This window comes from Coregonus lavaretus, assembly GCF_964263955.1.
Source record: "Coregonus lavaretus genome assembly, chromosome: 29".
Lineage (NCBI taxonomy): Eukaryota > Metazoa > Chordata > Actinopteri > Salmoniformes > Salmonidae > Coregonus > Coregonus lavaretus.
Window position 1 is genome coordinate 20,389,809 of NC_140016.1, and position 269,458 is coordinate 20,659,266.

General features: G+C 42.8%; 12 protein-coding genes across 19 annotated transcripts; 5 read left to right on the top strand and 7 right to left on the bottom strand.

The window, feature by feature from the left end:
• Nucleotides 1-2,981: 2,981 nt before the first annotated feature.
• On the bottom strand, nt 2,982-8,824 carry LOC311105293 (pre-mRNA-processing factor 19-like). 6 transcript variants are annotated; one of them, XR_014610233.1, is made up of 17 exons: nt 8,636-8,824; nt 7,709-7,858; nt 7,458-7,534; nt 7,207-7,348; nt 7,008-7,081; nt 6,812-6,877; nt 6,620-6,661; nt 6,403-6,477; nt 6,199-6,274; nt 5,975-6,084; nt 5,547-5,702; nt 5,287-5,356; nt 5,025-5,198; nt 4,624-4,706; nt 4,368-4,473; nt 3,956-4,137; nt 2,982-3,228 (listed from the first exon to the last, which is right to left on the bottom strand). XR_014610233.1 is itself a non-coding variant. In XM_084147385.1 (16 exons), exons 1-16 carry the CDS (start codon nt 8,652-8,654, stop codon nt 4,040-4,042), a joined length of 1,518 nt encoding a protein of 505 aa, XP_084003511.1. In that variant the 5' UTR covers nt 8,655-8,824; the 3' UTR covers nt 2,982-4,039. The 6 variants fall into 6 exon arrangements, 1 of the variants encoding a protein (XP_084003511.1); XR_014610234.1 differs by having other exon boundaries at nt 2,982-3,209; nt 3,868-4,137; XR_014610235.1 differs by having other exon boundaries at nt 2,982-3,209; nt 3,609-4,137.
• A 1,990-nt stretch (nt 8,825-10,814) lies between these two features.
• LOC311104707 (uncharacterized protein) lies at nt 10,815-18,858 on the bottom strand. The gene is made up of 10 exons (XM_084146589.1): nt 18,767-18,858; nt 17,926-17,999; nt 17,492-17,625; nt 17,270-17,405; nt 16,811-17,095; nt 16,236-16,571; nt 15,797-15,978; nt 11,498-11,593; nt 11,263-11,406; nt 10,815-11,177 (listed from the first exon to the last, which is right to left on the bottom strand). Exons 2-10 carry the CDS (start codon nt 17,975-17,977, stop codon nt 10,965-10,967), a joined length of 1,578 nt encoding a protein of 525 aa, XP_084002715.1. The 5' UTR covers nt 17,978-17,999; nt 18,767-18,858; the 3' UTR covers nt 10,815-10,964.
• A 23,187-nt stretch (nt 18,859-42,045) lies between these two features.
• LOC311104656 (ubiquitin-conjugating enzyme E2 D2-like) lies at nt 42,046-47,959 on the top strand. Its single transcript, XM_084146524.1, has 7 exons — nt 42,046-42,380; nt 45,453-45,516; nt 45,674-45,705; nt 45,809-45,886; nt 46,013-46,118; nt 46,236-46,329; nt 46,878-47,959. The coding sequence occupies exons 1-7, from the start codon at nt 42,357-42,359 to the stop codon at nt 46,921-46,923; spliced, it is 444 nt and encodes a 147-aa protein (XP_084002650.1). The 5' UTR covers nt 42,046-42,356; the 3' UTR covers nt 46,924-47,959.
• A 1,163-nt stretch (nt 47,960-49,122) lies between these two features.
• On the bottom strand, nt 49,123-74,034 carry LOC311105257 (nuclear factor NF-kappa-B p105 subunit-like). Its single transcript, XM_084147347.1, has 24 exons — nt 73,698-74,034; nt 73,072-73,112; nt 72,696-72,771; nt 71,581-71,627; nt 71,361-71,459; nt 63,245-63,393; nt 61,828-61,991; nt 59,958-60,116; nt 58,919-59,023; nt 57,841-57,932; nt 57,611-57,749; nt 57,286-57,429; nt 56,983-57,081; nt 56,718-56,885; nt 56,444-56,585; nt 56,103-56,217; nt 55,798-55,999; nt 55,547-55,716; nt 55,243-55,345; nt 54,959-55,095; nt 54,657-54,726; nt 54,360-54,526; nt 51,049-51,178; nt 49,123-50,923 (listed from the first exon to the last, which is right to left on the bottom strand). The coding sequence occupies exons 2-24, from the start codon at nt 73,105-73,107 to the stop codon at nt 50,832-50,834; spliced, it is 2,805 nt and encodes a 934-aa protein (XP_084003473.1). The 5' UTR covers nt 73,108-73,112; nt 73,698-74,034; the 3' UTR covers nt 49,123-50,831.
• A 5,859-nt stretch (nt 74,035-79,893) lies between these two features.
• LOC311104850 (diacylglycerol kinase theta-like) lies at nt 79,894-104,930 on the bottom strand. Its single transcript, XM_084146792.1, has 23 exons — nt 104,216-104,930; nt 100,616-100,695; nt 100,368-100,467; nt 99,079-99,164; nt 94,975-95,100; nt 94,741-94,894; nt 93,351-93,425; nt 92,929-93,029; nt 92,132-92,346; nt 91,862-91,952; nt 88,982-89,036; nt 88,766-88,827; nt 87,620-87,770; nt 87,362-87,400; nt 86,633-86,748; nt 86,350-86,501; nt 85,863-86,011; nt 85,538-85,716; nt 83,666-83,766; nt 83,245-83,391; nt 82,927-83,038; nt 82,537-82,689; nt 79,894-82,398 (listed from the first exon to the last, which is right to left on the bottom strand). Exons 1-23 carry the CDS (start codon nt 104,436-104,438, stop codon nt 82,297-82,299), a joined length of 2,769 nt encoding a protein of 922 aa, XP_084002918.1. The 5' UTR covers nt 104,439-104,930; the 3' UTR covers nt 79,894-82,296.
• A 3,236-nt stretch (nt 104,931-108,166) lies between these two features.
• Nucleotides 108,167-110,935, bottom strand: LOC311104922 (tubulin beta-4B chain-like). Its single transcript, XM_084146900.1, has 4 exons — nt 110,775-110,935; nt 109,906-110,014; nt 109,630-109,740; nt 108,167-109,354 (listed from the first exon to the last, which is right to left on the bottom strand). Exons 1-4 carry the CDS (start codon nt 110,829-110,831, stop codon nt 108,291-108,293), a joined length of 1,341 nt encoding a protein of 446 aa, XP_084003026.1. The 5' UTR covers nt 110,832-110,935; the 3' UTR covers nt 108,167-108,290.
• Nucleotides 110,936-114,343: 3,408 nt separating this feature from the next.
• LOC311105217 (lipid droplet-regulating VLDL assembly factor AUP1-like) lies at nt 114,344-128,199 on the bottom strand. Its single transcript, XM_084147286.1, has 12 exons — nt 127,933-128,199; nt 127,343-127,480; nt 126,861-127,011; nt 126,487-126,674; nt 123,186-123,258; nt 122,852-122,925; nt 117,124-117,190; nt 116,755-116,860; nt 116,486-116,623; nt 115,697-115,845; nt 114,926-115,014; nt 114,344-114,781 (listed from the first exon to the last, which is right to left on the bottom strand). The coding sequence occupies exons 1-12, from the start codon at nt 127,971-127,973 to the stop codon at nt 114,736-114,738; spliced, it is 1,260 nt and encodes a 419-aa protein (XP_084003412.1). The 5' UTR covers nt 127,974-128,199; the 3' UTR covers nt 114,344-114,735.
• A 7,210-nt stretch (nt 128,200-135,409) lies between these two features.
• Nucleotides 135,410-136,951, top strand: trmt12 (tRNA methyltransferase 12 homolog; the record flags this gene model as incomplete). Its single annotated transcript, XM_084146474.1, is given in 9 exon segments — nt 135,410-135,492; nt 135,605-135,706; nt 135,708-135,743; nt 135,904-136,013; nt 136,210-136,252; nt 136,254-136,335; nt 136,420-136,482; nt 136,486-136,545; nt 136,727-136,951. Coding segments are annotated over 9 exon segments (735 nt in total). The 5' UTR covers nt 135,410-135,478.
• A 666-nt stretch (nt 136,952-137,617) lies between these two features.
• Nucleotides 137,618-153,691, top strand: sytl4 (synaptotagmin-like 4). 3 transcript variants are annotated; one of them, XM_084146525.1, is made up of 17 exons: nt 137,618-137,840; nt 142,036-142,211; nt 142,501-142,716; nt 143,086-143,195; nt 143,505-143,622; nt 143,740-143,892; nt 143,996-144,095; nt 144,282-144,387; nt 144,525-144,613; nt 144,735-144,827; nt 145,255-145,433; nt 148,178-148,280; nt 151,056-151,217; nt 151,393-151,495; nt 151,594-151,720; nt 151,921-152,129; nt 152,738-153,691. In XM_084146525.1, the coding sequence occupies exons 2-17, from the start codon at nt 142,093-142,095 to the stop codon at nt 152,878-152,880; spliced, it is 2,130 nt and encodes a 709-aa protein (XP_084002651.1). In that variant the 5' UTR covers nt 137,618-137,840; nt 142,036-142,092; the 3' UTR covers nt 152,881-153,691. The 3 variants fall into 3 exon arrangements, with proteins under 3 accessions (XP_084002651.1, XP_084002653.1, XP_084002652.1); XM_084146527.1 differs by having other exon boundaries at nt 137,750-137,840; nt 142,033-142,211; XM_084146526.1 differs by having other exon boundaries at nt 137,766-137,840; nt 142,011-142,211.
• srpx2 (sushi-repeat containing protein X-linked 2) lies at nt 153,362-163,227 on the bottom strand. Its single transcript, XM_084146528.1, has 10 exons — nt 162,886-163,227; nt 160,378-160,458; nt 159,966-160,157; nt 159,658-159,834; nt 155,891-156,014; nt 155,671-155,792; nt 155,048-155,227; nt 154,789-154,922; nt 154,284-154,405; nt 153,362-154,175 (listed from the first exon to the last, which is right to left on the bottom strand). Exons 1-10 carry the CDS (start codon nt 162,953-162,955, stop codon nt 153,995-153,997), a joined length of 1,383 nt encoding a protein of 460 aa, XP_084002654.1. The 5' UTR covers nt 162,956-163,227; the 3' UTR covers nt 153,362-153,994.
• A 1,193-nt stretch (nt 163,228-164,420) lies between these two features.
• On the top strand, nt 164,421-176,546 carry LOC311104779 (tetraspanin-7-like). The gene is made up of 8 exons (XM_084146691.1): nt 164,421-164,624; nt 166,440-166,628; nt 166,733-166,807; nt 167,094-167,189; nt 174,337-174,492; nt 174,684-174,767; nt 174,976-175,060; nt 175,496-176,546. The coding sequence occupies exons 1-7, from the start codon at nt 164,538-164,540 to the stop codon at nt 175,042-175,044; spliced, it is 756 nt and encodes a 251-aa protein (XP_084002817.1). The 5' UTR covers nt 164,421-164,537; the 3' UTR covers nt 175,045-175,060; nt 175,496-176,546.
• Nucleotides 176,547-251,407: 74,861 nt separating this feature from the next.
• LOC311104659 (mid1-interacting protein 1-like) lies at nt 251,408-254,049 on the top strand. The gene is made up of 2 exons (XM_084146529.1): nt 251,408-251,578; nt 252,633-254,049. The coding sequence occupies exon 2, from the start codon at nt 252,726-252,728 to the stop codon at nt 253,215-253,217; it is 492 nt and encodes a 163-aa protein (XP_084002655.1). The 5' UTR covers nt 251,408-251,578; nt 252,633-252,725; the 3' UTR covers nt 253,218-254,049.
• Nucleotides 254,050-269,458: the final 15,409 nt, after the last annotated feature.

Genomic DNA, 269,458 nt, shown 5'->3' on the forward strand with positions numbered 1-269,458 from the left:
GTTGCAATGATCATGAGAACAGTGAGGAATCAGCCCAGAACTACACGGGAGGATATTGTCAATGATCTCAAGGCAGCTTGGACCATAGTCACCAAGAAAACAATTGGTAACACACTACGCCGTGAAGGACTGAAATCCTGCAGCGCCCGCAAGGCCCCCTTGCTCAAGAAAGTACATATACAGGCCCGTCTGAAGTTTGCCAATGAACATCTGAATGATTCAGAGGAGAACTGGGTGAAAGTGTTGTGGTCAGATGAGACCAAAATGGAGCTCTTTGGCATCAACTCAACTCGCCGTGTTTGGAGGAGGAGGAATGCTGCCTATGACCCCATGTACACCATCCCCACCGTCAAACATGGAGGTGGAAACATTATGCTTTGGGGGTGTTTTTCTGCTAAGGGGACAGGACAACTTCACAGCATCAAAGGGACGATGGACGGCGCCATGTACCGTCAAATCTTGGGTGAGAACCTCCTTTCCTCAGCCAGGGCATTGAAAATGGGTCGTGGATGGGTATTCCAGCATGACAATGACCCAAAACACACGGTCAAGGCAACAAAGGAGTGGCTCAAGAAGAAGCACATTAAGGTCCTGGAGTGGCCTAGCCAGTCTCCAGACCTTAATCCCATAGAAAATCTGTGGAGGGAGCTGAAGGTTCGAGTTGCCAAACGTCAGGCTCGAAACATTAATGACTTGGAGAAGATCTGCAAAGAGGAGTGGGACAAAATCCCTCCTGAGATGTGTGCAAACCTGGTGGCCAACTACAAGAAACGTCTGACCTCTGTGATTGCCAACAAGGGTTTTGCCACCAAGTACTAAGTCATGTTTTGCAGAGGGGTCAAATACTTATTTCCCTCATTAAAATGCAAATCAATTTATAACATTTTTTACATGCGTTTCTCTGGATTTTTGTTGTTGTTATTCTGTCTCTCACTGTTGAAATAAACCTACCATTAAAATTATAGACTGATCATGTCTTTGTCAGTGGGCAAACTTACAAAATCAGCAGGGGATCAAATACTTTCTTCCCTCACTGTAACAGCGCCTCTTTAACCTCAGGAAGCTGAAGAAATGTGGCTTGGCCCCAAAGACCTTCACAAACTTTTAGAGATGCACCATTGAGAGCATCCTGTCGGTCTGTATCACCGCCTGGTACGGCAACTACACCATCCGCAACCGCTGGGCTGTCCAGAGGGTGGTGGGGTCTGCCCAATTCATCACCGGGTGCACACTACTTGCCCTCCAGGACACCTAATGCACCCGATGTTACAGGAAGACCAAAAACATCATCAAGGACATCAACCATCCGAGCCATGGCCTGTTCACCCCGCTATCATCCAGAAGGCGAGGTCAGTACAAGTGCATCAAAGCTGGGACCGAGAGACTGAAAAACAGCTTATATTTACATTTGAGTCATTTAGCAGATGCTCTTATCCAGAGCGACTTACAGTTAGTGAGTGCATACATTATTTTTTATTTATTTTTCATACTGGCCCCCCGTGGGAATCGAACCCACAACCCTGGCGTTGCAAACGCCATGCTCTACCAACTGAGCTACATCCCTGCCGGCCATTCCCTCCCCTACCCTGGACGACGCTGGGCCAATTGTGTGCCGCCCCATGGGTCTCCCGGTCGCGGCCAGCTACGACAGAGCCTGGATACGAACCAGGATGCAGTGCCTTAGACCACTGCGCCACTCGGGAGATATATCTCAAGGCCATCAGACTGTTAAATAGCCATCAGTAGCTGGCCTCCACCCAGTACCCTGCCCTGAACTTAGTCACTGTCACTAGCTGGCTATCATCCAGTTACTCAACCCTGCACCTTAGAGGCTGCTGCCCTATGTACAGTGCTTTCGGAAAGTATTCAGACCCCTTCTCCACATTTTGTTACATTACAACCTTATTCTAAAATTCATTTCCCCCTCATCAATCTACACACAATACCCTATAATGACAAAGCAAAAAATGGTTTTTAGATTTTTTTGCAAATGTATTACAAATTAGAAAACATAAATACCTTATTTACATAAGTATTCAGATATGAGACTCGAAATTGAGCTCAGGTGCATCTTGTTTCCATTGATCATCCTTGAGATGTTTCTACAACTTGATTGGAGTCCACTTGTGGTCAATTTAACTGATTGCACATGATTTGGAAAGGCACATTCCTGTCTATTTAAGGTCCCACAGTAGACAATGCATGTCAGGGCAAGAACCAAGCCATGAGGTCGAAGGAATTGTCCGTAGATCTCAGAGACAGGATTGTGTCGAGGCACAGATCTGGGGAAGGGTACCAAAACATTTCTGCAGCATTGGAGGTCCCCAAGAACACAGTGGCCTCCATCATTCTTAAATGGATGAAGTTTGGAACCACCAAGACTCTTCCTAGAGCTGGCCGCCCGGCCAAACTGAGCAATCGGGGGAGAAGGGCCTTGGTCAGGGAGGTGACCAAGAACCCGATGGGTCACTCTGACAGAAGCCACCTAAAGGACTAGATTCTCTGGTCTGATGAAACCAAGATTGAACTCTTTGGCCTGAATGCAAAGAGATATTCAAGGTCTGCTTCTTACATTTTTACCCATCTACCAATAGGTGCCATTCTTTGCGAGGCATTGGAAAACCTCCCTGGTCTTTGTGGTTGAATCTGTTTGAAATTCACTGCTTGACTGAGGGACCTTGTAGATAATTGTATGTGTGGGGTACAGAGACGATGTAGTCATTCAAAAATCATGTTAAATACTATTATTGCACACAGAGCGAGTCCATGCAACTTGTGTCTTGGAAAGCACATTTTTACTCCTGAACTTATTTAGGCTTGCCATAACAAAGTCGTTGAATACTTATGGACTCAAGACATTTCAGCGTGTAATTTATTAGTAAATAAAAAACTAAACTAAATTCCAGTGTAGGGCAGTGACAAAAAAACAACAATTTTAAATTCAGGCTGTAACAACAAAATGTGGAAAAACTCAAGGGGTGTGAATACTTTCTGAAGGCACTGTACAAACAGAGCACACCGAGTCTTTATTGGGATCAAAGTCATACTGGTGCCTCAGACAGGCTGAAATGACAACTTGAGACAGATACAGTACATTCCATTGATCAAGCAAATAGCTGGGTGTTTTTACATAAATCACTATTTATTGAGGTGGAAAAAGGGTTGAAGGGAATATAAGTGATTAAGTAGCCAGCTTGTTTACAGCTGCACTAGGGTCGGACAGCATTCCTGTGTAGATTTAGACACTGCGGAGCCTTCGCCAGATATGGCTTGGAAAACGTACCTCAATCCAGGGATGAGAAATGCATTGTACTCTGAATTGTCCCATTATCCCAACTGTTACACCGAGAAGATTGAACAACTGCTACTTCTTCCGGAAAACTGTCCTTTTCATCCTCATGCTAGGTAGCATAAGCCACAGCAGCCGTTATGGAATGGCAGTGTCAGCCAATCCATTCCAAAATGGCTGCTGTGGCTTCTGATACTAAAACTAGCAGTGTTCAATCTCTGCGGTGTCTTAATCTACACAGGAATGCTGTCCGACCCTAGTGCAGCTGTAAGGAAGCGGTTCGGATCTCCTGGCTAAGAATCAAGAAACACATCAATACAGGGAATTGGCTTATACAATAATGTGACAAAACTTAGTTCAAACAAAAATAATATTTCAACAGAAGAGTACTGTTGGTCTAACCAGCAAAGTAGAACAGAGGTTTGGGGAGGTATTTAAGGAGAATAAATGAAGGGAAAACCTAAATACTGTTCCTCCAACCACCCTGGGATCCTAAATAACTACAGATCAACACAAATTTAATTTTAAAAAATGCTAAGACCATCAACTGCTGGTAAATGTGACTGAAAAGCTCCTGCCTAGGCCAGTCAACCCACTACACTCTGATCACCGGTCCATATTTCTCAAACCCCAAACCAGACTGCAGCCGAGTCAAATTGGTCGCACAGGTCTAGATTAGACCTAACCACCGCCCCCAATACTATCCTCTCTCTCTCCTCTCACTTCCTCAATCTGTCTGTCTGTACTAATTTACAGGCTGTAGAACTTGAGGCTTCTGTCCATTCCGGCGGAGGAAAGGAACTGAGCATTGTCTCCAAACGCCACACCGGTCACCAGGCCAGAGTGGTCTGGAAAAAGAGGAAGAGGGAAGAAAGAAAGACATGTTTAAAGATGAAAAAAAAAAAAAGACAGACATGAAGGTGACTACTGTAAGATGAGGCATGCCATAGGACACAGTTTTTCCTCCCCATGTGTACGCATGTATGAATTGTTTTTATCACTGGTTTACAGTGAGCAAACAAGGTCAGATGAAGGTTGAATGTGGATATAAATGTAAGAGGCTATGAATGTTTCTCACCGCTGAAGTTTAGGACCTCCGACCACTGCTTGCAGATGTACACCCTTATGTCAGATCCACCCACAGCCAAGTATGTACCACTCTGATCAAACACCAGAGACTTAACCTGAGACAGAACGAGAGAGAGAGCGAGAATAAGGTTCCGCTGAAAAACTCCACAAGAAATAACCATGTTATTTGCAGTAAATTAATTACTCTTGTCCGAGAGATGGGGAATATTGTAGCTAGCAGACTCCGCATGGTCTCTCATTCTCACCTCGTAGTTGTTGTCCAGGGCGATGGTCTTGAAGTTCTTCAGTTTCCTCAGATCCCACAGCTTCACAGAGCTGTCCTGGGCACCTGGAGCAGAGCGGGAGAGAGACTAGGTCAGGGAATCCATGAGAAATACAACATAATTTACACTGTTTTGTGATTACATTTTACAGATTGTATATCAATTCAAAAGGGCTTTATTGGCATGGAAAACATGTTTACATTGCCAAAGCAAGTGAAATAGATCAAACGAAAGTGAAATAAACAAATTAGAAATTAACAGTAAACATTACACATCAGTTTCAAAAGAATAGAGACATGATTATGGCTATGTACAGTGTTGTAACAATGTGCAAATAGTTAGAGTACAATCTCTATTGGCTCGGTGGTTGGAGAGAGACTGACCTGTGGCCAGGTAGTATCCGTTCTCAGAGAAGGCAATGGAGGTGACGGGGCCGGAGTGGCCAGGGAAGTTGGCCACGTTGGTGCGCTCCTTCAGATCCCAGATCTTGATCTGGGAGTCGGCAGTTCCCGTCCCAAAGATCAGACCGTCAGGGTGGAACTGAGCACAAGTAAGAGCTGGGGAGAGGAGGGAATAAATATGTGACACAGGGAAAACCGGAACCCAGTTTCCGTATTCATATGTGCAGACCACAAACACACTTACCAACACCAGCAGCCTCATCAGTGACTTTGGTAAGGACTCGGCCAGTTTGGATGTCGGAGAAGGCCCAGTACTGAAAGAGAGAGTAACAGAGTGTTAACACACATCCACCAACACAGACGCCATCATTTACTATTGACAACAGTACAGCAGGTGCATTCTATTCCACAGAACAGGTGACCCGGGTGTTGTGACAATATGGTGGGCCCGGGTGTTGTGACAATATGGTGGGCCCGGGTGTTGTAACAGTACAGGAGACTGACCTGGTCCTCAGAGGAGCTAAGCAGGTAGTCTCCGGTGGCGTGAAGTGACAGCCCAGTCACGCTCGCCTCGTGAGCTCGCACCACCTGGACACAGTTGCCCCCAGTAACGGACCACACCCGGATGGTGCTGTCTGGAGAGGCAGAGAACACCACCGACTGGAGAGGAAAGAAAGACAGAAAATATAAATAAAAGAAAGTGTGTGGAAGGAAATCAGGCAAGTTAGTTAGTGCAGGTTACAAACTAGGACACAGCACATGTTCAACAAGGTACAAAGATCAAGCCCTCATCTTTTAACTCCTCCTTTACTTGGAATTTCACTGTATGTACAATGCTCAGATAACCTCTATGAAAAGTGGCATAGTTCATTCTTTTAGATCCTATGTTGTAGAAGTTCCACCCAGGACAGGTGTCTGGACAGGTCTGTTACCTGGGAGGGGTGGTAGATGACAGAGGTGACCTTCTTGGTGTGACCCTTAAGGGTGGTGATGATCTGTTCCTCCTTCTTATCAAACACCACCACGTTCTTATCAGCCCCACCTGGCAACACAGAATACAGTCATCATTTACATTGTTTAGATATGCAAGAAAAAGAGATGGAGAGAAAATAATAAGTGGGGGAGAGCGATAAAAAAAAAAGAAGAGTGTGCTTACCAGTGAGTACTTTGTTGGTGTCTGAAGGACAGAGGTCCATACACAGGATTCCTGGGACACTGGCGCTATGAAGACCCTAAGAGATTCAAAAGAACATGGTCACTATATGGACAGACAGTTCAGGGCAACCTCAGATAGTACTAAGCAGCTCAGTCAGTCCAACTACAGGTTATTACAGTCCTACAGACAGACAGTGGTACTCACAGCGTGGGAAGCCACTTGGCGGTACTTGCTGAGATCCTCAGCCCTGACCAGCTCCTCTGGCACGGTCTTACCTCTCTGGTTAGGGAGGGAGAAGGGAGGAGTGAGCAAACATAAGGGACTAAATGAGAGGGTGTATTAAAAGATTGAGTGGTTTGATCATCCATCTCTGCAATCCTACAACGCATGAGACAGACATTTTCTTGAATTAAAATCGTACCTTCTTTCTCTCTGTAGTAAGGACGGTGGCCTTATCTTGGAGCTGAAAACAGAGCAGCAGAGGAGCGAAAAATAGACTTTAAACAGAATTCAATGAATCACAAATCCATTCCCATATTGGGAGGGTCTCAAGAGTAATGAGAACACTAATCACAGGGGATAAAAAGAGGGAAAGGGGGGGAAAAGCTCTTACCTTCTGGATGATCTCTGGAGTCATTCCCACCTGCTCACTAACCTCCATGGGCTCCCCACCTGCACCCTGCGAGAGGGAGGGGTAAACCAACACAGAGAAGATGAGTTAGAAAAGAGAAAGAGAGACAGCATGTATCCTCAGTCTCTGATAGACAGGAATTATGTTTGATGGATGAGAATCTAGGCCAATCACTCACCCCAGCGGCTGGCTGAGAGGCGGGCATAGCCTGAGGGGCGACCAATCCGGCTTGGGGCTTGAGTGTGGCCAGTGCTGTAGAATGGGAGAATGGGCACAGAGTAAGCATTGGCCTTCACAGGTCAGTGAAGGAGAGGAGATGAGGAAAAACACTTCAGACTATAGAGATCCCCACTAAAGCCACCTTGGCTCTCTCTTACCCTCTCTGGCTGCAGTGACCTCCTTGGTGAGACGGGCGATGACTCTGCAGGCTGCGTCATGCTGGTAGAGGGCGTGAGAGAGCTCCTGGCGAGTCGTCTGCAGCTGCTGCCTCAGAGTGAAACTGTGGAGCATCACCGCATCCTTGAAAGGGAAGACATTGAGGGAGAGATTTAATACGACTGAGGAACAGTATTCTGCTCTAACACGGTCCACAGCCAGACCACAAACTCCAGACAGTCTAGACACTCACCCACTCATCTTGCAGAGACTTGAGTATGGCAGGGATACTGGTAGCGGAGGCAGCCTTTGGTCGGATAGCATGAGACACTGGGCAACAGAAGAAAGAGCAGCAAAAACAATGATTCAAATCCATTCCAAAATCTTTGAATACATTGAACCAACTCAGTTCTCCTTCTTAAGCTAAAACTAATATCAGTACATGTTTGATGTGATTGACCCTACACTGATTACGTTGACTGTCTATTCCCACCCTCTGTTTACCTTTAATATCGATAAGTTGCTCCTCGGACAGTGGTTGGCCATTCATTGGGTCTACTCCATTCTCCGCGATGAACTTCTCGATCAGTCGGCGCTCGAACACCTGGTTGGACACCGGGGACACGCATGGGTGCTCCGGGACCTCATTGGAAACTGAGTAGGGGGGTTGAGTAAGTCAACGTGGTCTCAGAGCATTTCGTATTATTCTGTATGTGAATCCGAGACCCTCAATTTAGTATATGTTACGTTTCGTATGGTATGTGCTAATTTGTGGATGTCCATCATCCATTTCATATATGTTACGAATTACAATTCGTATGATATGCTACGAATTGCAATTCGTACAATGTTACGAATCTGCAAAATGTTCAATGTTACAAAGGGTATATGTTATGAATTCCAATTTGTTGTAGCTAAAGTTAGTTAGGTGGCTAATGCTAACGTTAGCTAGCTCTAGGGGTTAAGGATAGGAGTTAGGTTAAATGGTTAAGGTTAGCTAACATACTAAGTAGTTACAAAGTAACTAAAAAGTAGTAAGTTGTTGCTAACTAGCTAAAATGCTGAAGTTGTCCGTAATGAGATTCGAACACGCAACATTTGGGTTGTTATAAGTTCGCGTATTCGAATTTCAAAACTAACATACTATACTAATTTGAAGTTCCCGGATTTACGTTTACTATGTTACGTCTAGTCAATGAGACCAGTCTGAGTAAGCGGATACGTACAATTATCATTTCATGAATAGATTAGAGCTGTTACGGTTAACAAATATAACCAACTGGTAAGCCACCATGAATACCATGTTGCTAAAAAGTGACAGACTACAAACAATCAGCTACAAGCTAACGTTAGCTAGCGTTGCACACTGCTAGGTAGCCAATGATGGCTAACGTTAGCTAGCTCATTTAACGAGAGGCATGTTCAACTTACTTGCGCAAACCAAAGACATCTTTCAAGTGCACGTCCCTCTGCCGCTAAGCATGAACCGTTGGTGTTACTTTTGATGTCAAACTACCTTGAAATGTTTTGCCTGAAAGGCAACTAACGTTATTGTGCCTACTTTATTTTTGTTCCAAGTTCGCACGCTGGCGTTTGATTGCCGCTTCAAAAACATTGCATGCTGGGATAGTATCAGTTCTCCAACGCGGCCTCTTCTTCGTTCTGTTTTCAGCTCATTCAAACAGTAATACAAATCACCGCCCCCTACGGTCATTAAACTAGTTTTATTTTCTTCAACATGCCTCATTATTTGACTCACAAACCAATGATACGTTAATAATACACAAGAAAACCTTGGGAAAGTATGATATGAAAATCATATTGACACAGTTTCAGATTGATGCCAATAAAGAGTTCATAATCCATTCTATAAAACCCTCAATGACAATGTAAATACCTGGTGAAAATAATAAGTCATATACTCATATGTACACCATTTTATAGAAAATCACTCAAAGTTTACTTAATATGTAAAAAATAAAATAAAATAAAGTGATTATTGTGTTAATTCACTGGATTAATAGTAGGTAACACATGCAGTTAGATATGCTTTTAGATTGATAGGCCATTCCCTTATCAATCTACTACGAAATCTTCAAATTCCTAATTTCTTCTTTAACATTGCCTACCATAACAATATATTTACACACATATTACTGCAAATATACAATCTATGGTTAAAATGTGTCGTCCTGAGGGTTCAAGATAGGTAGCAGCAAAGTAATTGTTGGGTTGAGTTCTGGGAACATTTGACAAATGAATGATATTCCAAATCCAGGATATTGCTCATTTGATGCTTAAAAAGAATGATCATAAAATGATCATACATACATTATATGAAGTAATACTCAATACTCAATCAGGAAGGCACTTTTTGAGTATTGAGTATTAGGCACTATAGCGACAAGCAGCCATGAACAGATATGATCATATACAGTGGGGGAAAAAAGTATTTAGTCAGCCACCAATTGTGCAAGTTCTCCCACTTAAAAAGATGAGAGAGGTCTGTAATTTTCATCATAGGTACACGCCAACTATGACAGACAAAATGAGAAAAAAAATCCAGAAAATCACATTGTAGGATTTTTAATGAATTTATTTGCAAATTATGGTGGAAAATAAGTATTTGGTCAATAACAAACGTTTCTCAATACTTTGTTATATACCCTTTGTTGGCAATGACACAGGTCAAACGTTTTCTGTAAGTCTTCACAAGGTTTTCACACACTGTTGCTGGTATTTTGGCCCATTCCTCCATGCAGATCTCCTCTAGAGCAGTGATGTTTTGGGGCTGTCGCTGGGCAACACGGACTTTCAACTCCCTCCAAAGATTTTCTATGGGGTTGAGATCTGGAGACTGGCTAGGCCACTCCAGGACCTTGAAATGCTTCTTATGAAGCCACTCCTTCGTTGCCCGGGCGGTGTGTTTGGGATCATTGTCATGCTGAAAGACCCAGCCACGTTTCATCTTCAATGCCCTTGCTGATGGAAGGAGGTTTTCACTCAATCTCACGATACATGGCCCCATTCATTCTTTCCTTTACACGGATCAGTCGTCCTGGTCCCTTTGCAGAAAAACAGCCCCAAAGCATGATGTTTCCACCCCCATGCTTCACAGTACGTATGGTGTTCTTTGGATGCAACTCAGCATTCTTTGTCCTCCAAACACGACGAGTTGAGTTTTTACCAAAAAGTTATATTTTGGTTTCATCTGACCATATGACATTCACCCAATCCTCTTCTGGATCATCCAAATGCACTCTAGCAAACTTCAGACGGGCCTGGACATGTACTGGCTTAAGCAGGGGGACACGTCTGGCACTGCATGATTTGAGTCCCTGGCGGCGTAGTGTGTTACTGATGGTAGGCTTTGTTACTGATAACAAGTTCAAACAGGTGCCATTAATACAGGTAACAAGTGGAGGACAGAGGAGCCTCTTAAAGAAGAAGTTACAGGTCTGTGAGAGCCAGAAATCTTGCTTGTTTGTAGGTGACCAAATACTTATTTTCCACCATAATTGGCAAATAAATTCATTAAAAATCCTACAATGTGATTTTCTGGATTTTTCCCCCTCAATTTGTCTGTCATAGTTGACGTGTACCTATGATGAAAATTACAGGCCTATCTCATCTTTTTAAGTGGGAGAACTTGCACAATTGGTGGCTGACTAAATACTTTTTTCCCCCCACTGTATATATCTCCCTCCACTATTTTATCTCCTCCCTCTCTTTACCTCCATTCACTCCTCTTCTCTGTGCTCTATAGGAAGTTGAGTTTGTCAGAAATGTAGACGCTGCAAGTTTCCGAGGTATCCGTGTCCAGTGGAAGTGTGGAGAAGTAGTCTTCTGCATTGCTCCATCTCTCGACTCCCTCTTTCTTGATCTGGAACTGAAAGCAGTCTTCAGATGAGTGGAGGCAGTCGGAGGCGCCAGCGACAGAAAAGGAGATCTCCCTCTCGCTGCCAGCAGTCTCCTGAGAAGAGAGAGTCAAAGATAAAGAATAGAATATAACTGTCTATTGTGAGACAGAATATAGAAATAACAGTGTGTGTATTTACCTCTCTACTCGGAGTGTGAGTAGTGGCAGTCTCAACTCTAAGTCTGTCTGTCTCCTGTTTACTCCCAGTCCTCACTGGCTCAGGGGAGGGCTGTGGTGCACTGTTCACTACACGTGGTGCACTGTCCACAACAGGAGTGTAACCCTGAAACAGACACACGTAATATAGAAATTAAGAATGGTAAAAAGAAAAACATAAGAAAGAGCCTACATTTACAACTTTACCATCTACCTACCGAATGTGTAGGTCTGGGGCTCCATATTTTTGGCGTTGCAATCTGCCGTGAATGACCGTAAAAACCACAGGGCTGGGGGCTGGGCGGACTGTAGTCCTGCAGGCGACAAACAAAACAACTATGTAAATATCACAACCACTACACTGAGTATACCAAACATTAGGAAGACCTTCCTAATATTGAGTTGCACCCCCCCCTTTTCCCTCAGAACAGCCTCATTCAACAGGGCATTGACTCTACAAGGTGTCAAAAGCATTCCACAGGGATGCTGATCCAAACGGTTGAGCTTGAAAAACCCAGCATTGCAGTTCTTGACACAAACCGGTGCGCCTGGCACCTACTACCATAACCCATTCAAAGGCACTATATTATTTTGTCTTGCCCATTCACCCTCTGATTGGCACACAAACACAATGCATGTCTCAATGCTTACAAATCCTTCTTTAACCTGTCTCCTCCCCTTCATCTACACTTATTGAAGTGGATTTAACAGGTGACATCAATAAGGGATCATAGCTTTCACATGGATTCACCTGGTCAGTCTACACTACCGGTCAAACGTTTTTCTTTATTTTTGCTATTTTCTACATTGTAGAAAATTAGTGATTACATCAAAACTATGAAATAACACATATGGAATGATGTTGTAACCAAAAAAAGTGTTAAACAAATCAAAATATATTTTATATTTGAGATTCTTCAAATAGCCACCCTTTGCTTTGATGACAGCTTTGCACACTCTTGGCACTCTCTCAACCAGCTTCATGAGGTAGTCACCTGGAATGCATTTCAATTAACAGCTGTGCCCGATATAGCGTTTTCCTTGATGGCCAAAAAGGACCAGAATACCTTCTTCCATATGTTTGGGGATTTTCCCACATGCCTTTTGGCGAACACCAAACATGTTTGCTTATTTTTTTCTTTAAGCAATGGCTTTTTTCTGGCCACTCTTCCGTAAAGCCCAGCTCTGTGGAGTGTACGGCTTAAAGTGGTCCTATTGACAGATACTCCAATCTCCGCTGTGGAGCTTTGCAACTCCTTCAGGGTTATCTTTGGTCTCTTTGTTGCCTCTCTGATGAATGCCCTCCTTTTAATAATGGATTTAATGGTGCTCCGTGGGATGTTCAAAGTTTGATATTTTTTTATAACCCAACCCTGATCTGTACTTCTCCACAACTTTGTCCCTGACCTGTTTGGAGAGCTCCTTGGTCTTCATGGTGCCGCTTGCTTAGTGGTGATGCAGACTCTGGGGCCTTTCAGAACAGGTGTATATATACTGAGATCATGTGACAGACCATGTGACACAGATTGCACACAGGTGGACTTTAACTAATTATGTGACTTCTGAAGGTAATTGGTTGCACCAGATCTTATTTAGGGGCTTCATAGCAAAGGGGGTGAATACATATGCAAGCACCACTTTTGCGTTATTTATTTTCTATACTTTTTTGAAACAAGTTACAGTGGGGAAAAAAAGTATTTAGTCAGCCACCAATTGTGCAAGTTCTCCCACTTAAAAAGAGGAGAGAGGCCTGTACTTTTCATCATAGGTACACGTCAACTATGACAGACAAATTGAGAAAAATAAATCCAGAAAATCACATTGTAGGATTTTTAATGAATTTATTTGAAAATTATGGTGGAAAATAAGTATTTGGTCACCTACAAACAAGCAAGATTTCTGGCTCTCACAGACCTGTAACTTCTTCTTTAAGAGGCTCCTCTGTCCTCCACTCGTTACCTGTATTAATGGCCTGTTTGAACTTGTTATCAGTATAAAAGACACCTGTCCACAACCTCAAACAGTCACACTCCAAACTCCACTATGGCCAAGACCAAAGAGCTGTCAAAGGACACCAGAAATAAAATTGTAGACCTTCACCAGGCTGGGAAGACTGAATCTGCAATAGGTAAGCAGCTTGGTTTGAAGAAATCAACTGTGGGAGCAATTATTAGGAAATGGAAGACATACAAGACCACTGATAATCTCCCTCGATCTGGGGCTCCACGCAAGATCTCACCCCGTGGGGTCAAAATGATCACAAGAACGGTGAGCAAAAATCCCAGAACCACACGGGGTGACCTAGTGAATGACCTGCAGAGAGCTGGGACCAAAGTAACAAAGCCTACCATCAGTAACACACTACGCCGCCAGGGACTCAAATCCTGCAGTGCCAGACGTGTCCCCCTGCTTAAGCCAGTACATGTCCAGGCCCGTCTGAAGTTTGCTAGAGTGCATTTGGATGATCCAGAAGATGATTGGGAGAATGTCATATGGTCAGATGAAACCAAAATAGAACTTTTTGGTAAAAACTCAACTCGTCGTGTTTGGAGGACAAAGAATGCTGAGTTGCATCCAAAGAACACCATACCTACTGTGAAGCATGGGGGTGGAAACATCATGCTTTGGGGCTGTTTTTCTGCAAAGGGACCAGGACGACTGATCTGTGTAAAGGAAAGAATGAATGGGGCCATGTATCGTGAGATTTTGAGTGAAAACCTCCTTCCATCAGCAAGGGCATTGAAGATGAAACGTGGCTGGGTCTTTCAGCATGACAATGATCCCAAACACATCGCCCGGGCAACGAAGGAGTGGCTTCATAAGAAGCATTTCAAGGTCCTGGAGTGGCCTAGCCAGTCTCCAGATCTCAACCCCATAGAAAATCTTTGGAGGGAGTTGAAAGTCCGTGTTGCCCAGCGACAGCCCCAAAACATCACTGCTCTAGAGGAGATCTGCATGGAGGAATGGGCCAAAATACCAGCAACAGTGTGTGAAAACCTCGTGAAGACTTACAGAAAACGTTTGACCTGTATCATTGCCAACAAAGGGTATATAACAAAGTATTGAGAAACTTTTGTTATTGACCAAATACTTATTTTCCACCATAATTTGCAAATAAATTCATAAAAAATCCTACAATGTGATTCTCTGAATTTTTTTTTCTCATTTTGTCTGTCATAGTTGACGTGTACCTATGATGAAAATTACAGGCCTCTCATCTTTTTAAGTGGGAGAACTTGCACAATTGGTGGCTGACTAAATACTTTTCCCCCCCCGACTGTATTTTTTTTCATTTCACTTCACCAATTTGGACTATTTTGTGTATGTCCATTACATGAAATCCAAACAAAAATCCATTTAAATTACAGGTTGTAATGCAACAAAATAGGAAACACGAGCAATGGAGATTAGACCGGTGGAAATTTGTCCTTTGGTCTGTAGTCCAAATTGGAGATTTTTGGTTCCAACTGCCATGTCTTTGTGAGACGCGGTGTGGGTGAACGGATGATCTCCGCATGTGTATTTCCCACCGTAACGCATGGAGGTGTTATGGTGTGGGGGTGCTTTGCTGGTGACACTGTCTGATTTATTTAGAATTCAAGGCACACTTAACCAGCATGGCTACCACAGCATTCTGCAGCGATACGCCATCCCATCTAGTTTGGGCTTAGTGGGACTACCATTTGTTTTTCAACAGGACAATGACCCAACACACCTCCAGGCTGTGTAAGGGCTATTTTACAAAGGAGTGTGATGGAGTGCTGCATCAGATGACCTGGCCTCCACAATCCCCCGACTTCAACCAAATTGAGATGGTTTGGGATGAGTGGGACCGCAGAGTGAAGGAAAAGCAGCCAACAAGTGCTCAGCATATGTGGGAACTCCTTCAGGACTGTTGGAAAAGCATTCCAGGTGAAGCTGGTTGAGAGAATGCCAAGAGTGTGCAAAGCTGTCATCAAGGCAAAGGGTGGCTATTTGAAGAATCTCAAATATAAAATATATTTTGATTTGTTTAACACTTTTTTGGTTACTACATGATTCCATGTGTGTTATTTCATAGTTTTGATGTCTTCACTATTATTCTACAATGTAGAAAATAGTAAAAATGAAGAAAAACCCTTGAATGAGTAGGTGTCCTAAAACTTTTGACCGGTAGTGTATGTCATGGAAAGAGCAGGTGTTCTTAAATGTTTTGTATACTCAGTCAGCATAGAGACACAGGGGAACACACAGGAAGACAAACATAAACCATCCACAGAGAAGCTGTATGTGACCCTTGACCCAATTTAAATGTGGAAGGAACTGATGCCTGAGGAAATTCAGACTGGCGCAAAGGACTGGTTCTATTCTTACTCTGACAGTCACTTCAGAATGCGATAACATACAGTTGAAATGGATGGATAACATAGTACCATGACAACAGGCTCAAAGCATTGCACACACACAAACCCTGGAATAACCCTGCCATATTGCTTCTACCTTCCAAGCTCACACATCTCTCACTCTACAGCCGTCACCTGGACATTGACTCTTGGCGGGTTAGCTGCGGGTGTGTGGTGACCTCTTAGGCCGTTGATGATCATAGTGAGGCTGCAGTTAGGGTAGCGCTTCATAAATAGGATGAAACCAGCCAAAGTCACAAACATGCCAGAAGGGACGCTGATAGACTTGAGGACCGCTCTCCATCTAGCAGTCTTATCTGGAGAGAGAAACAAAGAATCAGTAGAGCCATAGATACAGAGTGTGAAAGAAAATAAATGAAGGGAAAGGGGATACCTAGTCAGTTGCACATCTGAATGCATTCAATCTAAATGGGTCTTCCGCATTTAACCCAACCCCTCTGAATCAGAGAGAAAGAGCAAGTGAGAGGGGAGATCTAGAAAGATATGACCTCTGCATCGTGTAAAGGGATAAGCTGTTGCTCACACAGACACACACACAATCACTGTCCCTCACCGACCACATGGAGAACGGTAGACGACACCAGGTTTCCGTCCTGATCTCGAATCTCATACATCCCATCATGCTTTGCACTCAGCCTGGTGATGACCACCTCGTTGACAGTCCTGTTTCTCCACAGAGAGATGAGGCCCCGATACCGGGGGTCCTGGTCCACGATCTGCCCGTCCCTGATCAGCTGCACGGGGCGGGAGTACCGGGAGTCAAGGGGAACATTGGAGGGGTTGGACGGGTGCAGGGAGGGGGTAAAAATGAGGTGGACATGAGGGACAGGGAGAAACAGGGGAAGGTTTAGAGACTCCTTGAAGAAGCGGGTGACATTGAAGGTGTGCCCTGCACACACACAGGGGATAATGAGGAGTGAGAAAGAGAATATGGGAAAGAGTGGAGAGGAATGATGATGGTGAGGGACATCAGGATGAAAGAAAGAATCAGATAGATACAAGCATTAAGTGTCAGTTTGGACAATTTATCAGACTGCTCCAAGAACTAATACCGCTTTCTCTCCTCTCCTAGCCTCCCATCTCCCCATCGCTCTCTTAACCCTCAATCTAGATATTTTCAGCGCTCACCATTGACAGTGAGTTTGCTGCGGGAGATTACTTTCCCATTCTCGTCTCTGATGGTGTAGTTTCCCTGGTCTGCCTGGGTCACCCTTTCTGCCACCCAGACCCTCCCGTCCGACCCCAGCCTCCCCCGGCCCGCCTCACTGGTCTCAAGGTCCGTCCGGTTCCACAGTACCACTGGCTGGGAATCAGGGGGGGAGCGCCGGGGAGAGAACTCCAGCAGGGAGCCATCTTTAGGGATGTTGTGCTGAAAGGTCTCCCCATAGCCCCGTCTGAAGGTTTTTATACATTCTGAGAAAGGGCGAAAGAGAGATTATATTGAGAGTCATAAAATGTTTCAAATGTCATACAATCAATTTCAACAGATATAATTAATAATTATACAATATTATAGAGAAAGAGACATACAGTAGAAAATAATAGAGAGAAAGATCGAGAGAGGTAGTCCCTGCGGCTGAGTTGTACCTGAGACAGTGAGGCGAACGGTCTCATCAGTGAATCCAGATGACAGCTTGATAGAGTAGAGCCCCTGGTCACTGTGTGTGACGTCCTTCAACAGCAATGTCCTATCTTTGGTCCACTCAAACCGCGGGTCCTTCAACTACAAGACACAATAGCAATGCTTAGCATACAGGAACACGCTGTACACATGCTGTACACACGCTGTACACACGCTACTGTACCTACATTGTTGTTCTCCAGTAGCACTCTTCTAGGTCCTGGAGGGTAGCTGGGGGTAAAGGTCACGATCCTTGACCCTGAGTAGACCGGCAGGCGGAACTCTCGTCCAGAACACACTATCTGGAAGTCTTCATTCCATCCTGAAAAAGAGAGGGACAAATAGAGGGAGGAAGAATTACACATTGATGGGAGGGGCAAAAGTACATGGTCAGAAATGATCAACAGAAATGTTCTGCATTTTTACAAATCCATGCGTGACTTTACGTGAATTGAAAAACAACCACAACGATACTGGACAAAGAGAAAGCTAGAGGGAGAGAGAGAGATGGGAATCAAATTCTTCCAACATAATACTACTGTACAGTAATCACAGGTTGAACCACCATCTTGAACTTGACGCAAAAGCTATAATAGTAAAATGGCAAAAAAGCCCAACTTACCCAAAGAGACATGGATGCTGAGAAGGGCACTCAGTAGGATACTGAGGTGCATGTTCTGAGGACAGACAAGACAACTGTAGAGACACACCCACTGGGTCAGAGTTTTACTGTATAGCTAGTTCTAATTAAATTTCACGTGTATCCTTCAAAATAATGCCTACTTTATTATCTATGAAAGATTTGTTAGACATATTTTAACATAGTTGAATATGTGTTAGACATAATAGATGTTAGAAAGTGGACAGAAAATTCGTTGTACAATACAACATAGGCTAACAGTACGGTATTCCAACAATTAATCTAGTGCCTGATGACCATTGCATAATTTTACAACTAGCCTACAGAAAACCATTGCATAATTTTACAACTAGGCAACAGAAAACAAAAATAGGATTGCCCATGATTCATGGCCCATGACACATTGTTTAATCGCTGCTCTCCGTTTCGACAGTGGAGTTTATTGAAAAACATCACTACACAACAAAGGTGACTTAGTCCACAGAGCTAGTGGACTAGCATACAATCAGTGGAAGATTACACTCGTCATTCACCCCCACTCCCCACAATTACCGAGCCAGCAAACACTGTTCACCATCAATAAACTACACAAGGGGGTGCTAAAAGTCTATCTTTAGAATGTTGCCCTGCTAATTTCACCCGACCTGTGACGCTGATACTTTTCACTGAATATTGGCTTAGAGTATTAGGCTATTGTCGACGGCATTAAACTAATGCACTCCGACAAAAAATATATTTTACAGTAAGTTATTTAGCTGAACAATTTCTTTGAATCAACATTGAATAAAATGCAGATGTATTACATGCCTATATTTGCACTCACCTATACACGACGGCAAAATATACAGTGCTAATATTTTATATTATTGTATTGCAAGCCCATGTAGTGAATGAACAAAGCAGCGTAACCCCTAATTAACTGCGTATTCTTTGGCGATGTTCTTCTTCTTCTCTGGTATAATGGCATTTGCAACAATTGGATGTGTATGTCGCCACCTGCTGTCTGGCTGGATAATACAGATCCCTAAAAAGGGAAAATGCGGTGTAAAAATATTCATCCAAACTATCAAAAAGAAAATTAAACTAATAAAAACCAACCTTATTTTTTCCCTACACAGCCTCAGAAGGAGCCTGGGAGGTTGTGAACGAGGTTGTTTCGTATGCTGTTACTTGTTCTAAGGGTAGCGTTCCAGGTCGTCTTTTTAAAGTCAGATTTCACACAAGGACTGGAATGTTGCTGGGGCCACTCATTAATGCAATCGTCTAAAATGCGCAGCGCAACTAGAATATTATGACCTGGAACGCTCCCAAGGTGCTGCGCAGATTATCATAAATCACCCCAATTTGCAGATAGTGGGTTTATGAAATTATATACAACACAGGCAGGACTGGAGCCAATTGGCAAATCTCTACTAGGCTACAGACTAGGGCAGTTTCAAGGCTCGGTCGACTTTCTGGGCCTTTTCTCATTTGAAAAAAAGTCAGTCCTCCACTGTCAATCCTCTCTCCTCCGTGACACGGAAACCGATGAGTGGTCGAGGAGAGTGTCCATTTATAGGCATGTGAAAGGAAGAGTGTCCTCCCCTCCTCGATAGCCACCTTTCATCGAGGATAGTCATGTGGATCCTACCGGAGTCTTTTGCGGAAGAGTTTTGAAATATGCCACACCCCGTTTGAAGCAGCTTCTGTTTTATCGGAAGAGAAGCGCATGCACACTTTTAAAAACAATATGCTACTTATATTTTTGTCTATAAAATGTCTTGCACTACTAACTTATTTATTATTATTAAAGATACACTATGCAGAAATCACTGTGCCATTTCCTGGTTGCTAAAATTCTAGTAGTTATTGTCGCTCAGTAGTCCCGTGTTGCTCAGTTGGTAGAGCATGGCGTTTGCAATGCCAGCGTTATGGGTTCGTTTCCAACGGGGGACCAGTATGAAAATGTATGCACTCACTAATTGTAAGTGGCTCTGGATAAGAGCGTCTGCTAAATGATGTAAATGTTAACCTAATTTCAGTTTATGTGAGTATAGTATACAGCAGGGGCGTCAAACTCATTCCATTGAGGGTCTTGTCTGCGTGTTTTCTGGTTTTTCCTTTCAATTAAGACCTAGACAACCAGGTGAGGGGAGTTCTTTACTAATTAGTGACCTTAATTCATCAATCAAGTACAAGAGAGGAGCAATTGGCGTTTCGGACGTCTCCAGTGGCTGTATTACAGGTGGAGATGGGGGATATACCGTTGCAGATTAGGAGACAGCAGCTGGCAATTAATTATTGGGTCAACCTACAAGGACATGGGGTGTCTCATCCTGCGAAAGGGATTTTACAGGCATGCTGGGAACATGAGCGAAGACCGTACACGAGCTTTGGGTGGTTGGGTAATACCCAGGCGAAGGAGATGGGACTGTATGGAAGGGAGTTTAGTCCAACGGTAGTTATTCCTGTAAATCCACCATGGCTACTCCCGCCTCCAGTAGTTGATCTAGAAGTGTTGGAGAGACTACAGAAATATAGGGAGGGGGTTGATCCAGCTGATTGCTTTAAGAGACGTCTGGAAACTGTATCAGGATTTTGTGGCCATTTACACTGATGGTTCAAAAGATCCAAGGCCAGGACGTACTGGATCAGCATTTGTACTGCAGGAGTGTGGGGTGGAAGTCAGGAAAATTATTACAGATAATTTGGCTGTATATACGGCGGAGCTGATGGCCATACTGTTGGCCTTGCAGTGGGTGGAGGAAGTTAAGCCAGATAGGATAGTTATTTGCTCTGACTCAAATGCAGTGTTAATGAGCCTCCAGTCTTTTAGCTCATGTAGCAGACAAGACCTGCTTTATGAGGTGTTACAAACCCATGGCAGGATTAAACAGATGGGTATTCAGATAAGATTTACTTGGGTTCCAGCCCATGTCGGCGTGGAGGGGAACGAGGCTGTCGATGAACAGGCTAAACAAGCACTTAGTAGTGGGGATGTTGATGTTGAAGTGTCAATGAGCAAGGCAGAGGCAAAAAGACTGATATGTACAGTGATGGTGCAGAGATGTTTGCCGACGACACAACAGTGGTAGGCCTGATCACCGACAACGATGAGACAGCCTATAGGGAGGAGGTCAGAGATCTGGCCGGGTGGTGCCAGGACAACAACCTCTCCCTCAACGTGACCAAGACAAAGGAGATGATTGTGGACTACAGGAAAAAAAAGAGGACTGAGCACGCCCCCATTCTCATCGACGGGGCTGTAGTGGAACAGGTTGAGAGCTTGAAGTTCCTTGGTGTCCACATCACCAACGAACGATCATGGTCCAAACACACCAAGACAGTCGTGAAGAGGGCACGACAAAGCCTATTCCCCCTCAGGAGACTAAAAAGATTTGGCATGGGTCCTCAGATCCTCAAAAAATTATACAGCTGCACCATCGAGAGCATCCTGACTGGTTGCATCACCGCCTGGTATGGCAACTGCTTGGCCTCCGACCGCAAGGCACTACAGAGGGTAGTGCGTACGGCCCAGTACATCACTGGGGCAAAGCTTCCTGCCATCCAGGACCTCTATACCAGGCGGTGTCAGAGGAAGGCCCTAAAAATTGTCAAAGACTCCAGCCACCCTAGTCATAGACTGTTCTCTCTGCTACCGCACGGCAAGCGGTACCGGGGTGCCAAGTCTAGGTCCAAAAGACTTCTCAACAGCTTCTACCCCCAAGCCATAAGACTCCTGAACAGCTAATCATGGCTACCCGGACTATTTGCACTGCCCCCCCACCCCATCCTTTTTACGCTGCTGCTACTCTGTTAAGTATTTATGCATAGTCACTTTAACTCTACCCACATGTACATATTACCTCAACTACCTCAACTAGCCGGTGCCCCCGCACATTGACTCTGCAACGGTACCCCCCTGTATATATAGCCTCCCTACTGTCACTTTATTTTACTTCTGCTCTTTTTTTTCTCAACACTTTTTTTGTTGTTGTTTTATTTGTAATTTTTTTGTTTAAAATAAATGCACTGTTGGTTAAGGGCTGTAAGTAAGCATTTCACTGTAATGTCTGCACCTGTTGTATTCGGCGCATGTGACCAATAAAATTTGATTTGATTTGATTTATTTCGAGTACAGAGGAATGTCGGGGAGGGGAGGACGGCAGGAAGGGACAGAAGAGAGGAGGCTATTTTTTAAGATTAAGGGTGGGACACAGCCAGTTGAATAAGACATTAAACGTGATAGGAAAGCATCCATCAGGAAAGTGTGATTCTTGTCAGGGAATAGAGACCATGGAGCATGTATTGCTACAGTGTGGGCAGTATCAGAGGGAAAGAGAGAGGATGATATTTAGTATGAGGGAGAAGGGAATACAGGAAATTAGTTTGAAGAGTATATTGAGCAGAACGTCATTAGATATAGTTTCAAATATTTTGCTATCTTTTTTTAAGAGAAACGGGGTTGGCATGTACGATTTACTTTCTCACTGTCTCTGGCCCACATTCCAGTACGGTAGGTGGCGGTAATGCACCATAATGTTGGATGCCAACCGCCGATAAACCCCACTGAAGAAGAAGAAGAAGAGAGGAGAGGAGCAAATACCCGCAGACACTCAGCCCTTCATGGAATACGTTTGACACTTGGTGTAGAGTGTAATAACCAAAAATATGGTATTTTCAGCTGTTTGAAGCTGGTGTACAAAACCGAAAGTAAAAGAAGCAAAAATGTAACGTAAAAACGGGAAGCATAGAAATAGCTCACATAGAACAGATGTACTGCTTCTTAGACTTGCTTTTAGTGACAATGATAGATCTATAACTATTAATCTCTATGGGAATTTTGTTGGGTCGCCCAAAAAGTTGCATATTGTAGCTTTAATTTGTTTTTATTACTTTGCACATTTATTTTTGGTTCCACCCCTGTAAACTTAATTTACAAGTAGAGAAGTAGCCTCATTTCATTAAGTTAATTTTCCTCTACCTTCTCTCTCTTTGCCAGCCTGACTTCACAACTTTCCCTGCTCTATGAGTCACGTGGGTGCGTGAGGAGGGCTTCAGTTAGGTGTTAGCCAGCCTATCTCCTCGCTGCCTCTCCTCGATTACCTTTGAACTTTTTCGAAATGAGGAGGAGAGAGGATACAGGATTTAAGCTATAGATTGAGAAAAGGCCCTGGGCTTTAAAAGTGATCTCAAATAGAGCGCCACTGTATGAGTCATATACCAATAAAACCTAGCAGTCAAACAGGGAAATGGGTCCAATCGTTTTTTCCACCATGATTTTTCCGATAGGGGATTTTAGAAACACTTCAAATAAGGGCTGTGTTTCGTGTAGGCGTACCCTAGTGTGATGTTTTGATAACCGTGTAAATCTCTCTAGGACAAGGTGACTTTTATCAATATATTCGCCTGTATTTACCCCCTAAAAATGTAATGCTAATTAGCTGGTAATGTGGCTATCATAAAGAACGACAAATGCCATGATGATCTGGCAAAGGTAAGAATCGAGGCTAAAGTAAGAATCTCTGGATTAACTATCTAATGTTAGCAAAGGTGTCAGCTAGAGATGACATGCAGGAGCTTTCAGGGATTTGTAGTTTTGCATGATGTCTACTTTGATATTAATTAGCATTTTCGAATCTCAGAGTAAATGGAGCCAATATAGTGATAAAAGTAAACTTGTCCAAGTGATATTTACATGGTCGAGTTCCCACCCTCCTCACGCAGCGGGACATGATAGGGAAGCCCATTGGTTGGATATCCTTGTCAATCATCAAACATTATTTATGGAGAAGAGTTGCACCCCTTCTCAAAAAACCAACACTCGATCCCACTGATGTCAACAACTACAGACCAGTATCCCTTCTTTCTTTTCTTTCCAAAACTATTGAGCGTGCCGTCTTTAGCCAACTCTCTTGCTATCTCTCTCAGAATGACCTTCTTGATCCAAACCAGTCAGGTTTCAGGACTGGTCATTCAACTGAGACTGCTCTTCTCTGTGTCACGGAGGCTCTCCGCACTGCTAAAGCTAACTCTCTCTCCTCTGCTCTTGTCCTTCTAGACCTGTCTGCTGCCTTTGATACTGTGAACCATCAGATCCTCCTCTCCACCCTCTCCGAGCTGGGCATCTCCGGCGCGGCTCACTCCTGGATTGCGTCCTACCTGACCGGTCGCTCCTACCAAGTGGCGTGGCGAGAAGCTGTCTCCGCACCACGTGCTCTCACCACTGGTGTCCCCCAGGGCTCAGTTCTAGGCCCTCTCCTTTTCTCCCTATACACCAAGTCACTTGGCTCTGTCATATCCTCACATGGCCTCTCCTATCATTGCTACGCTGACGATACACAACTAATCTTCTCCTTTCCCCCTTCTGATAACCAGGTGGCGAATCGCATCTCTGCATGTCTGGCAGACATATCAGTATGGATGACGGATCACCACCTCAAGCTGAACCCTGGCAAGACGGAGCTGCTCTTCCTCCCGGGGAAGGACTGCCCGTTCCATGATCTCGCCATCACGGTTGACAACTCCGTTGTGTCCTCCTCCCAGAGTGCGAAGAGCCTTGGCGTGACCCTGGACAACACCCTGTCGTTCTCCGCTAACATCAAGGCGGTGACCCGATCCTGCAGGTTCATGCTCTACAACATTCGGAGAGTACGACCCTGTCTTACACAGGAAGCGGCACAGGTCCTAATCCAGGCACTTGTCATCTCCCGTCTGGATTACTGCAACTCGCTGTTGGCTGGGCTCCCTGCCTGTGCCATTAAACCCCTACAACTCATCCAGAATGCCGCAGCCCGTCTGGTGTTCAACCTTCCCAAGTTCTCTCACGTCACCCCCCTCCTCCGCACACTCCACTGGCTTCCAGTTGAAGCTCACATCCGTTACAAGACCATGGTGCTTGCCTATGGAGCAGTGAGGGGAACGGCACCTCCGTACCTTCAGGCTCTGATCAGTCCCTACACCCAAACGAGGGCATTGCGTTCATCCACCTCTGGCCTGCTGGCTCCCCTTCCTCTGCGGAAGCATAGTTCCCGCTCAGCCCAGTCAAAACTGTTCGCTGCTCTGGCACCCCAATGGTGGAACAAGCTCCCTCACGACGCCAGGACAGCGGAGTCACTCACCACCTTCCGGAGACATTTGAAACCCCACCACTTTAAGGAATACCTGGGATAGGATAAAGTAATCCTTCTACCCCCCCCCCCCCGTCCCCCCCCCCAAAAAAAATAAAAAATAAATAAATATTGGAAAGTGGTTATCCCACTGGCTATAGGGTGAATGCACCAATTTGTAAGTCGCTCTGGATAAGAGCGTCTGCTAAATGACATAAATGTGCCCTTGAGCAAGGCACTTCACCCTAATTGCTCCTGTAAGTCACTCTGGATAAGAGCGTCTGCTAAATGACTAAAATGTAAAATGTAAATGTAATTATGGCCAAATAGTGCAAGCTAAAACTACTATGCAGAGTTTTTCTAAGGTGGAAAAGGGTAATGCTGTGCTGTTTGAACGTTTTGACAATTAAAAGACTGACCTTATATACTTGGCAAAGGAGAGTTATCATAAAATGGTGTTGAACAAGGACTGCAACTTTTATTTTTATTTTAATTCCGACAAATAGCCTAGAAACAAAACGGAAACAAACGGAGGGACCTACCTCAATTTCTTGAAACTATTTTTCATTGCAAAATGTATCCGTTGCAACATTTTCGCTATGGTGTGCTACGGTGCGCACTAGTCTAATGAATACACCCTAGGTCTTGACATCCGAAAGTAATAGCCTTGAAGTCCGGGGCTCTACCTCTCAGCCGGTGTTCCAGTGGAACCGCACCAACCCAGGGACCTTCAATGGGGAGGGTAGAATGTGGGTGTTATGGGATCTCACCCAGGGACCTTCAATGGGGACAGGGGGAGTGTGGAGGGTAGAATTTGGATGTTACGGGATCTCACCCAGGCACACTCGGGCCACTATGCCCTACGAGGCAGTGACAGGAGGTTGATTTCGAGAACGATGCTTAACGTCACAGGTGAGGGAAGATTCTGCCTACAACTTATTACTGACTCCTTACTCTGGCCAAACGCTACGCCACTCCTACAGATGTTAGTTTCTTCTCTACAATAAATCAGGATCTGAGTACTTCCCCGACCCTTCACCGGATGTGAACACATTCGTGTCCGTCTGATTGGTCCAGAAACCGATGGGTTGGACCAGAGCCTGAACACACGTAGGTAAAGTGGTGGTTTGAAAATTCGTCATTGGCTTTGATACTCTGATTGGTTAGAGACGATCCAATCGCTGATTACTTTATTTTGTACAACGCCCCTTGTGCCCTCGTCACCACAAACGACTTCAATGATGGCAGTCTCAGACAGTATGTAGCAAACGATAGAGCTGCAGAAGAATTTTGCTTGAGTCAGGCTATATAACCAAATATTTTTATAACTAACCCAAGATAGACCAGAACCTGTCGTTCCCAATGGGAGCAAATTAATCATAGTGGGCAGAACAAGCACAAGCTTGTGAGATCCTATTTGCGCGTTATAGAATTGTGCATATTTCCATTAGGGAACGCCTACTCTGCGAAGAGTGCGTGTGCAATAACTCTCTTTGCCCTTGCACTCCTAAACAACGCAATTTTTTAAAACTTTGGCAAAGTGTAAAGTCTACAAAACGCAGTCCACTCTGTGTGTTACTGATTCTCGTTTTGGAAACAAAACTGTATAGAGATCAAATGTTTCATTGATGAGAAAATTTGCAAATTTGTCGGCCAAAATCCATCTCGCTCCATCTTCTCCCACTGCCGGCCACTGGGCTTCCTCTCATCACCATAGTTGGTAGTGAGTGGAAACGCCAACTGGATGCTTCACATTTATACATCTGGTGAAATATCTGGCTCATTGTTCTATCCGTGATTATTACTGTATAGTTGTCAATGTATTGATTCACACTGAAATGTTTCAGAGCACCAGCTTGTGCTATTATTTTGAATATGAATACTGATTTCTCAACTGATGAAGTTTGAATATAATAAACTACAATATAAAAAAAACATTGATCAACATTTACATTTACATCTGACAGTTTAGTCATTTAGCAGACGCTCTTATCCAGAGCGACTTACAGTTAGTGAGTGCATACATTTTTCATACTCATTGACTATCACTGAATGATTGTAGTTCCTTCAGATCCTGTTTTGAAATGTTCCAGGTGTTATGATACTGTTATGTTTCACTATATTGGAACACTCCAATATATTGGTATCACTCCGCGGCGGAGGGATACATCCGAGGTGAGGATTTACAGATTTACTCCCGTGTACACCAGTGTCACGGCTGGGGTCCGCCCCTATATATAGACCCCATGGCTGCGACAGGTTCTCTTTCATTTTCTCGGCGAACGTCAGCCCTTCCCCTTGAGTGCTCCACTCACTGCGCGCGGTTGATCTGTATCTTCCGCCCGTGGTTTGTCGTACTTGTGTTTCGTTGGCGTTACATTACGACTCCGTGTGCATCCATTAGTATGGTGGCTGTTGCTGCACAAACTGTAATTTACCTTACACAACTTGCCAACTAGCTTGTTCTATTTGTGTGTTGTGAATTGTTTTAACATGCTGCTATGGCGCGGGTTCTCTGCTAATTACCCTGCAGGGTTTTTTCTTGTTCTTTCCCCTGCAGTGTAAGAGTATTGTGGTGGGCTTTCCACTACGTTGAGACATTAACTTTGGAGTTCCTTAATGGAGTTACTCCATCATATGGTGCTGTTTTTACTGCTTGGATATTAAACCGGCTAGGTAATATGGCAGTTGGCGTAAAACACAAATAAATCAAATCCATTACCTGGTAGCTGTTTTTTTGTCTGCCTGTTTTTCCCACACGGGTCTTCCCCAGTTTTTGCAGAGGTACTGGGTAATTTATCCTTCACCGGGTTCCTATTCCTCCAAGCGGGTCACGACATAAGCTCTCGTCGGACCCCTGCTCCGTAGCCTTGTTGGCTTGGCTGAGCTTATGGCTTCCCTTTGTGACAGGTGTGATGGTGGCATCCCCCCTGGGCATCCGCATACTTCGTTTATGCACTACCTGGGTTTGAGCCACGCGGAGAGAGCAGTAGAGCGCCCTACTGGATGCCTGTTTTGTGTGGTGTTCTCAGAACGCCTGGCGCGATTGGAGGCCATGCGCGAGTGGGTCGTCCAGGCTCGGGCTCAGGCTGAGGACGAGCTCCCTCCCTCAGGAGTGGTGCTCCAGCGAGCTGTTAGTCCCTCTACTGGGCCCAGTACCCCTCCCAGGAAGTGTAGCAAGCCGCCGCGGGCAGAGCCCATCTGCTGCCAGTCCTGGACAGGGGCAGGAGTCGGACCGCTGGGTCCACCTTGAACGGAGGGAGCATGCCCTGTATCAGGAGGTTGATAGCTTCGGTGGCGACGACAGCTGTTCCCTGTTGGCCAGTGATAGGCTGTTCCTGGGTGACGATGCTGGCACTGTTCACTGCCGTGAGCGGGGCTGACAGGCCATCAGAAGCCGGCAGCGGGGCTTCATCACCCCCAGCGGCTCGAGAGGCTATGAGGAGCCTACTCACTCGGGTAGCCACTGCACTGGACATCAAACTGGTGGACAGTGATGACTCTCCATCTGACCCCATCTCTGCTGAGTTCTGCAAGGTCTTGCAGGAGAGCTGGGCCTCTGCCAGGGGGCGCCTCCGACTCACAGCAGAGACTGGACCATGGAGTTATGTTGCGGGTGTGGAGTCACTCGGCCTTCGGGAGTACCCGACCATGTACACCATGATAGCTGCCATGGTCCTCCCGGACCGGGAGATTATAGGGCGGAACCCGCGACTGAAGCCGGGACCCCCCATAGTCTTTGATGCAGACTTGAAAGCCACATTTGGGTCCCTCTGCTCTCTAGGCCTACCTGCAGACTCTTGCCCCGGCTGCAGGAGGGCTCAGAGGAGCTCCTCCGGGAAGCGATGGTGGTATCTCGCCTGCTTTCCCTGCTCCAGAGGGATGTGGCCTGCGCCAAGGGACGGGCCACCTCCCGGCGCCATCTCTGGCTGGCCCAATCCCGTCTGCCAGCTGCTCTCCAGAGCACATTTGCCACTCTCCCCATCACCCCAGGGATGACGTTTGGCCAAGGCGTTGATGACATTCTGGAGCAGACCGATAAGGTTCGTAGGGACCGGGAGACCCTGAGATGGTTCATGCCGCCTCCTCAGGAGCGTGTCCAAGGCAGACGGACCGTCGCCACCCACCTGCACCCGAACGACGGGGGGGTCCCTCTCCTGCCCCATCGCCTCGTGCTGAGGGACGACAGCGGGGAGGGGCACTGCGTGCGTGAAGCAACCTGTCAACTGTCACCGCCATAGGGACGTGCCTGGGGGACCCAGGCGCCAGAGGAGAGGCGGGCCCATCAGGACCCCTGACACACCCTTCCTCGGCCTCGGCCACTTCTCCCGGTCTCAAAGGGCAAAGTGGGAGGAGGGTGTGGAGTCCCCCTGGGTGTGACATCAGAACGGCTAGGTGGGTTCTACTCCACTTATTTTGTGGTCCCAAAAAGAGACAGAGGGTTTTGACCGATTCTGGACCTCTGCAACCTCAATGGGTACTTGAAGGTACTGAGGTTCCACATGCTGTCCCCAGCCCACGTGTTGCAGGCCGTGTCCAGGGACCAGTGGTTTGGACCTGAGGGATGCGTACTTCCATGTTCCTGTTCACCCAGCTCATTGGCAGTACCTCCGACTCGCTTTCGAAGGGACGGCTTACGAATTCATGGTTCTTCCCTTCGGCCTCTCCTTGGCACCCCACACTTTCACAAAGTGCATGGACACTGTCCTGGCACCTCTCACGTCCCGAGGATTGTTGATTCTCAATTACCTGGACGATTGGCTGATTTGTGCCGCGACCAGGACCCAGGTCCTGTCAGTCAGAGACACGCTCCTAACCCACATCAGCGGGCTGGGCAATACTGTAAACGACAAGAAGAGTCGTCTGACGCCCACCCAGAGGGTGGCCTTCATTGCCATGGAACTGGACTCAGTCCTCATGAGAGCATGCCTACCCACCAGAAGGGTTCAGGCGATCTTATTTTGCATCAACCACTTTCGGCAGGGGCGGGTAGTATCCGCCTGTTGGGCTTGCTAATGGCTTGCTGATTCCCCTGGGCCTGCTCCATCTCCGGCCTCTTCAACGGTGGTTCAACTCCCACGGGCTTCACCCGAAGCGCCACCGTCACCGCCAGCTGCGGGTGACCGCACAGTGCCTCAGGGCATTGTTGAGGTGGCGCTGTCGCTCCTTTCTCTCAGGTGGGGTGGAGATGCTGAGGATGTGCCGCCAGGAGCTGGTCAGCACAGACGCCTCCCAGATCGTCTGGGGGGGGTGTGACCAAGGGCCGGTAGGCCAGCGGCTGTTGGCTACCCCCTTGGAGCGGCAGGCACATCAATACACTAGAGCTCCGAGCTGTACTGCTGGCCCTGCGGTCTTTCCTTCCACATCTGAAGGGAAGACATGTCCTGGTGAGAACGGACAACACCACAGTGGTGGCTTATATCAACCATCAGGGTGGACTGAAGTCCCACTGTCTCCATCTTATGGCACGGGAGCTCCTTCTCTGGGCTCAGGGACGTCTAGCCTCTCTACGTGCAGCGCATGTACCTGGCATCCTGAATGTGGCAGCGGATATGCTCTCGAGGTAGGGCCCGTCACCTTGGGACTGGAGCCTACATTCCCAGGTGGTGCAGCACCTGTGGGACAAGTTCGGGAGGGTGCAGGTGGACCTGTTTGCCTCCCTGGGCAATGCACACTTCCCCCTGTGGTACTCTATGTCGGAGCCACCAGGGCTTCTGGGCTTGGATGCGCTGGCTCACGATTGGCCAGGGCTGGAGCTTTACGCATTCCCCCCTTTTCCCCTGATCCAGGCTGTGCTGGACAGGGCCAGGATGGCAGAGCGTCGTCTGCTGCTGGTGGCCCCATACTGGCCCAGACGACCCTGGTTCAGCCTTCTCCTGTCCCTGTTGTCTGGGACACCTTGGCAAATGCCTCTGAGACCTCTGTGGCATCCGAGACCGCACCGCCTCAGTCTGTGGGCTTGGCCTCTGAACAGCACCAATGGTCCATGTTAGGACTCCAGGAGGGTGTAATGAACACTGCGGCATACCAGTTGCGCTGGTGGTTGTTCTGCTCTTGGTGCACTGGTATTGAGGTTGTGCCCGAGTCATGCGCGGTGCAGTATGTCCTCCGATACCTGCAGTCTCGCTTGGATGAGGGCTTGGCAGCCTCTACACTGAGAGGGTATTTGGCCGCTATATCTGCCTGCCATGTGGGGTGGATTGACAGGCCAGTGGGGCGCCATCCCTTGGTCTCCAGGTTTATGAAAGGGATTCGTCGCCTGCGTCCAGCTAGGAACCGCTCAATGGCGAGCTGGGATCTGGATGTGGTCTTGGCAGCTTTGGCAAATCCGCCTTTCGAACCGTTGGAGTCTGCCTCCCTGAAACACCTCTCTATGAAGGTGGTTTTCTTGGTAGCGATTACTTCCATGAAGAGGGTGGGTGAGCTCCATGCTTTTTTGGTAAGTTCTGAGTGCTACCGGATGGACCCCGGTGGTAGGAGTATATCTCTCCGCCCCAACCCTTCATTCCTCCCGAAGGTTCTGTCAGACAGGCATGTGAACATCCCTTTTATCCTGTCTGCTTACGACCCCCCGGCAGTGGCGGGGGAAGTCTGGGCCTCCCTCTGGCATGCTGTGCCCTGTGCGGACACTGGCTGCCTATGTGGAGCGGACACGGTCAGTGAGAACAACAGAGAACGTGTGTCGCGACCATGGGGTCTATATATAGGGGCGGACCCCAGCCGTGACACAGGTGTACACGGGAGTAAATCTGTAAATCCTCACCTCGGATGTATCCCTCCGCCGCGGAGTGATACCAATATATCGTGGTTACATACGTAACCTTCGATTTGTCAGGACAGATTGTTTGTTTGTTTACATAGCTGATGGTTTCTACCATTGTGGCTAGATGAAGTATGTCTACAGCACCATCTAGTGGTTGTGTCGGGGACAACAGTTGACAATTGTAGCATTTTAGCTCAACCTAACTATTTTCCTAACCTTAACCTCATTCCCCTAACATGCTATGTTAATTTGCCTAACCCACTACGTTAGTTCTGCTAACCCGCTACGTTAGTTCTGCTAACCCGCTACATTAGGGAAATATATTTTTTTAAAGGATATGTATGTGTATATATGTGTGTGTGTGTGTGTGTGTGTGTGTGTGTGTGTGTGTGTGTGTGTGTGTGTATGTATATATGTACAGTTGAAGTCGGAAGTTTACATACACCTTAGCCAAATACATTTAAACTCAGTTTTTCACAATTCCTGACATTTAATCCTAGTAAAAATTCCCTGTCTTAGGTCTGTTAGGATCACCACTTTATTTTAAGAATGTGAAATGTCAGAATAATAGTAGAGAGAATTATTTATTTAAGCTTTTATTTCTTTCATCACATTCCCAGTGGGTTAGAAGTTTACATACACTCAATTAGTATTTGGTAGCATTGCCTTTAAAGTGTTTAACTTGGGTCAAACGTTTCGGGTAGCCTTCCACAAGCTTCCCACAATAAGTTGGGTGAATTCTGGCCCATTCCTCCTGACAGAGCTGGTGTAACTGAGTCAGGTTCGTAGGCCTCCTTGCTCGCACACGCTTTTTCAGTTCTGCCCACACATTTTCTATAGGATTGAGGTCAGGGCTTTGTGATGGCCACTCCAATACCTTGACTTTGTTGTCCTTAAGCCATTTTGCCACAACTTTGGAAGTATGCTTGGGGTCATTGTCCATTTGGAAGACCCATTTGCGATCAAGCTTTAACTTCCTGACTGATGTCTTGAAGTGATGCCATCTATTTTGTGAAGTGCACCAGTCCCTCCTGCAACAAAGCACCCCCACAGCATGATGCTACCACCCCTGTGCTTCACAGTTGGGATGGTGTTTTTCGGCTTGCAAGCGACCCCCCTTTTCCTCCAAACCTAACGATGGTCATTATGGCCAAACAGTTCAATTTTTGTTTCATCAGACCAGAGGACATTTCTCCAAAAAGTACGATCTTTGTCCCCATAGTCTGGCTTTTTTATGGTGGTTTTGGAGCAGTGGCTTCTTCCTTGCTGAGCGGCCTTTTAGGTTATGTTGATATAGGACTCGTTTTACTGTGGATACAGATACTTTTGTACCTGTTTCCTCCAGCATCTTCACAAGGTCCTTTGCTGTTGTTCTGGGATTTATTTGCATTTTTCGCACCAAAGTACGTTCATCTCTAGGAGACAGAACACGTCTCCTTCCGGAGCGGTATGACGGCTGCGTGGTCCCATGGTGTTTATACTTGCGTACTATTATTTGTACAGATGAACGTGGTACCTTCAGGCGTTTGGAAATTGCTCCCAAGGATGAACCAGACTTGTGGAGGTCTACCATTTTTTTTCTGAGGTCTTGGCTGATTTCTTTTGATTTTCCCATGATGTCAAGCAAATAGGCACTGAGTTTAAAGGTAGGCCTTGAAATACATCCACAGGTACACCTCCAATTGACTCAAATGATGTCAATTAGCCTATCAGAAGCGTCTAAAGCCATGACATCATTTTCTGGAATTTTCCAAGCTGTTTAAAGGCACAGTCAGCTTAGTGTATGTAAACTTCTGACCCACTTATTAATTAAATCATCTGTCTGTAAACAATTGTTGGAAAAATTACTTGTGTCATGCACAAAGTAGATGTCCTAACCGACTTACCAAAACTATAGTTTGTTAACAAGAAATTTGTGGAGTGGTTGAAAAAAGAAGTTTTAATGACTCCAACCTAAGTGTATGTAAACTTCCGACTTCAACTGTGTATATATATATATATATATTTGCGAGAAAAAATAAACATATGGGGGATTGGAAGTGATGCAGACAATTACATTGATGGAAGTTACAATCTATCTGAAATATTTAAGCTGATCTACCCCCTAAAAAAAACCCTAACAAATAAAAAACCTGCTACGTTAGTTCTCCGAACATGTTACGTTAGTTCTTCTAACCCGCTACGTTAGTTCTCCTAACATGTTACGTTAGTTATTCTAACCTGCTACGTTAGTTCTTCTAACCTGCTACGTAAACAAACCATCAGTGCCGACAAATCATCAGTATAATAATAATAATAATAATAATATTATTATTATTATCAGTATGACCACACATAGCCTAGGGGTGTATTCACTAGAAACCAAACGGAACGAAACTGGGAGGGCCCTACCTGATTTTATTCAATAGAAACTCTCTCGTTTTGGTTCGGGGTGCTATGGTGTGCACTAGTCTAATGAACACACCCTAGGTCTTGACATCCTAAATTAAATAGCCTTGGAGTCTAGGCTAAAACGCTTTTGATCGTGAATAGGCCTATATGTGAATTTTGAAGATGACTTATTTGTCATGTTTGCATGCCATTGTGAAAGATAAATGTCACTTGTAGCGTAGGCATAACTACAAATGAAATATATTTCACAATGGGAAGTTTAATTATCATGTGACCTACCTCTGTGAATACTTGTGTCCCCTGTAGATTGTTTCTCCTGATAATGCTGACAGCTTCATTTATCTCCATACAGATGCATATGGGTTAGTATAGATACAGGTGAGTATGGTGCCATACTTTGTAGTCCTCTCTCTTTCTCAGTCTGACTCACTCAATCACACACACACACACACACACACACACACACACACACACCTCCTGTCTCTGTCTCTCATCGTCAGTCTTTTGAAACAGGGTCAGTTGCTGATATCGTCAAAGAGGATGAGGTGGGTTATGGCAGAGAGTTCATGATGCCATGAAGACATTTAGATTTTGTTTTCCAAACCAAACTCTTCGTCCAACCAACTTTCCCCTGGGGAAGCCGTTTGGGATTTAGGTCAGAAAGGGAAATAATAATTAATAGTAAGCTTTCTGGGAACGCTATAAAGTTTGGAAGTTGTGGGCGGAGCTAGAAAGTTGGCTGCCAGAAGTATTACAATGTAAATTTACTTTTAATCAGTCTGTCTGCATATTTCAAGACATATGGGGGCATAGTGAGATACCTGTTGGGTTGGACGCTTCTCTTCTCATCACTCATCTTGAAAAAAACGTATACTAAAAGCTTCGAAATCATTCAATCCGCCATCATTAACACAATGGAAAAATCAAATGATTCATTATTTAAATACTGAAAGTGTGTGGGCGACGGAGAGAGACAAAATGGGGCAGTTTCAGGCCATGTGGCGGAGAGTGATGTGGGTGCTGGACAGGTGTGATGTAGTGGATGTTTGTATGATGTTGTTGTTTGTATGTGTATGTTTTGTATTGTTTATAACATTTAAAAGAATGTTGTGTTTTTGTCCTTCTCATCTCCAGCTGAAGGTCCCACATTAAGTAGGCCCTACATCTCCTTGACTGTACCAGATGTGACAGAGGGGAACAAGGGGATTTTTTGTATAATGTTAAATGATGGCATTGAAGATCCTCAAACTTTATCTTCAAAGTTATTTCAGCAGTACACTCTAAAAAATGATGGGTTGTTTGGATGACCCAATTGCTAAGTCGCAGGCATTGGATTACTTAGTTGGGTTGTTTTCTACAACGCGCAGGGTTGGGTTATTGACGCTGGGTTATATAGGTCGTTCCAGTCCATCTAGGTCAGGTTCCTGCACAGTTACCTCTACTTTAAATGGAGCACAGTTTGTTATCATGTATTAAATCATATAAAATAATGTCATTCAAATCAGTTGACTCACCCACATACTGTAAGTATACCTAGAGGTACGTGTATCGACTTCAAAACATAATTCTCTTTGTTTTGGCTAATGGCTTCAAACATAGCACATGGTATGTGGTAATTGCATTAAATAAGGTATCTTCAACCTAGCCGTGAGAGTAAATGTCATTCATGTGTTCTGTTGTATTATTATTATCATACATTCAATTTGTGAACTGACAGTTTTGAAGCCTTAATGAGGCTTACATACGTGTATGTGTTCGTTATATACTGCTTCTAAGTCTATGAGAACTCCATAGTTCAGATAGTCACTGTTTTGTTACAATATGAAATTAATAATATTCATATTATGTTCAAATATGCAATATGCAAAAACATTCAATAATTATTTAAATTAGTATGACACTGAAAACATGGAAAGGATTACATTAAAAAAGACACAGCTGCTGGGTGAATCTCCCCAAAACAATGCAAGGATTACACTAAAAAGACCCACCTGCTGGGTGAATCCCCGCCAAAACAATGCAAGGATTACATTAAAAAATACCCAGCTGCTGGTATGTCCCCCAAAACAAAGCAAGCATTACATTAAGACCCAACTGCTGGGTGAATTGCTGGGTGAAACCCCCCAAAACAATGCAAGGACTACATTAAAAAGACCCAGCTGCTGGATAAATCCCCCTCTCTCCTCCTCTGTTTTCCGGAAGCAGGAAGCATATTATGCAGTAAACTTTCCTACCAGTTCTTGACTATGGTGACACCATTTACCAGAATGCAGCAGCCACTACTCTTAAACCTTTGTATGCCGTCTACCATAACGCCCTTTTCTTTATCACAGGTGAGAGTTTTAATACTCATCAGTGCGTCCTGTATCAAAAGGTTGGCTGGTCCTCATTATTGTCCTGTAGATCACTTCATTACTGCCTTTTTGTTTAGAAAGGTACTTACTATACAAGCTTCCGATTTACCTAACTTCGTTGTTAAAGATGTACTATGCATAAATCGCTCTGCCATTTCCTGGTTGCTAAAATTCTAATAGTTTGCCTATTTTCAGTTTGTGACAAATAGTGTAGAGACTCATGTAAACCGCTGTGAAATATATTTTCCATAACCAAAAATATTGTAGTTTCAGCAGTTTGAAGCTGGCGTACATAAATGAAAGTAAAAGACGCAACAATTAAACGTAAGCACGGAAAGCATAGAAATAGTGCACATAGAACAGATCTACCACTTCTTAGACTTGCTTCAATGAGAATGACAGATCTATAATGCACATTTCTATGTGCATTTGGTCAGGTCGCCCAAAAAGTTACATATTGCAGTGTAAAAACATGAGATACCAACTATTGATATTCCTCAGGTCTCCACCGAACTAGGTAAATCCGCTTTTAGTTTTAACGCTCCACACATTTGGAATCACTTTCAAAATTCATTCGATTTGGATTCCCTGGTGCCACTAGGTCAATTTAAAACCCTGATGATGAGTTCACTGAGGTGTGCAATTGTTTTGACTGATTGTTTATGATGCCTGTGATGTTCTAATGTAATGTACCTGTTATTCTATCTTGTATCTTGTAGTTATATTTTTTATTTTATGTCCCCAGGGCACCATTGAAAATGAGACCCTGGTCCCTGATTAAACAAAAGTGAATAATAATCTGGTGCCCGACTGCACAGTCCATGACATACCCGACCATTTGGATGATGCATGCAACACCTGAGCAGGGGAATGTGTCCTATATCTTGTCCAGTTGATATCCTACATTAAACAGGAAGACGGAAATACAGCGACCCAGAAAGGGCTCTCTGTATGTTTATCCATTTACAAAACGCTTCCCCCACACTAAAGGCAATTTTAGACAACTTTCTGGGTCCCTGTATTTCCGTATCAAACTGAATTCTGAAGATGACTTGTGTGACTAACTAATCTGATGCTCACTGTGAAAGTTTCTTTGTGCACTGAACCGGTGCTACTAGTGGTGCAGTAGCGTCTAGATTCTATACTGAGCAAAAATATAAATGCACCATGCAACAATTTCAAAAATGTTACTGAGTTGCAGTTCATATAAGGGAATCAGTCAATTGAAATAAATAAATTAGGCCCTAATCTATGGATTTCACATGACTGGGCAGGGGTGCAGCCATGGGTGGGCCTGGGAGGGCATAGGCCCACCCACTTGGCAGCCAGGCCCACCCACTGGGGAGCCAGACCTAGCCAATCAGAATGAGTTTTTCCCCACAAAAGAGCTTTATTACAGACAGAAATACTCCTCAGCACCCCCCCCACCCCCCTCAGACGATCCCACAGGTGAAGAAGCCGGATGTTGAGGTCCTGGCCTGGCGTGGTTACACGTGGTCTGCGATTGTGAAGCCGGTTCGTTCGTACTGCCAAATTCTCTAAAATGGCGTTGGAGGCAGCTTATGGTAGAGAAATTAACATTAAATTATCTGGCAACAGCTCTGGTGGACATTCCTGCAGTCAGCGTGCCAATTGCAAGCTCCCTCAAAACTCGAGACATCTGTGGCAATATGTTGTGTGACAAAACTGCACATTTTAAAGTGGCCTTTTATTGTTCCCACCACAAGGTGCACCTGTGTAATTATCATGCTGTTTAATCAGCTTCTTGATATGCCACACTTGACAAAGGAGAAATGCTCACTAACAGGGATGTAATTAAATTTGTGCACAACATTTTAGAGAAATAAGCTTTTTGTACGTATGGAACATTTCTGGGATCTTTTATTTCAGCTCATGAAACATGGGACCAACACTTTACATGTTGATATCCATACCCCTGAAGTAGTTTTGGGGGGGGGGGGGGGGGGGGGGGTGCTGCAGTGCTGAATTATTTATTTTTGCCCTTGCTACAGACGGCTATATCGGTCCACTAATATAGGACTAGTAAAGGCCCCATGCCTTTTTTTCAACAAAATAATAAAAAAATGAATTAATACATTTCTTTATAATAATAAAAATCAGGGGGTGCTGCAGCACCCTCAACACTCCTACTTCCTGCAGATATGTCTATATCTGCTTCAAAATGAATGGTGTGACATCATTAAGAGGAAAAGTTATGGTCATGTGACTTACTTCTTTGTTGTTTTACTTGTGTCCCCTGTTGCTGTTGGTTCTTTTGCTGGGTATTTCATATGTCTGAATGGTTGAGTAGCCTATAGCAGCTTTATTATACCAGTATAATAGTGCAGTGTTTCCCCTAGGATTTCTTTCATCAGCGGTGGCAACGTTTGTCTCCAACTGATCATTTTAGAGGCTCTCCTCTTGGCCGCAGAGACAACATTTGACTGCATACCGCTGATGAAAAGAGGCAACGCCAGGGTTGTGGGTTCGAATCCCACGGGGGGCCAGTATGAAAATGTATGCACTCACTAACTGTAAGTCGCTCTGGATAAGAGCGTCTGCTAAATGACTAAAATTTAAACGTATCTGTCTCTCACTCATTTCCTCTCAGCACCTATGGGTTTATATTAGTGTATTCTGCTTATTCGCTGCTGTTGTGTGAAGAAGTGTTGCTGTAAGAGAAGTAGCCAAACCTGACAGCTCTGCTGCCACACCAGGACAGGCCGGGGATCAACCACCACATATTTACATTTTAGTCATTTAGCAGACGCTCTTATCCAGAGCGACTTACAGTTAGTGCATACATTATTTTTTTATTTTTCATACTGGCCCCCCGTGGGAATCGAACCCACAACCCTGGCGTTGCAAACGCCATGCTCTACCAACTGAGCTACATCCCTGTGGTTTACTATCATGGCGTACATGCAAATACAAAGCAACATCTCTATGGTTGTCTGTGACAAGTTCTGAAAGGATTGTAAATGTATCTGAAGGATTGTTTTAATATTATGCATGTCTGTATGTGATTTACTGAAAGTCCAGTCAACCTGCTGCTTCAAGTTACCTCAACCAATCCAGTCAACCTGCTGCTTCAAGTTACCTCAGCCAACCCAGTCAACCTGCTGCTTCAAGTTACCTCAGCCTACCCAGTTAACCTGCTGCTTCAAGTTACCTCAGCCAACCCAGTCAACCTGCTGCTTCAAGTTACCTCAGCCTACCCAGTCAACCTGCTGCTTCAAGTTACCTCAGCCTATCCAGTCAACCTCAAATCAAATCAAATCAAATTGTATTGGTCACATGCGCCGAATACAACAGGTGCAGACATTACAGTGAAATGCTTACTTACAGCCCTTAACCAACAGTGCATTTATTTTTAACAAAAAAAGTAAAAATAAAACAACAACAAAAAAAGTGTTGAGAAAAAAAAGTGCAGAAGTAAAATAAAATAACAGTAGGGAGGCTATATATACAGGGGGGTACCGTTGCAGAGTCAATGTGCGGGGGCACCGGCTAGTTGAGGTAGTTGAGGTAATATGTACATGTGGGTAGAGTTAAAGTGACTATGCATAAATAATTAACAGAGTAGCAGCAGCGTAAAAAGGATGGGGTGGGGGGGGCAGTGCAAATAGTCCGGGTAGCCGTGATTAGCTGTTCAGGAGTCTTATGGCTTGGGGGTAGAAGCTGTTGAGAAGTCTTTTGGACCTAGACTTGGCACTCCGGTACTGCTTGCCGTGCGGTAGCAGAGAGAACAGTCTATGACTAGGGTGGCTGGAGTCTTTGACAATTTTGAGGGCCTTCCTCTGACACCGCCTGGTATAGAGGTCCTGGATGGCAGGAAGCTTGGCCCCAGTGATGTACTGGGCCGTACGCACTACCCTCTGTAGTGCCTTGCGGTCGGAGGCCAAGCAGTTGCCATACCAGGCGGTGATGCAACCAGTCAGGATGCTCTCGATGGTGCAGCTGTAGAATTTTTTGAGGATCTGAGGACCCATGCCAAATCTTTTCAGTCTCCTGAGGGGGAATAGGCTTTGTCGTGCCCTCTTCACGACTGTCTTGGTGTGTTTGGACCATGATAGTTTGTTGGTGATGTGGACACCAAGGAACTTGAAGCTCTCAACCTGTTCCACTACAGCCCCGTCGATGAGAATGGGGGCGTGCTCAGTCCTCTTTTTTTTCCTGTAGTCCACAATCATCTCCTTTGTCTTGGTCACGTTGAGGGAGAGGTTGTTGTCCTGGCACCACACGGCCAGGTCTCTGACCTCCTCCCTATAGGCTGTCTCATCGTTGTCGGTGATCAGGCCTACCACTGTTGTGTCGTCGGCAAACTTAATGATGGTGTTGGAGTCGTGCCTGGCCATGCAGTCATGGGTGAACAGAGAGTACAGGAGGGGACTGAGCACGCACCCCTGAGGGGCCCCCGTGTTGAGGATCAGTGTGGCAGATGTGTTGTTACCTACCCTTACCACCTGGGGGCGGCCCGTCAGGATGTCCAGGATCCAGTTGCAGAGGGAGGTGTTTAGTCCCAGGATCCTTAGCTTAGTGATGAGCTTAGAGGGCACTATGGTGTTGAATGCTGAGCTGTAGTCAATGAATAGCATTCTCACGGTCTGATATACCACGGCTGTCAGCCAATCAGCATTCAGGGCTCGAACCACCCAGTTTATAAAGCCCTTTTTACATCAGCAGAATATAATTGAACACTACCCCTCTGACTGTTGCTCTGTGTGCCCAATTCTATGGCATCTTTTGTCCTGTTGCCTTTCTGTGTAAATGCTCTGCTCCATTCTTCGAACTCTGAACTACCAATTGTCATTGAGCGAGGATGTGGGAAAACTGTGGTGTATTTTGAGGAATTTATTTGCATTTAACTGTAGTGCAGCATCGCCTGTACAGTATAACATTTCTTATCATGAATACTGCTTTCATTTAATATTTTCTGTGATGACAACTGAAAGTAGGCATTGTGGCAACTATTCCAGCATGTGCCTTTTTTGAAGGTATGATTTATGTTTAAAGTATATAATATTACATTTACATTTTAGTCATTTAGCAGACGCTCTTATCCAGAGCGACTTACAGTTAGTGAGTGCATACATTATTTTTTTATTTTTCATACTGGCCCCCTGTGGGAATTGAACCCACAACCCTGGCGTTGCAAACGCCATGCTCTATCAACTGAGCTACATCCCTGCCGGCCATTCCCTCCCCTACCCTGGACGACGCTGGGCCAATTCTGCGCCGCCCCATGGGTCTCCCGGTCGCGGCCGGCTACGACAGAGCCTGGATAATGTTTTAGCAATGTATTATATTTGTATGCACACAAATAACACCACTGCATAGTTTATTATTTGACTTCTGTATAATATACACTACTTTCTGTGATGTTTTGTTTGGGTTAAGTCCAATTGTGGCATGATTCGACTATTTGTATCCGTTTGCATCAGTTTCAGTGCGGGACTTTTATTATGAAGGCAAACCACTGATTCAACTCATCGCTAATATTGCTGACTTCACAGTCGTGACCAGAAGAACGAGCCGAGCTAACGTATCGGCTGGTGAAGTTTGTAACGGCAACGTTATAATATCAGTGCAGTCAAAGCGGCCAAAGGCTGTCGACCAACGAAAAGACCAGTATATCTATATTGATACCCGTTTATCAACTATAAAAGTAATATTGTCAGTTTATGTAACTAGGTAGTTAGCCGTACACGACAGCTAATTGCTATATGCTAGTTAGCAACGTAGCTAAGCCAAAGATACGCCAGCAAGCCTGCGCTCTCCCTCTTCTTCGACAACCGGTCCCTACGCACTAGCAGAATGGCCTTAAAACGAATTCACAAGGTAAATGGATTGTTGTTTGAGACTTTGCCGTATACACTGCTTAATAAGTTAGATATATTACAGGTAATGTAGTAACATTTATATTTGTCGTTTTAGTCAGCTAGCTAACGTCGTACATTGAGCAGTTGCCAAATAGCTATAACAAGCGTGCTTATTTGGTTGTTAGCCAGCTTGGCTAGCAGTAGCATGGCCTAGTAGCTTAGCTATTTAAGTAGCTAAGCTAACGTTAGCTAGTTTTAGCCAATTTAAAGTGAATGTGACCTAAATATTAGTTCAGAATCTAGTTAGCAGTAACCTTAGCTCAGAATCCAAGTTATATGAGTCGTATAACGTTAGCTTAGTCGGTGTCAATGTTGTTAACTAGTAACGTTAAGTTATCCCCTAAACGGTCTGGTGCTAGTTAACTAATTAACTAACAAGTCATGGTGAAACCTGATGAGATGGAGGATAAGCTCGTGGCAAGTTTCGGTTTGGGGTTCCTTGCTGGAAATATAAAACTTGTCATACAAGCTGGCCAAGTCGAGTGCCATCCTCGTTTGGGTATATTCTCTATCCTCTATTCTGAAACTCTGGCATAAAAATATACATTGCTGCTGTGGTAATTATTACTAAACTATAATAGTCTGGAATTCTTGCGTCCCCAAACCAAGTTCTACATTCAACACCTCTCCTAATCTTGGTTTAGAGCAGTGTCATGCATGCACTGACACTTGACTATGACGCAGAAGTCAAGATAAAAATGCAAGAGAATGTAGTTACTCGTTAAAAGCACGCCCTATTAGCTACTCGGCTTTTAATGTTACAGGGCCATGGCATTAATCTAAAAGTATGCCTATTCGATTGTAATTGGCAAACATTCAAACTAAAACACTATGGATGAAGTCACCAACATTACATTGCTGTAGTAGAGGTTAAACCAGAGCCTGTACCCTTGAAACATGAAAACATTGGGCGTCAGTGTTGTTTTTACGTTATGCCTGGCTTACAAACATTCAGTTTGATTAGGTGTAAACGAATGTAGGCCTATGCTGCCAGCTAGCTTATTGCTCACATTGAGTGGGACCGGCCCAGTGCCTAAAAATAAATTGTTGTTAACCATGGATGTTGCTTCAAAGCCCTTTGAGGCCTGCCTGAAAAATAAAGGGGAAACATTGGATGTTACTGTACAAATAATGTATAGCCTAATAACCAACCTATTCGAATTGGATGTTGCCGTTGTAAACTTACTGACACAATTGAACTGAATTGAACATACGTTTATTAAACCAGCAACAGAATGTAGGCCTAAACATGCAGGACGATGCATGTAAACTCTGGTTTATCATGATGCATAATTTGCTTCTTATCCAAAAAAAAATCTAATTTCATGAGAGCAGAGAAGTTATTGAGTGCAGAAAGACACACTAACAATGTTTCCATCCACTGTTTTTATTATAGTCAAGTTATTCCGTAAATAAATAAAAATATCACGAACCAGGAAGTGTTGGTACATTTTTATAAATGTCGCCAATTTTGTTAGTTCGACATGGTGGGATCTTTATGTCTGTAAAAATAATTATGCCACTAATTGCGTCGGAAACAACTTCTTGCACAATTGTTGATAGAATAACCATCATGTTGATATAAATTTACAGTCACACGATGCTATGTTGTGTGGTCCTCCCACTGCAACTTGAAAATCATGCACTTTTTAACCTACAGGGTGGTGAAAGTGGACAGTGATGAGCTTGATGCTCCTTTCCAATAAATATTGAGGGTCTTAATTTTATCCCAAGCCGTGTCCTTGGAGCATGTGCAAACCAGCTGGCTGGAGTGTTTATGGACATTTTCAATCTCTCCATATGGAGTCCGACATATAACAAAGAAGACATTACAGACAAAATACTTTACAATTTACATACATTTAAAAACATTAACACATGTAGTGTGTGTGTGCATCTATCAGTTACACATACAGTTGAAGTTGGAACAAACTAGTGTGTTGTTATTATTATAATAATTTTTTGTACACAACTTAAGCACAAAAGTGTTTTATGTGCGCTATGTCATCACGCGCTGCATTTTATCCGCAACAAAGTCAGTCTGATGGAAACACCTCTGGTTGGGAAATGCACTTTTTTTTTTACATGCATATTTTATAATTTTTGCATGAAATACTATAGCAAATATTATGGAAACCTAGCTACCGTCAACAGTGCTGCTGTCGTCTTTCCCTCCCCTTTGGGCTCCTACAGTAGAGCACTGGTCAGGCCAATCCACACTCTGATTTGGGTGTTTGAGACATTGCCACCATTTGTCAGGGATATCGCTACACTCTAGGCTAATTATTTTCCTCGACTCACGTACGCATCACTCAGTCTATGCCGGCCTATGTTTATTGCTGAGGTATAGCAGGTCTGTTTTTATATAATGGTAAAATGTTGACCTTTCTAACCTGTTAGTTGTCCATGGGAGAGGAAGCCTAAGCCAATGTCAACGAAGGCTGTTACAGGTTGAGTGACGGCTGTGTATGTCTGTACTCTACCTCAGCTTTGCACATCCACCACCTTCGCCTGACGGCAACACAGCCAACAGCTTCCTGCCTGCTCAAGGCTTGCACCTATTTTACTGATAAATTCGATGACTTAACATTGTCTCATCCTCATGTCACTCCCACTCGAACCCACATGCAATATAGACAGTATTACTATTGGCCCAAGAAGTTCTTACCTGATCTGTTGTCCTGAAGTGCTTGCTCTGACAGGGCTCTGCAAGATACCAAATGCTCAATCACTGCAATACAATAAACTGTTAAGTCACTGCCCACTTTCATTATGGCCAAGACTAGGCTAATCATTGAGCTACAGTCATTATAAAATTGATTCCTCTTTTCATCGGTCTTTAATTCAACTTTAAAAGTACTTCCTGTGCAGTGCACCTTGCTCTTTGCAATGCCAGCAATGTAAATACAAAGTAAATGCTCTTCCAAGTACGACTGTGAGGTGATGAGTAGCAATGATGAGTTAACAATGTTGGTACTTGGTAGGGGAACAGTGGGAGTGATGATGTCCTGGTTTGGTCCCTCTGTTTCAGGAGCTGAACGACCTGGGCAGGGACCCTCCTGCACAGTGTTCTGCCGGCCCGGTTGGAGACGACAGTAAGGCCAAACTGAGCACTTGTATTAGGCCTAACATAATTTATAAAATGTGTAAAGCGCTTTTCATTATACAGAATAATCTCAAGTGCAAAAAATAAATTATCAACAGCATGGCATCTGAAACATTCCTCAACTGTCTCCCTTTCTGTTTTGGCAGTGTTTCATTGGCAAGCTACAATTATGGGGCCTGTGAGTATCATTTATAAAGTGTTTCCTCGTTGATGAATTTGAAGTTGCATTCGCTTTGGCTGCTCAGTGTGACCATTGAGATTTAATTTTGTTTCCTTTTCAGAATGACAGCCCATACCAAGGAGGTGTTTTTTTCCTGACTATTCATTTCCCTACAGACTACCCCTTCAAACCACCTAAGGTAATTATTTCCGCTCTTGTTCCTATGTTTTATAATTAATCGTTTTCTTGATGTATGTAGAAGATTGAGGAATGAGGTTTCTGTGGATCAATGTGTTTGATTGCTCCTCCAACCTTTTCATTGCAGCTTGCATTCACCACAAGAATTTATCACCCAAATATTAACAGTAACGGCAGCATCTGTCTGGATATTTTGAGATCACAGTGGTCTCCAGCATTAACTATCTCTAAAGGTAGGGTGTTGTTTTTCATTCTTTGTGCCCTTTGTGTTACGCATTTTTACCATGACTTCATTTCGATTCACATGCCTAAGATCCACTCCTAATCCTTCTTTTTAATCTCCCTTTCAGTACTTTTGTCCATTTGTTCACTCTTATGTGACCCCAACCCTGACGACCCGTTAGTGCCAGAGATCGCCCGTATCTACAAAACAGATACGGAAAAGTTAGTATACTGTATTCTAATCATTTGTGAAAAATATAACTTTTTGATCCGAAGGCGTGAACAAGATCGGTGCCGAGTGAGTTATACCCTATAATGTTAGATCTAGATACTTATAATATAGGACTTTTCCTTCTGCATCAGGTATAATAGACTAGCGAGAGAATGGACAGAAAAGTACGCTATGCTTTAGGGTAAGACTGCCCTGCATCGTCGAGAGAGAGGACATTGTTGTGGGTTCTGACATTTATGCTATTGACAGCACTTCAACTAACTCAATGAGGCTGACATATTTTGCCACTAAATACATTTGCCTTGGTGGATGGTGGCTTGGCTCTGACCTGTATTCCCACTGTCTAATTGTCTGTCTTGGACTGTTTATTGACAGTATTTGTATGCCATTTTGGTGGGACTATGTGAGAGTCCTCTGTGTGTGAACATCATGCATCTCAGGTTTATCTTGGGTGGTTGCTGTGTTGTAAGGCATGGTGTTGTTCTTGAAGCTCCACCCTTTGTCTATTGTGGATTGATTTATTTTCTGTTTTCCACAGGTACAACAGAATAGCCCGGGAATGGACTCAGAAGTACGCCATGTGATAGTCGGTCATGGTCGTATCAACTTTCATTATAGCTGGAATAAACTTTAAATTACTGTTCTTTTTTTTTGCCCATTTGGCCACAACCCCTTACCATCAGCAAATAACAGTAATGTATTATTTGTTTTGCCCCCTAAATGTATTCACATGCTCTTAACAAGGACAAATGTCTCCAAGGCCCCCCTTTTTGTTTTCTTTACAAAAGATGCCAATTGCTCTGAACTCTCAGTGAAGCATGTATGTCTGTATAAAGCCAACCACAGCCACTTTGTGAAGAGCTCTTCGTTGCTCTGAATTCACGCAGGAGGTGCCAACTAAAAAGAATAAAGATTCTCCAAATGCCACCATTTCTGTATTGAGAGAATCAACATGGTTCAATCACACTTTTGTACGCTTTTCCAATAGCATTAGAGAACTGATGTCTGTGAATGTAATACACTATACACTTTCTCTTAAAGGAAAGGTTCACCCATTTTGAATGTTGTATCGTATTTGTGCATCTCTGAGCGATGTTCTATCGATTCCCGGGTCATTTAATGTTTTTCTGAGCTATTACAGTTCAAGCAGGCAGAAATACAGCCGGTGCAAAACTTGTCATACCGGCTGTATTTCTGTCTGCTTGAACGGCAATCGCTCAGATACACATGGAATAACCACGGGAATCGATAGAACATCGCTCAGAGATGCACAAAAACGTTATAACATTCAAAATGAGTGAATCTTAACTTTAATTGTTTGAATGGAGAATTGCTGAAGATATCTGCAGTAAATAAGAAACATATTTTATGCATGTTAATAAGATAAATAATTGGTTTATGTGATGCTGAGAATGGATTGAGAGCAAACGTGTTCACTTTGATCTTTTTTGTTACTTTTTCTTGTTTTTATAACGGGGAGCCATTAGTTAATCCATCATCCAAAACACTTCTCTTTTGCACTGAATATGTTATTCAAAGTTCTCAATGGCTGATCGATCAACTAATAGCTCTGCTATTTAATGGTTACTTTTTTTTTCTCAATAAAGTTGAACAAAACTCTCTGGTATTCAGTTTTTTGTAGCAGGACTTTAAAATATGAACATGGAGATGCATTGGGGCTGTTGGTCGCATTACAAGTAGCAAACGATATGCCCCTGAGAACCCCTCAACTGTGGGGTTATTTATAGACCCCCCCCTCCGTGTCCTTAGCTACATTACATTGACCTCACCCAACAATGACGAGACCGCCTACAGGGAGGAGGTGAGGGCTCTGGGAGTGTGGTGCCAGGAAAATAACCTCTCACTCAACATCAACAAAACAAAGGAGATGATCGTGGACTTCAGGAAACAGTAGAGGGTGCACCCCCCCTATCCTCATCGACGGGACCGCAGTGGAGAAAAAGCTTCAAGTTCCTTGGCGTCCACCCACTCAGACAGTGTGGTGAAGAAGGCGCAACAGAGCCTCTTCAACCTGAGGAGGCTGAAGAAATGTGGCTTATCACCTAAAACCCTCACAAACTTTTACAGATGCACAATTGAGAGCATCCTGTCGGGCTGTATCGCCGCCTGGTACGGCAACTGCACCGCCCGTAACCGCAGGGCTCTCCAGAGGGTGGTGCGGTCTGCCGAACGCATTACCGGGGGAAAACTACCCGCCCTCCAAGACACATACAGCACCCGATGTCACAGGAAGGCCAAAAAGATCATCAAGGACATCAACCACCCGAGCCACTGCCTGTTCACCCCGCTATCATCCAGAAGGCGAGGTCAGTACAGGTGCTTCAAAGCTGGGACCGAGAATGAAAAACAGCTTTTATCTCAAGGCCATCAGACTGTTAAATAGCCATCACTAGCACAGAGGCTGCTGCTGCCTATTGAAATCACAGGCCACTTTAAAAAATGGAACACTAGTCACTTTAATGTTTACATATCTTGCACTACTCATCTCATATATATATATATACTGCATTCTATTCTATAATATACTTCTGTATTTTAGTCCATGCCGCTCTGTCATTGCTTGTCCATATGTATATATTCTTAAATCCCATTCCTGACTTTTTTATGTGTATTGGGTAGATGTTGTGAAATTGTTAGATATTACTGCACTGTCGGAGCTAGAAGCACAAGCATTTCGCTACACCCGCTATAACATCTGCTAAACACGTGTGACACATACAATTTGATATGTAGCTACTAAAATATGTGGAAAATAAATCGCACACAATTAACAATTTTATTAAAAAGCAAACATTTTTGACTGTACAAAGCTGTTTCACATGGTACAGGTATAAATATTGAAGCCCCACACAAGGTGATGCAGTGCCTATCAAACGTTTGGCTTGGGACAGATACAAATTCTAATCTCTAAAAATGCCAGTGTTGTCAGGAAGATGTTGGAACAGTTTGAATGAAACAAATGTCTTTCAATTCATCTGCTGTTGATAACATGAAATATCAATGGGGACGCTGAATACTTCATTACAAAATGGGGAAGAAACTAAAGAACACAAGAAAATAATGCACCATTTATCTCCAACATCTTCACCACTGTCTTGAAGCAGAACTCGATAACCTGATTATGAATGTGATCATAACATTATTACACCTAAAAATTACACAAAACTAGAAACAAATGGCTTCCAAAAATCAGTTTACCCCCCAACTCAACACAGCCATCAATGGAGAAAACATCAGTTTGTCTGGTAAGATGAAAGCTTGTTTTGTTTTAGTCATTTAGCAGATGCTCTTATCCAGAGCGACTTACAGGAGCAATTAGGGTTAAGTGCCTTGCTCAAGGGCACATTGACAGATTTTTCACCCAGTCGGCTCTGGGATTAGAACCAGCGACCTTTCGGTTACTGGCACAACGCTCTGAACCACTAAGCTACCTGCCGCCCCACTTGTCTACACAGGAATGAACTAAAGGCTATCCAAAAGTGGTTTCTGTACTGTAGTCCAGGATGAGGATTGTGCTCTTAACAGATGTGCATAGTGGAGGAGACAGTATGCTTCATGATTATTGCAATAATCCATCATACCTAAAAATGACTGGTAGCACCACTTCCATAGTAAATGTAATTTGATGTACACAATACAAAAACATTGCAGGAGGGGGGTGTTAGTGGTTGCTTGGTTCCAAAACAAACCATTGTACAGTCACCAATCTATCCATGTTTAGCATATCCATGTGATATTTACATAGCTACGTAATCACTTTTTATGAGTGGGTGATTCATAACAATGAGCTATCCTTTTGGCAGCATACTACTGCTGTATATGGGGGACAATTTAATATAATTTATCCAAAGCGGCTTACAGTTAAAATCCATTCCGTATGGGGTCCTTGCCCTATAAAATCGGGTGTTGGAAATAAATTTGCCCCGGGGCCACACGGTCTTTGACAAGGTCCGGAGGGCCATACTACAAATGTGTTATTAGAATTGGCTGCATGTTTGACTATGACTAAATTAACTGTAGTGTGGGGAGAAAATGTCAGATCATATCATTTTGAATCTAATAATTATTTTGGTCAATTTATTTTTCATAAATTAAAAATTATTGAAATGCCTTATTTGATTGCCCTTATTTTTAAGGATTTATACTACATGCTGTTACCTTGGAAACACCTTTTCCCCTGAATAAAACCCATTCATGATGTTTATACAAACAACAAGATTCAAATAGATTATTATGCAAACATTATTCAAACATAACCTGCACATTATATTCACGTATACAAAAATCACTTTCAAAACATTACTGGGCCAAATAGAAAAGTGAGGATATTTAGCATGATGTGTGAGGAGGTGTGCTTGTAGGATTTGTCCCTTTCAGAGAGAAATTGTCTGTCGCCTGCTTATAGGAGGCAGAAGCTTCATGAAATCCTGACATAGGCAGGGCCAGGATATGTAATGGACCAATCTGTCTGTCACGCTGTGGAGAGCTCCACCCCACTGTCACAAACTCCACTGTCCTCCCATCCTTCCAGCTTCAGATCCCACACACGTTCTGAGAGACACCCTGCAACACAAAGAGAGAGAGAGCGAGAGATAAAGGGGGAGGGGTTAAGAGCAGGGGACTTCTTATCCCAGATTATTCTATTGAAATCACATAAGGTATACTGGCTGAGTTGTTTTTGAGCTTACCTAAGAGCTCTGTGGTGCTTTGGGGAGCCTGTTCTGTTTCACACAGTGCCCCCTGCAGTACTGTCAAAGCGGCACAGTTTCCCACAGTCCTGAGTCCCTCCAAAAGGCCCTTGACCATTCCTCCAGACACCTACAGACGGTGGCATAGAAGTGTTACTTATCAAGTTGTCACGTGCACAAGTACAGTGAAATGCCTTTCTTGCAAGTGCTTATCCCAACAATACAGTAATCAATATCAGTAGTACTATAAAATCAAGTAGAACAAACGAGAAATAGATAAGAAATAAGACCAAGAGAAAGTAAAGTAAGCTACAGTGGGGGAAAAAGTATTTAGTCAGCCACCAATTGTGCAAGTTCTCCCACTTAAAAAGATGAGAGAGGCCTGTAATTTTCATCATAGGTACACGTCAACTATGACAGACAAAATGAGAAAAGAAATCCAGAAAATCACATAGTGGGATTTTTAATGAATTTATTTGCAAATTATGGTGGAAAATAAGTATTTGGTCAATAACAAAAGTTTCTCAATACTTTGTTATATACCCTTTGTTGGCAATGACACAGGTCAAACGTTTTCTGTAAGTCTTCACAAGGTTTTCACACACTGTTGCTGGTATTTTGGCCCATTCCTTCATGCAGATCTCCTCTAGAGCAGTGATGTTTTGGGTCTGTCGCTGGGCAACACAGACTTTCAACTCCCTCCAACGATTTTCTATGGGGTTGAGATCTGGAGACTGGCTAGGCCACTCCAGGACCTTGAAATGCTTCTTACGAAGCCACTCCTTTGTTGCCCGGGCGGTGTGTTTGGGATCATTGTCATGCTGAAAGACCCAGCCACGTTTCATCTTCAATGCCCTTGCTGATGGTAGGAGGTTTTCACTCAAAATCTCACGATACATGGCCCCATTCATTGTATGTCTTCCATTTCCTAATAATTGCTCCCACAGTTGATTTCTTCAAACCAAGCTGCTTACCTATTGCAGATTCAGTCTTCCCAGCCTGGTGCAGGTATACAATTGTGTTTCTGGTGTCCTTTGACAGCTCTTTGGTCTTGGCCATAGTGGAGTTTGGAGTGTGACTGTTTGAGATTGTGGACAGGTGTCTTTTATACTGATAACAAGTTCAAACAGGTGCCATTAATACAGGTAGCGAGTGGAGGACAGAGGAGCCTCTTAAAGAAGAAGTTACAGGTCTGTGAGAGCCAGAAATCTTGCTTGTTTGTTGGTGACCAAATACTTATTTTCCACCATAATTTGCAAATAAATTCATTAAAAATCCTACAATGTGATTTTCTGGATTTTTTCCCCTCAATTTGTCTGTCATAGTTGACGTGTACCTATGATGAAAATTACAGGCCTCTCTCATCTTTTTAAGTGGGAGAACTTGCACAATTGGTGGCTGACTAAATACTTTTTTCCCCCACTGTATATACAGGGTCAGTTCCAATACCAAGAAAATACATATATATAGATAGAGATAGATATGTATAGGGGTAAGGTGACTAGGCATCAGGATATATGATAAATAGAGTAACAGCAGCGTAAATGATGACTTCGAGTGTGTGTAGAGTCAGTAAAAATGTGTGTACGTGTTGTGTGTGTGAGCAAATTAAGTGAGTGAGTGAGTGAGTGTGTTGAAGTGTCAGTGTGCCTGAGTGTGTAGAGTCCTGTGAGTGTGCATAAAGACAGTGCAAAAATGTAAATTAAATACAAGGGTCAACTCAGATAGTCCATGTTGCCACTTTGTTAGCTATTTAGCAGTCTTATGGCTTGGGGATAGAAACTGTTCAGGAACCTGTTGGTGTCAGACTTGATGCACCGTTACCTCTTGCTGTGCAGAAGCACAGAGAACAGTATGGCTTGGGTGGCTGGATTCTAAAGATTTTCTGGGCCTTCCTTTCACACTGCCTGATAGAGGTCCTGTACGGCAGGGAGCTCGGCCCCAGTGATGTACTGGGCTGTCAGCACCACCCTCTGTAGTGCCACGCGATTAAGGGCGGTGTAGTTGCCATACCAAGCAGTGATGCAGCCAGTCAAGGATTTGAGGGCCCATGCCAAATCTTTTCAACCTCCTGAGGGGGAAGAGGCGCCTTCTTCATGACTGTGCGCGTGTGAGTGGACCATTTTAAGTCCTTAGTGATTCGGACACCGAGGAACTTGAAGCTCTCGACCCGCTCCACTGCAGCCTCGTCGATGTGGATGGGGGCATGCTCGCCCGCCATTTCCTGTAGTCCACGATCAGCTCCTTGGTCTTACTGACGTTGAGGAAGAGGTTGTTGTCCCGGCACCACAGATCACTGACCTCCTCCCTGTAGGCTATCTCATCGCCGCCGGTGATCAGACCTACCACCATCGTGTCATCAGCAAACTTGATGATGGAGTTGGAGTCGTGGGTGAACAGGGAGTACAGGAGGGGACTAAGCACACCCCCCGTGTTGAGGGTCAGCGTGGTGGAGGTGATGTTGCCTACCCTCACCACCCGTCAGGAAGTCCAGAATCCAGTTGCAGAGGAAGGTGCTCAGTCCCAGGGTTCTGAGCTTGGAGGGGACTATGGTGTTGAATGCTGAACTGTAGTGTTTGAAAAGCATTCCCACATAGGTATTCCTCTTACTTAGGTGGGTGAGGGCAGTGTGGAGTGTAATTGAGATTGCGTTGTCTATGGATCAGTTGGGGCGGTATGCAAATTGGAGTGGGTCCAGGGTGTCTGGGATGATGGGGTTGATGTGAGCCATGACCAGCCTTTCAAAGCACTTCATGATTACAGATGTGAGTGCTACTGGGTGGTAGTCATTGTGGCATGTAGCCTTTTAGAGTTCTGGAATGATGGTGGTTTCCTGAGACTTGTGGGGATTACAGGCTGGGTCAAGGAGAGGTTGAAAATGACCGTGAATATGCCTGCCAGCTGTTATGCGCATGCTCTGAGAACGCGCCCTGGAATACCGTCCGGCCTCGCGGTCATAAGAGTGTTTAAGACCTTACTCACGTCAGCCTCGGAGAGCGAGATCACCCAGTCCTCTGGGTCAGTGGGGGCCCTGACGCACAGCATCATTCAACAATTGAGTCAAAATTCAATGGAAGTGTTGAAAAAAAGTCCCCAAGATTCTATGAGAACATATTCATTCACTTTCTGTTCTGATTTTAATTTAAGGTGGGAGAAATCTGACCAAGAAAGACGAGAGACTATGAAAGTGAAATTTCAATCTTACAATGTCTGTGTGACTCACGAGCCCTATATTTCCCCCTCATGTCTTTGCCTTAGGTTGGGATAGTGTGTGTGTGTGTGTGTGTGTGTGTGTGTGTGTGTGCGTGTACCTCGTAGCTGTCCAGCAGTGTGCTGGCAGGGGAGGGGCTGAGTCTGAAGGCGCTGTTGAGGATGCCCAGCCCCAGCGTGTGTGCCAGGCTCTCCCAGCCCCTCTCCGGGCACTCCAGGGCCTGGCATAGTGCCCGCTTTGTGTCTGAGCCCAGGCTCTGCATGTCACCTACAGAAATATGACACCATTGTACTCCACAGTGGACAAGAACCAAGATGAGACAGCAGGGGAACCCTATGGCTTAAGCTGTAGAGATTACAATGAAGGGGTTCGTTAACACTGAAGTGCATGAGCCAACCTTGAGGGGGGACGAAGATTGAGGCGTTGGTCTCTGGCTTGTACTCTTTTCCATTCAGAATTTCCAACACCTAGAAGTACAAGGAAGAGGGAGAATATTTAGCGAACATTCCAGTTGATCAAAAGTCAATTCTCAAAAATGCTTTCAACTCTTGAATTCACACCAGTAGTTTCGTACAGTCATAAAATGACTTTCATAGTAAAAATTAAAAGGTGTGAGAAAGGATTGTAGCAATATTAGTCAGAGAGTAGAACATGGAGCTTAATGACAAAAACATCAAAGTGTGTGCACGCGGGACCCACCTCAGGAGTGGCAGCCATGTTGAGAGGAGTTGTCCCTGGGATGTAGCCTTCGTCCTGCTCCTCCTCTTCCTCATCCACACAGCAGTCATCCTCTCTGAAGAACAGGGGCTCAAAGTTTTCTTTGTGAGGATCGGCACCTAGACATGAAAAGATTTATAAAGTCATTTCTGTCTTTGAGCTTGGACAATATTATAAAAGGGGCAGTTACAGAGCAAACATCAAGACAAAGTCATCAAATTGAGACATTTGCACAAAGGCGACAGTTTGAAGAAACGTAGTCACACCTGCAGCCATGAGGAGAGCGGTCAGCTTGACAGAGCCCCGCCCTGTGGCTATATGGAGAGGGCTGGAACCGTTGTAGGTGCAGCAGTCCACATCAGCATTCCCCTAGGGAGGAAGAGAACACTGTCAACACACACGTCTTACGCACACGACCATCGACCCTCACAAGGAAAGGGCTACTTGGGTTGTGCTAGTCTCCCATCCAGGTATTGACCAGGCCCAACTCTGCTTAGTCTCAAGATGCCAGCCAGTAGAAAGATGCAGGGTGGTAGGTATGGAGGTAGGCAAGGCTTCTACGGTACGTACCTCCAGTAGCAGGCAGCCTGCCAGGGAGACGTTGTCCAGCTCAGTGGCCAGATGGAGCGCTGTGCGGCCGCAGCTCCTCTCCTGGACCTCCACACTGCCACCGCTCACCAGGAGGTCCCTGAGGGAACACAGGCTGTTGGCCAGCACTGCCAGGTGGAGGGAGCACAGTCCTGGAGGATAAAAGCACTGTCATACTCTAGTGGACGCTTCACGTTGTACTGTGTGTGTGTGTGTGTTTCTGTGTGTTGTACCTGCTGCGTTGGGGAGGTCCACCAGTTCCACTACCTCTCTGTGTCGCAGTAGAAATCCCACCATCCCTCCCTCCTTCTGCTGGGCGGCCAGGTGAAGAGCTGTGTTTCCGTGGCGATCAGACAGAGTGACATCAGCCCCAGCCAATAGGAGGGCCTCAGCCACCGCCTTCTGCTGGGTTATCACCGCTAGGTGTAAAGGAGTCTGGGATAGAGGGACAAATATGGGGTTCTGATTTTACTGCCTCAGGTTACCACAGAAATACCAGGCTCGTCAGTGTGTGTGTGTGTGTGTGTGTGTGTGTTACCTGGTAGAGGTTGTTCCTCATGTTGAGGACCTCCTCTCCAGGCAGGACAGAGAGGACCTGAGCTAGACTCCTGACTGCGTCTGTCTGGCTGTGGATCACTCCCAGATGGAGACCACTGGAGAAACAGAGGACATGCACAGATTGGCATGTGCTACTGGAGAAACTATGCCACATATCATGGTTATATATCCCATTGGCATCAATGCAAAACTCAATGCAGATGGACACAAAACGGAGGCAAATCAATGCAGTTAGAAAAGTTAGAAAAATGTAGTGACAGTTATGTTTACGTTAGAATTAGGTCTGAAGTGATAGGTTGGGTGGTAGGAGAGGGGACGTACGTGTCACCGTTCTCGTCCTGAGCCGTCATGAGCTGGCGCTGTGGAGCCAGCAGGTAGCGGACATCTCCAGTGACGGCGTACTGGAAGAGGGCTTCAGCCTGCCTCTCAGCAACATCCACCAGCCTGGCCTCCAGCACACACTCTTTACACAAATATAAAAACATTGTCATTAACTGGATACACAACACCCTGGCCTCCAGCACACACACTGACATCCTACAGTAGTCTGACTCACTCTGGGTAATCACTTTACAAATGTCTCTGTTGACCTCACCTCCAGTCCTGTCCCCTGGTCCTAGTTCCACACCGCCCCCTCTCTCCTCACTCGTCTCCCCAGCAGAGGCATCCTCTGACTTGGCTCGGACGCCCACCACTGCCCCTGAGGCCAGGTCATCATCCATGTCGCTGTCATCACCACTGTCCTCCGCTCTGCCCTGTGGAGCTGTGTCGAGAGGGAACATGGGTTGAGCGTCATTCCTATCCTGAACTCAAACAGAATTGATCTCTAAACCCTGGAAAACATACAGAAACACACTCACCATGTTTAATGACCGCCCCGCCACCACTCATGCCAGGGGAAAAGCCAGCGCTATAGCCGGTGCCGTAGTTATTGTAGCTGGAATAGCCCTGGAAGAAACCTAAAATATAATCAAAAGTTGTTATTTTAGCCTAAATAGACAATAAAGCTTTTGAAATGGTACTTTATCTTGTGTTTTGGACTTTTGTTAGACACTACCCATTTGAAGTTTACATGGCTTGTCTCGTTCACCTTAAATCACATTTCATTACATTTATTCTGTTATGTAAAAATGTATGACTAATAAGAAACATGTTTGGTGTACCTCCTCCCCCGGAGCCGGGTCCTCCCCCAGCAGAGGAGCCTCCTCCCCCTGTTCCCCGGTACAGGCCCCCTGCTCCACCTTGGCCGCTGTAGTCCTGGAAGTTAGGCAGGGTCTTCTGTCTCTTCCTCTGCACCTCTTCCTTATCTGAGGATGAAGACCAGGGGCAAGATGAGCGGATTGACTTGACAGATGACAGAATTATGGGTTATTTTCAATTTGAACTCTGTGCCCTAAGAATGGCACAAACTACAGTGGGTTGGGATGGAGGCCAGCATGCACAAGGGGTCTCCAGGACCAGGTCTGGGGATGTTTCAGAACAGCTCACCTATGATCTGCGGGTGGTAGGTGAAGGGCTTGGGCTCGCTCGTCTCGTTGTCCGATTTACGCTTCAGCTGCACAAACACTGAGGTGGGCTTCTGGAGGTTCAGGTCTCTGTATTTGGGGGTCTTGAAAACAATGGCAAACTGTGGAGGGGGAAGGGGGTGGAGATGTTACTCAAGGTTAGGTTATAGTACTGTTACAGGGGAGGAAATGTAACATTTGTGTGTCACTGACCTGTCGGTGGACATCAGTGGGGGAAAAGTCCCCAAAGGCCTCCCATGTCAGCCCTGTCTCGTCATCCTCATAGAAGCGCACCTGAATGTCATCTGTCACGACAGGGGAAAAGGTACACTGTCACAACCCCACTTCTAAACTATGAGTAAAGTAAGAAACTGGTGTTGTGAAAGATATTGGAGGATAATACAAGTACACTAGAAAAAATACTTATTTATCATCCAAACCAACAAGTTTGTGAATAAAGCCTTCAAGTGTTACTGAATATCTTTCATGTGTCATCTGTCATGGAACCACAAGTAAATGTCAACATCTTTCCAAGGTAACAAGGAAATGGTGCCCCACAACTCCAGACAGAAGTATTTGAATATCCAAGAGAAATGTTTTGACTGCACTGTATATTTCCTCGACAAGGAAACTCCGGTCTTAGGAAAGCTACTGTGTATGCAGGCATATGTTCCAACCCAACACTAACACACCTATTTCAAAGAATCATTGAACATTGTCTTCTTCAGTATGGATTGTTTGAATTAAGTGTTTTAGTGCTGGGCTGAAAGAAAAGCCTGTAGGACAGGAATAGGATATCACTGATTGAGTCTCCTAAGAATGATACACAGTGAGGTAGAAATACTGTAGACTGGAGATGAGGCCCTTTGTTTGGAAGTCAAACAGCAGAGCCCAACAGAGACTTGAACTTCTGTCCCAAGAGAGGATCTTTCATTCCAGGGTTGTTGACGTACTGCCAACAGGCCAATGCAGCAACAAACAAAAAAAGGTTGCGAGAACACAATACGCCACTATAACTCTTCCTCCTCCTACACTTGCATAACAGATGGGGAATTCCCTGAGGTTGGAAAAGCAGGCTGGAGGACTTCCTTCATGAGTAGTAGTGTGATGAATGATGATGTCACAGAGAGACATGTACCGTGTTGATTTTAAGAGCCAAACTGTACCGGCTCTGATATTTTCCTTTCCAGCACAGTTCCAGCAACTATGGTGGATGCGTAACCAGGCCGGCGGAGTACAGCTCGGCTCAAGTTTGACTCAGCTCTGGAGTGTGAAAAAGGAACTACTGTACCTTTCTGAACCTTGTCACAGAGCAGGTAGATCTCCTCTCCACCCGTCACACAGCCAGCTGTTCGGTCCATCCGCACTATCTTCAGGTTAGACGCATTAGGAGCTTCTGCAGACAGGACAAGGGAATAGAGAGATGGTCAATAGGTCAGCTCAGATCTTCTGTTTAGTGCAGGCAGAATTACATTTATTGACAGCTAATAGGTAACTAAAAAAACGTTATTCTTTGCGGTGCATCATCCCTATTGGATGCCTTACAAATCCTTGAAATTGCCCTTTGTTATCAAACTTCAAACCACCATTTTATTTGTTTCTCTTCTAAATCTTTTCTAATTTCAAGAAACCACAGACACCCCAAATGTGAAGAAGAAAAGACTTGACATACACAAACTGTGTGGATACTTTCACGCAGTAAAGGGCTGGCATCAACATTTAAAGTGGAGGCCTAGTTTCAGCCTGGGAGAGGAAGCCGAGTGACAAATGTGATGTAGAGGAAAATACACTCACAGAGCTAGGCAAATGAAACCAGGGCACACATATATGGTTTAATTTCAATACATCTTAAACTCTGTGAATAAAAACGTGAATTCAATGATGCACTGCATAAAGGCACGAGAGCGGTTCTATTCATTTGTTTAAACAATAGTACCTTCCTGAGTTTCATTAAGCTGAGGCACTTGGTCTTGTTGCTACTGGGTAGCATGTAGCCTAATATGGTGTGTTTCTATGGTGAGGTGAGGGACCTTTGTCATAGATAGACCACCCTTCACTGATAATGTAAAGAAGAAACAAAATGGTGGACCATTTGGGTCATGGCTAAAGACTGTTTTAGCTAGCTAGCTAGTCATTGTTTTGTTGGGGTCAGAGTGCACTGGAAAGCACAGCACAAATGGCCTAATCCTAACTTGAGATCAAACCACTTTAGCCAGACTTTTGCATTAATCATGCATTGATGTCAATGGGAGAATTGAGTTGCATATGCAGATGTTATAAACATTTGGTGGAATTGGCGCTAAGTGACTATGTGGCTGTTAGTGACTTACTGCTGTCGAAGATGGGGTCTGAAATGACGGGGTCCAGTCTACGGGAGAAGCCACCGTCACTGTCTGGGAGGAAGGCTGTGAACATGAGGCGCACCACGCTCAGGTCCATCTCTTTAGCCTGGTAGGACGCTGCATTGTGGATCAGGTTTTTCTGGTGATCTGAACACACACCCCATATGTGAAGGTTGAATGTGAAGCAGGCAATGCATAAATTCACATACAGTTCCTTCAGTAAGTATTCACACCCCTTGACTTTTTACACATTTTGTTGTGTTACAAAGTGGGGTTAAAATGGATGCCAACAATGTACCAAAATACCCTGTAATGTCAAAGTAGAAGGATATTATTTTTTTTTTTAACAAATGAAAAATAAAACACTAATATATCTTGATTAGATAAGTATTCACACCGCCGGGTCAATACATGTTAGAAACACCTCTGGCAGTGATTACAGCTGTGAGTATTTTTGGGTAAGTCTCTAAAAGCTTTCCACACCTGGATTGTGCAACATTTGCCCATTATTTGTTTTAAAATCCTTCAAGCTCTGTCAAGTTGGTTGTTGATCATTGCTAGACAGTCTTTTTCAAGTATTGCCATAGATTCTCAAGCAGATTTAAGTCAAAACTGTAAGTAGGCCACTCAGGAACATTCAATGTCGTCTTGGTAAGTAACTGTAGTGTAGATTTGGCCTTGTGTTTTAGGGTTATTGTCCTGTTGAAAGGTGAATTCGTCTCTCAGTGTCTGTTGGAAAGCAGACTGAACCAGGTTTTCCTCCAGGATTTAGCCGGTGCTTAGCTACAATCCGTTTCTTTTTATCCTGAAAAACTCCAGTCCTTGCCAAAGACAAGCATACCCATAACATGATGCAGCCACCACCATGTTTGGAAATATGGAGAGTGGTATTCAGTGATTTGTTGTAGTGTTGGATTTGCCCCAAATATAACACTTTGTATTCAGGACAAAAGTTAATTCCTTTGCCACATTTGTACAGTATTACTTTATTGCCTTGTTGCAAACAGGATGCATGTTTTGGAATATTTGTTTTATTCTGTACAGGCTTCCTTCTTTTCACTCTGTCATTTAGGTTTGCATTTTGGAGTAACTACAATGTTGTTGATCCATCCTCAGTTTTCTCCTATCACAGCCATTAAACTCTGTAACTGTTTTAAAATCATTGGCCTCAGTGAAATCCCTAAGCGGTTTTATTTCTCTCTGGCAAATGAGTTAGGAAGGACGCCTGTATCTTTGTAGTGACTAGGTGTATTGATACACTATCCAAAGCCTAATTAACAGCTTCACCATGCGCAAAGGGATATTCAGTGTCTGCTTTTTTTTTTTTTTTTTTTTTTTTTTACAATCACTGCCCTTCTTTGTGAGGCAACTTCCCTGGTCTTTGTGGTTGAATCTGTGTTTGAAATTCACTGCTCGACTGAGGGACCTTACAGATAATTGTATGTGTGGGGTATAGAGATGGGGTAGTCATTTAAAAAAATCATGTTAACCACTATTATTGCACACAGAGTGAGTCCATGCAACTTATTATGTGATTTTTTTATGCAAATGTTTTAGGCTTGCCATAACAAAGGGGTTGAATACTTTTTAACTCAAGACTTTTCAGCTTTTCATTTTTTATTAATTTGCAAAAATTTCTAATAACAAAATTCCACTTTGACATTAAGGGGTATTATGTGTAGATCAGTGACACAATTATCAATGTAATACTTTTTATATTCAGGCTGTCACACAACTAAATGTGGAAAAAGTCAAGGGGTGTGAATACTTTCTGAAGGCACTGTATGCAAAACAAAAAATATTCTTAGTGCTCTGGAGAAATATATTCATTCAGTCCATTGTCTTAAAGGTGACTGACCAGTGAGCTCTCGGGGGATGCGGACCTCTCCCTGGAAGGCATCCATCTCGGGTTGGATGACAATACCACAGTTGTAGCCCATCCTGTAGGCCTCAGTCATACGGTCCTCCAGGGTCTTACTCACGTTCTTCTTGGTCACGTGGAGGATGCCCAAGTTGGGGAAACTGTCACATGGAGTTATTGATTTATATGTGGTATGTTTTTAACCCCTTACACTTGTGGAAATTGGCCTATATGGATACGGCCAAATTGAAATGTTTCTAACAGAAGAACTATGAAAAGCATATGCATGACCATGGCAGCAATTGAAAGAGAACACCTTGGAGATGATGGGGAAATGATCAGACCAAGGATGAGGATACAACAGTTCACCTGACACAAGACTGAATCCAAACATTACACTGTTGATTTTATGTGCAATTTACATATACTGTACTTTTCACAGCATTTGTCAATGATTACAAGGGTTTGAGTGAGAGGTCTAACTAGTGTCTCCAAGTGCCCACACACCTCTCCAAACTGTGCACAGTTCCGAAATTATGTCAATGCACTTTTATGACTCAAGGACAGAGCCTTCAACTATAAAGAGCTTATTTTTTTTAGCTTTCCTAGCTTTGCCATTGAGGAACTGAAGCGACCACACACAGTTGTTTATTTGGAACACAGCCCAGCGTCCCCACCATCACACAATTACTGTTGTTGTTTACGCAATCCAAAAACATTCTATTATAAATCACAATTTGGGTCAGGTGGGCATCATTTGAAAGCTTATTATATTGCCAACATGGCTAGCTAAATGATAAAATACGATCTTACAGTGTTAGGCTTTCAAAAGGCACTTCAGACAAACAGATTGCAATTTTGGTGCGCATAGAAAGGAGTCATAAGTGCATTCAAGTGCTTGTTCCGCGGCTAGTTTTCTTCACAATACGACAAACATAGGCTCATTCTGTTCAGGACAACCCAGGGTATAACACATGTGCTCAAGTTTATAATGGCTGTCAGTCAAAACCGATACAGCGCTGTGAAGCAGAGAACCTGAGCTCTGACATCATGTATAGCATGTTACTGTACAGCCACTGCGTTCTAATTTAGGCGCTTAGCAATGACAAAATCTGCCATTTCAACCCATATACGGGATGTTAATGGGGAGGGCTTCGTAAACATGCAAGATAACACCACAACAAAGTACGTTCAGGTTAGATGGGGAAACCCTAAGTGAGAAATGACATCAATACATAGGATATCAAAGGAAGGACCTGTAATCATCTTATAGGAAGTCCTGACATTTCTGCAATGTTGTCAATAAGTAAGCATATTAAAAGCTGTTAAATGTACCGGTAAGCTAACTGGTGTGTGTGTGTGTGTGTGTGTGTGTGTGTGTTAGCTAGAGAGAGAGAAAAGTGGAGACAAACACCTGATGCTGGAGTCTTTGGGCTGTAGGTCTGCGATGCAGATGCCCTTGTCACACTGCTTGCCCACCAGACTGTGGGCATGGAGGTGGGCATCTTTAGAGTTGGTTACCAGCTGTACCACCACACGCGCCATCCCCTGGTAGTTACAGATCTGCAAAGAGGGAGGGAGACACTTTTTAGACCAGATATTAAAACTACAGCCCCGGGAGCCAGACTGCTAGGCGCACACACGCAACAAGCATTCAAAATGGTTGAAAATGCCAGTCCAAATGGTAAACAATACCTGAGTGATGAATCGACCAAATAAAAACACGAAGGAAAGGATGGATGAAAACAGTGTTCCACATGGCTCAGATTTTGACACTCAGGGTTAGGGTAGGTTGGGAAACTCAGTCTTCTTAATAAGTGTCCAGAAATATTTTCAAACAACGGTAAAAGGTTGAGTTCAGCCAAAGATCCCATCCAATCCGAAACTCCTCGGCATACCGTCACGGGAAACTCCTCAGTAAAATGGTTAATAAACATTATTTGGCATGACATGCCACATAAAAATATATTTAGTATTTTCCCAAATTCTGTTTTCTGTTGTTATCTTTCCTGGTTTGGGATTTTTCTCTCCAGTTTTTTACTCTCAATATTACAAGTATTCATAGAGAAACATGAATTCCCCTTTAATTGCGCATCTAGCAAGAGAGGAATGTGTTGGTCTAGCCATATTTATGCTGTTAGGCCTACTACTGAAGCACATGTCATGACAGAGTTAGCAAAACAATCGCCACCCAAATGGTACAAATAATCATGATATAATTATGTCAGGTAAGCCTACTTTGCGATGAACATTTAATTGAGAATGTTTTTGGGGAAAGTCTTTCTGTCTACCCACATACAGAGTAGTAGACAAACGCGCAACCAAAACAGACAGACGGGGGCAATATTGATGGAAATTAATTGGCAGATATTGTGTTAAGTTTGGCTTTTTAAACCAATCGTGGCTAACCAGGGGTGGGATAATGTCAATGTGACTTTGATTGGATAGTAGCCAATGATAGCCAGGAGCTTTATGTTTGACATTTTGCGATGGAACACATGACAAAAATGCATGTACTTTCAGAATTGATTGGCGAGTTACTCATAGGTGGGCTGCGAGCTACTGGCAGCTGTTGGAGACACCTACTGTAGACGAATGCCACTGAACTAGGCCTTCACTTCGCGTCTTTCTGGTTCCCCGAGACAAGATTGGCCTACATACAAAACCAACCCTGTTCCTAGAAAACAGCACGTGCTGTTAGATGCAATAGCCAGAGGGTGAGACTGAAAAACACATTTTGAATTTGCCTACCTAGAAAAGTCTCTAGCCTGCTCTTGAGCTCAAACGTCTCTTTCCTCAACCCTGTCCTTAGCCACAGCATATACTTATATGGTTTTCTAGAATATAAGGACTAGAATACAACTCCTCCCTTGGTTACCTATTTGGGTTATAGCCAGACTGCTAGGCGCTCTCATGCTTACATAGTATGGTAGTGTGGTGTTTTGTGTAATGAAATACAATTTTGTCAAATCTAACATGTGCTCTCCGGGTTATTGGCTCTTAGCCTGTGCAGCTAGTTCAGGCATAACGACTTAATGACTAAATTACTGAAATGTAAATGTAAGGACTTGACTGGCTGGCTGACTGGCTGAGTGACAGGCTCAGTTAGGAGCTGGGGTGTGACTGTCAATGACAGGCTCAGTTAGGAGAAGGAGTGACTGTCACTGACAGGCTCAGTTAGGCGCTGGAGTGTGACTGTCACTGACAGGCTCAGTTAGGCGCTGGAGTGTGACTGTCACTGTGTTTTGTGTGTCATGTGGTTATTCAGACACTTTCTCTAGGGGGGAAATGAGTAACTCTTGCATCAACAAAACACACACATACAATCACACATACACACGCAACAAGCATTCAAAATGGTTGAAAATGCCAGTCCAAACGGTAAACAATACCTGAGTGATGAATCGACCAAATGAAAACATGAAGGAAAGCATGGATGAAAACAGTGTTCCACATGGCTCAGATTTTGACACACAGGTTTAGGGTAGGTTGGGAACCTCAGCCTTTGCACACTGTTTCATACGTGACCAGAGCTATTTTCAAACAACGGTGAAAGGTTCAGTTCAGCTAAAGTTTCCCGGCCAATCCAAAACTCCTTGGCTTACCCATCACGGGAAACCCCTCAGTTTACCCGTCACCAATTCTTCACAGAAAAGACAATGTGCATTTCTCTTCAGTGATCACATACGCATTTCATGCAGGTGAATCACTTTCTATGACACACAGACCAGTGTCTCACAGAGTTCTGTTCTGACTAAAAGGAAGCCAACATAGTCTAGATCTAACAATAGAAGGTAAACAACATACTTGATCTGTCAAAGGCTGACACAGGGGGAGGTAATCGTACGCCATCTAACCACTTTGAAATCTTACACATGCTTCCTTGTCAAAATTAATACTACACTACCGGTCAAATGTTTTAGAACACCTACTCATTCAAGGGTTTTTCTTACTTTTTACTATTTTCTACATTGTAGAATAATAGTGAAGACATCAAAACTATGAAATAATACATAAGGAATCATGTAGTAACCAAGAAAGTGTTAAACAAATCAAAATATATTTTATATTTGAGATTCTTCAAATAGCCACCCTTAGCCTTGATGACAGCTTTGCACACTCTTGGCATTATCTCAACCAGCTTCATGAGGTAGTCACCTGGAATGCATTTCAATTAACAGCTGTGCCTTCTTAAAAGTTAATTTGTGGAATTTCTTTCCTTCTTAATGCGTTTGAGCCAATCAGTTGTGTTGTGACAAGGTAGGGGAGGTATACAGAAGATAGCCCTATTTGGTAAAAGGCCAAGTCCTTTTATAGCAAGAACAGCTCAAATAAGCAAAGAGAAACGACAGCCAATCTTACTTTAAGAAATGAAGGTCAGTCAATCTGGAAAATGTCAAGAACTTTTAAAGTTTCTTCAAGTGCAGTCGCAAAAACCATCAAGCGCTATAATGAAACTGGCTCTCATGAGGACCGCCACAGGAATGGAAGACCCAGAGTTACCTCTGCTGCAGAGGATAAGTTCATTAGAGTTAACTGCACCTCAGATTGCAGCCCAAATAAATGCTTCACAGAGTTCAAGTAACAGACACATCTCAACATCAACTGTTCAGAGGAGACTGTGTGAATGAGGCCTTCATGGTCGAATTGCTGCAAAGAAACCACTACTGAAGGACACCAATAAGAAGAAGAGACTTGCTTGGGCCAAGAAAGACGAGCAATGGACATTAGACCAGTGGAAATGTGTCCTTTGGTCTGGAGTCCAAATTTGAGATTTTTTGTTCCAACCGCCGTGTCTTTGTGAGACGCGGTGTGGGTTAACGGATTATCTATGCATGTGTATTTCCCACCGTAAAGCATGGAGGAGGAGGTATTATGGCGTGGGGGTGCTTTGCTGGTGACACTGTCAGTGATTTATTTAGAATTCACACTTAACCAGCATAGCTACCACAGCATTTTGCAAGAATACGCCATACCATCTGGTTTGGGCTTTGTGGGACTATCATTTGTTTTTCAACAGGACAATGACCCAACACACCTCCAGGCGGTGTAAGGGCTATTTTACCAAGAAGGATAGTGATGGAGCGCTGCATCAGATGACCTGGCCTCCACAATCCCCCGACCTCAACCAAATTGAGATGGTTTGGGATGAGTCGGACCGCAGAGTGAAGGACAAGCAGCCAACAAGTGCTCAACATATGTGGGAACTCCTTCAAGACTGTTGGAAAAGCATTCCAGGTGAAGCTGGTTGAGAGAATGCCAAGAGTGTGCAAAGCTGTCCTTAGTACTACAGAGCTGATTCAAATAATTAAAGCTTGATGACGATTTGGTTATTTGAATCAGCTGTGTAGTGCTAGGGGAAAAAACAAAACGTGTACCCGGGGGGGCTCCAGGAAAAAGTTTGGGAAACCCTGCTGTAGACGAATGCCACTGAACTAGGCCTTCACTTCGCCCCTTTCTGGTTCCCCTGAGACAAAATTGGCCTACATACAAAACCAACCCTGTTCCTAAAAACAGCACGTGCTGTTAGATGCAATAGCCAGAGGGTGAGACTGAAAAACACATTTTGAAGTTGCCTACCTAGAAAAGTCTCTAGCCTGCTTTTGCGCTCAAATTTATTTTTCCTCAACCCCATCTTTAGCCACAGCATATACATATACAGTTAACTAAAATATAAGGACTAGAATATAACTCCTACCTTGGTTACCTATTTGGGTTATTTTACAAGGTGAAAAGTGAGGCTGCAGTGAGAATTCAGGTCTTGTTGGAGAGTTCATGGTGGAGTCACTGACTTGCACAGAGCACACACACGTTGCTATTGTGTTGTCCTTGTCTTGCAGATCAGATTAAATTAAAATTGCCCCCCCAGGGATGGATGCAAGCACTGAGCTGAGGAGAACTCAGCCTTTTAATCTGTCTGTGCATCCTCCAGGCTCTCTCACTGAGAACAGGCCTCCTCTACATGGGGGTTGAAAGGCCAGAGATACTGATGCTTAACACTTACCTAACAATTACTGTAAACTGATTCCTAGTAGAAAACAAAGACATTTGTGCTATAGATATACCCTCCTCTACATATTTATTTGGACAGTGAAGCTAAAACTTTTAATTTGGCGCCATACTCTAGCCTTTTGGATTGAGATAAAATGTTTCATATGAGGAGACAGAATGTCACCTTTTATTTGAGGGTATTTACATACATATCTGTTTTACCATTTAGAAATGAAAGCATATTATGTATCTAGTCCCCCCATTTGAAGGTATCATAAGTATTTGGACAAATTCACTTTTATGTGTATTAAAGTTCAGTATTTGGTCCCATATCCCTAGCCTGCAATGACTTTCTAACCCCTCACCATTATCAATAACAGGGGAGGTTATACAGTGAGGGAAAAACGTTTTTGATCCCCTGCTGATTTTGTACGTTTGCCCACTGACAAAGACAATAATTTTAATGGTAGGTTTATTTGAACAGTGAGAGACAGAATAACAACAAAAAAATCCAGAAAAACGCATGTCAAAAATGTTATAAATTGATTTTCATTTTAATGAGGGAAATAAGTATTTGACCCCTCTGCAAAACATGACCTAGTACTTGGTGGCAAAACCCTTGTTGGCAATCACAGAGGTCAGAGGTTTCTTGTAGTTGGCCACCAGGTTTGCACACATCTCAGGAGGGATTTTGTTCCACTCCTCTTTGCAGATCTTCTCCAAGTCATTAAGGTTTCGAGGCTGACGTTTGGCAACTCGAACCTTCAGCTCCCTCCACAGATTTTCTATGGGATTAAGGTCTGGAGACTGGCTAGGCCACTCCAGGACCTTAATGTGCTTCTTCTTGAGCCACTCCTTTGTTGCCTTGGCCGTGTGTTTTGGGTCATTGTCATGCTGGAATACCCATCCACAACCCATTTTCAATGCCCTGGCTGAGGGAAGGAGGTTCTCACCCAAGATTTGACGGTACATGGCCCTGTCCATCGTCCCTTTGATGCGGTGAAGTTGTCCTGTCCCCTTAGCAGAAAAACACCCCCAAAGCATAATGTTTCCACCTCCATGTTTGACGGTGGGGATGGTGTTCTTGGGGTCATAGGCAGCATTCCTCCTCCTCCAAACACGGCGAGTTGAGTTGATGCCAGAGCTCGATTTTGGTCTCATCTGACCACAACACTTTCACCCAGTTCTCCTCTGAATCATTCAGATGTTCATTGGCAAACTTCAGACGGCCCTGTATATGTGCTTTCTTGAGCAGGGGGACCTTGCGGGCGCTGCAGGATTTCAGTCCTTCACGGCGTAGTGTGTTACCAATTGTTTTCTTGGTGACTATGGTCCCAGCTGCCTTGAGATCATTGACAAGATCCTCCCGTGTAGTTCTGGGCTGATTCCTCACCGTTCTCATGATCATTGCAACCACGAGGTGAGATCTTGCATGGAGCCCCAGGCCGAGGGAGATTGACAGTTATTTTGTGTTTCTTCCATTTGCGAATAATCACACCAACTGTTGTCACCTTCTCACCAAGCTGGTTGGCAATGGTCTTGTAGCCCATTCCAGCCTTGTGTAGGTCTACAATCTTGTTCCTGACATCCTTGGAGAGCTCTTTGGTCTTGGCCATGGTGGAGAGTTTGGAATCTGATTGATTGATTGCTTCTGTGGACAGGTGTATTTTTATACAGGTAACAAGCTGAGAATAGGAGCACTCCCTTTAAGAGTGTGCTCCTATTCTCAGCTCGTTACCTGTATAAAAGACACATGGGAGCCAGAAATCTTTCTGATTGAGAGGGGGTCAAATACTTATTTCCCTCATTAAAATGCAAATCAATTTATAACATTTTTGATATGCGTTTTTCTGGATTTTTGAGTTGTTATTCTGTCTCTCACTGTTCAAATAAACCTACCATTAAAATTATAGACTGATCATTTCTTTGTCAGTGGGCAAATGTACAAAATCAGCAGGGGATCAAATACTTTTTTCCCCTCACTGTACCTCTGTAACTTATCCGTAATCATGGTAGCATCCACATTAAATGTAGAAGTGTTCAGAAACCTATTATATTCTTATTTACAATAAAAGTGACTCCAAAATGACACAATACATTATTTATCATTCATTTCTATTGGGTACAAAATAATCTGAAACACAACCAAAATAAACTTCAAATGCATCCAACAAGTTTATAGAGTGAGAAGCTTGATGTAGTCATTGCGTGCTAGGAATATGGAACCAAACACTAAACCTTTGACTACTTTAATACACAAGTGAATTTGTCCAAATATCTATGACTCCTTCAAATGGGGGGACAAGATACATAATATGCTTTCATTTCTAAACGGTAAAACAGATATGTATGAAAATACCTTAAAATAAAAGGTGACATTCTGTACTGTCGCCTTATATGAAACATTTGATCTCAAATTCAAAATGCTGGAGTATAGAGCCATATTAAAAGCTTTAGCTTCACTGTCCAAATAAATACGTAGGGGAGCATATATGTTGCACAGAAACAGAACTCTCATATCAATGTACTGTGTAACTTCTTTGTACAGAAGCACAACACAGATAGTGGGCTACATGTGCCTCCACAACCTCTAGAACAGGTTTGAGAGACACCATGTTCTTCGCTCTGAGGCAGTCGTTTCATGTGTGAGTCTGTCTGAGACCGTGGGGGCGAGCTGAAAACACTGTTTCCTGTCGGTGACGCCACTCAGCAGTTCCTAGTAATTACCCATATGACACAGGAGGAAATTTCAAACAGGCTTGAAACAAAGTAAATGGCAGGTCAGATTTATATACCCGTTTTCAAACACCTAATTTTCTAACATGTGCTCTCAGGGTTATTGGCTCTTAGCCTGTGCAGCTAGTTCAGTCATAACGAATGAATGACTAAATTACTGAAATGTAAATGTAAGGACTTGACTGGCTGGCTGACTGGCTGAGTGACAGGCTCAGTTAGGAGTTGAGTGTTACTGTCACAAAGGTTCAAATGTATTTAAAGAAAACCACGCTAGGCAAATGAGAGGTTGGAGAAAGTGACAATACCTAATCCTACTACTTGAGCAAAATATGTAGAGGCACGAGAAGAGGTGATTTCCCAGAGTTTAGTCTGAACATAGTTCAAATTGCCTAAGATAAATTAATATTTGTGGTGTGTGAGTGAGTGAGAGAGAGAGAATGGATTTATTTAAATGCCATGAAAGGATTTCTGTCAGGATGGGCCTGTAAATGTTAGTTTGAAATACAAGCGGAACTGATCATAACTTTATTAATTTATACACAAAAAAAACTTACATCTCAAACATGATAGACAGAAAATTCCTAGGAATCTCAAGCAGAATTTCTACTTCTGCTTGTTCAGTTGAAGGATCAAAGGAAGGAAGGAGTGAAGGACAGACAGCAGGCAATTAGGGAACGGAACGAAGAAAGTAAAGTAAAGGAGGGAAATAACTCATTAAGGAACGGAATACGGAAGGACGGAAGGCGTGAAGGAAGAAAGGAAGGAAATGATGACATAAGGAAGGACATGTTGGTGGGACTTACCTTGACATGGGGATAGGACTTTCTGTTCTTCTCACTAGAGGCCCCTGGTAGCCCGCCGTGAGAAGGCCCCTCACAGCCATAACGAAACCTGAAGCCCCGCTAGAACAGACATAGAAAGCTTTAATGACACTCAACTGTACACTTTGAAATGTGGTTAAATTAGCTTGTTTATGTAGCCTATGCTGTGACTGAGAGAAGGAGCACTGAAGAAAAGGGTTACCTGTTTAGGCTGTTCAATGATTTGGAGGTAGGGTCCATCTGCTGTAACTAAGAACAAATAAACAATGGTTTATGTTCGTTTTACAGCAGGACTGGCCAACTCTCCTCCTGGAGAGCTTCTGTACTGGGTGTGCAAGCAGGCTTTTGTTCCAGCCCTGCTCTAACACACCTGATTCTGCTAACTAATCAGCTGCCAGTGAGGACATTGATTAGCGGAATCAGGTGTTGAGCGGCGCTGGAACAAAATCCTGCACAGCTAATAGCCTAGCTCTCCAGGATCATCCCTCTACTAAACAAACATATGACTTTCCTCAGGTGCTGTGGTAGAGGATGTATTTTAAATCAGATAAGAAACAAAACTGACAAGGTATGGCCCTTTTAGGAATGGGGGCCTGGGCTATCTACTAATTCCGTGTCAACAAAACACCTTCTGCTCTCTGTCTCAGAACATCTTGGTCCTCAAACAACTGTTAGCTGAGCCAGCTTCTTCCCTTTCATGCCTAATGCAGGGCCCGCTGCCTAAGCCACATCCTCCCACTGATGTAGCCTCAATCAAGAACCTCATCTTCCAAATGATGTTCGGCTTTAGATCTCTATAGAACAGACAACCTTCATCAGGGATCTGGCTGTTCACGGTTGATGGTCTTTTACAGCTTCAGATGTCTGGGCAGTTCAAAAAGGCAGTCAGTAGCAGTACCTTGAACCTTATATGCCCATTCCCACAACCACTAGCCTCGCATAAACAACTACTACTAGTGTCACTTAAACCTTGGTATTAAACAGCCTTCTTGAGACCAAAGGAGAAGTGAAAGCACAGAGAAGGAGAAGTAGGCTTTATGTTTACATTACAACTCTGCAATATCATGAAACTGAGTTTAGAAAAACAACCTTTTCATAAAAGAACAGAGGTGGCAAGAAGAGCTTGCTCGACAGTGAAAGCACTCTCCAATTTTAGGCTACCACTGGCATTCATTAAATTACATCTTTAGTTAGGCCTATTTCATCTCTATTTGGGTATAAAGGCCTAGACATGGGGCATATCTGAAGGGGACAGATGGGTGCAGGTAATCAATATGGCTCATAATGGGGTTTATAAAGGGGCACATGACTTCTTACCTGTCCGGAGTGAGTTGGAGTGTGACACGGGAGGGAAATTCAGAGGATCCCATAGTGGATCTACGTCAAAGTTGTACTACATGAAAAGAAAACAAGAGAGAACAAAGATATTGAAATCTAATTTCACTGACAAATGTAGAAGGTATGACTAACATCTATGAAAGAGACACTGGCAAACCTGTCAGATGAAGAGACATCTTTAGCCACCGTGTTAACCTCTCCTTTAATATGGGCTGTTGTTCTGAAGTGTTATAGGTTAATAGGTAAATCGATTTCTGCTTCAAACTCTGTGACAAAGGATATAGCCTATAATGTATAAAAGACAAATACAGAGATTCCGTGTCGACATAGCATGGACATTAAACACCTAGCTTACTTGTGAGTGAGGTATGTAAGGCTCCTCTTCTGCCATGGTGTCTGAGAGAGAAGACAAAGACCTTGAGAAAAGTAATGGCTTATAAAGCAGTAGTGCACATATGCATATTACATACAGGTATATCAAATTGACTTAACGGAATTAACGATTTCAGTGATTTCCTGCATCTGACCCAATCTCAAATGTGGCCTGATTAAACAGTTTTCGTTACATTTGGATTTGCTACTGGTAATGCTCTGTGCACAAACCACTTAAGTTAGCTAACTAGCCAGTTAACGTTTAATAGCTAACTAAAACAAGTGTCAAGATAAATTAGCTAAAGCAGCACCCTCTCTTAAGTACATTTTCCAATAGCCCCATAATGACTAAATAAAGACAAGAGCAACCTGACTTTATTGGCTTTATCTAGCTAACTAGCTAGCTACTTCGTTGTTTGATTGTGGCTAGCATGCATGATAGTCGAATAAACTATTTTAGTTGGCTAGCATGCATGCTAGCTAATAAAGAGGAAGTGGACAAGGCTAGTTAGCTAACTGGTTACACCAGCTAACGGTAGCTAAGCTAACTATCAATAAACTTTCTAAATGAGTTACTCATTAAATTGAAACATTGTAGCCAATGCTTACCTTAGGTCACAAATGCGATTCCTACATCAACATGAAAGTCCAAGGCAATGGCAGTCCCAATCCAATCAGTTGAGTCGAGTTTTGCACATTATTGCGCCATACTTGCGACGTGAACTAATTTGACCTAATAAAACATTGACAGTATCTATGGTAAATTGTTCATATTACACATAACTTGTTACACGTTTGCATCAGTAAACGAAGATTAAATATGTCAGTGCCAGCTAACACCAAAGGACAGCAACATCGATTTATACAGTTGTTCAGACACTTGACTTCCCCACTAGAAATTTCACTGCGGTCAAGTGAGCCGACACTCGCATAACGCGGTTAAGCCATCTGCGCTTCACTTTCCTCCAGAATTTAATGCGCGAATACACAACACTTTAGGGTATCGCATGTTTTCTGAAACTGAGTAGGATGCACTTTCATGCACAGATGGAGACGATAGCTACAAATCATTCCAAGTAAAACAGTTTGAAGCACACTTATTCAATCTTTCATAATCAAAATTATACAATTTTCGCGCCTTATCAAAAATTACTTTGATATCACGGGAAGAGTGAGGCTGCAGAGGTTGCAGTAGCCTAACGGGGTGCTGTTTAGCAAATATTCAATTGTGAAAGCAAGATGTGTTTACAGTCATGACAAACATACACAGTTCACAGCCACACGCACACACGCACACACACACAGTTTCACAACAAGATCTAAGTGAGCTTGATATGTTTTTCTTGAATTATAATCCCTAAATTCACTATAATAGGACAAAACAAGTATTTTTCCCATCTTGGAGCTGGCATAATATGAGGATGTTATGCTTTGCATTATTGATGACAATGGATTATTGATCTACTAGTGGCTCACGTGACAAAACATATTTAAGATGGCATAATATGGGCATCTGATGGAATGCAACAGTCATCACACTGGATTAATGATCTACAGGCGGCAGGTAGTTTAGTGTGTAAGAGCGTTGTGCCAGTAACCGAAAGGTCGCTGGTTCTAATCTTCGAGCCGACTAGGTGAAAAATCTGTCGGTGTGCCCTTAAGCAAGGCACTTAACCCTAATTGCGCCTGTAAATCGCTCTGGATAAGTGTGTCTGCTAAATGACTAAAATGTAAAAAAATAATAGTGGCTCACATCTCAAAATATGTTTACCAGAAATGTTGTCTGTTGAAAACTTGAGGTATATACCCTCAAAGTTCACTGTAATATACTGAGTATATGACATAGACTATCCAGGTGAAAGCTATGATCCCTTATTGATGTCACTTGTTAAATCCACTTCAAATCAGTGTAGATGAAGGGGAGGAGGCAGGTTAAATAAGGATTTTTAAGCCTTGAGACAATTAGACATGGATTGTGTATGTGTGCCATTCAGAGGATGAATGGGCAAGACAACAGATAAGTGCATTTGAACCGGGTATGGTAGTAGGTGCCAGGAGCAACGGTTTGAGTGTGTCAACAACTGCAGCGCTGCTTTCGACACCTTGTAGAGTCCATGCCCCAACAAATTGTTCTGCAGGCAAATGGGGGTGCAACTCAATATTAGTTCCTAATGTTTTCTACACTCAGTGTAGAATAACCAATTATTTTACCCTGTATTTTAAACTGGCATAATATGGGAATCATTTGGTATGCAATGGTCATCACACTGGATTAATGATCTACTAGTGGCGCTCACTAGTAGCCATTTTTACAGTTTTATTTTATTTTATTACATAGGGGTCATCAAAGTTCACTGTAATATAACTATACTGAACAAAAATATAAATGCAACATGTAAAGTGTTGGTCCCATGTTTCATGAGCTGAAAAAAAAGTTCACAGAAATGTTCCATACACACAAAAATATTATTTATCTCAGATTTTGAGCACAAATTTGTTTACATTTTTACATTTTACATTTTACGTCATTTAGCAGACGCTCTTATCCAGAGCGACTTACAGTTAGTGAATACATATATATATATATATATTTTTTTTCATACTGGCCCCCCGTGAGAATCAAACCCACAACCCTGGCGTTGCAAACGCCATGCTCTATCAACTGAGCTACATCCCTGCCGGCCATTCCCTCCCCTACCCTGGACGACGCTGGGCCAATTGTGCGCCGCCCATGAGTCTCCCGGTCGCGGCCGGCTGCGACAGAGCCTGGATTCAAACCAGGATCTCTAGTGGCACAGCTAGCACTGCGATGCAGTGCCTTAGACCACTGCGCCACTCAGGAGACTAAACTCAGGAGACTCTAAAATCTGGAGACTCTAAATCAGGAGACTCTAAAATCTGCAGTTTATCCCTGTTAGTGAGTATTTCTCCTTTGCCAAGATGATCCATCCACCTGACAGGTGTAGCATATCAAGAAGCTGATTAAACAGCATGATCATTACACAGGTGCACCTTGTGCTGGGGACAATAAAAGGCCACTCTAAAATCTGCAGTTTTGTCACACAACACAATGCCACAGCTGTCTCATGTTTTGAGGGAGCATGCAATTGGCATGCTGACTGCAGGAATGTCCACCAGAGCTGTTGCCAGAGAATTGAATGTTCATTTTTCTACTATAAGCTGCCTCCAACGTCGTTTTAGAGAATTTGGCAATACTTCCAACCGGCCTCACAACCACAGACCATGTGTAACCACGCCAGCCCAGGACCTCAACATCCAGCTTCTTTACCTATGGGATCGTCTGAGACCAGCCACCCGGACAGCTGATGAAACTGAGGAGTATTTCTGTCTGTAATAAAGCCCTTTTGTGGGGAAAAACTCATTCTGATTGGTTGGGCCTGGCTCCCAAGTGGGTGGGCCTGTACCCTCCCAGGCCCACCCATGGCTGCACTCCTGCCCAGTCATATGAAATCCATAGAATAGGGCCTAATGAATTTATTTCAATTGACTGATTTCCTTATATGAACTGTAACTCAGTAAAATCGTTGGAATTGTTGCATGTTGCGTTTATATTTTTGTTCAGTACTTAAAAATTATAAAATATAAAAGAATATGGGATAGATCAACTAAATGTAGTTATTTAACACTTAAAAAAAGTATAATCTCTCTTTAATGAAATACAAAGAAAAACATATTAAGCTCACTTAGATCATGCTGTGAAGCTGTGTGTGTGTGTATATTGACTGTGTGTGTGTGTATATTGACTGTGTGTGTGTGTATATTGACTGTGTGTGTGTGTGTGTATATTGACTGTGTGTGTGTGTATATTGACTGTGTGTGTGTGTATATTGACTGTGTGTGTGTGTGTGTATATTGACTGTGTGTGTGTATATATTGACTGTGTGTGTGTATATTGACTGTGTGTGTATATATTGACTGTGTGTGTGTATATATTGACTGTGTGTGTGTATATTGACTGTGTGTGTATATATTGACTGTGTGTGTGTATATATTGACTGTAAACACATCTGAACTGAACATTTACTAAAAAGGCTACTGCAGCCTCTGCAGCCTCACTCTACCCGTGATATCAAATACATTTTCATAAGGAGCAAAAATGAAATTAAAGATTTGGGTATCAGTCTGTTATATCTGGTGTTATTCTCCTGTCTTATCTGGTGTCCTGTGTGAATTTAAGTATGCTCCCTCTAATTTTCTCTCTCTCCCTTCCCTCCCAGAGGACCTGAGGCCTCAGGACTACCTGGCCTGATGACTCCTTGCTGTCCCCAGTCCACCTGGTCGTGCTGCTGCTCCAGTTTCAACTCTTCTGCCTGCGGCTATGGAACCCTAACCTGTTCACCGGACGTGCTACCTTGTCCCAGACCTGCTGTTTTCAACTCTCTCTACCGCACCTGCTATTTCAACCTCTAAATGCCTGGCAATGAAAAGGCAAGTGACATTTACTCCTGATGTACCGACCTTTTGCAATCTCTACAACCACTGTAATTATTATTTGACCCAGCTGGTCATCTATGAACGTTTGAACATCTCGGAGAAAAATCTGGCCTTAATGGCCATGTACTGTTAAAATCTGGTAGTGGTTGAGTCAGAAGGGGACTGGCCACCCCTCAGAGCCTGGTTCCTCTATAGGTTTCTGCCTTTCTAGGGAGTTTTTCCTAGCCACCATGGTTCTACATCTGCATTGCTTGCTGTTTGGGGTTTTAGGCTGGGCTTCTGTATGGCACTTTGCGACATCTGCTGATGTAAAAAGGGCTTTATAAATACATTTACATCATTTAGCAGACGCTCTTATCCAGAGCGACTTACAGTTAGTGAGTGCATACATTTTTCGAACCCACAACCCTGGCGTTGCAAGCGCCCTGCTCTACCAACTGAGCTACAGGGGACCTGATTGATCATTTTGATTATGGAAAATTGAATCCCTGTGTTTCAAACTGTTTGCTTGGAATGATTTGTAGCTATTGTCTCTGTTCATTAGTGTTTCCTTATCAGAAAACACGCGATACCGTAAAGTGGTGTGTATTCACCCACCCAAATTCAGGAGGAAACTGAAGCGCGGATAGCTTGACTACTGCCGCGTTCAAAACAACTGGGAGCTCGGAATTCAAAACTTGGAAATAACCGACTTCCGTACGTTCAAGACAACTGGGAACTCGAAAAACATCCATCTCGGAATTCCAAATCGGGGACTCAGGCGTCTTTCTAGAGTTCCGACTATCCGCCCTTAAGATCACTGACGTCATGATTTGACCTCGGGTTTTTTCCCGAGTTCCCAGTTGCGCACCATGCGTTTTGCGCGTGTGGGCTCACTTAACCGCAGCGAAATATCCAGTGACCTAGGCTTGTGAAGGTGCAGTATATTCAACTTCTTCTTTGCAGCAACCATAGTTTCCCTCCCGTTTCGTTCCGTTTAAGAAACGTTTTGCAAAAGAATCGGCGTAATGAATACGTCCCTGTTCTATATCTATGGTAGCACCTGCCCCTGGTGGCCATTACGTAGTATGGTAAAACTGGAACGTTTACTAACAACATTTTACATTACATTTTTGTAATTTAGCAGACGCTCTTATCCAGAGCGACTTACAGTTAGTAGTGAGTGCATACATTAGTGACAGCAGAGGGGGAAAAAATGACGTTGTAGAGTTAATTTCCTGCAATTCTACACATTTTGTCACAGGGCTTAGATCTTTTTTGTTGTTGCTGTTTTAAAGTAAGTTTGCTGCAATTCAACACATTTTGCCATAGGAGTGGAGGGAAGACGTTGCAATTTTATAACTCATTTCATGCAATTCAACTTATTTTGCAATGGGGTGGAAAGAAAAATGTGCAGTTTTAAAAGCTAATTTCCTGCAATTCTACACATTGCCATAGGGTGGAGATAAATGTTTGCAGTTTTTAAGATATCTGAGCGAGAGTGACTAACAAAATCAATTTGCTACTATCTGGTACCAAATGATTTTCTACTTGATGCAATGTAAAATACCTTGTGATTTCAGTACCGTAAAGAAGTGCTACCCGTTTGTCCCTTGTAATATCCGACCCAGACATGACATCCCAACTACAATAAAAACTCAGGTACATTAATACATAAGATGTCCCGTTTCTTGATTTTATTTTAACTGGACACAATTGTTACACAGTATCTTTTCATATATCTTTAGTTATTTTCACATATATCTTTAGATTTAGTTATTTAAACATCAGAGTAACCAAACGTAACACCTAAAAGCATCTGTAAAACAATACATTTAGTGCAATTTACAGTTCAAACTAAAAACAGCTTTTGTCTGCAAAAATATACATATTTATTCATTTAGCCTTTTAACTCCGATTGAGACTTGGTAAAAACGTAAAATAACTTCTATTACGGAAAATAAAATAAAAACAGAATTGACAACATAAGTCATCTATAGGCACATTAGCTCAAAATGGTCTAGAAATGCCTAGATTAAGATATTCAACCACTGCACCAGCAGGAGTGGACCACACATCATGTTAAACATTTTGACACACAGGTAACACCACCAAGGTTCTAGAAGCATTTCAATGAGGCACTACGTGGAGTTTAGATCTAATGACACCACAGAACGACAATTTGGCCTGAAGGTACATCGCACAGCAACAGGCTCAAATGACGCAGAAGCTGTAAACTTACTACGGTATGCACATAAGTGACATTCAACACAAAACAGTACCTTGGACATTGACGCAATGCTGTTATGCATTTTTCTGTACGGCAACATTGAGGAGAAATGAAAAATTAATACAAATAATGGCACTTTTCAGGGTAAACACAAAAACTTTATAGTTGATAGCCATCAAACAGTGCGCTGATGCATTTGCCAGCAATCAGTCATCACTTTCATGTCTTTTCAAATCATCCCTTGCTGTGGACATTCGGGTTAAGGGGGCATTCCTATTGTAGTATTATCTTTAGAGTGGATTGCTTTTGGTGATGGAATTATGGTGTGATTAAAGCATCACAGCAATGGTTCTAAAAGACTGTCTATTCGAATGAGCACTGCAGAACAGAGCTGACCATTGACACCAAAGATATACCAAAGATACATACTGATCTAAAACCAATCCTTATCTTTACATACTGTATTCACAGAAACACTTTATGCCTCTAAATGGAATAAACATGGACATTCTCATATTACAGCTAAAAACATCACTATGTTTACTCACGGTTTTCTTTTAAACAGGATGTTGACTGTACATGCATTTCACAACACAATAGCTGTGTCCCCTCAGTCTAAAATGGGTTCATGTCCTTGTCATAAGTCTCTTGACTTGACAGGTGAAACTATGGTATATGGTGAATATCTATCCAATCCTTTCATTTACTAGTGGTCAGTAAGGAGAGGGGACAAGGAAAGGAAGCTCTTACGAGGATTGGAACACGGCCAATGAGGAACCACAGGTGAAATCACCACAGTGAGTTTCTAATGGGCCATGATGACCCAACAGTCTAGGACCCTATTCATTCAAGCCCAGTTAGCTGTCAACGCACGTTGGAATTTCTGTATTCAAAATCAAGAACATCAACTGCATGTCAATTCAAATGCTTTCACACTGCATAAAAGGCCTGCAGATTCTGACTCAACCACCACACCAGCTTACCAGCTTTAATTGAATAGGGCCCAAAGCTGCTAGTGGAGTGAAAGATTCAAATGTTTTGCTACACACTAGCACCAAGTCACAAAAGTGAGTCAACTTACATACAAAGACTTTGATAAAAAAAAAAACAGAATCAATAAAATACTGTTCCGGCTACATCACGTGCTGGAGTGTAAAAAATGAGATCCTCCTTCATATGAAGGAGTCATTTCATGATTGCATTTCTTGTCAATTCTATATCACCAGGAATGCGGACGAAGTGCTGACAACTAGAGAACGGGTACTCAGGTGTACCATCTCTACTATGGATGAAACATGATCTCTAAGCCAAGCAAATGACTGGAGAAATCCAATACAAGTCTCTCTAAGTTTATAATGCATATTTAGTATTGGCTGGTGGTCTCCTCCCTGCATTCATTCCATCAGCTACAAAAAATGAGCAGCAACAGAGATATGTAATACAACGAATGGAGTGCAACATTCAAGTCATGATTCCATTCAAACCCAATGATGCTTATGTTTGGAATACATTTGTGAGGCATTAAGTGTTGGTGAGTACATATTCTGCAGCGAGGGTGACTGCTACAGACAGGTTATAAACAATTAGAGGAAATTGGCTACAGACTTGAGTATGGACTAACTGAATATTAAGATGTGTTTGTGTGTGCGGATGTGCATATTTCTGAGGCTACTGTCGTAAGTCTACACTTGGAATATTGATCTTCCTCAAAGTATTACAATTTAATGAAAAATGTACGTATTACATAACATGCAATGTCTCACATCCACTTCCTAGAATTGTTATTGAATGGCCAGTGTGGTTTTGGCGAATAGTGAGTTTTTTTCACTCTAATATACTACTCGTAAGCATTTTGACTTTGGCAAGTTGTTGTTTTACATTAGTAGTAGTACTTTGTAAACAAAGTACTAGATTATTTGTCAAGTACTAGACTGTTTGTCAAGTACTAGACTGTTTACCAAGTACTAGACTATTTGATGTTAATCCAGCAAGTGACTGTCAAGCAGTTTGATGTCTGAACTTTGAAAAAGCAACAATTACACTTTATTTTACCGTCTGGTATTTACTTTGATATTACATGGTAACAGAGTAATTATATGTTATTCATAAACACCTCTCAGTTTCTTGGGGACTCATTTTAACCATCTGGTACCAAATGCTATAGTACCAGATAATACCATGGCCAATTGTTACCATGTATTTGTCTATGATATATACCAGGCCATACCAACTCTGAAGGACTGCAAAATAAAACAAACTAACAAATCAGACAGGAAGCTAATGTGAATGATCCTAACTGGGGCAACCGAACCCAACAGCGGTGAAACTGATAAGCAGTAAGACGAGAATGAGAGGACTGCTAAATGCTTGTGACATCTTCTCCTTTATCAATGTACCATTCCAGGAGCTGACAGTGCTAGCTACGCAAACCATCTGAGAGCCTATGGGGCACACGGGCCCCTGCCACAGCTGTTTAGAGCAGCCAACAGGCCACCATGCTCACATGGTGACACCAAGGAGCAGGTGTTGGGGGGGGGGGGTGCATCAGTGTCCCCCATCGCTGGACGAAGGGCTTTCGGATCGCCCCTCTTTCAGGCTGGCAGGCTGCTTCTTCTGCTTGTGTTTGGACTTCCTCAGCATCCGCACCTGAACACAGCATCAAGGACACGATCGCTTAACAGCGCTTGACTTTATAGAAAGGTATGGGAGGTTTTCAACCATGGTGAAGGATACCACAGTAAAGTTGTAACTATTTGTCCCATTATAGTAGCAAAAAGCTGTTACCTTTGGGCCTGCTGCAGATATGATGATATTTCCAGGGGCCTGTATCCAGGGCTCTCCGTCCACCTGCACAGGGATGGGCTTGGTCACTGTGATACGCACGTAGTTACCCTGGGCGAGACGGATCCCAGAGCGCATGCCGCTCTGCACCTGGCCCTGGACCACACAACACAGATATATCTGTATACATGTATACAAACTGCATTTGTGGTATCCTGATTTTAACGCTGTACATCAATACATATACACTACATATCAATGACGGTTATTTACATTTCTATCTGGAGAAAACGTTCTGAAACACTGGGACCATAGCGCTGATCTCTCTCCTCTCTGTGGTATCAGGACATACATGGTACTCAACTGAGTAAGAGTAGTGAGCGATGAACTCACCATGTGCACTACCCCGGTCACCCCCACCACCTCCAGCATGCCATCGTCAATGCGGGGTTTCCCGTAGCGCGAGTCACCCTCTGATCCCCACAGGTCTGCCCCAGAGCCCCAGCTAAACACAGACACACACGCAGTTGTAAGTACTGACTGTGTTTCAGATCATTATGTACATTTAGGTTTGAGTGGGTAAGGGGCCAGTGTGAGAGGCCATTCTTCTTCATGAGCATGCATCTTGAAGTGAATGTCATGCGTCATGAGTGTCTGACTGTCAGCCGTGTGTAGAGTTTAGTCGTGTGTGTTTGTGTGTGTATTTCCTACCTGGGGATGTTTAGGAAGATGAGGCCTTCTATGCTGGGCAGTTCTATGTCTTGTTTGTCCACCTGCAGTTTGAGGTCCTTGTGAAGGTTCCGTGTGTGGCTCAGCTTCTGCAGACCCGCCTTCAGGTACACACCTTTGTTATGGAACCTACATACCACAGGAGGTTGGTGGCACCTTAATTGGGGAGGATGGGCTAGTGATAATGGCTGGGACGGAATTAGTGGAATGGTATCAAATACATCAAACACATGGTTTCCATGTGTTTGATGCCATTCCACTTACTCCGTTCCAGCCATTATTATGAGCCATATCCCCCTCAGCAGCCTCCACTGATAGAGACACACCAAGGATAAGCCGTTTTAGGGATGTTCTCTTTTTGGAGATATTTTAAAGTAACTTCTTACTGGAGGTGGTCTCCTACCTGCTGTTGAACTTTCCTGGTTCTTCTTCACGGGCATGGTGGAAGTCCAAACTGAGCTCAGCATCGATGCCCAGCCCAAAATAGTTGTTCATCTGCACTATCTGCAACAAGGGAGACCAGCAGTAATTTAATGACCACGCCGACCAGTGCACCCATGCATCAACTAAATATACAGTTGAAGTCGGAAGTTTACATACACCTTAACCAAATACATTTAAACTCAGTTTATCACAATTCCTGACATTTAATCCTAGTAAAAATACCATGTCTTAGGTCAGTTAGGATCACCACTTTATTTTAAGAATGTGAAATGTCAGAATAATAGTAGAGAGAATGATTTATTTCAGCTTTTATTTCTTTCATTACATTCCCAGTGGGTCAGAAGTTTACATACACTCAATTAGTATTTGGTAGCATTGCCTTTAAATTGTTTAACTTGGGTCAAACGTGTCGGGTAGCCTTCCACAAGCTTCCCACAATAAATTGGGGGAATTTTGGCCCATTCCTCCTGACAGAGCTGGTGTAACTGAGTCAGGTTTGTAGGCCTCCTTGCTCGCACACGCTTTTTCAGTTCTGCCCACACATTTTCTATAGGATTGAGGTCAGGGCTTTATGATGGCCACTCCAATACCTTGACTTTGTTGTTCTTAAGCCATTTTGCAAGTATGCTTGGGGTCATTGTTCATTTGGAAGACCCATTTGCGACCAAGCTTTAACTTCCTGACTGATGTCTTGAGATGTTGCCTCAAAATATCCACATAATTTTCCTTCCTCATGATGCCATCTATTTTGTGAAGTGCACCAGTCCCTCCTGCAGCAAAGCACCCCCACAGCATGATGCTGCCACCCCCGCGCTTCACGGTTGGGATGGTGTTCTTCGGCTTGCAAGCAACCCCCTTTTTCCTCCAAACATAACGATGGTCATTATGGCCAAACAGTTCTATTTTTGTTTCATCAGACCAGAGGACATTTCTCCAAAAAGTACGATCTTTGTCCCCATGTGCAGTTGCAAACCGTAGTCAGGCATTTTTATGGTGGTTTTGGAGCAGTGGCTTCTTCCTTGCTGAGCGGCCTTTCAGGTTATGTCGATATAGGACTCGTTTTACTGTGGATATAGATACTTTTGTACCTGTTTCCTCCAGCATCTTCACAAGGTCCTTTGCTGTTGTTCTGGGATTGATTTGCACTTTTCGCACCAAAGTACGTTCATCTCTAGGAGACAGAATGCGTCTCCTTCCTGAGCGGTATGACGGCTGCGTGGTCCCATGGTGTTTATACTTGCGTACTATTGTTTGTACAGATGAACGTGGTACCTTCAGGCGTTTGGAAATTGCTCCCAAGGATGAACCAGACTTGAGGAGGTCTACAATTTTTATTCTGAGGTCTTGGCTGATTTCTTTTGATTTTCCCATGATGTCAAGCAAAGAGGCACTGAGGTTGAAGGTAGGCCTTGAAATACATCCACAGGTACACCTCCAATTGACTCAAATGATGTCAATTAGCCTATCAGAAGCTTCTAAAGCCATGCCATCATTTTCTGGAATTTTCCAAGCTGTTTAAAGGCACAGTCAACTTAGCGTATGTAAACTTCTGACCCACTGGAATTGTGATACAGTGAATTATAAGTGAAATAATCTGTCTGTAAATAATTGTTGGAAAAATTACTTGTGTCATGCACAAAGTAGATGTCCTAACCGACTTGCCAAAACTATAGTTTGTTAACAAGAAATTTGTGGTGGTTGAAAAACGAGTTTTAATGACTCCAACCTAAGTGTATGTAAACTTCCGACTTCAACTGTATCTCTTGGCATTATAGTTATAACAATGGCAATAGTTATAATATGAATCATATCTACATGAATCTGATTGTACCTTTGGTGGTTCCAGGAAGCCGTTCTCCTTGCCGTCCTCAGTGACTTCCTGTGCATCCAGCAGGATGGTCCAGCGGTCCATCTGCACCTCCTCCGCCTCGTCTACAGACACCAGGATGTGGTGGGGGTCCTCTCCGCTGTAGCCCGTCCCCCAGCGCAGGATCCGCGCCAGGTCGTTACCTGATGGAAGGCATTGGGGGGGGGGGGTTATTGGGAAAAATATCCAATATCCAATAGTTCAACTACTGATGTAAGATGATTAAAGCTAACATATGCACACTACAGTGATTAGAAGAGAAGGGTGTGTCCTCAGGGGTCCCTCTCACCTGTGCCCAGTGGAACAATGCCAATGGGGGGCTCGGGACAGACCAGTTTGTGTCTGATGGCTTCCAGGACACTCAGGACCCAGCCCACCGTCCCATCTCCCCCACACACCAGAACCCGGAAGCGGGGTACCTCCCTAAACGTGTGCAGTCTGTGGAGGATAGAAAAAAGAACATACAAAAATAAAAGAGATAAGGTGTTTATTTAATTGGTTAGAATTGTAGCCTAGTTAGCTAGTTAGATATATCTCTTACACAAATAATAATGTTTCTATTATTTTCTACAACATATATATTTAAAGTCAATCATGTATTCGTTGGTTGGCTAATTTCTTTGTGTCCGTGTCATGGCTAACTAACATACATAGTAGACAAAACTCTTTCGAAAGACCTAGTGGAAAAAAACATTGCACAACATAGACCCCCCTTCTACAAACACAACAGCTCTGACATTACCCTGCTGAATGTGGCTAACCACCATTTGTCTCACCCAGGCAATGGTCCCCCGTTGGTCATGTCAAACACTTGGTGGGGGTTCAGAAGCTTCCGGAAGCCATAGAGAAGCTCTCGGCCCTTCAGCCCGCCGCTCTTGGGGTTGACAAACACCAGTAGGGGCGAGCCACCTTTGGGCAACTTGTTGTGCTGCAGGAGAGTTACAACAGCAGCATTGTCAATGGAGTAAAGCAAGCCATCTTCTTTAAAAGTTTAGTTCACATAAATTACACATTCAACTGGGATCTGGGATTGTTTACTTCACATTGATGCAGTATTACCATAATCTCTGGTATGACTAGGGAGGTCAGCTGCTGGTTGCTGACAGACGTGTCTTTGGCTAACATGTAGATCCTCTCAGCCTCAGAGAAACATGATATCTGCACCACTACTGCACCTGCAACTCAGGCAGACAAGCAAACCTCATGATCGATGAACTCACAATGTGACGTTGCATAACAAGCCCTGTAAATAGGATATCTCATATAGCCCAGACTGGCACACATTCAATGTTATGACGACATTTAGTACTTTGGATATAATGCATCAAACGTTCTCCACAAATAAATTGTTTATTATAATAAAGACATCACAAGATCAATGGATGTGGGTCATACAGCAGGCTTGATATAAATGGACCATTTAGCTCTTGGGAAGTGGCAGCTGCAGTGGGACACTCACAGTCTGTAAGAAAGAGGCTTATGTAACACTGAATGGGGCAGGATCCTGCTGCAGTGGCCTGCAGCAACAGAGCAGTGACTTGAGCAGTGTCAAGCAGGGACATACAACCCAGAACAGGCTGTCTGTTTCAGAGCCAACTAAAGCCTGTGTGTACTGAATGGGGATGATGTGGAATGAGGGCACAGGGAGGGGGTCAGGGAGGGGATTGTGGGGAGAAAAGAGTAGGATGAGAGGGAAGGGACAGCAGGATTAGAGAGTGGGATGAGATGGAGGGGGGTGGAGAAGGGAAGGTGGTGCTCCACTGGCTGTTTCCATGGCGACGTACCCACCTTGGCTCCCGTAAACATGTGTGATGGTGACCAAGTGACCTATGGAGCAGGGGTGAAGAGGAGAGCAGATTCACATCTAGTCAGTTAACAACAGTACTAATCACATTTAAATCAACTATAGTCCATTTCAAGGGAAATGTTCAGGAGGATCTCTGGGGTAATCGGAATGAAAGGGGGATAACACTGAATACCGTGGGATTCTGTCCGTTTTAATTCTAGCAAAGGAGCAGCATGGTGATCTGATGTGTGTCGACTCACTCTTGATAGCTAAGTGCTCCTGTAGCAGGTCTGCATATTCCTCCTTGCTCAGCTGTACAGGCAGTCCCTCTAGCAGCAGGTGGACCTGGACAACCTGCTTCCTGCTCTCCACTATGTAGAAACGGGTCTGGTTCATCTGCCTTAGGGAGATCTGTCAGGAACAAAAATACACAGATAAACACACATACCTGTTCGTAAACACCTACACACACATACAGTGCATTCGGAAAGTCTTCAGACCCCTTGACTTTTTCCACATTTTGTTACGTCACAGCCTTATTCTAAAATTGATTAAATAGTTATTTTTCTTCATCAATCTACACACAATACCTCATAATGACAAACCAAAAACAGGTTTTTAGAAGTTTATCACATTTAGATAAGTATTCAGACCCTTTAGTCAGTACTTTTTTTGAAGCACCTTTGGCACTGATTACAGCCTCGAATATGACACAACACTTGGCACACCTGTATTTAGGGAGTTTCTCCCATTATTCTCTGCAGATCCTCTCAAGCTCTGTCAGCTTGGATGGGGAGCGTCGCTGCACAGCTATTTTCAGATCTCCCCAGAGATGTTCGATCGGGTTCAAGTCCGGGCTCTGGCTGGGCCACTCAAGGACATTCAGAGACTTGTCCTGAAGCCACTCCTGCGTTGTCTTGGCTGTGTGCTTAGGGTCGTTGTCCTGTTGGAAGGTGAACCTTCACCCCAGTCTGAGGACCTGAGCGCTCTGGAGCAGGGTTTCATGAAGGATCTCTCTGTACTTTGCTCCGTTCATCTTTCCCTCGATCCTGACTAGTCTCCCAGTCCCTGCCCGCTGAAAAACATCCCTACAGCATGATGCTGCCACCACCATGCTTCACTGTAGGGATGGTGCCAGGTTTCCTGCAGACGTGACGCTTGGCATTCAGCCCAAATAGTTGAATCTTGGTTTCATCAGACCTGAGAATCTTGTTTCTCATGGTCTGAGAGTCCTTTAGGTGCCTTTTGGCAAACTCCAAGCAGGCTGTCATGTGCCTTTTATTGAATCCATTTTAGAATAAGGCTGTAACGTAATAAAATGTGGAAAAAGGGAAGGGGTCTGAATACTTTCCGAATGCACACCCAATCACCCATAAACTTGAATGTTAGGTTGAAGTTCCTCATACCTTCCTTATCTCCTGCAGTTTGTACAGCAGCAGCTCCTGGCCTGTCAGCCCTTGTCTCTGAACTGAATGTAGAGACAGAAAGAACACACACTGTCAGTGAACTTTGATAAGACACAGTAATGAAGGCATATAAACAGAGTATGACATTTCTTATGCTATGTAAAAACCCAGCCTTGATGTATAGGTATGACACCTTCCCATTTCCTGTTTCCTTACCTTGCTTACTGCCCATGTAAACCTCCACAAGGTTGAAGCTTGATGGGTCTTCATCCTGGAGAAAAGAGCATCACCAAACAAGAGTATTGAACTAGGGTTGTCATTAACAGATACGTTTATACAGTCAGAGCAAAGGAGTCTCTAGTACAGGGGTGTCAAACGTCCGGCCCGCGGGCCGGATCAGGCCCGCAAACGGGTTTAATCCGGCCCGCGGGCCGATTAAAAAAATAAAATAATAATAATAATTGTATAATATTTTTGTAAAGTATAAAAATGCGCTGCAATTTTTCAATAAAATAAACTGCTGTTCCAATTGCGTCCACTGGATGGCGCAATAGCAATTGTGTTAAGCAAGCAAACTGTTTATACCGGGGCAGAGCAAGTAGGTCAAGCACGTGCAGCCAATGAGCTACTTTGTTTTACATTTACATTTTATATTTTAGTCATTTAGCAGATGCTCTTATCCAGAGCGACTTACAGTTAGTGAATACATTATTTTATTTTTTATACTGGCCCCCCGTGGGAATCGAACCCACAACCCTGGCGTTGCAAACACCATGCTCTATCAACTGAGCTACATCCCTGCCGGCCATTCCCTCCCCTACCCTGGACGACGCTGGGCCAATTGTGCGCCGCCCATGAGTCTCCCGGTCGCGGCCAGCTGCGACAGAGCCTGGATTCGAACCAGGATCTCTAGTGGCACAGTTAGCACTGCGATGCAGTGCCTTAGACCACTGCGCCACTCAGGAGTTTTGCCCGCGATATTTATTACGGCTTCTACTTTTAACATTATGTGCTTTGGCACCCTCATTGCCCCAATATGTCTCTGTCAAAAAAGAGAAAAGTGGACGCAGAGTGTTCCAAGAAAAATGGTCATCCTATTTATTCACGGAATTTAATGGGAAAGCTGTATGTTTGGTGTGTTCAGAGCATGTTGCAGTGCTGAAAGAATATAACCTTCGTCGCCACTTTGTGAGTCTTCATGCCGACAAATATGACAACTTTCAAGGACAGCGGAGATGAGAGAAGGTGAATGAACTGTTGGCGGGTCTGAAGAAACAGCAGTCTGTGTTTACTCACAGCCGAGACATCAGTGACGCTGCAGTGAAAGCTAGCTACCTCATTGCTAATGAAATCGCAGTGGCTTCAAAACCATTTAGTGAGGGTGAATTTGTAAAAACATGCATGATGAAGGCAGCGGAGATTGTGTGCCCTGAAAAGCGGCAGGCTTTTGCAAATATCAGCCTGACAAGAAACACAGTTGCAGACAGGATTTCCGATCTTTCAGTGGATTTGGACAGCCAGTTGAAGCAAAAAGTAAAGTCATTTATTGCGTTTTCGGTTGCAATTGATGAAAGCACGGACATTACAGATGTTGCACAACTGGCCATTTTCATCCGCGGAGTTGATGACACATTGACCGTCACCGAGGAGTTCATGGAGTTCGTGCCGATGACAGATACAACGACAGCAGCTGATATTTTTACCGCACTCGTCTGCGCGCTGGACAGGGTCGGAGTGGACTGGTTAATTTCATCCGATCCAGAAGCCTGAATCACCGTCAGTTTGACAGCCTTCTCAGAGAGAAAGACCACATCTATGGCCTGCCATACCACACTGGGGTAAGATGGTTAAGCCGAGGTGCTGTGCTGAGGCGTTTCTTTGATTTACGAGAAGAAATTGAACAGTTCATTCCGCAGAATGGATGCAGGACCTTGCATTTATGGTGGATGTTACAGAGCACCTGAATAACTTCAACAAACAGCTGCAAGGGCGCAACAAAGTTGTCACGCAGTATTATGACAGCATACGTTCTTTCAAGTTGAAGCTGTCATTGTGGGAGACGCAACTCGCCGGTGGTGATGCAGCTCACTTCCCCTGTCTGAAAAATGTGTGCGCGACCCAACATGTGGCAGACATGAAGCGGTTCAAAGATAAAATAACGGGACTGTTACTGGAGTTTGAGCAACGCTTTCAGATTTATGTTTATATGTTTTTATGTTGATGTGCTATTGTTTTTAATTGATTTTATTTTATTTGTATATTTAACCTATTCTTGACTCTGTGGTTCTTGCACTTGTTTGGGGAACAGGATGTCATTATTTTTATCTACATTTCTGCCTGAGAAATGACACCCTGATATAGTTCTGTGATCTGTGATATACTTCTGTGAATCACTGAGGCATTGTGTGTTTGTGTGTTCTTTGTCCTCAGAACTTTCAAATAACTTGAGGTGTTTTATGATTAATAGTGATGTTGTGCTTTTGGACACTGTCCTCAGGCTCCAGCTTTATGTTTATATGTTTTTATGTTGATGTGCTATTGTTTTTAATTGTTTTTATTTTATTTGTATATTTAACCTATTCTTGACTCTGTGGTTCTTGCACTTGTTTGGGGAACAGGATTTCATTATTTTTTATCTACATTTCTGCCTGAGAAATGACACCCTGATATAGTTCTGTGATCTGTGAAACAGTTATGTTAATCACTGAGGCATTGTGTGTTTGTGTGTTCTTTTTCTTTAGAATTTTCAAATAAACTTGACGTGTTTTATGATTAATAGTGATGTTGTGCTTGTACTATTTTGGACACACTGTCCTCAGGCTCCAGCTTTATGTTGTATGTTGATCGTATTAAAACAAAGACAACAATCTGAAGTTGTTGTTTTTAAGTTATATATACCATGATTTTTCCGGTCCGGCCCACTTGGGAATAGATTTTCCTCCATGTGGCCCCTGAGCTAAAATGAGTTTGACACCCCTGCTCTAGTACAACCATTAATTGCAACTTCTGTGAACAATACTAGTGCCAAGGTTTGTGCCAAGCTGCAGTTAAGGTGGACTGGGTGTGTTATGTTGGAGACCTGCTGGTAAGCTGTACCTGTCTTCCCAGTTGAGTGAGGACCTCCTTAATGACAGAATCCACCGTGCTGTTCTTGGAGATGGAGATCGATATGTACGCCACGCCAACCCTGTAAACAGAGCCAGGCAGTAGAGATGGGAGATAGAGGTATGGTATGAGGGAAACTTTTACCATGGGAACAACTAATTTGTATCAGCAAAGGATTTGGTCAAAAAGTAATGCACTATTTAGGGAATAGTCATTTGAGATTTGCCCAATGACTAAGTATTGTCCCCCAGCAGTACTCACTTGAGCCAGCCGGCGTAAATCTTGAGGACCTCTGTCTCCTGGGGTTTGGCCCTTAGGAGCCACGCCTCGGGCACATTCTCCTTAAAGATGGCCCTTTCGTCGGGGGTGCCGTTACGGTTGAGGATGTCGTTGTGGTGTAGAGCCTGCTGGCCGTTGTCTTGGAGCTCGTAGTCCAGCGAGTCATCTGGGATGTAGAAGGTCCTCAACGCTGACTCCTGCAGACAGGGATTAGATCAGTGATCCTCCTCCTGGAGAGACCTATTGGGTGTGCAGGCTTCAACACACCTGACCTGATTCTACTGACCAGTAGTACTTATACACTTCACATAGTCAGTGGTGGAAAAAGTACCCAATTGTCAGTAAAGTAAAGATACCTTAATAGAAAATGACTCAAGTAAAAGTGAAAGTCACCCAGTAAAGTATTTGGTTTTAAATATACTTAAGTATCGAAAGTAAATGTAATTGCTAAAATATAAATCATTTCAAATTTCTTAATTTAAACAAACCAGACGGCATCATTTTCTTGTTTTTTAAATGTATGGATAGCCAGCGGCACACTCCAACACTCAGACCTAATTTACAAACGAAGCATGCGTGTTTAGAGAGTCCGCCAGATCAGAGGCAGTAGGGATGACGAGGGATATTCTCTTGATATGGGCGTGAATTGGACAATTTTCCTGTCCTGCTAAGCATTCAAAAAAAAAAAAGCACTCTAAAAACAATTAAGCACTTAATGCCAGAAAAAAAATGGAATTAATCCAGTGTTAATCCATTTTAGGGAATGGGGAGAATCTCACCACCACTTCCTCATTCTTGGTTATCCGAGGAATGGAGACCAAACGGAAGTGGCTGCGCTTGACTGCATCGTCCCCATCAAACACCTTGAGAACCTGCTTCCCTGGAGTTTGCAAAAAAAACACACTATTTAGACAAACGTGGTCAGTTCTATGGACCTGTATAATTAGGATTAGGATAGATTACTAAGCATTAGCAAATGCTGCTGAACATTGGGAGCGGTAGGACCCCTGTCAGCTCAGTGTCATGCTCCAAATAGCCCACACAGTTAAAGCACCACAAAATAACTTCCAACAGAAACATTAGGGACTCTCTTTTATAGTTGAAACATGGGAATAATCGTATAGGTTTAGATGTGATTTCAATGATCACAGGGAAACATTAGTGGCCAAATACACAATGTGACAACTCATCCTGTACGTACCTGAATCCACTGCGGTTGCCGGCTGGCTCTCCTTTGTAGGTGCTGGAATCTGGGTGTCAACTTCGTCCAAGTTATCTGATGAAGCAAAGGTCAAGTATAGGTACGTGAAGGCAAACAATGAGGAAATATAATTAACGTTGCATTTGTTTTCCCACAGTTTTCCCATTGTTTACACACATTGTTTACACACAGTTGGTGTCCTGTGTGGCTCAGTTGGTAGAATATGGCGCTTGCAACGCCAGGGTTGTGGGTTCGATTCCCAAGGGGGACCAGTACAAAAAAATCCTGAAAATGTATGCACTCACTACTGTAACTTGCTATGGATAAGCACGTCTGCTAAATGACTAAAAATGTAAAAATGAAACTGTCTGAAACATGGATGCCATTTAGCGTCTGCTAAATGACTAAAAACTGTCTGAAACATGGATGCCATTTAGCGTCTGCTAAATGACTAAAAATGTAAAAATGAAACTGTCTGAAACATGGGTGCCTTTTTAATTTCAAAGCCAAGCACAGTTTACCGTTGCTCATCTTGCTTGACAACTGACTAGTGATTCATCTAGTCTAACATAGAATAAGAAACCCAACGACAAGTTGACACTTGCTCAAAGGCAGATGTCATTCCTGACAGCCTAGGTGCCCAAGTAAGACTTTTTACAAAGGGAATGAAAAGTTGACTGTGTGGTATTGTCGGAGAATGAATTAGGCCTACGTCTCACATTTTCAGAATGGAAACTCAGCCATTCAGTTATATTTTATTGCTTTCTTAATTTACTTTCCAATGTGTATATTTTTTGTGTGCACACTGTCTATATATGTTTGTTCAGGTAATGTCTGAGTGTGAAACAGTTGCTGAGAGGATGTGGCTTTGGGTAGGGGGGTGGGGAGGGGTAATGGGTGGTGGAGGCCAATGTTCCCTAAAATTCAGTACTGAGCAAATGTCAGGTCTGTGCAACTTCCAGCGCACGTTTACTATGAACACTGAGGCTGTACCCACTTTAAGTTAGTGTTAACAGTGGCCATGTAGCCTACTGTGGCTATTTGATCATAATGTAGGCCTACCAGAGTGGCCTACCATCAAAAACAATGGAGAAAATGCATCCCACAACATTTTTACATGGAAATATCTGACTATCATTCAGCCTACAGTAGCAGCCAATGTGTGGTGTTCAATGTAGGCCTACATTCCATGAGACTTTTGAAAGAAAACATGCAGGGCTTGACATTTATCCACTTGTCCTTCAGATAAGGAGGTGACATCTCGTGCTTTTCTCTGTGGGCTGATATTTCCTCTGCGCGGCAGTCCCGGGGGGAGCTGCGTGGCAATATCGGGGCTACTGCGCGCACACGCGTAGCTTAGAGGGAACATTGGTGGAGACCACAAGCTTACCCAGCTCATTCTGGCAGCTCTCAGAGATGCGGTAGCAGTGCATCTTGCTGAAGTTCCGCGAGCATATTCGCACGCAAGCAGGGTGAAGGAGCATGCTACGTAGCCGTCCTAGGTCACACTCTGGTGGCACGATGACATAACAGGCAGCGTGTGTCTGCAAAGGATGAAACAAACGCATTATTTACTATAGTTGTTCTTTAGTGGCGGTACTTTTGTTGTCGTTTTGAGTCTTACCGTAATACCACACCACTCACACCGCATTCCCGCCAGGACGTCCGAGGAGCCACAGGTGCGTCGGCAGACCTTACAGCGGGCACCTGAGGGGATGTTTCCCTCCCGCCAGTGGTGGTGAAGCGTATCCTAGGACAAGAGGATAGAAAAGGAGACAGAGAGAGAGGTGGGTCAAAAAGCAATAAATGAATTAGTCACCACATCGGAAGACACTCATTATCCTTCTGGATTTGCTTTTATGTAGATCTGACTGGACCAAACTTCCAAACATATTTGATATTGCTCAGCACAGCAGTAATATCTCTCACGTCGTTTCAGTGTGCTTGCTCATGGAACTCTTTGGCTCAAGACGATTCCTCCCCTGACAGAGGCAGGTGATAAGTGTTAAAGCTACAATCTGTAACTTAAATTTTGCCTCAAAAGTGCTACCCTTGCACTAGTCTTCTGTTTTGCCTCTTGGCCTAATGAGTATATAATTCCCAGCAAACCGGGAACATTCCCAGAACATTACCTAAGATTCCCACTAAGTTCTAGTTAAGGTTTTTCTAACATTAGAATTAAAACATTCCCAAATAATGTTTCTAAGAAAATGCTTGAAATGAAATATCCTTGGAATCTTCTTCTAACATTCACTAAAATGTGGTTCACAAAATCTGTAAAAACTACCACAGAACATTCCCCTAAGGTTCTCATTAGGTTGCCAGGGAACATATTAACACATTCCAGTAATGTTCTTAGAACATACTGCTGCAACCAAATGTTGGAGCAATAGAAGTGGTTCTGAGGAAACATTACAGGAACGTTCTGCTAATGTTGATGATGTTATTTAAAACACCTATAACAACAAGCAGGGAATATTCCTACAATGGTCTCAAAAAGTTATAGTGTGACGTTATCACATGATGGTTCTAATAACGTTCCCTGAACATACTTCAGTCATAAAATGTTGGAGCAATAGAATTTGTTCAACAAAAAAAAACAGTCTTGGAATATTCAGCGAATGTTGATGGAGACATTACTACTAACACCTATAACAACAAAAAGGAAACAGTCCTGTGAGACTCTTATAAAGTTATTATGTAAGGTTAAGACATGATGATCCAAAGAAATTCTAAAAACATACTTCAATGATAACGGAAGTAGTTCTGAAAACATTGCTGCAATGTTCTGCCAATATGTATGTGTAATGTAACATTATTATATGATGTTGACAAACTTTTAAACAAATGTCATTTCAATATTTGTCACACCCTGGCTCTGGGACTCTATATGTTGAGCCAGGGTGTGTTCATTCTATGTGTTCATTTTCTATGTTGGGTATTCTAGTTTGTTTTATTCTATGTTTGACGATGTGACTCCCAATCAGAGGCAACGAGTGTCAGCTGTTTGCTGGTTGTCTCTGATTGGGAGCCATATTTAAACTGTATCTTTTCCCTTGGGTGTTGTGGGTTTTTGTTCCGTGTCGGTATTGTTAACCGTGGACTTCACGAGTCGTGTTTTGTTTGATACTTTAATTAAATAAAGTCATGTTTGTTTCACACGCTGCGCCTTGGTCCGCTTCCTGTAACGATCGTGACAATATTCTTACGTCATTATATTTTATTAAGGTATTGTCCAAACATACAGTGCCTTCAAAAAGTATTCATACCCTTTGACTTATTCCACATTTTGTTGTGTCACAGCCGGAATTCAAAATGGATTAAATAGATTTGTTTTCTCACCCATCTACACAAAATACCCCATAATGACAAAGTGAAAATGTGTTTTTAGACATTTTTGCAAATGTATTGAAACTGAAATACAGAAATATCTAATTTACATTAGTATTCACACCCGAGTCAATACTTTGTAGAAGAGTGATTACAGCTGTGAGTCTTTCTGGGTAAGTCTCTAAGAGCTTGCCACACCTGGATTGTGCAACATTTGTCAAGCTCTGTCAAATTGGTTGTGATCTTTGCTAGACAGCCATTTTACATTTACATTTACGTCATTTAGCAGACGCTCTTATCCAGAGCGACTTACATTTTCAGGTCTTGCCATAGATTTTCAAGTAGATTTAAGACAAAACTATAACTCGGCCACTCAGGAACATTTACTGTCCTCTTGGTAAGCTACTCAAGTGTAGATTTGGCCTTGTGTTTTAGGTTATTGTCCTGCTGAAAGGTGAATTCATCTCCCAGTGTCAGGAGGAAAGCAGACTGAACCATGTGTTCCTATAGGATTTTGCAGTATTACTTTAGTGCCTTGTTGCAAACACGATGCACATTTTGGAATATATCATAGCCATTAAACTCTGTTACTGTTTTAAAGTCACCATTGGCCTCATTGTGAAATCCCTGAGCGGTTTCCTTCCTCTCCGGCAACTGAGTTAGGAAGGACACCTGTATCTTTGCAGTGACTGGGTGTATTGATACACCATCCAAAGTGTAATTAATAACTTCAGCATGCTCAAAAGGGATATTCAAAGCTTTTTTATTTTTATTTAACCATCTAATGTCTCTAGTGGATTTCCTTATGTTTTGTACACTCAGTACATTCAGAAAGTATTCAGACCCCTTGACTTTTTCCACATTTTGTTACATTACAGCCTTATTCTAAAGTGGATTTAAAAAAAAATTCCCCTCATCAATCTACACACAATACCCCATAATGACAAAGCAAAAACAGGTTTTTAGAAATGTGTGCAAATTTATAAAAAATCAAAAACTGAAATAACACATTTACATAGGTATTCAGACCCTTTACCCAGTACTTTGCGTCGCTGCACAGCTATTTTCAGGTCTCTCCAGAGATGTTTGATTGGGTTCAAGTCCGGGCTCTGGCTGGGCCACTCAAGGACATTCAGAGACTTGTCCCGAAGCCACTCCTGCGTTGTCTTGGCTGTGTGCTTAGGGTCGTTGTCTTGTTGGAAGGTGAACCTTCACCCCAGTCTGAGGACCTGAGCGCTCTGGAGCAGGTTTTCATCAAGGATCTCTCTGTACTTTGCTCCATTTATCTTTCCCTCGATCCTGACTAGTCTCCCAATCCCTGCCGCTGAAAAACATCCCCACAGAATGATGCTGCCACCACCATGCTTCACCGTAGGGATGGTGCCAGGTTTCCTCCAGACATGAAGCTTGGCATTCAGCCCAAAGAGTTGAATCTTGGTTTCATCAGACCAGAGAATCTTGTTTCTCATGGTCTGAGACTCTTTAGGTGTCTTTTGGCAAACTCCAAGCGGGCTGTCATGTGCCTTTTACTGAGGAGTGGCTTCCGTCTGGCCATTCTACCATAAAGGCCTGATTGGTGGAGTGCTGCAGAGATGGTTGTCCTTCTGGAAGTTTCTCCCATCTCCACAGAGGAACTCTGGAGCTCTGTCAGAGTGACCATCGGGTTCTTGGTCACCTCCCTGACCAAGGCCTTTCTCCCCCGATTGCTCAGTTTGGCTGGGCGGCCAGCTCTAGGAAGAGTCTTGGTGGTTCAAAACTTCTTCCATTTAAGAATAATGGAGGCCACTGTGTTCTCTGGGAACCGTTAAAGAACTCAGAACAGCTGTTCTGTTAACATTCTTGCAACATCAAAGGAATGTTTTGTGCACCCTGATACAAACATTATCTGAATGTCAGCACAACTGATCCGTTTTAGTGTTTTGGGAACCTCTCTCTTGTCATATCCCCACAATGTCCCACAACCTAAATACTTTTTTAGGAACTTTTTAAGAACATAAAAAAATATTTCAGGCAAATGTTTTTTTTTTAACCTATTAGAAACATTGTAATCATTAGCACAACTGGATAGTTGTTTGTGTTTTGGGAACATATATTTTGTGATGTCCCCACAATTTTCCCACCACACTGTTCCAACAACCTAATGAAACATTCTGGGGACATTTAAAGAACAGACAAAATGTGTTCTGGGAATGTTCTTGCAACATCAGTCGAATGTTTCATACAAACTTTGTATAATCATCAGCACAACTGGACAGTTTTTGTGTTATGAGAACATTTGCCGCAACCTAATAAATGTTCAGGGAACTTTCAAATAACCAATTTTGGTTTGCTGAATTAACATTAAATTAAAAGTTGTGAACACAATACACCTTTAAGACAGAAGGCTTGAGATACTTACAATGTCCTGACTCCCATCCTGGTGGCAGAGACGACAGTCACCACAACTGAACGCAGCACAGTCTGAGTGGGCATGCAGCTCACAAACTGAAACCGAAAACAGAGGTTATATTACTTCGGTCACTACTATGACTGATGGACCAGCTCCCAGTTAGATTTCCCCCAAGGAAGTTTAAAATACAGTTTGAATGTCATGTACGAAAATGTATGCACTCACTACGGTAAGTCGCTCTGGATAAGAGCGTCTGCTAAATGACTAAAATGTAAAAGTACACTCCCCTACTACTGCAGTTTGGATTTGAGATAAATTGTTTCATATTAGGTGACAGTACAGAATGTTACCTTTTATTTGAGGGTCTTTTCATACATATCTGATTTACTGTTTAGAAGTGAAAGCACTTTATAGATCTAGTCCCCCCATTTGAAGATGTCGTAAGTATTTGGACAAATTTCACTTAGTGTATTAAAGTAGTCAAAAGTTGAGTATTTGGTCCCATATTCCTAGCATTCAATGACTACATCAAGCTTGTGACTTTACAAATTGTAGGTCTACAATCTTGTCCCTGACATCCTTGGAGAGCTCTTTGGTCTTGGCCATGGTGGAGAGTTTGGAATCGGATTGATTGATTGCTTCTGTGGACAGGTGTATTTTTATACAGGTAACAAACTGAGATTAGGAGCACTCCCTTTAAGAGTGTGCTCCTAATTTCAGCTCGTTACCTGTATAAAAGACACCTGGGAGCCAGAAATCGTTCTGATTGAGAGGGGGTCAAATACTTATTTCCCTCATTAAAATGCAAATCAATTTATAACATTTTTGACATGCGTTTTTCTGGATTTTTTTGTTGTTATTCTGTCTCTCACTGTTCAAATAAACCTACCATTAAAATGATAAACTGATCATTTCTTTGTCAGTGGGCAAACGTACAAAATCAGCAGGGGATCAAATACTTTTTTCCCTCACTGTATGATAAAAGGTGATACTGTCGCCTCATATGAAACATTTGATTTCAAATCCAAAATGCTGGAGTATAGTAATGTAATATTTTAGTATCACTGTCTAAATACATATGGAGGGGAGTGTATTTAAAATCTACTTTGGGTGTGTACACTTGTGTGTTTACTGTCCAATGTAGCCTATGTACACATACGTTGAGGTTTAGCTTCCATATGCAACATGATGACCTGCACACTTCTACTAAGTAAACCTGCAACACTTTGGCCATACGTTGCAAGTACATTGTGATACTGGTGTGATACTGTATGTTGTGAAAGCTCTTGAAAACCAACCTTCACAGCGAATGGCTGTGTTTCCCTCCAGATGTTTTCGACACACACAGCAGAATCTCTTTTTCTGCCCTGCTGGACCAAAGCAATGGGCGACAGGGACCTGGAGTTCACAAATGGACAAAAAAGGAATATGACCAAAAAGACCATGCCGAAGGATTGTCGGGCTAGCATGCACTAACCAGGAGCATGCAGTCATCCATCTGATCACAAGCAGTGATAGTGCAGTTTAACTTTGTGCTGTCACTCACCCGCACCAGCGTCGGGGCCATGCATGAACAGACAGTCCTCACAGTCTTCAGGCACTTCTCATGACACATAAAGTTACACACTAGGGGTGGGAGGAGACACCAGAGTCAGTCAATTAGTCAATTCATCTTTGGAGTGTCAGTAACTAGGCTTTCCAAAGTACCATTCATTTCTTGTAATGAGGTTTTGGTGTTACACTGTCTATAAACTACCTTTGTATAGGTTAATGTACTGTAAATGCATTAGTAATGCCTTCATCCAATAATGCATTATAATACTTGCTAAGTATTCGTAATAGTCTTTATAGATGGGCAATTCTACGGTAACCGAGTGACTATGAGAATCAGATTTTTTTACTTTAACATTTATGCCAAACCCCAAAAAATTATTGCAACAAAAAAATTGTTTAAACATACAACTTTAAGTAAATGTTTTTTGTAACATTTTCTATGGAAATTGTTAAAAGTGGTCCTTGTACATAGAGTTGTATGCTTTGTTTAACTTTGCAATCATTGTTGTTGTTGTTGTTGTTTTTTTACATACATTTTTAAGTGAAAATCTGATTCTCAGTGTCACCCAGATGGACACAGTTGTGGCAGTCATGGTGCATTACAATAGACCTACAGTTGAAGTCGGAAGTTTACATAAACCTCAGCCAAATCCATTTAAACTCAGTTTTTCACAATTCCTGACATTTAATCCTAGTACAAATTCCCTGTTTTATGTCAGTTAGGATCACCACTTTAGAATGTGAAATGTCATAATAATAGTAGAGAGAATTATTTATTTCAGCTTTTATTTCATTCATCACATTCAAAGTGGGTCAGAAGTTTACATACACTCAATTAGTATTTGGTAGCATTGCCTTCAAATTGTTAAACTTGGGTCAAATGTTTTGGGTAGCCTTCCACAAGCTTCCCACAATAAGTTGGGTGAATTTTGGCCCATTCCTCCTGACAGAGCTGGTGTTACTGAGTCAGGTTTGTAGGCCTCCTTGCTTGCGCACACTTTTTCAGTTCTGTCCACAAATGTTCTATAGGATTGAGGTCAGGGCTTTGTGATGGCCACTCCAATACCTTGACTTTGTTGTTCTTAAGCCATTTTGCACAATTTTGGAAGTATGCTTGGGGTCATTGTTCATTTGGAAGACCCATTTGCGACCAAGCTTTAACTTCCTGACTGATGTCTTGAGATGTTGCCTCAATATATCCACATAATTTTCCTTCCTCATGATACCATCTATTTTGTGAAGTGCAGCAGTCCCTCCTGCAGCAAAGCACCCCCACAGCATGATGCTGCCACCCCCGCGCTTAACGGTTGGGATGGTGTTCTTCGGCTTGCAAGCAACCCCCTTTTTCCTCCAAACATAACGATGGTCATTATGGCCAAACAGTTCTATTTTTGTTTCATCAGACCAGAGGACATTTCTCCAAAAAGTACAATCTTTGTCCCCATGTGCAGTTGTAAACCGTAGTCTGGCTTTTTTATGGTGGTTTTGGAGCAGTGGCTTCTTCCTTGCTGAGCCGCCTTTCAGGTTATGTCGATATAGGACTCATTTTACTGTGGAGATAGATACTTTTGTACCTGTTTCCTCCAGCATCTTCACAAGGTCCTTTGCTGTTGTTCTGGGATTGATTTACACTTTTCGCACCAAAGTACGTTCATCTCTAGGAGACAGAACGCGTCTCCTTCCTGAGCGGTATGACGGCTGCGTGGTCCCATGGTGTTTATACTTGCGCACTATTGTTTGCACAGATGAACGTGGTAGCTTCAGGCGTTTGGAAATTGCTCCCAAGGATGAACCATACTTGTGGAGGTCTACAATTTTTATTCTGAGGTCTTGGCTGATTTCTTTTGATTTTCCCATGATGTCAAGCAAAGAGGCACTGCGTTTGAACGTAGGCCTTGAAATACATCCACAGGTACACCTCCAATTGACACAAATGATGTCAATTAGCCTATCAGAAGCTTCTAAAGCCATGACATCATTTGCTGGAATTTTCCAAGATGTTTAAAGGCACAGTCAACTTAGTGTATGTAAACTTCTGACCCACTGGAATTGTGATACAGTGAATTATAAGTGAAATAATCTGTCTGTAAACAATTATTGGAAAAATTACTTGTGTCATGCACAAAGTAGATGTCCTAACCAACTTGCCAAAACTATAGTTTGTTAACAAGACATTTGTGGAGTGGTTGAAAAACAAGTTTTAATACGAGTTTTAATGACAACCTAAGTGTAGGTAAACTTCCGACTTCAACTGTACTTGTGGTTTATAGAAAGTGCTACTGAATGTGGTTCCTGACAAGGTTATGGCTCGGGTCTATATTCAAACTTTGTTGAAAGGAGCATTAGTTTGTCACAACTCACTGGGCACACACTGCTTGAATCAACGTTGTTTCCACGTCATTTCAATTAAATTACTTTGAACCAACGTGGAATAGACGTTGAATTGACATCTGTGCCCAGTGGGAAAGGAGCAGTGGACCTCAGCTGGTAAGGCTCAAGTCCTTGTCCATCCATTGCAATCTCTGAAGAACATCAAAGAGACTGCATATCTGTCAGGTCCTTCTGTTTGTACCAGGCCATAAGCAGCACAACATATCTACTGAGATATTATGGGCTTGGGCTAGATGGCACAGGAACAAATGTTCTAATAAGACAAGCTGTCTAACAACAAGAGTGCATGATCGCATCCACCTTCATGGAGGCGACATGCAGTCTATGCTTCACATTTGACACATTAACAAATAGGCTGTTACAGCATTTAAGAATGCACATAAGTCAAAAATATAGCACCATTGTAGCATTATATATATTTCTTATGCCATGTCTAGGGTGTTTAGCTTTTTTTTGTTGCTCTCGAGCATCCAGTCCCCTGTTGCCATGCCGACCAGTTAAAGTATATCACGACTTGTCTGTAGCTGATTGCGCAACAGAGACTTTGCGTTTCCCTTCCTTCGCTCTGCCTGGTAACACTGGGTGCTGTCCATCGTCTTATGCTGTTGTGCAATGCTGCTGTGCTGTCCCTATGCTTCAGTGTAAGGCTAGGGATTGCTTCGTTTCCTACATGTTATATTCACATGTTCATGGGAGATACCTTTTCAGATGTCAACCATGATGGACACATCATGGAGTAAAGGAGAGGGACTTTACTGAATTTACATTCATTGATAGCATCATAATGCCAGTCTATGCATGATAACGGCATAGGCCTACAGGCTGCAGTGAAACATTTTTACACACACAAACTCATTGGACACACAGCGACAAGGCATCTTTCACACACACACACACACACACACACAAACAGACACGCACACAACGTTACTACACACATACAGCTCTTCCTCTAGCCTATGACACACTGAGTACTGCTCTATGAACATGCCATACTGTACACGGCGACAATATCTAGACAAGTTTAGAACCTATACGCATTACGTCAACCTCAAAATGCTTCAGTTGTGCATTCAACAATTCTGGGTAAATTCCCCAATGTCAAGCACATTTTACATTTCAGTTGAGCCGTTTCAACTCAAATGGTCTGATCAAGTGAATAAACAAAAACAACTGTCACGTCTCATGTAAACCAACCTACCTTCACAAATGAATCCGATAAGACCCCATATGAAATCACTGCAGTTGTGGCAGAACGTTGGTTTGGTGAGAGTCACTTTCCTAAAACAATGTCCGGGTGCACTGACATGGTACCTTGAGCGAGACCCAGGGGACTGTTGTGCCTTTTTCCTACCGGACAGGGGGCTTGCGCTTGGGCTTTCCATGATAGAATTCTCATTCTTCGTTCGAGTGCTGTTTGCCATCGTATCTGTGCACCACAAGGGTCGTGTATAATGAAAACGTAGCTAGGGTGTTTGAGTGAAAATATGTTTCCGCTGCCAAGCGGCAAAACCAGCGAGCTCCAGCTACGTTATGCCCAACCGCCGTGTCATTACACTTTGGAGCCAGTGGTGCCAGCTGCTGCTGGAGCCATAGCGGTCATGAAGTTAGCTAACAAAAATAGACATGGCAGTTAGCTCCCAGCATTTCAAAACAATTATAAACATAAGTATTGAATGATCCAGAAAGATGGTTAATTGACAAAACACTCAGTCTTGTCGCTCGTCACCAGGAAACATGAAAAGGACGCTTACTAGCTAACGTTAGCAAACGCTCCATTTGCTCGCAAAAAAATGTAAGGCAAGCAAGAAAGCAAGTTCAAAGAAAATCCATAAAAGCAACAAGTATCAACCTAACTAATTAGCGACTTAAATTGCTAACTAAAATGGTTGTTTTTATCCTGCTCACTGTTTTTCTTTGGCAGCTTTTACACATAATCTGCTAGCTACTTCCGCCCGCAGTTTTCATAGCTGTGCAGCGGTTTTCATCCGCCCTCACAAGGTTGGCCCTCATAGCGCCCAGGCATGATGAGTGAGTGACCAGCATCAGAGAATATTCAACACAAATTAAGCACAGCACAAGCAGGGAAGGTCTGCGGGGCTCCTGCAGCCATCTCGACCATAACGCGCCAGCGACCCTATTGCCCAACCACTCATTGTGCAGTTCTCTAGATTATATAAAAACGAAACGTTTTTACAAATGCAATAGAAACTCTTGGCTGTTGTTCACTAGCCTACTTGTATTGCCCATAATCTTTTGGCATGCAGCATTTCACCTACCAGCGCCATCAGTATTTTATTTATCTGTGGTCAAACGAATTGGTGGAAACCTGACATATCTTATAACCTATCAACTCAAAAGTAAAGTGCATGGGTGTGCTTCATCATAAACCCCAAAGGACCTCTCTCTGCCTTTCATATCGTCCCTGGCATTCAATTCATTAGTCAACCAACTCTTGGGCATAGGCCGGTTAGGTGAAAATACATATGACTACTGACATGACATGAACACTGTTAAATTAATAAACCTAAGCCTAAAGTTTATGTCACTGGGGATAGCTAAGAGCATGCAGATCAAGAGGTGGAAATCCAGGGCCCAGATTTTCAAAAAATGTAATCCAGATCAAAATGATCATGTGGTGTTAGATTCTTCTCCTTTAGATTTTTGGATGCAGTTTTTAGAGAACTGAACCAAATCTCAACATATTACATATGCTACAACAAAGATACTTCCATATGATCCCATTACATTTGGGCTTAATATTGTATTTCTAAAGTGAAGGGGAAGACAATTGAATGGGGGTTTAGGATTAAGACAACACAGGATAATTTTAATCTGGATTAAATGTTTTGAAAAACAAGGCCATTGTGACCTGTTTTGAGAGGAATATGAAAACATTTGTATTCTATTGTAAGCCTACCTATACTGAACAATAACATGTAAAGTGTTGGTCCTATGTTTCATGAGCTGAAATAAAAGATCACAGAAATGTTCCATACACACAAAAATAATATCTCTCAAATGTTGTGCACAAATGTATTTACATCCCTTTTAGTGAGCATTTCTCCTTTGCAAAGATAATCCATCCACCTGACAGGTATGGCATATCAAGAAGCTGATTAAACAGCATGAACATTACACAGGTGCACCTTGTGCTGTGGACAATAAAAGGCCACTCTAAAATGTAGTTTTGTCACACAACAGTGCCACAGCAGTCTAATGTTTTGAGGGAGCGTGCAATTGGCATGCTGACTGCAGGAATGTCCACCAGAGCTGTTGCCAGATAATTTAATGTTAATTTCTCTACCATAAGCGGCCTCCGTCGTTGTAGAGAATTTAACGGTACGCCCAACTGGCCTCACAACCGCAGACCACGTGTAACCACAGCAGCCCAGGACCTCCACATCCGGCTTCTTCACCTGCGGAATGGTCTGACACCAGCCACCTGACAAAACTGAGGTGTATTTCTATCTGTAATAAAGCCCTTCAGTGGGGAAAAACTCATTCTGATTGACTGGGCCTGGCTCCGGCTCCCAATTGGGTGGCCGTGTCATCTGAAATCCATAGATTAGGGCCTCATTTATTTATTTCAATTGACTTACATGAACTGTGATTCAGTAAAATCGTTGCATGTTTTTGTTTAGTATACATACGTTTATACCAAATTGAGAAAATAGGTGAGGAATGGACCAAACAGGTCTCGACCAATGATTTATACTGTATATACACACACACAGTGCAGTCGGGAAGTATTCAGACCCCTTTTCCCACATTGTTTCAGCCTTATTCTAAAATGGATTAAAATTAAAATGTTCAATCTACACACAATACCCCATAATGACAAAGCGAAAACAGGTTTAGACATTTTTGCAAATGTATTAAAAATAAAACAGAAATACCTTACTTAAAGTATTCAGACCCTTTGCAATGAGATTTGAAATTGAGCTCAGGTGCATCCTGTTTCCATTGATCATCCTTGAGATGTTTCTACAACTTGGAGTCCACATGTGGTAAATTCAATTGATTGGACATGATTTGGAAAGGCACACACCTGTCTATACAAGGTCCCACAGTTGACAGTGCATGTCAGAGCAAAAACCAAGCCATGAGGTCGAAGGAATTGTCCGTAGAGCGCCGAGACAGGATTGTGTCGAGGCACAGATCTGGGGAAGGGTTCCAAAAAATGTCTGCATTATTTAAGGTCCCCAAGAACACAGTGGCCTCCATAATTCTTAAATGGAAGAAGTTTGGAACCACCAAGACTCTTCCTAGAGCTGGCCGCCCAGCCAAATTGAGCAATCGGGGGACCTAAAGGACTGACCATGAGAAAGAAGATTCTCTGGTCTGACGAAACCAAGATCGAACTATTTGACCTGAATGCCAAGAGTCACGTCTGGAGGAAACCTGGCACCATCCCTACGGTGAAGCATGGTGGCAGCATCATTCTGTGGGTGTTTTTCAACAGCAGGGACTAGGAGACTAGTCAAGATCGAGGGAAAGATGAACAGAGCAAAGTAAATTGAGATCCTTGATAAAAATCTGCTTCAGAGCGCTCAGGACCTCAGACTGGGGCAAAGGTTCACCTTCCAACAGGACAACGACATTAAGCACACAGCCAAGACAACGCAGGAGTGGCTTTGGGACAAGTCTCTGAATGTCCTTGAGTGGCCCAAACAGAGCCCGGACTTGAACATCTCTGGAGAGACCTGAAAATAGATGTGCAGCGATGCTCCCCATCCAACCTGACAGAGCATGGGAGAAACCCTTCAAATACAGGTGCGCCAATCTTGTAGCGTCATACCCAAGAAGACTTGAGGGTGTAACGCTGCCAAAGGCACTTCAACAAAGTACTGAGTAAATGGTCTGAATACTTATGTAAATGTTTAAGAAATTCACTGAAATACCTAAAAACCAGTTTTTGCTATGTCATTTTAGAATAAGGCTGTAACGTAACATGTGGAAAAGGTCAAGGGGTCTGAATACTTTCCAAATGCACTGTAGACACCATTGTCTCGACCGCTAATGTGATAATCACAAACACCATTGAATTTTCCAACAAGTTATCAATTTCCAAGAAATTACTATTTGCTTCACTTAGTGTACTTGCTTTACATTACCCATGTCTTACGGAAAGACAAACAAAATGGAGAAATTGGTTTAACTACATTTATTTTATTGCAAGTGAACAAAACAAAAATAAGGTACAGCTGAAAGTTGCCAGAGACAGGAAGTATGAAAAAGAAACTGAGGTCTTAAAAGGAAAGAACAAAAACAACTTAAGCCAACTCCTCTTCACCCTCCTCCTCTTCAAACTCTCCTTCCTCCTCTGCAGTGGCATCTTGGTACTGCTGGTACTCAGACACCAGATCATTCATGTTGCTCTCTGCCTCAGTGAACTCCATCTCATCCATGCCCTCTCCGGTGTACCAATGGAGGAAAGCCTTACGGCGGAACATAGCTGTGAACTGCTCAGAGATGCGCTTGAACAGCTCCTGGATGGCAGTGCTGTTGCCGATGAAGGTGGCAGCCATCTTGAGGCCACGGGGAGGAATGTCACAGACTGCAGTCTTGACGTTGTTGGGGATCCATTCAACGAAGTAGCTGCTGTTCTTGTTCTGTACGTTCAGCATCTGCTCGTCCACCTCTTTCATGGACATGCGCCCGCGGAAGACTGCGGCCACGGTGAGATAGCGGCCGTGGCGGGGATCGCAGGCCGCCATCATGTTCTTAGAGTCAAACATCTGCTGAGTGAGCTCTGGAACTGTCAGGGCTCTGTACTGCTGGCTGCCCCTGCTGGTGAGGGGGGCAAAGCCGGGCATGAAGAAGTGGAGACGGGGGAAAGGCACCATGTTGACTGCCAGTTTGCGCAGGTCTGCGTTGAGCTGGCCGGGGAAGCGGAGACAGGTGGTGACCCCGCTCATGGTGGCAGACACCAGGTGGTTGAGGTCTCCGTAGGTGGGCGTGGTGAGTTTGAGGGTACGGAAGCAGATGTCGTAGAGTGCCTCGTTGTCGATGCAGTAGGTCTCGTCTGTGTTCTCTACCAGCTGGTGGACTGAGAGGGTAGCATTGTAGGGCTCCACCACAGTGTCTGACACTTTAGGGGAGGGCACCACACTGAAAGTGTTCATGATGCGGTCGGGATACTCTTCACGGATCTTGCTGATAAGCAGGGTGCCCATGCCAGAGCCAGTTCCACCTCCCAGGGAGTGGGTGAGCTGGAAGCCCTGCAGGCAGTCACAGCTCTCAGCCTCCTTCCTTACTACATCCAAGACAGAGTCAACCAGCTCTGCGCCCTCAGTGTAGTGGCCCTTGGCCCAGTTGTTACCAGCTCCACTCTGACCTGGAACGGACAAAAGTATGACGTCAATGTAAAGATAATGAGATGTTATGGAAAAACTGGGCCCTAGTGATGGATTGTGCAAACACTAAAGTCAGGGATGACAAAGCAAATTAAGTGACATGGAAACCCTTTGTTTCAAATAACCAATGCCAACAGTTTGTCTCTGGTGACTGTAGTCAGGTAATTAAGGTGTACTGTAGTAACCTGCAACTAATCCAGGCACATAGACCACTTCCAAGTTGATTTATGGTCAAACTGCCAACACAGTTTCTTACCGAAGACAAAGTTGTCAGGCCTGAAGATCTGACCAAATGGTCCAGATCTCACAGAGTCCATGGTCCCAGGCTCCAAGTCCACAAGTACTGCACGTGGCACATACTTTCCACCTGAAATGTCAACACAGAGTACTTAAAATAAATTACAATCCTTTCAAAACCCATTGTACCAGGCTTATTATGGTAACTAGGACATCAATGTTGTGTAGCTGGAGTAGGACTATTGCCAGATTTACCAGACCAACGTGGATCATGACGTCACACAACCTAACTCACCTGAAGCTTCATTGTAGTACACATTAATCCTTTCCAGCTGAAGATCACTGTCCCCATGGTAACTTCCAGTGGGGTCAATGCCATGCTCGTCACTTATCACCTCCCAGAACTAAAGACAAAGAAAGTATTGGAAGAAGTCTGAAAATTCACTAATGTAGTCAATTCAGTTACGGCTGCAATCAAATTAAATACAAATGAAAGCAAACAAGCCATTTTTGAATTTATAAAAAAAAAAAAAAAAAAAGTTTTTGCTTCCTTGCGCCAAGTGCTGAAAACAAAATGGAGTTTCCAAAGTTGGCACCATTTTAAAATCCTCGAATTTTTGCCTTGTCCTTTATTGTTAAATGCTAAAATAAAACATGAAATAGTGCTCAATGTATTACAACATTGACAATAAATAAGCATATGTACACTAAAACTAATAGTTGCAGTGAGCGCGAGCCGGTTTTGGCGCACCCGGCTGAACAAGACAACCCGCCATATTACAACTGCGCGCGCTGATCCAACGCGGGGTGGCCAACACCCTTCAATTACACTCGTTGCATCGATCAGCTGAAGGTTTCCCCCGTTAAAAATAAGTTGACGCATCTTAAAAATCACTTAACTTGTTCGAACAAACGGGAAGGAAAATAATAGATCAAGAAGATGTGATATTTTCCGCCAAACAATAATTGATCGAACCGAGAACAAAGGGTCCGCATATTGTGTTCAATCCAAGAGATTAAATTGTAAATAGATATTTTCTCGGCCACAATTTGAAAGACCATGAAATACAATATATCGAGGCATCGTGGTCGTAGATGTTTATTTTTATCATACTTCTAAACCTAATCAAAAGACATGGCTTTAAAAGCCTAAAGTGTACAAACCTTTGCGCCAATTTGATTACCGCACTGCCCAGCTTGTAAGTGAACAATCTCCCTCATTTTATTAGTAGAATAAAATCAGTCTACTTTCAAAGAGTTCCTTCTCTGAGCGACTACAATCGTCAATCTGTTGCGCACTGAGTAAATTTGTTAGGTCACGCTCCAAAATCGCGTCAATTTATAGCAATCCTATTGGTCCGTTTGGTCCCAGTACCCGCGTTGTTATCGACATGATTGGTGGATTTCTGATCAGAAATGCTACGATATCACGTGTCGTAATAAAATGAATATTATAGGACCATAAAGAATGAAGTGGGAATAAAAGTACAGTAGCCTACACTAAAGCCGCCAGATTGTAAATGGCATTGGGTTTATGACATTTATCGAAAGTCTAGCATGTCATCTCGACAGATTTCATTCGTTCAAGTTTTCAGCATTCAATGCCTTCAATCTGAATTTTTCCATCACGAAACATATCTCCATTAATAAGGGAAAAATTATCAATAACCTTTGATTCGGTCAATCTTCGTGGAGGCGTAAGGCAGGGACCTAGCCTAGGTTATTTTATATTTTTGCCCTCTTGCTGAAGTCATTATATGCAATCTTCAAGACAGTCTTCTGATTTATAAGAGTTAAAGGCTAAATCATTTTTCATTGTTCACTTTAAAAGGTTCCACATCAAATGTTATTTTTTTTACAGTCTGTAACATTAAACTAACCACTGTCAGGCTGAAATCTCAGACTACTTGAATAACACTATTCTTTGTATCATGAATTCCTCCCTTCCCTCTCCCTTGATTATGAGATACATACAGTATCTCACAAAAGTGAGTACACCCCTCACATTTTTGTAAATATTTGAGTATATATTTTCATGTGACAACACTGAAGAAATTACACTTTGCTACAATGTAAAGAAGTAAGTGTACAGCTTGTATAACAGTGTAAATTTGCTGTCCCCTCAAAATAACACAACACAGCCATTAATGTCTAAACCGCTGGCAACAAAAGTGAGTACACCCCTATGTGAAAATATCAAAATTGGGAACAATTAGCCATTTTCCCTCCCCGGTGTCATGTGACTCATTAGTGTTACAAGGTCTCAGGTGTGAATGGGGAGCAGGTGTGTTAAATTTGGTGTCATCGCTCTCACACTCCCTCATACCGGTCACTGGAAGTTCAACATGGCAAAGAACTCTCTGAGGATCTGAAAAAAATAATTGTTGCTCTACATAAAGATGGCCTGGGCTATAAGAAGATTGCCAAGACCCTGAAACTGAGCTGCAGCACGGTGGCCAAGACCATACAGCGGTTTAACAAGACAGGTTCCACTCAGAACAGGCCTCGCCATGGTCGACCAAAGAAGTTGAGTGCACGTGCTCAGCGTCATATCCAGAGGTTGTCTTTGGGAAATAGACGTATGAGTGCTGTCAGCATTGCTGCAGAGGTTGAAGGGGTGGTGGGGTCAGCCTTTTGTCCCAGAAGGAAGCCTCTTCTAAAGATGATGCTGTTGGGTTCTATTTTTCTCATAATTGGATCTGTATGTGATGAATAGCTTGGAAGGAATGCATTAATGAGGAGCATAGGTTTGAACTGTACTGATATGGATTGTTTCACATAGCAGGCTGTGATTCATGTGTGGAACGTTAGGGGAAGGACAGATAAGACTTGTATTTCTTACAGATACGAACACTGCCTCTTTGTTGTCTGTGAACCGTTGTCTGTGAACCGTCCTTGGATGTAGGAACGTACAGTCTTTTGGGTGCTGACTCCACAGGTTATTATGATAGCAACTTATGCCTGGGAACAGTGGAGCGCAGAGGGGTTGGGACCAACCCATGCGCCAAGGGATTGGCTGAGTAAAGTCTAAACCACACTCAGTCCTTTACTCTGATTGGCCAACAGAAGAGGTGGGAACTATCTGTCAGAGTATTTGAGAAAGAACCTGTAAACAATGTTTTAGTTCTCTGAGTGCCCTGCGAGGTATTTTAGTGGACCCGTATATACGAACCTTCATACTTATCATTACATACATTTTGCATATAATAAATTAAGCTTGGATTGAAGATCTCTTGATTCTTATTCCAATACCAGATTTGAATTACGCAATTTCTAACAATGCACAAGAAAGCCCGCAAACAGTTTGCTGAAGACAAGCAGACTAAGGACATGGATTACTGGAACCATGTCCTGATGAGACCAAGATAAACTTATTTGGTTTAGATGGTGTCAAGCGTGTGTGGCGGCAACCAGGTGAGGAGTACAAAGACAAGTGTGTCTTGCCTACAGTCAAGCATGGTGGTGGGAGTGTCATGGTCTGGGGCTGCATGAGTGCTGCTGGCACTGGGGAGCTACAGTTCATCGAGGGAACCATGAATGCCAACATGTACTGTGACATACTGAAGCAGAGCATGATCTGCTCCCTTCGGAGACTGGGCCGCAGGGCAGTATTCCAACATGATAACGACCCCAAACACACCTCCAAGACAACCACTGCCTTGCTAAAGAAGCTGAGGGTAAAGGTGATGGACTGGCCAAGCATGTCTCCAGACCTAAACCCTATTGAGCATCTGTGGGGCATCCTCAAACGGAAGGTGGAGGAGTGCAAGGTCTCTAACATCCACCAGCTCTGTGACGTCGTCATGGAGGTGTGGAAGAGGACTCCAGTGGCAACCTGTGAAGCTCTGGTGAACTCCATGCCCAAGAGGGTTAAGGCAGTGCTGGAAAATGATGGTGGCCACACAAAATATTGACACTTTGGGCCCAATTTGGACATTTTCACTTAGGGGTGTACTCACTTTTGTTGCCAGCGGTTTAGACATTAATGGCTGTGTTGTGTTATTTTGAGGGGACAGCACATTTACAATGTTATACAAGCTGTACACACTACCTTACATTGTAGCAAAGTGTCATTTCTTCAGTGTTGTCACATGAAAAGATATAGTAATATTTACAAAAATGTGAGCGGTGTACTCACTTTTGTGAGATACTGTACATACGACATGATACTGCCGCGGTGCCAGGCCCATAGCGGAGCAGATGACTATCGGTGATGTATTGTGTTAGTGGCCTACTTCACAAACAAGTGTAGGAGAGCGAGGGAGAACAGCTGAAGCGGGTCTCGACCCTATGATCCTGCTGTGCAGACGCTAATGATATACTCACTGCGCAACAAACCCTGGGCCACAGGGCAGAGGCAGTAGGACATTCATAGGCCACGCCTACACAAGCATAACTCATTTTCACAGTTGTGTTATTTCATCTGACTATTAAACATTTGTTGCCAACACTTTATTTGTAGATGTTCTACAGACTATCAGTAACATTTCAACTATTTACTAACTCTAACCTTAACCTAACCCTTATTCTAAACCTAACCCTAGCATGCAGTTGCTTATCAGAGTTTGTTATAGTTGGGTTTCTGACTTGACAATCCCCAACAGTTATACACATGTATTTACTCTGAAGTAGAATTTGATTTTATGACTTAATGCTGCTTAGCACTAATTGATTCATGCCAGGGTACATCCAAAGATGAATACTGGAATTGTGATTCTAGTCAAGACAATCTCTTGCATTTATAAATTATGAACTTTATTCACTTTAAAAAGTTCATACTGCAGAAACACATACTGTCGAATCCTAATTAACCTAAGAGCTGATGTGCCTTCTCTGAAAGCAGAGAAAGATGGCCTTTGTTTCATCATCCCCTCTGCCATCATGGTCACTGGGTCTTAATACAAATTCTTATCAAAATAATATTTTTGCAGGGAGAAACCAAAAAAGACATGCATGATTGCCATGCAAGCAAATAAAAAAATCCATTGAAGTCTTCAGAAGGTTTTCCTCCAGTACGTGCGGCTCAACAAAACTATCCTCTGTTCTCCTCTCCATACACTCCTGTACAATTATTTGATTTTAACGCCTGTCATTCCTAACACGTTTCCCAGCGATCAGATCTTGTTCAGTGGTTGTCATCCTGCTCCAGTCCATGCTTCTCGATGTAGCGTCTAGAGGAAAGGAAGGCGTGAACAACTAACAGATGACAGGTGGACAACAACGACTGAGTGTAAAATGTAGGGTCAAATGTGTCAATTCTATGGGTGGTTGAAATTAAAATCAATCCAAGACTGAATTGCAGCGTTTGATCTCACCTTCTTGCGAACTCATACAAGGCCTCCTTCCTCTCTTGTAGGGACATGCGTCGGTCTACTGGTGATTTCCCAAAAGATTTGGCAGCAGGCTATGGGTCAAAATGAACAAAATCTGACTATACAGCAAGCTCCTGATAAATATAATAGCGTAGCAAGATGGTACCTCAATTACTTCGCGAGCAAGGTAATATACACTGAGTGTACAAAAACATTAGGAACACCTTCCTAATATTGAGTTGCACCCCCTTTTGCCCTCCGAACAGCCTCAATTCATCATGGCATGGACTCTACAAGGTGTTGAAAGCATTCCACAGGGATGCTGGCCCATGTTGACTCCAATGCTTCCCACAGTTGTGTCAAGTTGGCTGGATGTCCTTTGGGTGGTGGACCATTCTTGATACACACGGGAAACTGTTGAGCGTGAAAAACCCAGCAGCGTTGCAGTTCTTGACACACTCAAACCGGTGCGCCTGGGACCTTCTACCATACCCCATTCAAATGCACTTAAATCTTTTGTCTTGCCCATTCACCCTCTGAATGGCACACATACACAATCCATGTCTCAATTGTCGAGGCTTAAAAATCCTTCTTTAACCCGTCTCCTCCCCTTCATCTACACAGATTGAAGTGGATTTAACAGTTAACATCAATAAGGGATCATAGCTTGCACCTGGATTCACCTGGTCAGTCTATGTCATGGAAAGAGCAGGTGTTCCTAATGTTTTGTACACTCAGTGTAGACTACAGACATCATTTAGATGATTGGCAAACCTTAATGGTGGGAGCGGGTGCAGCAGAAAAGGAGAGGGACCTCCAGGATGGGCCTGGTGCAGACGTGGCTTCGCCTGTGGCCACCAATGGGAACTCCTCAGTGCTCTCCAGCAGGTTAGTGATAGTGGTGTCCACGCAGTTGGTTTGCACTGCAAAAAGGGTAAGGGAAAAGGTTTGGGAAACGCTGCATGCTACTGTGCCTTTTTCTCTGCCTATGCAAACTCCATTGGTAACACTTGACTTGACACCCACGGTCATAACCATGTCATAATATGGTTATAACACTTTCATGACCCATATATTTACACCTGTTGTGACATATATTGCACTATTTTATGGCTGGTTATGACACCTACATAAGAGTGTTTAAACCCACATTTTGTCAAATTAGTTTTTTCCCTGCCAAGAAGTTTCCTTTCGTTTGAAAGTTTGTTCCTTAAATCCTTTGTTGTAATTAGCTCTTTACAGTCATGTTTTTTCATCAGATTTTAAATAACTTGTAGAAAATACACTTTATGACACTGTCAATAAGCATTATGACCATCATAATCATATAAGCCAGATAGTCCTATCACGTACATGCCCTTATATCAGTCATCAGTCAAAAAGAGGGTGTCTCGCTCCTGAAATCTGCTCCTGTATTCATCCCAGTGTCAAGTCAAGTGTTACCACTCTATTTCAATGAAATGCACATGCGAATATAGGACTTGAATTGGTGCACTGCTCGTCACCATTCCAAATTCTGTCACTGCACTGGAAACGCAAAGCGAAAATTAAGGGTTGGCGTACCAAGGTCTCTGGTGATGATGCTGAGGGGGATGTCAGGCAGAACCTCCTTCACCTGCTGGGCCATCCTGCTGATCCTTAGCTCCTCCACCCCAGAGCTGCGGACCACGAAGCCCAGAGAACGTGGTCTGGCACCCAGATCTGGATACAGACAGTAGTAAATACAAACCATTACTGATGGTCCCAACCACCCTCCAAGTGAGCATAACTTGCACCAAGACCATGCTGTAGGAGTGGCTTTGTCAGGGAAGGTTTCTTCAGGGCTCTCTTACTTGAGGTTGTGGTGCGCGGTGCAATGTGCCGTTTCCTTTTCACATGCTCGGCTTTGTCTGCTTTGGTAATCTGTGTCGAGACCACGCCGAGCTCAGTGGCTAGGAGCTGAAAATGGACAGCACAAAGACCAATCAGAGGACAATAGAATAACCACTTGCTTTAGTGTTCCATATCACTGTGAATTTTCTAATATCACAAGCTCAGATCCTGGAATTGGGTGCTTTAGGGCAGTCAATGTGATAACTTGCAATATGCACTATAAGATGCATACCGGTACTGGTTTTGTTTGATACAATGTGTGCAGTAGGGAACAGAAGGCGTTGCAGAACAAGTGTGTAAAAATTAGAATGAGACCAAAGGTTTTATACCTCTTGGATTTTGTTAGCAAAATCTTGAAGGGACTCTTCATCTTGTCTTGACACAGGGGGGAGCCATCTGTGAAAGTCAAACGAAACAGGGTCTCTACAAGCTTTGTGAGCAGTAATAGTAAACTTAAACTTGCCCCTTTATGTAAACTTCTGCCTCTAATCAAGCTGGTTGAAAAGTTATGACTATAACACACAGTCGCTAGTGAAAGTCTACACACCGCTTGCATAGTCTTCACATTTTGCTGCCTTAAAATGAAATAAAAAAGGGATTCAATTGGATTTCTTTCAGGCCTCCTGTAGCTCAGTTGGTAGAGCATGGCGCTTGAAACACCAGGGTTGTGGGTTCAATTCCCACAGGGGGCCAGTATGAAAAATGTATGCACTCACTAACTGTAAGTCGCTCTGGATAAGAGCGTCTGCTAAATGACTAAAATGTAAAAATGTTTCCTATCGATCTACACAACCCACATTTTCAAAGTGAAAGAAAAATTATAGAAAATGTTCCTAATTGATAAAAAAATTAAATGTATTGATTGCGTTCATCTTCACCCGCCCCAGAGTTAATACTTGGTGAAAGCACCTTTGGCAGCCATTACAGCTGTGAATAATTTTAACTTTCAAGCAGATTTAAGTCAGGACTGAGACTGGACCATCCAGGAACACTGAACACATATTGGTCTATCCCAGGGTTTAGTTTTCAGAAGACTATGGCAGGGTTTCCTTTAACTTTTTATTTGGACTTTGCTCCTTTCATATTTATTTTGATCCTGACAAACTCCCCAGTCCCTGCCAGTGACAAGCATACCCATAACATGATGCTGCCAATACTTTAAAATACAGAAGATTGCATTCACGCCACATTACTGGCCTGTTAAAAAAATCCACTCCAAATCATCCATTCTGTTTGCAACACGGCCGTTAAGTAATACTGCAAGATAACACGGGAAATACATTTAGGGACTGGGGAGTTTGTCAGGATCAAAATAAATATTAAAGGAGCATACCCAGGAGCAAAGCAGAGTTTTATTTTTCAGTGGGACAATTACACAAATGTTAACACCAAAGACACACCAGAATGGGTTCCCAAGAGGTGTTGAGTGTTCCTGAGTGGTCTAGTCTCAGTCCGGACTTAAATGTGCTTGCAAATCAGAGGTTTGAAAATTGCTGTCTATCAATGATTCCCAACCAAACTGAGCTTGAGGCATTTTGACTAAAGTATTCATACCCCTTGACTTATTCCACATTTTGTTGTGTTACAGCCTGAATTCAAAATGGATACATTTAATTTTTCAACCATCTACACACAATACCCCATAATGACAGTGAAAACATATATTTTTAGAAATGTTTGCAAATTTATTGAAAATTAAATACAGAAATATCTCTACATAGGTATTCACACCTCTGAGTCAATACATGTTAGAATCACCTTTGGCAGCGATAACAGCTGAGAGTCTTTCTGGGTAAGTCTACGAGGTTTGCACACCTGGATTGTATAATATTTGCACGTTATTAATTTTTAAATTCTTCACGCTCTGTCAAATTGGTTATTGATCATCGCTAGACAACCATTGTCAGGTCATGCCATAGCTTCTCAAGTAGATTTAAGTCAAAACTGTAACTCGGCCACTCAGGAACAGTCACCGTCTTCTTGGTAAGCAACTCCAGTGTAGATTTGGCCTTGTGTTTTAGGTTATTGTCCTGCTGAAAGGTGAATTCATCTCCCAGTGTCTGGTGGAAAGCAGACTGAAGTAGGTTTTCGTTTAGGATTTTGCCTGTGCTTAGCTCCATTCCGTTTCTTTTTTATCCTGGAAAAACTCCCCAGTCCTTAACGATTACAAGCATACCAATAATCTGATGCATCTACCACTCTGCTTAAATATGGAGAGTGGTACTCAGTAATACTTTATTGGATTTGCCCCAAACATAACACTTTGAATTCGGGAAAAAAAGTTAATTGCTTTGCCACATTTTCCCCCAATATTACTTTAGTGCCTTGTTGCAAACAGGATGCATGTTTTGGAATATTTTTATTCTGTACAGGCTTCCTTCTTTTCACTCTGTCAATTAGGTTAGTATTGTGGAGTAACTACAATGTTGTTGATGCATCCTCAGTTCTCCTATCAAAGCCATTAAACTGTGTAACTGTTTTAAAGTCACCATCGGCCTCCCTGAGGGGTTTCCTTCCTTTCCGGCAACTGAGTTAGGAAGGACACCTGTTTCTTTGTAGTGACTGAGTGTATTGATACACCATCCAAAGTGTAATTAATAACTTCCCCATGCTCAAAGGGATATTCAATGTGTGCTTTTTTTTTTTACCCATCTACCAATAGGTGCCTTTCTTTGCGAGGCATTGGAAAACCTCCCTGGTCTTTGTGGTTGAATCTGTGTTTGAAATTCACTGCTTGTCTGAGGGACCTTACAGATAATTGTATGTGTGGGGTACAGAGATGAGGTAGTCATTCAAAAACACAACAAAAGGTGGAAAAAAAAGTCAAGAGCTGTGAATACTTTCTGAAGGCACTGTATGTTGCCCTAAGGGTTGTGCAAAGTTGGTAGAATCTTATTGAAAATGATTCACAGCTGTAATGGCTGCCAAAGGTGCTTCCACCTAGTATTAACTCTGGGGTGTGAAGACCTAACCAATCTTTTTTTATTATTAATTTGGAAAATGTTATATTTTATTTAACTTTGAAAATGTGGAGTAGGTTGTTTAGATCTGTAGGAAATAAATCCAATGTAATGTAATGTACCTTAAGATTTAATTTTAAGACAGCAAAATGTGAAGTGTGTAGACTTTCACTAGGCACTGTACTGCTGATCCTGACAAAACATTAACTCTGAAATGGCAAGAGAGTCACATATCTAGCACAAACCATTGCTTATTCTAGGGGAATTTTCCAATGAGTAATGGAGTGGACTTTAAGGACAAACAAAAGTTGTCAGTTATCAATTCTATCCTATTACAAGGTTAAACCAGAGCCCTGACAATGACAAGCTCTCTATCCACCGGATGTGCCTGACAATGACAAGCTCTCTATCCACCGGATGTGTACCAAACTCACTAAAAGTGGCAGTGATAAAGCCTCTCTTGAAAAAGCCAAACCTTGACCCGGAAAATATAAAAAACTATCGGCCAATATCGAATCTTCCATTCCTCTCAAAAATTTTAGAAAAAGCTGTTGCGCAGCAACTCACTGCCTTTCTGAAGACAAACAATGTATACGAAATGCTTCAGTCTGGTTTTAGACCCCATCATAGCACTGAGACTGCACTTGTGAAGGTGGTAAATGACCTTTTAATGGCGTCAGACCGAGGCTCTGCATCTGTCCTCGTGCTACTAGACCTTAGTGCTGCCTTTGACACCATCGATCACCACATTCTTTTGGAGAGACTGGAAACCCAAATTGGTCTACACGGACAAGTTCTGGCCTGGTTTAGATCCTACCTGTCGGAAAGATATCAGTTTGTCTCTGTGAATGGTCTGTCCTCCGACAAATCAACTGTACATTTCGGTGTTCCTCAAGGTTCCGTTTTAGGACCACTATTGTTTTCACTATATATTTTACCTCTTGGGGATGTTATTCGAAAACATAATGTTAACTTTCACTGCTATGCGGATGACACACAGCTGTACATTTCAATGAAGCATGGTGAAGCCCCAAAATTGCCCTCGCTAGAAGCCTGTGTTTCAGACATAAGGAAGTGGATGGCTGAAAACTTTTTACTTTTAAACTCGGACAAAACAGAGATGCTTGTTCTAGGTCCCAAGAAACAAAGAGATCTTCTGTTAAATCTGACAATTCATCTTGATGGTTGTAAAGTCGTCTCAAATAAAACTGTGAAGGACCTAGGCGTTACTCTTGACCCTGATCTCTCTTTTGACGAACATATCAAGACTGTTTCAAGGACAGCTTTTTTCCATCTACGTAACATTGCAAAAATCAGAAATTTTCTGTCCAAAAATGATGCAGAAAAATTAATCCATGCATTTGTTACTTCTAGATTAGACTACTGCAATGCTCTATTTTCCGGCTACCCGGATAAAGCACTAAATAAACTTCAGTTAGTGCTAAATACGGCTGCTAGAATCCTGACTAGAACCAAGAAATTTGATCATATTACTCCAGTGCTAGCTTCCCTACACTGGCTTCCTGTTAAGGCAAGGGCTGATTTCAAGGTTTTACTGTTAACCTATAAAGCGTTACATGGGCTTGCTCCTACCTATCTTTCCGAGTTGGTCCTGCCGTACATACCAATACGTACGCTACGGTCACAAGACGCAGGCCTCCTAATTGTCCCTAGAATTTCTAAGCAAACAGCGGGAGGCAGGGCTTTCTCCTATAGATCTCCATTTTTATGGAACAGTCTGCCTACCCATGTGAGAGACGCAGACTCGGTCTCAACCTTTAAGTCTTTACTGAAGACTTATCTCTTCAGTAGGTCATATGATTGAGTGTAGTCTGGCCCAGGAGTGTGAAGGTGAACGGAAAGGCTGGAGCAACGAACAGCCCTTGCTGTCTCTGCCAGGCCGGTTCCCCTCTCCACTGGGGTTCTCTGCCTCTAACCCTGTTGCAGGGGCTGAGTCACTGGCCTGCTGGTGCTCTTTCATGCCGTCCCTGGGAGGGGTACGTCAATTGAGTGGGTTGAGTTACTGACGTGATCTTCCTGTCTGGGTTGGCGACCCCCCCCCCCTTGGTTTGTGCTGTGGTGGAGACCTCTGTGGGCTATACTCGGCCTTGTCTCAGGATTGTAAGTTGGTGGTTGGGGATATCCCTCTAGTGGTGCGGGGGCTGTGCTTTGGCGGAGTGGGTGGGGTTATATCCTTCCTGTTTGGCCCTGTCCGGGGGTTTCTTCGGATGGGGCCACAGTGTCTCCGGACCGCTCCTGTCTCAGCCTCCAGTATTTATGCTGCAGTAGTTTATGTGTCGGGGGGCTGGGGTTAGTTGGTTATACCTGGAGTACTTCTCCTGTCTTATCCAGTGTCCTGTGTGAATTTAAGTATGCTCTCTCTAATTCTCTCGTTCTCTCTTTCTCTCTGAGAACCTGAGCCCTAGGACCATACGTCAGGACTACCGGGCATGATGACACCCTGCTGCCCCCAGTCCGCCTGGCCTTGCTGCTATTCCAGTTTCAACTGTTCTGCCTGCGGCTACGAAACCCCTACCTGTCCCAGACCTGCTGTTTTCAACTCTAAATGATCGGCTATGAAAAGCCAACTGAGAGACCTGAGCCCTAGGACCATACGTCGGGACTACCGGCCGTGGTGACTCCTTGCTATCCCCAGTCCGCCTGGCCTTGCTGCTATTCCAGTTTAAACTGTTCTGCCTGCGGTTATGGAACCCCTACCTGTCCCAGACCTGCTGTTTTAAACTCTAATGATCGGCTATGAAAAGCCAACTGAGATTTATTCCTGATTATTATTTGACCATGCTTGTCACTTATGAACATTTTTGAACATCTTGGCATGGTTCTGTTATAATCTCCACCCGGCACAGCCAGAAGAGGACTGGCCACCCCTCATAGCCTGGTTCCTCTCTAGGTTTCTTCCTAGGTTTTGCCTTTCTAGGGAGTTTTTCCTAGCCACCGTGCTTCTACACCTGCATTACTAGCTGTTTGGGGTTTTAGGCTGGGTTTCTGTACAGCACTTCGAGATATTAGCTGATGTAAGAAGGGCTATATAAAATAAAATTGATTGAAGTAGTAAGATACAGTAATTATTTAGTACCTTACATGGTACTCTGTACACGGGACGAAAAAGGTCCACAACAGTTCTGTCAACCAAAAGGAGTCTGGCGTGCTCTGGTGAAAGAGGAACAAACTACATTAGTGCTTTCATTACAGGAAATCCTCTGCATGTGTCTGACAGAAATATGTTCAGACTGATAGTGACAAATCAACAACACAAAATCATATTAGGTCTACCAGTGGTGTGCAAAACCATTTTACAAGTACTGGACGAACCCTACAACTTTTTAAAGCCCAACTCTTTAAACAAAAACTTTCACCAAATGTATATTGTTAAATATGACAAAGAGGCAGTTTAGTTTTGATAGTATTACCAGAGCTAGAAATGGTCTCTTCACTTGCAAGGCCACAGGCTGAATGGAGTCAGTCAAAGAGAAAGGCCAGGAGCTGAGGGAGAGAAAACATGTTCATTTGCTCAGTAGCTCTTAGCACCAGTAATACACGGGCAGTACAGGGGCAACTTATAGCAGTGTTGGCATTCTGCTCAGGACAGATTCTCCTCTTATCACCTGCTAATAAATCACTAACCATTTAAGTTGCTAATAGCAATAGTTATCTGTCCTATTGGTGACTGGGGAAAACTAGAAAATGTATTTGTGTTGGTGAGAGTGGGGTAAGTAAAGAGTATTTTTTCTAACAAAGATATGTACATATATTTCAGGATGTTGTATCCCTGGAAATAAATCAGAATTCATGTAAACATAACAGTTTTGAAAAAATAGCTTATCCAAAAAAGGTTCTCGTCACAACTTACCCCGGGTATGGGGTAAGCTGAGCATAGGGTCAGGGTATGTTGAGCCGCCTTGGGGTAAGTGGGTGGTGGTACTGGTAGGTCAAAGTTTAATTTATGGAATGGGGGTGTGGTGTATTGTATATCTTTAATGTATGCCTACATTCAGATATAGAGCTCTCTGTTCAATATCACTTACCCTTCCATTTCTTGACCAGTTGTCTGGGACAGGGATGTTGCTTCGATGTGCCAATTCGTAGGCAAGATCTCTGCATTTGACGTTACTAAGCCCATGAAACTGTTCCGCAAGATTCTTGATATTTTTAGCAAGCTCAGACTCCATGTCATCAGATAAGACCTTGTGTGCCTCTGCTACTCTATCATAGCCTCTCTTTCACACAGGTACATGTTAGTTCTTTTTTGACAATGTATCTCTTCTGTGTCATTCAGTCTATTTGTTCATCCCTTGCTGCTGCTTGAATGGACTTCTTCCCTTCTCTCACTTCCTTGGCTGCTCTCAAGAACCTCAAGGGGCGCTAGACTCCTGCTTGTTTTACATTTGTATACATGATGATGTCTGCTCTGTAACAATAAAAATACAATATCTTGAGTTCATATGCATGACACATTGCAAAAAATATTATGCATATAACTGACAAATTGTAATCATACGTTTTATGGGGTATGGTAGCCATAGGTTCAACTTACCCCAAGGCAAACATTTTGACTATATTAGCCCACACAGGTACAAGGATGTATTTTCATGCTAGGTTTAGGACCTCATATTGTAGCGTATAGAGACCCTAGCCCTTGATAATGACTCTCAGTTCCATTACATTACACAAGAGTCATTAGACGAAGACGTCTTCTGTACGGGAAGTTTTGTTAAGAGCCCCGGTGCTCGGTCTGAACATTAACACGCATCGCTTGCAGTACGGTTTTGGAAGCATAACGACCTTATCTTTCATATCAGCAAGAACTTTTTTTCTAAAAACAAAAAGGTTCAATTGATATACACCTTTATAGGGTTAATGTTCCCGCACGGCCATATCTCCATGTTACAGGCTTGTTTATGGAAAACAGAGGCGACCACCTGTGCTAATTAGCTATCTCGCCTGCTCTGAACACCTGTGTGTCAGCATAACTCGGGAAGTGTAGCGGAAGTGTAGTTGTGTCTGATGGAGGAACCCATAGCTGTATGGATCTGTGGAAAGCTGCTACAGTAAGTGTATCTTTTTTTTTTGAAGGATTCTTCCTCGCTGATGAAAGATAAGGGCCATATGTTTCGAAAGCCGTATCGCAAGCGATGATTATTTACGTTTCTAAACGTTAAAACACAGCGTCAGGATTGTAGTTCACATGAGCCAGTCGTGGGCGAAGCTACCTGCTGAGAACTGTAGGGAGAAGGCAGAATGCTAGTTTGAGCGCTAGTAGAGACCCCAACTGATGAATAAATTCATCTTAAAACAATCTACTTTGGTTTAGATTAGGGATGCACATTTATGTCAATTTTGCTGCCGACTATCCGACCCTCATTAAACGGTCAATTAACAGCAAAAAAAAATCCTAAACAGTCAAATTACATGACCAACAGAAAATATTATGTATGCATACAAGGAACAAACATTTTTCATTAAGAGCGCACCTAATGCGAGCGTTTCCATATGTGACAGAGACTAAAATCTTCGCTACAAATTTAGAAAGAAGGGGAATCTAATAGCAACAACTAGGATGGGTTGCTAATATGACTAGCATTGTTCCTTTGGCTTCTGGCGAATGAAGGAAAGTTGATATGAAAACCAACAGAACAGGAGAGAAATGTTGGTTAATGGCATGAGGAAGTCTTTATTAAATAATTGCTTCCACGGATTTTCACTAGGCTAATTTGAAGCAAGGTAAGACATACCTCATTATTTACAGTAAAGTAAAACGTTCAGGTTTTAAACAATTATACTGCCTCAAGCTCACATTGCAAAGTGGTGGCTGACGCGCTGATAGTCTGCCTACCGTTTACTATAGCCTTTGCACTCGAATGTCAAATGGGAGACTTGCTTTAATTACGAGTTGAGATTGAGAAATAAAAATTGATCTTTAAATCGTGACCATCAAAACAGTTAACATTGCATTTAGAAAAGTTATTTGTTGCGCAATGACTGGGCTTCCAAAATATTTAATTCCACTAAATAATGCAAATTAACATATAGACCGATAAGCATGACAGGTCAAATGTATTTTCGGCAGCGTTTCCCAAACTCAATCCTCGGGATCCAATGGGGTGCATGTTTTGTTTTTTGCGCTAACAATACACAGCTGATTCACATTATCAAAGCTTGATGATTAGTTGATTATTTTAATCAGCTGTGTAGTGCTAGGGCAAAAAACTAAACGTGCAGCCATTGGTGTCCAGAGGACAAAGTTCGGGAAACCTTGAATTAACGGTTAACATCAATCGTTTAAACACAAGCATCATGAAACCTATAACACAAATTCATTTGACTTTGTGAAAATCTGTTTTTTGGACCTAGCTTGCTTACCACTTTTTCCATGTGGTTTCTTCCTTCACAGACTCCATGAAATGATGACCTCTTCCTAAATATTTGGTCACATGATTAATTTTGTGTATGTTTCCTAGAAACAAAGGGTTGCTCAACTAACCCTTTGGCTCAACTTACCCCACTCTCCCCTGTACAAAGAGGGCAGATATAATCAAATACAAAAAATCAGTTGTCTCATGCACAGGATAAACCCCATGGAAAGCACTGATCTGCAGCTCTGTGGGGCAGTGATACTCTTGGTTTGAAGAAACCAACTTCAAAACCAAAGAGAGCGACAGACAGAACCCAATACGCTCGAGGACAGGAATAATGCAGTGTGTTATGGCTCACCTGAACTTGAGCAGGCCAGCGCGCCCATTGGTTGTGTCCTCCTCGGGGAAGATGAGCAGGGGCAGAGTTCCTGGAGAGGAGCAGTATCTCCTGAGGGACTCCTCCATCTCATCCTGACCCGATATGGCACCCAGCTCCATGAAGCCTCTGGCCCAACACACGAAGCCCGCAGAGTCCTCCAGCATGGGCTGTGTAGAGGAGCAGACAGGTCACATGACATGGTCAAAATAAATACACACTGGCTGGTGGCCTACGGTTGAGTCAACCCAGCTGCATCTCTAGACAAAGATCTTTGTTCAGTTGGGCAAGCACAACCCCAGGAGCTCAAAGTGCAACACAATGAAAAGCTTCACTTCATCAACAAAAATACTCACTGTATTGCAAGAGGTCAGAAGATTGACAATGTTGTGGTCAAACTGGGTCACGTGATTGCAAATGTACAGTTTTGTGCTTTTGTCTCTTAAACGTGGGCTGTTCTGTCTCACGTGCATACCAAGGACTGAGGACATCACTCTCACAATGAATCTGGAACAGGAAGAAAGCTTTTAGTTAGATTCAGTAAGCACGAAACAGGAGAATATGTTTTGAAAACGTTGAGATACTACATGAACTCATTTTCCAAATGTTTTGCAATACTGAACACAGCCCCTTAATCTGCCAAGACTTCCCACAAGTGGCTCCTCCAAATTTGCACTCTTCTTTGGTTGAGGCATACCCATATTGGGAGAAGCCAATTGTTGCAGTCTTGCCAGATTTTAGTTTTATTATAAGCAGGAAGTCAGCCCATGGTGTATGATGACGTGATATTGCTGAGTCAACCTTCAACAGCTAGTCAATAATGCAAAACTACCCTTACCTTCTAACAACACTGTCTGGGAGTGCACAGCTCACCAAAAACACATGTGCACCTACGAAGATTCGTAGTAACATCAAACACACGCCAACTGGAGAGTAAAGCAATACCAGCAACAGGACCAGTCCATCGTTTGGCAACCTGTTTAAGACACAGATTTTCAGTTCAATGTGAATCACACTGTGCTCATGGTCAGGAATAATAATTCCGAGTCCAACGGGACAGATTATAAAATTAGCAAGATTATAAACCAGCTAACGTTAGTTGGCTAAACGTATTAAGAATAACAGCTGCATCATGTTGCTTAGCTGGTTACTAGAGAGCAAACGAATGTTACTTACGGCTATTAATCAAGCTACCGGCTAACGTCGTTAATAACAGTCAATATTGATATATTTTGGGCTAATTTGCTACGTAACAAGCTAAATTAACGGCAAGAAGACTGTGACCTAGCTAGCTAGTAACCAGAGCCGATTATGAGCAGCCAAGACTATGTGAAATCTTTGTTATGGGAGGACTGATAAGCTAATTTAGCTAGCTGCTAGTTAGCTAACGTAGATACTTGTCTTGACAACAACACATCTTGTTCTTACCGCTGGAAGTCAAACATCTGTTCTATTCCTCGAGTTTCCATTATTTCGCCTAATCTGTCGGTTGAGTAAATTATTAACACGGGTTACTTTCCTGCATACTAGCTAGCTAATCAACAGTATACAGTAATTCCAAACGGTAAAACTGGCAACAGCCCGTTAGCTCATGTTGTAGCTGGCTACCGTGTCCAGCTAGTCTACCTCGGACGCCATGTTGAATACTAGAAAGAGCAGAAGAGTGACGTTTTCCGACTACTTCCGGTTCCTTCTGTTTTTTTTGCGTTTGACAACCAAAAATTGATGTATTCACCACCAGTTGGACAGGGCTAAGGAAAACAGTCACCATATTCAACTTGCTCCTGCATCGTTATTTTCATGTTTTGTGATATCTCTGAGGGTGCTACAACGTCATGCAAAACATTGCAGGTAGCTAGCTAGCTATTCTCAATTTCTATAAACTAGCTAGCTAGCCTACTTTTGATTTGCATGTCTTGACTGGATGGCTTGTTTTTCTGCCTCTTCTGTTGGTAACTATGTATTTCCTTTGTAATGTCCTTTACAAATGAAACATTTGCAGGCACAAGGCGTTCTGAACCTTGGGTTCTGCATGCAAAAACACTCTGATGGGACAGTGACCCTGCCAATCATACCATCCTGCCTACCCCAGCTTGATCTCCAAAGTCTCCAAAACAGTGGCCACTGGCAGCACATGGGAAACTGTGAGGATCCAGGTAATGGCAGCTATTAGGAGGATGCACAATGTCAAAGATTGTCTATTATATTGACAAGATATTAGAGCAGGGATGGGCATACTGCCTGAGAGAGAGAGAGAGAGAGAGAGAGAGAGAGAGAGAGAGAGAGAGAGAGAGCAGATGTCACTGAGTCTGAGGTGCTGAAGGAGCTCCTTAAACTTGACCCCAAAAATCCATCTGGGTCAGATGGTTTAGACCAGGGCTGCCCAACCCTCTTCCTGGAGATCTACTGTCCTGTAGGTTTTCAGTCCAACCCCAATTTAGCGTATCTGATTCAGCTAATAAGTAGAATCAGCTGTGTTAAATTAGGGTTGGACTGAAAACCCACAGGACGGTAGATCTCCAGGAAGAGGGTTGGGCAGCCCTGGTTTAGACCCTTTCTTCTTTAAGGTTACAGCCCCTATCATCGCCAAATGTCTGACCTTTTTAACCCGTCCCCACAGGAGGCATTTTGCCTTTTGGTAGGCCGTCAATGTAAATAAGAATTTGTTCTTAACTGACTTGCCTAGTTAAATAAAGGTTAAATGTAGCTCAGCTGGTAGAGCACGGCGCTTGTAACGCCAAGGTAGTGGGTTCGATCCCCGGGACCACCCATACACAAAAATGTATGCACGCATGACTGTAAGTCGCTTTGGATAAAAGCGTCTGCTAAATGGCATATTATTATTATTATTATTTATTATTTAAATAAAACAAATAAAAAAAACTGGTGGCCCGCGGACCCCCCCCAAAAAAAGTGTTTTCTTTTTTTAGGAACTCAGTCGAGTATCAACTTACTATTGAGAGCTGATGAGTTCCGTTTTATTTTGGCCCCCACCCCCATCAAAGTTGCCCATCCCTGTATTAGAGTGACCGCTCTAACGATGGAAATACATGTCCTCAAAGATGGTGGGACCATTCTAGCCAAAGAGAGGGCATATGCATGCAAACAACAGGCCAGAGAGATAGAGGACTCATCTTTGTATCTGTGCCATTATAGTGTCTGTGACACCATTTTAAAGTAGTACATTTTCTTCTTCATTGGCTGATTGCTCCCAACTCATAGGAATCCCCACCCAGTTGATTACTTTAAAATGGTGGAAGCCCTTGACGACAATGTCCACGCTGAAACGGGTTATTGGATAACCATGATGAGTCCTATCTCTATGACAACAGGCACAACTCCAATATAAAGTTGTTTTCAGGTAAGTTGCCGAAATGCCACGTGTCCACTTATATCCGTGCATTTGTAACAACTTAACCATTACGAAACTTCTATTCAATCAAATAAGCCTCACGTGGCAAATTAGAAAGCTTTATTTGTTTGACCAAATTCGACAGTCTTATTTTCTCCCACCAGAGGGATGTTTCCATCAAACTGCCATTTATGCCGGATAAAAGTATTTGCTTGATGACGTAGTGCACATAACAATAATTGTTGCAGTTAAATTCCCACGTACCAAACAAAATTTGAAGTTAAATGGGTTTCCATCGCATTTTCAACTCTGTTTTTTTCACTATACAGTGCCTTCAGAAAGTATTTATACCCTTTGACTTATTCCACATTAGTTGTGTCATAGCCTGAATTCAAAATGGATTAAATATAATTTTCTCACCCATCTACACACAATACCCCATAATGATGCGCTGAGGAGTATTTCTGTCTGTAATAAAGCCCTTGTGTGGGGGGAAAATCATTCTGATTGGCTGGGCCTGGCTCCCCAGTGGGTGGGCCTGGCTGCCAAGTGGGTGGGCCTATGCCTCCAAGTCATGTGAAATCCATAGATTAGGGCCTAATGCATTTATTTCAATTGACTGATTTCCTTATATGAACTGTAACTCAGTAAAAGTTTTGAAATTCTTGCATGTTGCTTTTATATTTTTGTTCAGTGTTACAAACCCCGTGGCTTTAAACGTCTAGGGTGGATGGACAAGAGACCCGTAACATAATTCATGCAAATTAGAATTGTGACATGGAACAGTGAGAACAAAAACTACACGACAACCATAAACTACAGTCAAACATAAAATGTTTATTTTTGAACACACGGTAAAGGTTTGGGGAAAAGGGCTGAGCAGGACCCAAGAAATGAAACAGTGTAAAAAAAAAAAAAAACTGATCTTGCCTGCCTCAAGAACCGCTAAGCTACTGCTAATCATTCAAAAATTACAGTGGGTGGTCCGCTCAGGTCTAACTAGTGTTTTTAGACAGTTTTCTTCCTACGGGTAATGTATGCCCAATGGCAACTTGCTTAAATTCCCCTTTTCCCAGAAACACACAACAAAGTTACCAAACAGAGTAACCAGCAAATGAGTGCGTACACAGGACACCACAGTATCCATACTCACATACGGAAAATAGTCTCTCTCTACAAACACAACTGACCAGCTTTTAAACAATGGGATGTGTGATTGAAAAACCAGAAACAGGTGGTGCAATGCAGAGGACTGTCCACTGATTGGTCCACCTCAGCAATCAGCAGACACCCCAACGACCACCAATCAGGAACATACAGGACACCTGTGATTAGGGCAGAAGGAGAGGAAAAACACAAAAAGACACAGGATACCTGTATCCGTAACATTCAGTATATATTTAAAGTAATGATTTTATAATAATAATAATAATATATAATAATAATATAATAATAATATGCCATTTAGCATATACGGGGGGCCAGTATGAAAAATAAAAAAAATATGCATTCACTAACTGTAAGTCGCTCTGGATAAGAGCGTCTGCTAAATGACTAAAATGTAAACGTACAAGACGCTTTACAGTCTTGCGTGCATTTTATTTTTTGTGTATCGGTGGTCCCGGGGATCGAACCCACTACCTTGGTATTACAAGCGCCGTGCTCTACCAGCTGAGCTACAGAGGACCACGATTTTATACTGCAGTGTTGTTGTCTATATGTTAATATCCTCTGATCTTGCACCATGCAGTCGAGAGATTGACAGTTCAAGTGAATAAATAAATAAATTGCTGATGTAGCAGAGTGTGTGGGGCTTGCCATTGTAAGGCAACCATTCTATTGGCTGCTGTTAGGCCGGCAATCCAAATCCTTCTCTGCCTGTATGTTAACTTCAGTGAAGTCATCATTAAGCAGTATCACATTGGGCAGACATGGGATGGATTTAGACAAAATGCCTGACAATGATGAAGCCACAGATTGCCAAAAGGAGAGATCCTTTGTGCACTCCCAGAACATGAATAAATGTGCCAAGAGTACCCTTGGGGCAGAGCATACAGACAGGGGTTGAGTTTATGTTAATCTGGAAAAGTTGTTTAGGAGTGGCATAACTGATGTGGGCAAAATTGTAGTGAGTCATTTGGTGATTTGGGTGTCTTGATGTGAATGTGATGTTGGACCAGACAGAACTCCAGTTAATATCTACTGCTGGTATATCTTTGTTCCATTTTTAATAGATTGGTAATATGTTGGTTTGAGTAGGAATATATATATATAATTAGGAGACTACCCTTGCTGTTATTATTTTGTGGATAGGATGAGATGATCAGATCCCCAGGGTACTCCATAAGCACTTAGAGCAGAACGAAGCTGCAAATAAAATAAAAATGAAAACCAGGCAGATCATATGGCCTTTTCAAGTCTTGGAACGCATGTAGGCTTCAACTGTCCACAATGTCAGAGAGAGTATGAATTCCCCTCTCACTCCGAGCTGGAAAACATATTGGCTGGCCACCCAAGAGAAGACTGTAATTATTTAAAAATTGCATTTGGGGGTGATGATTAATAATATATTTGCAATTGCTCCCAATTGAACGCCATACTGTAAGCATTTGCGTGATGATAGGGCCAAAGGTGAGTTTTGTTTTTTTGATAGGGATGTTGGAATATACCAGATCTTGGAGCCTGTACGGCTTTGCTAAATTCTCCTCCAGGGGGCGCCAGGCCACTGGGACATTGTGGTTAAACCACACACGTAATGGTCGCAGAATAAAGATACTTTTTAACGGCAGCCAAGCATCGATCATCATGTCACTAGAATAAGACCTTCGATTTTTATTGGAAAGGAGCATCAAGCTCATCACTGTTCACCACAACATATTTAATCTGTAGCCCAATTCCTGGCAGGACCGCACAACATATCATTGGTAACTCCAAATTTACTTCGATATTATTGTTATTATATAAATATTTGTGCATAAAGGCGTTTCCACCGACATTTCCCGCATAATTAATTTTACCGACACAAAAAGATCCCACCTTGTCTTGCGTATTTTTCTTTGTCGACATTTGGAACGTTTACTGAAAAATTAGATGTTTCCATCAGGACTGTCGTGACATTTTTTTTTCCCGACATCTTACTTTACTCTCAGATTTTGGCCGGTGTAAAACGTCTTGCTTCGCCTCTTCCTTCCTGACAATGTCCAGTATGTATGGGTGGTTCCATTTGGTTTTAAGCACTTTTTGACTGCACCCCTTTTGATTTGAACAAACTTTCCATACATATTATATATAAGATAAGGAAGAGTATGTTATGTCTCAACCGATTGCGGTCAGAAGACAAACACCTCAGATGATGTAAAATAGGGTCTAAATTACAACATATGCGGAAATCGAAAAAAAAACGGAGTTTATGATTATTATTATTATTATTATTATTATTTTTTTTTGGGGGGGGGTGGATCAGCTTAATATTGCAGATAGATTGTATTTTCTATCAATGTAATTGTCTGCATCACTTCCAATCCCCCATGCTTTTTATATATATATTCCCCTTTATTACTTTTCAACCCCACCATCCTTTCCCTACTTGGAGTAAATTAGTGAACAACAATGCCCAGGCCTCTACTTCCGGTCTATACTTACTATCTACACCTTATGGACAGAGTTAATTTTACAATAATTCTATTATATATATATATTATTTATTTTTTGCTCCTGAACTTCTTCTACTCTCAACCTCTCCGATCATTTTCATGATGTACATCCGGTTTGCTTCTATATGCCATATCTTTCTAACTGTGCTCTTTCCCAAAAGCTCCCAACATACAACCTATATACTTATTATGGACACAGTATGCTTACATTATTAGCTATCTTTGTTATTATTTGTTGTTATTTGTTATTAGTCCCATCCTTCAACTCTATTCAATACCTCCCATCTATCTCTTAACACCATCCATATAGGATTTCTATTTGCCATATATATTTCAACCGTACTGTGATGTTTTACAAAAGTTCTGAACCTTTCTATTCTCATTGCTTCTACAGATTGTGAATTAAAAATAAACATTTTTGCTAAAAGTATTATTATATTATTGATTGATTGACTATGACTTTTCAGATCACCCAGTAATGCTATCTGCAAGGTTAGTTCCAGGTAAATATTGCAATCCTTTAGCCATTCCTGGACCTGTGTCCAAAAACAAGCTACAAATGGACAGAACCAAAACAAATGATCTAATGATTCTGTCTCTTCACAGCAAACTCTGCAGAGCTGGGAGGATTGTATCCCCCATATAAATAACATTCTATTGGTAGCAAGAATTTTATATAATAATTTAAATTGAAAGATTCAAATTTTTGAATCCGGTGTCGTTTTGCGTGTCAGTTCATAAACACTATGCCATGGGATCGGTACGTCAAAGATCTCTTCCCAACTATTTTGCAATCTATATGGGACGGCTGTCAATCCTTTGGTCCTTAAGTGAAACTGATATACTTTTTTATTTATCACAGTTTTCCTTAACCAATTATGTTCTTTAATGCAAGGCCGACAGACAAGTTCCTTACTTTCTCCCCCTTCCACTTTCCTCTTCCACTTTTGCGGTAAGGCTGCAATTATTTGGTTGTAATTTTGGGTAGAGCAGACATTTCCATATGTTTTTGTTAGCTGCATGTGCGACATAACTCCACCAGTCCTACCGATGATATCATTTACGAAGATTATACCCTTTTTAAACATTCTGTCAAAAAATAAAGGTTTTTTGTCAATTAGTATATTTGAATTTAACCACAATATTTGTTGCATTATTTGTTCTGTCGTTTCTGGAGGATTAAATTGAAATTGCAACCAACTTTCTATGGCTTGTTTTAGAAATAGTGACATTTGGGAGATTATTTCCTTTTCAAATAACTGAAAGTGAGAGGTTGTAATCTGAATAAAGGGAAAAAGGCCTTTCTTGAACATTGGGTGAGACAATCTTACTTATGAGTTTTTAGATAATTGACCTTAAAGGTTAAATTACAAATGTTATTTAAAAAACATTTTTACCCAAAAAATTATCAAATAGTTTGAAAAACTTTTCTGTAAGCTTTTAAATGATATCAAACTCAACCGTTTCTCTTTTCCAGTGATGCAGACATGGATTTCTCATGGTATGGTGGGGTATGCAAAATGGGTCAACTTTGGCCACCTTTATCTCCTGAATGTTTTGGCATTCAGGTCCAAAAAGTCACTTTCTGACCACTTCCACCATGAGCAAATATGTATGGAGAGTTTTGTTCAAATCCAAAGGGGTGTGATCAAAAAAGTGATTAAAATCAAATGGAACAAACCATATGCATAATCATCATCATCAACTGATCTCTAGCTCCATTGACTTTTTGGATTGCAATCTGACAATTTGCTGTAATTGTTCTGCTTTTCTCTATGCAACATGCTCCTCGGCTGTCAAAGAGAGAGAGGAGGATCTCAAGCAGTGACAAGCTGGTGAAAGTCTTATAGGACCTACTACAATCCCATGGTGAGAGATGGACTGAGGATCTGAGAGACGATATGCATCACAGTTGCCAGTGCCACGGAGACTTGGTGCTCTTAGGGGAAAACACTTTTTCTCAGCCAGTATGGAAGAAAACAGGTATGATATAGTATAGCATACAAACTGTCATCATCTGTAGATCATAATGATACAGGCATAATTTTATGTTCTGTTTGTGTTTGGTGTGATAATTCCAATTAATCTGTTACAGGTCCAGATTTGTGGTCAAAGAGCTGGGTGAAGAACGTTTGGCAAAGATAGGTCGAATCTCCAAGAATGGATTCAGAACTCCGGTAGTGACCATGCTAGTTGGAGGACAGCTGGGTGACACATGTAGACAACAATATCAGGTAATGACTCATTTAACCCTTTCAATGACATTACTACATTACTACTAGTATTCGTTAAAAAAATGGTACCAGAAGTGTTATTTTGTAGTCTCTAGGGAATAGTTGCATGTTATGTACTCCTTGTCCAATTGTTTTGTCATGTTTTACAACTTTCTTTCAGGTATGAGTTTGATGTGACCAGGTGCATGTTCTCTGCTGGCAACATCACAGAGAAGCTCAGGGTCGCCTCATTCAACTGCAGTGGGGAGACTGTGGTGGATTTATATGCAGGTAAGAAAATACATATTGTATATGTCTGTGTATATTGTCCATGAATTACAGAAAATATTCTATGCATAATTTAGCACTATAGGATTATATTGTTATTCCTGATAATGTTATTCCTTATATTGTTATTCCTGATAATGTTATTCCTGATATTGTTATTCCTGATAATGTTATTCCTGATATTGTTATTCCTTATTAGGTATTGACTACTTCACTATCCCATACTTGGTGCATGCGGGGGCCTGCTGTGGAAGCCCTGCAGAGAAACTTGGAGTTAAATGGAGTGTCACATCGCTGCACCGCCCACCATGGAGACAACCGGCAAGTAAGGAACAACATCCTTATACTGTAGATCTGAAATTAACCAGTTTATGTGATCCGAGAATAATCGGTTTGCATGTTTTTCCAGCACCCTTTGTGTGACCTGGCTGACCGGGTGAATTTGGGCCTCATACCCAGCTCTGCGGATGGCTAGCCTGTTGCCTGTCGACTGCTGAGGAAAAGGACAGGTGGCATGTTGCATATTCACCAGAATGTTACATTTACATTTGACATTTTAGTAATTTAGCAGACGCTCTTATCCAGAGCGACTTACAGTTAGTGCATACATAATTTTTTTTCCCCCTGTGGGAATCGAACCCACAACCCTGGCGTTGCAAACCTCACCATCACATCATATTACAGACTGTGACACTTCCTCTGTTCCTGTCATGGAGAGAGTAGACATTTCTGGAGGAGACCAAGAGGAGGTGTCTCCTAAGTGGAGTGACAGAGAGGTTTGGGGTGCCTGGACAAAGGAAACAGCCATCCACATTGCCTCTCTGCTGCAGGACATCACTGGGGGACCATGGAGGACTGACATCCAGCACATTGAGCATGTCAAGTCATACGCACCTCACATCCACCATATAGTACTAGTCTTAGAATGCAGGCCACTCTGAGGAGACAATAGTCAGGACTTGACTGTAGCATGACTCTTATTTGTGTAGTCCTACCAGTGGCGGACTGGGACAAAAAACTGTCCCTTTCTAACACACCGGCCCATTTTTTCCCCTTGAGGCCCCCATTATTAGCCAGATGATAATTTTGCGCTAAAAACCCAAATTAGACAGTCCCACTAGGCTAAAAATGGACCAGCCCCTGAGCCGTACTCTGCCATTTGTGGATACTAATAAATAGTTGCACACTAATATAAATGAATCATAATTGAGTTTTTTAAAGAAAAACATGGTTTATAGGTTTATTCAATCTGAAAATTAAACTGTGGTTTAACGGTTGTTGTACTACTGATTTTACAAGTGTTAATACATGCAATACTGACTTGCCAAAAAGAGTAGCCTGTATGGCGGCTCTCTGGGGACACATTTGTAAAATGTCTTTATAAATATTGTAACCATAGGATGACATATTTGCTAAAATAAGGTCTAATATGCCTACTATATAATCACACACACGTAAAAATATAATTATTGGTGCATTTTTGCCGCTCATTTCCATAATCTAATAGTACTCGACATAATGTATTATTTACAAAATAATTTGAAAATGGTTTCATTATTTACTTGTGGAAACTATTGGTAATAATGATTCGACACTGCTTCTGCCGTTCTCAGAGATTCAGGGAAATAGAGCAGAGGAAATGCACCTGTTGCGGAAAAAAATTGTAACTCTTTGCGGCACCACCGTTGTCACAACCGTTCCATATCTTCCGGGATTTTAGGTTTCTAACCACCAACGCTGAAAGTCAACAGTTTCAGAGTGCAGGAAGGAGAGACGGGGAGATAGACTGGGAAGGAGTCACGACGACACATTGCAGCAAAGGGTAGAGAGGTACGTTGAGTTTGTCGTGATCCATTATGATCTATAACATTCATTCAAATTGTTATATTTAATTACAGTTTAAATCAAAGTTATTTTACACACAACAGTTAATTGCTGAAGACTTCTTCCTGATACGGGAAACCCCCCCTTTCGAATTCTTTACTATACTCCATTCATCGACATTGCGCAGAAACTATATGCCACTTGTTTTGCCCGCTATCAGTCTGCTCTAAAATGCGCCTATTCTATTCTTTTTTTTACGTCCTCCCTTCCTGGATTTTGGAACTAAAGTGGTGAATTGATTCGAATCACAATCGGAGTAAAGTTAACGTTTTTTTCAAGGGAATTAAAACACAATCTGGACTGGTGTTAAAATACCTTTATTTTATGACTGATCTAATATGAACTATATGTGCGTTCACTCATTCAGGTACATTTCTTATGTCGGGTTGTCTTCTTCAGATTATGTGTGATGATAAACAACTGCTTTTTTCCAAACTGGATGTCAACACTAAATATTAAATCCATCCAAGACATTGTTTTTTTTGTTTGGATGTTAGATGTAGCTAGTAAGCTACATTTTATTGTTTTGTTGTAGCCTATACCCATACTTTATTTTTAGTTAATGTACAAGCCGAGCTAAATAACTATTTGCCCAATGAGGTGACGACAGATTTTGTTATACATTCCATATTGAGTAACTGTCCCGGAAATTCCACATGCTATGCTATTCTCATGGATTGTTCAATTGGAATGATCATTATTTTATATAGCCTATAAACACAAATGCCCCGGAAAAGCACTTTCAGTAGAGTTTTCTTTCCTACAACCACATAAATCCTACTAACGATGCTATTCATACAATTTCCTTGACGTAGGCAGCCTTCGTCTGAGCTGAGCTGCCCTACAGGTAATGTACACAACTCAAGCGTGAGTCGGTTAGCCTCAAGCGTTCAAACAATGACGAAGAAGTTTCCTCCCCCATGAGTGACACAGCATAGCACACCAACCCTGTGCTAGTGACCATTGAATGCTAATGAATTGAAATCAATAAGTGTGTTTTTCCTGCTTCTTAAACTCCTTCTCAACACTATTCAACGTCTTCTGAGGTGCTGGAGCTTGAAGCTCATGACTTGAACATGGCCGATGACAGTCTTGAAGTCAGGATCAAACAAATGGTTTAACCAGTGCACTCCACCCGCCGCTCTGTGTCCTTAGAGGGTGGGACCCTGCGATAATGCTGAGCTCGTGTTGTTTTTTCCTTTCCTGTTCCCATTCCTCCAAACAACCTTTCACCCGGACAGAGAGGTTCCCTATGGGGTTTAAAAACACAAGGATCATATTAGTCCTACTTTACCATTCCCACTACTGTATATGTGTGTGCCAGTGTCTGTCAAAATAAGATTAGCTAGAGACTATTTTCCCACGTCCTGTTATATTTTACCATAGGATGACATGCAGAAATAAAAACTCTATCTTTATGTCAAACATGTTGATTTATGTTTGTGTGTCAGACTCCAAAAGCACAAGATCTACTTTAAGAAATATGCAGGCCTGTTTTCTTTCCCTGCAAAGGATTTTCTACATGATGTAAGCATGCACAGTACACAGTTATAGGCTTAGTTTGTTGCTGGTGTTATAGTTTGGTGTTTACTCCAGTGGGATTGACACAGTACTGTACGTCCTGGTGTGAAATGCTAGGGAGATTTATACCCTCCACTAGTCCGCCTCTACTCTGTTCTGTCTGCAGCACGGTCATCTCAGGGTGTTGGCTCTAAGCTAGGTCACAGTGCTGTCTGTCTGCTTGTCAGCTCCATCTATGTTATTACCCAGCCAACTCCAGCAAGGCAGAGTGAGAGGCTTCTGATGGGCTGACACTGTGGCAGCAGCAGTCTCTCTGCATGGAGGCTCACTAGAGGAGGAGGGGAAAGGTCACACCATCCACTAACAGTCTCCTTTGTCTGTCTGTCTGTCTGTTAGTCCTGTACTCAGAGGTGGCACCACAGGTCCCAGAGTGGTGGGGCCATTTTCTTTCCCTGATAGTAACCAGATAAAACTCCTGAACCAAGTTGTAGCAGGGACCTTAAGGATTGCCTGCTCTGTGGTTGTCCCATTAGGCAGGGGATTTTTTAAAACTGAAAACAACCAAACTGCAAGAATTCCAGTAGGGGCGTCACAAGTCACTTTTTTTTTAACCTGCTACACTGGAAGCGTAACTTTTGGCCAGGGCTAGCAGAGCGCGAGCCACTTTTTTCTATTGCTCCGGCCGAGATACACTAGTGGTAACTCACCTAGCCATTCTAGCTTCGCCATCGTGGGTGCTAGCAAGCAGTAAGGTAGTGCTACGTATCAACAGCCATTGTCAGCCAATCTAGTAGGGGTTGGAAGCTATGGTGAGTTTTGATTGGTTACTCGTGTAGCAGTCTCACTGAAGATTTGCATAATGTTCAGCTTCCCCAAACTTTAGTCCCGCCCTATTCAGCTCCCTCGCCCATACTCGCATCGCCCAACGGTCCCTGCCCACTCCGATTCTCAATGCTTTCCTTCCATTGAAAATAAATTGGGGAGCCGTTGTTTCACTGCGCGATGCTGTCTCTAGTGTTACACCCCGTCAGGAACGTCTTGAAAATAGTACTTTTTTGCTCGAGCAGCGCATGCCTCTCGTGGAGCCAACGCGCTCACGCTCAGCAAAAGTTGGCTATCTGATGTAGCAGGCCAGTAAAACAAGATTTGTCTGCGTCCTGCCAGTTGTTTAATTTCAGCGTGTAAACAACTATTTTCCCATTTTTCAGGCTAGTTACCATAATCTTCAGGCAACCAAAAAATACTGTTGACTTGGCCAATTTGAAATTCCCTTTCAGACTTTAAAGTCAATTTCTGTGTAGGGCATGACATAGTGATTTAATCAGTTGCAAAACTGTTTTATATGGGCTATGAGGACAACAGCGTTTTTCTAATCAGGTCACATAGTTTTAAACTCCTGGAAAAACGTATTGCCCTGTAGAGAGGATGAAAACCCTGTCAAACTGCAGCAACCTTGTACTTGTTCATATTAATTATATTTTAAAACTAGACTAACGGGAGTTTACATTAGGCAGACACAGAGACAACTGTGATTGGACAATAGAACTAACAGGGCAGTGCTTGCTTTATGCAGGGTTGCATCATGTAGGCCCAGAGATGGGAATGGGCGGTGCCCAAAATTCTTACATTCCAACCCTGTGTAGGCCTATAAGAAGTTACAGGTGCATTAACACAGTCTAGCCTATGTCATCACTATTTGTTGATTTGATTAATTCCAGTCAATAATCAGAAATAAATTGTCTTAGGCTATAAAAGCATAACGTTACCGCTTCGTTTCCCCTGGCCAAATGGGACTGGGCACATAGAGGCCTACAGCTGATCAGACTGATGCAGCATGTCAGATCGCTTATGTTTAGGTGTAGGCTCTTTCTGTAAAGAGTGTTTGCTTGTGTCTGTCGGGAGTGAGTTATTTTCCGATTTGCTAAAGTAATACCGGAAGAAAAGTGCTCTGCTTTCTGTAGACGTGCGCCATACCCTACCTCAGATTTCCGTAAATCTGATTGGTCAAGACACACACACACGAACTGCAGCACTCTGATAAGAAGGACATAGTCCCTGTTTTCAACGTTTTTGCGTTAAACCAAATCAAAAGTGCTGTGGCAAATGCCTGCTCGCCACCCGTTTTCCGGCAGCCCTGCCTGTACTGTCTACTGCTCTCTACCTGTCTCCGTCCTCTCCCCTCACAGCAAGCCCTCCGCTCATGGGCTCTCTACCTGTCTCCGTCCTCTCCCCTCACAGCAACCCCTCCACTGTTTGAACACACTCTCTCTCCTGCAGTGGTCCACTGTCATGCTGTGCTCTGTCTGAGTAGCCTGTACCTTATGCGAGGTCATGGCTCATGTACTGAAAGTGGCTCCCCCATTAAATGGACATTTGCTGAGGATAAAGTCGCCTCTGTCAGCTTTACTCCATCTTTAGTGCTGCTGATGTTTGGGATTAGAAGGGACTCACTGGTTTTCACTGTGATATCATGAGAGTGATTTTAAATGGTAGCTACAGTGCTTGGTAAAGCAGGAGAAAAGCATTGTCAGGCAGAAAGGACAACTTATAGAAAGATAAAATCATATGTTCCCATTTTATACCTTCTGAACTCAGCCCTGGTCTGCTCTTTGGCTAGCAGGAGCCTGTCTGGCCTAGGGTGACTATCCCTGAGGGGTTAGCCTGGGACGGAGGTGCCATGCCACAGGCTGCAGACATGATTAACATGGCCTTCCTGACCGACTCGGAGCGGGAGCTGATCCTGGAGGTGTTGCGGAGGGACGAGGAGCTGAGGCAGGCCGAGGAGCAGCGTGTCCGGTGAGAACTCACCTCCCCGGCTGCATCTCAATAGTCCTAAAGTGGCTTCCTCCTCCCCTTGTCTCATTTCCTTTTTCTGCACAGATCTGAAAAAACAGGACAGGTGAAAGCAATACAGTGGATGCTGGTGGGAATTTAGCATTCACCTCATCAGCTCATAATTTCACATCAGTGCAGATGAAGGAGGAAGTCACTTTAGACTTTCAACATCCATTTAGGCAAAGGTTTCAACACAGATGCCAACAGGCGAGAGTCTAACCAACGTCTTACTTTCCATGTGTTGTTTCAGCAAGCTGAAGACTGAGCTGCTGGACATAAAGAGGAAGGGGGCCAAGCGCAGCAGTGGGAGGTACAGTGAGCGCAGCTGCGGCCGCTGCCAGGAACCACTGGGTCGACTGTCTGCCAGCTCCAGCCAGTGTAGGGCATGTAAACACCAAGTGTGCCGCAACTGCCGCGCAGTGCGCCCCAATGGATCCTGGGTGTGCAGTGTGTGTGCCAAAGAGGCGTAAGAGTCCCATTTCTCTGTACTGTATGTTACCCCACCCTGTCCTTTAGCATGGCCAGGATCCCTGTGTTTGCTGTATCTATATGCAAAGCGTGATATCATTATGTTTCAAAGCCTCTCGCTGTAGAACGCCCACGAGGAGAGGATAATGATTTAAGCGGGTTTACATGGTGTGAATCCGCCATGCACGCTATGCATATCTGTTGCATTCTAAACTTGTGTGGAATTCTTAGTTCATTTTTTTTCTCTATTTTGACAACAGCACAGTGTTTTTGCAATGTCAGCGTGTTACTCTTTGGGTTTGGTCCATATATTTGATCCATGATGTTTTAACGTGGTGGTAACAACGTGTGATGTTATTTTCTCCAGTGATCTAAAGAAGTACACTGGAGACTGGTTTTATGACCAGCGAGTGAACCGCTTCTCCACCACCCCTGGACACGACATAGTGAGAACTTCCCTCAAAAAGAGGCCCCCATGTGAGTCCAGGAAAGTGATGTGGGCCCTGCTCTGTTCAATGGGAAACTTAAAAACTCTCACTTCTGGTGCAGAATGGAATGTCAACGTTGTGACAGCATAGGAATTTGTCCTAATTCCTCTACTCAATTTCGAAATTGATACTTGGGAAGCTCCATTATTGCATAGCTTTTGTTCATGTACTTTTTGAATTGCACTTCCTACAAATGACATCAAAAGTAAAAGTAATTTATTCCTTATCTGAATGAATGAAGCCACTGACAGCATGTTACCAGTTGTCTGTCATGCTAAAGCTCGGTGTTCTGTTCTAGTGAGGAAGAGGGAGACCATTGGAGAGCACCTTTTGAAGAATACAGAGTTGAAACCCGGCCAGCCGACCATCCCTGTTCCCCGACCCAGACTGATGGACCTAGCGGCCTCCAACAAGGAGTGAGTCCTCTTTATATCTGGGGGGACAACACAGGCTTCACGGTCATTAGTGTTACTGTAATATGTGGATGAAGTTTCAACTCAATAGAACTTTGACACTCATTGTTATTTTGACAGTCTGCCAGACAAAGTTTTAGAAGAACCAGTGGCAGTTGAGATGAAGAAGAAGCAACAGCACCAGCGCAGTGACACTGAGTCTGCAGAGAAAGCCAGCCTAAACACTGTCAGGACAGAGACGGAGTCCTGTCTTGGGACTCCTTTCTTACCAATGTAAGTCTACATCCCAAAAAAATAGGCCTATAGCATTAGCGCTACATGCTAACAAGACTGCTATTGGGATGCCTCCTCATTATGAATGGTGTTTATGATCCAGGAAGAAGAGCACAGGTCGGTCCAGTCCAGCAGGTTCCAGTGTGTCCAGTATTTCAGTCAAAGTAGAAAGCGGCAGGATCCACAGCTCCAACTTAGACACGGTGAGTTTACCCATCAATCAGGTGTTGGGGTTAATTACATTTCAGCACAGTCAAATTGGGAAGTGAAAAGTCCACATGGAAAAAATTGAATTGACCCTAACCCTGTCATCAGTATCAGTCCTCATGTCTCCAGCCAATACATATTATATTGTCATACCTGACTGTAATCCTGGTCTCTTTCCATAGACCTCCGTAGTGAATCGTCGTAGTGTAAGTCCCTGCACAGGGTCTGTCTCTTTGGAAGACGACGGGCTGTTCAAGAAGAGCGTCAGACAAGTTCAGAAACCCTCCGGTGAGACTCTTGTGTGTCGGTCATCTCAGTAGTTCTGACTCACAAGCTATAATTAAATACTGTTTGTTTTAAGGGCTTCAGGCCTGCTTGAGTAAATGAAGGCATGCTCTTTTAATGTCTTCATGGGTTTCACTCAGAATTCACATCTGTGCTGGACCTGCGTAAGGAAGCATCGGAGGGCTCTATGGGTGACAGAAGCAAGTCTGTGCCTGGCCTCAATGTGCCGGTGAGCAGTAGCCCACTTCCTCATAACACACTGAGGCATAATGCTTCACTATACTATAAAATACTTGATGAGAAATGCAGTTGCGTTTTGCATGATTTAAAATGGTTTGTTGTCATTGCAGGATGACGAGGAGGATGATGAGGATATTGATAACTTGGTGAGCATCCATAGAAAGACGGTGGGCTCAAGTACCTCAAATCTTCGCGGCTCCAAGGTAAATCATGCGATTCTCACTTATCCTATCTTCATAGGTTCTAGTTAGTGTGTGATGCTATTTTTAGTCCCTCAAGATATTTTTCGAAGCAGTATTGATAAGTCAACCACACAACTTTTTTAGACAATTCAGGATATCCTGGTTTGTATGTTGAGCTCTGTGTGAGCTGATGCCTAATTAAGTTACCATGGCAACAAAGGCTCAAGCTCAAAATTGCTTCAGGGCAGGAAACTTTGACTATGACCTGACTTTCATTGTTACAGTTTCGGCCTCGTTTGTGTGCTTTTCAGGAACAAGTTTGTTTCTTAATTGGATACTCTACTTTTACCTTTTTCGTCCAGGTTGTAGAATTGTATCCAATATCAATGCAGTTGAACTAACTACTAACAGCTACTTGGTGAATTGTGTATGTGTGTGTCCACCGCAGAGTACACTTGGCAGTCTGATGAGTATTTACAGTGAGGCAGGAGATTATGACAGCGTGGAGGTGAGCGGGGACATCGTGTTCTCTCTCAGCTACGATGACACCACCCATAGCCTGGCCGTCCTCGTCAAGGAGTGTCACTCGCTGGCCCACGGGGATGCCACACGCCAGCGTTCCAACCCGTGAGTGTCCTCTCGGGACTAGGGTCTAATAGTTGTCTCAGTAGGAAATTATGGGTGCATCTCAATAGTGTAAAGAGGCTTCTTCCTTTTGTTTCCTCCTTCATATCCCCCCCATCTGAAAACACAGGATGGATGAAAGTAATGGTGGACGCCTATCTGGAATTGTATTTCAACTAAGCTGTTTTACACTATTCAGATGCATTATATAATGTCATTGCCAACAGTGAGAGTACCCCCCCCCCCCCCCCCCCACACACACACTACTTCAAGTGAGACAAACACTCTACCGTGGGTTTCAATAAATCCTGTCATCTTTTCATGATGACAGTAGATGAGAAGAGCTGTAGAAAATGATTCCCAGTAATCCTGTTGTTTATTCTAGACACACACTTCAGTGTTATTACAGTATGACATAACGTAGATCTTAGATAAGACCCCGTCCTGTTTACAAAATGTTTGATATACCCAGAGGTCATTATCAGAGTTCCAAAGGGAAGATTTTACATTTAATTCAACAGAAGAAAAATAATAATTTGTATTCTGGAAATGTAGGCACACATTTTTTGTAGTCAAAATGGTTTATTGGTCTTGAAGGTAGGGCTACAGTGGGGGAAAAAAGTATTTAGTCAGCCACCAATTGTGCAAGTTCTCCCACTTAAAAAGATGAGAGGCCTGTAATTTTCATCATAGGTACACGTCAACTATGACAGACAAATTGAGAAACAAAATCCAGAAAATCACATTGTAGGATTTTTATTGAATTTATTTGCAAATTATGGTGGAAAATAAGTATTTGGTCACCTACAAACAAGCAAGATTTCTGGCTCTCACAGACCTGTAACTTCTTCTTTAAGAGGCTCCTCTGTCCTCCACTCGTTACCTGTATTAATGGCACCTGTTTGAACTTGTTATCAGTATAAAAGACACCTGTCCACAACCTCAAACAGTCACACTCCAAACTCCACTATGGCCAAGACCAAAGAGCTGTCAAAGGACACCAGAAACAAAATTGTAGACCTGCACCATGCTGGGAAGACTGAATCTGCAATAGGTAAGCAGCTTGGTTTGAAGAAATCAACTGTGGGAACAATTATTAGGAAATGGAAGACATACAAGACCACTGATAATCTCCCTCAATCTGGGGCTCCACGCAAGATCTCACCCCGTGGGGTCAAAATGATCACAAGAACGGTGAGCAAAAATCCCAGAACCACACGGGGGGACCTAGTGAATGACCTGCAGAGAGCTGGGACCAAAGTAACAAAGCCTACCATCAGTAACACACTACGCCGCCAGGGACTCAAATTTTGCAGTGGCAGACGTGTCCCCCTGCTTAAGCCAGTACATGTCCAGGCCCGTCTGAAGTTTGCTAGAGTGCATTTGGATGATCCAGAAGAGGATTGGGAGAATGTCATATGGTCAGATGAAACCAAAATATAACTTTTTGGTAAAAACTCAACTTGTCTTGTTTGGAGGACAAAGAATGCTGAGTTGCATCCAAAGAACACCATACCTACTGTGAAGCATGGGGGTGGAAACATCATGCTTTGGGGCTGTTTTTCTGCAAAGTGACCAGGACGACTGATCCGTGTAAAGGAAAGAATGAATGGGGCCATGTATCGTGAGATTTTGAGTGAAAACCTCCTTCCATCAGCAAGGGCATTGAAGATGAAACGTGGCTGGGTCTTTCAGCATGACAATGATCCCAAACACACCGCCCGGGCAACGAAGGAGTGGCTTCGTAAGAAGCATTTCAAGGTCCTGGAGTGGCCTAGCCAGTCTCCAGGTCTCAACCCCATAGAAAATCTTTGGAGGGAGTTGAAAGTCTGTGTTGCCCAGCGACAGCCCCAAAACATCATTGCTCTAGAGGAGATCTGCATGGAGGAATGGGCCAAAATACCAGCAACAGTGTGTGAAAACCTTGTGAAGACTAACAGAAAACGTTTGACCTGTGTCATTGCCAACAAAGGGTATATAACAAAGTATTGAGAAACTTTTGTTATTGACCAAATACTTATTTTCCACCATAATTTGCAAATAAATTCATAAAAAATCCTACAATGTGATTTTCTGGATTTCTTTTCCTCATTTTGTCTGTCATAGTTGACGTGTACCTATGATGAAAATTACAGGCCTCTCTCATCTTTTTAAGTGGGAGAACTTGCACAATTGGTGGCTGACTAAATACTTTTTTTCCCCACTGTATGACGATACCAGCCCTAATTGCAGGACTATTCATATTAATTTGAACTCTTTAAAGGGGCAGTGCACTTAAAAACGTGACTTTCCAATTGTTTTGATGATACACTATGAGGTCGAAAATAACACAGACATTTTGAAAATGATGATAATGCCCTTTTTGTGCAAGAGTTTTTCAGCCTTTTCAGGTAGGATGAAACTTTTGGCCCACATCATGACATCATTGTGATCGGATTATAATAGACCAATGACTGTTCATCTGGGTAAGGGGGTGGGCTCTATACATCATATCAGCCAATCAGGGTTTTGTATGTAAATACATTCAAATTTGATTCCTAACGCTCACATAATTAGACTGAGCATTTCAAGGGCCACAGGAGGCTCAGGGAAATAAATGATAAAAAATATGTCTTGAAGTTATTTTCATTAAATAAACACACACACTGATTTGACATACAGTGATGATTTAAAAATACAATAACAAAGACTGCATGGGGGCTTTAACATGTTGAAAAATATTATTCTCATGTTGTTTTGTCCTGCAGGTATGTCAAATGCTACCTTCTCCCTGACAAGTCTCGCACGGGCAAAAAGAAAACCAGCATCAAACGTAACACAGTGGACCCTACCTACAATGAGACCCTAAAGGTGATGGCCTCTCTGGAACTGCAGTAGAATTAGATGGACACTGATGAACCTGAGCTGTGGACACATCCCTTATAACTCGTCTGGCTCAATTGCTGGTCGTTAAGTCGATAATGCCTCCACCTTCACTAATCAAATCATATTTTATTTGTCACATGCGCCGAATTTAACAGGAATTTACCGTGAAATGCTTACGTACAAGCCCTTAACCAACAATGCAGTTCAAGAAAGAGTGAAGAAACATTTTACAAAAAATGTAATAAAATCAAAAAGTAACACAAGAAAATTACATAACAATAACGAGGCTATATACTGGGGGTACTGGTACCGAGTCAATGTGTTGGGGTACAGGTTAATCGAGGTCATTTGTAAAGTGACAATGCATACAGTGAGGGAAAAAAGTATTTGACCCCCTGCTGATTTTGTACGTTTGCCCACTGACAAAGAAATTATCAGTCTATAATTTTAATGGTAGGTTTATTTGAACAGTGAGAGACAGAATAACAACAAATAAATCCAGGAAAACGCATGTCAAAAATGTTATAAATTGATTTGCATTTTAATGAGGGAAATAAGTATTTGACCCCCTCTCAATCAGAAAGATTTCTGGCTCTCAGGTGTCTTTTATACAGGTAACGAGCAGAGATTAGGAGCACACTCTTAAAGGGAGTTCTCCTAATCTCAGCTTGTTACCTGTATAAAAGACACCTGTCCACAGAAGCAATCAATCAATCAAATTCCAAACTCTCCATCATGGCCAAGACCAAAGAGCTCTCCAAGGATGTCAGGGACAAGATTGTAGACCTACACAAGGCTGGAATGGGCTACAAGACCATCGCCAAGCAGCTTGGTGAGAAGGTGACAACAGTTGGTGCGATTATTCGCAAATGGAAGAAACACAAAAGCACTGTCAATCTCCCTCGGCCTGGGGCTCCATGCAAGATCTCACCTCGTGGAGTTGCAATGATCATGAGAACGGTGAGGAATCAGCCCAGAACTACACAGGAGGATCTTGTCAATGATCTCAAGGCAGCTGGGACCATAGTCACCAAGAAAATAATTGGCAACACACTACGCCGTGAAGGACTGAAATCCTGCAGCGCCCGCAAGGTCCCCCTGCTCAAGAAAGCACATATACAGGCCCGTCTGAAGTTTGCCAATGAACATCTGAATGATTCAGAGGAGAACTGGGTGAAAGTGTTGTGGTCAGATGAGACCAAAATCAAGCTCTTTGGCATCAACTCAACTCGCCGTGTTTGGAGGAGGAGGAATGCTGCCTATGACCCCAAGAACACCATCCCCACCGTCAAACATGGAGGTGGAAACATTATGCTTTGGGGGTGTTTTTCTGCTAAGGGGACAAGACAACTTCACCGCATCAAAGGGACGATGGACGGGGCCATGTACCGTCAAATCTTGGGTGAGAACCTCCTTCCCTCAGCCAGGGCATTGAAAATGGGTCGTGGATGGGTATTCCAGCATGACAATGACCCAAAACACACGGCCAAGGCAGCAAAGGAGTGGCTCAAGAAGAAGCACATTAAGGTCCTGGAGTGGCCTAGCCAGTCTCCAGACCTTAATCCCATAGAAAATCTGTGGAGGGAGCTGAATGTTCGAGTTGCCAAACGTCAGGCTCGAAACCTTAATGACTTGGAGAAGATCTGCAAAGAGGAGTGGGACAAAATCCCTCCTGAGATGTGTGCAAACCTGGTGGCCAACTACAAGAAATGTCTGACCTCTGTGATTGCCAACAAGGGTTTTGCCACCAAGTAGTAAGTCATGTTTTGCAGAGGGGTCAAATACTTATTTCCCTCATTAAAATGCAAATCAATTCATAACATTTTTGACATGCGTTTTTCTGGATTTTTTTGTTGTTATTCTGTCTCTCACTGTTCAAATAAACCTACCATTTAAAATTATAGACTGATGATGTCTTTGTCAGTGGGCAAACGTACAAAATCAGCAGGGGATCAAATATAAAAACAAGGGGGGGGTCAATGTAAATAGTCCAGGTGGTCATTTGTTTAATTGTTCAGCAGTCTTATGGCTTGGGGGTAGAAGCTGTTAAAGAGCTTTTTGGTCCTATACTTGGCGCTCCGGTACAGCTTGCCGTGCGGTAGCAGAGAGAACAGTCTATGACTTGGGTGACTGGAGTCTTTGACAACTTTATGGGCCTTCCTTTGACACCGCCTAGTATATAGGTCCTGGATGTCAGGAAGCTTGGCCCCAGTGATATACTGGGCCGTCCGCACTACCCTCTGTAACGCCTTACGGTCAGATGCCGAGCAGTTGCCATACCAGGCGGTGATGCAACCGGTCAGGATGCTCTCGATGGTGCAGCTGTAGAACTTTTTGAGGATCTGGGGACCCAGGCCAAATCTTTTTTGGTGTGTTTGGACCATGATAGTTTGTTGGTGATGTGGACACCAAGGAACTTGAAACTCTCGACCTGCTCCACTTCAGCCCCGTCGATGTTAATGGGGGCCTGTTCAGCCCTCCTTTTCCTATAGTCCTAGGCAGTAAGATTGATGTTGACATTCAAGATAAAGAGAGTTTATTGCTTTTAGTGAAAGACAAACAAATATTGATTTTGTTGCTGCCCTTTTTTAATTCACTGAGTATACAGAACAGGTCACTTGGATGCGAAGGCCAGAGAGGGTGGAAGGAGGAAAACTTTAAAGATGTAGTTTCACGCATCAGTGTCGGCAGGATTTGATGTTGACATTGTCCTGCCACTCCCTCACACTTCCTCTCTTCTTTTCCCTTCTTCTCCTCCAGTTCTCCATCAGTCGCTCCCAGGTGCTCACTCATTCCCTCCAGCTCTCCGTCTGGCACCATGACCGCTTGGGCCGTAATGCCTTCCTGGGAGAGGTAGAGGTGCCTCTGGACTGCAGGGACCTCGACGGCCGACACGAGGAGTGTATGGCACTCATGGCAAAAGTAAGCCTGAGTAGTTGCTATCATCACTAGGGCTCAGAGTTGTTCCTGGTCAGGTTTCATGGTCGGGACAATCTCCAGGCCCTACACATCAATCATTAAATGTATTTCTAATCTACAGTATACAGTACTAACCTGTGGGCTAGTGGTTTTACCTCAGCTGTTCTCCTCTTTATAGGCATCAGAATTGCAGTCCTCTGCCTTCTCTCAGTACAAAGGAGAACTGGTGATTTCCCTGAAATACGTCTCGACTAAGAAACCACCCACTGAGAAGACTAAAGGTAGGAGTGTCAGTGTCGACGGAACAGAAAAGCTCAGTCAGCACTGTTTGTGTTTCAAATTCCTACCAGTGGCTGTCTGACACCACTATCTCCCCTAGGCAAGACTCTCTCTCTAGGCAACAAGTCAAAGACTGAGGAGGGAGGGGAGTTGCACGTCTTGATCAAAGAGGCCAAGAACCTGACGGCAATGAAAGCAGGGGACACGTCGGATTCCTTTGTGAAAGGGTTAGCTTTTGGCATGAAATCACTTTAATTCTTCACGTTCACTCTGAGATGATTCATCATTCTCACTCGGGAGATGGTGCAACTCCCGCTCATTTTAAGAAAAATACATACTTTATTGATTACTAGAATTAGAAACATTGTTCAGCCACCTAGCCTTCATCAAAATGTAATCCTTTTCACTCATGATTATTTTACCCTAGATACTTGTTGCCATCGAAGGCCAAGTCCACTAAGAGGAAGACTCCGGTGGTGAAGAAGACTCTGAACCCTCACTACGACCACACATTTGTGTACAAAGACCTGACCCTGGACCAGCTGAGTAAGATGTGTGTAGAGCTGACCGTGTGGGACCGGGAGGCCATGTCCAGTAATGACTTCCTGGGTGGGGTTCGACTCAGCACAGGCACAGGTAATGACACAACACCTTGTTGATTTATGGAGGGGAAGTGTTATGGTAGGGAAGTATCCATCGGCAGTATTGCCTCGACCGTTATAAATGTTTGATTCAGTATTTATCATTAAGTTGTAGGTCACCTATTTTGCCGATGTTAAAGTTGGTAGTGAAGAGAAACTACCTCAGAGGTCAAACGTCTAAGAGGGAAAGGAACGGGAAAGGGGGATACCTAGTCAGTTGTACAACTGAATGCATTCAACTGAAATGTATCTTCTGCATTTAACCCAACCCCTCTGAATCAGAGAGGTGTGGGGGGCTGCCTTAATCGACATCCACATCATCGGCGCCCAGGGAACAGTGGGTTAACTGCCCTGCTCAGGGGCAGAACGACAGATTTTTAACTTGTCTGCTCGGGGATTTGATCCAGCAACCTTTCGGTTACTGGCCCAACGCTCCTAACCGCCAGGCTACCTGGCAGTCGGCCTAATGTTAAAATCGCTTCAAAAGCAGTGAAATCAAAATCTGTGAAATCTCCAATCTCCCACTCTACTTAGGGCTCCTGTATTGTGTGGACAGGTCAGACCTACTTTAGTTCACTGCATTTCTGGTGCCCTACTTTTCAGTCACACTGAAGGTTGGCAAGGAGGAAGTGGAGGCGGACTCAACAGGGGAGGAGGCGTCTCTGTGGCAGAAGATGATGCAATACCCTGACTCGTGGGCAGAGGGCACTCTTCCATTACGCTCCTCTATGGGCAAGAGCAAGTGAGGACTCCACCTCGTAACCTGAGAGAAGAGATATGGACAAAGGGCGATCCCTCAACTTTTTATCACCATTACTATCTGTAACCAAAAGACTGCTGTCACAGCTGTGTCTAACTGCAAGAACCAAAACAAGTGCTTTTGAAAGCATATTGAGGAAATTCATCTGAGGTTTTCAGGTTTTTGCTAGCAGAGAGGTATCATTTCATATTTTTGAATGCAAGGTTGTGTGTTTAATCATGCAAATGCTTTTAAAAATAAACAGCACTAACCAAATACTTTTGATATAATTCAACAACTCAATGTTTAATTTACATTTATCAGTTTCAGGCTGAATCTCTGTTGCACTCGAAGGCACTGAAAAATTGTGTCCAGTTTTGGTCCATATCACATCTTGTGTGGTGATTCATGGCAATCAAATGAAAACTACTGTACCTGTGATAGGGATATCAAGCGTGTGGTTCATTGAAATACGTATGTAAATATGATCAGTTGCACTAAAAGTGACCAATTTTATTTCTCAACTTTTATCCTCTTATTTATAGTCTGGAAAGTAAATGTCAAAATCTTTCATACTGTAACTTGAGTCAAGTTTGCTTTTACTATGGCTCACAGGAGGTTGGTGGCACCTTAATTGGGGAGGACGGGCTCGTGCTAATGACTGGAGCGGAATTGGTGGAATGGTATCAAACACATGGTTTGATGCCATTCCATACTCGCCGTTCCAGACATTATTATGAGCCGTCCTCCCCTCAGCAGCCTCCACTGCTATGGCTGTATCAAATATTTTATTCACCTAATAAATATGTGAAATGCCTAAACCTGTAATCATCCACGTTTTGTTACAGTGCAGTATGGGTAGTGAAGTAAAAAAGGTACGTACATACACTATATTTAGACATGTAAAACAGGCTACCTCTAATATCTAAATCTATCAGATCATTATCTATCAGCCAGTGGAAACATCTGACTACCAGAGCTGTTATCTGCGTGTTTCCTTGTTTCTCTCTCTATTCTGGGCCACCTCGGTTGATTGTATCTCTCCATAGCAGAGCTTTTTCCTCTGCACTATCTGTATAAGTGTCTGACCTCTCCAAACCACCAGGTGGCACTATGATGTCTTAGTCACAGTAGTCTCTGTGTAACTCCAGCCGCTGTCGTTCTTCTTCATCCAACAGGTTATTGTCGATGTATGAGAAGAGCTCATCGGATGTGGTGGGAGTGATGAATCTCTCATGGTCCACACCATCCTTGTCCAACAGCACCATGTTGAAGTAGGATCTGGAGATCCGGAAAGCCTGCCTGTATAACACACAGTACCAGATAACCATTTGGTGTCAAGTCAGTGATGGTGTATTTGATTGCCTGAAGATGCAGTGCAGCCAACTTGATTATGTGAGGTCCCCTTACCTCAGACCCTCGATGACCTCAATGTCCAGGTGACGTCCCTTGATGCGGCCCACTTCTCGAGGGGGGGAACCGAGCAGCTCAATCACCGTCACTTGTCGTAGGTCCAGACCACAATCTGCTTTCTAGGCATGAAAACACCCCAAGCATGGTCACAATCATACAAACAAGCTGCTCATATTTCATTCACTGAACAGGCTTTTATTAAGTCCCGTAGTAGCTGACAGTGGGGCTCTCTTGTGGAAGCCTTATGTTCCACATAGGAACAAAGAGGACTTAGTAAAAGTAAGTTGAGTGCAGAAATTCCCTGACTAGCAGATAATGCCCTAACCATCCAGCTGTCTCTCTTGGCGCGTTCGACATTGCAAACTACTTTAAGGGTGAGTTGAGACTTACAGATTTATAGATCACCTTACCTCCTAAATAACTAGTCAATGTAGATCAGTCAGTCAATTTACCCATGATACATCACGGTTCTGATGCTGTTGAACATAGTCTCTTGACTCACCTGTACCATAAGGTTCTGGAGCTTGTAGTCTCCATGGGCTATGTTAGGTGCCGACACGATCAGAATCCTCCTCTTCTCATAGAACTGGTCCAGGAGGGCAGAAGCTGTGTTCACATCTGTTTTAAACTCCATTGCTGCACACGTGCGTGCGCACACAATAAAAAAAACAGTATTGTTGGTTTAATCACTGTATACTTTGCATGTATGGGTTAAATTGCGAACACAACAAACCAGAAGGTCATTGGCTCTAAATACTAACTGACACACTCGGTGGGGGCCTCAGTCCAGCTGCGGTCGAACTGGCAGACTCGGCTGGAGGTCCCCCGCCTCTCATGGCCCCCGTCACAGTGGTATTCGCACACCGCCCCATAGTTGTTCCCGTCAGAGTCACAGGTGAGGTAACCATGGAGAGGGGGCTTGAGGACTGGACACCTCCTGACTGGGGAGAGACAGAGAGCAGAGCCTGTATTCACAAAGCAATTGCTGTTCAGTTATGTATTTTAGATCATACAGACAGGGGGGACCTGATCCTAGATCAGCACTCCTACTCTGAGATGCTATGTGAATACGGGCCCAAAGCAAGCATCTTCGACCAGTACACACTGAACTGTGTGTAATCAGCCCTCTGACAGTACTGGAATATGATTACTCTTGGATGCCTATAAAGTGTTTATAGAAGTTCTCCATAAGGGAAATATGATTGTTGTTTATCACTGAAGGGAATTAGATGTATAATCAGTAAAAAAAATCCAGTATTTTGTTGCATGATGAGATGTATCAATTGAACGTTGAACATTTGTTTGTATAAAGTGTTTGTCCTGTAAGTCTGGGTTTTGCTCTAGTCCAAATGTCAGGTCATTGACATTGACAGTGATGCCTTACCCTCAACCCGAACAATGAACTTGCAGGCAGCCCTGTTCCTGGCTTGGTCGTGTGCTGTGTACCGGATAATGTTTATCCCCTCTTTAAAGTTGGTATCTGGGCGCTGGCCTATCAGCGTTACACTGCAAACAGACACAAAGAACGTTTCACCTCCAGATAAAGCAAAGGGGAAGAGGAAGAAGAGGAGAGGGGAAAAGGCAGTGAAAAAGGACTGACATACTCTAGTGTTTTATCAGCAGTATCCGTGGCAACCGGCGGGTCCCAGGACACTCTGACGGTTAGTTTCCCAGGCTCTGCGACCTTCACCCGGGACAGGGGACACTTTATTTTGGGAGGATCATGATCTGAAACAACACCAGTTTGGTAAACCAGTGAAGAAAAATAATAGAGAATAGATTTTTTGTTTTGTTAAATGTTAACATCTGTTGGTCTTGGTCAACTGAATCAATTCCTCTTTTGATGGAAGGGAACTTTGTAGATTAAAAATATCCATTGGTCTTGGTTTTGAGCCCAAAGCATGAAGGAGGAAATGAAACGTGGAAAGAGAGGCACTAAATGAGTATCTGTGTTGTGGAAGACATGCCCATTGGGAGCTGCCCAGGCTTATGAAAGACACAAACAAACAGAGTTGGAAAAACAATCAGCTTGAAAGATGGATTCCAAATGTTTTGCTGTGCGAATAGGGTGCATGTATCTCAAGATTAAATTACATTAATAAATAAAAAATATGCTGAATTGATCACATACCATTCACTTGCCTCCTGGCATATCAAACCAAAAAACACCACCTCAGTTTAACCCCACAGTGGAAAAGCTTTCAGAAAACATTTAAGACAGTAAACTTGGCTGTGCTGACTAATCATACAGTGCCTTCAGAAAGTATTCACACCCCTTGACTTTTTCCGCATTTTGTTGTGTTACGGCCTGAATTTAAAATAGATTAAATTGAGATTTTGTGTCACTGGCCTACAAACAATACCCCATAATATCAAAGTGAATTTATGTTTTTAGAAATGTTTACAAATTAATTAACAATGAAAACCTGAAACGTCTTGAGTCCATAAGTATTCAACCTCTTTGTTATGGCAAGCCTACAGTGCATTCGGAAAGTATTCAGACCCTTTGACTTTTTCCACATTTTGTTACGTTACAGCCTTATTCTAAAATGGATTAAATAATGTTTTTCCCTCATCAATCTACACAATACCCCATAATGACAAAGCAAAAACACATTTTTATAAATTTTTGAAAATGTTCTTGGCTTATCGCGCTCTAGCACAGAAATACCTTATTTACGTAAGTATTCAGACCCTTTGCTATGAAACTCGAAACTTAGCTCAGGTGCATCCTGTTTCCATTGATCATCCTTGAGATGTTTCTACAACTTGATTGGAGTCCACCTGTGGTAAATTAAATTGATTGGATATGATTTGGAAAGGCACAAACCTGTCTATATAAGGTCCCACAGTTGACAGTGCATGTCAGAGCAAAAACCAAGCCATGAGGTCAAAGGAATTGTCCGTAGAGCTCCGAGACAGGATTGTGTTGAGGCACAGATCTTGGGAAGGGTACCAAAACATTTCTGCAGTATTGAAGGTCCCCAAGAACACAGCGGCCTCCATCATTCTTAAATGGAAGAAGTTTGGAACCACCAAGATTCTTCCTAAAGCTGGCCGCCCGGCCAAACTGAGCAATCGGGGGATAAGGGCCTTGGTCAGGGAGGTGACCAAGAACCCAATGGTCCCTCTGACAGAGGTCCAGAGTTCCTCTGTGGAGATGGGAGAACCTTCCAGAAGGACAACCATCTCTGCAGCACTCTACCAATCAGGCCTTTATGGTAGAGTGGCCAGACGGAAGCCACTCCTCAGTAAAAGGCACCTGATAGCCCGCTTGGAGTTTGCCATAAGGCACCTAAAGGAGTCTCAGACCATGAGAAACAAGATTCTGTGATCTGATGAAACCAAGACTGAACTCTTTGGCCTGAATGCCAAGCATCATGTCTGGAGGAAACCTGGCACCATCCCTACGGTGAAGCATGGTGGTGGCAGCGTCACACTGTGGGGATGTTTTTCAGCAGAAGGGACTGGGAGACTAGTCAGGATAGAAGGAAAGATGAATGGAGCAAAGTACAGAGAGATCCTTGATGAAAACCAGCTCCAGAGCGCTCAGGACCTCAGACTGGGGCGAAGGTTCACCTTCCAACAGGACAATGACCCTAAGCACACAGCCAAGACAACGCAGGAGTGGCTTTGGGACAAGTCTCTGAATGTCCTTGAGTGGCCCAGCCAGAGCCCAGACTTGAACCCGATCTAACATCTCTGGAGAGACCTGAAAATAGCTGTGTCCCCATCCAACCTGACAGAGCTTGAGAGGATCTGCAGAGAAGAATGGGAGAAACTCCCCAAATACAGGTGCGCCAAGCTTGTAGCATCATAACCAAGAAGATTCAAAGCTATAATCGCTGCCAAAGGTGCTTCAACAAAGTACTGAGTAAAGGGTCTGAATACTTATGTAAATGTGATATTTCAGTTTTTTATTTTTAATACATTTGCAAACATTTCTAAAAACCTGTTTATGCTTTGTCATTATGGAGTATTGTGTGTAGATAGATTGATCAATTTAATCAATTTTAGAACAAGGCTGTAACGTAACAAAATGTGGAAAAAGTCAAGGGGTCTGAATACTTTCCGAATGCACTGTAAATAAGTTCAGGAGTAAACATTTGCTTAACAAGTCACATAATAAGTTGCATGGACTCATTCTGTGTGCAATAATAGTGTTTAACATGCTTTTGGAATGACTACCTCATCTCTGTACCCCACACATACAATTATCTGTAAGGTCCCTCAGTCAAGAAGTGAATTTCAAACACAGATTCAACCACAAAGACCAGGGAGGTTTTCCAATGCCTCGCAAAGAAGGGCACGTATTGGTAGATGGGAGAAGAAAAAAAAGCAGACATTAAATATTCCTTTGACCATGGTGAAGTTATTAATTACACTTTGGATGGTGTATCAATACACCCAGTCAATACAAAGATACAGGCGTCCTTCCTAACTCAGTTGCCGGAGAGGAAGGAAACCGCTCAGGGATTTCACCATGAGGCCAACAGTGATTTTAAAACAGTTACAGTTTAATGTCTGTGATAGGAGAAAACTGAGGATGGATCAACAACATTGTAGTTACTCCACAATACTAACCTATTTGACAGAGTGAAAAGAAGGAAGTCCGTACAGAATCAAAAATATTCCAAAACATGGATCCTGTTTGCAACAAGGCACTAAAGTAATACTGCAAAAAATGTGGCATAGCATCCTGAATTCAAAGTGTTATGTTGGGGGCAAATCCAATACAACATATTACTGAGTACCACTCTCCATATTTTCAAGCATAGTGGTGGATGCATCATGTTATGGGTATGCTTGTAATCATTAAGGACTGGGGAGTTTTTCAGGATAAAAAATAAATGGAATGGAGCTAAGCACAGGCAAAATCCTAGAGGAAAACCTGGTTCAGTCTGCTTTCCACCAGACACTGGGAGATGAATTCACCTTTCAGCAAGACAATAACCTAAAACACAAGGCCAAATCTACACTAGAGTTGCTTACCAAGAAGACAGTGAATGTTGTTACAGTTTTTACTTAAATCTGCTTGAAAATATATGGCAAGAGTTGAAAATATTTGTCTAGGAATGATCAACAACCAATTTGACAGAGCTTGAAGAATTTTGAAAAGAATAATGGGCAAACATTGTATATTGACTCTGGTGTGAATACTTATGTAAATGAGATATTTCTGTATTTTATTTTCAATACATTTGCAAACATTTCTAAAGACATGTTTTCACTTTGTCATTATGGGGTATTGTGTGTAGATTGGTGAGAAAAAAATCAATTTAATCTATTTTGAATTCAGGCTGTAACATAACAAAATGTGGAATAAGTCAAGGGGTATGAATACTTTCTGGAGGCACTGTATAGGCTGTACCTTCACAGATGGGCTCTGCCCCACTCCAGGACCCCCCATCCAGACAGGTGCGAGAGTGGTCCCCCTCGATCCGGTACCCCGGCTCACAGATGTAATCACACCTGGAGTCCACCACATATCCCTGGGTGCAGTGGTACGTGCCGTGCCAGATCAGGTGCAGCGCATTGCAACGAACCTCTGTGGAGTCGACACACCATAGTCAAAAAGAGATACAAATTACTCCTATGAAGGTTTTTCTAAAGAAAACTCAGGTCATTTTTCATTAACAATAGATGACATGTATCTGTCTGTATTCAGCCTGTACTCACGGCGGCAGTGACTGGTCCCAGACCAGCGACGGTTGGGCATGCACTGCACCAAGGTTCTGCCCAGCAGCTTGTAGCCCCGGTCACAGGTCATCTCGCAGCGGGTGCCCAGGGTGCTGTGGTAGTTCCCTCCACGGGGGGAGTGGCAGGTCACATCCCCATTGGCCAGCCTCAGAAAGTGACACCATCTTGGATCTGCATCAAAACAACACTGTTTAATCACACACTGGAACACAGCGGCAAGACCAGTGTGCTACAGACCCAATTGACATCAAGAGATACTGATTTCAAAACAGTGATGATGTGGGGTACGCAGATTTCCAATTCAGTGTAAGTGTCCACTTACAGTATGACAAGCTTATTCCTGTGTTGTTGATCATGTTAGTGTTGTGACTGTGTGTTTCTCCTTACGTACTTTTGTAGTCTAGTCGGGGAGCATAGTACTCCTCCTCTGGCACAACCTCATTGTAGCTGCTGTGCAGTGTGGTTCCAGAGCCTGAAACCAATGACAGACTATTATTGTACTGTTCTTTCCCACTCATAAACCTACTTTTGTAATTATTTGCTTATTTGTGATAAATATCAAATGATTTTGATGTAGAACACGAAGAGTGGAATATAGGTCATGCAGAGAAAGTATTTTGGCATGCTAATGGTTTTTCCACAAAGTCTCAGTTCTGCATAACCTGATTTCTGGTCCCTGAGCCAGCTTACTATTTGACACCTGGATTTCCAATAAGGGAAGTCGAAAAAAAAACATGGAAACTCGCCAGGGGTTTGGATCCAAAACTGAAGTCCAGTCAAACCAGTATGTCTCTGACAAAAGACAGACTTTCTAGTTTGCCAACGTTTCATTTATTGCAACGTAAAAGTGTTTTAGCATCACATGGAAGTAAAAGGTGATAGTAAAGAGTGTAGGGAAATGACTTAACTGGGAACACATTGCTGAATGTGCACTGAAATCATGACACATGAAGAAGATGAAGCTGGCAAGCAGAGGTCCTCTCCTCCATTTTGAATGTAATTACTAGTTAGTAATGGGTCTAAAGCTGCTAACATCTCTTTTTGCCTTCTTTATCATTACGCTGTATCTTTAAACCAAGGAGCTGAATCTAACTTTCCATACTGTAGGTCTCCCTTGCCACCCTCATTCTTTCCCCTCACTTGTGGTCTAGCCTATTTCATGAACATAATCCCTTGAAGGATATTTATAAGAGACTCTACTGTTTAGAAAGATGGCTGCCAGATTAGATTTTTTTTCTGAGCTGAGTATTATCCCTGAGTACTTGTAACAACAAATTGGTCCAGATATTAGAATAGCTTTCCCAGCCTACAAGGATAGGTAATGTGTCATTACTTTTAATTTAGACCAATGAAAATTCAATTAATGCTGACACAACTCAATAAAGTTTATAATGTTGGTAATTTGGGCACTTGCAATAAGCTGCTAAACTTCCACTGGAAGAAGTTACAATGATGTTACAATAATTTTCATCAAATGCCTTGTTTCCAGTCTGACTCTGAATAACACATAAACATGCCAGTAGAGTTCTAGCACCCAAGTCTCCCTCATGTTAGCAAATCCAAGTGAGGATAATCCTTAATTTACTGTCTATAAACAGACTCTTTGGTATTCAAGATAATTTACATTTCAGCAGCAGTCATACAATAAAATATAAACATCGACTTTATAGTTGAACATGTTCCAACCATTCTACAATGAACAATCATTCTGCAGTGATTGAAATCCTTTGTAACATGTCTCATCTTAGTAGACATGTAAGTAGTATTACTAGTCAAACACCTCTTTATCCTAACAGCCTATTTTCCATTATAACACTAATGCAGGATGCTACTGTGTCTGCCTGATGACGGTGAGGTTGTAAAAAGACAGACTCTGACACAACATGGATCACAGTAAGACCAGCCGGGCACACGTTCAACAGCTCCCAGAGAGCCGGTTACTTTACCAGGAAGATATGCAATGACCACTGCAGGGAGAACATCCAGCTAGGAGAAATGAGTCATATTGGAGGGGGTGGATTTCACAAGCCCACTATTCACTGCAGTCCAACTGTACTTGTTTCAATGGATATATTCTAATGTTCAGGTTTAGAAAGGTCATTCCCGATTAGCATCCTTTGTATTTCAGTTGGAGAAGTGGTAAATGACAAGAACGTGTGATAATAGCAATGGTGAGACATAGACAGAATCAATCCATTAGCCGACTAGATTTTTGCTTTGTGGTTTTGATTTCTTATCAACTGGCAGCAGGCATGAGTTTGGGTGGATCTGAGGTGACTCAAATCACTGTCTTGTAGGGGTCAAATTAGGGCCTTGCCACAGCTGGTCCGTGCACACTCAGTCATTTGTCTGTGACTGGAGTTGTAATTACATAGGTCTGAAAGGGGGTGACATGCTCAACATCAGATAGCAAACACAGGTGACTACAGTGAGGACTGATGACTTCTATTCACCTACAAAATGTATCTATTCATGAAAAAATGCATAGATGACATATTTGGGCTTCTTTGCTCCCTCCTTTTTAACTGAAAAATAATGTTACAAGAGTGGATTCGTTTTTTTTCAGGAAATACCCCATGCTCTCTTTGTATTCTGTCAGGTCCCTCTAAAGATCCCACCACAGCTGCTTCCATTTACTGCCTTATAACTGTGGTGATGGAGGTATGTCCTCATTCCCCATTGCATGGAATGTATCATGGACCATAGATGAGACTGACAGGGAATGCATTTGTCTCTACTGGCATTAATGATTTTGTCCAAATCATAACTGCTTATGCAACATCAGGCATATAATAACATGTGCATACATGTTGTACATCAAGGTTAATGCAAAGTTTAAACTGTGAGTAAAGAAACATATTAATAGTCAAATTGAAAGTACAGTATATCTAAATCGTACCTTCTTTGTGTCCCATCAGCGCTCTAATAAAGGTCACCATGAAGAGTAAAAGGATATGGAATCGTGACATGCCAACACGGTCTTGAAGCACAAATATTCAGATAAAAGGTGGTTCCACTGGGCATCTAGTGTCGCCAAGGTGGAGACCATTGACCAACGTACAGCGCAGAAAACTTGAAGGCAACAATGATACCGTCAATTAATTTAATCGATTTTTTTTACTGACAAAATCTTTAGCCTTGTTTTTGTTGTATCTTTATGAGCCAAGAAGAATCCCACCAACGCTCAAGACAAACCAGACTAGCGCCAACTTCTACTGACGAAGTCCTCCTCGTTTATCACATATACTGTTCGACAAATTACCGCTAGAAGGCGTTGTTGGACTACTTATGAAGGCTATCATGCAGCCCTAACCCACCAGTGGTTAAATAATTATATTGTTTGCACTAAAATCGTTAAGAATTCGTTATGGATTTTCTGTACACTGGGTAAACCAAGGAGAAATGTTAAAATCCACCTACTGAACTAAATCATATTTTCAACATTTAATCTAAATGGCGCATCCTTTTTGCAGCTGTAGGATATTGAAACTGTCAATCATGTTGCTGACCGCACACTAGCCCAAACAACAAACGACGTAAAATGAATAATAGCGCGATCTGCCGACTGGTTGGGCTAACTGCACACGCATGAGGGGAAAATAAATTATACATTAAAGCGCCAATCAGCTTTTGAAACAATAACGAAGCATACTTCCCACCCTGTTTCGGTAAAAAGCTGAGGGATGGGGTTGGAGAAATGTAACCACTCTCAAATTCATATAGAACTATGGATGCAAGGACTGACCATCCATGATATCAAAATCAATGTTTTAAATAGTTTTGAGGCGGTATAGTTTTTGTTTACATTAACTTGTTTACAAACACTGGATTGAAACAAGCTTATTTTTTGGGTTCTGATTGGGTGCGACAGTCATGGGGCATTTATAAATTATATTCTTCAAGAATCAAATGGGGACATTTCATTAATTCAGAAGTCCATAAATGGATGAAGCAACTGCAGATTGCCTCTTTAAACACACTAAATTGCGTACTGACATCAGGGCGCAAAATCAGGTCTTTATCTCGTAAAACCAAGGCAGACACTAATAGTTTTGTAGGCTATCGGAATCAGTAGCCTATGGCTTTTTAATACAAATGTATTTATTGTGACTTTTGCCGCGTTCATGTGCTAGTCGGAAATAGCACGTCCGGAACTAGCACGTCCGACTTGCTGCGAACTGGTTGAACTCGGCACGTGTATAGCGGCATTAATCTGTATCTTGTAGCGTTTGTATTTGTCATGTGTATACTGTCTCATCCGATTTGCCACAACTGAAGTTTCCTCTGTGAAAAATAAAGTTATTATATTCTGTTTCTATTATATTATTTTGTGGAACATCATAAATACAAGTGAATACAAAACTTCCCATAAATCCTCGGAAATTCCTCACAGGAAAGTGAAGCTGGATCAGTGACGACACTTCCCTTCTCCTTGGATTCTGTGTTTTGTCGACAAAAGTTTTCCAGCAAGACGCAGTTTTTTTTTTTTTTTTTTTCTTCACTTTGTAACAACGAAAATATTTGACTGCCAATTTCTGCGAAATAGCCATCATGTCTCCCCCATCAAGAAGGCTTCAAACGAAGCCTGTGATTACATGTCTCAAGACCTTTCTTATTTCTTACAGTCTCATATTTTGGGTAAGTGTTAGCTTGCTTGCATCAGTTATTTACAAGTCACGGTAACAATGGGCTAAGCAGCGATGCCAACATATCTAATTGGAATTTACAAACGAATAACGTAAAGCTGCGGCTGACACGTAAGGACTCGAGTTATTGAAAATTTATTGAAAATAAAACAACACATTAAAAAACAATTTCCCAGTGATAGCTCGAAAACACTCAGTTGGAAAATAATCACTTAATTGTTGGATATAGTGAAGTCTTGCTGTCTGTGAAAGTTGTGCTTTTCTCCTACAGCGACTTTTGATTGCACAGCCACGTTACATGGTTTCCTTTTTGTTTTGAGCGTTGCAGCCCGCGAGTATAGGCAACATTTTGATTGTTAACGTTTCAAGGTTTGATTGCGGGGATCGTGGTGACATTCGTAGGCAAATTGGCGATGTTTGAAACGACTATTCGAAGTTAGGCCTGGTTGTTGACTGAGATACAACCTCCTCAGATAAACGGTATTCTTACTAAATAACTATTATGAGCTCAAAATATTTTTAACAGTACTTTTAGGTGAACATATTTGTATTTTTGCCAAATTATCGCCAAAGATCGTAAGCCAGTTTACTTTTTCACAGCTTTCTAGACAAATGTTGTGTAAATTACATTTGATCTGTCAATGGTGTTTCTTCAGTTTCTATTATTCTATCTACGCGATTAATCAAACGTGGCATTTATGGGTTCAAAGTTCACGACAACACATATCTCTGTCATTTATTGCTATATGGAGGGTGATTTGTATAATTCATGGTCCGACAGACTGATAACTGCAGTCCATGACTATATGACTCTGGTAGAAGGAAGGGCAATACATTATACAAAGGAAGATGCTGAGCTCACTGTTGTGAGACCTTTGGCTATTATTGGTTGTGTGGGTGAGGGGGTGTTGTTAAGTTCCATGTTGACTTTGTCTTCCCATGTGAGGAAAATCTGTTGTAGGCAATTTATGCCAACCTCAAAACTTTTTCAGATGTGTACTGGCCCCTGAAAACCGTCACACTGAGCTGAATAAAAGTATTAGTTGTTCAAGGTGTGCCATTAAACCCCTACAACTCATCCAGAATGCCGCAGCCCGTCTGGTGTTCAACCTTCCCAAGTTCTCACGTCACCCCCCTCCTCCGCACACTCCACTGGCTTCCAGTTGAAGCTCGCATCCGCTACAAGACCATGGTGCTTGCCTATGGAGCAGTGAGGGGAACGGCACCTCTGTACCTTCGGGCTCTGATCAGTCCCTACACCCAAACGAGGGCATTGCGTTCATCCACCTCTGGCCTGCTGGCTCCCCTTCCTCTGCGGAAGCATAGTTCCCGCTCAGCCCAGTCAAAACTGTTCGCTGCTCTGGCACCCCAATGGTGGAACAAGCTCCCTCACGACGCCAGGACAGCGGAGTCACTCACCACCTTCCGGAGACACTTGAAACCCCACCTCTTTAAGGAATACCTGGGATAGGATAAAGTAATCCTTCTACCCCCCCCCCCCCCCCCCCCCCCAAATTTGTAAAGTGGTCATCCCACTGGCTATAGGGTGAACGCACCAATTTGTGAGTCGCTCTGGATAAGAGCGTCTGCTAAATGACGTAAATGTGCCCTTGAGCAAGGCACTTAACCCTAATTGCTCCTGTAAGTCGCTCTGGATAAGAGCGTCTGCTAAATGACTAAAATGTAAATGTAAATGTATAATTAGGAGGGCTGTTTTTGCGCTTTAAATCTTGAGTTTGTGTCAGAACTAGGCCAGACCTAGCGGCATTACCTGAGATTGGAGCTGACTGTCTGTACTTTCTCCCAGTTTACAGGGGTTATCCTGCTGGCTGTTGGAGTATGGGGGAAGGTAAGCCTGGAAGCTTATTTCCAGCTGGCCTCTGAGAAGAGCACAAATGTACCATATGTCCTCATCGGGACTGGCACCATCATCGTCATTTTTGGCCTGTTTGGTTGCTTCGCTACATGCCGCGGTAGCCCATGGATGCTAAAGCTGGTCAGTTACACTGTGAAGTGTTACATTTTGTATTTGCACATTCTCCTCAAATGTTTCTTGTCTTTTGTTGTATGTAAATTGATGAGTTGTTTCTCTCCTCTCAGTATGCCATGTTCTTGGTGCTGGTGTTCTTAGCTGAGTTTGTGGCCGGCATCTCTGGCTTCTTATTCAGACATGAGGTGAGATATTAGTTCAAAAGGAGTGTTCCCACATCCAACAATTTACCAGGTGCTGGGTACAAAAACGGTAATGTATAAGGAATGGAAATACATGTGCACTGAGGGATGCTCCCATTATAGTTTATTGCAACGACTGGAAGACCTTTTGGTCGAAACGTTGCAATGAACTATAGATGAGCATACACCAATGTGCAGGTACTTCTGAGGTGACTTACAATACACTTGACATTATTATAGGGTTCAGTTGGCCACAAATCAAACCCAATACATGTTTGGTTTATTGCAGATAAAGGCTGTATTAGGTGATGCCTATAAAGACGCTGTGACGAACTACCATTTCCCTGACCCCAAAAGCTCTGCAGTTGACACCATCCAGACGACTGTAAGTGGTATTATGTTATTCAATTCGAAGCTTAACTGTGTTTGGTTCCTTTGCAAATAACACAAAACATGCTGTTTAGAGAAGTGGCTTTTAGCAACTACATTTGATCAGAGACCCTGCAGAAGTGTTGCTATAAACAACTTCTATAGTACAGATGGTCACGATTTATGGTCTGTTTTAAGAGTTGCATAGAGCTTGTTTATGATTGTATTAGGTTATGGTCCTCCTCCAACATTATTGAATAACTAATTGATGTACAATAGAACCACCTTTTAACATGATCTGTTCCAGTATCCCTGCACATTGTAAATCTGGTAGGGGGGCTGGGATAAAAAATAAAATAAAAATATAGGCCAAAACACATCATGACGAGAGACACCACAACACTACATAAAGAGACACCTAAGACAACAACATAGCATGGCAGCAATACATGACAACACATCATGGTAGCAACACAAAATGGCAGCAGCACAACATGGTAGCAGCACAAAACATGGTACAACATTATTGGGCACAGACAACAGCACAAAGGGCAAGAAGGTAGAGACAACAATACATCACGCAAAGCAGCCACAACTGTCAGTAAGAGTGTCCATGATTGAGTCTTTGAATGAAGAGATGGAGATAAAACTGTCCAGTTTGAGTGGTTTTTGTAGCTCGTTCCAGTCGTTAGCTGCAGCGAACTGAAAAGAGGAACGACCCAGGGATATGTATGCTTTGGGGACCTTTCACAGAATGTGACTGGCAGAACGGGTGTTGTATGTGGAGGATGAGGGCTGCAGTAGGTATCTCAGATAGGGGGGAGTGAGGCCTAAGAGGGTTTTATAAATAAGCATAAACCAGTGGGTCTTGCGACGCGTATAGAGAGACGACCAGTTTACGGAGGAGTATAGAGTGCAGTGATGTGTCCTATAAGGAGCATTGGTGGCAAATTTGATGGCCGAATGGTAAAAAACATCTAGCCGCTCGAGAGCACCCTTACCTGCCGATCTATAAATTACGTCTCCGTAATCTAGCGTGGGTAGGATGGTCATCAAATCAGGGTTAGTTTGGCAGCTGGGGTGAAAGAGGTGCGATTACGATAGAGGAAATCAAGTCTAGATTTAACCTTAGCCTGCAGCTTTGATATGTAATAATAAATAATAATATGCCATTTAGCAGACGCTTTTATCCAAAGCGACTTACAGTCATGCGTGCATACATTTTTTATTTTTTTTTGTGTATGGGTGGTCCCGGGGATCGAACCCACTACCTTGGCGTTACAAGCGCCGTGCTCTACCAGCTGAGCTACAGAGGACCACAAGAATATGTGCTGAGAGAAGGACAGTGTACCGTCTAGCCATACTCCCAAGTACTTGTATGAGGTGACTACCTCAAGCTCTAAACCCTCAGAGGTAGTAATCACACCGGTGGGGAGAGGGGCATTCTTCTTACCAAACCACATGACCTTTGTTTTGGAGGTGTTCAGAACAAGGTTAAGGGCAGAGAAAGCTTGTTGGATGCTAAGAAAGCTTCGTTGTAACACAAAATCCGGGGAGGGGCCAGCTGAGTATAAGACTGTATCATCTGCATATACATGGATGAGAGAGCTTCCTACTGCCTGAGCTATGTTGTTGATGTAAATTGAGAAGAGCGTGGGGCCTAGGATCGAGCCTTGGGGTACTCCCTTGGTGACAGGCAGTGGCTGAGATAGCAGATGTTCTGACTTTATACACTGCACTCTTTGAAAGAGGTAGTTAGCAAACCAGGCTAAAGACCCTTCAGACACCAGTACTCCTTAGCCGGCCCACAAGAATGGAATGATCTACTGTATCAAAAGCTTTGGCCAAGTCAATAAAAATAATAGCACAACATTGCTTAGAATCAAGGACAATGGTGACATCATTTAGGACCTTCAAGGTTGCAGTGACACATCCATAACCTGAGCGGAAACCAGATTGCATACCAGAGAGAATACTATAGACATCAAGAAAGCCAGTCAGTTGATTATTGACAAGTTTTTCCAACACTTTTGATAAACAGGGCAAAATAGAAATTGGCCTGTAACAGTTAGGATCAGCTTGATCTCCCCCTTTAAATAAAGGATGCACCGTGGCTGCCTTCCAAGCAATGGGAACCTCCCCAGAGAGGAGAGAGGTTAAAAAGGTCAGAGATAGGCTTGGCGATGATAGGGGAAGCAACCTTAAAGAAGAAAGGGTCTAAACCATCTGACCCATATGTTTTTTTGGGGTTAAGTTTATGGCGCTCCTTTAGCACCTTGGACTCAGTGACCGCCTGCAGGGAGAAACTTTGTAACGGGGAAAAAGAGGGAGGAGCATTGCGGCTAGTCGAATTAGAAGGGGTGGGAGATGAGGAAATGTGGGATGGGCAAGGAGGCATGGCTGAGTCAAATAGGAATCCCGACTTAATGAAGTGGTGATTAAAGAGCTCAGCCATGTGCTCCTTGTCAGTAACAACCACATCATCAACATTAAGGGACATGGGCAGCTGTGAGGAGGAGGGTTTATTCTCCAGGTCTTTAACCGTTTTCCAGAACTTCCAGAATGTTTTCCAGAGAGAGAACTGCTCCTTAAAGTAACTAACTTTGGCCTTCCGGATAGCCTGAGTGCACTTATTTCTAATTTGCCTGAACGAGAGCCAGTCAGCCTGAGTATGCGTGTGCTGAGCCTTTTGCCAAATTGAATTCTTGAGGTGAAGTAACTCTGCCAGATCACGGTCGAACCAGGGGCTGAACCTGTTTTTAAAATTCTATTTTTTTTTATGGGGGAGTGTTTGTTAACAATACCACTGAAAATCTCAAAAAAGAAGGTCCAAGCGTCTACGACAGAGGGGATCAAGTTGATTCTATACAAATTTACAGAGGCCAGGTCATAAAGGAAGGCTTGCTCATTAAAGTTTTTTTGCAAGCGTCTATGACAAATCAGGACTAGTCGTTTCACTGAGCAGCCATTACGAACATCAAGGAGAGTAGCCTTTTTTGGGTGTTTGGAGTCATACCTTGTGTGATTGGTAATAATCTGAGAAAGATTTAGGGAGTCCCATTGCTTTAGGACTTGGTCAGGTGGTTTAAGCATGTCCCAGTTTAGGTCACCTAGCAGGACAAATTCAGACTTAGTGTAAGGGGCCAGGAGAGAGCTTAGGGCATTTAGGGTACAGGCCGGTGCTGATGGTGGACGATAACACCCAGCAACAGTCAACAAAGAGCTATTTGAAAGCTTAAAACCAGCAAATCAAATTGTTTGGGGACAGACTTGGTGGAGACAACCGAGCACTGAAGGTGTTCCTTGGTAAAGATTGCCACTCCACCACCTTTGGAAGAGCTGTCTTGCCCGAAAAAGGTTATAACCTAAAAGGTTAACATCATTGTTCAAAACACTCTTTCTTATCCACGTCTCAGTAATGACCAACACATCTGGATTGGAGCTGTGAACCCACACTTTCAATTGATCCATTTGAGGTAATAAGCTTCTAGTGTTAACGTGCAGAAAACCCGGGCTTTTACGAGAGCAGAAATCAGTGAAGCAGATGTCAGAATTGGGGCTAGCAACAGTAGAAGGGCCAGGGTGTACATGCACATTTCCAGATATCATCAGCAGTTATACAGTCAGGGCATGGCAGAGGACAGGGAGAGCTCTGCAGTGTTGATTTATGACATTTTAATGTGCACTAGATGGCAACAAGATCATATTGTACAGTAATTTCATCAGGTAACATGAATACAAAGCCGGTGAGAGGTGGTTAGAATTGGATTGGAGGCCAAGAGTCTGTGTAACCAATAGAGAGTCAGAGTCCCGAGTGTGGGAACAAACAGTCTGTCCCATGGTTGGGTAAACAAGCAAGTTCATAGTCAACAAAGCACACAGTGCTCATGAGGCAAATAGCAAAAGAAAAAAATATAACGACTTGGTAAGCCATTGTAAGTTCAGAGTCACTCGCCCCAACAGTGAGTGTGTGCTGGAGGCGAGCGAAAGCTCGGCAGAGAGGGGAGTGTGGCGGGGGTACCTGTACCAGACAGGGGGAGACAGGCCGGCCAGGGCAGACTGTGAACAGATCGCCAGGTGGAATCCAAGCAGCAGGCAACGGGAGAAGGTGTCACAGCCACTTTTTTTTTTTTTCGGGCGGCAGATTCTTTGTAGAAAAACCCAGCTAGCTAGCTATCATAGCTAGCAAGTCTTTGTCCACTGTTTTTTTTCTCCATGTGGAAGAGGTTGTTAGCTAGCTATATCTCTTTAGTTTCGCCGAATGGTCCTTTACGACGTCCAAACAAAGTTGTATTGTGGCTTTTGTATTTTGAAGATTGTGAGGAGGATATCTTCTGATGTGATCAAAGCAGCAGTATTGTTTCTTATCGAGGTAATTTACAATTGAAGTGTCCTGTCTGCATATCAGTTCAAAATAGCGATGTATTGTAATGACCTCTGCACAGATGGAGGGGGTTTCAAAGGCCTCTGCATTTGGGTGGGGGAGGCTGTGGAACTCTCCTGCCATTGTTGGGCTCAAGGGCTTTGACACCGCTCACTTCACACCTCAGTGCTAATTGATCTGATCTGTTCTGTCCTAGCAAGCTTGGTAGCCTTAACTTAGCATTCAGTCCTTTATAAAGTAAAATATATCATTGTAATTTATTTTTCTTCTTGGCTTTAAAGTAGCTTGTTATGTGAATTATTTAACAAACTATTTCAGTGTCTCTGTACGTCTCCCAAAAGGTTGTAAGTCTTTTGGGATTTAAGTAACGAACAGAGTCCCGGTCTGCATAGTCAGAGATTTATTCATTGAGAATTCTGCCATCACAATTTCAGAGTCCATCTTTTATACTCATACGTCATACAAAAAAATCCCTCCCCTCTGTAGGCGGGCTGTAGTTTTCCACTCTAAAACTGCTCTCCTGACCATCAGTTCACACACATATACTCACATGCATACATACACACACACTTTCTTATCATAGCCTACTCCCTGCATTCCTCAGTTATTGCCGTTCTCACAATATTCTGCACCATACTCATTAAAAAGCCTATCAGTTGCCTGTAGGCAGTTCTCCTTGTCCTTTGTTGTCTGGCCTAACTCTTACTCACATTGCTAAATAGTGGCTCAATGCCATAGCCTTTACTGGTCCTACACTCACACATTTCTAACACATTATACACAGTTTCAAGGCGTAATAGTTAGTCATTAATAATTAATCTATCATAGCTTCAGACTAAACATTACTCACTCAGTTCCAGGTTGGATGGTGTTTTAAGGTTTATTGTGCTTCTTTTGCTGGTTGTTGGTTTGCCAGAGCATATTGCTGTATAGACCTTGGAAATAAGAATATTTGGTAGTAGGAATCCTTCCAGGTAATTTTGTCCAAAATCAGGTTGTAGTTTGGAGTTTTGATTTGGAGTGAAGGTTATGTTGTGGAGGGTAGTATATAGCTACTGACCCTGGAACTGAGCCTGTATATAGCTACTGACCATGTAAATACAGTTGAAGTCGGAAGTTTACATACACTTAGGTTGGAGTCATTAAAACTCGTTTTTCAACCACTCCACAAATTTCTTGTTAACAAACTATAGTTTCAGTGCCTCTTTGCTTGACATCATGGGAAAATCAAAAGAAATCAGCCAAGACCTCAGAAAGAAAATGGTAGACCTCCACAAGTCTGGTTCATCCTTGGGAGCAATTTCCAAACGCCTCAAGGTACCACGTTTATCTGTACAAATAATAGAACGCAAGTATAAACACCATGGGACCACGCAGCCGTCATACCGCTCAGGAAGGAGACGCGTTCTGTCTCCTAGAGATGAACGTACTTTGGTGCGAAAAGTGTAAATCAATCCCAGAACAACAGCAAATAACCTTGTGAAGATGCTGGAGGAAACGGGTACAAAAGTATCTATCTCCACAGTAAAACGAGTCCTATATCGACATAACCTAAAAGGCCGCTCAGCAAGGAAGAAGCCACTGCTCCAAAACCGCCATAAAAAAGCCAGACTACGGTTTGCAACTGCACATTGGGACAAAGATTGTACTTTTTGGAGAAATGTCCTCTGGTCTGATGAAACAAATAAAGAACTGTTTGGCCATAATGACCGTCGTTATGTTTGGAGGAAAAAGGGGGATGCTTGCAAGCCGAAGAACACCATCCCAACCATGAAGCACGGGGGTGGCAGCATCGTGCTTTGCTGCAGGAGGGACTGGTGCACTTCACAAAATAGATGGCATCATGAGGAAGGAAAATTATGTGAATATGTTGAAGCAACATCTCAAGACATCAGTCAGGAAGTTAAAGCTTGGTCGCAAATGGGTCTTCCAAATGGACAATGACCCCAAGCATACTTCCAAAGTTGTGGCAAAATGCCTTAAGGAGAATAAAGTCAAGGTATTGGAGTGGCCATCACAAAGCCCTGACCTCAATCCTATAGAAAATGTGTGGGCAGAACTGAAAAAGCATGTGCGAGCAAGGAGGCCTACAAATCTGACTCAGTTACACCAGCGCTGTCAGGAGGAATGGGCCAAAATTCACCCAACGTATTGTGGGAAGCTTGTGGAAGGCTACCTGAAACAACATTTGACACAAGTAAAATAATTTAAAGGCAATGCTACCAAATACTAATTCAGTGTATGTAAACTTCTGACCCACTGGGAATGTGATGAAAGAAATAAAAGCAGAAATAAATCATTCTCTCTACTATTATTCTGACATTTCACATTCTTAAAATAAAGTGATGATCCTAACTGACCTAAAATGGAATTTGTACTAGGATTAAATGTCAGGAATTGTGAAAAACTGAGTTGAAATGGATTTGGCTAAGATATGTAAACTTCAGACTTCAACTGTAGCTACTGACCCTGAATATAGCTACTGACCCTGGAACTGAGTCTGTATAAAGCTACTAACCCTGGAGCTGACCCTGTATATAGCTTACTTACTTTCTCGTGTTCTTCTACTTTACTATATATTTTTTCAAATAAAAAAGTACTACTGATATTGATTACTGCATTGTTGGGAAAGAGCAAGCAAGAAAGTCATTTCATTGTACTTGTGCATGTGACATTGAAACTTGATTTGCCTACATGGCTAAGTCAACCATAGAATTAGGAATTAGAAGTCAACATTGTTATTTCCTCTTGATAATGAGTTAATGTGTGTTTTGTGCAGTTGCACTGCTGTGGAATGGAAAGTTACAAGGACTGGAACACGACACAGTACTTCAAAGACAATGGTATCCCTGCCAGCTGTTGCAAAGAGAATGATGTCTGCCCTGATGAGAAACTCAAGGACCTTGAGAAGGCTCGCGACATAGTGTATGACACGGTAAGAGCACTGCCACATATCATTATCAATCATATCACACAGAATTATGTCAGAGCTGTGTGTCTCTGGGTAGGTAAGTTCAGACCCTGCTTTGATTCATAGTTAGATGAATTGTTTGCAAGTCAGTATGCGTAATGAACAGTTATAACCTCTGTAATACGTTTATTTTTCTTCTGCTTAACATGTTTTAGGGCTGCTTCTCACTGGTGACCGATTTGATGGAGTCTAACCTGGGAATCATTGCAGGGATATCTTTTGGAATTGCATTCTTCCAGGTACATCCATTGAAGAGCCTTGATTTGACATTGGCCTGTAGGCATAATAATCTCTAGGGAAAAAATATACAATGTTATTACCATTAAAATGGCTCTTGAAATGTTGTGAGATCAAGAAAATGCTAGATTTCACTTTTTTATACATGATGTGAATACATGTCAATTTTGTCTTCACATCCTAATTGAAACTGTTTAACTTTCTGCCTAGCTCATTGGGGTATTCTTGTCCTGCTGCTTGTCTCGATACATCACCAACAACCAGTACGAGATGGTCTAGCAGTGTCCTTCCTCAGGTAGTACCCGACATGGACTAGTACTGTGGGATCCCATGACTCCTATTGCTGTTACATAAAAAGTAATGTCTTTAGAGTGCCCAAAATGTTAGTTATTGTCATACAGTACATGATACCCCTGTACTTGGTTTGGTCACTTAAGTTGCTGTGTTCCAGCTTCTTGATTCTCCCTCTACTGACAAGCATTTTCATGAAAGGAAATGCCCACCTTGGCACATCAGATATGGTATTCATTACCTAGGAAGGTGAACATGTAAATTCAAACATGTTGAAATGTAGTACAGTGTATCAATATTATGCTCAACAGTTGAGTAAGACCAGTGGCTGAAATCCCCAACCTGATGTAACATTGATTATTGATGCACCAATAAAACTCATGGGAATGTTAGACTACAACGCATCTAACATGTCATTGGTCTTTTTTCTTCTTTGTAGGTCACTGACGGGAAGCTCATGACGCAAACTGACTCAAAGGGAACGCCCATAGTTTTAATCCTTCGTATATGCATAATGGTTCTGTCATTTCAGAATACACTCTCGCTGACACTCACTTTTCAATGGCAACCAGTCTGAAGGGAAAATGTTGTTAGACACCATAAGGGATCTATTTCTACCATTCTCCATCATCAATTTGATTAAGCTTTGTCTTGCTAAGACTAGTGGAATACAGTTTGTGCTTAAATGTTCATTTGGGATTCACAGACTTTATAAATGTAATATTTATCTTTTCATTCATGTCCGTTTGATGTTATTATACATGACATATGTATTTGGTGTGCTAAGCCAAAATATTCCTGTTTATGTTATCCTTGTCCATATTCATGTCATTCTCCATCATAAATGCTGTCCTCATTCTAGTTACATGGCATCTTGTGGTTAAAGTTATCTTACTGTAGCCTATTTTATTTCCATGATTGGCATTACAATATTAGAAGCTGGTGACTGATTAGTCCATCTGTAACACCACAGTAACTTGCACTGTAAAACCTCCAGCAATCCATCCATCTTTAGTCATTTAGCAGACGCTCTTATCCAGAGCGACTTACAGGAGCAATTAGGGTTAAGTGCCTTGTTCAAGGGCACATCGACAGATTTTTCACCTAGTCGGCTCGGGGATTAGAACCAGCGACCTTTCGGTTACTGGCACAACGCTCTTAACCACTAAGCTACCTTCCGCCCCTCTTTTGTGGAGACTGGGAGAAAAGTATTGGAAGTAGTCCTTGTGAAGTAGCATTTGAGGGTAGAGGGATGGATTGAATGCTGTGGACACTTAGTTAATAGAGAAGAGAAATTATACACCCCCATGATTCTCGTGGGAACGTAAAGGCGTTTTATAAGCCTTTCATGTGATTTACTGTTTAACTTTTGTGTGCAAGTGTTGTGTTCACGTTTTTTTTCAGATTAAAATAATTGTCAGTGTTAATGGTTGTTGATTTGTTGAAACTGCATGTAAAATACTTGAAAAAAATAAAGGTACCTAAACTCATCTTTATAGCAACTGGGTTGCATTGGAATTATACTGTTTTATAGGCCTACCTTGTTGTTTTTTTTAAGGAAAAAGCGTTAACTGAATATACCCGGGGTGTATTCACTAGGAACCATACGGGTAGGGGCCTACCTGACCTTGTGAAATAGAAAGTCGTTTGCATTGCAAAATGTTTTCTGTTGTGACATTTTTGCTACATTGCACTAATTAATACACCCCTGTCCGCTGTGAGCGCGCAGCTGCAATCTAATCTATTTGCCACGAGGGGCGAGATTCTCACCCAGAATTCACACCACAGAAAACGTAAAAAAATCTTCCTTCTGTCTTTGGCATGCGTGATGTGAAATGGGATCCAGTGACTATCCAATATGGACACAGTTACTGCATGAGCTGTGTTACATACTGCTGGAATGGAGAGGATCGAAACGGTATCTACAGCTGCCCTCAGTGTAGAAATACATTCACCCCAGGCCTGTGCTGATGAAAGATGTTATGATGGTGGGGGCTATTGAGAAACTAATGACCAGTCTCCCAAGTTTCTTCTCAAGTCGACTGTCACGAGGAGTGGGATTTCTGCGTTGGTAAAAACCAAAAAGTTGTATAGTCCTGCCTAACTTGTGTTGCCTCGTTTCGTGAAACTCATCTCAAGCACCACCATCAAGTTCCCGTCCTTGATGAAGCATAGGTCTACCCTTGTCGACACCGGTCAAATTAAGAATAAAATCTGCCCTCATTACAATAAAGTACTTCAAATGTACTGTCAATGGGATCACTGCATCTGTTTTGTGAACCATGGGATCAACACCACGGACATACGGTTGGTTTAGCAGCAGCAGAGGGCTGAGCAACAGGTAACGATAGAACCAATTTGAGAAATGCTGAATCTTTATATCATGACTTCCCTGTTATCTTGTTTTAAATGTTCAATTTTCTTCCAGTGTATTTTGTATTCAATGCCTTTGGGGGGGTGAATATATGGCTACCGTAAAATGTGGTATGCTGACTTAGTGTTTGTCATGCAGAAAACGTTGAGGGAGATACAGAATACATGCCAGAAGAGGGCACAGGAGAGAATGAAGTAAAATAACTGAGACCTGCCTTGGAGTGTCTCAAGGTGAGTATTCTGACCTGGGCCTGTATTCACAATTGTGTCTCAGAGTTGGAGTACTGCTCTAGGATCAGGTTCCCCCTGTTCACATAATCTTAGTCATTATGATCTTTAAGGGAAACCTGATCCTTATTTAGCACTCATTCTCTGAGACGCTTTGTGAATATGGGCCCTGCAGGAAACAGAATTTCAGAGCTCTGCAAGGCCCTTCTCTAGTCAGTCACTGAGAAGGTCGATGTTGGGTTTCCAGTCTAAATCAGTAAAAGCTTTGAGAACTGAAACCCTCTAACTCGATCTGTCTCGCCTACAATACAGTGCATATGTGGCAGCGAAGGATAGTGAGAAGATATTCACTGAGATGATCAGCTTTATAGAGAAAAGGTTAGCCAATGTCAAATCAAATCAAATTTTATTGGTCACATGCGCCGAATACAACAGGTGCAGACATTACAGTGAAATGCTTACTTACAGCCCTTAACCAACAGTGCATTTATTTTAAACAAAAAAAGTAAGAATAAAACAACAACAAAAAAAGTGTTGAGAAAAAAAGAGCAGAAGTAAAATAAAGTGACAGTAGGGAGGCTATATATACAGTAAAATAAAGTGACAGTAGGGAGGCTATATATACAGGGGGGTACCGTTGCAGAGTCAATGTGCGGGGGCACCGGCTAGTTGAGGTAGTTGAGGTAATATGTACATGTGGGTAGAGTTAAAGTGACTATGCATAAATACTTAACAGAGTAGCAGCAGCGTAAAAAGGATGGGGTGGGGGGGCTGTGAAGAGAAACATCAGAGTGCAGGAGAAGGCTGAGTTGGGGATGGCTGAGCGATTCCTTGTGCAAATGGAGAAGGAGATATCTGAGCTGAGGAGAAATAATGCTGAGCTATCTTTTAGTGTGTTCTTATAAAACAGTCTATGGAACTGTGCTCCACTGCTCTCTCAAAAATCTTTGTTTTGTAAACGTCACTCTTTTGTCCATCTTCAGTCTCCTTCATCCCTCTGTAGATTTCTTATATCTTTGTGCCTCTTCGGGATCTCAAGAGCTACCTAAAAACATCCCAGTCAATCCACACATCTCCCTTGACAATGTGAAAAAATCTCTCTCAGAACTTGGGAAGCGTCTCAAAGTCATCGCTAATTGAGGAATTGGATAAGATAGCTAAAGATGGTAAATGTTTTTTCCGCCCCATTTCTTGAACCATCTTGCATCAATATTGTACTTTGGTATACAACTAGACTAAATCTGATTGATGCTTTTTAGTTTTTGTAACCCCTGGTCCTCTGTAACTCAGTTGGTAGAGCGTGGTGCTTGCAACGCCAGGATAGTAGGTTCGATTTCTAGGAACCCCCATACTTAAAATGGATGCATGCATGACTAAGTCGCTTGCTCAATAGCATATAAAACAGATCTTTGTTATGAGGTGTGCAGTTATAGTTGACTCTCCTTCTCCATGGTGACTAAGATTTTTTGGCACACACACCCAGTCTCCCTCAGATTAACTTTGTGCAATATTACACACCGATGAACTAACACACCTATAGGCACCAAGCTCTCCTTTAGTGACAGGTACACACATTGGCTAAACCAGCCAAGTCACCTGTGATATAAGTCAGTATTCCACGTCCATCCATGTCTGAGGACGTCAGGAGATGACGTGGAAACTGGTGACTAGGGACAACAGTGAGTGCTGTTACCTTCAAGTAGGTTTCGGTTTTGTGAGGGCGGGGATGGTGGATGGTGTGAGCATCTTCCCCTGATTCCAAAGGTTGCAAGTTCAAATCCAGTGATACCTTTATTTTTATTTTGGGGTTTTAAGCCTATCCCAAACCTTCACCCTTACCTTAAACTTAAACTTAACCTTAAACACTTCTAAATTTGACGTTAGGAACAACTTCTAAATTTGACGTTTGAGAAACATGGATGAACGTCTAATTCTGACGTGAGACTGTGAGAGCTGGTAGGGCTTAACGTTGGCCTTCAAGAGGTTAATTAAATTGATTTATTAACTGCTATGTTGTATTAGATTATATGTTGTATATATTTTGTCAATACAAATATAATTGGAATGCCAAGACGTTATCTTTCTCCCCGAACAGATTTCATCCAGCTGACACTGGATGCCGACACAGCAAATAGGCATCTCATTCTGTCTGGGAACAAGAAGGAAGTGTCATTCAGCTCATATGGTTCACCAAAGCCTTCCAGAGAGCTTTTCATCTCCTAAATCTCTGTGCAGAGAGGGTGTCCAAGGGTGTTGTTACTGGGAGGCTAACTGGGAAGGCAGACATGGTTCTGTGGCTGTGTCGTACAAAGGCATTAATAGGGAGCATTGCTTGACTTCTGAAGCAATGCTCAGTCTTGGAGTTTGGAATACTTCAGGTCCAGCTACGAGTACTACGGGTATAGCCAGTGGCGGCTCCTGAAAAAATTCTCAGGGGGGGCAATTTTTCTGATGATTTAGGTGACCTACACACATTTTTAAAAAGATATGTCCAGCAACAACATGAAGACAGGGGCAGCATATAAGTCAATACCAGAAGCATTTATTGACTGATCTCAAAAGTGTTGGCTTACAAAATCAAAATAAGTTATCACAGTAAAAATAATCAAGGGTGTTCTTTCACATTCCTCAACACTGCATAAACAATATGCATTTCCATAAACAAATGAAATATCAGCTGAAAATACAGCATCTTGGTATTTGTTCAGATTGCAGGATCAACAAGAGCTTTTACCACATTTTTTGCCTCATGGTTGAATTGGAAATATGTGCACCTGAGCATAATTCACAACAAGCAAGCAGGAGCTTTTGATAGAGGCTACTGAAAACATTGATGCAAGTTATTGGTAATAAGACATTTTTATAGACTTCCATATTATGCCCTCTTGTATAGATTTGTGAAAATGAACAGTGATAGACATTTTGCCTGAAAACAGAATTTGAAAGTAATTTCTAGAAAAGGTAAACACAGCTATCTGTATGGCTTTGTAAAAATGAACAACCATATTCTGGCCAATTGTATAGATTTGTAAATATGAACAACCATATTCTGGCCAATTGTATAGATTTGTAAAAATGAACATGAACAGATTATTTTTTTAAAAACTTTTTTAAAAATGAAAAATAACTATTTTAAACAACATCAACTGTGAACTGATTTGGGCGTGTGTGTATTAAAGAGACAGACAGGGAGGGACAAAGAGAGAGAGAGGCTACATTACTTGTACTGAAACTGTTCTCTTCTCTGTTTCAATACAGCAAAGCGTTCAATGACTTTCTCATTGAAATCAGGCATGCTGAGGACTAGTTCCCTCTCCATGGAAAGCATGGCCAGTGCATTCAGACGTTCCTGGCCCATTGAATTTCGCAGGAATGTCTTAACTCGTGTCAAAGTTGAGAAACATCTCTCAGCTTCAGCTGTTGTCATGGGAGTAGTTATGAGGATGTTCAACAGAGTCACAGTCTCAGAGAACGTCTCCTGGAGGTTGTAGCTCATGAGAACCTGGTACAGTGCCAGTGCACCACAGCATCCCTTGAATTCAGGATTCTCATAGATCAGAGATAGTTCTGTCTTGAGCTTTGCCTTGCTCAGCATGGGGTATGCATTCACAGTGGCATTCAGAGCCTCATCAGGAAATGAATGGCAGTACCTTTCAAACATGTCTGCTTGCAGTAAGGTAGCACTCACAAGGTGGCCAGAGAAAGAGAACCTTTCTTTGGTGTGATCCAGGATGGTGTTGCAGACCTCTTCAGACAGCCTCTGCTTCTCCTCTTCTCTCAAAGCTGTTCTGGGTCTTTTGGCTCCTGTTGCTTCTTGCAGCTGCTGTTGAGAGGAGTCCCTGAAGGCAAACAGACCAATGTGTTTGTTGGCTTTGTACAGTACTGTTGTCTATGTGATGCACAGGTATATGCAATGTATCCATGTATAGTACAAATACTTCAGTTCCACTTAAAATGGGCAGGGATGCATAAAGTCTTTAGTGTTTAAGTTAGCCTTTGTGTCTCACATAGCCTGGATGTTCAGCACAGTATACAGTGGTGCTCATAAGCTTATGATCCCATGCTAAAGTTGACTAAAAAGAGGAATAAAAAATAAAATAAAATTGGTGTCCTTAAAGGTTGGATTTTCCAACTTTTTAAATTAAGTCATTAAGATCAATTTCCAAAAGATGATTTTTTAAATTTTTGTATTCCTCTTTTTAGTCAACTTTAGAATGTGTTCATACACTTATGAGCACCACTGTACAGTACACATAGTATATAAAATAAGCTAGATTACACCACTGGCCATATATAATGAGAATAATGTAATTTCAAACACAAATGCAGTCTCCTTTCATGCATACATTTTCAAATAAAGCTCTGCTTTGAGAAAGATCGAATGATATTGTTTAATCTTACCTTATGGCCTGCACACTGCTTGTGAAGCTGTCGAGGGCACGTTTGATAAAGACAGCATTGATGTCCTTCTTCTGTAGCTTCTGGTACAGAATGTCGACGTGGGGCATGATTTTGTGAAAAAGCCGCAGGAAAAAAATAAAATCTTCATCATGTAGCATCCTCACGTAGCCAGATGCCTCTCTCACGGTGGGCTGGTCAAATGAACCCAATGAACCCGTCCGAATGGCTTCAAAACATTCTATGAGGTCGTCTCGATTCTCGTAGACAGTGTTCACGACTCTGCTTAGTAGAAACCTGTTGAATTATTAAATTTGGTCTGGGAGGTCCTAATTGTTTCGTTGCCAATTTATCTTGATTTGTTCGCCGACAAAAAGGAACTTCTTTCAAAGAGACAATCGAGTTGCACTGAAGGCTAGCCATTTTGACAGTAGTAGTGAATTGATTGATGAGGCTACCCGCTCTTTTCTTAGTTACGTTCATGGTTATGTTACGTATGACGAAAGCGCGTAAGTGCAAGCCCTCAGAAACCCATAGAGATTGTATTGAAAGCTCTGATATTTGAAAAAAATTGATTTTACATTAGAGGCTATGAGAGACTTCTGGGCGATTTTCAACCTGACTGAAATCGCCCCAAAACGGGCGGGGACATTTGAAGCACGACTTTAGCCTGATTGGACATTTAGTGGCAGATCAGACGTCTAGATTAGAACACTGATAACTACTGTTGCCGTGATATAATTGATTAGAAAAAAAATCCCTTCCTTTTCCCGTTTGGCAGTGCGTCGCCCATATCGCCCTAATGAACACACCGCCCCTGGGTATAGCTCTGGTTACACTTTCATGTGCAATGGTTCTAGCACAAAAATTCCTGACCCTGACCCCAACCCCTCCCAATCACGAAAAGAATGGCAAATCGGAGTGTATTTTGATCACAAGGCTGGGACTCCATCACCCTCCTCCACAAAGTCCAAACTACCTTTACCCAGTCACTCTTCCCTGGATTTAGTGTCATCTGAAACAACTTTTAAAGCTAGAATACTTAATTGAAACGAACAACAACTCTGTTTCTGTGAAAGCTGAGGGTTGGGGCTTGAGAAATGTAACCACAATTTATATTGTTCAAATCAAAATCAAATCAAATGTTATTTGTCACATGCGCCGAATACAACAGGTGTAGTAGACCTTCAGTGAAATGCTTAGTTACAAGCCCTTAACCAACAATGCAGTTTTAAGAAAAATAAGTGTTAAGTAAAAAATAGATGAGTAGAAAATACAAAAAACTAATAATTAAAGAGCAGCAGTAAAATAACAGTAGCGAGGCTATATACAGGGGGTAACGGTACAGAGTCAATGTGCGGGGGCACAGGTTAGTCGAGGTAATTGAGGTAATATGTACATGTAGGTAGAGTTAAAGTGACTGTGCTTAGATAATAAAAAGAGAGTAGCAGCAGCGTAAAAGAGGGGGGTGGGGGGGGGGGGGGGACAATGCAAATAGTCCGGGTAGCCATTTGATTAGCTGTTCAGGAATCTTATGGCTTGGGGGTAAAAGCTGTTAAGAAGCCTTTTGGACCTAGACTTGGCGCTCCGGTATTGCTTGCCATACGGTAGCAGAGAGAACAGTCTATGACTAGGGTGGCTGGAGACTTTGACAATTTTTAGGGCCTTCCTCTGACACCGCCTGGTAAAGTGGTCCTGATGGAAGGACGCTTGGCCCCGGTGATGTCCTGGGCCGTACGCACTACCCTCTGTAGTGCCTTGCGGTCGGAGGCCGAGCAGTTGCCATACCAGGCAGTGATGCAACCAGTCCAGGAAGCTCTCGATGGTGAAGCTGTAGAACTTTTTGAGGATCTGAGGACCCATGCCAAATCTTTTCAGTCTCCTGAGGGGGAATAGACTTTGTCGTGCCCTCTTCACGACTGCCTTGGTGTGTTTGGACCATGATAGTTTGTTGGTGATGTGGACACAAAGGAACTTGAAGCTCTCAACCTGCTCCACTACAGCCCCGTCGATGACAGTGCTCGGTCCTCTTGTTTTCCTGTAGTCCACAATCATCTCCTTTGTCTTGATCACGTTGAGGGAGAGGTTGTTATCTCTGACCTCCTCCCTATAGGCCGTCTCATCGTTGTCGGTGATCAGGCCTACCACTGTTGTGTTGTCGGCAAACTTAATGATGGTGTTGGAGTCGTGCCTGGCCATGCAGTCATGGGTGAACAGGGAGTACAGGAGGGGACTGAGCATGCACCCCTGAGGGGCCCCCGTGTTGAAGATCAGCGTAGCAGATGTGTTGTTACCTACCCATACCACCTGGGGGCGGCCTGTCAGGAAGTCCAGGGTCTAATTGCAGAGGGAGGTGTTTATTCCTTGGGTCCTTAGCTTAGTGATGTGCTTTGAGGGCACCATGGTGTTGAACGCTGAGCTGTAGTCAATGAATAGCATTCTCACGTAGTGTTCCTCTTGTCCAGGTGGGAAAGGGCAGTGTGGAGTGCAATAGAGATTGCATCATCTGTGGATCTGTTGGGGCGGTATGCAAATTGGAGTGGGTCTAGGGTTTCTGGGATAATGGTGTTGATGTGAGCCATGACCAGCCTTTCAAAGCACTTCATGGCTACAGACGTGAGTCCTACGGGTCGGTAGTAATTTAGGCAGGTTACCTTAGTGTTCTTGGGCACAGTGACTATGGTGGTCTGCTTGAAACATGTTGGTATTACAGACTCAGTCAGGGACAGGTTGAAAATGTCAGTGAAGACACTTGCCAGTTGGTCAGCGCATGCTCGGTGTACACGTCCTGGTAATCCGTCTGGCCCTGCGGCCTTGTAAATGTTGACCTGTTTAAAGGTCTTACTCACATCGGCTACGGAGAGCGTGATCACACAGTCATCCGGAACAGCTGATGCTCTCATGAATGCTTCAGTGTTGCTTGCCTCGAAGCGAGCATAGAAGTAATTTAGCTCGTCTGGTATGCTTGTGTCACTGGGCAGCTCTGTGGCTGTGCTTCCCTTTGTAGTCTGGAATAGTTTGCAAGCCCTGCCACATCCGACGAGCGTCAGAGCCGGTGTAGTACGATTCAATCTTAGTCCTGTATTGACGCTTTGCCTGTTTGATGGTTCATCTGAGGGCATTGCAGGATTTCTTATAAGCATCCGGGTTAGAGTCCCGCTCCTTGAAAGCGGCAGCTCGACCATTTAGCTCAGTGCGGATGTTTCCTGCAATCCATGGCTTCTGGTTGGGGTGTGTACGTACAGTCACTGTGGGGACGACGTCATCGATGCACTTATGGATGAAGCCAGTGACTGATGTGGTGTACTCCTCAATGCCATCGGAGGAATCCTGGAACATATTCCAGTCTGTGCTAGCAAAACAGTCCTGTAGCTTAGCATCTGCGTCATCTGACCACTTCATTTATTGACCGAGTCATTGGTGCTTCCTGCTTTAGTTTTTTCTTGTAAGCAGGAATCAGGAGTGTAGAGTTATGGTCAGATTTGCCAAATGGAGGGCAAGGGAGAGATTTCTACGCGTCTCTGTGTGTGGAGTAAAGGTGGTCTAGAGTTTTTTTTCTCCTCTGGTTGCACATTTAACATGCTGGTAGAAATGAGGTAAAACGGATTTAAGTTCCTAGTCCCCGGCCACTAGGAGCGCCGCCTCTGGATGAGCGTTTTCCTGTTTGCTTATGGCATTATAAAGCACATTGAGTGCAGTCTTAGTGCCAGCATCGGTTTGTGGTGGTAAGTAGACAGCTACGAAAAATATAGATGAAAACTCTCTTGGTAAATAGTGTGGTCTACAGCTTATCATGAGATACTCTACCTCAGGTGAGCAAAACCTAGAGACTTCCATAATATTAGATTTCGTGACCAGCTGATGTTTACAAATATACACAGACCGCCACCCCTTGTCTTACCGGAGGCAGCTGTTCTATCTTGCAGATGCAGCGTATATCCCGCCAGCTGTATGTTATCCATGTCGTCGTTCAGCCACGACTCGGTGAAACATAAGATATTACCGTGTTTAATGTCCCGTTGGTAGGATATCCGTGATCTTAGTTAGTCTATTTTGTTGTCCAACGATTGTACGTTGGCTAGTAGGACTGATGGTAGAGGCAGATTACGCACTCGCCGTTGGATCCTTACAAGTCACCCCGACCTACGTCCCCGATATCGCCGTCTCTTTCTCATGTGAATGACGGGGATTTGGGCCTTGTCGGGTGTCTGAAGAAAATCGTTTGTGTCCGACTCGTCAAATAAAAAAGTTTGTCCAGTACGAGTTGAGTAATAGCTGTCCTGATATCCAGAAGCTCTTTTTGGTCATAAGAGATGGTGGCAGAAACATCATATACAAAATAAGTTACAAATAACGCGAAAAAACACAACCAATAGCACAACTGGTTAGGAGCCCGTAAAACGACAGCCATCTCCTCTGGCGCCAGTCGGTCGTTCATGGTGAGTGCAAGAACAAATGGGTGTATACAATTAATTCATAAGTCCAAAAATGTACACTGAGTGTACAAAACATTAAGGACACAATCCTAATTATCGCTGTGAAAAAACAAGGAGAAAATGGAACGTAGATGTAACATTGTAAAGTAGTTCCTGTGCTGAATGAAAAATACTATCTATGTCCTGTTTCCCAGAGAGACTGAAGGCTCGTGCTGTGCTCGAGTTATGTTAATGAAGGAAGAAGCACACAGCAAAGATGGAGTGTGAAAGGTACAGTATATTTGACTGTTTTGGGAAGGTAACCAGTGCAAATATTGCTTACACCAAAAATATAAAGCAGATATTATGTTATTTTTTCATTTGGTTTTGTGTTGGGCATGTATCCTCATTTGTCAAATTTTTTAAATAAATAAAGGTTGATTAATACGCTACTATTGTATATTAATACGCTACTACTGTATATTAATACGTTACTACTATATATTAGTACGCTATTACTGTATATTAATACGCTAACACTGTATATTAATACGATAGTACTGTATATTAATACGCTACTACTGTATATTAATACGCTAATACTGTATATTGGTCACGACTTCCTCCGAGGCTGCCTCCTCTCCTTGTTCGGGCAGGCTTCTGCGTTCGTCGTCACCGGCCTTCTAGCCACTGCCGCTCCTCATCTCATCATTCCATTTGTTTTGTCTTGTTTATTACACACACCTGGTTCTTATCCCCTCATCAGTACCTGTATAAGTGTTCCCTCTGCGCCCTTGTCTTTGTGTGTGATTGTTTATTGTGAGGATAATGAAGCTTGGTGGAGCTCCTTGTATTTTGTATTGCCGGGTTAATTTTCCCTGTGTGCCTTGTTGGTTCCAGTGTGCCTGTTTTGCGCACTGGACTGTTTTTACGCTTTACTGCGTAAACTCTGTATTCCGGAATAAATCCTGTTATTCTGTGATTTACCCTCCTGCGCCTGGAGTCGTGGCACGGGTCCGGGAGCATTTGACGATGCTAGCCAGCTTGGGAGAAGCGATGGATTGGGTTCTCCAGGTTGTCCAACGCCTGGAGAGGAGAGGAACCGATCTGTAGGGACCAGCTGGGCGACCGGATCCAACCACCCACACCCCGCACCCAGAGGGATCCATATATCCCGACCACAGGATTTCAACGGGACAGCTGCTCTCTGCCAGGGATTCCTCCTACAACTGGAGGCCATGCCGGCAGGGATGTAGCTCAGTTGATAGAGCATGGCATTTGCAACGCCAGGGTTGTGGGTTCGATTCCCACGGGGGGCCAGTATAAAAAAAATATGTATTCACTAACTGTAAGTCGCTCTGGATAAGAGCGTCTGCTAAATGACTAAAATGTAAATGTACAAAGCCAATTTAGGGTTTCCATTAAGCTAATTATCAGAGTGGAGCCTAGGTGTAGTAAGTGAAGGAATGTCATTTTGTATCAGATGATAAGACGACAAACTATTGAAATTGTGATAGTAGTGGGATTTACAGTATTTGTCATTTTAATCGCATAGAGTGAATAAATCTGGCTTTATGAGTGTAATTAATTTGCTGGTATGTGTTGCTGGAACGGATACTACAGAGTATCTGATTTGGTGATGTAGAAGGGAAGGTTTGAAACGATTGCGTGGTAGTCATTTTTTTGCATTGCCTAAGGGTTTGCTATATCAACGATTGAGAATGGTGGCACAATGTCAATCACTACATTGAATATTAATACTATGGAAATAGATTACGGATTGGGGGTTTCATAAGAGGTGGCTATAATTTTAGTTGATAACAGAGGTAATAGGATGTATTTTACGACGCCTAGTGAAGCGAATGTCTTATATTCATGGGAAATGAAGTAAGAGAACTCAGAGAATAATAGGATTATTAAACAAACACTAAGAATAATGAAACAGTGCTGGAAGGAAGCAGAGTATGTAAGATAACATTGACTGACTGGTCTAATTGATAAGTTTATACGAAAGAGATTGTCCTAGCACCACATAGCGGTTAGTATAACAGAGTAGTTTAAGTTGCATCTCTGGGAATACAGTGGGGAGAACAAGTATTTGATACACTGCCGATTTTGCAGGTTTTCCTACTTACAAAGCATGTAGAGGTCTGTAATTTTTATCATAGGTACACTTCAACTGTGAGAGACGGAATCTAAAACAAAAATCCAGAAAATCACATTGTATGATTTTTAAGTAATTAATTTGCATTTTATTGCATGACATAAGTATTTGATACATCAGAAAGCAGAACTTAATATTTGGTACAGAAACCTTTGTTTGCAATTACAGAGATCATACGTTTCCTGTAGGTCTTGACCAGGTTTGCACACACTGCAGCAGGGATTTTGGCCCACTCCTCCATACAGACCTTCTCCAGATCCTTCAGGTTTTGGGGCTGTCGCTGGGCAATACGGACTTTCAGCTCCCTCCAAAGATTTTCTATTGGGTTCAGGTCTGGAGACTGGCTAGGCCACTCCAGGACCTTGAGATGCTTCTTACGGAGCCACTCCTTAGTTGCCCTGGCTGTGTATTTCGGGTCGTTGTCATGCTGGAAGACCCAGCCACAACCCATCTTCAATGCTCTTACTGAGGGAAGGAGGTTGTTGGCCAAGATCTCGCGATACATGGCCCCATCCATCCTCCCCTCAATACGGTGCAGTCGTCCTGTTCCCTTTGCAGAAAAGCATCCCCAAAGAATTATGTTTCCACCTCCATGCTTCACGGTTGGGATGGTGTTCTTGGGGTTGTACTCATCCTTCTTCTTCCTCCAAACATGGCGAGTGGAGTTTAGATCAAAAAGCTCTATTTTTGTCTCATCAGACCACATGACCTTCTCCCATTCCTCATCTGGATCATCCAGATGGTCATTGGCAAACTTCAGACGGGCCTGGACATGCGCTGGCTTGAGCAGGGGGACCTTGCGTGCGCTGCAGGATTTTAATCCATGACGGCGTAGTTTGTTACTAATGGTTTTCTTTGAGACTGTGGTCCCAGCTCTCTTCAGGTCATTGACCAGGTCCTGCCGTGTAGTTCTGGGCTGATCCCTCACCTTCCTCATGATCATTGATGCCCCACGAGGTGAGATCTTGCATGGAGCCCCAGACCGAGGGTGATTGACCGTCATCTTGAACTTCTTCCATTTTCTAATAATTGCGCCAACAGTTGTTGCCTTCTCACCAAGCTGCTTGCCTATTGTCCTGTAGCCCATCCCAGCCTTGTGCAGTACTACAATTTTATCCCTGATGTCCTTACACAGCTCTCTGGTCTTGGCCATTGTGGAGAGGTTGGAGTCTGTTTGATTGAGTGTGTGGACAGGTGTCTTTTATACAGGTAACGAGTTCAAACAGGTGCAGTTAATACAGGTAATGAGTGGAGAACAGGAGGGCTTCTTAAAGAAAAACTAATAGGTCTGTGAGAGCCGGAATTCTTACTGGTTGGTAGGTGATCAAATACTTATGTCATGCAATAAAATGCAAAATAATTACTTTAAAATCATACAATGTGATTTTCTGAATTTTTGTTTTAGATTCCGTCTCTCACAGTTGAAGTGTACCTAAGATAAAAATTACAGACCTCTACATGCTTTGTAAGTAGGAAAACCTGCAAAATCGGCAGTGTATCAAATACTTGTTCTCCCCACTGTAGATGTTTTGTTTGTTTTGACTATAACTTCAAAATAATTTGTCATCTGTTAAAGGAACATCAGCAATAGAGGATAGAGATTGTACAGGGTTTCCTGTGTGAAAAAAAAGTAATAGAAATTGGGTGATGAGAAATGTTGAATTGCATTGTTTAAGCAAGAATGGTATTAAATTCATGCTTTCTAGTTATGTGTATGCAAATATGTTATTCGATTTTGGTGGTGTGTGGATAGAATTTACTAATGCCAGGATTTAGTAAACGAAGCAGAGGGTAATGTGAAGCGGATGTCTGAATAGTTTGTTTATACAACAGTGAGTTACGCAGACAGTTCACGTTGAACAATGGGAGATCGTTTTTACTATTAGGCTGATGGCGTAGTAAACATTTTTCGTAGGTTCTGGATTTATTAAACAATAGGTTTATATTTTAATAAATTAATGCAACAGGTTTAAATCAGTAGATTACCGGAAAGTGGTTATGGGTTTGTTATTTATAGGTTTAGTGAATTTAATGAAACGTGGAGTTATCCGATGTGTTCTTTTCCCAGGATTGATGGAAATCCCCTACAGTATATGTTAAGGGACAGTAGGAGACAACGTATCAATTTTTTTTTAAATAAATGCCTGGGACAAAATATCACTGCTTACTTACACAAAGTAAGGGATTATATTGGCAAATGAGTGAAATATGACATTAAGAAGGGTGACAGGAACAATATACAGGGAAACAGATATTTCCTATGTTCTTGATTACATTTTACATTTGAGTCATTTAGCAGACGCTCTTATCCAGAGCGACTTACATTTTGTGAGTGCATACATTTTCACACTGTAAAGAAGACAGGATAAAGAATTGAACATGTGGAAAAAGAAAGGGGCAATCCTACGAGATAATGTCTGGCATAAGGATAAATTATTAATTTGAGTAAAGTCACTGTTTTGATATGCGGAAATATTGACACATGGGCAAAGCCATATGTCAACAGGGGGGATGGTAGAGCAGGTTAGGAAACACTTTGTGGCCTATGGTATAACGAATTACAAAAAACAAAAACAAAAAATGTGTTACAGATGTGTCATCTGTGCACGGAATAATCACCAAGGTAGACAGAGAGCACCCCAGGGGGAATATCCCCTGGCAAAATATCCAGTCCAGCAATTGGAAATTGATTTTATAGAGTTATCACGGAGTGAAGGGAAGAAACTGGGTACAATGCCTACCTATAGTGTTGATGACCATTAGAGTAACCCCAGAGAAAGATGGGTTATCCCCCTTCGAGAAGGTATTTGGGAGACCATACAGAATGCCTGAGTTAGGCAGACTGGAACAAGCAGACATAGAGGCAGAAGATACATTAGCAGAACATATGAGGAGATTGTTCATTAACCAAACACGTATGTCAAAGATTTTGTGCCCCACAGGAGAACTAAAGGAGAAGGTAACCCACTCTATCCAACCAAGGGATTGGGTGTGGATCCAATCCCTAAAGAAAAAGGACTGGAAGCAGCCCCGTTGGGAAGGTCCATATCAGGTCCTGTTGGTGACAGCCTTCACTGTAAGAATTGCGGAAAGATCCACCTGGGTGCATGTCACACACTGCAAAAAGGTAAACCCAGCCACACCTGACGAACAAACACAGAGTTAGGGAAAGAACCGATCACCACTAGGGCTCGGGGGTTGGCTCCTTAACAAAGATTCCCTTACCCTGTCTGATCATCCCTGTGTGAGTTCGATAGAAGATAAAGCAATGGGTTGGCCTCTGGCGTCTGACATGTTCGCAGGACGAGGGTGGGGATTTACATGTTTCCTGACGGTAGGTGGCTGTCTGATTGTGGGAGCCATATTCCTAGCACACCCAAACCCTCCTGACCCGCCAGAAGTAGTAGTTAACCTAACTCAATTTAGGAAGGTAATGACCGGGGAAAGCGAAAGCAGGCAGAAATGACAGCTTGACGTAGGGAAAGGGGAAGTACTAGTGACTGTAGGAAAGGACATCACCTTTGAGGTCTTCGCGGACCAGTTGGGGTCTCTCGAGCCAAGGCTGGCTGGTAGTGTTATAAAGGACGGGAGATATATATGTATGTCACCATGTACATCCTGGGACCATGTAGTTGCTCATACCGAGAGGGGGGGAAATGTGAATCTCCATACACAGTCCCGACAGGTGAAATATCCTCTTCAACTGGGGCACCCTATTGAGTAAACATTTCTGAGGGAGGGAATGAGACTGGGGCCGTGGTGAAGATAGTGCAAACTATAGATCTGAAGGAGGTATTAGAGGTGGAGTCTGGTTATAAGGACCCGAATCGATGGTTGGAATGGATACAGTATACAGCAAGAACTATGTCCAAGGAGGACTGTTACGCCTGTGGAACAGCTAAACCTAGGTTAACCACTACTCCGTTCCCTTTGACAGGCTTTAACTCTCCATCAGGTTTATCCTGCATGGTTAAATTGTTCAAGCCACTTGGGAATGTGGTGAATGAGTCTTGTGTTAATTTGCACTATCTGTACCCCCCAGTATCGAAGTCTCACCGACCTAGGTTACCCCCGTATGAGGTCTCGGTGGAGGATTATTATTGTTTTTCTAGGACGGACAAAACAGGGTACGAGGTAGGATACCTCAGCTCCTGTTCCCATACAGAGAATGTTACATCTAAGGAGTCTATGACTAATCTCTCTTTTGCATTGCAGCCCGAGGATTTTAGGGATCAAAACCAGGCCAGCGCTGACATCTGGTAGTTGTGTGGTGGTAACAGACTGTGGCCCAAACTACATGCGAATTGGACTGGAACCTGTGCGTTAGCTCAGCTGGTAATGCCTTTCACTCTCATCAAACAATCTAACATGTTAGAGACTGGTGGGTTGTCGCGTAAAAAGCGAGACCTCCTTCCGGGATCCTTTAATGAGAGGATATATATCGATGGGATAGGAGTACCTCGAGGGGTTCCAGACGAATTCAAAGCTAGAAATCAGAGCGCAGCTGGATTTGAGTCAAGTCTTTTCTGGTGGTCAACAATTAATAAATTACATCTACTACAACCAACAGAGATTTATTAACCACACTTGTGATGCAAGAAAGGGATTGGCTGAGCAGACAGCGGCAACGAGCTTAATGGCATGGCAGAATAGAATAGCTTTAGATATGCTTTTGGCTGAGAAGGGTGGGGTTTGTGTCATGTTTGGATCTATGTGCTGTACTTTCATCCCCAATAACACAGCGCCCAATGGGTCAGGGACCAAGGCTCTTCAGGGACTCACCACGCTAGCGAATGAATTGACTGAGAACTCTGGTATCGATAACTCACTAACCGGTTGGTTTGATAACATGTTTGGAAAATGGAAAACTATTGTAGCGACTGTGTTGGGGGCGGCTTTGGCTGGGATGTTCATGCTGGTGTTATGTGGATGTTGCCTAATTCCGTGTGTGAGAGGTCTTGTGTTTAGGTCTCTGGAGACTGCGGTGACCCAACAGATGGTGAGGTATGGACCCATTCCAGACTCAGACCAATGGAATGAACGCTACATGTCTCCCGCTATGGTGGAGGATGCAGAAGATTTCAACCCGGATGAACCTGAATTGAATGAGACAATTTTTGATGTTTAGTATGCTATCTTTTCAATGAAGGTAAGAGTGAACATCCTAACAAGGACAGTTATGGTTGGAAGTAAAATTTGATAGCATGCAAGACAAATTGTATTTTTATTGTGTGATTCATACGAGTGATTCATTTTATATGCAAAACAAGTTGTATGCCTTGTTGTGTGTTTCATTTTACAAGAATGTATTTTAAATGTGTGTGTGAAATTTAGTCAAAGGGTGGATTGATAAAGAAATGTGTGAGTAAGATATGACTAAAATGTCACACCCTCAGTTAAACTAATAATGTATGACTATTAGTAGACTAGAGCTTAGAGAGTTAATCAAATGTGCTTATATAAGATGCATATTTGCCCAGCAATATAGTATTTGTGTCTTATAGTTAGGCAAGCAGAAGTGCAAACGTTGAAACCAATAACAGGAGACCGGTTTCAAAAACAGATGTCCCCACACAGGGAGGGGGAGTAAGAGGCTTGCAGAATATTGTGAGAACAGCGATAACTATGTATAAGAATAGAGAGAAAAAATGCAGCCTGCCCGAGCAAGGAGTAGGCTATGATAAGAACATGTGTGTGTGTGTGTGTGTGTGTGTGTGTGTGTGTGTGTGTGTGTGTGTGTGTGTGTGTGTGTATAAAAAGACTGTGCACCCATTTTGTGGCAGAGCGCTCTCTGAATAAATACTGATCATTGCAGAAAGGGGTCTTTGTTTAATTCAATATTTATTTTTTTTTTTTTGTCATTTAGCAGACGCTCTTATCCAGAGCAACTTACAGGAGCAATTAGGGTTAAGTGCCTTGCTCAAGGGCACATCGACAGACTTTTCACCTAGTTGGCTCGGGGATTAGAACCAGCGACCTTTCGGTTACTGGCACAACGCTCTTACCCACTAAGCTACCTGCCGCCCGCTCTATTTAACTAGAGATTTACAACCTCTGGGAATTATTCAAAGATTTAAGAAGTAGTTGACTTCAACCATTGAGATGACAAAATTCTCCTGACAGATACCACGAAATTGGGGACAAAAAGGGGATAAAATACACCAAAAAATTAAATAAAAACATACAGTGAGGGAAAAAAGTATTTGATCCCCTGCTGATTTTGTACGTTTGCCCACTGACAAAGAAATGATCAGTCTATAATTTTAATGGTAGGTTTATTTGAACAGTGAGAGACAGAAGAACAACAAAAAAATCCAGAAAAACGCATGTCAAAAATGTTATAAATTGATTTGCATTTTAATGAGGGAAATAAGTATTTGACCCCCTCTCAATCAGAAAGATTTCTGGCTCCCAGGTGTCTTTTATACAGGTAACGAGCTGAGATTAGGAGCACACTCTTAAAGGGAGTGCTCCTAATCTCAGTTTGTTACCTGTATAAAAGACACCTGTCCACAGAAGCAATCAATCAATCAGATTCCAAAGTCTCCACCATGGCCAAGACCAAGGAGCTCTCCAAGGATGTCAGGGACAAGATTGTAGACCTACACAAGGCTGGAATGGGCTACAAGACCATTGCCAAGCAGCTTGGTGAGAAGGTGACAACAGTTGGTGCAATTATTCGCAAATGGAAGAAACACAAAGAACTGTCAATCTCCCTCGGCCTGGGGATCCATGAAAGATCTCACCTCGTGGAGTTGCAATGATCATGAGAACGGTGAGGAATCAGCCCAGAATTACACGGGAGGATCTTGTCAATGATCTCAAGGCGTGGTCCTCTGTAGCTCAGCTGGTAGAGCACGGCGCTTGAAACGCCAAGGTAGTGGGTTCGATCCCCGGGACCACCCGTACACAAAAAAAAAATGTATGCACGCATGACTGTAAGTCGCTTTGGATAAAAGCGTCTGCTAAATGGCATATTATTATTATTATTAAGGCAGCTGGGACCATAGTCACCAAGAAAACAATTGGTAACACACTACGTCGTGAAGGACTGAAATCCTGCAGCGTCCGCAAGGTCACCCTGCTCAAGAAAGCACATATACAGGCCCGTCTGAAGTTTGCCAATGAACATCTGAATGATTCAGAGGAGAACTGGGTGAAAGTGTTGTGGTCAGATGAGACCAAAATGGAGCTCTTTGGCATCAACTCAACTCGCCGTGTTTGGAGGAGGAGGAATGCTGCCTATGATTCCAAGAACACCATCCCCACCGTCAAACATGGAGGTGGAAACATTATGCTTTGGGGGTGTTTTTCTGCTAAGGGGACAGGACAACTTCACCGCATCAAAGGGACGATGGATGGGGCCATGTACTGTCAACTCTTGGGTGAGAACCTCCTTCCCTCAGCCAGGGCATTGAAAATGGGTTGTGGATGGGTATTCCAGCATGACAATGACCCAAAACACACGGCCAAGGCAACAAAGGAGTGACTCAAGAAGAAGCACATTAAGGTCCTGGAGTGGCCTAGCCAGTCTCCAGACCTTAATCCCATAGAAAATCTGTGGAGGGAGCTGAAGGTTTGAGTTGCCAAACGTCAGGCTCGAAACCTTAATGACTTGGAGAAGATCTGCAAAGAGGAGTGGGACAAAATGCCTCCTGAGATGTGTGCAAACCTGGTGGCCAACTACAAGAAACGTCTGACCTCTGTGATTGCCAACAAGGGTTTTGCCACCAAGTACTAAGTCATGTTTCGCAGAGGGGTCAAATACTTATTTCCCTCATTAAAATGCATATCAATTTATAACATTTTTGACATGCGTTTTTTTTACATGCTTTTTTCCCTCACTGTATAACAAAAACAAAATTCTCTAAAAACGACGTTGGTGTCACGATCGTCGTAGGAAGTAGACCAAGGCGCAGCGTGATGAACGAACATGTTTATTTATCTATAGTGATAAATACAGACATTGAACAAAACAACAAACGACTCGTGAAGTCCACGGTACAAAACACAAAACCAACTGGAACAAAAACCCACCAACACAAAGGGAAAAACAGACAGTTTAAATATGGCTCCCAATCAGAGACAACCAGCCACAGCTGACAATCGTTGCCTCTGATTGGGAGTCACTCAGGCAAACATAGAAATCAACAAACTAGAACTCCCAACATAGAATCAAAACACATAGAATGAACACACCCTGGCTCAACATATAGAGTCCCAGAGCCAGGGTGTGACAGTACCCCCCCCTAAAGGCGCGGACTGCGACCGCGCCTCAAACTGAACAAAACAGGGGAGGGCTGGGTGGGCATTCCTCCTCGGCGGCGGTTCTGGCTCCGGGCTTGCCCACCACCCTCCAATAAACCCCCCATAGCGCCCCTGGTCCGGTCTGGCCCCGCTGGCTGGAGCAGAACTGGACGTAGCAGGAGCGGTTAGCTTCAGCTCCGTAGTGGAGCAGTTGACCGGTACCTGATTAGGCACCGGTGACCCAGGCACGGGTTGTGCCGGACTGACGACGCGCACCCCTGGCTTGATGCGTGAGGCAGGAAAGGACCGGACCTGGCTGACGATACGCACCCCTGGCTTGGTGCGTGGAGCAGCAACGGGCCGGACCGGGCTGACAATGCGCACCCCTGGCTTGGTGCGTGGAGCCGGAACGGGCCTCACCGGACTGACGATGCGCACCCCTGGCTTGGTGCGTGGAGCAGTAACGGGCCGGACCGGGCTGACGACTCGCACCCCTGGCTTGGTGCGTGGAGCAGCAACGGGCTTTACCAGGCTGACGACTCGCACCCCTGGCTTGGTGCGAGTAGCAGGAACGGGCTGGACCAGGCTGACGACTCGCACCCCTGGCTTGGTGCGAGTAGCAGGAACGGGCTGGACCAGGCTGACGACTCGCACCCCTGGCTTGGTGCGAGTGGCAGGAACAGGCTGGACCAGGCTGACGACTCGCACCCCTGGCTTGGTGCGAGTGGCAGGAACAGGCCGGGCCGGGCTGGCGACGCGCACCGTAGACTTGGTGCGAGTGGCAGGAACAGGCCGGGCCGGGCTGGCGACGCGCACCGTAGACTTGGTGCGAGTGGCAGGAACAGGCCGGGCCGGGCTGGCGACGCGCACCGTAGACTTGGTGCGAGTGGCAGGAACAGGCTGGGCCGGGCTGGCGATGCACACCGTAGGCTTGGTGCGAGAGGCAGGAACAGGCCGGGCCGGGCTGGCGATGCGCACCATAGGCTTGGTGCGAGGAGCAGGAACAGGCCGGACCGGGCTGGCGATGCGCACCATAGGCTTGGTGCGAGGAGCAGGAACAGGCCGGACCGGGCTGTGGAGACGGATAGGAGACCTGGAGTGAAGAGCGGCCACAACCCGTCCTGGCTGAATGCCTACCTTCACACACTCGGTGTGAGGCATCCGCACAGGACGCACAGGGCTGTGTACCCGTACTGGCATAACAGCACGTGACACTGGCGCAGGATATCCGGGACCGCGGAGAGGCATTGGAGACCACGAGCGTTGAGCCGGCACACTCCGTCCTGGCTGCATACCCACCTTCGCACGACACGGGCGGGGTGCTCGCACAGGACGTACAGGACTATGCCGGACCACTCATAGCACAGAACGCCGCTCCGCATACCGCGGAACCTGCCCAGTCCCATGCTGCCATGCCTGAGTACGGGAAGTTGGTTCCGCTCTCCATCCAGGCTCCGCCAACCTGCCTTCTGGCCCCCCAAACCCGGTGGCCTCCTCTCCAAATCGCCCTGTGGCAGCCTCCTGCTGCCCAGTCGCCCATGCCGTGTGCCCCCCCCTAAAATTTTTTTGGGGTTGCCTCTCGTCCGTCCGACGAAGACACTGCTGACGCCGCTGTTCCTCTCTCGCCAGGGCCTTAATCCTAGCCCATGGCCCTTTGCCCCCGAGCATGTCCTCCCAGGACCACGATTTGCCCACCTGGGCCATCGCCAGCCTCTCCATCTCCTTTCCCGGCGCTTCCTCCCATGTCCAGTCTGCCTGCTCCTGGACACGCTGCTTGGTCCTTGTATGGTGGGTTCTTCTGTCACGATCGTCGTAGGAAGTAGACCAAGGCGCAGCGTGATGAACGAACATGTTTATTTATCTATAGTGATAAATACAGACATTAAACAAAACAACAAACGACTCGTGAAGTCCACGGTACAAAACACAAAACCAACTGGAACAAAAACCCACCAACACAAAGGGAAAAACAGACAGTTTAAATATGGCTCCCAATCAGAGACAACCAGCCACAGCTGACACTCGTTGCCTCTGATTGGGAGTCACTCAGGCAAACATAGAAATCAACAAACTAGAACTCCCAACATAGAATCAAAACACATAGAATGAACACACCCTGGCTCAACATATAGAGTCCCAGAGCCAGGGTGTGGCAGTTGGAGGCAGCTTATGGTAGAGAAATGAACATTCAATTCTCTGGCAACAGCTCTGGTGGACATTCCTGCAGTCAGCATGCCAATTGTATGCTCCCTCAAAACATTGTTACAAAACCGTACATTTTAGAGTGGCCTTTTATTGTCCCCAGCACAAGGTGCAACTGTGTAATGATCATGCTGTCTAATCAGCTTCTTGACATGCCACACCTGTCAGGTGGAAGGATTATATTGGCAAAGGAGAAATGCTCACTAACAGGGATGTAAACAAATTTATGCACAACATTTGAGAGAAATAAGCTTTTTGTGCATATGGAACATTTCTGGGATCTTTTATTTTAGCTCATGAAACATGGGACCAACACATAACATGTTGCGTTTATATTTGTGTTCAGTGTATGTATTGGTATTTGATATGACGTGTTTATACAGGGTTTTAGGAATGAGGTCAATCCATTAGTATAGGTCACTCTTGGTGCCACAGAGGCTGGACGCCAGGAAGTCTAGGGAGTCCACTGGTGTTTATCTTAGAATGATTGATAGATGGAATATCCTGCCTGGGGTGAAAGGTGATACCACCAGGGTGGGGAGTGTCCACTTATTAAATACATTTAATCAACTCTCCATCCAATTATTTAACTATCTTCTTGCATCCTGAATTCCTTGATACCCGAGAAACTCATCATATCAGTATTTCTATCTCAGCCATGTGAACTCATGTCTTGTTACTGTTTGTGTTCCATACCCATATTTTTTGCACACTTGTGGTTATAGTGTGTATATGGTGTGTAGATCTGAAATGGTCAGCAGTAAAAAATAAAAAAGATCAGCACACTCAGAATAGAATGTCAACCCCATTTTCTAATGCAAAGGGAACTGAAAGCATGCATAGTTAATGAACAGAGTTGTCATCTCTTCATTGTGAGTCTTTTATCAGGTTAACTTCTAATTAAAATGTAATCAGTTCCCTGAAAGAGGGCTGAATGTGAACACATTGTGTGCTTAGGGTCTCTCTTTCACTTCTGTTTTGACTGTATCCCCCAAGCTACAGTACAAGTACATTGTTTGAGGGAGGCTTATTCAGAGCAACTACAATATCTTGGTGATTTATGTGATGGCTTTGCAGCATATTAAATATATTGGGCCGTTCCATATGAATTCAATCCCTTTCTGACCACACCCCTTTTGATTTGAACAAAACCTTCCATAAATGTTTGCCCATAGTGGTCAGAAAGATACTTTTTGGACCTGAATGCCAAAACATTCAGGAGATAGAGGTGCTCAAAGTTGACCCATTTTGCATACCCCATGCCACCATAAGACATGTCTTCATCGCTGAATAACATAAAGAGTTGAGTTTGATATCATTTGAAAGCATTCAAACAGGGTTGTCAAACTATTACTTAATTCTAGATTTTTTAAGATCCTTGATGATAACCTGCTCTAGCGCGCTCAGGACCTCAGACTGGGGCGAAGGTTCACCTTCCAACAGGACAACGACCCTAAGCACACAGCCAAGACAACGCAGGAGTGGCTTCGGGATAAGTTTCTGAATGTCCTTGAGTGGCCCAGCCAGAGCCTGGACTTGAACCTGATCGAACATCTCCGGAGAGACCTGAAAATAGCTGTGCAGCAACGCTCCCCATCCAACCTGACAGAGCTTGAGAGGAGAGAGGATCTGCAAAGAGGAATGGGAGAAATCCCCCAAATACAGGTGTGCCAAGCTTGTAGCTTCATACCCAAGAAGACTCGAGGCTGTAATCGCTGCCAAAGGTGCTTCAACAAAGTACTAATTAAAGGGTCTGTAAATGTGATATTTCCGTTTTTTTAATTTTAATAAATTTGTAAACATTTCTAAAAACCTGTTTTTGCTTTGTCATTATGGGGTATTGTGTGTAGATTGATTAGGGGAAAAAACAATTTAATCAATTTTAGAATAAGGCTGTAACGTGACAAAATGGGGAAAAATTCAAGGGGTCTGAATACTTTTCAGAATGCTCTGTATGTCTATGGGTCTTGCAAAGAATACGTTTAATATACTGTACCTTCACAAGCCTACGTCACTGGGTATTTCTGTGCTGTCAAGTGATCCAACACTAGCAAAACCCAGTCAAGCCATCCGTGCTTCATTTTCCTCCTGAATTGGGGTGTGTTAATTCACAACACTTTACGGTATACTGTTTTTTTCTGGTAGGGTTTGTTTCAGGTTCCCACTTTCACTTTTGTTTTGACTGTATCCCCCAATGCACAGTACAATATACAGTAAGTGCATGGTTTGAGGAAGGCTTATTCAGATAAACTATTGTCAGACAACCTGAATGTATCTTCGAATCCAGGCCAGGATCAAGGTAATTGACAATATTTTCAACTTTTACTTATTTTATTAAAGTAGTGACACATGAAAATCTATACAAGGTGATGGGGACACATGAAAATCTATACATGGTGATGGGGATTTATGTGATGGTTTTGCAGCATATTTAATCTATTGGGCCGTTCCATATTAATTAAATCCCTTTCTGACCGCACCTCTTTGGATTTGAACGAAACCTTTCATAAATGTTTGCCCATAGTAGAAGTGGTCAGAAAGATACTTTTTGGACCTGAATGCCAAAACATTCAGGAGATAGAGGTGCTCAAAGTTGACCCATTTTGCATACCCCATGCCACCATGAGACATGTCTGGAAATCAACACACTAATAAAAATGTAAATAGCAATATATATATATATATATATATATATATATATATATATATATATATATAAACATATATTTTTATTTTATTAATTTTTTTACCTCACGTCAAAATCTAACCTATATCTAGTACACTGATAAAACTCACCCTACTTATATCAGATATACGTTAGAATTGCAAATAAACAAGTAACACAAAAGTTATATCGTTTATCGGTGAAGAGAAAGTCTCAACCAGAGAAATCATCAATTTCGATAGTAATGGATTACCTCCTGTTTGAAGTCAAAGGCAATTGTTGGACATGTTGGTGACATTGTTATGGGAAATGCATGCAGCTCTATGGGTATGGATGTGTCAGGCCTGAACCTGGTATTGAAGTCTGATATCAGGGAACCGGTGTACTTTCGGGGGGATGGCTCTGAAAAGTGCACAGTGGATGAGTGGGAGGATATGGTCATGGTGTACATGCGTAAGAGGGGCGTTTCTGTGATGGACCAAGCAGATAAGGTTATGGGTAGGCTTATGGGAAGGGCCCGTGATGTTGTTAAAGTGGGCATACGCAGCAATCCCTCCATTGATTTATCCAAAGGCCCGAGTCCCATCTTTGACATACTGAAACAACATTTTAGTGACACTGCTTTTTCAAGCATGCCCCTCGCTGACTTTTATGCCACATTACCTCTGACTGATGAACAACCATTCGACTATTGGCTCAGACTGAACAGGGCTATGGAGGTTGCTGAAGATTGTCTAAAGAGACAGAAAAAAAGTGTTGAAGACCCATCTCATGAGCTCACAGTCATGTTCATCAGACATTGCCCTAAAGCCGAACTGTCGCTTATCTTTAAGTGCAAACCATTACAGCAGTGGACCGCTGCAGATGTTCATGAGAGGTTGGATGAATACAGGAGGGAGCAGAGGTACTCTCACTTATCTAAGGTGACCCCAGCCATCGCAACAATGAAGCATGAAGTTGGTGCTGTCATGCCAATCACCATGCCTGCTGTGTGGCGAAATGCGATATTGCCATAAACTGCACCAGCAACGTCTTATCTGATTCTTCAACGGCAACCACGGCAAAGTTCTGAGATGGAAATCCAGCGAAGGATGATCCGATCCAGAAGAACGGTCACGGCACCACTGTAACAGTACTCTTCTTGCGTTGTGTACAATCAATCATCAACACGAACTCCATCTTGTAACACCAGTCATGGAGCTTTATTCTCATAGGAACAGCACAAAATTGCACGTCATGCAATGCACGGCTCGCCATCCAACTCTGCACTCACGCACGCTGGTTTGGTGCTTGTTCACTGGGCATGTAGTTACGAAAATAATACAATTACAATATAATATCTTTAACAATGTACCTGATAGGAACAGCACAAAATTGCACGTCATGCAATGCACGGCTCACCATCCAACTCTGCACTCACGCACTGTACAAAACATACAAACCCCCCACCAGACACAGTAAGTTGCTAGCTAGTATTAGCTGGAATTCTCTACAACAAAATGCACAACAAATATTCACCAAAAAACACTGCATCTTATGTGTGATGTTCGAATAACATTTACAAACAAATTGATATAAATTATACATTTACATCATCATTTGGGAGTATAAAAATCACTTTTGACGTACAGTGCTTTGCAATCAACAACTTACCGCTGGTTTGGTGCTTGTTCACTGGGACGATTCTAACTGAAACATCCTCCCTCGTAAGCAAGCTACGCCAACCAGCCAATAAGATGCCATGTTGAGTAGGCGAAGGCAAGACAAAACCAAAAACCCATTGGCTTAACAATAAAGTGGCAAGGGGAATCACCAATATAACCCTGTTACATAATTGTAAAATAAAACTCTATCCCAGGAGTAAGTATTCAGAAGACTGAGGCAAGGTTTTCTTTAACTTTTTATTCTTTAAAATGTAATAATTATTTTGATCCTGACAAACATCCCAGCATGGGCGGTGTGTTCAATAGGGCGATATGGGCGACGCACTGCCAAACGGGAAAAGGAAGGGATTTTTTTTCTAATCAATTATATCACGGCAACAGCAGTTATCAGTGTTCACGTCTGATCTGCCAGCCACTAAATGTCAAATCAGGCTAAAGTCGTGCTTCAAATGGCCCCGCCCGTTTTTGGGGCGATTTCAGTCAAGTTGAAAATCGCCCAGAAGTCTCTCATAGCCTGTCATGTAAAATCTATTTTTTTCACATTTCAAAGCTTTCAATACATTCTCTATGGGTGTCTGTGGGCTTGCACTTACGCGCTTTCGTCATACGTGACGTAACGTTGAACGTAACTAAGACAATGGCGGCTAGAAGCGTCTCTGTTGCGACCTGCAGTGCGGCGTTATTTTATGTTTTTAATTTGTAGACTTAGTTTACAAACATTCTGCCAACCATGGATTTCCAGTGGTTGGTTTTGGACTGATCTTGTTGATCGTGTACATACCCGCTACGAACGGACTAAATAATGAAAACGCTGCTGGCAGCTGAATCCCAATACAGCTGGGAGACTTGGCTGGATGAGTCCCGGACAGAGAAGTGGAGCCGGCCACCTTCACCCTGGTCAGAGCGGACCGCGATCCTGGTAAGAGAGCGACTCTGTACCCCGACATTGAACTGCTTTCTGTGTCATTGCGACCTTACTATCAATTCAATTCAATTTAAGGGCTTTATTGGCATGGGAAACGTGTGTTAACATTGCCAAAGCAAGGGAAGTAGATAGTAAACAAAAGTGAAATAAACAATAAATATTAACAGTAAACATTACACTCAGAAGTTTCAAAAGAATAAAGACATTTCAAATGTCATATTATGTATATATACAGTGTTGTTACAATGTGCAAATAGTTAAAGTACAAATGGGAAAATAAATAAACATAAATATGGGTTGTATTTACAATGGTGTTTGTTCTTCACTGGTTGCCCTTTTCTTGTGGCAACAGGTCACAAATCTTGCAGCTGTGATGGCACACTGTGGTTTTTCACCCAGTAGATAAGGGAGTTTATCAAAATTGGGTTTGTTTTCGAATTCTTTGTGGATCGCTGTAATCTGAGGGAAATATGTGTCTCTAATATGGTCATACATTTGGCAGGAGGTTAGGAAGTGCAGCTCAGTTTCCACCTCATTTTGTGGGCAGTGTGCACATAGCCTGTCTTCTCTTGAGAGCCAGGTCTGCCTACGGCGGCCTTTCTCAATAGCAAGGCTATGGTCACTGAGTCTGTACATAGTCAAAGCTTTCATTAAGTTTGGGTCAGTCACAGTGGTCAGGTATTCTGCCACTGTGTACTCTCTGTTTAGGGCCAAATAGCATTCTAGTTTGCTCTGTTTTTTTGTTTGTTCTTTCCAATGTGTCAAGTAATTCTCTTTTTGTTTTCTCATGATTTGGTTGGGTCTAATTGTGTTGTTGTTGTTGTTGTTGTTGTTGTCCTGGGGCTGTGTGGGGTCTGTTTGTGTTTGTGAACAGAGGCCCAGGACAAGCTTACTTAGGGGACTCTTCTCCAAGTTCATCTCTCTGTAGGTGATGGCTTTGTTATGGAAGGTTTGGGAATCGCTTCCTTTTAAGTGGTTACTATCTGCCCCGTGAGTTCCCCCAATTGTTTGTTACCGTTGTGTACTGTTGATAATCACAAGTTTACTGGAGAACTGAGACCAAGTAGAGACTTTGGACAGGGTGGATATGGTATAATAAAGGCAGTTTATTCAGAGGTAAAGATATCTGGAATCGCGTGCACAGACTCGTGCACGTGTGTAGGTCACCTAAATCATCAGAAAAATTGCCCCTCCTGAGAATTTTTTCAGGAGCCGCCACTGCATCCCAGTCCCTGCTGGTGACAAGCATGCCGGTGACGAGCATAATATTCAGTTAGTGCGTACTCAAGTCTTTTAGATCAATATGTATCTTTGGTATCTGTCTAAAGTGTCAATGGTCAGCTCTGTTCTACAGTGCTCATTGGAATAGACAGTATTTTAGAACCAATGCTGTGATGCTTTAGTCACACCATAACAAGAATGCCCCTTTAACCCATCTCATCAGACTGAAGAATGTCCACACCAAGGGATGATTTGAAAAGACATGGAAGAAGTGATGACTGATTGCTGGCAAATGCATTAGTACAGATTGAATAGACGGAAGCCACTCCTCAGTAAAAGGCACATGACAGCCCGCTTGGAGTTTGCCAAAAGGCACCTAAAGAATCCCAGACCATGAGAAACAAGATTCTCTGGTCTGATGAAACCAAGATTGAACTCTTTGGCCTGAATGCCAAGCGTCACGTCAGGAGGAAACCTGGCACCATCCCTATGGTGAAGCATGGCAGTGGCAGCATCATGCTGTGGAGATGTTTTTCAGCGCGAGACTAGTCAGGATTGAGGCAAAGATGAATGAAGCAAAGTACAGAGAGATCCTTGATGATAACCTGCTCTAGCGCGATCAGGACCTCAGACTGGGGCGAAGGTTCACCTTCCAACAGGACAACGACCCTAAGCACACATCCAAGACAACGCAGGAGTGGCTTCGGGACAAGTCTCTGAATGTCCTTGAGTGGCCCAGCCAGAGCCTGGACTTGAACCTGATTGAACATCTCCAGAGAGACCTGAAAATAGCTGTGCAGCAACGCTCCCCATCCAACCTGACAGAGCTTGAGAGGAGAGAGGATCTGCAAAGAGGAATGGGAGAAATCCCCCAAATACAGGTGTGCCAAGCTTGTAGCTTCATACCCAAGAAGACTCGAGGCTGTAATCGCTGCCAAAGGTGCTTCAACAAAGTACTAATTAAAGGGTCTGTAAATGTGATATTTCCGTTTTTTTATTTTAATAAATTTGTAAACATTTCTAAAAACCTGTTTTTGCTTTGTCATTATGGGGTATTGTGTGTAGATTGATTAGGGGAAAAAACAATTTAATCAATTTTAGAATAAGGCTGTAATGTGACAAAATGTGGAAATATTCAAGGGGTCTGAATACTTTTCAGAATGCTCTGTATGTCTATGGGTCTTGCAAAGAATACGTTTAATATACTGTACCTTCACAAGCCTACGTCACTGGGTATTTCAGTGCTGTCAAGTGATCCAACACTAGCAAAACCCAGTCAAGCCATCCGTGCTTCATTTTCCTCCTGAATTGGGGTGTGTTAATTCACAACACTTTATGGTATCCTGTTTTTTTCTGGTAGGGTTTGTTTCAGGTTCCCACTTTCACTTTTGTTTTGACTGTATCCCCCAATGCACAGTACAATATACAGTAAGTGCATGGTTTGAGGAAGGCTTATTCAGATAAACTATTGTCAGACAACCTGAATGTATCTTCGAATCCAGGCCAGGATCAAGGTAATTGACAATATTTTCAACTTTTACTTATTTTATTAAATTAGTGACACATGAAAATCTATACAAGGTGATGGGGATTCCATATTAATTAAATCCCTTTCTGACCGCACCTCTTTTGATTTGAACGAAACCTTTCATAAATGTTTGCCCATAGTAGAAGTGGTCAGAAATATACTTTTTGGACCTGAATGCCAAAACATTCAGGAGATAGAGGTGCTCAAAGTTGACCCATTTTGCATAACCCATGCCACCATAAGACATGTCTTCATCGCTGAATAACATAAAGAGTTGAGTTTGATATCATTTGAAAGCATTCAAACAGGGTTGTCAAACTATTACTTAATTCTAGATTTTTTAAATGTTATTTAAAAAAAAAACTTTAATGTCAATGATCTAAAAACGTGTGAACTCAGATTTGTGTGTTTTTCAGATGTTGTAGTTTACACACTATTTTACATAATCGGAGGTGTTTGTGTTGTGCCCGTCATTGGTTGAGACACAGCATGCTATTGAATACAGGGTGGGTGTCATTTCAATAATGTCACGATCGTTTATAGACGGGACGGACCAAGGCGCAGCGTGATATGCGTACATGTTTATTAAATATCAAACACAACGACAAAATAACAAACAAAACGAAACGTGAAGTCCAAGGCAGCACATCCCAACATACCTTAACACGGAACAAGATCCCACAACCCACTAGTGCCAATGGGCTGCCTAAGTATGGTCCCCAATCAGAGACAACGAGCGACAGCTGCCTCTGATTGGGAACCACACAGGCCAACATAGATCTATACATACTAGACTGTACAACATGGACAAACACAGCAAGGAAAATACACACCCTGACTCAACATACAAGCGTCCTCTGAGTCAGGGCGTGACAGTACCCCCCCCCCCCCCCAAAGGTGCGGACTCCGACCACACAACATAAACATAACAGGGTAGGGGCCGGGTGGGCATTCCGCCTCGGAGGCGGATCCGGCTCAGGGCGTGACGACCACTTACAGTGGGGAAAAAAATTATTTAGTCAGCCACCAATTGTACAAGTTCTCCCACTTAAAAAGATGAGAGAGGCCTGTAATTTTCATCATGGGTACACGTCAACTATGACAGACAAAATGAGAAAAGAAAATCCAGAAAATCACATTGTAGGATTTTTAATGAATTTATTTGCAAATTATGGTGGAAAATAAGTATTTGGTCAATAACAAAAGTTTCTCAATACTTTGTTATATACCCTTTGTTGGCAATGACACAGGTCAAACATTTTCTGTAAGTCTTCACAAGGTTTTCACACACTGTTGCTGGTATTTTGGCCCATTCCTCCATGCAGATCTCCTCTAGAGCAGTGATGTTTTGGGGCTGTCGCTGGGCAACACAGACTTTCAACTCCCTCCAAAGATTTTCTATGGGGTTGAGATCTGGAGACTGGCTAGGCCACTCCAGGACCTTGAAATACTTCTTACGAAGCCACTCCTTCGTTGCCCGGGCGGTGTGTTTGGGATCATTGTCATGCTGAAAGACCCAGCCACGTTTCATCTTCAATGCCCTTGCTGATGGAAGGAGGTTTTCACTCAAAATCTCACGATACATGGCCCCTTTCATTCTTTCCTTTACACGGATCAGTCGTCCTGGTCCCTTTGCAGAAAAACAGCCCCAAAGCATGATGTTTCCACCCCCATGCTTCACAGTAGGTATGGTGTTCTTTGGATGCAACTCAGCATTCTTTGTCCTCCAAACACGACGAGTTGAGTTTATACCAAAAAGTCCTGAGTGGCGCAGTGGTCTAAGGCACTGCATCGCAGTGCTAACTGTGCCACTAGAGATCCTGGTTAGAATCCAGGCTCTGTCGCAGCCGGCCGCAACCGGGAGACTCATGGGCGGCGCACAATTGGCCCAGCGTTGTCCAGGGTAGGGGAGGGAATGGCCGGCAGGGATGTAGCTCAGTTGATAGAGCATGGCGTTTGCAACGCCAGGGTTGTGGGTTCGATTCCCCCGGGGGGACAGTATAAAAAAATATGTATTCACTAACTGTAAGTCGCTCTGGATAAGAGCGTCTGCTAAATGACTAATAAAAATAAAATAAATTCTCCCAATCCTCTTCTGGATCATCCAAATGCACTCTAGCAAACTTCAGACGGGCCTGGACATGTACTGGCTTAAGCAGGGGGACACGTCTGGCACTGCAGGATTTGAGTCCCTGGCGGCGTAGTGTGTTACTGATGGTAGGCTTTGTTACTTTGGTCCCAGCTCTCTGCAGGTCATTCACTAGGTCCCCCTGTGTGGTTCTGGGATTTTTGCTCACCGTTCTTGTGATCATTTTGACCCCACGGGGTGAGATCTTGCGTGGAGCCCCAGATCGAGGGAGATTATCAGTGGTCTTGTATGTCTTCCATTTCCTAATAATTGCTCCCACAGTTGATTTCTTCAAACAAGCTGCTTACCTATTGCAGATTCAGTCTTCCCAGCCTGGTGCAGGTCTACAATTTTGTTTCTGGTGTCCTTTGACAGCTCTTTGGTCTTGGCCATGGTGGAGTTTGGAGTGTGACTGTTTGAGGTTGTGGACAGGTGTCTTTTATACTGATAACAAGTTCAAACAGGTGCCATTAATACAGGTAGCGAGTGGAGGACAGAGGAGCCTCTTAAAGAAGAAGTTGCAGGTCTGTGAGAGCCAGAAATCTTGCTTGTTTGTAGGTGACCAAATACTTATTTTCCACCATAATTTTCAAATAAATTCATTAAAAATCCTACAATGTGATTTTCTGGAGAAAAAAAATCTCAATTTGTCTGTCATAGTTGACGTGTACCTATGATGAAAATTACAGGCCTCTCTCATCTTTTTAAGTGGGAGAACTTGCACAATTGGTGGCTGACTAAATACTTTTTTTCCCCACTGTACTCTCCGCCCCCCTGTTGCGCCCCTGGTCTGGTCTGGACCTCGGCGCGCTGCTTCCCTTCTCCTTCCTCCCACGAAGTACCTAGCCCTGTCTGGACCCTGGTGTGGGAGACCCCAAACCTGGAGAGGGGCTGACGTCTGGGTCTGGACTGGAGCCGCTGACCGGAGAACAGGCACGGGCCGTGCCGGACTGGAAACACGCACCATTGGCTTGGTGCGGGGAGCAGGAACGGGCCGGACCGGGCTGGCGACGCGCACCACTGGCTTGGTGCGGGGAGCAGGAACGGGCCGTACCGGACTGGCGACGCGCACCACTTGCCTGGTGCGGGGAGCAGGAACAGGCCGGGCCAGGCTGGTGACACGCACCACTGGCTTGGTGCGAGGGGCAGGAACAGGCCGGGCTGGCGGCACGCACCACTGGCTTGGTGCGAGGGGCAGGAACAGGCCGGGCCGGGCTGGCGACGCGCACCACTGGCCTGGTGCGGAGAGCAGGAACAGGCCGGGCCGGGCTGGCGAAGCGCACCACTGGCTTGGTGCGAGGGGCAGGAACAGGCCGGGCCGGGCTGGCGACGCGCACCACTGGCTTGGTGCGGAGAGCAGGAACAGGCCGGGCCGGGCTGGCGAAGCGCACCACTGGCTTGGTGCGAGGGGCAGGAACAGGCCGGGCCGGGCTGGCGACGCGCACCACTGGCTTGGTGCGAGGGGCAGGAACAGGCCGGGCCGGGCTGGCGACGCGCACCACTAGCTTGGTGCGAGGGACAGGAACAGGCCGGACCGGGCTGGCTAAGCGCACCACTGACTTGGTGCGAGGGGCAGGAACAGGCCGGGCCGGGCTGGCGACGCACACCACCGGCTTGGTGCAAGGGACAGGAACAGGCCGGACCGGGCTGGTGACGCGCACCACTGGCTTGGTGCGAGGGGCAGGAACGGGTCGGGCCGTACTGGGAACACGCACCACTGGCTTAGTGCGGGAAGCAGGAACGTGCCGGACCGGACTGGCGACACGCACCACTTCCTTCTGCTGCCTAACCAGCTCCTCTCGCCGTGCCTCTACACTTTCCTTCTCCCTTATAGCCTCCTCTAGCGCCTCCCTCTGACCGAATAACTCCTGCTCCCTCTGAACCAATAGCCCCCGTAGCATGGTGGCCTCCTCTCCTAACCTGCAGATCCGCCCTGTCGCGGCCTCCTGCTGCCTCGTCGTCCACACCGTGTGCCCCCCCAAAATGGTTTCTTGGGGTTGCCTCTCGGGTCTCCGTCGTCGGCACTCTTCTTCCCGTGAGGACTCCTCCGGGAGCCCCCACGAGTTAGGGAACAGAAACTCGTCGTCGTCGTCATCCTCCGACTCCTCAGTATAATACTGTTCCCACTCCTCTTCCCATGGTCGTAGGGACCCAATCTGAAAACCGACCGTGTGCAGTGGTCGGGCTATTCTCTCTCGCTCCCCGACCACCCCTTTACCCCCCAAAAAAGATGTTATTGGGGCTGTCTCTTGGGCTTCCTCCTCGACCGGCGTCCTCTGCGTTGCCGTTGCTCCTCTCCTGCCTGGGTATCTACCTTCGCCCATGGCCCTTTCCCCGCGAATATCTCTTCCCATGACCACAATTTGCCCACCTGGGACATGGCTATTCGCTCCTCCTGGGAACGCTGCTTGGTCCTCGTTTGGTGGGATCTTCTGTCACGATCGTTTATAGACGGGACGGACCAAGGCGCAGCGTGATATGCGTACATGTTTATTAAATATCAAACACAACGACAAAATAACAAACAAAACGAAACGTGAAGTCCAAGGCAGCACAACACAACATACCTTAACACGGAACAAGATCCCACAACCCACTAGTGCCAATAGGCTGCCTAAGTATGGTCCCCAATCAGAGACAACGAGCGACAGCTGCCTCTGATTGGGAACCACACAGGCCAACATAGATCTATACATACTAGACTGTACAACATGGACAAACACAGCAAGGAAAATACACACCCTGACTCAACATACAAGCGTCCTCTGAGTCAGGGCGTGACAAATAATCGCAATAGAATGGACCTAACCCTTCAGACCACTTTAATTTAGCTGGTACACCATTGACATTTAAATTGAATTGAAATTTCAACTTCCAATTACCACCAGAAAGATGGCCGTTGAATGTCAACTTCAATGGGAATGTCTTTGCTATTACAGTGCCTAGTGAAAGTATGCTGCTTAAAACAAGCAACAATAAATATTACATTGTTTTCCTACAGATGTACACAACCTACTTCACATTTCCAAAGTGAAAGAAGAATTCTAGAAAAATGATCTTGATTACGTATGTGTTCACACCCCAAAGTTAATACTTGGTGGAAACACCTTTGGCAGCCATTATAGCTGTGAATGATTTAGAATAAGATTCTACGAACTTTGCAAAACTCTTAAGGCAACATATATCCATTGTTTTTGTCAAAATTGCTCAAGCTCAGTAAATTTGGTTGGGAGCATTGATGGACAGCATTATTCAAACTTTGTCATGATTGAGACTATAGACCATTCAGGAACACTCACCACCTCTCAGTAGCGGTGCATGGGTAAAATCATCAGGGAAGCCAAGCCAGAAAGAAATGCCATATTACAACCTGTGATAATTATGTTGTTTGCTCCATAACCTTTTAGTTAATATGCCTTGCGACCGTGATATAGAGAAGAAGAAGACACAGTGGCAGATTCAATTCAACAACACCTTTGTTTTATCACAAAACCAGAGAGAAACCTCTGTCCATTGAAGTCCACAAAGCATATTACATGTAACAAACAGTTACATGACCTACAGCATGGTGAACCAAGTTAATGTTTATGACATTTCTGAACTACTAAATAACTATTGATTTAGAACCACAGAGAGTTACCGCAAGTCGCAAAGAAAACAGGAGCTGCCTCCACTATTCCAGCACCATTTCAACTTCAACATTTCAACATCAATCAAATCACCTATGCTTAATCTAATATCTAATAATCTAATAATCTAATACCTAAAAGATACCAAAAACTATTTAGTTCAATCAATGTAACTTAAATATGATTTGGCTGTCAATGGTTCTGATTTCTGTGTGTGCGTTCGTGCAAGTAGAAAAAACATGTTAACTCACCATACTTGTAGAGAAACGCCAATGCGATCCTCCTCTTTTTCATGTTGACGAAACGGTCTATGACTCCATCATACAGCTTTTAGTTTTAGTTGTCTTTCTTTTTTGGTGAGCTAGGACCATTCACAGCTGAGCTCACCCAGTTCAGCTCAATGCTGATTGCCTATTATTTTATATTTGTTTTAGCAAGTGAGGCCAAATGCTCGCTGGCTTCACTTGCATTCAATGCTACGGGCGGCAACAATATTCAATCTTTTTGACCAGACAGCCTCAGATAGATGGCCTACACATACAGAGACAGAGGGGAGCTGTTTCGCTCGCTCGGATGCTTTCTCCGGTGAGTTACATTCAGCCTCTTGCGAATTGAAGGAAAATTATGAAACACAGAGAGACAAAAGATTATTTAAGAAATATACAGTACCAGTCAAAAGTTTGGACACACCTACTCATTCCAGGGTTTTTCTTTATTTGTACTATTTTCTACATTGTAGAATAATAGTGAAGACATCAAAACTATGAAATAACACATATGGAATCATGTAGTAACCAAAAAAGTGTTAAACAAATCAAAATATATTTTATATTTGAGTTTCTTCAAAGTTGCCACCCTTTGCCTTGATGACAGCTTTGCACACTCTTGGCATTCTCTCAACCAGTTTCATGAGGTAGTCACCTGGAATGCATTTCAATTAACAGGTGTGCCTTGTTAAAAGTTAATTTGTGGAATTCCTTTCCTTCTTAATGCGTTTGAGCCAATCAGTTGTGTTGTGACAAGGTAGGGGGTGGTATACAGAAGATAGCACTATTTGGTAAAAGACCAAGTCCATATTATGGCAAGAACAGCTCAAATAAGCAAAGAGAAATGACAGTGCATCATTACTTTAATAGTTTTGATGTCTTCACTATTATTTTACAATGTAGAAAATAGTAAAAATCAAGAAAAATCCTGGAATGAGTAGGTGTGTCCAAACTTTTGACTGGTACTGTATATTGTAACATTTTTCTGGGGATGCCTGGCTTCCTTTGGCATCCATGAATACATGCCATTGCTACCTCTTAGAAAGTCATTATGGTGTGTCTTTGACATTAAAATGTGTTTAATTGTCCTGCTGAAAAATACAACTCTATCCCAGGGTTAGTATTCAGAAGACTGAGGCAAGGTTTCCTCTAACTTTTTATCTGGGCTTTGCTCCTTTCATGTTCATATTTTGATCCTGACAAACTCTCCAGTCCCTGCCGGTGACGAGCATAGCCATACCCATTCCTGAGTGGTCCCAATCTCAGTCCTGATGTAATTTTGCTTGAAAATCAGAGACAATGTTTGAATATTGCTGTCCATCAATGACTACTAACCAAATTGAATGAGTTTGAGCAATTTTGACAAAAACAATGGATAAATGTTGCTCTAAGAATCTTACTCAAAATTATTTACAGCTGTAATGGCTGCCAAAGGTGTTTCCACTTAGTATTAACTCTGGGGTGTGAAAACATATGCAAAAACAGACATATTTTATTTATTTGCTATTAAAAAAAGGGGAAACTGAAAACATTTTGATGCCATATATACAGTTGAAGTTGGAAGTTTACATACACTAAGGTTGGAGTCATAAAAACGTGTTTTTTAACGACTCCACAAATTTCTTGTTAACAAACTATAGTTTTGGCAAGTCGGTTAGGACATCTACTTTGTGCATGACACAAGTAATTTTTCCAACTTTTGTTTACAGATTATTTCACTTATAATTCACTGTATCACAATTCCAGTGGGTCAGAAGTTTACATACACTAAGTTGACTGTGCCTTTAAACAGCTTGGAACATTCCAGAAAATTATGGCTTTAGAAGCTTCTGATAGGCTAATTGACATCATTTGAGTCAATTGGAGGTGTACCTGTGGATGGTATTTTATCCCCCTTTTTCATGGTATGCGTCTGGTCACGGGAGAGATGAAGGTCCTCCGAAACACAACCAACCGAGCAGTCTAGAGTAGAATTTTGTACTCACATGAAAACAATAATGCCATTATTCATTGCATTGTGGTGGTGTAGGCTAGTCTAGGTAGGATAATTGCATTGTCCCTATAAAATATCAATAGGGAAGCTGTTCTTTCATGCGAAATGAAGCACCTGGCCTCTCCGCTGCCTATCAGCTATTCCTATTTGTTCTTGTGGATTCATATTTGAAAATTGATGCAGCTTTGAATGCTTTTATGTGTGGTATGATTGTTAGTTAGCCTATTGCAGATCTGGACAAACGATCCACCTACCACTGTTGTCACTGTGAATGGTGGATAGAGGCCAGGATAGACCGTTAGACTGGTAGACTATATTGTCACTTTAAATGGTGGATAGAGAACAGGATAGACTGTTAGACTGGTAGACTATATTGTCACTATGAATCAAATCAAATTGCATTTGCCACATTCACCGAATACAACAGGTGTATACCTTACAGTGAAATGCTTACTTACAAGCCCTTAACCAACAATGCAGTTTTAAGAAAAATAAGTGTTAAGTAAAAAATAGATAAGTAAAAAAATTAAAATAATAATAATTAAAGAGCAGCAGTAAATTAAAATAACAGTAGGGAGGCTAAATACAGGGGGTACCGGTACAGAGTCAATGTGCGGGGGCACAGGTTAGTCGAGGTAATATGTACATGTAGGTAGAGTTAAAGTGACTGTGCATAGATAATAAACAGAGAGTAGCAGCAGCGTAAAAGAGGGGGTGGGGTGGGGTGGGGGGACAATGCAAATAGTCCGGGTAGCCATGATTAGCTGTTCAGGAGTCTTATGGCTTGGGGGTAGAAGCTGTTAAGAAGCCTTTTGGACCTAGACTTGGTGCTTCGGCACCGCTTGCCATGCGGTAGCAGAGAGAACAGTCTATGACTAGGGTGGCTGGAATCGTTGACCATTTTTAGGGCCCCAGTGATGTACTGGGCTGTACGTATTATCCTCTGTAGTGCCTTGCGGTCGGAGGCCGAGCAGTTGCCATACCAGGCAGTGATGCAACCAGTCAGGATACTCTCGATGGTGCAGCTATATAACTTTTTGAGGATCTGAGGACCCTGAGGGGGAATAGACTTTGTCGTGCCCTCTTCACGACTGTCTTGGTGTGTTTGGACCATGATAGTTTGTTGGTGATGTGGACACCAAGGAACTTGAAGCTCTCAACCGGTTCCACTACAGCCCCATTGATGAGAATGGGGTGTGTTCAGTCCTCTTTTTTCCCCTGTAGTCCACAATCATCTCCTTTGTCTTGATCACACTGAGGGAGAGGTTGTTATCCTGGCACCACACGGCCAGGTCTCTGACCTCCCTATAGGCTGTCTCATCGTTGTCGGTGATCAGGCCTACCACTGTTGTGTCGTCGTCGATGGTGTTGGAGTCGTGCCTGGCCATGCAGTCATGGGTGAACAGGGAGTACAGGAGGGGACTGAGCATGCACCCATGTACTTTTTACTCTGTACATTTTCCCTGACACCCATAAGTACTTGTTACATTTTGAATGCTTAGCAGGACAGGAAATTGTCGAATTCACGCACTTATCAAGAGAACATCCCTGTTCATCCCTACTGCTTCTGATCTGGCGAACTCACTAAACACACATGCTTCATTTGTAAATGATGTCTGAGTGTTGGAGTGTGCCCCTGGCTATTGCTTAATATAAGGAATTTGAAATGATTTATACTTTTACTTTTGATACCTAAGTATATTTTAGCAATTACATTTAATTTTGATACTTAAGTATGTTTAAAACCAAATACTTTAAGACTTTTACTGAAGTAGTATTTTACTGGGTGACTAACTTTCACTTGAGTCATTTTCTATTATGGTATCTTTACTTTTACTCAAGTATGACAATTGGGTCGTTTTTCCACCACTGTGCGTAAATTGTAGCTGTATATCACCTAGTCAAAACTGCAAAATAGCTCAACTTTTAGCTACTTTCTGACCACTTCCACCATGGGCAAACATATATGGAAGATTTCGTTCAAATCAAAAGGGGTGCAGTCAGAAAATGATTTAAATCATATAGGACGACCCTATTCTTAAATAACAATTTAGTGACCATATGAGATAAAATGATAATAATGGTGACTGGTTTACTTGACTGATCGTTTACTGAAAATGTAAATGTATGTGGTATTTTCCTATACAGTCCCTAGGCTGTTGTTGATTGGCACAGGCAGTTTTCCCTTTTCTTTCATAGCTTTTTCGAATAAAAGGTGAACAACTATAACATTGATATTTTGGATACTTTTACTCAATTGTTTTCTTTTTATATTCAAAAATATGGGAACTTCTGATGACTGTAAACATCTTTGATATTAAGCATCTCAATCAGATTGCATGAAGGGGAAGGAGTTCCCATAGGTCGTTTGGCAACCCGTTACTCTACTCAGAGAAACAAGGTTACATCCGTAACCCAAACGTTTTGTTTAACTTTATCATTTGACTTTGCAACCATAACTGAAGACAAAGACAGAAAGGTGGTGTATGTGAAGGGACTGGACTTGTGTTTCAGATGTTATTCACACTTCAGAAACTATGTGTTATTTAATGTTTTAGGGGATTTCCCACATAAACCAAAAGTTAAACCAATGTTCTAAGGGATATCTGTGGGCTACAGTGAAAATGATTGCTTTGAGTTTAACAAATTGTGATCCCAAAAAGGTGTATTCGACCTGTATGTTTCACTGTCAAATGTTTTGGCAGGAGTTGTAATGGCGGGACAAGGATTTCAAGGTGCACTGAGGGTCATGCTCCTTGTGGGTTTCCTTGGACTAACAAAAGAGTTTGGTAAGAAGTGCTGTTTTCACAATACAATGCAAATTTTAAAGTGGGTATCCTTTAGTGTAGTTTTTTTTGTATTCCACATTTTTAAAGAATGTGTAAAATATTAACAATATTAACTGCTTCCCGTAGAACTTCAGGACAAAGACTGGGACAATTTGAGGTCTGATGTGGCTGCTCTGCACAGATTGAAAGGATTACCTGATCAAATGACACGTAGGAACGCAGGAGCAGACACCACGTGAGTTTAATTTTGCCATGATGTCTCTTTCAAACCTCTCTTAGCCATTGTTGAATGAGATGTTCAATATTGTTTATCTCTGTTTAGAGCGATAACAATGCACGGGACCAGGACAAAGAGATTCAGCAATTACAGGTAACATATCCACTCAGAGAAGTGACTAAATGTATTATTGTCCAGTCAGACTATTGAAAGGGGAATAACATAACAGCAAATGATTTAGGTAGTACCCATCTATTGTATTTCCTCAGGTCATATCTGGAGAAAAAGCCCATGGCTTTATTTGATGGTTTTAGGGGATGTGCCAATTTTACAACATGCGTCATTCAAATGGACCAGGTAAGAAAGTTTTTGTTATGCTGCATGTATGAATAGTTATTTATGAGCTATAATTGTAAATCTGGTACAGACATGTACAGTTACAGTAGCATATCATTATTAATATTTATTCCATTCATTTAATTTAAAGGGGGAAACTGGGATTGGTAGGCTACATCCATTTTTTGACTTTCAAACGAATAATATATAGGCTAATCACTATAGCGGCACACCCCGCCGTACGGGCGGTAAATCATTAGATCTGATTAATGCAATTCATTCTTTGATGACTGTAACCATGAAAGGGGTTCACAGGATGAAAGAAAGGACTCAAGATCAGTTGGATAACAAAGCAAGCATTCTATCATGTAGGAACTACCTTCCTTTAGGTGCAATCATGATTGTAAATACAAAATCTGGAGTGAATCTGACGTATGGTTCATGAGGAGAAGATGATTTTGAGCATTAGCGTTAAATATGCAAATAATGAGTTCTTAATAGTTTCCTTGTTTTTTGAGATATCAATACTGTTAGATTCTAAATAACCAGAGTAAAAACCTACAGACAACTAGTAAAGCTCAAACCAAGTTTATTCACCCACTGGGTCACACATCTGCATAAGACATGTTCCCACCAGCACAAGTATATACAGTTGAAGTCGGAAGTTTACATACACTTAGGTTGGAGTCATTAAAACTAGTTTATCAACCACTCCACAAATTTCTTGTTAACAAACTATAGTTTTGGCAAGTCGGTTAGGACATCTACTTTGTGCATGACACAAGTAATTTTTCCAACAATTGTTTACAGACAGATTATTTCACTTATAATTCACTGTATCACAATTCCAGTGGGTCAGAAGTTTACATACACTAAGTTGACTGTGCCTTTAAACAGCTTGGAAAATTCCAGAAAATGATGTCATGGCTTTAGAAGCTTCTGATTTACATCATTTGAGTCAATTGGAGGTGTACCTGTGGATGTATTTCAAGGCCTACCTTCAAACTCAGTGCCTCTTTGCTTAACATCATGGGAAAATCAAAAGAAATCAGCCAAGACCTCAGAATTTTTTTTTTAGACCTCCACACGTCTGGTTCATCCTTGGGAGCAATTTCCAAACGACTGAAGGTACCACGTTAATCTGTACAAACAATAGTACGCAAGTATAAACACCATGGGACCACGCAGCCGTCATACCGCTCAGGAAGGAGCCGCGTTCTGTCTCCTAGAGATGAACGTACTTTGGTGCGAATAGTGCAAATCAATCCCAGAACAACAGCAAAGGACCTTGTGAAGATGCTGGAGGAAATGTATCTATATCCACAGTAAAACAAGTCCTATATCGACATAACCTGAAAGGCCGCCCAGCAAGGAAGAAGCCACTGCTCCAAAACCGCCATAAAAAAGCCAGACTACAGTTTGCAATTGTACATGGGGACAAAGATCGTACTTTTTGTAGAAATGTCCTCTGGTCTGATGAAATAAAAATAGAACTGTTTGGCCATAATGACCATCGTTATGTTTGGAGAAAAAAGGGGGTTGCTTGCAAGCCGAAGAACACCATCCCAACCGTGAAGCACGGGGGTGGCAGCATCATGCTGTGGGGGTGCTTTGCTGCAGGAGGGACTGGTGCACTTCACAAAATAGATGGCATCATGAGGAAGGAAAATTATGTGGATATATTGAAGCAACATATCAAGACATCAGTCAGGAAGTTAAAGCTTGGTCGCAAATGGATCTTCCAAATGGACAATGACCCCAAGCATACTTCCAAAGTTGTGGCAAAATGGCTTAAGGACAACAAAGTCAAGGTATTGGAGTGGCCATCACAAAGCCCTGACCTCAATCCTATAGAACATTTGTGGGCAGAACTGAACAAGCATGTGCGAGCAAGGAGGCCTACAAACCTGACTCAGTTACACCAGCTCTGTCAAGAGGAATGGGCCAAAATTCACCCAACTTATTGTGGGAAGCTTGTGGAAGGCTACCCGAAACGTTTGACTCAAGTTAAACAATTTAAAGGCAATGCTACCAAATACTAATTGAGTGTATGTAAACTTCTGACCCACTGGGAATGTGATGAAAGAAATAAAAGCTGAAATAAATCATTTTCTCTACTATTATTCTGACATTCTTAAAATAAAGTGGTGATCCTAACTGACCTGAGACAGGGAATTTTTACTAGGATTAAATGTCGGGAATTGTGAAAAACTGAGTTTAAATGTATTTGGCTAAGGTGTATGTAAACTTCCGACTTCAACTGTATACCCCACTTTAGGTGGAGTCTCCTCCCTTTCTCTAAACATTACATCTTTGTTGCTAGGCAGAAAGTTACAGTGGGGGAAAAAAGTATTTAGTCAGCCACCAATTGTGCAAGTTCTCCCACTTAAAAAGATGAGAGAGGCCTGTAATTTTCATCATAGGTACACGTCAACTATGACAGACAAATTGAGAAAAGAAAATCCAGAAAATCACATTGTAGGATTTTTAATGAATTTATTTGCAAATTATGGTGGAAAATAAGTATTTGGTCAATAACAAAAGTTTCTCAATACTTTGTTATATACCCTTTGTTGGCAATGACACAGGTCAAACGTTTTCTGTAAGTCTTCACAAGGTTTTCACACACTGTTGCTGGTATTTTGGCCCATTCCTCCATGCAGATCTCCTCTAGAGCAGTGATGTTTTGGGGCTGTCGCTGGGCAACACGGACTTTCAACTCCCTCCAAAGATTTTCTATGGGGTTGAGATCTGGAGACTGGCTAGGCCACTCCAGGACCTTGAAATGCTTCTTACGAAGCCACTCCTTCGTTGCCCGGGCGGTGTGTTTGGGATCATTGTCATGCTGAAAGACCCAGCCACGTTTCATCTTCAATGCCCTTGCTGATGGAAGGAGGTTTTCACTCAAAATCTCACGATACATGGCCCCATTCATTCTTTCCTTTACACGGATCAGTCGTCCTGGTCCCTTTGCAGAAAAACAGCCCCAAAGCATGATGTTTCCACCCCCATGCTTCACAGTAGGTATGGTGTTCTTTGGATGCAACTCAGCATTCTTTGTACTCCAAACACGACGAGTTTAGTTTTTACCAAAAAGTTCTATTTTGGTTTCATCTGACCATATGACATTCTCCCAATCCTCTTCTGGATCATCCAAATGCACTCTAGCAAACTTCAGACGGGCCTGGACATGTACTGGCTTAAGCAGGGGGACACGTCTGGCACTGCAGGATTTGAGTCCCTGGCGGCGTACTTTTTTTCTCCACTGTAATAGATAGCTTATTATAATGCTTAATTCTACCACATGCTCTATATACTTTCTCCCATCCCCACGTACGTCTACGTGTTTGGGCGTGCAAGTCAACACCTATAATTTTATCCAATCCCTCGTAATAAATTACACTCCCATAAAATTCATTATATTATAAATCTACCAAACCATTAATGTTTCTAATGATTCTTTATTGCCACAAATCAATTAATCACAATCTAGTCTCAGCGGAACGAACAACAAATTACCCAAATCCTTCCTCTCAGTCATAGAATCCTCCCAGAATCGTATATGCTGGTCACTATTCACTGATCTTACAAAATTCTATGACAGACATTGTTGTGGACTACAGGAAGAAAAAAGAGGACTGAGCACGCCCCCATTCTCATCGACGGGGCTGTAGTGGAACAGGTTGAGAGCTTCAAGTTCCTTGGTGTCCACATCACCAACTAACTATCATGGTCCAAACACACCAAGACAGTCGTGAAGAGGGCACGACAAAGCCTATTCCCCCTCAGGAGACTGAAAATATTTGGCATGGGTCCTCAGATCCTCAAAAAATTATACAGCTGCACCATCGAGAGCATCCTGACTGGTTGCATCACCGCCTGGTATGGCAACTGCTTGGCCTCCGACCGCAAGGCACTACAGTGGGTAGTGCGTACGGCCCAGTACATCACTGGGGCCAAGCTTCCTCCCATCCAGGACCTCTATACCAGGCGGTGTCAGAGGAAGGCCCTCAAAATTGTCAAAGACTCCAGCCACCCTAGTCATAGACTGTTCTCTCTGCTACCGCACGGCAAGCGGTACCGGAGTGCCAAGTCTAGGGCCAAAAGACTTCTCAACAGCTTCTACCCCCAAGCCATAAGACTACTGAACAGCTAATCATGGCTACCCGGACTATTTGCACTGCCCCACCACCCCATCCTTTTACGCTGCTGCTACTCTGTTAATTATTTATGCATAGTCACTTTAACTCTACCCACATGTACATATTACTTCAACTACCTCAACTAGCCGGTGCCCCCGCACATTGACTCTGCACCGGTACCCCCCTGTATATATAGCCTCCCTACTGTTATTTTATTTTACTTCTGCTCTTTTTTTCTCAACACTTTTTTTGTTGTTGTTTTATTTTTACTTTTTTGTTAAAAATGAATGCACTGTTGGTTAAGGGCTGTAAGTAAGCATTTCACTGTAATGTCTGCACCTGTTGTATTCGGCGCATGTGGCCAATAAAATTTTATTTTATTTGATATGAAATAATAGATAGCTTATTATAATGCTTAATTCTACCACTTGCTCTATGTACTTTCTCCCATCCCCACGTACGTCTACGTGTTTGGGCGTGCAAGTCAACACCTATAATTTTATCCAATCCCTCGTAATAAATTACACTCCCATAAAATTCATTATATTCTAATATATTCACATCTACCAAACCATTCATGTTTCTATTGATTCTTTATTGCCACAAATCAATTAATCACAATCTAGTCTCAGCGGAACGAACAACAAATTACCCAAATCCTTCCTCTTAGTCATAGAATCCTCCCAGAATCGTATATGCTGGTCACTATTCACTGATCTTACAAAATTCTATGACAGGCATTGTTGTACGAAACTCCAAGATATCATTTACAAGAAAAGCGTATTATTCCACCGTATATATAATGATCATCCACACCTCTATATCTCATCATTCAAACTTCAGAGTGCGACTAATTTACACCATTTATACCACTCTCATTCCATATTTACACAACGTTGTTCTCAAACGCGCTTAATTACTATTAGTATAACCTACAGGAATATTTTATATTCTATCAAAGGGCCCAAATTTGGAATGTTAACCCTATCCCAGTTATTATTTTACTGTAGTCAATTTATCATAATACTACATCACCTCTAAAGTTTCTAAATATAATGTCAGAAACATACCCTAAAAGATTGATCAAAATACAATGCATAGACGTCATATGATCACACCGGTACATGTGACCTGTTCCTCAACAGGATTCCTCATGTCCCTCCTAGTAATGTGAATTTTCCACTCAGTTGGTAAACGTATATCCACATCCATATTCTTCTCTTTCCTAATGCGAGATTAGGCATGCCCTTTCTCCACCAGGCAGAAGCTTCAAACGACCTCAAATATATTTCCTTTCCTTACAGAAAGGCTATTTACTTGCAGGATTTCTTATTATTCTCACTCACACAGATGAGCAGCCACTTGTGCCCAAATGAATCAGACAGTTTAATGACTCACAGTAGCCCAAGCAAACCACTCATCCACATGAGATGATCAGACCTATTCTATCTAACACATTCTCTATATTTTGAAGCCTTAGTGACTGTTTAACCCGTTCACCTATTCAGGATGATCTATCTTTTTACCTGATCGACCCTTTCTGATTCACTTCCCCGACACAAGAAAGACGATTTTATACAGGATTTCTATTTATTTAGCCCCCTAGGTGATACACTTCCTCGACACACCTGGACTTCTACTACGCTTTCCTAAGCGACCTGTAAATTTTGCCCTTTAAAAAAAAAAATATTATACACTTCCTCAACACAGAAAATAATTGGTATTGCACAGGATTTCACCTACCTAAGCAGACCTAAAAAACGATTCACTTCCTCGACATGTTTTAAAGCGGTATTCGCAGGACTTTCTAACATGTTATTGTCTGATCGCTCAACCAGATGGACAACCGCCCGTGGCGAAATGACCCAGACAAAGTGATCAGCAAGATGAATCAAGTGAATCGACCGAATCGAACAGACGCATCAGATGAGCAGCCGAGTGACCCCGATGATTGAATGCACGAATTAAGCAATCGAATCAAACAGATCGATCAGACTGTCCAGATGAGCAACCTGAATGAGACACATGAATCATCCAACTTGATCACAACCAATCAAATCACAATGGATCAAACAAAATGACCAGCAGGACGAACAATTGAATCAAATGATTTGAACAAACGGTTCAGACGAATAACCGAGTGACATTGACATGTATTCTTAAATTCAAAAGCTCCCAGTCTCTAATTTTCTGGTTTTTAAATTTGGAGAGACCTACTTGGTATTTCTGCAGCTGATGCCGTGCCCCGGATCGAAGCACACAAACGTTATACTATATAAGTAAGAACTTGGCTTACCTATTAAAAGCGGCCGCTTTTGTTTGTATGGTCCGTCCAAGCCGTTTCATAACTGCAGATGTACACCGTCTCTGGCCCCTGTTTTCAACTCCTGGCAAAGCTCGCCAAATATGTCGTAGAAATATTTGACTCAAAAGTAGTCAACTCAAAAATATTTCTCAAGAAACTGGAGCCTGTGAATCCAAAAATTAGACTTTTATTATCTAATAATGAAAGCCGAGCAGTTCCATGGAGCGGCTGTCTTCCTTTGGCTTAGAGCTCCCTTTTATACACACACAAATAAACAAACATACTTAAATGGCATATTCAGTTACCCCCTTATGGCAAATTCCTAACTTATTTTAGTTCTGCACCACCCTTCTTTTCCAACGTCCAGCTGTCACACAATGTCCACTCCAAAAGGTCATGAATGCTTTTTTCTATAAGAAGCCTCTCATTCTATCATTCTATTGGCTGCGTGGCCTAGGCCCCTTCTTAAAAAATAACTAAGGTAATGCATACAATGTGTCCATAATAAGCACATAGGCCACAGTTTGAGAGCCCCTGTGAAAGAGCACATTAATTTAAACATAGTCATATACCACAAGGCTCATTAAAGCATGCATCTGGATTATAAAATATCAAACATGTTTATTATATTTTACCTTTGGCATCTCCCTACATTTGCCTTAACGATACATAAAATAATTCTATACCATCTGAGATATTCGCAGGCCAGGTGCCCTCAGCATGCACCGTCTGCAGCTGGATGCTTCTCAAAAATACAGGAAAATTACACAATTGTGGACCAACTTAACCCACTTAACCCCAAAATGTATCCATATTTTCATCATCATTGTAAAGCCCTAGTTATTTTGTAACGTTGACAAAAGTAATTTCTGAAGATTATTATTTATTTCATGTGATTACTGTTTAATTTACGTCTGTCCCTCATTTTAAGGTCAACCCTGATATGTGAACTGAACTCTCATTATAATATGGTGAAAGTATTCCTTTTAAAATATTTTTTTTGAAAAGAAACACAACATCTAATAGTCAAATCATAGAGTAAAAGCGAGAGAGCTGGTTCTACTCTTTTTGGCTCCTACCTCCAGAGTGCCCCCCACCCCCAAAAGTACATGGCCATTTAGGCCAGATCGTTCTTCAAGACGTTAAAACGTTCATAGATGACCAGAAGGATAACAAAATAACCACAGTGGTTATAGAGGGTGTAACAGTTCAACACCTCAGGAGTGAATGTCAGTTGGCTTTTCATAGCCGAGCATTCAGAGGTCGAGACAGCAGTTCCGGGAGAGAGGTAGAGATAATAGCCTTGTGAAGCTTATATTCAACTGCCCCTCCCTATTGCACACAACAAGCTTCCATTTATGTCTGATTTAAGATGAAATCATTTACCCTGTTACAGTCAACCCTGTTACTTTATTTGTCACTTAGTTCATAGGCACTACTATAGGTTGGTTGTTTAGCAACAAAACTAACGCGTGCGCAACTAAGGCAAAACAGACGGGGTTGGCTTAGATTGTTGACAACATGTAAACTACAGTGCCTTCGGAAAGTATTCAGAAGCCTTGACTTTTTCCACATTTTGTTATGTTACAGCGTTATTCTAAAATGGATTAAATAATTTTTTTCTTTCTCAGCAGTCTACACACAACACCCCATAATGACAAAGCGAAAACAGTTTTTTTGAAATGTTTGCAAATTTATAAAAAATCCAAAACAGAAATACCTTGTGTACGTAAGTATTCAGACCTTTTCCTATGAGACTCAAACTTGAGCTCAGGTGCAACCTGTTTCTATGGATCATCCTTGAGATGTTTCTACAACTTGATTGGAGTCCACCTGCGGTAAATTTAATTGATTGGACATGAATTCGGAAAGTATTCAGACCCCTTGACTTTTACACATTTTGTTAAATTACAGCCTTATTCTAAAATTGATGAAATTGTTTTTTTCCCCACATCAATCTTTGCTGATTTACAAAAAAAAAAAATGGAAATATCATATTTACATAAGTATTCAGACCCTTTACTCAGTACTTTTCACTATTCCTGACATTTAATCCTAGTAAATATTCCCTGTCTTAAGTCAGTTAGGATCACTACTTTATTTTAAGAATGTGAAATGTCAGAATAATAGTAGAGAGAATGATTTATTTCAGCTTACATTTTTTTCATCACATTCCCAGTGGGTCAGAAGTTTACATACACTCAATTAGTATTTGGTAGCATTGCCTTTAAATTGTTTAACTTGGGTCAAACGTTTCAAATCAAATCAAATCCAATTTTATTTGCCACATGTGCCAAATACAACAGGTGTAGACATTACAGTGAAATGCTTACTTACAAGCCCTTAACCAACAATGCAGTTTTTTAAAGAAAAATGTAAAATGAAAAAGTGTTAATTAATAAAAAATAAAAGCACATCGCTAAAGAGCAGCAGTAAAATAAAATAACAGTAGGGAGGCTATATACAGGGGGGTACCAGTACAGAGTCAATGTGCGGGGGCACAAGCTTCCCACAATAAGTTGGGTGAATTTTGGCCCATTCCTCCTGACAGAGCTGGTGTAACTGAGTCAGGTTTGTAGGCCTCCTTTCTCGCACACGCTTTTTCAGTTCTGCCCACACATTTTCTATAGGATTGAGGTCAGGGCTTTGTGATAGCCACTCCAATACCTTGACTTTGTTGTCCTTAAGCCATTTTGCCACAACTTTGGAAGTATGCTTGGGGTCATTGTCCATTTGGAAGACCCATTTGCGACCAAGCTTTAACTTTCTGACTGATGTCTTGAGATGTTATTTCAATATATCCACATAATTTTCCTTCCTCATGATGCCATCTATTTGTGCACCAGTCCCTCCTGCAGCAAAGCATCCCCACAACATGATGCTGCCACCCCCGTGCTTCACAGTTGGGATGGTGTTCTTCGGCTTGCAAGGTACCCCCTTTTTCCTCCAAACAAAACAATGGTCATTATGGCCAAACAGTTCTATTTTTGTTTCATCAGACCAGACATTTCTCCAAAAAGTACAATCTTTGTCCCCATGTGCAATTGCAAACCGTAGTCTGGCTTTTTTATGGCGGTTTTGGAGCAGTGGCTTCTCACTTGCTGAGCAGCCTTTCAGGTTATGTCGATATAGGACTCGTTTTACTGTGGATATAGATACTTTTGTACCTGTTTCCTCCAGCATCTTCACAAGGTCCTTTGCTGTTGTTCTGGGATTGATTTGCACTTTTCGCACCAACGTACGTTCATCTCTAGGAGACAGAACGCGTCTCCTTCCTGAGCGGTATGACAGCTGCGTGGTCCCATGGTGTTTATACTTGCGTACTATTGTTTGTACAGATGAACGTGGTACCTTCAGGCATTTGGAAATTGCTCCCAAGGATGAACCAGATTTGTGGAGGTCTACAATTATTTATTTTTTTGTCAAGCAAAGAGGCACTGAGTTTGAAGGTAGGCCTTGAAATACATCCACAGGTACACCTCCAATTGACTCAAATGATGTAAATTAGCCTATCAGAAGCTTCTAAAGCCATGACATCATTTTCTGGAATTTTCCAAGCTGTTTAAAGGCACAATCAACCTAGTATATGTAAACTTCTGACACACTGGAATTGTGATACAGTGAATTATAAGTTAAATAAACTGTCTATAAACAATTGTTGGAAAAATTACTTGTGTCATGCACAAAGTAGATGTCCTAACCGACTTGCCAAAACTATAGTTTGTTAACAAGAAATTAGTGAAGTGGTTGAAAAACGAGTTTTAATGACTCCAACCTAAGTGTATGTAAACTTCCGACTTCAACTGTACGCATCAGCAACCACAACTAATGAAGTCACTGAAACCCTTAACAAAGAGTTGCAGTCTGTTTTGGAATGGGTGGCCACTAATAAACTGGTCCTGAACATCTCTAAAACTAAGAGCATTGTATTTGGTACAAATCATTCCCTAAGTTTTAGACCTCAGCTGAATCTGCTAATGAATGGTGTGGCTGTTGAACAAGTTGAGGAGACTAAATTACTTGGCGTTACCTTAGATTGTAAACTATCATGGTCAAAACATATAGATTCAGTGGTTATAAAGATGGGGAGAGGTCTGTCCGTAATAAAGAGATGCTCTGCTTTTTTGACACCACACTCCAAAAAGCATGTTCTGCAGGCTCTAGTTTTGTCTAATCTTGATTATTGTCCAGTCGTGTGGTCCAGTGCTGCAAGGAAAGACCTAGTTAAGCTGCAGCTGGCCCAAAACAGAGCGGCACGTCTTGCTCTTCATTGTAATCAGAGGGCTGAAATAAATACTATGTATGCCAGTCTCTCTTGGCTAAGAGTTGAGGAGAGACTGACTGCATCACTTCTTCTTTTTATAAGAAACATTAATGTGTTGAAAATCCCAAATTGTTTGCATAGTCAACTTACATACAGCTCTGACACACGCACTTACCCCAGTAGACATGCCACCAGGGGTCTTTTCACAGTCCCCAAATCCAGAACAAATTCAAGAAAGAGTACAGATTATAAAGAGCCATTATTGCATGGAACTCCGTTCCATCTGATATTGCTCAAATAAACAGCAAACCTGGTTTCAAAAAACAGATAAAGCAACACCTCACGGCACAACGCCTCTCCCCTATTTGACCTAGATAGTTTATGTATATGTATTGATATATAGGCTACATGTGCCTTTAAAAACAATGTATGTAGTTCTGTCCTTGAGCTGTTCTTGTCTATTAATGTACTGTATTATGTCATGTTTCATGTTTTGTGTGGATCCCAGGAAGAGTAGCTGCTGCTTTTACAACAGCTAATGGGGATCCTAATAAAATAGCTAATGGGTTTTGAGTTTCCACTTCCTCTGATGGTGATTAGGCCCAAATGAATTAGCCTATGTGATATTTGTACATAAAAAGATGTAAGCAAATTCATCTCTATTGAACAAAATAAATCTGCAATTCTGGAGTTAACCCTAACCCTAACCCAATTCTGAAGCCCTATTTTAACCCTAACCCTTACCCTAGCCCAATTCTGGAGCCCTATTTTGAAAGTAAAATTATAGCAACATTAGCCTTATGGTCAACCCAAAATGCATACCAATCACTGGTTTAGGTGTTGCACATCAACATATCTTCATTCCTGCTTGGACATGTTAGATGAAACAACTTATTTCTAGGATCATACTCAGTAGCACTGTGAATGACTTTATAACATTATTCCTCACTAGTAGCGCCCAGCCCCACAGGCAGTAAATCATTGGATCTGATTAATCATTAATGCAATCATTGGATCTAATTAATCATGAATGCAATTCAATGCAATTTAAACTTTGATGACTGTAACCATAGAAAAATCATGTAATAAATATGACTGAAATTACCACAGAATCTTTAACTCCATAACCCCTCTACAATAAGCTATTGTCAACTTCCTGTCTATTTGAAATGTGATTATTATTTTGCTCCCTGTCACACTATGTGTGGAACTATTGAATTCTCATATAAAAAATAATTTGGTTGCATATGCAACTGGGGCCATGTAAAGAACTTTTAGGCTACACATTTTGGACCTTGTGTGATAATATAACTGTGTGTGACCTGGCACAGTAAAATAATTTGGTTGCAAAAGTTACTGGCCTTCCCTAGGGATGCTGGCCCATGTTGACTCCAATGCTTCCCACAGTTGTGTCAAGTTGGCTGGATGTCCTTTGGGTGGTGCACCATTCTTGATACACACAGGAAAATGTTGAGAGTGAAAAACCCAGCAGCATGCGCCTGGCACCAACTACCATACCCCGTTCAAAGGCACTTAAATATTTTGTCTTGCCCATTCACCCTCTGAATGGCACACATACACAATCCGTGTCTCAATTGTCTCAAGGCTTAAAAATCGTTCTTTAACCTGTCTCCTCCCCTTCATCTACACTGATTTAATAATAACATCAATAAGGGATCATAGCTTTCACCTGGTAAGTCTATGTCATGGAAAGAGCAGATGTTCTTAATGTTTGGTATACTTCGGAAAGTATTCAGACCCCTTGACTTTTTTCACATTTTGTTACGTTACAGCCTTATTCTAAAATTGATTAAATAAAACAATTTCCTCAGCAATCTACACACAATACCCCATAATGACAAAGCGAAAACAGGTTTTTAGAATGTCTGCAAATATTTTGAAAACAAAAAACTGAAATACCTTATTTACATAAGTATTCAGACCCTTTGCTATGAGACTCGAAATTGAGCTCAGGTGCATCCTGTTTCTGTTGATCATCCTTGAGATGTTTCTACAACTTGATTGGAGTCCACCTGTGGTAAATTCAATCGATTGGACATGATTTGGAAAGGCACACACCTGTCTATATAAAGTCCCACAGTTGACAATGCATGTCAGAGCCATGAGGTTGAAGGAATTGTCCGTAGAGCTCCGAGACAGTATTGTGTCGAGGCACAAATCTGGGGAAGGGTACCAAAACATTTCTGCAGCATTGTAGGTACCCAAGAACACAGTGGCCTCCATCATTCTTAAATGGAAGAAGTTTGGAACCACCAAGACTCTTCCTAGAGCTGGCCACCCGCACCCCAGGAAGAGTAGCTGCTGCTTTTATAACAGCTAATGGGGATCCTAATAAAATACGAAAAACCAATTGCGCAATCGGGTGAGAAGGGCATTGGTCAGGGAGGTGACCAAGAACCCGATGGTCACTCTGACAGAGCTCTAGAGTTCCTCTGTGGAGATGGGAGAACCTTCCAGAAGGACAACCATCTCTGCAGCACTCCACCAATTAGGCCTTTATGGTGGAGTGGTCAGACGGAAGCCACTCCTCAGTAAAAGGCACATGACAGCCCGCTTGGAGGCACCTAAAGAAACAAGATTCTCTGGTCTGATGAAAGCAAGATTGAACTCTTTGGCCTGAATGCCAAGCATCACGTCTGGAGGAAACCTGGCACCATCCCTACGGTGAAGCATGGTGGTGGCATCATCATGCTGTGGGGATGTTTTTCAGCTGCAGGGACTGGGAGACTAGTCAGGATCGAGGGAAAGATGAACGGAGTAAAGTACAGAGAGATCCTTGATGAAAACCTGCTCCAGAGCACTCAGGACCTCAGACTGGGGCAAAGGTGCACCTTCCTACAGGACAACGACACTAAGCACACAGCCAAGACAACGCAGGAGTGGCTTCTCAGGACAAGTCTCTGAATGTCCTCGAGGAGCCCAGCCAGAGCACGGACTTGAACCCGATCGAACATCTCTGGAGAGACCTGAAAATAGCTGTGCAGCAACGCTCCCCATCCAACCTGTCAGAGCTTGAGAGGATCTGCAGAGAAGAATGGGAGAAACTCCCGAAATACAGGTGTGCCAAGCTTGTAGCGGCATACCCAAGAAGACTCGAGGCTGTAATCGCTACCAAAGGTAGATAATTCATTTGATGATACAGCAGTAGCAATACAAGAATATAACATCTATAGAAGAGACAGGAATGCTTATGGGGGAGGTGTTGCTGTATATATTCAGAGCCATATCCCTTTAATGCTTAGAAAATATCTTATGTCAAGTGTTATTGAAGTGTTGTGGTTGCAGGTTCACTTGCCACATCTAAAGCCTTTTGGGGTGTTGCTATAGGCCACCAAGTGCGAACAGTCAGTATCTAAATAATATGTGTGAAATGCTTGATAGTGTATGGGATGTAAACAGAGAGGTCTACTTTCTTGGGGACCTGAATATTGACTGGTTTTCATCAAGCTGTCCGCTCAAGTGGAAGCTTCTTACTGTAACCAGTGCCTGTAATCTGGTTCAGGTTATTAATCAACCTACCAGGGTGTTTACAAACACTACAGGAACAAGATCATTCACATGTATCGATCACATTTTTACTAATACTGTAGAACTTTGTTCTAAAGCTGTATCCGTACCCATTGGATGCAGTGATCACAATATAGTGGCTATATCCAGGAAAGCCAAAGTTCCAACACCTGGGCTTAAAATAGTTTTTAAGTGATCATACAAAATATTTTGCTGTCTCATATGTGGATAATGTAAAAAATATTTGTTGGTCTGATGTGATTAATAAGGAGCATCCAGACATTGCACTTGATGAATTTATGAAATTGCTTCTTACAATTATTGATAAACATGCACCTGTTAGGAAACTGACTGTTAGAACTGTTAGGCTCCATGAATTGATGAGGAATTGAAAAACTGTATGGTTGAAAGAGATGGGGCAAAAGGAGTGACTAATAAGTCTTGCTGCACATCTGACTGGTTGACTTACTACAAATTGAGAAATTATGTGACTAAACTCAACAAAAAGAAGAAGAAACTGTATTATGAAGCCAAGATCAATGATATAAAGAATGATGGAAAAAAAAACTATGAAGTACTTTAAATGAAATTATGGGCAGAAAGACAAATTCAATTCCATCTTTCATCGAATCAGATGGCTTATTCATCACAAAACCATTTGATGTTGCCAATTATTTTAATAATTACTTAATTGGCAAAGTGGGCAAACTTAGGCAGGAAATGCCAACAATAACAGTGAGCCATCGTATTCATGCATAAAAAAACAAATAATGAAAAAAAAGCATTGCAAGTTTGAATTTTGTAAAGTTCGTCTGGGAGAGGTGGAAAAATTATTTTTATTGATCAATAATGACAAACCTCCTGACATTGACAACTTAGATGGAAAGCTACTGAGGATGGTAGCTGACTCTATAGCCACTCCTATCTGTCATATCTTTAATCTGAGCCTAGAGGAAAGTCTTTGTCCTCAGGCCTGGAGGGAAGCCAAAGTAATTCCGCTACCCAAGAATGGTAAAGCGGCCTTTACTGGTTCTAACAGCAGACCTATAAGCTTACTGCCAGCTCTTAGCAAACTGTTGGAAAAAATGGTGTTTGACCAAATACAATGCTATTTCTCTGAAAAACAAATTAACAACAGACTTTCAGCATGCTTATAGGGAAGGGTACTCAACATGTACTGCACTTACACAAATTAGTGATGATTGGTTGAAAGAAATTGATAATAAGAAGATTGTGGGAGATGTACTGTTAGATTTCAGTGCAGCCTTTGATATTATTGACCATAACCTGTTAACGTATGTGTTATGGCTTTTCAACCTCTGTCATATCTTGGACTCAGACCTATGTATCTAATTGAACTCAAAGGGTTTACTTTAATGGAAGCTTCTCTAATGTCAAACATGTAAAGTGTGGTGTACCACAGGGCAGTTCTCTAGGCCCACTACTCTTTTCTATTTTTACCAATGACCTGGCACTGGCATTAAACAAAGCATGTGTGTCCATGTATGCTGATGATTCAACCATATACAGTTGAAGTCAGAAGATTACATACAGCTAGATTGCTAAATATAATGTAATTGATTAATCTAACAGTAAATGTAATGTCTTAAAAAACTTTGCAGCATACAGTGGGGAAAAAAAGTATTTAGTCAGCCACCAATTGTGCAAGTTCTCCCACTTAAAAAGATGAGAGAGGCCTGTAATTTTCATCATAGGTACACGTCAACTATGACAGACAAAATGAGGGGAAAAAAATCCAGAAAATCACATTGTAGGATTTTTAATGAATTTATTTGCAAATTATGGTGGAAATTAAGTATTTGGTCACCTACAAACAAGCAAGATTTCTGGCTCTCACAGACCTGTAACTTCTTCTTTTTAAGTGGGAGAACTTGCACAATTGGTGGCTGACTAAATACTTTTTTCCCCCACTGTAGGCCTACTAACCTACATGTGTGTCCATGTATGCTGATGATTCAACCATATACAGTTGAAGTCAGAAGATTACATACAGCTAGATTGCTAAATATAATGTAATTGATTAATCTAACAGTAAATGTAATGTCTTAAAAAACTTTGCAGCATACAGTGAGGGAAAAAAGTATTTGATCCCCTGCTGATTTTGTACGTTTGCCCACTGACAAAGACATGATCAGTCTATAATTTTAATGGTAGGTTTATTTGAACAGTGAGAGACAGAATAACAACCAAAAAATCCAGAAAAACGCATATTTCAAAAATGTTATAAATTGATTTGCATTTTAATTAGGGAAATAAGTATTTGACCCCTCTGCAAAACATGACTTAGTACTTAGGGAAAAACCCTTGGCAGAGGTCAGACGTTTCTTGTAGTTGGCCACCAGGTTTGCACACATCTCAGGAGGGATTTTGTCCCACTCCTCTTTGCAGATCTTCTCCAAGTCATTAAGGTTTTGAGCCTGATGTTTGGCAACTCGAAACTTCAACTCCCTCCACAGATTTTATATGGGATTAAGGTCTGGAGACTGGCTAGGCCACTCCAGGACCTTAATGTGCTTCTTCTTGAGCCACTCCTATGTTGCCTTGGCCGTGTGTTTTGGGTCATTGTCATGCTGGAATACCCATCCACGACCCATTTTCAATGCCCTGGCTGAGGGAAGGAGGTTCTCACCCAAGATTTGACGGTACATGGCACCGTCCATCGTCCCTTTGATGCGGTGAAGTTGTCCTGTCCCCTTAGCAGAAAAACACCCCCAAAACATAATGTTTCCACCTCCATGTTTGACGGTGGGGATGGTGTTCTTTGGGTCATAGGCAGCATTCCTCCTCCTCCAAACACGGCGAGTTGAGTTGATGCCAAAGTGCTCCATTTTGGTCTCATCTGACCACAACACTTTCACCCAGTTCTCCTCTGAATCATTCAGATGTTCATTTGCAAACTTCAGACAGGCCTGTATATGTGCTTTCTTGAGCAGGGGGACCTTGCGGGCGCTGCAGGATTTCAGTCCTTCACGGCGTAGTGTGTTACCAATTGTTTTCTTGGTGACTATGGTCCCAGCTGCCTTGAGATCATTGACAAGGACAAGATCCTCCTGTGTAGTTCTGGGCTGATTCCTCACCGTTCTCATGATCATTGCAACTCCACGAGGTGAGATCTTGCATGGAGCCCCAGGCCGAGGGAGATTGACAGTTATTTTGTGTTTCTTCCATTTGCGAATAATCGCACCAACTGTTGTCACCTTCTCACCAAGCTGCTTGGCGATGGTCTTGTAGCCCATTCCAGCCTTGTGTAGGTCTACAATCTTGTCCTTGACATCCTTGGAGAGCTCTTTGGTCTTGGCCATGATGGAGAGTTTGGAATCTGATTGATTGCTTCTGTGGACAGGTGTCTTTTATACAGGTAACAAGCTGAGATTAGGAGCACTCCTAATCTCAGCTCGTTACCTGTATAAAAGACACCTGGGAGCCAGAAATCCTTCTGATTGAAAGGGGGTCAAAGACTTATTTCCCTCATTAAAATGCAAATCAACTTATAACATTTTTGACATGCGTATTTCTGGATTTTGTTGTTGTTATTCTGTCTCTCACTGTTCAAATAAACCTACCATTAAAATTATAGATTGATCATTTCTTTGTCAGTGGGCAAGCGTACAAAATCAGCAGGGGATCAAATACTTTTTCCCCTCACTGTATAGGCTTATGCTATCACCTTGAATGGCAGATGCACGCTTCCCGTGCTCCATAGCTTAGGATACATCAAAGATACTTTGGTTAAAATGGTCCTAAAACAGTCAATATTTTTTTTACAATTATTATTATTTCTATTTTGTATTAACCCATCCAACTCTTCGGAGGGCACATATCTTTTTAGTTTTTTACAACTTTTCTGCTACATATACAGTACATACATTTTACATAGACATTTTACATAAACATTTTGCATACACAATTTATATACATGGTATTTTTATATAAAGCAATCACATAACAATAATACATTACCAAACATAAGCTCTTTAAACCAACACCTCAGCCACTCTCAGCCCATCCCACCTATCACCATAGACCACCCTCGTTTGGTTTCCATGTGCCATATATTTTTTAATTGTGCTGTGATGTTTTACATACATTTGAACCTTTCTAATTGTATAGTATCCACAGATTGTGAGCTAAAAATGAAAACCTTTCCAACCAGTATTATTATATTACTTATTGACTGACTATGGCTTTCCAAATCGCCTAACACTGCTATTTGTAAGGTTCATTTTAAGTGAATTATGTGATTTTTTAACCATTCCTGAACCTGTGACCATAATAATAATTTAAATTGAAGAACTCGAAGTGTTGAATCAAGAGTTGTTTTTTCTACCAGTTCATAAACCATGTGCCATGGAATCGGTACATCGAAAATCTCTTCCCATTCATTTTGCAACCTGTATGGCGCAGCTGTCAACATTTTTGTCCTCAAATTAAACTGTTATATTTTTCTATTTATGCCAATTCCTTTCAGCCAATTTGTATCTTTAATATATGGCAGGCAAACAAGTTCCCTACCTTCTCCCTTTTACACTTGCCTCCTCCATTTTTGTGGTAATGCTGCAATCAGTTGATTGTAAGTTTGGATTGAGCAGACATTCCCATATATTTTCAATAGCTGCATATGTGACATAACCGTTTATATTCATATAACCATTTTTATACATTTTTTCCATACATAATGTTTTTTTAATTAATCAGTATATTTGAGTTTAACCATAACATTTGTTGTAATATTTGTAAAACAGTCAATATTGAGGAGTTGGAAATAAATGTCATAACTACAGAGAGCTGAGACCTTCCTCTCTCCAACAGTAACAACAGTCGTTTTTTTTGCACCATTGCATTTTGAAATGTTGCGCAATCATAAGGCATATTTCTGTTCCTCTCCATCAAGGCAAACACTTTCATGGAGGAATCAGGATATTAATGCTCTTTAGGCTATCGTTTACCAAATTATGGTTTTAGTCGCCCCAAAAATAGAACTTTGTGCAGGTCACACCGATGCGACAAGATCAAAGCTGGGAGTGGCAGTGTAATTTCCACCTCTCCAGTGTGGGCGGACTGATCTACCAGCTCATGTTTTAGGGCCATTATGTACTTTATTTGACAGCTTTATTTTAAAGGATTTAAGGGTTAGTTTAAGAGTTGTGGAAACCAGGGCAGAGAGATATGTTGAAGATTTTACACACGGGCCCGCCATAGACTATAAGTGCAGCAGCGCAGTTGATAGTGTACCTTATAAAACGGGTTGTTTGGATCCTGGATGCTGATTGGTTGATAGCAGGGAGTTATTCATGACAATACCTCTGTAGTGCCTGTTAACAGTTCTATTTGAATTATCAATGCACATCCACTGTCCCACAGCCCAGGCAGGCAATTCATAAATGTAATCTCTCCCGGAAAAAGCGTCTAGACTGTCACGGATTCAGCCGAGGCTGCTCCTCCTCCTTGCTCGGGCAGGCTTCGGTGTTCGTCGTCCCCGGAGTACTAGCTGCTGCCGATCGATGTTTCGGTGTTTGTCTAGTTTAGTCTGTATTGTTTACACCTGTTCCCCATTATGTTTGATTGTATGCCCTATATTTACCCCTGTCTCTCATTTGGAATTTGTGTGTGATTGTTTCTTTGTTACGTGTGTCGTTGGTGAGCGGGTTAGTTCCTCCCTGTGTGGAGGTATTCTGTGTCGTGTTCTTTACTTACTTAGTAAAGTACGTTTCTTAGAGTTCTGTGTCCTGCGCCTGACTTCTTCCACCGCATTTCACTGACATTCGTGACATAGACATTAATTTTCACAAGCTTCTAGCCTAGCAATTGATTTGCAACAGTTGGGGTTTGTGTAAACCTTGCTGCATGCCTCTCTGACCTTTTGCGATCTCCACCATGCCATGCACTCTTAGAAAAAAAAGGTCCATATAGAACCAAAATGGGTTCTATCGCTTGCTTCATATTCATAGTTTGCACCTCCGTCACTCGGTCGCGTCATGCCATTGTTAGGAACGTTCTCAAGCCGCCCTCTATCGGCGGCGCCATAGTGGTGCCCTAAAGCGGTGGTAAACCCAGTCATTCTGGACGGAGGCTAAATACTGTTTAGTCTAAATTACACTATAGTGCCTGAAAATACGATGACATTGCTATATAGTCAAATATTTAGTAGGAAGCAACTTTCCCAGCATTATCATGTCATCAAATTTACTTTAGACAAATGGCAATGATGTCATTAGTTAGCAAAGTTTGTCAAAAATAGCTAGCAATGCTAACGTTTGCGAGCTAAAATCCGGTGACCTCCCCTCAATCTTAGCTAGCTAACGTTGTACTGCATCTAAAGTCAATCTGGTGACATCAAAAAGATGACAAAAGGTTTTTCTACTAATTATTTGCCTCCTTTTGAATGTCATTGTATTTCCAAGCCACTGTAATGCACTTTTGATGCCATTTTCATCAACGCTCATTGACGATGCATTGAGTAGAATGCTAAGTTGGGCGTTCCAAACAATATTGTGACAAAACATGCAACCCATGAATATGAAACCCCTGAAAGTGATATATTTGATCGGAACCCCAACGGTTTTTCTTCACTGAGCCAAAATGTGTTCCATATAGAACCCTGTATGGTGCCATTTATGAATTATGGCTACTACTAATGAATAGTAATATTTCTAGCTAAGAATATAATATAATAAACAATTAAATAATGGACAAAATAATAAAAGCATAGTTTTGAGTCGGCCAGGGAGGCATCTCTTTGTTTGAATGATGGCCCAGGTCAATCTTGGTACCAACTGGCTGACTTCTTTATGGAACAGTGCAGTATGTGGAAGGGAGCGACCCGGCTCTCTGTGTTTTGCTGGTCTGTGAGTTATTCACATGATAATCCCCAGGTTCTCATGACTTTTTGCATAACTGTAAACTGGGTGGTTCGAGCACTGAATGCTGATTGGCTGACAGCTGTGGTATACCACAGATATGACACAACATTTATTTTTACTGCTCTAATTACATTGATAACCAGTTTATAATAGCAATAAGGCACCTCGGGGGGTTGTGGTATATGACCAATATACCACATCCCCTTGAGCTTTATTGCTTAAATTCTATACTGTGGATTGCTGTATGTTGCATGAATTAATATAACTATTGTGATGCATAAATGCCATGGTAATTTGGAATGTCCAGTCAATGAGCATTTTGGGTAATGCAGTCATTCTACAGATTCAAACTTGGCCTAGAAATGCTTACATCAAATGCATTATGACAGCACTATCTACCCTGGCAACAATGCCATTCCAAACACAAAAACTGGGTACTGACAGTACCATGAAAGAGGTACTAAGAAAATCGGTGCAAAATTGTAGGAGGAGATCCTCCCGCATCTGAGAGGCTTATGGTATTATAATATAGATAATATCGATTCATTATTGAAGAATTTAACTTCTAAATCATGAACTTAGTTCAACTGTCGTACCCCAACAGAACCCTAAATATAATCTTGCTCAGCCTGGTTGTACTCCATTGTTTGTGAACAATGTAATTGACAATTATTGACACCCTTGATAAAGATGAGCAAAAACAGATAATCCTGATTGAATCGTGAACAATGATGAATGAGAAAGTTACAGAGGGTCAAAGATCATACCCCCATGACATGCTAACCTCTCACCATTACCAATAACAGGGAGGTTAGCATGTCATGATTTATTCAGGATGATCCGTAATCATGGTAGCATCCACAGGAATGTAGAAGTGTTTAGAAACATATTCAATTCTTATTTACAATAAAAGTGACTCCAAAATGACACAATACATTATTTACATTCATGACTATTGGGCACAATCAAATCTGAAACAACCAAAACGAACATCAAACGCATCCAACAAGTTTATAGAGTCACAAGCTTGATGTAGTCATTGCGTGCTAGGAATATGTGTCACGCCCTTGCCTATAGAACTCTAGCTAGTTTGGTCAGGGTGTGAATATTCTAGGTTTGTATTTCTATGTTTGGCCGGGTGTGTTTCCCAATCAGAGGCAGCTGTCGCTCGTTGTCTCTGATTGGGGATCATACTTAGGCAGCCAGTTTTCCTGCCTGTGTTGTGGGATTTTGTTGTGTTCCTGTTTAGGCTTGTGTGTTAGCCTTTGGACCGTCACGGTTAAGTTTGTTATTTTGGTTACTGTGTCGTGTGTTTATTAGTTAATAAACATGTACACCTTTCACGCTGCACCTTGGTCCGACCCGTTTCTTAACGTACGTGACAATATGGGACCAAATACTAAACTTTTGACTACTTTATTTATAAGAATCTTTAGGGGTGGCAATAATTTTGACGCCTACCTTTTTGAGAAAAACAATTATTACTTTTGAGCATACAATATAGCTCAGTATTTGAATACAGTCAATATTGCTCATCTTTATACATTTTACATTTTAGTCATTTAGCAGACACTCTTATCCAGAGCGACTTACTGGAGCAATTAGGGTTAAGTGCCTTGCTCAAGGCACAGATTTTTCACCTAGTCGGCTCTGGGATTCAAACCAGCGACCTTTCGGTTACTGGCCCAACGCTCTTAATCGCTAGGCTACCTATCAAGGGTGTCAATCATTTCAGACCCCACTGTAGCTTCAAACCATGGTTAAAACACACATTTTTATCTCATGGACGGTCAATCCTTCCTCTGTCTATGCATTTTAAAGTAGTTACATTTTTTGAATCCCGGATTGCCCATTCAATCTTAATCTCTTTTTTTTTATTGTTCTTTTTTCAGGATTTTGAAAGGTTTCTGGAAGAAATTGATGGACAAAAGATTCAAGATTTGCTGCTGTCTGCTTCTGAAATGTCTTACACCTACAGCAACAAACTTCTCCTTATAATGGACAAGGAAGAGTGGACTCATCAGCGAGTAGAACAGGAGTACAGCATGGATCCTCATTATTCAGTAATGGTCAGTGATGCTTGTATGTACAATGATTCATGTCTACCAACCGTTAACAGTGGCACAGTTGTGAAGATATTTGGTACTGCCTCAGAGGATGGACATACTCTGTCCGGTTACTCTGGTTCCTCACTAGCAAATCTAATGTTGAAACCATCATTGAGAGCAGCATCCATTTTCTCCCTTGACATCAATACCACTTCTGCATTTCACAATGACTTCATGAGGGTTTTTAAATATCATGACAATAATGCTGTCTTGGAAACTACCAGCCCGGAAGACCTTCTCATCTACCAAATCATGGATCACACCGACACTGCAGCTGAGTACCATGCTCCAAAGAGACCCGTTGATCACACCACACAGTATGATAAACAGCACATCCTAATACTGGAAGATAACCCCATTGTTCGGTTAGCTGCTAAATTTCTATATGAGAAACATCCCACTGTGACCTCTGTGTACATCATGGAAAACCAACAGCCTAAACTGATCAAAGGCGACCCGGTGCCACTGTCAGAAGAGAGCAGACTGGTACTTGTAGGCCATGGGAGCAGAGACAGCGAAGGAGAGATGAGGCTTGAAGGGTACAAAGCCGAAGACGTGGCTGACATCATTGGACGTACTGCCAGGACTAGTGACCATATTAAAACCACCAGTGTGGTGGCCTGTGAAGTTGGGTCTGATGAAGCCTTCAAGAGCATCCTGTTAAAAGAGCTCCACACAAGGTCTATTGAGACAGAACTACACCTGAGGAGTTCTTTGCTCCAGGTCAGCCACTCTGGGGAGAAGATAACTGTAGAAATAACCCCCACTGGATTGGAAACAAGACATAAGGATGACAGCAAGAAAGTGGTGGCAATGTTAGACAGAGATGGAAATGTTGTCACTAGAGAACAGTTCAACAGGGGGGATGTGATTTTTTCAAATGAGAGAAATTTTCTAGTGAAAGGTTTTAAAAAATACAGATGGCCAGACATTCCAAATAAATTTGTTGAACATTATGCACGTGAAGAACATACTGATGAACTTGAGGCCTTAACCTGGGCAATTTTTGAACCAATGACAAGTGATACAAATTCAAAAAAGTTACACATATATTTGAACAATGAAGTAGTATCAGAGTATCAGATATGCAATATTGAGAGCAAAAAGATCAATGGACATTCGGAAATAACGAAACAATGGATTGAAAAGGAGAAAGACATTAGAAGCATACTTGATAAATGTTATGAAATTAAGTCAGGTAAGGATATCCTAAGTGTGATCCATCATAATGCAAAGCTTGGAGAAGATGAGACCACGTACCTGATGTTACATGACTGGATCTATAAGATAAACCCCCAAACTTTATATGTGTATCCAGTTGGTAAAAAGCTTGGCAACAATGAAAAGGGAAATCAAAACAAAATAGATGAGATAAAACATTGTGTTGAGGCACAGATTGGCAAAGAACATTATTCAGCCATCCGTAAAAATATAGGAGATGGCAAAGAAAGTTATCCTAATTTTGTGAAAGAAACTCTTCAAGGGGAATACATTAATAAAGGCTCACAAGTTATGATGGAGGCATGGTACACAACATATTTCTTGGCATCAGTAATATCAGAGTCCTCCAGAAATTTCCGTACATTTCCTCTTGTCCTGATGGCCTTAGATATGACCCAGAGCACAGACAATAATGTCAAAGAGAAGGGTTTGAGTTTCCTCATGGAGGAACATCCAATGGCAAAAGGTGGCTCTTGGGTGGATCCAGGTAGCCGAGGATTTTATGGTTCCTCCTCAGACAAAGAGTCTACCAAATTAGAAAATGGACAAAAAATAAAGATTTTACAAAAACAACTTAAAGTCCTAACAACAAGAGAGAATAACGTGTTTGAAGAATGGTGGAAAATAAAAGATAAAAAGTTAGTAGATGAGATCTTCGATCTTGCAAATGAGTATAAGCTAGTGGAAGAGAATTCTAAAAGTTCATTCACAGATGATTATAATCATTTCTTAAATGAAATTGGCAAACAATCAAACCAAAATGAGGTCACTGGACTTTTGGGTGGGTCCCATGATGGCTCTGTGACATTGAAAGATCTACATTCCGCTTCAGAAGTAGAGCATTCACTCAAGCTCTCTTCATATTACGCTAGGTCCTCTGCTATGTTTGCTGAACAGATTCACAATCAGTTGAGGAGAGAATTTGGTGACAGGCTGGACTCCGAAGGACTACATGTCAAAGAAGGCAGTATTAGGCTGGAGGATGGTCAATTTCGATGCCAGCTTACATCGAAGAAGAATCTCCTGGAACCAATTGAATTTAAGGTGGAGTTGCATCCAGAGGGACAACTATACACAGAGAAAATGTGGAAAAACATGGAGGCAGTTCATGGCCTGGAGATTCCAGAGGGGACCCATTCTCACCAGGTCTCAAAGCACCTAGAGCGCACAGGGATGGCAATGGGAGCAGTAGGACTCATGTTGGGGATGCAAGGAGCCGTTCATGCTTTTGAAGAGGGAGACATTGAGCATGGTACAATAGCCACGTTACAGACTGTACATGGAGTCACAGGAATGACCTTGGCTGCACTTGGAAAACAAGTTCCTCAGGTTTTAGAGCGCAAGGTAATGAGAGCCTTTGTAACATTAATCAAAAGCCCTGTGGTGAAACGTGCCCTGGTGGTTATGCCAGTCATAGGGATTGGTTTTGGAATTTACAATATTGTGGAAGACTTTAAGAGGAAAGATGCACTGGGGTATGTTGATGCCACCTTCGATATTGCAATAGTTGCCTTGGATGTTCTTGAAATCGTTCTACCAGTACTGGCGCCATTTATTGTGCCAATCAACCTGGCACTAAATACCATACGAATGATCTTTGATGATGTATATCTTGATATTCAGACTGAACTCAATAATTTACCACCAAATGCTACCGTTTTGGCAAAAATAAGAGCATTCTTTGTTGGCTTTGGGAAAGGACTGTTTCACTTTATCCTTGATGTGGCAAGCTTTTTTTATACCTTTCCTTATCGTGAGATTGAGGAGGGACGAAGGATTGTTGAACGAATTTCAGACCCCCAAAAGTATTATTCTTTTACAGAGGTACAGGATGGGAGAAAGGCCATTGATTTCACAGCTGGTGAGGATTCTTGGAATGGAGGGAGTATCACTTTTTGTCTCTCAGACCAGGGACCATCTGACTTCTGCATGGATTATTTTGTATCCGGTGACGAAAACATGGGGAAAAAGTGTTGGACTATTGAAACACATGGAACTAAAGACATTGTTCTAAGCATTGGAGAATCACATGGATTAACTTACAAAAACATAGATATAAAAGTACTCCTATTCATAAAAGTCGGCTCTAGGTCTGTCGTTTCTGGTTATGAGGCTTTGTCAGACACAAGATTTGGAACATATTGGGGAAACAATGAAGCAAATATTTTTTTTGCAGTTCAGAAGGCAGATGACGACCATAGCACTGAAGTCATGTTGAGCTATTACTACAAGCTTTATGGAAAAAATGGTGATGACGTGTTCTATTTGGGACCTCAAAAAAGCTATGTGGAGGGGTGTGGCGGCAAAGACACTTTCATAATTCCTGTCTATGGAGGAAACACGATTATTAATAACTATGATCCTTTAAAATCAACAGATGTCCTACTCCTCGGCGTTAACTACAGTCAGATTTCTGTCAGTAAGTCAGGAAATGATATTGTTTTAAGATATCTTGGTAACCATAACATTAGGATTATAAACTGGTTTTTGGGGGACGAATATCGCCACATGAACATGATGTCAGAGGACGGAGTCCTGTTTGACATCTCCACCACAGTGATTTCCTCTGTCCAACTGATTGCCAGAGGTATCAATAGGATGTCTAAAACTCACGGCCAGACAGTGAATGCATCCGAACCACTTCTCCTTAGCGTTACTAATATCATGGGGTCTCCTTACAATGACATACTAACAGGAAATAGACAGAAGAATCTGATTGATGGTGGAGGGGGTCAGGACCACGTGAGGGGAGAAGAAGGAGAGGACATATATATGGTTTATGAGAAAAAACAGTCAAAGATATTAATCGAAAATCACTCCAATGACAATGAAACAGACCTACTGGTGATAGAGGCAAACCTTCATGAATTCAAAGCTAAAGTGGATGGAAACCATCTCAAACTGATCCCTTTTGCAGATCAAAGCTCTGATGTGACTTTAATGAACTGGTTCCGTTCAGAAGCGGATAGGCACTTGCTTGTTATCACAAAGGATCTGGTCACCTTCAGCATCTCTGAGAACAAGGCTGCCTGTGCGCAGATTGACTCCTTTAAGAGCAAATGCCTCATAAGTCAGAATATAGATTACAGAAAGTCCACAGCTGCCCTACATGTGGATCTGCAGGAGGATGAGGCTTTCCAAAGTGTCACAGAGGTGCGAGGCTCAGACTTCAATGACATCATCAAAGGGAACGTACAACGCAACACAATAGTACCAGGGCGAGGAACAGACTTTCTTCAGGGGCGAGGAGGGGAGGACTGGTATGTTGTAACTCCAGGTCAAGGATTGAAAACCATTGAGAACCTCTCACCCGATCTGGCTACTGATGTACTTTTCCTGAAAGAAAAATATGATTTCATCAATTGTAAATGTGATGGACCAGACATTTATCTCTCCATAAATGGCTCAGAGGAAGTCCTATTGAAGGGCTGGTTTCACTCAAGGAACTCTCAACACCTCCAAATCCAATCAGCTGATGGAATAACATTTAAACTGGAGTCCAATGCCAGCAGTTGCGATGGCTCCTTAAAGTTGCCTCAGTCTGTGGATTTCCGAAATAGGGTGACTGGAGAAATCATGAAGATGAATAACATCGACTTTGCCTCAGTGGTGGAAATGTATGGCTCATCTGGTTTCGACATCATGGAAGGAAACAACAAAAATAACATGCTGGATCCCTTTACTGGAGGTGGTAGCATGGCGGGAGGAGATGGGGAAGACACCTACGTAGTGAAAACTGGATATGGAACCAACGTCATGATTGAAAACTTTGCAGAGGATGAAAGAATGGATACTGTGTTGTTTGAGATGGATTTCCTCGGTGGTGGTCATCTCACAGTTCAGTCTGACAAGCATGATGTACTTGTGAGCACAGGTACACAGGGACATAAAATTCAGGTCAGAGTGCTCAACTATAATTCAGGGCAACAACACCAACACCTTAGCTTCCAGAGCTCTGATGGAGTGCATTTTTGGGTGAGATCTCCAGTTGGAAACAAAACTCGTGGCTTTCAAAAGCCTTGGATTGAAGCTTACAAAGTGACAATGAAAGGAAAACTGGGAGACTGCCGAATAGATCTGAGTTCTCAATCAAATTTATCATTTGTTCACACTGTGCAGGGTTGTCCCCATGACTCTAATTACATGACAGGTAATGAGCAGGAGAACGTACTCTTCGGTGGCATCAAGGATGATGCACTGGATGGAGGGGCAGGCCATGACACCTTGCTGGGGGGTCAAGGCAATGACATCCTGATTGGGAACATAGGAGATGACACTCTTTATGGAGAGGAAGGGAATGACACCATGATGGGTGGCTCAGGCTCTGATACCTTCGTTCCCGGACCAGGGGCTGATCTAGTGGACGGGGGCCCAGGGAGAGACACTGTGCTGTACCAGGGGGATCATGAGAAGGGTGAGGGCGTTTACGTCAACCTGCTGAGCGGAGAATGCCGTCAGGCAGATGCTGAGGGAGACGTGTTGAAGGATGTTGAGAATGTGATTGGCACTATCTACTCAGATATCTTGGTGTCTGGCTATGAACCTGCCCTACTCAAAGGCTCTGATGGCAACGACATTCTAGTGTCTCTTGTGGGAGGAGATTACTTGATTGGAGGAGAAGGAAGTGACATTTACATGATGGTTTCCCACCATGGCTCAGTGATCATAGACAACTGTGCCGCAGATAATGCCACGGACATTGTGTACCTGCGCTCTCTGTCTGAGAAGTCTGTTGACTGTTCACATCTACTTGACGGAGTGTTTCTGACATTTTATGGACTAGGCGACACAACTGTTGACATAGAGCTGCGAAACTGGGTCAACTTCAGCCATGAGTGTGGCCATCTTATGCTGGTCCTCAATGAAGGTGAAATATCTGTAGATAAACTCATGCAGGAGTGTGAGTCGAGACATAACATGCAAAAGGTCGTGGCAACTGTTACATTAATCCTTCTACTTCTCGTTTTACATGGTATTATTTTGGTAATAGCTTTGGTTCTTAGAAAGAGGAAGGGGGGACAGAGAGGGAAACGCAGTGATAGAGCTGCAGAAATGGGGAAAGACACAATAGAAGTGCGAGAAGAGGACGCACCTCTACAGGGTTTAACTTCTCAGAAGTAGAGGAAGAAGTGGAAGAGGGGAAGGAAACTCTGAATGAGAACGATAGAAATTCAGTAACCCAGGACAGGACCTCAGACGATGTAGAGGAGACAAGTGAGTGAACGACGCCCTCATAATAAGTTTGGAGACCGAAAACAGGGGGAGGAAAAGATATAACCACATGACATAAAGTACTAACAAACCCCTCCACTTAATATCAAACAATGTAACCTGACTGCTGGTTTTTATGTTAATCTCTTACTAAATACAGCTATGTATACCTAACTACAGTATCAGAACTAATCACTGTTCATAAATAATCACTTCTTGTTATTATAACCTTATACTATACAAAAATAGCTACTCTGTCTGGAAATGCTGAAATTGACGAATATCATGTTTAAATCAATGGAATGTTAATAAAATGCAAAGCTCAATATTTTTTTGACTTATTTCTACCCTATTATACATCTATGCTTGAACTTACCAGTTTCCTTTCAGCACTGATGTGGCATGTGTTGAACTGAACAGCAGATGACAGTATTGTATAGCCTAGTGATTTCTAAAAAGGATGTGACTCACACAGAGCCTTTAGAAAATAGAACCCAATCATCCTAGGGATCCAGTTGTGGCCAAGGTAACTTTTCAAGTCAGTCCACCATACTACAGCATGTATTAATTATTTATGAATCATGTGAGTATCCTGGCCTGTGGTCACGGAATTAACTCTGAGCTGTTTCTTTTTGTGCTTGCATCTTATTTAGTAGCCTAATGCTAAATAGGAATATAAGGCCTACAGTATAGACCAGGGTTCTTCAATTCCGGTCCTGGAGGGCCGAAACACTTCTGTTTTTTATTTCTACCTGGTAGTTAATTGCACTCACCTGGTGTCCCAGGTCTGAATTAGCCCCTGATTAGAAGGAGAGGATGAAAAACAGAGGTGTTTCGGCCCTCCAGGACCGGAATTGAAGAACCCTGGTATAGACTATTACATACAGGTAATGCTGGGGTAATAATAGTAAAATATACTAAAAAAACGTGTAGATTGCAATGACCATTCATGAAAATAGACTGGAGTTACATAGCTCCTGTACAGTGGACACACACCGCATTCACTCATTATGATTTCTGTATCAATGTATCAAGCTTTGGTCCTCTGTAGCTCAGCTGGTAGAGCACGGCGCTTGTAACGCCAAGGTAGTGGGTTCGATCCCCGGGACCACCCATACACAAAAATGTATGCACGCATGACTGTAAGTCGCTTTGGATAAAAGCGTCTGCTAAATGGCATATTAAAGCTTAAAAATATGGTAACAACCATAGAATTAGAATACTAGAATGGACATTAACCTTCTCACAATGGGATAAATGTCAGCCATTTTGGTCAGGGAGTTGGTCAACCATGGTTTGCCAGTGCTGTGATAAGCTTGTGTGAAATAATGAATTTGAAGACTTTATCTGCACTGTGTGTTTGTTAGATAGCCAGCCAGTTTTAGAGGAATGATTCCATACATTGTTTTCAAATTAACTGCCAAAATGCCAACACTCCATTCAAACAATGCAGTCAAATCACAGCCATACACTGGCTGAAATCAACTGATGATAGGGCTTAGACAAGTTGTAAATGCAACAAGTACTGATATTGTATCATATAATAGCACTCATAACTTTTCAAGAAAACTAAAATGTTGACATTTATGGTCTGTTTACATATATTTTAAAAGCTATTTATACAGAAAATGTATATAAAACCCGTATAAACTGTATTTATAATAATATGACAATATTTTAGGTTGACAATTATTCTATTACAACAGTGGTCACCAACCGGTCGATCACCAACCGGTCAATCTCCAAGGCATTCCTAGTTGATCACCAAACATTTCTGCAAAAAACCCAACGATAAAGCCTTGCATTCCTATTTTCTTTTATTCGTTTCGCGCTGTTGGCAGTAGGTGCACTTGATTCAGCAGCCCTAGCGCCGGAAAGGCAAAGTGTTCCCATTTTGAACCATTTCATGTGTCTGAAGGAAGAACTCCACCTACCCAGCAGGCCCAGAGAACAAATCGATTGCACCTATAGGCCTACCGCTGGCCAATCAGATAGCTCAGATCACAGTGTCTGAACAGTTTCCTCGAACCATAAACTGTAAAAAGAAGCCTTGAACGCACAGCAAAATTGACACAGTGAGATTTCAAAACTTTTAAAACCATGACGAGAGAGACTCAACGAATACAGCAAAGAGCTGCTGTTTTTATGTGTAAGTTCATGTTTAAGTTGTTATTCAGCACTGTCAGCACTTTGTTCAACACCTTTATAAGCCATAAAATGCGCGTTCTCCCTACTTCCACACGCTACAACCAGCACTGCAGCTGCAATCAATTAGTATAGCAAAATATTAGCGGCTTGTCTTTTTTAATATTGAGGAATATTTCACTTTCTCTGGTCATGCGAGTAACAACATAGATTGGTGCATGAGACAGAAATAATGCAGTGCAACATGAGTTTCGCCATCAGCTGGAAGACTGTGTCCCCTTTTCTCAGCGGAGGGAAGGAGGGCGGAGGGACGGTGAGGCGGGTGAGAGGCAGCCTCACTGCTGCTCCCTCCCTCCCCTCCGACTGACCATCAGATGCAGGCCATCAGTCCAGTAAAAAAATAAGAAGCAAATTATTATGCTCACTTAGCTGTGCCTCAAGTAATACAACAAATTATCTATTACCAGTGTGATCATATAACTACCTACATTTAAAAAATATAATTTCAAAATGTTCTGAGAAGAACAACATTGGCAGGGAAATTCAAGCATAGCCAATATGCAGAGATAATGTATTGGGCCTATAGCCTACTGTACAAACCTCATTGATACAGAACTGTTTTTAATTGATTCATGTTTTTTAAGCCATTTTTGAAACAAAGCTGAGCGGAAGATCTCGGCTTGCATTTTGACTCAGAAAGTGATCTTGACTCAAAAGGTTGGTGACCACTGCATTACACAATTTCTGATACAGCACATGCCTTACTTCTCCTTTCTTGCATAAGTAAAATCAGGATTATGCCTCTACTGCCATTCATTCCAATTACACTGGTTTCGATTCATCCCTGACCAATATGGCTGCCATTTTGACCCCATTACGGAACTTTGAGGGTTCATGACATAGCCCCTCTAATAATGTAATAGGATCTCTATGGTAACAACATTACCCTCTAATAATTTAATATGATCTCTATGGTAACAACATTACTGGGCGTCTGTTGCTGACTACAGTTGCAGTTTCTTTTACACCTGCTATGTTAGGTTAGTTGCAGACAGGCTCACAAAATAATATGTGGTCTCTGATTGGTTTTTGTCACAGTCAATCACCTAAAGTTAACGCCCCATTTCCTCAATACTATCCTATTGCACCATTGATAACGTGAAGGGGAATATATTGTTTTTTTTCTAGCCGGCGCGCCCACACTATAAAGGCCCGCGTCTCTCAGCGCGAGAGCTGAGGAAGTTTATACTTTTCTTCCAGGCTGGTGGAGCCTGAGCAAGTACTGGAATTGCCATTTTCCGACGTACCATCAAGAAAACATTTGCTCAGGTCCGTATTTATTTTGTTCTAGTCAAATGGATGCTAGACAAGCGTTTATAGGAAGCGCTATATGATGCTCTGCCTTGCTCGTTGTTAGTTACAGTGCAGGAACAAAGTGTTTTCGATAGCGTAGGCTACCTTGCTTCGTTTTAGTGCGGACCAGAGCCATACCTAAATATATGGCTCTGGTGCAGACTTTCTATTATGTGTCTAGCAGCCTACGCCATAGCCTACTCTGGGATGCGGTAGTCAGGTTAAACCTATTTATGAAGTGGCTGTTCATTCCGCCATTAACTGTTAAGTAGCCCATGTCATCTAGTGTTGCCTATCTCCTGTTTGTCCAGCTGAAGTTATCCTGCGCCGTGCATTGACTGCGTTCTCGGTAGGCGGGTGCCTGGCTTGTTATTTTAATGGTCTCTATTCTGACCAAAGGCCTTTGTTATAGTTCTGGGACGCAATTTGCCAGACACTGATACCTCTGGTTCAGTCTGGATTAATTTCCATACATTTGTTTGGAAAATCCTCTCGGAAGCTTTACGAGACAAAATGTCGAATAAAATGACATTTTTAACTCTTTACGGGTTGTCCGTGTGGTTGGTCCTTTTGCATTGAAGAATGTGATACTATGTATCCACAGGAAAGTATAATTGGGCTACATCAACTTTACAAAGCGCTGGTAGTGCGTTCAGATTTATCACGTAAAGCCTGTGCAGAACCGAAGCACGAGCTCTGCAAGTATGCATTCTTCTCGTGCATATATTTTAACCTTGTGCGCATGCTTCAGGTGACAAATCTGAAAGCACTAACAGTGCTTTGAGAAGTTGACGTAATTATACTTTCCTGTGGCTATATTCTCACATTCCTACCCAGCAAAAGGACCGACCACATGGACAACCGGTAAAGGAAAAATTTAATTTTATTGAACGTTCTGGCATGTAGGAAACTTTACTGATCAAAACGCTCATTTCTGCCCCACATAAAAATTATATGCAATTCAACGTCGGGTTTTCAGGCTAGGATGCAATTTTCTTCTGCCTTTGTCTCATGGTTTCTATTCCCACAGGGACATTTAGCTCATCTGTTGGCCTTAACATCAAGAAACTCTGCCTTACTCCACCTGTTTCCTGCAAACCCAAGTCTACCCTAAACCTCTACAATGATGCAAATTAGTAGTGACCCGGCCAGCAACAAGAACTCCCTCATCAATGTGATGCACCGCTTCATCGCTGCAACCAACAACATGGATGAGACTATCATGGTGCCCAGCCTGTTGCGGGATGTGCCCCTGGAGGAGCAGGAGAGCCAGCAGGTTGAGGTGGTGGTGAAGAACGAGCCTTCCTACCCTAACAAGCAGAGGGACATGTACGAGCACTACCTCCTCCTCAAGTCCATAAAGAACGACATGGAGTGGGGCCTGCTGAAGAGGGAGATGAGCGGTGGGGCCAGCTTCCTGGAAATGGCTGTCAAGCAAGCGGAGCAGCAGTCGATAACCAGGGGGCTCCCTGGTGACGAGAGCTCAGATCTGGAGGGCCAGTTCCACTACCACCTCAGGGGACTGTTTGGAGTCCTGTCAAAACTCACAGTGCAAGCAGACCACCTCACCAACTGCTACAAGAGGGAAATCGGAGGTGCTAACTTCATGAGATAGGGTCACATCTGCCTGAACCTGGTCTGCTTGACTCACAAACACCGTGGTGTTATGGGAGACCTCTTGCCCCTTGTGCAATCGGTGGTGGACTGACCAGAGCAACTACCTTATGATTTCTTTCAATCCTGTCTTGAGTAGTAACACTCCACCCCCTCTGTCACTTGCTTCCCAAACCTCCACTAATCATAAATGTAAACCAATCTGATTGACACTTGCACATGTTCCTGACCGTGTAAGGTCATATAGGATTCTTTAAACCTTGCGTTGTAAGTTCATCAGGGTTTGACATTTTATGCTTATTGGCCGTTTTTACAGCGTTTTTGGTGTCGGATTTGGAGTCTAGTTGAATCATGGATCTGGTAGATGAACAAACTTCCCATAGTCTTCATTTCAAGTCCAAACATTCATTTGTGGATTCACATGTATGTCAGTGGAATTGGATGTCTGTGTATGCCATGTCTTTTTAAAAGTCTCTAGAGAGGTTTGACTAGGAGTATTTAGAATGCTGGTTATTCTGGCCCTCCTTAAAATTTAAAGGACACCTTAATGTCTGGGCTTGTTTAAGCGCCTTTATTTAAAATAATAGTTTATTAATCGTATTGCTGATGATGACACGTGGTGTGCCTTGAATTATCTAAATAAAGTCCTGCTCAGATGCCCCCTACTGTCTGGTCCACATTGTTTGAATGGCAACCTACCCTTTTTTTTTTTTTTTGGAGTCAAACTATTGTAACACCACTATTAATTTCTATGTATTGTCCTTGGATATTTCAATTTTTATATTGGGCAGAAATGCAGTACAACTAAAATAATTAAACTTAACTTGTTCAAATTTGTGTGTCGTCAATGCCTTCAAACATCAAGGAGAGGTATTGCTAAGGGTCAGTGTGTGTATACCATTTTCATATCGGCCCTGGTTTATATAATTGTCTATCTAGCATAGGTTTTAATGCATGGTCTCGCTTGTACTTTCTGATGTTTCAGATTCCTGGTAGGAATGTGAGGGTGACACCTTCGACATGCTCTAACATGAGCACTGATTTATGTAAGCACTGTACAATTGCATGATTCACTTTAATTCCACTACAGGCTCCTTGTGGGTGTAAAGTAAGATTGGGTTAGTCTGGGAACTAACTTACCACTATGAAAGCGTTAAGAGCCCTGGCACTTGCCCTAGAAATTACCTTGGGGGAAAAAAAATAAAATAAATTAAGCAGTGAACATCAAGGTTGTCAGTCTTTTAGTAATATTTAGATGGGAAAATCTGATCATTTCCTGCTTGGAGTTCATAGTTTAATCCCATAAAGTGATTTCTCATGCAAATGATAGCAACATTTCTGCTGACGTGGACCAGGTTAAGGAAATTGAGCTTTACAATGGACTTACAGTGCTTTTGTATGCCATTGAGTCAAAGTATGACAGCTCTAAAGAGTTCATGAACTTTGGTTTACACTACATGACCAGAAGTATGTGGACACCTGCTCGTCAAATGTCATTCCAAAATCATGGGCATTAATATGGAGTTGGTCCCCCTTTGCTGTTATAACAGCCTCCACTGATGTTGGGTGATTAGACCTGGCTCGCAGTCAGCGTTCCAATTCAGGCCAAAGGTGTTCGATGGGGTTGAGGTTAGGGCTCTGCAGGCCAGTCAAGTTCTTCCACACGTATCTCGACAAACCATTTCTGTATGGCCCTTGCTTTGTGCACGGGGCATTATCATGCTGAAACAGGAAAGGTCCTTCCCCAAACTGTTGCCACAAAGTTGGAAGGACAGAATTGTCTAGAATGTTAATGTATGCTGTAGCGTTAAGATTTCCCTTCACTGGAACTAAGGAGGCTTAGCCCAAACCATTATTCCTCCTCCACCAAACCGTTGTTGCTCCTAGACGTTTCCACTTCACAATAACTGCACTTACAGTTGACCAGGGCAGAAATTTGAAAAACTGACTTGTTGGAAAGGTGGCATCCTATGACTGTGCCACGTTGAAAGTCACTGAGCTCTTCAGTAAGGCCATTCTAATGCCAATGTTTATCTATGGAGATTGGATGGCTGTGTGCTCGATTTTATACACCTGTCAGCAACAGGTGTGGCTAAAATAGCCGAATCCACTAATTTGAAGGGGTGTCCACACACTTTAGTGTGTGTATATATATATATAGTATATGTTTTCCTTGTTCCACAGTTAAATCAATAGCTGTATGTTTAACAAGTAGGCTACCTCATCAGCCACTATTCAGCTGGCAATTGTTCATTGTTCAACCTGCACATCACACTGTGGGCATCTAGGTTGATTGAGCAGAGAGATGTGAATAATAAGTTGCTTGCAGATATAAAGAAATGATAAATTAGCATGGCATTTACCATAAATCCACGATCATAGCGTTTTTGACCCAATAAACATTATTACTCTGTTTTATCTTTCAGGACACCATTCTCAAAGCTCTGAATCAACACCGTTTACTTTCAGAAACATCTTCTGAAAATATGGGTCAGTAAAGTAATTAACACTAAGGAGCCATTAATTGCAATTATAAAATCAACAGTTAAGATCTGTAACCATGCATGACATGCATATCAAATACAAATTATATCTATAGCGTCCTCACAAACGGCCATCTCCCAATCCCACCTCCATCACTCTCTCAACCCCTCCCCTTAGCAACAGCTCCACCAACAGCAGCCAATAGGGTAACAAAGCTTTTTTTCTCTTTCAAAGGCACAGCAGTGATTAAAACATGGCAGAGTGGAGGACGGAGAGGGACAGGAGGGGTGAAAGAGCACTGCTCCAAGGGCAGCTCTGACCAAACACAAAGCACGTTGGGGCTAGAAACATGCATGAAAGGCTCCAATTTTAGGCTATGCCTACGAGAGCACAGTTGTGTAAGGCTGGGTCCCTGACTCTCAATGTATGCTGGGAAATATCGGAACAACAAAATCGCTGTAGCAAAGTTGGTCAGTCTTTCAGCCCACTCAAGTGAACTGGGTCAACCACCAATTGTGGGACAGCTGGTCAGGCTCTTGACATGAATGGAAATTGGATTTCTACATATTACGCCCAACAACTGTTGGCTATCAGAGAGGATAAGTTGTCTGTGGGCGGGAGACACAGTTTAGCACCATTTATTTATATAATCAATGGACTGATCACTCCTGTAGAGATTATTTTTTACCATTATCTGTGGAGCATGACTGGATTAATCCATTGATCCAAACAAAATGGGGTTAATGTCTTATTCAGTCAATTCAGGAAATGAACTGAAATTAAATTAATGAATTGAAAATTACTTTAATGAATTGAAAATGATTTTTAATAGCATAAATATGTGAATCCCTTTTCCTAAATGGAATGAGGCCCCTATAGTCATGTTGCTCAGCACTGATCGTTAGGACCACCTAAATGTCTTCAGAAACTCTATACAGCGAAGGGGTGTGATCGCACTCATTGCCTCTGAGATTTGTGTATGCTTCCCATGGTCTGGTTATGATACATTTCACCATGGTCTGTCAGCAATTTGCGTTAAACGATTATGAACCGAGAGTCACGTTACATTTTTTTTTTCAATATTTCTTGTCTACCAACAAATGCAGCGACTGTTGAATCCAGTGACAGTCCAAATCTAACCAAGAGATTCATCATGATAGTGTCAGCTAAGAGTTAGGTATTTTTAGTAACAAAGCCATCTATCTATAAGTAAGCCCAAGAAAATTGACTAGATGTCCTTGATTCTCAATTCTTGATACTGGTGTCGAGGTTATGGAGATGAGTGATTCTCAAGCTCTCTCTCTCTCTGTAAAGGGGAATGGACACAGTGCAATGTGACCAAGGGGGAATTGGATGGGGGCGCGACTTCGGCGGACACGTGATAGTGTCTGTGTTCCAAGACCCCCCTGAATCTCTATGACTGGTGAATCTGCTGCCCATGCCGTGGGCCAGCGTGCGACGGCGTGATCACTGAGACGAGACTTGGCAGGGAGCGGTTCAGTTGACTGGCCCATCTCAGCCAGCTGCCCCGGCCGTGCCTCCTTTGCCCTGCTGGCAGTCGCTGACACGGTTGCTCAACTGTTTCAGCTGGAAAGTGCTAGACGTTTAAAGGCAGTGTAGCACTTATTTCTCAATGCCAGAAACGCATATACAGTGCCTTCGGAAAGTATTCAGACCCCTTGACTTTTTCCACATTTAGTTAGGTTGCAGTTTTATTCAAAAATTGATTACATTTTTTTTATTTTTTATGTTTGCTAATTTATACAAAAATGTAAACTGAAATATAACATTTACATAAGTATTCAGACCCTTTTCAAAGTAGATTTGTTTAAGACTATCAAGAAACACTCTGTGTGACCCTGATTTAGCCCACTGCATAAAAGGTTAACATGATTTTTGAATTACTACCTCATCTCTGTACCCCACACATACAATTGTCTATAAGGTTCCTCAGTCGAGCAGTACATTTCAAACAAAGATTCAACCACAAAGACCAGGGAGGTTTTCCAATGCCTCGCAAAGAAGGGCACCTATCGGTAGATGGGTAAAATAAAAAAAGTCATGCGTGCATACATTTTTTGTGTATGGGTGGTCCTCTGTAGCTCAGCTGGTAGAGCACGGCGCTTGTAACGCCAAGGTAGTGGGTTCGATCCCCGGGACCACCCATACACAAAAAATGTATGCACGCATGACTGTAAGTCGCTTTGGATAAAAGCGTCTGCTAAATGGCATATTATTATTATTATTATATTCTCTCCGGTTTTAGCTTTCCGTCTAGCTGGCTAGGTTTAGGATATTTACTAGCCCATACCAGTGCCAAACTTAGCTATGTTATTGACATATGGCAGTACATAAACAAAATGTAGCTCACTTATTTTGCCAGCTAGAAAGAAATAGCCACAAATACCTTCAGAAAGGGAGGAAGAGGACAGCTAGCTATAGCAAGCTAACGTTACCAGCTGCCTTTTCAACAAGAAGCAACTGTGATGACATTGATCCTAAGACAAATAAATAAACTTTCCCAGTGAGCAAAATCCACAATCCACCCCTCCAAAGAAACTTCTCCGAAATGCTACCAGATCCGTGATCGGATCCATGGCCGAAGTGTCGCATTTCAGTTTAGCCAGCACTCTGCAGGCTGTATTGAAAACGTTCAGAGAGCCTCAGAATGGCCATATTACCGCAATACACAGCCCCCACAAATGCCTTGAAAACATGCTCTATACAGTAACTTACTCTTTCCCATAGGACATCTATGACAGCATCAGCTGTTAGCTAGATGGCAGACATGTTTACATTTGGTTAGTGTTATCAGTGTTATTTAGATGGAAGACGTGAGCTAAATACGTTATAGTGGTCCTCTGTAGCTCAGCTGGTAGAGCACGGCGCTTGTAACGCCAGGGTAGTGGGTTCGAACCCCGGGACCACCCATACACAAAAATGTATGCACGCATGACTGTAAGTCGCTTTGGATAAAAGCGTCTGCTAAATGGCATATTATTATAGGTAGCTAACACTAGCATAGAGGTAGCAAGCTAGAGCTTTGACTTTCAATTACCTGGTTGACTTCCATGCTCACTGAAGCCCATGATAATGCTCGGTCTCTGCTGATGCTGCTGACTGTTTGAAATGCTTAGAAGCCACATTGATGGTAGGGACAGCATCCACTTTGAGAAGCAACTTCTTGCAGAAGCACTCCTTCCATTGTTAATAGCCATGGAAGTTATCAGGGATGAAATGTGCCCCGCACATTGAAGAGTAGACGCCCAATTCGTCCGCCTCATTCTCACAAATGTACTCCACTTTTTACAAAGTATTTCATTCATCGTGTGACGCTGACCGCAGGGCGTTGTTTTTTTTTTTCCGAAGTTAGAGCTGATTTGGAGAAAACCCTCAAACGCAAATTTTCAAACAATATTATAATATTATAACAATTGCTTTAAGAGTTTGTAATTTGGGAACGTTTTCCTGGGGTGCTTTAAGTTACTATTACAGTGCCTTCGGCAAGTATTCAGACCCCTTGACTTTTTCCAAATGTTATTACGTTACAGCCTTGCTTCACCATTCCTACGGTGAAGCATGGCGGTGGCAGAATCATGCTGTGGGGATGTTTTTCAGTGGCAGGGACTGGGAGACTAGTCAGGATCGAGGCAAAGATGAACGGAGCAAAGTACAGAGAGATCCTTGATGAAAACCTGCTCCAGAGCTCTCAGGACCTCAGACTGTGGCGATGGTTCACCTTCCAACAGGACAACAACCCTAAGCACACAGCCAAGACAACGCAGGAGTGGCTTCGGGACAAGTCTCTGAATGTCCTTGAGTGGCCCAGCCAGAGCCCGGACTTAAACCTGATCGAACAATCTCTGGAGAGACCTGAAAATAGCTTTGCAGCAACGCTCCCCATCCAACCTGACAGAGCTTGAGAAGATCTGCAGAGAAGAATGGGAGAAACTCCCGAAATACAGGTGTGCCAAGCTTGTAGCGTCATACCCAAGAAGACTCTAGGCTGTAATCGCTGCCAAAGGTGCGTCAACAAAGTATACAGCTCACACACAAGGTTATGGGCTTAAAAAAAGAAGACACCTGTACCATGTCAGATATAGAGTTGAAATGTATTCAATGTTGAGTTTGCATCCCAATATTACACTTTATATACATCACAGAAGACTGAAATATAACAAAACCGTTTGACATAGAAACACCGGATCATGTTTATTAATTATGAAATTATGAAAAATATGAATAACATTCCACCCATGAGGCCACTAGGTCATTTGACTGCAGGAAAGGGCTACACACTATTATTGCACACAGTGAGTCCATGCACGTTATTATGTGACTTGTTAAGCAAATTTTGACTCCTAAACTTATTTAGGCTTGCCATAACAAAGGGATTGAATACTTATTGACTAAAAACATAATTCCACTTTGACATTATGGGGTATTTTGTGTAGGCGAGTGACAACAAAAATCTCAATTTAAGAAATGTTTAATTCAGGCTGTAACACAACAAAATGTGGAAAAAGTGGTGTGAATACTTTCTGAAGGCACTGTATATATCTGTTACGGTCCATTATCTGCTGCCTGGACTTTAACCACACCGCCACACAGACAGGTATCTCAGATAACAATCTTTACGAGGTAGAGTAGACGAATGTATAGCCAAATCAAATGGATGACCTGACCTGGATTGGTGCTGAAGGTCAGATTTTACACTAGAGGCCCTTACTGAGTTGCAAAGCAGTGGTGTCTATCTTTAACTGATTGGCATGGCCACCACACCTCTGGCCTGTTTCTGGTTTTATCAGCTGCTTGCTCAGGTAGGTCCCCGCCTTGCTATGGCAACAGTGCCACTCCAAGAGTACACACCTGCGTACTGAATGTGTTTGCTTGAAACGTACTGGCACGTCTTAATGGAACATTGAAGTTCACAGGGAGCAAAGAAAGACGTCAGGTCTTTGAAGTCCATTGTTCAACCAGCAAGTAAACAGGTCATTCTACTTGGAAGTCATGTTTAGTGTTCCTGTGAACTGTAATGTATGACTGTCTACTTTTAGTGTTGCCAGGCATTACCATTACATCAAATCATTTAGCTGGTTATAGAGTCAGTGACTGTCACACAACAGCCCATGGCTTAGCCTTACAATACCCTGCCTTGTACTGCACAGTCTTATGAGAACCAGCATGCTCTATCAAGTCATTACTAACATTCCTGGCAATGGGAACATCTCTTAAAGGAAAATTCCACCCAAAAACTATCTTTTGGTATTTGTTTCATTAGTCCATTGTTGACATAGTCCCAAATGTAAATGTAAAAATACAGAAATCATCAGCAAAATGCATCATACGGGATGATTTCTGTATTTTGAAAGTTACATATCTTGAAAACTTGATTGCTGACAAGCAAAACACTTTGGGACTATGTCAACAATGGACTAATGAAACAAATACCAAAATATAGTTTTTGAGTGGACCTTTCCTTTAAATGGTGAATAGAGGAGCAAGTTAGAATAAAATAAAGCCAGGAAAATTGCAGGGCGTTTCCCTCCCTTGCAAGAGTGGATAGTTTTTCAGAATGTCCATTCTACAAGTTATTCATCTGGATGATGTCTTTAGCCATAAAAAGTGCCTGTCGTTGAGCTATGCACAATGGAGAACAATAACCATAAAGGGACTTTTTCCTGTTAATGCATTTCAAGCCTTTATGCTCAAAATTGACTGGTAATTGTCTCGACTATCTGATTATGTTAATCAATTTAGCTAACTATGCATGTTGGTTGGTGATACTAAATAAATTCTGCATAATAATGTCAACTCATGAATTGCTCAGCGATCTCATCTACTGTTATGCGCTCCTCAGTGATCAATATTTTTGTGTGGCATATTTTTTTAAACACAGCAACCCAGCTAAAGTGTGCTTCCTGATTTGAATTATTTCATTCATGCTTGCAGTCGACAAGACTTGAGTTACATTTAGACAAAACACAAGATACTACATTCAAATACTTCCTTCAGCAAGTCAAGCAGCAGCAAACTGTCTACTTCTTTATCAGTAAAAAGGTGGAGAAGGCCGTCTTTGCTCATTTGACTCAGATTGGCTGTAAATCTTTTGTTCTGGCAGCCTGGGAGGCAGCTGTGGAGCCGCGAACACTGTGTTCTCCATTTGGGCAGACACTTTCCCACTGAGCTCCTTCAGCGCCCAGCCATGCTCCCAAACCCTCACCCTACCCTCCCTCTGCCTTGATAGGAGCTGGGCTGGGCTATGCCAGGCCCTTCTTGTACCAGCTCAATCAGCTCAATCATCTCTCTCTCTCTCTCTCTCTCTCTCTCTCTCTCTCTCTCTCTCTCTCTCTCTCTCTCTCTCTCTCTCTCTCTCTCTCTCTCTCTCTCTCTCTCTCTCTCTGTGTGTGTGTGTTCATGGTAATAGTGGATAAATCAAATTGTCTACAGTGAACACAGGCCTATAGATATTGAGTTTCTTAATGGTCAATACACAAGTAAGTAAATCAAATCATGGTTGTCAAAATTCTTCTTTGGGGGGGGAAGACACATGAGTCTGTCTACAAGGGGAATCGGTTCTCTGGCTTGTGTGAAAATACCCAGAGGACAGGTTATTTTATTGTGTTACTTTTTATAACATTTCTTGATTCAATTTTTCAATTTTTTTTCTTTTTTTAAATAGTATTTTAGCAAATATGTTCTTACTTGCTTAAAACAAAATGGTATTGTTGGTTAAGGGCTCCTATGTAAGCATTTCACCTGTTGTATTCGATTTGATTTGATTTGATTAGGTGAGTAGGTGAGTAGGAGTTTAGCCTCTCTCCTGCCTTGGACAGACTAAGCATGATCAGTATGCCTGCTCCGTGCAGAACATATCGGCGCGGAGTGTTGGAGATTACATAACAGACGAGTGGGCGTGGAGCCCAGCTGGCTGTACTAGCGGCCAGTGTCTGACACAGAGTGTCTCTCACAACACACTGACGGCCCACTCAGCGCTACACACACTGGCGGCCCACTCAGCGCTACACACACTGACGGCCCACTCAGCGCTACACACACTGGCGGCCCACTCAGCGCTACACACACTGGCGGCCCACTCAGCGCTACACACACTGGCGGCCCACTCAGCGCTACGCACACTGACGGCCCACTCAGCGCTACACACACTTGCGGCCCACTCAGCGCTACACACACTGACGGCCCACTCAGCGCTACACACACTGGCGGCCCACTCAGCGCTACACACACTGGCGGCCCACTCAGCGCTACACACACTGGCGGCCCACTCAGCGCTACGCACACTGACGGCCCACTCAGCGCTACACACACTTGCGGCCCACTCAGCGCTACGCACACTGACGGCCCACTCAGCGCTACACACACTTGCGGCCCACTCAGCGCTACACACACTGGCGGCCCACTCAGCGCTACACACACTGGCGGCCCACTCAGCGCTACACACACTGGCGGCCCACTCAGCGCTACACACACTGGCGGCCCACTCAGCGCTACACACACTGGCGGCCCACTCAGCGCTACGCACACTGACGGCCCACTCAGCGCTACACACACTTGCGGCCCACTCAGCGCTACACACACTGACGGCCCACTCAGCGCTACACACACTGGCGGCCCACTCAGCGCTACACACACTGGCGGCCCACTCAGCGCTACACACACTGGCGGCCCACTCAGCGCTACGCACACTGACGGCCCACTCAGCGCTACACACACTTGCGGCCCACTCAGCGCTGCGCACACTGACTCAGCACTACACACACTGACGGCCCACTCAGCGCTGCACACACTGACGGCCCACTCAGCGCTGCACACACTGGCAGCCCACTCAGCGCTGCACACACTGACGGCCCACTCAGCGCTACACACACTGGCGGCCCACTCAGCGCTACGCACACTGACGGCCCACTCAGCGCTACACACACTTGCGGCCCACTCAGCGCTGCGCACACTGACTCAGCACTACACACACTGACGGCCCACTCAGCGCTGCACACACTGACGGCCCACTCAGCGCTGCACACACTGGCAGCCCACTCAGCGCTGCACACACTGACGGCCCACTCAGCGCTACACACACTGGCGGCCCACTCAGCGCTGCACACACTGACGGCCCACTCAGCGCTGCACACACTGGCAGCCCACTCAGCGCTGCACACACTGACGGCCCACTCAGCGCTGCACACACTGGCAGCCCACTCAGCGCTGCGCACACTGACGGCCCACTCAGCGCTGCACACACTGCCGGCCCACTCAGCGCTTCGCATACTGACGGCCCACTCAGCGCTGCGCACACTGGCGGCCCACTCAGCGCTGCACACACTGGCGGCCCACTCAGCGCTGCGCATACTGACGGCCCACTCAGCGCTGCATACACTGGCAGCCCACTCAGCACTGCACACTCCACTGCTCTATCAGCTTGATCTAATTAGATCAATAGAATATCCATGTTCTCACTGTTATTGTGTACCTATGTTCATCCTATGTCAATTCTGTACAGCATGTGAGGTAAATATACCAGACTACAGTAGATAGCATGGAATGTATCATGTTGTTTAAACTCAGTATTTCTTGGTATTTCCCAGGGTTATCTTTGCCCACCACATATATCATTAGCACAAATGTATTTGTTTTCTACTAGGAATCAGCTTACAGTAATTGTCAGGTAAGTGTTAAGCATCAGTTTCTCTGGCCTTTCAACCCCCATGTAGAGGAGGCCTGTTCTCAGTGAGAGAGCCTGGAGGATGCACAGACAGATTAAAAGGCTGAGTTCTCCACAGGTCAGTGCTTGCATTCATCCCTGGCGGGGCAATTTCATTTAATCTGATCTGCAAAACAAGGACAACACAATAGCAACATGTGTGCTCTGTGCAAGTCAGTGACTCATAGTCAGTGACTCCACCATGAACTCTCCAACAAGACCTGAATTCTCACTGAAGCCTCACTTTTCCCCTTGTAAGATAACCCAAATAGGTCATCAAGGGAGGAGTATTCTAGTCCTTATATTCTAGAAAACACAATCAAGTCATTTTAAAGATTTAAACCACCATGAATAGGCTAGCTATTAGAGAATAGAATGCTATAAGTAGCACATGAGATTCTAAACAAATGCGGGCAACTTGCTCCATCAATACGTGAATGAACTAAAGTTCTAAAGTGTATCTGTGATCCATGACCTGCTGGTGGTGTGTTGTAAAAATGTCTAGACTATAGACAGCCTACTGTGCACGTGGCAATTGACTATCTGAATGCAATAGTCTGTCCAAGGACGGTAAATTACAGTATGAAATCTGATGTGGAAATATATGTGACAGGCGGTTACTCTCCCTCCTGAGTCTCCTGATATATTTAGCCCTCAGGAGCTTAGAGTATTTGTCCGTTAAGTCAAAGATACTGTAGCAGCAGATTAACTAGCTAGCATTGGAGGTCAGAGTATTAATACCTGCAATGATGAGCAACAGTGTCATCTGTGCATTGCTCAGCATGACTGTGTAGTACAGATGTAGGATCTTCATTTGATCACTCTTTTGTTGCTGAGAATTTTCCTGCACCACAGGAAATGCAAACTTGTAGTGTATTTGAGGTTTAAAAAGGCTTCTAAAGTTGGTAAATTCCACTTGAAAATCTCAGACTTTGCCCTAACTAAAAATGTACCAACCCTACAAAAAATGTCAATTTATTATAATCCACATAATAATTAAAATGTCCTGTTACTGTAGGATTATTTCCCTGCTGTAGCAAACTGGCTCAAATTAAGATCCTATATCTGTAGTGGATACTCTGTAAAATTAAATATTTCTGAAATTATTCATCAATGAGGGTGATGGACAAGATGCTTTTTATGCTTCCGTATATGGCCTATACCTGTATGGAAGTTCAAAACAACCCCTTCAAACAACCCCTTAGATGAAATGGCAAAAGATTAAAGTGATGTTACAGAGGTTTTGTATAATTTTAGCCAGTAGTTTTGAAAGTAGCCCTCACAAGTCAAAACGGGTCCCTGAAAATTGTGCACAATTGTGTACAACGTCATCCATTTCGTATGATATGTTACGTCATGCAAAAAAATTATCATTGTATGATATGTTACGAATTCCAATTTGTACAATATGTTACAAATTTGTAATTGCTTAAAGAGAGAGTTCACCCAAATGACAAAATGACACATTGGTTTCCTTACTGTGTAAGCAGTCTATCTATGTACAAGGTATGACAGCATTCCATGCTTTGGTTTTATTTCCCTGGCCCTGTTTTCAAATGCTAAAAGAAATCCCATTCAAGTTATGGGACCGATATTAGCATTTCTTGCGCATCATGTCTAAATCATCCGAAAGTATATAAAATGGATTGTGAAACTAAATCTAAGCATGGATTGCTGTCATACCTTGTCCATAGACTGTTTACAAGGTAATACTATGTCGTTTTGCAATTTGGGTGAACTATCCCTTTAAGATCCTGTTCAATCTCTTTAAGTATATTTCTAATTGGAATAATTGGTCATGCAATACATAAGAATAAGACAGTAATACGCAATGTCATTACAAATCATGAGTCAAGGAATAATTTTGACTACAAATAGAACTTTCACTCATGTTCTCGTTTGCTAGTTTTTGACTTTCACATTCATGTTCTCAATTGCAGACTGGTGGAGTAAAAAGAATGTCTGAAAACCAAAGAGAACTGTACAGTATCTTAATTAAAGTGTCTGCTCTGGCATATTTAAGATTCTGGGCAACATGGAGTGGTCCTCAGCAGAGTGATATGGTAAGTAGTTTTGAATAGGAAACGGGTGAAAAGGGAGTATCAAGGCTGAGTTGTAGAGACTAGCCAAGCGAACGGGACCTCCCCTTTGTAGGTTTGAAAGAAGACTGTTGCATAACCCAATGCTTAGTGAAAAAAACAAAAGACAACCTTCTTGAACCTTGAGAACCTTGAGAAAGCAGGCAAAAGGGAAGGGTGGTTTGGGTAGAGGAAGTCGACAAGAAGGAAGGCTGAGGAACATTTGGGGAAAAAAGGTTTTCTTCTAGTGTGGAAAAACATGCAAATATTTCTGAAGGAATGGTCAACAGGGCGCAGTTGCAGAGAAAGACTCCTAACATTATAATATTGTTCGCAGAGGTAACTGTAGAGTGAGTGTGTATGTTTTAAATGTAGTTAATGCATAATTAATTTGTTGATAGCCACACTAATTGGAAAAAGGACATGGGACCAGAGCCCTGTCTTTTCCTACCAGCATTGACTTTGCTGATAACTTCTTTATTGAGGGAAAATGTACTTACTATGACTGTGATGTGTGGTTGTCTCACCATGCTATTTTAAGATGAACTCTCCAACTGTAAGTCGCTCTGGATAAGAACGTCTGCTAAATGACTAAACTGTAAAATGTAATGTAATGTGTTTTTGACGAGTTTGTGATATTATTGCATCAACTTTTTTCTTAGTTGGAATCTCAGTTTATTCTGAGTTTGATTATAACAAAAAATGAAACAATTGCGCTGATGTAACAGTCCGTTGTCAGCCTCTCCCTAAAGCTTGACTGATCTATCCCATCATCTTCTGTAGAAAAGCTATCTATTCTGCATGTCCTTTTGTGGAACAATGCAAAAACACTGCGCCCTCTGCGCTCTCCGCGCTCTCCGTTCTTCCTCTTTTCCATGTTAGGCAGGTCTTCTAGAGACTTGCCCTTGTTTTAAACCAATCAAAATGCACTGCCCTAGAACAGCTGGCCAATGAACGCAGCAGGATCCCAGGGGCTCGGTGTATGGGTGGTTCTCAAATCTGAATTAATGTCTGTCATGAGGCTCAATTTACAGGGCTATAAGCAGCCAAGCCTTCCAACCTTGTCAAAGCATTCAAATGCATGTAATTTTTGGCATCCAATTGACAGATTTTTTATAATAATTTCCACAGTATGGATAGTGTAAATATTTACAGTATGATTGTACAGAAAACACCTTCAAAGTAGTTTTGAGCAGCTAAAACAAATATCACACATCATAGTTTCATTGCATGTACCCATAGAAGCCTAGACTAGGGTTCACTCTTAATATCTGTAAGGAACTTACTTTCTAGAAGGAATTGATTGATTCTGGCTCTGCCAGACTGTGCAGACAAGTGCTGTATAAGTGCTGAACTGTAGTAACCTTGGGGGTTGCAAATAGTACATAATGTACAATGGGCCACATTGGGCTTGCTCTTTTGATATGTCAGTGTGTCATGTTTCAGCCATGCTGGTTGCTAAATCTGTGTTGTACATGTACACACAAGACATGTAGGCCTAGGCTTTCAATTCTGTTCCATATTATTGTGACTGGTGTGTCTTGTAATTTTATTTTATATCTTGTAAAGATTATTTTATGTCTTCATAAGATATGCTATCATGGCTTAATTGTAGGTCAATATTTCCTGTATTACATACTTGGAAACCTTATCAGGATGACATCCAGGAGGCTGTCAGGTGCTCCAGGCGTCTGGAAAAGCACCATTGGAGACGGTGAGAGGAACACGTGACATAACAGGGAGATATTAACAGGCAGCTTTAGCTACACCCTGCTACTAGCAAGCTTCCAAGCATACCACGCAAACATGATATATATAAATATTTCCTTTCTGAAAGGAGCAAGACAGATCAGGTGAAGGCACACATTTAATTTAAAGAAACACTGTCTCAATGGGCTATCCTATACTTTTGATTTCGGAGATCCCCCTTTCAGCTACACCAGGGTTCTCCCCAAATAATGTAAGAGCGCTGCGCCAACTTGTGGACTGGCTGCGCAACTTCGCCCCTTTATCTATTATAATAAAAGGCACGTTTTTGCACGCCGTATTCAGCAGCACCACCTTGTTAAAAAATCCTGGAGAGAACCCTGTACACTAATGACAGAGTTAAATTCAGCCTATGGGATAGCCCCAGGTCAGATCATTCTATACTGAACAAAAATATAAACGCAACGTGCAATAATTTCAACGATTTTACTGAGTTACAGTTCATATAAGGAAATCAGTCAATTGAAATAAATTCATTAGGCCCTAATCTATGGATTTCACATGAATGGGCAGGGGCACAGCCATGGGTGGGCCTGGGAGGGCATAGGCCCACCCACTTGGGAGCCAGGCCCAGCCAATCAAAATGAGTTTTCCCCCACAAAAGGGCTTTATTACAGACATAAATACTCCTGTTTCATCAGCTGTCCGGGTGACTGGTCTCAGACGTGGTTACACGTGGTCTTTATTTTTATTTTTTTATTTAACCTTTATTTAACCAGGTAAGCCAGTTGAGAACAAGTTCTCATTTACAACTGCGACCTGGCCTGATCTGTGGTTGTGAGGCCGGTTGGACGTACTGCCAAATTCTCTAAAACGAAGTTGGAGGCGGCTTATGGTAGAGAAATTAACATTGAATTATCTGACAACAGCTCTGGTGGACATTTCTGCAGTCAGCATGCCATTTGCACGCTCCCTCAAAACTTGAGACATCTATGGCATTGTGTTTTTTTTTTTTTTTGTGTGACAAAACTGCACATTTTAGAGTGGCCTTTTATTGTCCCCAGCACAAGGTGCACCTGTTTAATGATCATGCTGTTTAATCAGCTTCTTGAACTGCCACACCTGTCAGGTGGATGGATTGTCTTAGCAAAGGAGAAATGCTCACTAACAGGGATTCGGAAAGTATTCAGACCACATTTTGTTACGTTACAGCCTTATTCTAACATTTATTAAATAGCTTTTTCCCCTCATCAA

Bases quoted from the DNA above. Each gene is read 5' to 3' on its own strand.
- LOC311105293 (XM_084147385.1), bottom strand. The intron at 6,085-6,198 runs GTAAGCACACTC...CTGTGTTGCCAG, and splicing joins CACCAACAAAGTACTCACTG to GTGGGGCTGATAAGAACGTG. The intron at 5,357-5,546 runs GTCAGTCTCCTG...TCTCTCTTTCAG, and splicing joins TTAGCTCCTCTGAGGACCAG to TACTGGGCCTTCTCCGACAT.
- LOC311104707 (XM_084146589.1), bottom strand. From the start codon at position 17,977: ATGCACCTCAGTATCCTACTGAGTGCCCTTCTCAGCATCCATGTCTCT. The intron at 16,572-16,810 runs GTGAGCGCTGAA...GTGTGTGTGCAG, and splicing joins CAGCAAACTCACTGTCAATG to GGCACACCTTCAATGTCACC. The intron at 15,979-16,235 runs GTGAGGGACAGT...TTCTCTCTCCAG, and splicing joins TACCGTTCTCCATGTGGTCG to ATAAGACTGCTAGATGGAGA.
- LOC311104656 (XM_084146524.1), top strand. From the start codon at position 42,357: ATGGCCTTAAAACGAATTCACAAG. The intron at 45,517-45,673 runs GTAAGGCCAAAC...CTGTTTTGGCAG, and splicing joins CGGCCCGGTTGGAGACGACA to TGTTTCATTGGCAAGCTACA. The intron at 45,706-45,808 runs GTGAGTATCATT...TTTCCTTTTCAG, and splicing joins AAGCTACAATTATGGGGCCT to AATGACAGCCCATACCAAGG.
- LOC311105257 (XM_084147347.1), bottom strand. From the start codon at position 73,107: ATGGCAGAAGAGGAGCCTTACATACCTCACTCACAA. The intron at 61,992-63,244 runs GTGTTTGTCTCC...TCCATGTGACAG, and splicing joins CCCAAAGACTCCAGCATCAG to TTTCCCCAACTTGGGCATCC. The intron at 55,717-55,797 runs GTACAACACACA...TTTATCCTCCAG, and splicing joins GGACCTCCCCAACGCAGCAG to GACTGTGCTCCCTCCACCTG.
- LOC311104850 (XM_084146792.1), bottom strand. From the start codon at position 104,438: ATGGCAAACAGCACTCGAACGAAGAATGAGAATTCTATCATGGAAAGC. The intron at 93,426-94,740 runs GTAAGCTTGTGG...TTGCTTCATCAG, and splicing joins GAGCTGCCAGAATGAGCTGG to ATAACTTGGACGAAGTTGAC. The intron at 92,347-92,928 runs GTGAGATTCTCC...CCCTGTCTGCAG, and splicing joins CCAAGAATGAGGAAGTGGTG to GAGTCAGCGTTGAGGACCTT.
- LOC311104922 (XM_084146900.1), bottom strand. From the start codon at position 110,831: ATGAGGGAGATTGTTCACTTACAAGCTGGGCAGTGCGGTAATCAAATT. The intron at 109,741-109,905 runs GTGAGTTAGGTT...TTGACATTTCAG, and splicing joins GTACTACAATGAAGCTTCAG to GTGGAAAGTATGTGCCACGT. The intron at 109,355-109,629 runs GTAAGAAACTGT...TGTCCGTTCCAG, and splicing joins GCCTGACAACTTTGTCTTCG to GTCAGAGTGGAGCTGGTAAC.
- LOC311105217 (XM_084147286.1), bottom strand. From the start codon at position 127,973: ATGGAAACTCGAGGAATAGAACAGATGTTTGACTTCCAGCG. The intron at 116,624-116,754 runs GTAAGAGAGCCC...GTCTGTATCCAG, and splicing joins ACCGCGCACCACAACCTCAA to ATCTGGGTGCCAGACCACGT. The intron at 114,782-114,925 runs GTGAGATCAAAC...CCTTTCCTCTAG, and splicing joins TTGTATGAGTTCGCAAGAAG to ACGCTACATCGAGAAGCATG.
- sytl4 (XM_084146525.1), top strand. From the start codon at position 142,093: ATGCCACAGGCTGCAGACATGATTAACATGGCCTTCCTGACCGACTCG. The intron at 144,096-144,281 runs GTGAGTTTACCC...CTCTTTCCATAG, and splicing joins ACAGCTCCAACTTAGACACG to ACCTCCGTAGTGAATCGTCG. The intron at 144,614-144,734 runs GTGAGCAGTAGC...TTGTCATTGCAG, and splicing joins TGCCTGGCCTCAATGTGCCG to GATGACGAGGAGGATGATGA.
- srpx2 (XM_084146528.1), bottom strand. From the start codon at position 162,955: ATGTCACGATTCCATATCCTTTTACTCTTCATGGTGACCTTTATTAGA. The intron at 154,406-154,788 runs GTGAGTCAAGAG...TTTCATGCCTAG, and splicing joins TCCAGAACCTTATGGTACAG to AAAGCAGATTGTGGTCTGGA. The intron at 154,176-154,283 runs GTAAGGGGACCT...TGTGTTATACAG, and splicing joins GAGGTCATCGAGGGTCTGAG to GCAGGCTTTCCGGATCTCCA.
- LOC311104779 (XM_084146691.1), top strand. From the start codon at position 164,538: ATGTCTCCCCCATCAAGAAGGCTTCAAACGAAGCCTGTGATTACATGT. The intron at 167,190-174,336 runs GTAAGTGGTATT...TGTTTTGTGCAG, and splicing joins TTGACACCATCCAGACGACT to TTGCACTGCTGTGGAATGGA. The intron at 174,768-174,975 runs GTACATCCATTG...CTTTCTGCCTAG, and splicing joins TTGGAATTGCATTCTTCCAG to CTCATTGGGGTATTCTTGTC.
- LOC311104659 (XM_084146529.1), top strand. From the start codon at position 252,726: ATGATGCAAATTAGTAGTGACCCGGCCAGCAACAAGAACTCCCTCATC.